This window comes from Xiphias gladius, chromosome 21 (assembly GCF_016859285.1).
Source record: "Xiphias gladius isolate SHS-SW01 ecotype Sanya breed wild chromosome 21, ASM1685928v1, whole genome shotgun sequence".
In the NCBI taxonomy this organism is placed as follows: Eukaryota; Metazoa; Chordata; class Actinopteri; order Istiophoriformes; family Xiphiidae; genus Xiphias; species Xiphias gladius.
In genome coordinates, this window is record NC_053420.1 from 7,338,598 (window position 1) to 7,626,955 (window position 288,358).

Genomic DNA, 288,358 nt, shown 5'->3' on the forward strand with positions numbered 1-288,358 from the left:
GTGTTATCATGGCTTTATAGTATTTTATTTATTTTCTGTTCTCTTGTCAGTGCTTCGGAGAAATGTCAAGCTGACAGAGAGAGAGAGAGAGCAAGTAGAGGTCAATAACCATGCTCCAGTTATTTAGGCGTCTACACGCGTTTGTTTGCGTGCTTTGGAAATGACAAAAAACAAAATCATCACAAAATAATCGTGTTATGTAAAGGAAATACAGCACGTGAAAAGATTACTAGTGAAAATTTGTTGAGATTTTGAGAAAAATTAAAGATGCCAGGGGTGTTTAATTTTTCAATTCACAAAATGTCACATTTCATCATGCTCTCTTTAACTGCTGAGTAGCAATCAGAAATTTGTTCCACAATAAATTTGTATTGATGTACTTCTAGGAAAGCAAAAGCGAACATAACTGTTCTTCTTTCAAAACTTTAAAAGAAACACAAATTCCTTCTGTCCATGGCAAGCAATCCAGTAGCCTTGTTTCCAAAAAAGAATAAAAAAAATCTCTTTATTTGAAACACAAGGACTGAAGGTCTAGACATTAAAGAGAAAGTTCCACACTTAATTGAGTATAATTCAATAAACCTTACAAAACCATGTTGGAAAATAATGAGATTTTAACTCAGCAACTTTGTACAATTATGATTCGGTCGAGGCCAGAGGTTGCTGCCATTGAAATGCGTCCATTACACCCATCAGAGATAACAAATAAAATGAGTAGGGCCTCCCTTTGCTCTCAAAACAGCCTCAGTTGTTCGTGGTCTGGATTCCACAAAATGTTGGGAACATTCCTTTGAGATTCTGGTCCTTGTTGACGTGACTGTATCACATAATTTCTGCAGATTTATCAGCTGCACATTCATGCTGCAAATCTCCAGGTCTATGACATCCCAAAGGTGTTCTATTTGATTCAGATATGGTGACTGGGGAGGCCACTGAAGGTCACTGAACTCATTGCCACGTTCATGAAACCAGTTTGACACGACTTTTGTTTTGTGAATTGGTGCATATCATGCTGGAAGTAACAATTAGAAGATGGTAAATTGTGGCCAAAACAGGGTGCACATGGTCAGCAACAATACTCAGACAGGCTGTGGCAATGACAAGATGATTGGTTGTTATTAAGGGGCCCAACGGGCGCCAAGAAAACATTTCCCTCACAGTTACACCATCACCAGCAGCCTGGACTGTAGACACAAGGCAGGTTGGGTCCATGGAGTCATGCTGTTGATGCCAAGTTCTGAACATACCATCTGTGTGCCTCGGCAGAAATCAAGATTCTACAGACCCGGCTACGTCTTCAACTCTGCAGTTTTCATGAGCCTGTGCCTCAGATTTCTGTTCTTGGCTGACAAGAGTAGAACCCGACGCGGTCTCCTGCTGTTGTAGCCCACCCGCCTCAAGGTTTGACGTGTTGTACATTCTGAGTTGCTTTCCTGGTCATCACAGTTGTAAAGAGTGGTTGTCTGAGTTTCCGTGGCCTTTCTGTCAGCTTGAACCAGTCTGGCCTTTCTCCTCTGACCTCTCTCATCAACACGGCGTTTCCGTCCGCATAACTGCTGCTCAGTGGGTGTTTTTAGTTTTTCGCATTTTCAAATCCCAGAAGATCGGCAGTTTCAGACAGACTCCAAACCAGCCCGTCTGGCACCAACAATCATGCCACGGTCAAAGTCACTGAGATCACATATTTTCCCCCATTCTGATGTTTGATGCCACAGTTCATTCATGCATTCATTCATTCTCTGTCTGCCTTTGCCGTAATACTTTCTCCTTTCATTTCACACCCTGCTACCCCCTCCTGCCCTGCAGTAGCCCCAGCATTCCCGCCTTTCAGCCACTTGACTCTTCCCTACCCTCTTACTCACCTGTTCCCATTTCCCTAATCAGCTCTTAGTATTTATACCGGCCCATTTTCCACTGATTCCCTGCCAGGTTGTCTATTGTCCTTTCTTAACATAGCTCTCCAGCCTTCTTACCTGTTTACGTCTGCCTGTTTTTGACTACCTGCCCGTTTGTGCATTTTGCCATTTGACTGTTTTATCTACCTGCCTTTAACCGACCACTGCCTACGCCCTGACTTCGCCTAATGTTTGCTCTTACGTGCTCCAGGGTGCAGAGCCTTAATAAAGATGAACTGTTTTGAACTCTTACCTGTGTCTCAAAGTCATGCTATTGAGTCCTCCTTAACATGAGCCCTGACAGTTAGATTTGAATATTAAGTTTTTGTTATTTTATGCATTGAGCTGCTCCTACATGCTTGGCTGATAGGATAATTGCACGAATAAGTAGGTGTGCGTGTTTTCCTAATAAAGTACTCGGCGAGTGTATGTTAATTTTAATCATGATACTTCCATCTAGTAGTCTGAACAACAAATTTGTTTATGATTAAAACACTCACAAACTGTTTGATTCAGTCATAAACACTTGTGCCAAATAATAGCAACCTTCCTCCTATGCACAGGCTACGACTCTTCCTCAGAGATTACAGTTTATTCAAGGGCAAGATTCAGTACCAATACAGGTTAAATTAAATATGCCTAGATACAGGTGTCTCTGTTTCCTCTGAAATATAATCAGTTTCATACGTACATTTCTACACTGTAACATTTTAAAGTTGTCAACTTTAACATCAACGTTTCTTGTTACATCCAGTAATACCATGGGCGAAACCACTATAACTGACTTCTTGGAGTGTAATAGAGGAATCAGTGTCAGCTCCTGTGTGTTATCAAGATGCCTTCTTCTCAAATAAACCAAACAAAAAAAAAAAAAATCCTGCTTAATTTTGACCCAGTTATATCTCATACAATAACCACGTTTAGACTTGTTGAGAAGAAGGTTACTTAAGCCCTGACAAGACCATTTCTATACTCAACTGTGGCATAATAAAGCTGTTAATGTAAAATCAAATCAAAATCCTCAAAGGTTTTTGTTTTCTGTTTATGTGTATCGAGTACTTGTTTGCATTTAGTTTGTTCTATTTAAACTGCTGAAGAAAAGAAATTTGTAATAGAGAGAATAATAACATGTAAACTGTTTATTGCCAGAAATGATTATACAGCTGTAAAAGGCTCTGGTCTTGAGGATGCTGTCTGCCAGGTACAGTCGGTGATTAAGCAGCGCAGACAGTTAACAGAAGCGGTGACATGATAGATTGACACAGTGAGAATGTGAGCTGTCAGATAGACGGAATAGATATCCTATCATTGTCTTGTCTCGTCTACAATTTCTCTAACATATTGTTAAAGGTGTAACTGCTTAATTGATGGACTGATCGTTACACGAGCTGGTGGATACTTGTAATATACAAAGCAGGCCACTCACTGATGAGCCTTCATATCTAAGGATGCAATTTTTTTTAAGGGCAGTCAATTTGTTAAACTCGTGCAAGACATGAATACAAATTCAGCTCCAACAAAAGAATCATGTGTATCACTGTACAGGAACATAAACGGTTCACTCTCAGCCCATGTTAACTTGAATTGTTGAGCAAATCCTGCCAGTTACCACGGCCAAGATATGACCTTGGAACAGACCAAGGTCAAATCAGCCATGCACGTTGTCAATGCAACATGCACTCAGTGGGGAATTAAGTTGCTCTCCGTAGTGTGTTTTGGGGTCAGTTGACGTCAGATTGCACTTTAATCAGTATTAACACATTTGCAGCAGCAATGACAGTGAAAAAGAAATTGAGACTACTAGACTGCTTATCGAATGGCTCTTCTAAAAGTTAAACAATTGCTTACTGATGTGTTCACAGCCAAAGTGAGGAGGACTGTGGCCTTGACTCACAGAATTAAATGCTGCCAGGACTGTAGCAGTGTGGTGGACAAAGTTTGTAACTTTAATTTAGAATAATTTAGTTTGGTTGAGTTTATATGAGAAGACGGGTGAGGTAGTCACAGATACACCTCAGTTTGATTGTCAAGCACAACAAATTAAAGTCACAAACTTGAGGGTCTGTGATTTTAACATAATAAAACACGACGAGAGTTTGCCTGTAATGTAATTATCATGAGTGAAAACCATTGCAGAATTAGTGATAGCCCGGGAGACAGCCAATTAAAATCAACAAGTGCTACTTGCTGAATTTATCCCTCAAAGCGACTATCCAAGCCTGTGTGTAATTTCAGTGAACCAGCTAGTTTCTATGTCAGGATGGCGGAGAAAACCAAAAATCCACCCAGTAGAACAATCCATTTGATGAGAATACAGGGGTGAAGGAGAATAAATGGAAGTAGGTAGTCATTAAAATCTGCAGTAGGGTTAGCAGGAGGCTGTGTCCTGCGACCTGAGACCTGAAAAACTGCAGGCATTTTCACACTTTTTCTTACAATTAAAAATGTAGCCGAGGCATGACTCATTGAGGAATACTGGGCTCAATTTAAATAAATAAATAAATAAATGGTGACTGTATAAAAAAAAATACTGGATAAAAATGTCTGGTATTCAAAATAATGAAAACATTAGAAGGAAGTAGTTCTGTTCTTGTTTTTTGCATGCCTTTTTAAAATTTTCAGCGAGTCTTTTTTGACATGCTCTCTGAAAAGGAACACAAGCTTATAGGTGAACGTTTGCCACCATAGATGCCACCACCAGTTTTGGGTTGAAAAAATTATTGGCTATCAGATGAAGGATGCAGAGAGCGCAGTCTTATTATAAGTCTATTCAAAGAACTTAACACATGTCGTGTGTTATATTGTTTTCTTAATGGCTAATTTAACACCCGGCCAAGGGGTGGCAGTTAATAATTAGCCTTTTAACTAACACCGGCACATTTACAGTGAGTTTGGTCAATGTGCATTGTTCCTGAAAAAAATAAAAAAAATAAAAAATTAAGGAATACAGTGAATTTTTTTTTTTTTTCGTTTCTCAAGTTTTGGGTGTGTTACAGGCCACCTGGGCTGGGCTGTGGGTATATGACAGTCATTCATAATTATTCATTAATAAATTAATTAATATTTATTTTTGGCTAATTAATGTATGCTTTCGTTTATTAAATTTACATGTGATATATTTAATTGATTCATTTAATTATATGTAGTAAGTTTGATCCTGACAACTTATTTCCGTCGGATATGTTCTCAGTCCTGAGTAAATTCCATTGACATTTTTGTCATATCACTAAGACTATAAGTGAGTTTAACAAAATAAAATGTGAAAAAAGAGAAATTTGACTTATGCTTTGTCAGGCAGTTTATTAACACTGTGGCCACAGAATCTCTGTCTTTCCACGGTTCCTGATGTTTGCTGTCTATGTTAGAAATATTTGACAGAGAGCCCTGTTGCTCAAGAGATGGCAGCTCAGCCTTTCTTTATTTCTGGATATCACTGACGGGGACAAATGGCACGAGTTTTACCTTCCCTGACAGATGTGTCAGGCATGAGGGACAGTTTGCTGTGAGAGAGGAACGTGTCTCTAGCGTCACCGACTTATTGATTTCCTTTAGTATTTAACTGTTTCATTTCTGGCTCCACCAGGATCTGATTGCTCGGCTTTGAGTCCTTTCTCTTCTGCCTTTTCCACTGTTTTTTGTATTTTTGAGTGAGCAGAACCCATATCAGCTCAGTTAGGACACTAGACCTTTGTAATTACTACCCAGGGCTAGTTTATCCCACTATTTTCCCACTGTAGTATCACTTGATTGATTGGAGCTGCAGGGGGGATCGCCAATGTAACAGGTCATTACTCATAAGGGTCTGGACTCATAATATAGAGTCAAACCACTACAGAGTGGAAAAGCTCTTTCTTCAATAAAAGAACATGGATTGCTTATCTGAGATGGTGGCAAGCCCCATGGATCATTCTGCTGTAGACAGTTTCAAGTAGCTTTTACTCATCTGCAGGTGGGAGGATTTCTTTGTCTGTGCACCAAAAGAACTAAAAATAATATTGCATAAATTATATGGCTTGTGTAAGGTTGATGAGTGATAAAAAAAAAAAAAAGCAGCTGCTAGAAATGCAGAAAAAAACCTCTGTACACAGTTTTTCATTAAAATGAACGTATAAAATATTGTATAATCTCTGTGTCAGGAGGCACTCACTGTTGAATTCACAATATAAACAGATATTTCCACGAACGTATCAGTTATGATGGTCATTCAAAGGCTGCTCACAGTTGCTTAGGGCCAAATCAAGTGCTAATGAAATGAAGAACTCCACCTGGAATCGGATACGTTACAGGCAGAAATTCCATTAACTTCTGGCAGAGACATTTGGCAAAAAATCTGAATACACCATGAGTAAAAATAAGTGACACACTAAGTTTTTATTTGTTTGTGTTTAGTTGTTTTTGACTGGATGTGTCTTTGCAAACAAAAAGCACGTCAATATTTGCTGAAGAAAAAACGTTTTCTGTGGTAAGACACAGGGGGTATCCAGGGCGCAAGGTGATGCGTTTTTTTTTTTCCTCGTTTTGTTGTTTCAACATAATGTTAATGTTAATGTTAACATATAATGTTCAAAGTTTTGAAAAATACATATTTTGTACAGTGATTTTTGTAGTGATATATCGCATTTTTAAGAGAGCGTGCAGGTAATAAAGGTCTCAAGAGCAGTTGTAAATATGTTTTGCTGGGTTTAATGTAAGGCAACGTGATCCTCTCCCACACAAATTCACAATTACCATTCTATGCAAATTAAAAACTCATATACACAGATATGCTTGTATGATCACAAATTCAATACTAGGGTGCCTGAAGTTCATCCCATAAGAAAGAGGTAGAGATTGAACAGCCAATTATTTTTCCTGCACTAATACCTGCACATAACATGTTTAAAACATGTAATGGAAAAAGACAGAGGAGGCATGCAATAACCACATCTAATTATGAGTTACCCTGATAAAATATTTGCATTGTCTTGTTTCATAAATTAATTGTATCACTTGTCACATTTTATCAAGACATGAGGTCTCACAGTCCAGCAGCCATCTAGGTTACACACTGAACCTCCATCTGGATGATGACGAAAATGCTCGCAAGCATAACAAGTGTAATTCAGTTGCAAGATGCTCATTTTAGAAAATGTCATAACTCCAGCCAATTTCAGACTTTACAAGAAATGAGGATAATGGCTTCCAAAGCAAATGACAAATTCCCCATGCAAGAAAGAAGTTTTCTTATCATAGAGAAAGAATTTGGCCCAGCACATGCAAGAGTTTTACCATTTAGCAGTTAAAGTGATAGCAGTTAAAAAAAAAACATCAAAGTTTGAATGTTGTGACAATGTACTCATGTCTTTAACTCTGATGACAAGGGTTCAGTTCCCAACTCCTCCTCATTTTCTGTCATAAACATGAGTCACTTCGGCATGCCGTGATACTTTTATTTATTTATTTATTTTACTGTTTAATAATTGCTGGTGGAGTTATTTGGACAGTCGTTGCATCTTCAAGGCATCTACATCGGGTGGCCAAGCTGGTGTTTTATGTCACATCAGTATAGGGAGCTGGGATCATCAGCTGCAACGGTGCCATGCAGTAGTCAGGTGTCAACTGTGTGGCGATGAAAATCAAGTTGTGGACCCAGAATTGAGCCTTGGGGCACTCCATATAGAATGTTTTTCCTTTGTGATAAAAAGCTTAAGATTGTGATTTAAAAAAAATTGCTGATACTGATAATACATTTATAACTATGCCTGTGGTCCCTCTCCAATGTTCTGAATCAATAAGAAAGTTATAAGCAACACTAGCAAAGGTTACATTTAGTAAATCCAGAATTGTGAGAGTAGGTTTTTTTTTCTTTATCACAACTGGTTCTGGGATCATTTATGATTTTCAACCAAACTCTTTCAGTGTGATGCATTGCACAGAAACCAGACTCGGTCTTCTCAAACAGAGCATATATATTTAAACAGATAGAGACAATTTCTTCAGTGGAAAGCAGTCTAATGAAAACTGTTAACAGCAAAGTCTTTGGGTTATACTAACTAACTGTGGCATTGTCTCTGGAAAGACACACTAGTGTGGAGTTTTTCAAATGCCATTTTTAAAAAAGTTAAATTTCCATTTTGGCTCATATTGAGGTGACTGAATCTCAGAGGTAATTATCTCAAGAACTGGACAAATAAAACCAAATGTATCTGCATGGCTAGATACTACAGTATCAGGCAACTTTGTTTTCTTTGCTTTGTGTGTTTGTGTGTGTGTCTGTGTGTGTGTGTGTGTGTGTGTGCGTTTTGTGTAAACTGACTGTTTGCAACTATAGTCTATAGATAGTTTCATGCTGACTTAACATACATCCCTGATTACTCTTTAGCCAGGGAAAGAAATGACTGCCATTTTACTCTGCAGGCCGCAGAATGAAAATCAGTAGAACGTACAGAAAATGAAAATAATGTCATGTTGAGATCGTGCCCACAAGAGTGATAATGGCTCATTTGAAACACACCCCATGCTGTCACATCCCCATACACCATGCCCTGTCTCTTTTTGTTTTACCTTGTTAAACCAATGAAACACTTTATGAAATTGGACTGGCTCCACTCTCCTTCAAAATAGAAAAGCAGACTGTTGAATGCCAATAATGTTCAAATGTGTCACGAACAGAAACACTTGCCTGGCTTCCTGTAGCTATCCCATCTGTGTGCAAATTCTGGTCCTCCACTGAACCTACAGTTTTATAGCTGTGCACCTATTGGGTCAGTGGTTTAAACGCATACTCACAGTGTAGCCACAAACACACAACAACAAATAACAAATACTGTACATATATTGCAACAACTTATTGCCCATGTTTCTTTAGTCTGTGGTTGTACAAATATAAATTGGTTAACATAGCCTTGACACTGGCTTTGAATGCAAAACATTAATGCCTAAGTGTTATTAAAGCTTTATACAAAACTTACAAATTAACTTACTGCTGCAAAATTTCTAAGAATCCTCTAGCATCGAAACTCGTCTGTTAAAGAGGAACATGGGTTCATCATTCATCATCCGTTAGTGCAACATACTCATTCTCGAAAATTAGAAAGTAAATCTGAACGGAATTACTGCAACGTCAGTGCTCAGAGTGAAGGCACAGATTCAACTTACAGACCTGTAATAAACTATTATTTATTTATTTAACATTTGTACTATTCTTACAGTCTTTGATTGCTCAATTATCATTTGTAATTATGACCAACTTTGAATGCTCGAAACCAAAGAGCAAAGAATAGTGAAATGTCACCGAGAGACAGAACTTGCCATTTTCCATGGATGACGTGACTTTGGGGACTCATAAAATGCCTGTTGGAGCTTTTATATAAAAGTAATCTTCAGTTCATTCATTTTAATTGACATATAAGAACCAAAAATTGTTCCCATATTGCTTTTAAATTGATATGGAAACTGCCATTGTGTCTATAAATTTAGTTTAATTTTCAGTTTTCATAGATTGCCTTAAAACTACATCAGAAGTCTTGACTCGGCTGTCTTCCTTTTTATAATATGACTGCATTTTACTTTCAGATGTTAAAGAAATTTCAAATTAAACTTTTGGTGATTTGTAAAATACTGTGTCTATATCTGTAAGTACCATCTGCATCCAGATAAATTCAGTGCATTCCAGCAGTAGTACCAGAGCACGATTTATTGTTTTCATATGCTAACCATTAGGTGATCTAACAGGAAAGGTGAATGCTCTGATGAATAACTGATTATGAATGCATTATATATTAAAATGTGCCTTTAACAATATACTATGTCGCATTATTAAACCTGGCACTTTTTTTTCATAACAACAGAGCAACACATTTTGATAAATCTCTATTAGTTTCTTTTATCAAACTGCACTGCAACTCTTTCCTCTGGAAATGATGAATCTTTGGATGTCAATTATGTTCATTTTCCCAGCTCACAATAAAATTATAGAGAGAAAATATGGGAATCTATCATTCACTGCGGCCTGCTTGCAAAAAGTATATAAACAAACACATATAGTATAAATAGGAATGCAGACTCACACAGACACAAAGAGACACACAAACACACATAAAATATACAACAAACACCAATTCCTCAAAGATTGCAGTTTCTCACAAACTGTTGATGTGAAAGGTGAATAGAAACTGATTACCATGTGCGACATAAAAACTGTGGTTATTTCTAAAATATCTTTTGAAAAGAATATATTGCATCGCGGCATTTTAAGTTACACATAACCCTACCACTTAGCGTCAGCCACAAAATTAAAAGCCATTACCAGTTTTAATGTTGTGGCTGAATGGTGTGTATATATACAGTATATATATATATATATATAGAGAGAGAGTATATATTGGTAAATATATTATTGGTAAATGCCTGTATAATATCAATTTATCATGACCAAACTGTGTGGAATACAGTTGGTCAGAGCTTTATTGTGAGAAAGAAACCCACTCACAATAAAAAAGGTGATTAAGGAGGCGTTTAGTAAATGCTTGAAGCCAGATCTGATTCCAATTTGTCAGCTAGAACTAATAAACATGTCACTCGCACTGTTTGAAATGTGGTTCGACTCCACTAATGGCAGTTGCTACCGATTTAGCCTCCGCTAGCTCCGTAATTAACCAGTTGATTTTCAGGTGCTCTCTGGCAGCATCAGCGCAAAGACTGGGGCTATCTTGACACATGAGAGCGTAATGAAGGCGTATCTCTTCAGGCAGTATGAGCAGTAAAAGTGTTTATTATGCACAAGTTATCATCTTGCTTGGTAGTCATTATCCATTCCTACTATGCATCTGTCCTGTTTACGATTCTGACTGCAATTAACTCTAATTTAAAGGGTTTGGTGTGTGAGTATTAGTGAGTCACTGCAAACAGCACAGTGATAAAGGTTTCTGAAATTGAAGCTGTTGTTATGAGTCACGACTGGTTAAGGAGGGTGTAATTAGTATTTATTATTTATGTACAAGTTGAACATTTCTAATAATCCATGAGGATGTCCTAAGTTTCGACGAGCAAAACATTATAACCCTTCGAATTTCACACAGCTCTCACACACAGTGCTAATTCCAAGTTTGCGGTGACAGCCACGAAAGAGGCATTGCGCATCGATCCCTATGAACATTTAGGCTGAGCAGCACACGGTGAAATATCCTTCATTACATTCAGAAAAGTCCATCACAGGATAACATGCTATCCGGCTGTAGAACAGTTGTACCGTCTTCTCTAAGTACACGGGGCGGCGCTGTTCAAGCCGGTGAGGCTCAGTCCCATCTAGCCGAGCACTGATGCCACGTTGTCCCACTTCCATGGATGGCCTTAATCTCTGCCCTTAGCTGAGGCAGATTAATCCCAACAGTGCTGACATTATCTCCTGTTCTACACTGTGACACTGGACACAGGAGGAACTCCCCACATCCTCACTGCTCTAAGCTCAAACATCACCTCTGATGACGCTGGATCTCCATCTGGAGCCAAAGAATTACTACGAGTGCTGGTCACAACTGTACATCGCTAAGACATATTTATACACATTCCAATAATGATGTTTTGCTCAGGTATTTAAACCATGAGTGACACAATATGTATGAATATATGTCTAATGCATACAGTATATTTATTTTAAGATGCTAGCAAGTAAACTATCAATTGTATGGATTGTGCTGGTGGGTGGTTTAAGACTATTTCATGTCACTGTATCCTTTCAGAGTGATGACACTGCAATTACTCATATAAACCACATAAATGTGTCGGATGCTTGCAATAAATGGAATTCAGTGTGGAGCCTGATTTATGCTTTCCCTTCTACTAAGTACCTTGACTTCTAGACTGAGTATTCAAACCACAATGTGCATGTCAAGCTGGCTGATCAAAGGTATTGGGCGGTAAATAATTACCACGTTGTGTGACTTTCACCAGTAATGCCGTGGCTAATAACAGTGGACGTCAGGGTGCTGCTGGTTCACTCTGACAGACACTTTCCATTAATTATCTTTATAGTTTATAAGACAGGAGCTGTTTGATGTACCGTGACAAATTATCATAATAATGATGGAGTACAGTGGAAAACTGGAAAACATGTCTTATCATAAGAATGAAGGTTCTTCCTTTTTAAAGTAAAGCAGTAACGTTGACGTGGGCATCATGTCCCATTGTTGCAGAACTTGCAGACCTACAGAACCTTTACTCTCCCATATGTGAATGGATAAGCAGTGATACAGCCTCACGTTCAAGGCTTTGAACAGTGCTCCGTTAAAAAAAAATTATTACTTTTTCAACAATTTTCTTCACATGAAACAAATGCATTTCAAATTAGGTAACACAAAGTGTTTAATAAAGTAAAACAGCTGTTTCGTTACAGACTTTACAACTTAAACACACATCTTATTTTTGAGCCCTAGCCGTTGTTTCAGCGACATATTATAGTCACTTAATGTTATCAATGTTTTAATGTATTAATGTTGGAAACCGATGACACTGCAAAGCCCTGGGGATACATTACATTTTTACAGCTAATAGAGATGTAACTTTCTTGTTGTACAATAAAAACAGGGAGTCACATTCAGTGCAAAGGGACAGTACAAGACATTGAAATTTAGCAGTCATGTGGATGAACACATATTTTTCAGAACAGGACACTTTTTTTGACCATTTCCTATTGCATCACTGTTACCCTGTCACAGGATTTTGTGTCTAACAGGATCATATCTTTTATAAAGCCTATTTTCATGACAGAGAATGGTCTGCAGCATCTGAATTGACTAGGATTGTTTTCACACCTTCCCACGCTCTAGCTTTTGCATTTGCATCATTTTTGGATGAGGCACAAGCAAAGTGTTGTTTGTTTTTTTTCATTACTCTTTTCTTAATTATTCATGCAGTGCCTGAAGAGCTCATGCGCTGAATATGACATTCCAAACATTTGTACGTCTGTGTGAAAGTGAAGTTTCCTAGCTCTGGCAAACACTGTAAGGTCAGATTACAGAATTTATGAATTTATGGATCATAGCGTTTGTCATATGGTCTGATTCAAGGAAGAGAAAATTTTAGCAATGGTTCAAATTCAATAAGTTGTTAAAGAACACATTAAGGATCTGGGTAAGGGCAAAAGGTTTTAGGCCCCCTGGAGGTGAGGTGCCCATCATGTTAATTTTTGGAAATTTAAAGAGACCAGGTGGGGTGGGGCAGAACACAAATTCATTCATTTAAACATGAAAGCCATAGCCTTTTACTGCTGACATTTTTCCCTGTCATGGATTTACACCAGCCACTTGTTATTCACAACACAGCCTCTGGACATCCAAACTCAGGTTATTCTTTTCCTTTTTAAAAATATGTGCCTTCCACCCAAATTTAAGATACTGAAGACAGTTTTTTTTTTTCCACATTCATACATGACAAATGAATGTCTGTGTTACTAGCTGCTTGTTAAACTTAATTTGAAATGTAAGGAGTGAAATGTTGAAGCCAAGATGGGGCAGAAAGGCCAGTGATGGACCTGTGACTACCATTTGTTTTAATATAGTTTCAGTGCATCGGATGTGTGGTCCCTCGGCCTTTGCAGTCATAATGGTCAACCGTGTCACTGTTTGTAGAGACCTTTCTGGGCTAAGTATTAGGGCAATCTTTGGCGTTCATTATATTCGAAAATCATAAGAGGGAAAGGGCACATATACTCTTTTGTGATATCTATCTATTGAGCCATATGGAGTAGATTTTATTCCATCCTTCACCAGCGGCAGGCTCTAGTGATGAAGACACTCATCCCCGAGGAGCTTCAATCCTTGCTGTCCTGTCTAAGATTGAATCACAAACACAGCTGAAGGACGCAACCCCATCTCCTCCCAGCCACGAGACCATTGCTGTCACTGGACTGAGAGATAACTGGCTTTACCAAGCCTGTCCTTTATGTGAATGTCAAAGTATCCATGCAGGGGCCACGGCACACCAGCATGAGCCACTGTAGTTTGCAATCAACCCTGCCTCCGTTGTGAACTGCTGGCAATAGAGGTGGTGCTTGTATACCTCAACTCCCTAGCTATTGTATCCTGGCTACATGTAGAGTGTGTAGGGTTAAACACAAATGTCTTACTCTGCAGTAAAAAATCTTGAATTCTAGGTTTTTCCTTCCTTTACCAATTATCATGCCGTTATGTCTTTTCCTCTTAATACTTCCTGGACCTTTACGCACTTCTTCATCTGTTCCAGATGGTACCGTGAGAGACTGTGACACTCGTCTTTCAAAACTCTTCACATCTTAAGCTCAGGTTGTTGATTTTGACTCAGATTGCTCTGTGAGCAGTGGCACTGTATGTGTCCCTTCATCTAAATTCCTCTGTACAGCCAAGTCAGTCACCGGAGATGAAGTCAGACTTCAGTGGATGAAATTAAATGCTTAACCTCTGCTAAATCACGTGCCAAAAAAATTACATGGGCAAATGACTGATCACATACTGTACATCAGGGGTCATCTCACCAGAAGTTGGTCTGTCATACTTAAAAAGAGGGTTCAGTGATATGCACAACTTTGTGAAAAGAAAATGTGATCTCACTACAATTGGATTTGCTAGGCGATACCATGCAGCTCTGTGTTCAAGTGCACTATGCTGCGGCTGTAGCAGTAATATTAGTCCGTTCAGTGGAAACATCCATACATTGACTGTGTGACGGATGACGCAATTCTGAGCAGCTCTGTGGTTGTTCCATATCCATATTCTGCTATTGTTTCAGTAACGTGAAAGAATAACAGAGCGGAAGACAAATATCACACTTCAGCTTCTTTAAATTCTCTATATGAAAGCTATTTCAGCCATATTCACCTGATATTGTAAGAAACGATTCAAGCTTAATCTCTGCAGCTCTGAACATCAGTATTAATTCTCGCTGCTGGTTTTGATTTAGTTTTAGCCTTACGGCTTTTGACAAAAATGTGTATTAGAGTTACGATTGAATTAGATTCTTGGACCCAAAAGTAGAACTCAGACACAGAGTTGATTTCACAGTTCAAAGGAGGTTGTTTATTGAAGGCCTTTATAGAGGCTGGTTTGGGGTGTGGGTTGGAGCAGCTGGAGAGCGGGACAGGCAGCAGAGCAGGTAACAGAGCCAGGTTTGTCGGCAGAGGCTGAGCAGGCTGAGGAAAGGTTCTCTGGCTGGAGCCGATAGACGCGACGGGGAGCTGGGCGAGGCAGGGTAAGCGAGCTGGCAGGCAGAGGTGAACCTGAGGCACGGGCAAACAAGTTAACTGAGTTCAAAAAAGAAGACGAGATTATACTGGTAAGGATACTAGGAGTTGGCCAGAGCCTTGTACCACGTACAAACAAAGTGGGGCTGTAAAATCACCTGACTTCAGCTGACCCCTCGGTCTGGCAATAAATAAAAGTATGTATGAATTTACATTCCCTGTGACAGTCTTTTAAAACGCCACCACTGAGTTTACTGTCAAAACTAAATTACCGTCCTCATCATTTAGATTCACATTTTAACCTCTAAGCATGCAAACACACACACACACACACACACACACACACACACACACACACACACACACACACACACACACACACACACACACACTACTGTATGCCATGTATAAACAAACATACTTTACAATATACAAATACATTACTTTTAACAGAGGAGCTTATTGAAGGCAGCAAATCTAGGTGGAAACACAAACCCAAGGTAAATGGCATCTTTCATTTTGTGAGCCCACCTTGAATTAATCCCATTTAAGGGTTTAGCTACAGTGTGCACAGCAGTATTCACTCAAACTAATCCATATCACACCCACGTACTGTTGCACACATAGGCTTGCGTGCATGCATGCAGATACACACGCTCATGAAAACTGTCACACCTACACTTTCAAGGAGACACACATACACAGGTGCAATTTCTCTTATGTAACCAAGCCAGAAAAGCTCTTCCTGTGGGTAAAAAAAAAGACTACTCTGCTTTAATAGTTAATTCAGTTTATCTACTAAAAAAAAAAAATCTGGACTCTCTCTTGTCATAGTCACTAGCATCTAAGGTAGATATTCCTTGGTGAGAGACATGTAACGAACACTATGGTCCTCACTAACACAGTCTCACAGTAGGCTTCTCCTGGACATTATAACATTAAAAATATCAATAAAGATGATTTCTGTCTTTCTGTCCTTTTTCTATTTTCTTCTCATAAATATTCAGCGATCAAGTCTTAGATCTGCCTTATGTGAGTGGGAGCACAGGTGGATAAGAATCTGTACATGAAACACAAATGAATGAAAGAGTAGCATGATTGTCTCTAGGGCTCTATACCTCCAACTTCAGCATCAACATGGCCTCGGGGCAAAATGAGAGGGAGCTGCAGACTTGAGGAGTGCAAAGGAAGCTAAGAGGCACTCAGTAAACACTCAAGATTAGGTTTCATCTCACCTCTTAAACATACATTCCTCTGGAATATGGAGTGGGTGCTGATGTGTTAAAAAAAGCTCTGTTCTGACCACTATTAAAATAATGTATTATACACCATAAATGTATTATTAGCTCCCTTATTCAACCATCCTGCATGCATACCTATAACCAATGCTTTCATTCACCTCTCTACATACAGTATGTATGTATGTATATGTATAAATTTATTCTGCTGTTCACTGGCCTTTCATTTCAACCAATGCACGCAGAAAAAAGGAGTTTTTCCCATCAGTTTACTCATGGAAATGCTCTGGGATATGGTATCTGGGATTGTTGGGTCGTTCTTGAAGGTTGTTGTTGTTATGTGTTTTTTTTTTGTGTGTGTGTGTGTGTGTTTATGTGTTTTGTGTGTCTGTTCTACTGTAACCAATGAATATTGTAATCTCTACAAACCTGTATTTCATTTTTGGATCCAATTACTTTCAAACCTTTGTTTGATCAGCGACAGTACCATTGTTATTTTTTGCTTCCAGAGTGGATGATGTTAAAGGATTAAAAATCATTAATTTGAATATTGGGAATCTTGTGTCTAATATTGACTTGCTTCATGCATGGGTTGTCCTGCATAAGCCTAACATCATTACACTCTCTGAAACATGGTTCAACAGTAACATGTCAGATAATGCAATAAATATTATAAATTATGTCCTATATAGATCTGAGTGGAAGTGTGGCTATATATGTTTCCTCTGATTTTGTAACTTAGTTAATTAAGCCCACAGTTGAGCCTCTACATTTTACATGCTTTTTTATTAAGGTTATATTTAATGCAAATAAATGTATAACTATTGGTGTCTTACAGTATATAGAACCCCCACTCCTTCAATTACCTAGGCTCCACCATCAATTCCTTTTACTGCAGAAATGAAATCATTTTACTGAGTCATTTCAACAAAAGTCATCATCAAAAGTCATAAATCATCTGAAAAAGATAAAAAATATATACTTAGAAGTTTAAATGTTACCCAAACTAATTTAGGAGCCTACTTGAATCACTCCGAGAACCCAATCTCTGCTTGACTGGATACTCGTTTCACACCAAGATAGAATCTTAAGGGCAGGTGATATGTCTGATTGCTTCAGTGATCATTCAATTGTCTACTGTGCATAGAAAATCAAAGTACCTAAATTGCCACTAAGACTAATCGAAATCAGACAATACAAGAAATTGTATTTAGATTTATTAACGATTTAATCGCTAATGTACCTAATGTACAAGATGCACAAGATGAGATTTTCTCAACACTGAATTCATTGATGTTGTGGACAAACACGTTACTTTGAAAACTGCTAAAATCAAGGATGAACAGCTCCCTTGGATTAGCCCTGAATTAATTAGTCGTTTAGGAAGGGGGACAAAGCTTGGTCAATGGGATAATGCTGATTGGGAAGTATACAGGCAGCTGGGAAATTTGAGCAAGACAAAAAACCTGGAACCTGTAATGATTTTAAGAACCCTAAGCAATTCTGGAGCAAAATCAAAACTATTATTAATACATCAGATAAACATTTTATAAATCAAATAAGAGTTGCCAATACAATACCACATGACTCTTTATCTATTGCCCAAACACTCAATGAGCACTTCTCCTCTGTTTGTTCTACTTTATAACCTGGCTCTTACCTGACTACTCGTTTGTTCTGGTAATACTTGCAGTTCTTTGAAGTTCAGAATGCCGTGAAGGAATTAAATATGAACAGTGGTGCTGGACTAAAAGGAACAGAAGCCATGTTTATTAAATTAGCTTCTTATACCATTGTGTATCCACTTGCTGATTTATTCAACCTTTCTTTGTCTACATGTGAGTTTCTAGCAACTTGGAAATGTGCACACATCACTCCACTACCTAAAGGAAGCAATGCACTTGATCTTAACAATTAACCTATGGACCTATATAGACCAAAATATCCATTATATGCTCAATTGCTAAAGTCTTCGTCTTCATTAATTTATAATGAACTCTCACATTATCTCAGTATCAACAATATCTTACCACCATTTCAGTCTTGCTTTAGGTTTATCCAATCAACTACTGCCTTACTTAAATTTTCCCATAATGTGTTCTCTGCTGCTGATAAATTTTACAGGTGCAATCTATATGAATTTAAGTAAAGGTTTTAGCTGAAAATGCAGTTCTGTGGCTCAACTCATACCTTCATAGCAGACAACAATGTGTCGTCCTATGTGGGAATGAATCTGCTATATTCCTTCATCAAATGCTGTGCCCAGGGTTCAAGATTGGGACCACTTTTTTATTTCTGTAAACAACTTAAAATTGATTTTCAATTACTGTTGTGTTCAACTTTATGCTGATGAGTCTGTCATATATACATCCAATCCTGATCTACCACAAATTTAAGCTTCTCCACAGTCTGATTTCAACATTCTACAACATTTGCTTTTGCACAATAAACTATTGCTCAACAAAAAATAGTCTTACATTTAGAGCTTCCAAAATTTTTTCTTGTGTAATAACCTGTAATGACAGTACTCCTCTGCTTCAAGTTGATAATATTAAATATCTTCGTGTATGGCTTGATCCTGAACTCGCATTCAAACCACACATGGATCATATATTATGTAATGTCAATTTTGAAATCAATGTTTTACATTGATCTCAACTTGCCTATTAACATACTTCTGATTCTTGACCATTGTGATTTTGTACATCAAAACACATCAAAATCAGACCTTGCTCCGCTTGACACAAAGTATAATAGAATCTGCAGATTTGTCCTTGGATGTCTTTTTCTTACTCATCGCTGTACAATCAATGATGCACTGAAATGGCCATCTCTAAATTTAAGAAGACACATTCACTGGCTTCAGTTTATATTTAAATGTATTTATCTCAATTATCCTCCTTATTTATAACAGTGTCTTATGGTGCACCTTTTACTTCAAATTATAAGGTAAGGCGATCTGCTTAGCTCTATTTCTCTGTCCCTTGTGCTAAGAAAACAATTGGCAAAAGAGCATTAATGTTAAAAGCCCCGGCAGATTGGAAACAGGTGGATATTAGATCCATTTCATCACTTGGTATGTTTAAGCATGCCCTGTCTTATTTTGAGATGGACTGCTCTTGTTATCAACAAAGCTGTCACTGTTTACATCTGCTGTTTATACCACTCACACGCTACTGTTTATCTGTTATTGGCCACCTTGGCCACCTTGTGGTTGAATATTTTCACCGTGTTCATTAAGTAATTTTTTTTTCTGTTGTCTGTCTGTATGTTAACGTATCGATTATTGGATGTCTATTTTTTTTATCTACTTTGTCATTCATATATAGCGATTGGGACACACTGTTTGAACCCACTGTATGTCTGGACACCCTTGAAAACGAGATGGTACATCTCAAGGATTTATCCAAATAAATAAATTTGAATACACAGGATCATCATCATGCGCATTGCAGAATAGGAGTGGATAATTTTGTGACAAATTATGCTTATTGTCGTACTGACAGTTTTCAAAGAAAGCTTGTGAATGATATTGAATACCTGATGACTATTCATTTCTCTGCATTTCCATTACTTTTTATGCCTTCAATTGAATTCTTGTAATGGCACATTGATTGCCACTGAAAAGATACTAAGTATGCTGTGAAATGCCTTTAATGTCGAGATGGATCAGCCAATTAGCCATTGTATCTCACAGCTTGTTATTCAAATTTACTAGAGTGAAATCAAAATGGAGTGTGTCAGAAAACACCATCATTTAGTGCTGCAGCCTACCTCACTGTTCCACAAAGCGGTAAATCCGCTTACAGAGCATGCATCATTATACATCCTCTACTGTGTGATGAAGGAAGGAAAAGTGGAGGTTATACGTGAATGCGAAAGAAAGAAAATGAAAAAAACAATGTGACTGTTCTTCCCAACTGTCGTAGGAAATCAAAGTAAATGGTAGGGTTTGCTGCAGAATAAGAAAATGCATCCACTTTACAGTAGTATATGCAACTATATACTATATAGTTAAAGTATATAGTTTGTACTTTTAACATTCTGGATCCCCTGTGTCTTTAGGACTTACTGGCTGATGAAGAATAAAAAATGGAAAAGTTAAGATAATGTTAAGATAAAATTAACTTTTCATATCCTTTTATACTTTATATATCCCCAACCATATCGCTACCTTGAAGAAAGGGCAGATTCTAATCTCTCTGACCTCTGTTTGGTCACTGACAATTTCATGAAATGACACCATGAAATTTTATCTTAAAAGCTTACTGAAAAGTCTGCTTTGTATATCATAAAACTATAAAATCAGGAAGTCTCTTTGGAGCCCAAAATTGGACCAATAATTCATAGTACTTTCCTCATGATGCATCAACTTGAAGTTCTAATTTTCAAAATGTAAGAAATTGAGTTGATTTGAGCAGCTGAACTTAAAATAGTCAACACAAATTGTCTCCAAAGAGCTTATAATGGACAATTAGTATCATCTGTGTAACTGCCTCTTTTGTTAATCCTTCTTCGGCAATCTCCTTTACAGTCATGGAGCTTCAGGACTTGGCATTTTAACATGGGTCCTGCAAGACATCGGCTAATTAGTTCCAGGGGAAGAAGCAGTCCGTCTTTCTCAGGATGTGATGTGTCCATTTCTGCAGCTGTGATCAGTGCGCTTTAAATGAGAATGTCTTAAACTCAGGAGACAAGAGAGCAAAAGTAAAATAAACGATAACCCACAGGGAAATTGATATATTTTTTCTCAGGGCGGAACAAAAACATATGTGTTTTCCTAACTGTGTTGTACTGATTAAAGATGAACCGACTGACTTTGAAATTCTCAATATTCTAATTAGGTACAAGATGATAACTCAATCATTTGTTATCTTTCCAATTTTCCACATTTTCTCAACCCTTCTAAAAGAGCTGCTGGTCTTCTGACTGAAAATAAAGAGATCAAATTGAAAACAGAAGTAACAGGCTTGATTCTAGCTGCTGGAATGAAACTCAACTGATTAGTAAAAGCCTCAGCTGCCAAGGGAGTGCTCCTTCACATTTTAAAAATTTCCATTCAGTTTGGATAAACATATTATGAATGTTGCACATCTGCACGGAAAACATAGGAATTATTCCTCCGGTTGGATCAGGTCAATATAAACATCTCTTAAGACTGGAAATAGTAATTGCAGGTATAGTGGTGTTTACCTCACAGTTCATGATGCTTGTGAGCATGGAATTTAAAATAGATCCTTAATTTATATTTTAATGGATCTAATTATAAGTTGCGAGCGTGCTTCACCGTATGTGCATCATTGCTGTACAGTTGTATTTAATTAATTTAAGCAATAGGATAGTAGTGACTCATACACGTAGTCATGATGTTTGAACGTTATTTCTTATATTTAGACTTTTTTTAAAATATGCTCATTTTTATGTAATTTATTATCATTATTATTATTTTAGATTTAAAAATTGTGATCAAAACCGCAGCTTTGCCAGGTATGAAAAATCATTGATGATGATCCTTACTTTATAAAATCGTACATTTTCAGCCTGAAAACATAGCAAACAACCAAAATGAGGTTAAATCAAACAGTTAATATGATTGAGTTGAAATATTAAGAAGGATGATCAGTGTGTCATGATCAATTTAGTAACAATTCTATTACAAGCATAATAATATTTAATCAAAAAGACAGAGAGGGATGCAGAGAATGGAAGTAAACCATGCAGTGATTTTTGCCTCTTGTGCTGTCGTTTTGCTCTTGTTGGCCAGACTGTCAGAAAATATTAGTATTAAAATGTAGATTTGAAACCTAATCCCAATAAATATTATTGGGATTCCAAAATCTTTGTTTTCACTTTATTAAAAACAATTACAATTATGAAATCAAGTGTTTGCAAATTCTATCCATCATATAATCAATTATTTTATGTATATACTGCTTTTTTTTTTAAATATAAATGTATGATGGTCTTTCCTTTTCTTCTATTTAATGCAAATCAAGATACCAGTCATCCTATTTATGCTCTTAAACAACAGTGATTACATTAATATGGTGACATGTTAAGTGTGTGATATGAGTTTCATTTATGCTTTGATTAAAATTTCATGTTTTCTGCCACAGATTGAGCATAGTATGTGTCCATTAATATGAAAACAAGCTTTAGGCTCGTTATGTATGGCTTAGTATTATCTCATTTTGTCAGTTCTCCGAAACTAAAAAGACATGTATTTCCAGTATTCTGTTCGGTGCGGTAGAGTAAAGATACATTCTTTTATCTGTTCTTTACAATCAATAAGAAGCCAAAGGAATTCAGACTGTTAACTTGCATCATTGCTTCACTGAAAGTGAACTGTGGTCAGAAATGCCATTTCTAAATGCAGTCGAAGATGAGGGGGCCCATCTGCATTGAAGAGCTGAGATGGAGGCAAGCAATCGAAACTGACTAAAGGCATTACCAAGTAATGAGTCCGTGGGTGGGGGATCTTCCTCCATCTAGAGTTATTGGATGAGGAATGTTTGTGTAATTTCTAATCCTCAAAGTGGGAGTTTATTGAGGAGAAAATAAATTTAATGTAGAAAAACTATAAGCGTGTATTTCAAGCATGAACTTGAATGGCTTCTAAATGCAGAGAGAGGACGGCGGTACGCTTTATCCAAACTGCCTTTGTACTAATGCATGGAAGTGAAGTTATCCATTAAGCACATAAAGGGATGTGCTGTGGTCTCTCACCTCAAATTGGGAAAAACAAAATGAAGGACTTTCTTGACATTACACTTAATTATCCTGTTTTGAAGGGGATTTGCTCAATTCAAATGGTGAAAAACAAACAAACAAACAAAAAACTGCGTTATATTGTTTGAACCTCTCTGACGAACAATTTGCATACTCAATGAATGTACTGGAGTTTTAAGGGTAAAGGAATTGATAAGTTCTGTATGAATGTGGTAGAATGGCCCTTGACTATACACAACCGTGTCTAAACCCTGTAAAAATTAAACTAAAATACTACTAATCTGCAACAACAAATACATTTTGGAGGTAAAATACTGCCGCTTGGATTGCGTTTGTTATCAACATAATGAGGAAACTTTGTTGATTCTGGCAAGTTGTAATATGTTGATAGTGAACATATCTGCTCACATGTTCAACTTGTTTTCAGACAATGTCTGATCTTGAAATACAATATCTACTCATAGCCGCCAGAACATGGTTTATGGTTGTGTTTAAAAGTAAACGCGTCTTTAGACAAATCTACTTAAGCCCGCTTTATTAACATTTAACTCAAACTACGATCTTAGTCTAACCCTAACCCAAGTGCTTTTGTTGCCTATGCCTAACCACAGGCAGGAGGTCTCCAGTGCCAAAATCTTGTGTTTTGAACATCCACCTTCATGGCCTCCCTATGACATAGTGCCACAAAAAAATGAAGCACTTCCTTCACTCGGGGAAACATATTAGTAGTACATAAATGTACTAACAGGTGTATGATGAGTGTAAGGTTTGAAGGGGTCTTTATTTCTCCTTCCAATTTAACTGTTGCCTGTATGCAAACAGTGGAGTCTCAAACCTTTGGGCCCAAGTATATGTGTATGTGTGTGTGTGTGTGTGTGTGTGTGTGTGTGTGTGTGTGTGTGTGTGAGAGAGAGAGAGAGAGAGAGAGATGAGAAACAGAGAGAGAGAGAGAGAGAGACAAAGATGGGGTTGAGAGCATAATTACATGCTTTCAGGCATGAGCAAGCAAAGTGGTTACAGTATTGCTTTGGTGAAACTGAATTAAAAATTCTCTTTATCCCTCCATCAGCAACTTGATACACACAAAATGATATTTTCTTTTAAGATGTGGAGTGACCCAGATGCTGTGGCAGTCTTTTTGTCAGCAAAATGATTCCAATGACACTTGGAATAGGGAACTGTCAGATTGTGTGATATGGCTAAAATATTGTGCTACATATATTTACCTCCCTAAACAAATTATTTATTAGTTATATTTTCACTCATCTGTTAGCAAGATATCCCAGAAGTTAATCAGTGGATTTGGATGAAATTTGGTGGCAGATGGCTGTAGACCCAAGGTTCAGCTGATCAGATTTCGGGGATGTCTGGGTCTGGGATGATTGCCACTGGACAGTTATCATTTTCTAGTCATAGCTATTATGCTGTGTTCACATGTCAGTGGAAAAGGTTCCACTCAGCTGCTAAACAGAACTGCATTTACAGTACAGTATGTTCATATTCAAAGGCAAATGGACGACAAAATCACATCCAGAAGACTTATTCAGAATCTTATTTTCTACTACTTTGCTGTGCAACACAACTGTCAGGGTTTGACATTCAACCACGTGGTTTAATCTTCATCAATGTTTAATTAATGGATGGTTGTCTTTTCTCTCTGATAGACAAAGCGTGCCCAAAACGTGTCAGAGTTGTTACAGTATGTTTCCCTGAGCAACTGTTGATATAAAGGCAAATTATATCATGACACGGTCTCTCATGATAATCCACAGACCTCACAGGGAAAAGTTAGAATTATTTTTCATCAAAGCATGCCTGCCAACTGTCTGTCACTGCACAGAGGGAAGCATGCGACTGCTCCGTGATGACATGTGCGGAGTTGTGAAAAAAAAACAAAAAACGAAGTGGATTAAAAGACATTAGCTTGTGGAGAATTTTCCTAAAATAATTAGATTTGGACCTATCTGTTTACAGGTCATTTTGTTACAATAATTAATATTTTTAATATTATTACTTTTTAAAAATATTATACTCTGATCAGCCACAACGTGAAAACCAGCAACCGGTTTTAATGTTTCGGCTGATCAGTGTATGTCCTCATGTCACTGTTCACCTCTACTTTCGATTTGTAGACTGTATGTTTCTCTTGGCCGCCAGGTTGAAGCAGGTTAACTACTGCACAATGTGGCATGTCCAATTTTAATATTGTGCATTGAGTAGCCTATCCTGCCCATATTGGTGGACGAGGCTTTTGACAAGAAGCAGGTGTTCTTTTAGAGCCACTACCAGCTCTTGTATTACATTAAGAATCTGTTATATTAAGAGTGGTGTATTATGGAACTTTTCTAGCCCCACTGTTATTAGCTTTGTGAGTTTTCTATCTGTGTGTTTGCTACGGTTACTCAGCCCCAAGTACACTAAACCCAGTTACACCCACACCCAGTGCTAGCTCATGTTAGATGCATGTTTTGCTGCCACATTGGAAATAAATAATGTGGGGAAAAAAAGCTGTAAAGCATTCCCCAATGTTTTTTTTTTAATTATTTTTTTTTATACCACATAAGACAACTGGACAGACTTGCTTGTCCAGTGTCCGTGTTTTGGCCTATTCTTGAGGATACATGAAGAGACTTGGGCAAAGATTAGTTCAGCCCTTGTGTGGCCATTTATTGTGACACCATGTGCTCACTCAGCCACCCCCTTCTAGTAACTAATCAGAGTGGTCTAATCCACCAGTGGGGGGGGTTCACTATGTTATGTGCATACATATAAAGCCACACCTCAGCATATAGCAAATAAAGATTTACAATTTATGCAGTCCTGTTCACAAATCAATTAGCAATTACAGAGCAAAAAATCTATGAAACCATTAGCTTTAGGAAACACTTTATCAAAACAGACACACCCCGCAGCTCCTGAAACATGTTAGAACCAGGAAGTATAAATAGATATGAAATCCCCTTCAGAGTCTTTTGCCTGGGGACCAGGAAGCAGGTGAAAAACCTAGGTAATGCAACATTAAAAATACTTCAAGGGTGCTAGCAGTGCTTGTTGTGTTGTCAAACGACAGACATTCTGCTTGTTTTACTAGCCTAGCCTCATTTGACTATTTTGGGCTTCTAGCATTGTCTTCCAAGCAACAAGCATTTAACTGACATTTTGCTGTGGTAACAAATGGAAAAATGTGTCCACTGAGTTGGTAGGATTGCACTGGTACCCAGCATGATGGCTAACATCGTAGACAAATAGATAGCATATGTCAGGAAGCACAGCTAGATTTTATTCATTAGCCTGTGTCTGCTAGTGCTGTGTTAATCAACCTGTAATATCAAGATCATGGGCATTTTAAAGGACAGTTTCAGAATTTTTCAAGTGCCTTAAAATAGTCAATTACCCATAGGACCTTTGGAACCGGTTTTGCTTGCTTTAATCATTCTTTGAGTACATAAAGGCCTGTAAAAGATCCCCTCCTAAAACGCTTCCAATGTAGTGATCGGCTAAAAATCAACAGTACGTTTTGTATTCTGTTGTATTGTTGCAAAAATTAGTGGTCTATGCTGTAATTGGCCAGTCAGGTAGACTTTGCATTTGGCTTTCAACCTCTTTTCTCTCATGATTATTTCAGAAAGAGCTGCCTTAAAAAAGAAAGTATAACTTAATGTACAAATTTTGTACTTCAACTGGAATAGTTTTTTACACTTATCTCTAAATGAGTATAATTAGCATTGGTATTAATGCATTGTTGCTAGAAAAACTGAGCAAGAATATAATATTTATGTATTTCAGCATTTTTCAATTACAGGTCAACTGATTTTTGGTTTATAGCTCATACTTTGAATTAACTTGTGGTACAGTATCATTTTTCTTTAACTATATTTGAAAATATGTACAATAAAGCTATTGTTAGTGACCCATCTCCCTCCTTTAAGTGTTTAGCCAGGTTTGTGTGTGTCATTACTGTATTAATGGCTTCAAGTATTCTGCAAAGCCACTACAGGGTATCACTCTTTTCAGTGAGTCATATGTGGCCAGTCGCTTCAGGAAATACTTGTGGCTGACATATATGTTTTAGTTCTCCCTTCCTACACGTGGTTGCAAATAAAGTGAAATTGTGCAGCTAAAGCACGTCTACAGCTGGTTTCAACCTGGTCAACCCCGCAAGCCTGGTTGTGTCCCATTTTAAGAAGTCGCCCCTAATCTCTGGTGATGGTTCAGGCACACTGCAATGTGTTCCCCACTGGCAGACTTCTGTGTCGTCCCCCATGCATAATATCCATGCAGTTCTGCTTGTGACAGATATGTGTTGTAATCTCTTTGAAAATGAGCATTTGCAACATGTAAGAGCCTCAAAGCTGCAGGTCTGAGAAGTGTGAGGGAGAAAATGATATAGAAAAACTGCAATGTAAAAAATCTCTGCCCTGAGTCTGCCCTTTTATCCATGTTTTCGTACAGTGTGATATTTTCTTTGAAAGCAGTTCTTGTAGTACATTTATAATAGAAACATTTTTAACTTGAAATGATTCATAATGTGCTCATTAACAGTGAGAGTGGTCATTGAGCAATTTTGTACATATTTATTTTAATATGACTGCCTGGTTGATTTCAAAATACCGCAAGTCTGCCTCGTTAAAACAGAGTATCAGTGTGTATCAGGACTCTGAAACAGATGTGCAAACACACCTGGAAACATGTTAAACCTGCATCAAGCATCTGATTTTGTAGGATGACAATTGTGTTTCAATTGTACAATAACCGTGAATACATCTGTTCCATCTGACATATTTGAAGCCATCAGTTTGAGATGAAGTCTCAGTCTCTGTATAAGACTCACCCTTGTGTTTAGGGGTTGCACCTGAAGGCCATGTAAAGTATGCTACTCTTGCCTTCTCAATATTTAATCTCTAACTATGTTTTCACTAGTCTGTGAGCATGCACTGAATGCTCGCAGGCAAAATGATCAAATAGTGACTACAATTTCTGGTAATGGTTAGGAAAGCAATCTTGATAATCTTTCTCCCCTGGTACTTTACAGTGCTCAGCCTGTCACATTTCACTGGTGGAAAATGTTAAAGCTTTTTCAGATGTCATTGTCTTATTAAATATTCCACACATGAGTCTAAACATGAAAGCCATTTGGATTGAGTTATGATAATTAACATCTATCCTAATATACCTGAGCAATCAACTTGGTCGAAATTGCAACATGGTTAATAGCTGAAAAGTTTGTATTCAGATCCAGGTTTCAGATAAGAGGCAATTCCATGGCCATACATTTGGATAGTAATCCGCCCTGAGTAATACTTTGAGTAACACGTAGAGAATATTCGAAGAGACAAGCATTGTTTGGCGGTTTTATCTGATGTTCGTCTATAGCCGGTGATCTCTCCCACACTTAAAGACAGAGACACCCTATAAGAGAATGTATCACAGATGCACAAGACTCATTACGCTAGAATGAAGCTGCCAGGGCCCTTACACACCAAGCTGACAGTCAACCACTGGGTGTCATTGGGCTGTGTGTGGCTGACTCATGGTTGTAGTTTTTATCGTGTCCTGCACCATAAGCTCTGGTTGACTCTTATCAGCGGCTGCTTGGCCGTTCAGAGAGTTTGATGAAGTTAGTGAGAGAGAGCACGCATCCAGGAAATGACATGAAGACCAAAACAGAATGCAATACTACTAGTAGTCATTACTACTCATTATCCATGTGCAGTGATTGTTTAAAAAAAAAAAAAAAAGCCTGATCTGACAAAGCGTTTTTGCACTTCTTCTGGCATACATAGAGGGGTTATATGCAAGAGTCTTTGTGGTGATCACAGAATAGATTTGTATTAGCCAGAACTTGGGCATCGAGGAAGCTCCCGATTCACTGACATTTCACACCATAAATTGTGTCAAATCCCTTTACAGCAGGTAAGATTCTTTTGCAGGTGATATAAAGAGTTTGCACAAAGAGAGGCTTTTCAGAAGTAATGCTAATTCTGCTGGTAGATGCAGCCTTGTGCTCATTTCAGTGTTCCCTTAATGCCACAATTGATTTCTTAGTGACTAAGACAAACAAATTTGTTCTCTTAGCTGGTACCACTGCAACATAAAAACTGCAACACACTGCAGTATTCACTCAGTGTGGACCTCACTGTCCATTCAGCTTGAGGTGGACAAGATCCTTTGTTTGCAATCTCAAATCCTCTACAAAATGCCCGGGCTTCACACAAATATCCACTTGGCAGCTGTTCTTAACACTTTGAAGCTAGGTAGTTCTTTTTAGCAACGGTTTCCACAGGAATTCCCAGGTGACTGCACTACTGCAGTTTGCAGGTGCCTGAGAAACAAACACAAAGGTCACATCACTGCTTCGTGTTCACAGTCTGCTTTAGCAAATTGATTCATGTCAACTTGGTAGATGGTTTCCACTGACAGATCTATTTTACCCGTGTGTGCTGTTCCACACAGCACAATTTGAGCTACGTCGGTTGTAAATTACATAGTATCTGTCCTCATGGAGAAATTTCTTAGGGTTTGTAGAATCAGGTTGATATTTGTTCTGTTGTTTAAGCCAGCATTATTAATGCTGTTAAACATTTTGTTATAAAAATTACTGTACTGTAACTTCCATTGCACGCCTAATTTGCCATAGGCAGTGTTCCCTGAGGCGAAAGGCAGAAACAATTCTAGGCAGAAGCAGTTCTAGCCATTGTTCATCACTTATCTTTGCTGATATTTAAACTCTTTCATAGGGTCTAACCATTTTTCCAACAATGGAGGATACAATCTTAACTAAACTTACAGGATTTGCTATCTGAAACACTGATTTCATTTTAGACAATCAGGCAGTAAATATTGCTGTTTTTTGTTTGTTGTGCCATTTCTGCAAGTAGTGAGACAAGAGGTCAAAATATTCTCTAAAAGTCCAAAGTGCATGAGCACCAACTGGAAGAGCAATTTAGGAGTACCCTAAAAATATACCTAATGGGCCAAGGTGAAGCCTCTTCATATGTCAGAGACAATTTTAAAAATTTGTCTTCACTTTCTTCATTAAGTGGAGCAAATGAACTGCAAAAAGGCATAGTGTTCTTTTTGAATCACCACCCTGACTCAGCCCGGACTGGTCTGAACCCATGTGCTCTGGACAGTGTCCAATATTGAGGGCAGGAAAAAACCCAAATTCACCAGCATGGTTCAAACCGAGAGTGGCTTCCCCATGCAGGGCATCTGGCCCATCATGGTATAAGTGACATCAGCTCGGTCAGTTCTACATACCACAATGTTGCTGTACAAAATACTGGCTACCGCACTTACTGAGATGCTCCAGCCTGACACTCTCCAACAGGAAGGATCAGGGATAGAGGAGGGAAAGTATAGAGCAGCTCACATTTCTTAGACTATGGCCCATGTGTTAGGCTTGTCCCAAACTATTTGAATATCCATCTGATACATCAGTGTTCTGATCTCAAGTCATTTTTTCCCTTTCTTTGGTAGAAGTAGTACGCCCCCTTTTTTTTTCCATAACAGAAACAAAGAATAAAAATTAGTGGGCAAATTGTGACAGATTAGTATTGCCCATCCACCTTAAGTAGCATTAAAGAACAGCATGCAGCCTAATGACATATATTCAGTGTTTTTATAACATTTATGGCAGCACACGTGCACCTGAATTTTCAGTGCAGTGGCTTTACTTGGTGTTAATACCACAAAGTTTATCACTGCCAACAGTTCTTCCATCAATCAAACGGAATTGTAACAGCGCCATTATTTTCTGTTCTCCTCTTTTTAATTAGGTTACCACAGAAAATTAATGTTGATATGTAAATTCGGTGTTTCATACAACATTTCCTACACGTGATTCACAATAAAAATACTTTGATGTCAGGGCGGTGCCAGGTCTTGGCTGAGAAGCCATGCGGGGAAGTGTGGGCATTGCCAGAGGTTGGTTAACATCACCAAATCCTAAATTAATAACTCGATAAACAACATCAATAACAAAACAAGCAAAGGAAAGAAAGGAAGGGGAAGAAAACCCAAAGTGTTTAGCTATAGCCTATATATGTATATAGAGAATGTATCAAGCAGTAAGGGTAAATTGGGTCAAGCCTACAGCTATAAAGAAATAGAAAATGTGTGGTGTGGTCATTGTGGAACAATTCAAAAATGTGTTGACTGGAAAACCTCACTTGTTGCTGTGTTCAAATTCAAGCTTTTTTCATTGTCCATAGAGGAGACATGGTCATTATCATCTTCAAAACGCAAAGCAAACTGAAATATAAGACTCAAAGGATGCAAATAGAAACACAACCACTACAGTTTAGATTTCGTTTGCAGTACATTTCCAGTCTTGGTACAAATGAAACTAATGACTTGGCTGTGGTATACACTTTCATGTAGACTAATGTTTTTCTAAGGGATCCCAGATTACAGATAATGTATTATAATGCTCCACATAGGAGTAAGCACAAGAACATGAAATCACATGGTATAACCTATACCTTTTGTCTATATTTAAACTTACTCATTCCATGTCATCAAGTTAAACGTCAGCCTACAGTTGTGTGTGTGTGTGTGTGTGTGTGCTCTCCTCTTAATTCGTTGGCTGAACGTTTCATTGGGCTTGCTGAACTTCATTTGTACTCTGTTTATATTGAAAAAAAAATGCAGTTAGACAAGGCACTGCTAAGCAAACTAATGTGCACGCTTGTACACGATTAGAAAAGAACTGTGTCCACCCGGCAGCCGCGAGTGAGTGACTGACCAAAGCATATCTGATAGCACAGTGGCAGGCGGCGACAATGTACATGCTCACAAAATAGTTCATGGTTAAGAGGGAATATTACTGGCATCGCAACAAAATAATTCAAAAGGAACAAGCACTTAATGATAACTGGAAAGACAAGGAGAATGAAAGGAGACAGAGTAATCCTCTTAAATGGAGTCAGTTCTATCTGTGTGTCAGGTTTCCTTTTCCTTCCAATTCCTCAGATCCTAAATAAAAAGCCAAAAAAACAGTTTAAGGCTTAGTGATTGCTGTCTATGGTACAAAGAGAAAAGTAAGCACATAAAAGCAGTATGTAGACTCTCACAAGTCTGGAAACCCCTCTTTTGTGACTGGGTAAGATGCCATATGGCCAGCAACACGTTCAGCTCTGTTACCCCAATAAATTGTTGTTGACACTGCCCTCTAGAGATGTGCGATAGTGCATTAGTAGTGCTGACCTTAACCAAGGAAGCATCCCCTCTACTCTGTCAGGAGAGTCTCTCTGCCATTGCCTTTGCATGTTCTTTAAAAGTTGGAATTAATATGTGTGACATCTCCTTTTCATGCTGCTGCATTAAGAGGCATAGCTTGTTCAACTCACTGTTCAGTCCGGTGCTTTTTGCACTGCATGGCAAGGGTCCAATAATGAGCCGAGTCCGTGCACCCACCCAAGAGCTTACCCGGGGTTCCAGTATAGGTTGAGGTATTACTGGGTCACCGTTGCTCAGATCAATGTTTACGGCCTGGATTTATTGAGTTGGCTCTGCTGAAAATGGGAAACCAATGGCTTCATTCAATTGAATTCATATTTTCGGAGAATGGATTTGGCATGCTGGTGGCTGTCTTCCTGAATAACTTATTGCCTGGGCTTTGAAGGAGAACCCCCAAGGACCATTTCACAAAAGGCTTATAGTGCTGCGAACAACATTTCAAAGCAAAGGAGAGTAGAAAAAGCCAGGACTTACCTTGCTAAGGTGATGCTGATTCGAGTGACATAGCCTGAGGCATGTGTCAAAGTTTAGGGAGTCTTGACGATACTTGGGGCCAACCATAATTATAAAAAAATACAAATTTAATTCCCTGTCGTTTAAGTCTTTGGCTATTGAACACATGTGACTTACGTGAAAGACGTTCATCTTCGGCAAACCATGCTAATCGGAATCTTACGCAAAAGTCATTATTACATTTGAGAATACACGTGTGGCATAATTTCAATGCACCTACGTCAGGTGCACGTAGGCTTTGCCGGACCCCGCGTGATCGATGCTCAAGCGATCACAGCCAATTTGAACCAGAAGAGTGACTTTAACCTCCCAGACTGGGTCCATTACGCAGCTAATCGCGAAGTTCAAATAAGTGTTTGTGGTTTTAATGTTCTTCCAACAAAATATATTTAATATGACCATCTTCTCTTAAACACAGATGTTGGGATTGCACGGACTAATAGTGCACAGCGGTACATTGTGTAACAATTAAAGAATGTAAGGAATCGGAGTTTAGTTTTTTTTTTTTCGTTGGCTGGTCAGAAATGAGGCAAGAAAAGCAAAACATCCAGTTAGTTCTGACGATTTGATTGTTTTTGATAGACTGGACACGGTCTGTCAGCCGCTTTGCGCATTTGTGTTCATATACAGTAGATGTAATGTAGGTTATATAGCAAACGGAGCATAAGGATCTTTAAACAAACAAACAAAAACAAAAAAAAAGTATTTTACAAGGAAAAAAAAAAAAATCCACAGAAATAAATCGGCTTAATGGACAGAATGAGAGGGGTCTGAATCCAGGGTAGGATTAAGGAAAATTGTGTGAACTAAAAGAGCGACTGATCAGGAATGACTGTGCGTCTGTCTAGAGAGAGAGAGAGAGAGAGAGAGAGAGAGAGGGAGAGAGAGAGAGAGAGAGAGCGGGAGAGAGAGAGCGGGGGGTGGTGGCGGTGCTGGGGGGGTTAGAGAGAGAGAGCGAGAGCGGTGACTGAGGAACACATTTTCATCCAAACCTCTCCGGTTTTTTTTTTTTTTCCAGAGCCTGTTTCTGCTCCGCGGCTCATTGCAGCTCCCTATTGTTTAAACTGGAGGGAAAAAAAAAACCCCACAACACTCGGCTCGCTCTGTAATCGCAGCTAGTGAGTCATTTTTTTTTTTTTTTTTTTTTTCCTCCTCTCTGATCTGATGCTCGATTTTCGCCGCTCTGAATGCTGTATTCATTGTCAACTTCTCCGATTTCTCCACTTAGACTTGCGCTGCATCATGAATAGTTTGGGGGCACCTTTCAATCGCATACCTCTGGAATGGTGGGGATTACACAGCCGAAACCCGGGGAGCATGTAAACGCAGATGGAGTTTGGGATTTATTGCAAAATAAGGGAAAGATGACCGTCTTCTCGTTGTGCTTGCTCTTGTGCGCAGACCTACTGGATTTAGCCGTCGGTAAGTCTGACCCCGTCATATCGTTTTCATGCAGTGGGAACCTCTCGCACCCCCTCCGAGCCATGCGTGGGGTCTAACAATAGCCCAGTGTCAGCGAGTGGAGTGATTCATATGTGACAGGGAAATACGAAGTAGCCATGAACAGGACAGCCGGATGGAGGCGATCTGTGCCATGCTTGCCACATGCCAAACCCCCCAAAAAAAAAAAAAATTAAAAAAAAATATGCCAACCAAGTCGTGGAAGAGGGAAATCAGTGAATAATGGTCGGATTCGGTTCAGGCTGCACGACGCGTGGTGTCGGTGTGTTCATGAAAGAAGGGAATGAAAGAAGAGGGGCAGCAGGAGGCCTAGTTATGTATGAAGTCTTAATTCATCTGCGCCGACTACCGCGACCAGCACGCATGATAGCACCTACTTCCGAGCACCACACAAGTGAGCCATGCCGAAGCGCGCCGCTTCTGCTGAAGCCGGCCATCGCGGCTTTTGCGCATCAGACTGCGCCTGAGCTCAACAGATATTAAAGTTGTTGCCTTGAGAAACACTGAAGTGCGTCTTTTTTTTTTTTTTTTTTTTATTTCCCAGGCAGACTGCTGCCCTCGGCACGGTCTGCTCAGCACGGCGGTGTTTTCCTCTCTGTCTTCCGTTGCCGTGTTGAGATGTTACGGGATGACAACACAACAACATTGATCTTTTTTTTTTTTTTTTTCATGAAAGCGATGTTCTGGATTTTGAACCAGTGTAGCCAAACTCTACAGGGTCGTTGTTTCTCTTTTCTTTTCTGGGAGGGAGCGCTGTTGGGACGGGGGATTTTGTGCGGCGGAGTAGAGGGGGGGGGAAAGCCACAATTACTCAAATATTTGCAACAGAGAAAAGACCTGGCGGCAGTAATTTCGGCGTGCCCCCTCATGACATCCCTTGTCCTCCTGTATGGTCCCTGTGGCGTTTGGCAGGGGCATTTTGTCCTCTCCATGGTGTCATACATCATTAGGAGTCTTGCATTACGAGGCTGCATTGCCAGCTTCCCGATTCCACTTCCGATGTAGACTGAAGGTGTAAGGGCTGCTTCTCATTCCGCTGGAGTTAGGCTCGTACTCGCTGCACTGGCAACACTCTGGTGTTTGAAGCACTTCAGAGGAGAGTTCACTCCTGTCTACAACATCAAAAGTAGCACGCCTTACAAACTAACCTCGTAATCCTTCTCTGTTAAATGAGGATTTTGTTGTTTTTTTCTTTTTTTTTGAAGTGTTTCTGACCTTGGCTGACCCATATAGGAAATCGTTGTCAGTTGGGATTAACATAAAGTTAAGTTATAAAACGCCTCTGGATCAGTCTTGCTCAGATGATGCTGAGCCGCACACTGGCCTTGCACTATGTAAAGTATTGAGGACTGCCTCGGTGATGCAGTCGAGCTCAGATTCCTTTTGTTTCATTGCATATTACAGTTGAGCGACTGTGGGACCGTCCGTGCAGTAGCTGTTATTGATCGCCATGTAAACACACAGTGAAAGATAGAATTTAACAAATCATTTGGCAGGATCTGAGTTGTAGTGACTTGCGGTCGGACTGCACGGTTGTCGTCGGCTTTTGTTGCCACGTCTGTTCAAACCGAAATAGATTAATGCTTTGGATAGACCTCAGAATGTCACCTTTATTGTCTGTTTTTTTTTTTTCCTTTTTTCCTCCAAGCGCTTTCCTTTATATAAACTGATGTCTGCTGTCTTCTGGGCATCGCAGTCGATTCATGCCAGTATACAATTTCCCTGTGTACGTGTGTGTTTTAACAGGATCAAGGTTTTTCTATTTCAGTGTGGGCACCAATGGCTAAAGATAGATTTTGTTCCCAAAGAAAGGGCCTGTGGCCGGTGAGCCTATCTCCATCTTGAAATGGCATGCATTTTTGTTTTCCCCAACAGTTTCTTTGTCAACAAACTTTTTTTTTTCCTCCCTTTTCTTAGAAATGATGCATACAGTATCTAATTTTAGAAATTAAATCTTTTGTCCTCGCAGTTAACCTGCAGCCCAGGCACCAACATTGTCGGTGCTGCTCTTCTAGAAACTTCGGCACAGCTCCTGGCTTAGCGCATCTAGGTTTACAAGCTAGCCTCAGCTAGTGAAACTCGGCGGTTGGGGGTTTACGTTTGGCCGCCAAGCATGCCACAGCATGAGTATTTCAGGAACAGGCTGCATACTCAGTGGCCGTAAGTTTAGCGTTTCTCCAAGAGTTACTTTTTTTTCATACATGTTCAAAGCATGCTCGTCATAATTATACACATGTATATTTACTGTACGTTGTGTATACACAGTTGAGTGTAGTAAATGTGTCTCCTCAGAGATGCAATGCAAAAGAAAGAGAAAACTCTTAAAAGTATCCTGAGTAAATTATACATATGTTGGTGTTCTGCGTAACATATATGTGTCCCAAGGAATTGTACTAAACCACTGGCACAGTTGTACGCCCATGTTCACGCCATGTGGCTGTGTCCCCAGTGCACTTGTTATTGCAGCATCAGTGCCGACACACCATTATGAGGATTGATCTCACCAGAGTGCTTACCCTGTAGGTCAAACATTCACATAGAAATCAAATCCAATCCAAGAGAGTTGAAGAGCAATGGCTCCTGAGTAGGCAAGGATTACACCTAGCAGCGCCTCTGAAGCTCGCTCTTTGACACGTTAGGTCTCGTTTGCTTAATTCTTGCAAAAACCGAAGTGTAAAAATGTGCGGCTGGGGTTTTTTTTACAAGGGGTTCTGTGCCGGACCTTTTTTTTGTAGGCTGGGAGCAGTGAGCTCCTGAAGCCTTTGCTGGTTGTCTGGCAACTTCATGGTGACAATAAGACTTAAGGAAATCAGGCTATTGTTTTTAGCCAAGACATAGTCTGGCGCATAACCCGCCATAAAACCACAACTCAACATTTTTTTGACTTTGGATTTTGTACAGATTAAACAAACAAGGTACAATGTGTTAATTAGGTGAGCTTTAGAGGTACTGGTGGATGTATTTCTTTCTGCCTAGGGACAGAACTTGGTGAGCTGTTAACTTAGCTTCTGATAAAGATTGTAAACAGTCTACTGGCTGTATCCTCATACTTTTTATACCAGACAAGGTGCCCCAGTAGCCTGATGTCTGAAGCATATATTACATAACCGCAATGTCTACAGTTGGACAGGTCTCTCTTTATTTACTGTCAAACAAAGGCAAAAAGCTGAAAATATTGTTCATTTATTTACCTATTTACTTACCACGCCAACCAGGTCAAATCAAGCGTGGAAGTACCTTTAGATTGCTGCGGCGTGTCATGTAAAATGTTAAAAGCTGTCAATGTTGTCAGCTGGTGCAACAACGTAAACATAACACTGTACATTCCCAATTTAGCAAACCTAACATCAATCCACTGTGGACGTGACTTATTGTTTGCCACCCTCCTCTAAGCTGTACCAGCAATATCACACCGTCACAATCTCATAGCAAATTGCAGAGAAAGGTGGCTTCTTGAAAAGCAGATACCCATACCCATACCCAATACTAAACAACTAAAGTACACCCAAAAATGTGTGAAGCAGATGATGTATTGATGCATCTCCATCCCTACTGAATGATCACATTGCTCACTTGCAACCTCTTGCTGCTGTTCAAGAGAGAGTTTAAAGTTCACTGTTGATCTATGACTTCTTGTTGTGGAGAAACTAATATACCCAACACCCTAGAATTGAATTGGGCAAATAGTGTTATCCTCCTGGGTTTTAGTTTGAAGGGATGGGCTGCTTTTCCCTGTAGTCCCATTTGGGATTTTGCGAAAGAGGGGGGGTGTGTTTTTACATTAGTGCAGTGTAAGGTAGCTTGGTGGATTATTTATTTATTTTTTTCACTTCCACTACCCTCCAGGAAAAAAACAAACAAAACAAAAACTTTCTAATAATAAATGGCACATGGTGGTATTATAGTCTGTATTACGCTGCCATTTAGTGAAGAACAGACTTGCTTCAGAAAGCTTCACAGAGATTTCTTTAAGAGATTAAGAACTATAGATAGGAATGTTCAGAGGCTGATTTGAAATTATATTAAATAGTGGCTTTTTGAAGCCTTTTTCTCTGGAAAGAGCAGTTGGCTTGGTATTTCCACTACTCTGGACTAGACCATTTTATAAGATCAGGCTTACCTAATAGAAATCAAAGTACATCTAATGCTCTATCACATTTCCCTTTCATTTTTTTGAGCAAGCTGTGCAAGGAGTTTCTTACACATTGATATTAGATATGTCCTTCTGCATAGTTATTACTGAGAATAATGCTTTTATTGAAAGCTACATGAATAATATTCCTCATTGTTTACTCGCACAAGTGACAATTTGCTGTCCAGTGCATCAATTATGTGTCTTTCCTGACATGTTCATTGTTATATATATTTTTTTTTAATTTTTTCAGTTATTATTAAAATTAATATAAAAGAAATTTTTTTATGTGCAGTCCCTGTATGTCGAAATGGCAGGTGGGAATAGCTTTAGGTTCAGATGTGAACAGATGCATATGGGTTCAAAGAGCAATGCAGTGAAGTACATGGCGTCCTAATTTCATGTAGATCAGGAAAGGGGACAGGCAGGCTCTGGTGATTTGCTACCAGTAGAATCTCGTAGGAACGTTACAAGGATGAGAAGTAAAATAGTCAGCGTTCATGGACTCATGTTCACTGTGTCAGAGGTCAAAGGGATACTGAAGATTGTGGAAAACAGATTTATGCAGCATCGTCCAACACACTGCCGTGGATGTTGGAGTTACTGCAGTTAAAAATGCAGAAAAGGAGTAAATATAGAAACGGATCTATGACAATACAGCTACAGGTGGTCGGCTGTAAAATCAGAGTGGCAGTCAACTAAACGTGACATGGCATGCCTGCTGGAGTCTTACTGTAGGGCTGCTCTATACGTTTGAATCTGCTACAGGTTAAAAATAGCATGTCGTGTCATGTATTCTTTGAGCGCAAGTTTATTTTAAACCCCTTTGTTCCACCTGCTGAATACAGCATCTAAGGAAATGTCTTGCCTCCCGACCATGGTATTGTAGGTTGGCTTGTAGATTGTGGATCATAGCGGTATTGACAGATTTAACAGGCACTCGACCTCTTTCAGATCTGATGGTTTCGCGTACGCTGCGCCCGTCTGCTACTGATGGCTGTGCCTCGCTCGCGGGAAGCGAGAAGAGAGATTGGCTGGAAAATGGGCTGTGGTTATGCCACTATCTAACAATCACCAGGCTTTGCATCAGCACTGCAGCTTTCAGCTGTTATATAAAATGATTATGCACAGATTAGGAGCTGTGCTCATTGTTTTGTTTTGCTGTTGTTCGGTCACTCATTGTAACTGCTTAAATAAATGTATATATGCACTTTATTCTGCAGGACAATCCTAGGCTACAGTGTGTGCCCCTATTGGCAAGAGATCACTGTAAAAGTGAAACAGTTGTTTGATTTACTTACTGATTTATTGCTCAAGACTCATTTCTAGACTACTTTTGATTCAGAAAATGATGCTCAATATACAGTGCAGTACTGTTGAGATAGATTTACCATTTAAAATCACACCGTCCCCTGCAGCAGATAGGATCCCATTTGTCTTAAAACTCTATTATTTATTCTACCGATATCTCTGATGCGACAGAGGGACCACTGTTCCACACAATGAGGTGTTTGCAATTTGCAGAAAAACAAAACATGTATTGCTTTGAGGTGGTTAATTAAAAAATAAGAGTGTAGCTCACGTGGACCAAATAACGTGCAACACAAAACTATTTTGCATGTCTGGTTGACCTCTTACACGCATTGATAGTACTTGACCGAAATAAGGGGAGGAATGCTATGCAAAGGTGGCTGGACTGCATCTAATAGCTTCTCTGAAGAAGAAGGAAAAAAAAAAATCCAGAACCCAGGACTTCTCCACACAGTAGCCACTGGAGATACCAAGTGTATGACTACTAATTGTCTCCCTCAGTGATCACCTTCAATTAAAGTACAATTTTTGTTATGCTCACCTTTTAGTCTGGAACTTTTTGTAACTTGAAATCCCATTTAATGTGATGAAAGAGCCATATTAAAAACCTGAAACGGGTTGGTGACCCAGAAATGACACCCTTTGTTGAAGGACTTCAGCCAGCTTTGTACATGTAGACCACTGTGCTAAAAAAGAAATAGCTCCTACTGAAAAATCAAAATGACCTGAAATGTTTTTGTGGCGTAATGCAGTCCCTGCAGGACTTCAGTGAACCTTTTTTTTTTTTTTTTTTTTTATCTGATTATGAAGTAGAGGAGCTTTAACTGCTTTAATGCAAGGGCATCTTTAGCTTCTTTAATGTGACATATTTCTGCGTGAAACAGAATATGATTTAGCTAAATCTAGATTTGACTGGACTGCTCAGAGGTGGGTGTGGCTCAGTCAGTACAAAGCAATATGGAGCTGTAGAGGACTGTTGGCCTCCAGCCACACCATCCCTCACCTCAGATCAGGAGGAGGACAATGAGCGAGAAATTAATATATGGGATCATGACTAAGTTGTTCTGGAAATGTAGCAAAAGTTTTTTTGCCAACTGAGGTCCTAACGCAACTGATCGACACATTGTCTGCCAATTACTACCACCAACAGGATAATGGTCAAGATCGTTTGGGGGGGGGCGGCGTTAGCTGGTCGCCCCACATCATTGTATGAATTTTCAAATTTTTTGACACATATTCATGTAGGCAACGGAATCTGTAACCATCATGACAAATCTGTCCTCCCCGACTGCCACCACAGCTTCTCGGCTCTCGGTAAGGGGAAGAATAAAAGGAAGAGATCCTGAGAAAATGAACTTTCCTTTGCCTATATGGTCGGAATACGGTTGCGTTCTCAAGCAAGCGACGCTGCCATGCTCCAAATGATCAAATGATGGAGGATGTGATTAATGGAGACAACTAAAGGCTTGGGACAAGGAAGTTCAAACAGCACAGTAACTTTTCTTTCCACCCCTGAAGTCCTTCATACGCAGATGTAGGCTGGCTCGCTTATGTCTGTGGCTCGCGTGGGAGTTTGAAGTAACTCTGATTCCCTCAGCAGCTAGTGGTTTGCAGAGATAGAGAAAAGAGTAGAGAGGCTTTGCTCAGAGAGGTCTCCCAAGACGGGCTACTCACAGAAAGTATACCAGTCCTGTCTGTGATCTACAATGAGCAATACAGTGTTGTCAAATAGTGTCATATGTTTCTTTACCAGAGCCGGTATCTGTGAACTTTTTTTTTTTTTTTTTCCCCATGGATATATCATTTTAATATCAGAACATTATTCTTCTGAAATTAGCAGCCAGCACGAGCAAAGATTCCTTGACGGGCTTTATCAGCAGTTTTACTGTATTCTCCCCTCACTGTTTCCTACATGATAATGTGGATTATGTGATTTTGCTTATCGTGTTCAAACATGGCTGCTGAGTAATAACAATTGCTCTGCCACTGTGTCCTACCATTAGCCTCCTTATTAAAGACTTTGAAAAGTGCCTTGTGTTCTATACGTGACGCTTATGTCTGCATTCATGGTTCATCACAGGGGGCTTAAGGTTCCAGGAGTAACACTGCTTTGCAAAGCTGACGTTTCATACACCACTATTCTTATTGCAGTTTGCCTTCCTATTGCAAGCGATGAGTGTTTTTACTGGAACGGAATTATTCACCATCATTTTAACCTTTGTTGCCCTCGTGTTTTTCTGTGTTAGCACAGAGTATGTACAGTATATCAACTCTATGTTATAAAGAAACATGGATGGGTCAGCAGAAGTAGAGATAATGTACTTTGGCTGCTTACTGGAAACGGGTAAAACATTATTGTTAGATCAGGAAAACTAACTGGGGACATAACACTGAATGAATATTCATTCAAAATATGGCTCCTTAGTGTGTATTAATTCACCTCTTTATGTAGAATTATATGGAGAGATTTTATTTTTTTAACTGACCCACACCAGTAATTACATCTATTATTAATATATTCAAGCCCTGTATCTTTTCTATATTATCTCATGATAATTACTTTCGCACGCTCTCAAAAGTAAACAACAATGCTATAGTCTAAAAGACTGGAAATCCCATTCTTTTACTCTTAATTTAAAACCCCCTTTTACACTTCTGTATACTCTCACTATGTAGTGACTGTAAAGATCCCTAACCACTGCCTTTTCAGTTTGATTATTCTGTTTAAGTCTAGAGCTGTTCAAAGCCATCTTCTAGGCAGTGAATGCAGCATCGCAGAGGTTTCATGAAAAGTCCAGATTAAGCGTGAAAAAAGGGGAAGAGATGGGAAAGGAGGGAAAAAAGCTCTAATCTGCACATTGACGTCACTCTGGAGGGGCTGAGGCTGTGCAGATGGGAGTAAAGGAGGATTGTGTGGGCTATGCATCTTATGACAACAGATTATTTCCTTTTATGCACACTGACTTCCTACATATGAGCCACAGAGAGACTTTCTTCCCTCGGGACAGCATCCCGACATTTTCTATCACCAAAAACATCATGAAGACATCAATCTTCAGTCACAGGAGCAGGTCTTAGTGAAGTTTCACAGACAGAGCAGTGTATGATAGGACAAGTCTCTGTGTTCATCCTTTAACATCTGTCATTTATGATAACATTTATCAGCAAACCTTTGATCCACCACAGAACTTGTCATGCAAGTTCAGAGAATTAATCTCCTGAACACGTGACATGAATTATACAATGATAGAAACTACTGTTGCATATGGATCCTGGCCTTCTTTAGATATGATTGTTTTACTTCCCTGTGTTTCGAGGTGAAGCTTAACATTGCGCGGTTGCTTCATCCTCTAGGGTGATTACACTTCAGTTTTTGCTGCTCGCTCCTTCAGCCTGAATTTTTGATAAAGCAAAGATGATCTAATTTCTTCTTGCCCATTAAAATTGTCAGCATTCATTTAACCACGGAAGTGCTTGTGGCCTATGCCTTTTACCTGGTAACTCTCTGTTGCAGTACAATGTTCTCTGGAAAGTCAAATAGAATGGAATAATTGCTTGCAGTGCTGCTATGCTTGGTGGAACTGACCTGTGGTATGAAAGTACTGTATATAATGTTGGGTCATGGTGTGATTCTCTCCTCTCCTGACTGCGATCTCTCGAGGCATTCAAGCATTCATTTCCAAGCTGTTTACATTTACTAACACAGGTACTTAACCTTTACATAGTTGTCTTTGCAGAGCTCAGCACTCATCGTGCAAGGCTATCTGCCATTTTTTTTTCTTTTCTTGCGGCCATTAAACTACACTGCAGACCAAATTCTACATTATTCTCCTAACGATTATTTTGTCGCAGCTTAGGAAAGCTTATGTGGAGCAAATGTTTAACCCTTCGGGTCATGTCTTTAGTGCTTTAGTGCGATGGCAGGTAAGGGAAAAAGCTCTTGTGCTCCCTTTTATGTTTAGCTATGACTATCAGCTAGTACAAGTCTCACAGTTTGTTGCTCTGTCAAAACATTTTACATAAGATTTCACCGAGCATTGTACCATTGCGGGGCATAGACACATAAACTATCTGCTGCATCACTCTTACGTTTTTACCTCATGCAGTGGTCTGCAGTCTCATTAATTGTGACCCCAAATATGTCAAATTACTGTAGAAGCCTTAGAATTATAGCTCATTATGTTTCGTAGAACAAAGGCAAGACAATGCAGAAGCATAGGAGTAGATGACGACTGCGTGTTGTAGTGTTTTTTTTTTTTTTCTCAACCATATCATGTGGCAAGATTAGGTTGACCGGTGATATAGTGAATGTCCCTTTCACTTAATGTCATGTGTTGTATCTGTTTGGAGCCTGAAAGGAAGTGCGGCTTGAGAGGATTGCCTTAGCATCTGAGCAGTTCTGTCTCCCTTCATTTATCGCATCTGGAAAGACTTTTATTTTTTAATTCTTGAGTAATAATCCTCAAATGGTTTATCTGACCCATGTCCAGTTCTCTGTAAAAACAGTGTCCCAAAGACACTATGCTACACACGGATCTCATATAATTTCAAGTTCACGGAATTTGATTCTTTCTGGTTAATCTAATACATGCTCTTACCTCAAGTTTATTTGAACACCCCAGTTATACGAATAACAGCGCTGGCCTTCTTGCATTTTTCATTCCCCAGATCACGTGGTCAGGAGATATGTCACTGTGAATTGTAGCCATTTGCAGCACATTTGATGTCTCTCCCATATTCTTCAGAAAAAAAAAAAATCAAGTGGCTCCATCTGTGAGCAGAGGCCTCTGTCTGAACAAAGTCACAGTATCCGGGGAAAAAATATTTCCACTCACTTGTATCAGTCTCCCACACAAATCCGCCACGCTTATCTGTTAAAATTACTTTAATGGCTTTAATGCTGCTGTTGATACCACTATGTATTAACAACCATTCAGCATAAGTTAGGCCATCTTTTACTAACAGCGTAAAAGATAGTATAAATGACATTGTTATCTTGTCATCATCTATACTGACTAATGGGTCAACTTTATATTAAGTAGTTCTTATTTTGGTAGCGTTTTAACAGTAATGATTCTGTGCTCGTAAGTCATTTGCAAGCAGTAAGTTTTTTTGCATCAGTTTATGAAAATATTTCTGACAACAACATGGTGTTAAGGTCAGATCTTCTTTTTGTAGCCAAGAGAAAAGATGATTTTGAAATTATGGTTTACGATGGCAGATTTCAGAGAACATCACTCTGGAGACATCTTTCATACAAAGCAGTGAAATGGGTTTTTTTTGGTTTCCTTTTTTTGTTTGTTTGTTTTCTTCCTGTGGAGAAAAGTGTTGTGAATCATGTAATCTTGTATCCCTCATGCTGATTCGTCCAAAGCCAAGGGGTGGCTAAGCCCAACAAGCCGAGAAACTCATTTATCCCCTGTGCTGCTAGACCTCTTACCAGGTTGCAGTTCTCCATAAAAGTGATGAATATGAAGTGAGAATAAGGAGGAGGAACGCATTCGCAAAATCTCTGGCTCTGACGCAGCAGAGTAAAGTCAGCCCTCGGCCTTGGATCAAGTTTGTGCTAAAACACCCCCAATGGATTGTACTTAATCAAACTTAGAGAGCAGCATGGGGAAGTGATGGGAAAGGGAGTAGGAGGAAAACAGCCTAGAGAGCTGTGCACTTTAGGTGTGTAATAAGTACATTGGCAGACAGGGAATCTCTCTTTCCAAGCTTTCATCATGAACTAAACTCTTGACTGAGTCGAGGTTGTTAATGACAAAAAAATGAGCGTTCCGGATGCTGATTTTGACTGGGCCATGTTGAGGTGCTGTAGTGTATTCTTCCACATCCAGTTGTCATATGAAGATGGAGAGGGATGTCCCTCCGTGATGTTTTAGATCAAGCTATTTTTCATAGAAGTAGGCACTTAAAGCCTGCTCAACTGTTTTGTGCATGAGTGGACTGCACGGCAAAACAGATGGATAAAAAGCATTGTTTTCTATTAATACACACTTAATGTGTATGGCAACATGCAGTATAAACATAGTTGGTTAAAACCAATTGATTTTACATCTATTTATGAGATATTTTACATGTGAAAAGAGCCGCTGATGGTTGAGGTTTCTTTTTGAAGTACAGTAGTGGACCTTTTACTCATGCTAGGGAAGAAAAAAGGTTTTTCCAAACCCTCCTTCCTCAGAGTGACACGTCAGTTTCCATGACTCAGAACACCATAGGAAACTATATTGCATAGGCGTGTGCAGCTGCATTATATAGTAAAAAAAAAAAAAAAAAAAACTAACTAATTAAATATTGGACTAACCAGGTATTGGCAGATCCTCAATATTAATGAGTCTGGACTGGGGCTAAGGAAATGATTTGGACATTACTAATGGATTGACAAGTGCTTCAACAGCATCAATTTTGATCTAGCTCCTGGACCTTAAGGGTAATGTTGCTGCAACATTCATGACTTTGCTTCACTATGTATTTAGGTAGTTGTCCTGTCAAGCCTGCGGAATATTTTTTTTTACCTTATGTTTTAAATGTTGGTTACACGCCGGTTTGGCAAAAGCAATCGCAAAGTTGAGCTGAACCGCTCTCCTGTCATTTCAGCGGTTTGATTTACGTACCCGCTCAGCTGCTCCGTTTCCTCATGTGGCTGCCTCTTCCGAGGGGAGTTGAATGTAAGAGAAAGCTCACATTAGTCCTCGTCACAGCTGACTGAACATTAGGCTGCATTCTGCAGGATAGTGAGACCTCCATCATGTCATAGTAATACTTGGGGATAGAAAGTGCCAGTTTCAGGATGCAGTCAGATTGTAAATTCGGCAGAGTGTATTATCAGTTTTGTTTGCCGTTTTATCTAATCCACTTTTTTATGCAACCCCAATGAATATATATGCCCGGCCTCAACTTTGCACAGTAGCAGTACTAAAAATGAGAAAAATTCAGTGCAGTCCGACTTCATTGAATTTCAGTGATATGTTCTTGATATCAGATGTTGGACATCTGACACCATAACCACAAAACAGATGTTATGTAATTAAAAGTTAACCCTGTGTTGCCCTTTTATTTAATAATTTAAAAACATAGACAGCAGTGCTGTATATGTTGTACAGCTGAGCATGAATCATCGAGGTTCGGAGATGACTATAATTATAATAATAATAATAATGCATTAGAGTCCTATACTAACATCATCATCACAGATCAAATGTAAAATATATGTCATCAGTAGTTTTAGAATATGTAAATCATCTCCTTCTTGCATTATGGATTCTGTGAGATTTGGAGGAGATAAATTTTTTTTGTTTTGTTTGTTTTTTTGTAGAATTAGAATTTAGAATTAAAGGGTATTGTGAAGTAGACATCTGTCACCCTCCAGAGACAGAGTCTGGCGATGTATGTCTCATCCCTTCTCTCCCTCCTTTCCATCCCATTCAGCCACTCTCCTGGTGGGACCACACCGGTTGCTGGTGCAGTGTTCAGTGATAATAATCTCGGACTAAAGAATAAAACGAGTCGTGCCGGTTGTAGGGCTGGACTATTCATAATTCCCACCCTTTACCGTTTCATCTGAGGCTACAAACTGGTTGATATTAATCCTATTGTTTAAGCTCCACCCATGAGGAAAGACATCAGCCGACGAAAGGATTATACTTTACTGAGCCAGGAAAAGATCTGGCTGAAACAACACATTTATTCTTTTGTTTATGATCATGTGCTCGTGGGACGAAAAGTTAAAATATATCTAGATGATCACGATATGGCCACTGGAGATTTAAACAACACTTGCTCATTTTAAGTCCACATTCTGCCTGTATTTTAAATCTCAGTTTTAAAGTCAAGCCAAGGCTTTGTGACAAAAGCTGGTGTGAACAGTTTTGGCTGCTTTACCTGCCATTAGACTCTGCATACATGCTGTAAAAATATAGCTTGAAGAAGACACTTTGAAGACACACTCAATTCTTAATACTGTTGTTCGTTTTTCTTGTTGTCTGATGTTTATGATAACTCTTATTTTTTAATTTGGGAGGGGCCTAGTATGACTTAATGTAAGTCCCTTGGCTTTCTTCCTCCCCTCCGCTATTATTGTATGGTTTTTCGCTTTAATTGTGCAAACATCTCCATCCCTTTACATAGTATAGATAGCTCCTAGATATGTACGTAGGTTTGCGGATGGATCAATACAGATATATGATGCACCTTATGTGTCTCGTTGACATCACTGTTTTTGTTGCTGATTGAATAATACATGCAATGCGTACATGTCTAACACATGCATAGAAAGTCTGTCCGATGGACATTCTGTCTTCAGGCCTGTCTCGCAGTGTTCCACTTCCATCCTGATGAATCAAGCCAAACAGAATGCTGGGCTTTGCTGCTAATGAGTAAAAATACTCTAAAGCGTCATGCAGAGTACCTGTCACACCCATTTGTAATCTTCTAAAGTAATTGCCGTGTGGAAGGAAGACTGATAGCTGTGAAATAGTTTTTCTTTATCTATTGACTCACGTCCCCTTTTTCTAGTATGTGCTAATAGCTGGATAGTTGGCCAGTGATATTCTTTTCAGTGAGTCCACTCATGAGGTGACACGCAGAAAGAAAGGAATCGGCGGTATTTTCATGGCGATTAATGGTTACTGAAAATCGAGGATATTGTAGGATAAGAGATTACATGCATCTCCAGTAAGACATACTATGTATACCACCCAAGTATTTCCATTAATGCAATATTAATTAGTTCATTAGTTATACTATTATACTTCTTGTGAGTTTCAACTACTTTTTAATGGCGTTTATCACTAATTTAAGTGCAAAGTCCTGGTAAATTTGTTACAGGGGAGAAAATTCATTTTTATGGGCAGTTTTAGCTACATATTGTACATTCAGGATCTGTCAAAGTGGTTTCCTTAAAGTCTCTGTCAATGTGCCAACTCATCTCTGGATAAAGGCTTCTTTTTTTTAACATTTAAGTCAACTTTTTTCTCAAACTAGAATACTTTCCTCCTGCTACTAGTTCCGACCAAAGTGATTATCGTGTGTAATATAATGTCAACTAGAGTTAAAAATGCCATTCCTAACAAGATCAGCAAAGTATAATATTATAGCAGAGGGTATTGGAGTGTAAGTATAGAGCAGAAAATGGATGGTAAGTGGTGCACGGGCAGGATTACAACACGTGACCGAAGAGCGCATTCACAACCAAGTAAAGAAGGTTAAATCCTACAGTAGATTAAAAACTGAGAGGTTGTCAAGGACATAAAGTGACGAGATGAAAAAAATAAGTGGGTGTAATTATGAGGAGAGCAGTGAAGGCTGTGTCTTCATCTCCACTGTTCCGTGTTTTAATGAAACAAAGAGAGCTTTGTGAGTTTGTTCATATTTGATGAGACTTCTCTCCTTTGCCACTCTTGCAAAAGCAAGGTGATTTTGCATCAAGGTTAATAGGTTGTCGTATTGTCCCCAGAACCCACTGCCAAAAGCTTTGTGAGGAATATTTTTTTTTCAGCCCTAGAAAACATATGATAAAATGTCTGTAACGGTAAATGTTCTTAATTGTTTGTCCAAACAAATATTGTGAAATGTAGGCCTATAAATCTAAATAATTGCAATTTGTACTGCTAGTGCATTTTGGCAGTGGTACATTTACAGTGCCTGCATTTGCTTTTTAAAAAATTAAAATTCTCATTCAATTCATTTATTCATCATATGGAAATAGTAAAAGCAAATAGCTGGAGAACTAATCTAATGTACATTTAACAAATGAAACATAGATCATTACTCTGAGTGTATTGTGTAATAGAGTGTACTGCAGAATGTTCTACTAATAATGACGTGTTAAATGTGAGGGTCTGGCAGATGCTAGGATTGGAAGTCCTGATGTGTGCACATCATTTATGGTCAGTAATCACTATGATCTTGAAACACAATTTCACAACAAAATCTATTCTGTCGTTCTCTTTGTGCTGACTGCGCTGAAGCAGCCATTGCACATTCATTACGTGTGAACAGCACATAATAATGACAGCAATTACCACAAATATTGGGGCTGGACTCATTATGGAAAAGAAGCTTAGGCATAATTGTTTTGCAATTTTTTTTTATTTTTTTTTATGCTTCTTAAAAAAGGGTTTAGGGAATGAGATGGCCCATTCACAAAGGACCTACACTAAATGGAGAAAGATCAGACCAACTGTACACTGCAAAATGGCTCATCTTTAAAAAAAAACAAACAAAAAACTTTTCATTTCTTTTTTGTTAGAATATTTGGAAGGCACTGAGGGTTTTCTGTGTTTGCTATAGAATCACGATGTTTGATTTTGTCTAACTCTTGTAAGATACATTATTCACGGCATCATAATGGAGCTGCCTAACTGCCTAAAAACCACATATGTTTATATTTACCTGACAGAGACCTCTATTGTCCGTGTGAATTATGACTGTCAGGAGTAGAGTCCACGTAGGGCAGAGGTCAGGCTCGACGAATGGACGAGCAAAGTGTTTGACAATGACACGGGAGGCGACTGTTATCTATGTCAATGTTTCCCGTTCCCTACTGACTGTCCACGTGGGTTTTACCTGTGATGACCAGGGTTTCCTAAAACAACTAGGAAGTCATTTGAACTCAAACCATGATCTTTCCCTAACCATTAAGCAAGTCGCTTTTGTGCCTAAACCTTACCACACCTCAACCGTAACAGTGTCGTGTGAATCATTTTCGTAGCAGTGGTTTGTAACTGTTTTGAAAGCCACCGACCAAAAAAACTTCTGCTGACGAGCGCATCAGAGGGTCATAAGGCAATGACAAACGACGTACTTTGTCGTTATGTTTGGAGGACTTGTTGATCAAGACAGATGCCACACGCATTACACCAGATATATAAATGGACTGATTTTTCTCTACGCTTGATCAGTGAAGTATAGGTCATTTAAGCATTGAATTTGATTGTGTTACAAATGACATTCCTACTGTGTGCAACTATTTCGCATTTTAGTGTTCGTGTTCAAGAAAAACTGTGTGGTGTTCATGACACCTAAGAGTAAGGTTGTGGAGGTTAGGTTGTTTGCCCTTCGACACCAGTCACCCAGGGCACCCCAGCCCTGTTCGTACTGATAGTCAGCACTGATATTCATTTTTAATATTTAGCCATTAACCATGAACTTTCCAGGTTCAGTTTCAGGTTTACTGTCATTTTCACACACGTACTTGACAAACATTCAGGGATACGAACTGTCGTTCCTCACGGACCTCAGTGCAACATAGAACAGACCTATAAACACTACAGTCTTTCGGGTAAGAGTGAGCACTCTTACATTAGCAGCAACAACCTCGATGCAAACAGGGTCCAGTGTATTTACTACTTTTGTAGAAAATTTGACATGACATGTCAGCCTTTAAACTTGCATGATTGACGTAATCCGTCGGGGTGTGCTGTTTGCTGATCGCCGATGCTGCTGTACAGCTCTCGCAGGTGGACCGCTACAATATCAACAGCGGTGAACTCCCTCGGCAGATGGTATGGCCGGCGCTTTATGGCTGTAAACGCCGCCAGCGGAGAACAGTGTCAGGCCACAACGACAGTGTTTGTTGACCATTTCCTGTGGATACAAACGCACGGTCCACTGCCACGGGCCTCACCAGTCTTCCCCCTAGAGAGCGATAGCTTGATAGCTGTGACCAGAATGTTGCAGCGTTGCGATGTTTCCATGAAAACAAAGAAGCAGCGCCATTCGCCAGAAGATCCTGAAGCAATGAAACGTTTGGTCTGTGAGAAATCGCTGCATCTGGACACAGTCACGGTGACCAAAATAAATAAATAAATAAATAAATAATTATTAGTATTATTTATTATTATTATTGAACTGGTGAGTGAGGGAATGATAGCAAAAAAAGTTATTTATATGCACCAACATATGTTTTATGTGAAATGTGTGATCAGAGAAATTAGGCACATCAAAACTATTGCACACATTGATGTGTTCACTCATGGAAGGAGAAGGCAGGCTATGTTATCCCCTCTGAAGAGAAGGCCAGATTCCCTAAGCCTTTACACATAGAAATAAGCATGTAATTTATCAAACAGCCACATCAGCTGGAAGAACAGTGCGCTTGTCATCTGAGGTGCACCTTGCCTTTTCATGAAACTGGCGAAGCACGCCTCCTTCCTTTTTGTACATGCATTAAAGGAAGGATTGCACAAATGGTGGGATGAGGTCGAATAAATGTGGTTGATTATGCCTTTATGCTGGATCTACCGGCACTCGTAAGTTGGTGGGGTCAGTTTTGTATGTGAATTCCTCCAGCTCTCAAAAGTAGGCACACATTTGCCCAACCGTATATCATGAAAACTGTGGTTTAAGGGGTTTTATTTTTAAGTAAAATGAACTATATTGAGTCTTTATTTTGTATAATGCAAATCTCAATGACTGTTGAAGTTTCATTGAATTAGTTCAGAAATAACATTACATACAAGATACAATATTTGTCCATTTTCTGCCACCGCAGAGGGGATCCACTTTTAAAAAAAGACTTATACAAGTGTGTATTATTGCCTTGGGATTCTTGAGTGAACCCAACTGTAGCGGTGCTATTTGTCTCCGACAAAGGCTCTGGAGGGAGTGTCTGCAGAACCATTCCTTTGTGCATTTATGTCATTCCGTTTCCTCAGCGTATGCAGTAACGTCAACTGCATTCATTTTGTAATATGTGGATGCCCAGATAAGTTTTCTCAGGTAGAGTGAACTTTGCAGCCTTGTACAAAGTTTGGGTGCCTTGATAGTTAATTGATGAGTCTTTCTTTTGTTTTCTGAGCTTGTCGATGTCTCCACCTTCGGTAGATTCCACCAATATGGCATGTTTGAGCTGTGCCTCAGTTTGCCCAGAAGGCAGTCTTTTTGCTTAATTGGATGCTGTCATGGTAAATTAGATGCTAATTTTTTATGGCAAATACCATAAAGACTGTACAGTAAAGTATCTTTTATGCACGATAATCTTGCCCTTTATCTTACAGCATCCACAGCAGTGGGACCACTTGTGCACACACTTTGCACACAATAAGATCTTTCTTTGTTGGATTTTTTTTTTTTGGGGGGGGGCAGTCTATTAATGAAACTGTTCACAACAAGGTCTGTGGATTACGGTTTCAGTGTCATGATTTCTGCATAGATTTTGACAATCAAATTTTCAAACACAGTTTTTGCTATAAGCCATAAGTGGCAAGTAATTTTTGGTACTTGTGAGTGCCATAAACCAAATGCCACTGAGCTCCACTGCGACTTGGTCATAGCACAACAGACGTCTGTAAATGCTGGCAAATCAAGGTAAAGACATAGCACGGCAAATAAAAAGCAGAAGAGCAGATTTTGATGGGTGACCTAGACTTATAAAACCAATTGTTGAGGCTCCTCAGAGCGAAGCAGCTATCATCAAAAAATGAATATACGATATAAGATAACCTTCTCAGGATTAATGAAAAATAAATGTAGTTTAATTAGTAGTTTTTCTTGATCTGTCACCTGTTCTGGATTCATCTGAATCGGCGCCCTGCTTCTTACATTAGTGATTGCGGTTGTCACCCTGCCAGACTATGGGCTAGCCCTGTGGTCATGGCGAGTTATCCTTATCAAGTAAGCAGAAATAATTAGTCCTGCTCTTTCATCTTAGCCTCTTCCAAAGCTACTCACACAGTTCACTCGCCATGATGCAACCTACAAAGTAAGTCAATTTACTGTAGGGCTTCCACGCTGAATCGGCAGCAGTGAAGCAATCATGATAAATGGCCATATTAAGAAGAATACACTGTAATTATGTGGTATATTGTAGAAATGTTACAGGCTAGAATCAGCTTTAAAAAAAAAAAAAAAAAACACTGCTGTTGCTGCATTGAAGATGTTGTACCTATGCTGTCAGTTCCATCTGAATTTGGGAATTAGTCTCTTCGGTGCTGACAATCCAGCCGGAGTCTGTAAAACTTTATCCTCATATAATATATCCGTGTTCCAAGGGCTCTGCCCAGACAACATTGTGATGTATGAAGTGACTGGCAGAGAAAAGGGCAGGTGACGGAGCTGCGGAGTGTTTTACATTCAGAAGGGCAGGCTTCAAACTGACCCGGGTGAGTAGTAAACACCCTTGCAGTTAATTCACTCAGGGGACAGTATACAATGAAAGCGATCTCTGCTTATAGTACTGTCTGAAATTTCTTTATTTCTCACCAACCTGTATGTATTAGATTTTCTCAACCTGAAACATTCCCAGTAATATTGACTGAAAAGTAATTTTTAATTCTTTGTAATCCAGACTTTTGTAATTTTAAGTGGCTTTTCGTGTAGCTTTATTAATTGATTAGTCACTGACCTTGGCAGGATCTCACTTCCTTAGAAAAGGTAATGTCTCAACTAATGCCATCCTCGTCATTGTTGTTGGACCATAGAAAAGAGAAAGCAATACCAGTTGTGTTATTTAGGTAGCATTTTATACGCCTTTTAAGTCAGTACACATTCTTACTTTTGGGTATTCTTTAGGAAATTGCATAAGGGCCTAGAACAAGTGTTACTTGGAATGATGTGCTCGGAGTACAGGAAACACTGGTCCGTAGCCAAAGCTCTCCTGCTTGGCTTTGTAGTCCGTCCTCACTGGAAAATGCTATCTCAGGTTTGCCCCCCCCCCCCCCCATGCTCCTCCATCACCAGATATATTTCTGCTTTGAACAGCACCCAGACAAAATCAACCTCTTGCCAAGTGCTCGGCAGCTAAGAGTCAGCAATAGGTAATCAATAGAGATTCACGGGAGAACTTTTCCCAGGCATCAGTGCGTGACATCTTCACTGTCACTGGACTGTGCAAAAAGCGAAAGTTCAGCTGTAGGGCTACTGTAATTTATGTGGGGTGGGTTTCGACATCGTAACTGGGATGGACAGTAAAGCTGCTCTCCACCTCCAACTGTCCGGGTTAGGTAATGAGCAATGCATAAAACTAACATGAACTGCTCTGCGTAGCACGGTCAGGAAAGCTCTTAATGTACTTCACCGAAAGGCCACAATGGAAATAATTCTTTCTGCTTTATTATGTTTTCCTTGTTATTATGGTGTTCAGTGCTTGTTCTCTTATTATATAACTATAAATGCTTTTATTAACTGGTTGTAGGTTGAATCATTATGTGGCGAGTCTTTTTAACAAAAATGTATTGTGAACTATGTTGAATGATTTCCTGTATGTTGCTACTTAGAAAAATTGTGCGTGAGCGAAAGTTAAAACTTGTTGCATGTCTGTTTGCTCCGAAAGGTTGTAGGATTGGAACATTGGTGAGGGTGAAATGAGGGTTTTTACACAGCTGTATGCGGTGAATTGATTAAATGCTTGATTAAACGCAAGGCGGAGGAGTCTGGAAGCCTAATTCAAGAGCATATGCAAATAACCTTGTTTCGTAGATTATTGCCTTTTTATGCACCCTTTCTCACACTCACATACGCCCATACAATCTCACTGATGCATATTCCTACACACATACACTGAACAAAGTACATATCAACCATATAGTTTATAAACATCCCAATGCGCACACACACACACACAATCAATTTCCTTTCAAAGCAAAGATATGTATTGTAACACAGCTAAAACATGCAATTTAGGCGACTCAAATATATTCCTATTTTCCGCACAGTCTCACAAAGAAATTGCTTTACAACAGGCCACAGCATTTATTGTTGAGGATTACAGTTTTCAGAGTTTCAGCGAGCACACAGCCTCAGGCAGTGTTTCCCAACCTTTTTTCTGCCATGGCACACTTTCTATGTTCAAAAGATACCAGGGAACACTGCTACCCCATTAACCACCAGTATGTTACAAAATATCACGTCCATGTGGCGTGCAGATACACTGCCGCCTCCCTTAGGTGAAATACATGTAGATGTTAGCTTTTTTTTTTTTTTTGACAGGAAAAATAAAAAAAATAATGTTTGAATAATAAGATGTGTTGATTATTTCTAATAATCATATTCAACAGGCCATATTGAACAACTTAAGGTAGAAGCCAAAGCCCTGAAACTTAAGAGGCAACGGATCAGATTTTTTTTATTTGAAAAACTAGCAGCATTAGCTTCTGTTCTTTACTAAAAGTATAGTATCGTAGACATGCATTTCTGAAAATGAGACTGAACAACATCAAATCTTGGAAGGGAAATTGTATTTCTCAGCACTGCCTCACAGCATGTGCATCACTCAGCAGGTGGGACCTTTTTTTTTTTTTTTGATTTAAGTGCAAGCTGCATCATTCAGAAGTTCTTATCCTACTATGAAATGACTGTATAGGAGGCACTACAAAAGCTTTCATAAGATTCATAAGAATCATAAGCGATGATTTGTCATGCTGAGTCACAGGTCTGTCTCATTATCCAAGGCTGGATTCCATTTTGAAAAATCACTTTGATACACAGTAAATGGGTATAGATTTAAGTGTGTATGTTTGATTTCCATTATTCCTGTTTTCAGAGTAAATGCAGCGATTGCTGTTCTGTTTTACTCTTTGCTTTCAGCCACCTGCCGTAATGAGCCATACGACATCACGCTTATGGAGAATCTTTGGAGAGTCATTAGCTTTCACTGTGCTGTCTGAAGCGATTGCATCTAAGGACAAGAAAATGCGATGAGCTCAGCTCCCTTCGGTGCAGCTGAACCGATAGGAAATCTTTTCATGACCTAAATCAATAAATTCCCCAGGTTCTGTGTGGTCACATATGTTGCTACTTTTACTTTATTTTGCACATGGAGTTGGATAATTTGCTTTCATTGTGGATTTTGTTCTGTTCTCTTATTAAGGAGGGTGTTTTGAAAACTTTGGTTTTCACAACTTTGAACTTGCTCAACCTAATGGAGATCGCTTGGTCTAACGTGTTAAATGTTTGCTGAATGTTTGCGCGTAGTCAGCTCCAAAACTAAGTGACAGGGGTGACAAAGAAGTCGTTGGTCTGGCTGCATGTTGTTAAAACAGATGACCAAAATGTCGAGTGTAAACGTTGCAAACAGCTCAACCAACCAACACGGCACATCATCTAAAAAAACGGTAGGCCAACTCGTTTGCGTTAGGATGCTCTATCAACTTTCGTGTTTAACACTTGAATATTTGAGTGTCTATTCCTCAGTAGTTTTTATGCTGGGATCACCAGTTGATATAGCTCTATTTTCAGAAACCATATGAATGTGGGTGGGTGCTTACGAGGGTTGGCTCTGAGTCTGTTATCGTTTGAACATAAAATGATCAGGTTAAAATGATGTAATGTGCTGCAAATGCTGGCTTTTTATGTTTGTTTATAATTCATTTAGGCCAATAAGGCTACCAGGTAGAGTGTGCTCAGTGCACTGTGGCAGATTTAGTTTAGGTACCAGTCGATTGGTCGAAGACTAGGCACGATTTCAGTCGACCGAGATATTCTTTGGTTGACTACAGCCGTACTTATTTTCTCTTGTCTTGTTTGCTGAAGGCACCTTTATCACTCAGATTACATTTTTTGAAGGTCTTGTTTCAAGATTGCCTCCCGCAGTTTACATAAATTCGGTTTCATTGTAGCCTCTAGGTAACAAAGTTCTGCGTGATATTTTGTAACATAAAATTACACACGGTTTAGATGACATGCAAAATATATCAAGTTATCAGTTTTAAGTTTTACAGTCGATATGGAAAGGAATATTGTTACAAAAAAATGACACATTTTAAGGACAGTTCTTGCTTGATTGGATTTTTTTTTTTTTTCCTCATTTCTTGTATTCCCTGTATATCACGACAGGTTGGAGGATGGATAACAGGATTGTTGAATTTATGGATTATTGGTATACAGTACAGTGGCATGCAAACACCAAATCCTCAAATTTGCACCTTTACATGAAAATCCAGTCTAAAATTTTAATGAACGTAGAGTTCCAGCCTACCAGAAGAAACGCATAGATATGAGTGTTCTCATTTGTATATTTACTTATCTACGTGGACACAAGGGGTATTCAAAAATGGTCACGTCAACAGTGTAAGATCATTTTAAACAGGAAATGTGACAGTCTCCTGGATATTATGTTATTAACACGGTCAATGGTAAAACAGGTGACCAAAAATACCACTGGGGCTCACATAAAATAAGATGGAGACAGTCTTTCAATCAGGCAGGATGACTTGGCACAGTACAAAAATATGTCCACTGTAGAAGATGATTCAATAAGCTTAGGGGCTGAGCATGAATACTTACCTCCTGATTAACCTTTTAATACATTTTTATTTGATTTATTTAATCTTTGTCCATCATCTTCTGCAGATGTCTTTAAAATTCGATCTGATGCAAAAGTTTGGTAAGAGATAATGTGAATAATCTCAGAATATCTTTGGGCCGAGATGGAGACGGATTTCTGCGAAACACAATGTTTAATGACTCATTATTGCGGTCAGCCACTGAAAATAGATGAGATAGACATTTTATCCTGATTAACGCGCCTAATGGGTTTGCCCATAAAACCAAACTGTTCCTTCAGTGATGCATGCTGACTCTGTCTCTCTGTCATATTCTCGGGTCGATAATGCATACACTAATCCATCAAGATTGACAGTGATCATTAGAATAATAAGGAGAGCAGATATTTGGTATGAACTCTCCTGGTGGTTGTTGCCAGTCGAATAAAACTTGTCTGAGACATGCGGGCAACCTTGACAGCAGAAGCCAATAAGTTGGTGAAATCCATCATTCATCCCCTAAAAGTTTATCCCCAAGATAAACGTTTTCATTTGCAAATACACCTATAACACCGTTAACTGGTTTTAATGTTGTGTCTGAATGGTGTAAATATAGATGTTTTTTTTTTTTTTTTAACTCTGGCACACACCAGAAGGCATTACTTGAGGTTCCTGCCCCTGTGTCTCACTAGAGGCACAGACACGTCTGAGACCCATTAACAATCTATATTTACTAAAGGAATAAACATAATTTGATATGCAGGCGGCAAGGGTAAGGTGCATGCCTGACTTTGAGTATGTACTGTATATTTCTCTGAATGTAGGTTTTCAGGTGTGAGTGTTTGTAAGCAAATATACACATGTGTGGTTCAGAAATATGTGCCAAAGAATATTTAGATGTTTCTAAGCAAATTTAATTTTAGAATCTTTTTGAATATTAGTGGGTTTTACGCCTGCAACTGTGCTGCAATTCTTAAGGCTATATTCCTCAACAAAATCCAAAATACCACCTTTAACTTTGTAATGAAGTTTGTGTTATTAAAAAAAAAACAAAAAAAAAAACAAAACCCTAACAGACTTATTGGCGGAGAGACTGCGAAGAGATTGATACGTGGGAGAAATACTCAGTCATTCAGAACCCATGTTGTAATAGAACCGTCACATCATTTCATGTCTAGGGTCAGCACTACAGAGGCATAGGTAGTACAATGGAACTAATGGAACCAGTGGTTATCTTTCTCTCAAGCACTTGTACTTGGATCAGCAAATGACGCTTATCGTGATACTGATATATTAATGAGCTGCACTTTAGCACAGTGAAATACTCTTCCAATGGGGTGTTGAGAATTGAAAGGTGAAGGACTCACTTTACCCCAGTTAGAGACAGAATAATACTGGCAGTGAGGAATTTCTTCCCTGGTAAGAAACTCATACAATTAGCTGCTGCCTGTGAGCTATTTCACTTGATAGATATGTCACAAATTGCACTCTTTCTAAAGACTGCGATATGTTAGGTACACTGTACGGTGTGCACGGTGACCATACACACACTGCCGGAATCGTCTTAACTTACCCTTTGCGACAACAGACATTTTTCCTGCACACACAGAATGTGCTAGGTTAAAATAATGTCTGACTTCATTTGAAAGAGTTTATGCGCTAATTAGATTTTGCCCCAAAGCCATCGAAAGACTTTCTCTCGAGTATCAAATTAATGTAGTTGACTCTAAAATGCGTGTTTATAGCTCATGACACAGACAAACAAAACCATGAGACTTCCTTTTGCAGTCCTAAAAACTCATAATATCAAAAAAATTTTCATGAATAAATTTTCTAATATTTTGGCAATAGTTCTATATACCTTGTTTCCTAATGTAGGTATAGGGCCTTAATTTATTTTATTTTTAATTTATTCTTTTTAAAATTTTTGTAAATAAATTCAAAAATACACACACACACACACACACACACACACACACACACACATATATAAGAACAAGATGGATCAACGTTTGGAAAATGTGGTATTGTTCATTGCATAGAAGAATACATTTTGTAAACACAGCTATAATTGCATGTAGCCATACCATAGCCAGATACTTGAGTTTTCCAGTCCGATTCCAGTGGTGATAGGCCTCTATACATTTAAGTTTCCAATGGTTTTGTTTTCTCCCTGGTTAAAAACTCCCTCTATATATGCCCAGTCTTAAGATTTCTTTTTTCTTCGAATTACAAACGTCGATGTTAATTTTTCAAAATTCATGATTCATCTGCAAAATATGGTAGGCTTGAGAAGGTTGTGTCAGTGATCAGAGAATATGCAAATGCGTGTTTCTCTGTGATCAATTGCATAACTGTATCATTGTAGAACATCAACATACCCCTCTCAAGTTTTCACATCAATGCTGGCGACTGGAACTATAAGGCATCGTAAGTTACTTTAACAACAGTCACAGAAGGACCAGTTTGAACTCTAACCCAAATCAAACAGATAGCAATATGTGGGTGAGGGAAGTGGCCAACCTGTGCAAGATTTTCAAGCCATTACCTAAAGAGAAAAAGAGACGCAAACCCTTCTTTTAAGTCTCTCTGTCCAGCGCTTGCATCATGGTTAATATTTGGAAAATGAATGTTAGTGCACTGCAAGTTATTACGAAAACATAATGCTGGAACATTTAACATTGCAAGATATGTTAAAATATGAAATGCAGTTTTGTAAAATGTTATTCAGTTGTTTGATTGACAATACAACAGCATGTTGTAATAATAGCAGCATGTGACAGATCAGTTTGTCGCTCCGATTCTTAAAACAGCCCTGTTAAAAAGACCTCTTTTCACTGCACATACATTTTTTTTTTGTGTGTGTGTGTGGTGGCCCAGGGATGAAATTCTTGGGACCCTGAGCCGTATCGCCGCAGGGCATGTGGTGCACCAGCTAGGGGTTAAGTACAGCACCAGATAGGGGTTAAGTATCCTGCCTACGGATACTTCCTCATTTGTGGATGCCCAGTGGTCAAGCTCGGGCCACTCAGTTGGGATATGACCTTACTAGCCACTCGTCTTTGCAGCTGGAAGACCTAAATTGGATGATTCCTGATAACCAATTTAAAATTTATATAAAACCAAGCAGGCTAGATGGAACTTTTTACAAGGTTACAAGGTTTACACTGTTACCAGTCATGTGGCTTTTGTAAATCAAAAATCAAAAAACGTGTTTTCTCAAACACCCTTGAAAAATCGCAATACTTGGAGAGATTTGAAGCTATCTCTTTCTCAGAGTACATGTTCTCTGATAATACACCCCAAGTCAGCAATTCATATATTCATAGTATTTTCCTGTTGCCTCACATATGCATTTTACATGCAGGTTCTGAATAGGAAGATAAGGAAATTGGATGAACACTTCTATAGTTGGGATGCATCTCTTCCCCACAGTCAACCTTAAAATTTACACTATTGAACACACTATTTAATATTGTTTTTATTCCAAATTATCACCTTTGTTGTTGTTTTTGTGGTGATAAATTGGCCCTTGCTCTGTCGATTATAATTTTAGAGATTTTTGTGTGAACATGATACCAGTTGCAGTATTTATAAAACCGGAATCCTCAGAAGAAAGAGAATATGTTACGCAGATTAAAAAAAAAAAAATCCTGCTTGGGAACAGTCAACAGGCAAAACAGGGGTCGGACAGTAAACTTACTTAGAGCATTTTCCATGAACACTAACTTATTTTTCAACCCACTCTGAAACATCACTGAGATTTATTAATACACACCTTTCTTAAATTAAAGGTCTCAAAAAATGTTGAAAGGCCATGCATTCCTCTGTGCTTACTTTTTCCAGCATGTTCCACATGCTGCTGTTGAGCCACCTCATTGAACCCCATAAGCGGAGCAGCTGTCATGGCTGACATGTGTATGAAGTGACACCAGGGCAGAATCTGTGCTTGTGTTGGCACCCTGGCTTCACTGTGACTCTCACCCATTTTGGACTGTCATGGGGTGGGGTTGGAAGCCATATGAGTGCTGAATGCTGGCCCTTAGGAATTATCACATCTCGACTGAGGCTTGTCAGTCACTTCTGAAGTATCTGCCGTAAACCATGCTTCAGCATATGTAGGAGTCAGAGAGGATGCAATATGATTGATTGGCAGATATTTATGTGTGGTCTCATACCACTAACTCCCAAAGTGTTCCAGCCTATTAATTTTAGTTAAGAGTGGTGTCCTTGGAGACGTGGTGAAAAAGCAGTTTTTTTGGCAAGTGAGCAGGCATGTCAAATGACTCAATTAATCAATTCCAGTGCCAAATTGACAGCATTTAGAGTACGTTGTTTTATCATAGCTCTCCTGCTGTTTCTCATTACATTTACTTTCATACCTTGAAATTCAACTTGAGTCCCAATTATAGGAAGAGGTAATTCTTTGCATGCAAGTGTCCACTAGGCTCTGCCAGCAGTAGTCCAGACTTATCTGTATCCTCACTACATGTTCTGCACAATCCTAAACAGGTTATTACAGTAGACCTCTGTATAAGTGTTGGGGGGGGGGGGGTTGTGTTGTTTTTTGTTTTTTCAATGAATTCTGAGTGGCCAGCAATGTATTGCATCATTGTTTCCAACTGACTGCTCTGAAACATTGGGTCCACAGATGCTCGTTCGGGTGGTGGCTGTTAGTGAGCTGAGCTTCACTGATCTGTTATCCCCTCATTACATTCGTTTGTCCATTTTTAGTGTTAACCTTGTGCACACCGCCAGGGCAGGTCTGGTGGCATTTTAAATGTATTGAGCAAAAAGCTAAATTTGTAGCAAATTTAACCAGTGCCAGCAAACGTATTTTAAAGTGTTCAGGGTGATGGTTCTGTGAACACATTCTGACATTTTGAACAGGAGACTGCACTTGCTAAGCATATTTTTCTATGATTTAAGTGAATGTACTATTTGCTTAGGTGTTTTTTTTTTGTTGTTGTTGTTGTTTTTTTTTTTTGGAGGCCCATCTTCCTGTAGAAGAATACACTGCATAACCCACAATTTGAGATGGTTATAGATAAATTCAATAATCTTCTGCTGAATTGGCTTACCGTATTAATTTTTCAGCTTGCAATTGTAATACACTATACACTCCTGCTCTAAATGATGATTATTCTATGAGTCATGAGAAGCATGAGACAGCTTAATCCATCACCGAGTTCAAGCAGCCACTCTCTTCCTCTGGTTCATGCCGGTCTTGATGAATCTATGCCACATTTCTGGGAGCCTCATAACTTACGTCCTATAATGTTCAATTCTCACTTCACGGGCCTTTTTATTTTCATAGCCTTTGGTGTAGAGGATATACACTTAACGACAGAGCATTCAACAGCAGCAGCTGTTCCTCACAGCACAGATTCCCAGCTCAGGCAAGACAATTACCTTTACCACTCATTTTAAAAAAAAATCATTTTTCATGCCAGAATCCTATCCAATGCAACTGTTATGCAATCTGTAAACTTGTGCAATAATATTGACTTATAATAATCATTTCCAGACACTGTTGCTTTCAGACACTATCCAAGGCAGATAGTCTAAAGATTATCTATCTTCAGATAGATATCAGTCATTTTGTGATTCTGTAAGGTATCACTCTTTGTCTCATTATAATCCAAAATATAAATTTTCGAAGGCAGTAACTGAAAATTGAATTCTATTCAGCTAAAATGTTTCACCAAAGTTGGATTTTTCCCTTTTTTTTGCAGTTTTGCAGTTTTGATTTTCAAGAACACCAATGTTGCATGGGAGCAGTTTTTTCTTACCGACACAAGTTGTGTTGCTGTCTTGAGATATAATTTCCGCTGTGCCTTGCAACTTGTAAATTGTAATATGTTGAGTTTTAGGGCAAAATGTATAGTATAACTGCCATGGTTGGGTGGATCTGATGCTGAGTGGGTAGCACAATTAAATTATAGGAAAAATGTCCTGTGTTGAAATCTTAACACTTGTATTTCCCGTGCAGGGTCTGCATGCGTTAACATAAGTCTTTTCCACCTGCATGCCTCAGCTTGCCCTCACTGTCCAATCGCATTAGTGTGTGGTTGACTACAGACACTAAAATACCCATACGGTAGCTACAGTACTAATGCCATTGTTCATCCTGTAATATACTGGTGAACTATCCAGAGTTTTTTTTGCCTGTATTTTACTCAGTGCTTTGAAAGATGGGCTCTACCCCCTGTTCTATCCCTGCACCGGAAAAGTGGCTTTAGAGAGCAGATGGCAGCATTGATATTACCACCATACCAGATGAAATGTTGTACCATTTCGAAATACTGTTAAAAGAAATTCATAAACAAGGCTGTTTTCATCCCTCAACAAAGTTTGACACTTAACTGAATTATGTAAAACCGGTAATGCAACCTGCTATGGCTATGAACCCGTTTATTATGCCAGCCCAAGAGAAAAACCTATTTCAGATATCAGATACGGTATTGCTGAGTGACAGGTCTAAATATCACAAGCTGCCAGAGGTCTTTTAGACCTCTCAATATAATATGCCAGTCAGTGTCCTGAATGAACAATATTACTCACTGCACTGAACTACACAGCTGAGCTAAAATAAAAACAAAAGTCTATATGGCACAAAGAGATAAGATTACCGTTACATCTCATAGTAGATCTAACCTGTTTGTGTAGTGCATGCCAAAAAAATCTGCTCAACGGCTTTCATTCTCGTCCGGATACCTTTCCTTGAAGTTGTTCCTTTCTCCATGTAGGCTTTCACTGAAACTAAATAGCTATCTATGGCAACAGCTTTGTGGATAATTAGCTGAATGATGTAATTAGGGCCTCTTAGGGCCCTCTGGTCCTGAAGGACTCAAAAGAAGGCTGCCTCCTATGGAGCACAGAGATAGACACCACCCAGCGTCAGGCAGAGGCTTGTGAAGTAGCCTCCTGCATCCATTCATCTTGCCCACAACAGAGGCTTTTTCCTGCTCATTAGAGCTATACTTATGCTCTAATGAGGAAGCAGGAGGAGTGTTGGCCATGGTGTGGAGACACACAGCGGTCATTTTATTTTTGTTCGAAGGTGACAATTGTATTTAATGGAGGTGCACCACTCACAGCATGCAATCTGTCTCCCCTGAGTTGTTCAACTCTTAATTTGCTTTGTCTCTTTAGACTTATTGGGTCTGTGTCTTTGGCTCAGTCTTGGCTTCCTCTCTCTCTCTCTCTCTCTCTCTAGACTCCCCCCTTCTCTCTGTCATTCACTCACTCTTGCTCTCTTTTGCTCCTGTGTCTCCTTCACCAGAGCTGAAGTACATGTTGGAGCTCTTCCTATCGTGAATAATGCACATCAGCTGCAGAGGTCAAATGGAATGGGTTTTGCGAGATAATGACTGGAGTGATGGTACCTGGGCGCCACCAGATTGTGGAGTGTCTGAGCTTGTCATAAAACGACAGGGAGGAGGACATTGGGTGCTCACTGTGTCCTTTAAGCATTATGAATGTCAGCGAAGGCAGTGTCACAATGGTCCAGTTTTCATCCCACCCCTCTCCAGCTCCCTCCACCTCTCCATCCGAAATAAACAACCCCTTTGTCGTTTTCTTCTTCATCCAAGCAGGGAAAAAAAAACCCCTCAGTTCATCCTTAGGTCACATATCCATGTAAGGCATCTACAAAGTTAATCTGTGACTGAGCGACGGCCAAATTGGAAAGCTCTGTGTCATCATCCAACATCAGATGCTCCTCAAAGCTAATATTACTTGCATCTGTCTTCTTGTCATTGAATGACTTTGATACCTCTCTTCTGCATTACCAAGTCAAGGTTTGCTCCCTCTTTGTGTCGCCCCCCTTGGTGTCTTCTTGAGATTTACAGCTCCATTGACTGTTTCCATTTCCCCCCTCCTACTGCCATGTTTAAAACCCAAGGAAACATTACAAGTAAAGGGAATTGGGGGCATCACTCTGCTGTCTTCCTCCACTTTACCGCTCTAAACACTGAGTTTCAGCTCAAATTGCATCCTATGAAAAGTTAATGAGCCATTGTCACATTATTATAGGCCCGGGACTTGACAGCTCACAAAATAATCTATTAAAACCCATGAGTCACTGATGTGTTTGTAGCTAGCAAACATTTAAATTGATATTTGGGACACAGGATATCACCTGTCATTGGAAGAGTGGGGCCATCATTGAGTAATACTTATACCAAAAATCTAATGAATAAGTTAAATAAGAAGAGACTTGAAAATGCGACACAATTTTTTTTCTTCAGACAGCTGTATTTGAACTGTGACTTTGCAGACAAGTAGAACAACTTGGGAAAGAAAGAGGTTGACAACAAAGGCGGTGTATGACAGGGCCCGTGTCTTCTCCTGCACCCCGGCGACCATCACCAAGCCCAGAAAGTTGCATCTGAAGTCATAATAATAAAAGTGTGAAAATTCATGTGAGCATTGTACACATTTTTATTCAAATCAAGCTCCAACTTGATGGAATTTTTTACAAACCAACATACCAGCCTAAACCTAAACTGTACAGTCAGTTAAACCTGCACTAAACGACACAGACATTTGCAGCTTCAAAATGGCAGCGTGAGGTAATTATTTGAAAATGCCATTACCCCAAAATTTTATTATGTGATGCCAATAAATGCAAATATGGTATATCTTCAGTAACAAAAATAAATTGAAGTGGACAGTACTCTATTGGAGATCATCTTTGTGGTCTAGGCTAGGTGTTGATTTACATAAAAATCTTGCCTTTTGCATCTTTGTGGATTGAACTGCCTTAATAATTTATATTGTCAGGGTCTTTTCACTGAGATAATGTATGTAGATTCTTTTCACGGGGAAGATCAGTGTTAGGTTCATAGAGTGGCGTATTGAATCTGTTGTAATACATCTGTTCCCTCATCAGGATCTTGACTAGCGCTGCTCTCCCCGCTTTTCAAGTCTTGGTACGCTCCCACTGCCTCTGGTGCTGGAGCCTCACAGAAGTGGAGGCTCCCTTAGTGCAAATGTTCACACCTGATTGCACCAGTCCCCCATGATGGTAACCCAGAGGCCCTGCTGGGATAGCTGACCTTGTGGACAGGTTCAGGGCTTTGCCAAGGATGCCTCTCATGTTCCCTACTTACGCTGCCTTGCTAAAGTGGGAGGCTGAGACAGATGAGCATCCTGAATGAACATGCTGCAGGGACCCCAGGTTGACGGCAGGGATTTTCATCCTTTAGCTTTATGCCTTCAGTACTTTGCCTCCCGAACACCAATCCTTCTTACCCCTACTGGTTTGTGAGTAAACAATCACACTTACTGTTGCTGCATAAGACTTACAGTGAAAAATACCTCCACAGTAAATGTACATATACATCAATGACACACAGTATCATATGTTCCTTGCAATCGTGTTTCCTCCAATATAACAGTAGGAAATAAGACACAAATAAAATGCAGTTGTGTTGCATGAAAACACAAAAAAAACCCAACTTACATACTGTCTGCTTCTGTCCAGTTATGTTTTTAGTAGTGTGTCATAAATGAAGTTATATGAATCATGAATTGAAGATATTGTGACTGTTCTTGCACCATATGGTGTGCAAGGGGATAGTGCCTGTCTCTCACAGCGGTGAGCGACGGGCACACATGTCACAAAAATGCAGCAATGCCGAGCAGGAAGCTGCCATCCTGACCTTCCTAGCAATTTTTCTGCTCAGCAGAATTACTTCTGTGCATGTCGGCGGTTATTTAAAGAGACTTATTGTTGTTGTTTTGTTTTTTTTTCTCCCTGGCAGATATATAAAGTATATTGTTTGAAACAAATTCAATTATTTTTGACAGGCGAGGGAAAAAAAAAAAAAAATTGTGTGCACAAACACAGGTCAAATGAAATAGTGGGAGAGTAACCACAGAAAGTATCCAAGCGTTTAGCAGCTTCTATCTGTGTGACACATGTACCTGTCTTCTGCGGCTGAAAATCCCTCATCGCACTGGCTACACACAATTATTGCCTTCTCGGAGGCGTGAAAGGAGCTGTCAGAAATAATATTGTCTTTTGAAGTTGTTGTAAAGAAAACTTTTAAGCTGTTTTCTATTGACCAGTTTATAGCTTTACTCAACCAAGTATGGGACAGTCACAGTTTGAGCTGTCCAGACTGTGATGATTTTCATTTTTATTACACCATCACACAATTATTGGATCCAAATTGCGTTGGTTGAGTCTTGCAGCCACCAGGCCTTTTTGTATGTTGTACCTTAAAAAAACCTTACAGCAATACTATCCTACTTCACATTGTGAATTAGACCTACGAAAAGCAGTATGCGCTGTATATATATATAAAAAAAACTGATCTATATGCAATACTGATCTATATTGCATATAGATCAGTCTCGTTTTTTTTTAAATATACTGTATAATTATATATAAATATAACAGTGTGGTGCATTGCAAGGCTCAAACTTTTCAGCACTGGATCTAAATTTTTCAGTTTTCAGAGAGAGAGACAACCTTGGAGAGGTAAAGCAGTTATTAAACAGCAATTAACAGAATAGTCCCATTCATAAATTAATAAAATTTAAATTATCATTGACTATACTTGTTTCATTAGCAAACACTGATGAACATGTCAGTGAATGGTTACTAGTTAAGATTGACTGACTTTATGACACCACCTCTGTTGTGAGAGTTAACAAACATTACATTGTATTTGTACCAATATAAGTCTCTCTCTGTGTGTACCAATATAAGTGTGTGTGTGTGTGTGTGTGTGTGTGTGTGTGTGTGTGTGTGTGTGTGTGTGTGTGTGTGTGTGTGTGTGTGTGTGTGTGTGTGTGTGTGTGTGTGTGTGTGTGCAGTCAGTGAGAAGGAGCAGAACACACAAATAATGGTACTGTAATATTAAAGCTTTTATATGACTTATTGATCTGTCTTCTGTAGTGGTTGACAGATCACTTTACCTCGGTAAAAAAAAAAAGATTCAGGTAATATAGGCTTAGATTTCTGATGCAGACAAAGGAGTGTTGTTTTTGACAAATACTGCATTTGATAGATTCTGCTGTTTGACCCACCTTATGAATGGGTTTTCTTCACAGTTAAGTATGCTAAACTAACATTATGTGATCAATTTAAGTTTTTAGTGCCACTCCAAACATGCTACAGATGCTGAGAATTAATTGCAACTGCTATTTCAGCAAAGAGAGGGGTATGGATTATAACTTTTATAACTTAAACAATCTAACCTTTTTGTTTAAGTTTCCTCAGCTCTTTCAACTTGACCTTCTTTCATAGTTTTGAAATGTGCTCTGTTTAATTAAAAGACAGGGTAATGTGGAGTTCAGCCAGCAGGACAACACAGTGAAGGAGAGAAACCACAGATAGTAGAGGTGTGATTTGCAATATAGATAGTGAATTTAGTGATTTTCATTTAGCTGCTTTTCACTAAGTAGAGCATGTTGGCCAGTTCAGCAGATGCGCACAGGAAATAAAATGCTAGAGACACTTGCGCTGTACATCTTCTTTGATCTCATAAACCTGACAGATGTGATTCATCCATGCCTGTTTACAGCCATGCATTAATTTCTCCTCCCGTCCCTAACACAGTTTAGCCCAATTAACACAGTAGCTCTTTTACTAACAGTGTGAGGGGGAGATGTGCATGTGTCAGAGCTGCACTTGGCTACAGCCAAGTACCGAATGAGATCCAAAATGGAGGGACTGCTGTGAATACCAATGCTTCCTACTTCCCCTCACTCAAGCCGAGTAATAGGTTGTGCTCTTTCTCACTCTGTTTCTCGCTTTCTTTTCCTCACACTGCCATGTTTCTTTCACTCCTCTATATAAATATATCAGCTCCAAGAAGATGAGAAAATGTAACCAAGTAAGGATTTCAGGCTTCCACAATTAGAGGAATAATTGAGAGGCATAATGGAGGTAATGAGAATAAATGAATTTGTGTAATTTTGGAAAATCACTAAAAAGTCCCATTCAGTCTTGCACACTTTCGGAGAAACTGTAATTTTATTCCATTTGTTTTCCTGTCTGCAAGCTATTGCTCTTCCCCTAAAGGATCTTAAACAAGAACAGGTGTTCTTAGGGATAGATGAGTTATTCCGGTTTATTTGGCCACCCCTCTAGGCACAAGAAATTCAAAATGCTTGATATCAGGGAAAACAGAAGTATACGGTATGTATATTGCTGGGCCATGGCCCAAAACAGCCCTGCTTGAATGGATGGAATCACACCGACTTTCTGTCACTTTTTTCATTTTGTCCACTGCCGTAAAAATACAAAATATGTCTAATCTGATCTGTAGATCTTGATATTCATGTCACTGCCAGTGCTACCCCCCGCTGACTTTATGACGCCACATTTCCAGCAAGATCTGCAAATGACTGAAGGGATACAGCCGCAGGATAGACATGGCTCCTTTGACTGTCCTGCCTGCCACCAGCTAGCAATGGGAGGGGACATATAGGCAGGTAAAATGACAGCAGAATTAGGTGACACCAGAGTTAATGAAGACTGATTAATGTTAGATGTAACTGTATATCCACGGGGGAACAATGTTGAAAGATGATCAAACCAGTGTCTGTCTAATTAGGGAAAATGCCCTCGGTTCAGTCAAAGATGACAGCAGGCAGCCTTGGAGAGGGACTGACATTGACGTACCCCGAAAAACACAGCTTCAGACGGAAAGTAAAGTGATACAGTGCAGGATGAGTACAGTGGCGCTTTTCTGAAGTCAGTCATCGGCCTTATAAAGGCCCTTTTCAGTCACGGCTGTTTCGTACCTTTACTGTCTGTGCTTACCTGATATTACCAAGTTTTTAGAGCTGAAAGAGTAACAAGACTAATAGTCTGCAGCCATGCTAGCGGTTCTGCGAGGCTGCAATCAAGCACAGTGGTGCTTTTAGCAAAAATAATAACATCAGGATGCTAACATACCCATAATGAAATTGCTAACATGCTGATGCTTAGCAGGTATGGTGTTCAACATGTTCAGCACCTTAGTTGAGCAGGTTAACATGCTAATTCAAATTTTGACCTGACGATGGCGCTAAACGAATAGTCGGCATCATCAAACTGGTTACAGCTCATCCTGTCGGAGACATAAATGCGTCTACCGAATTTCATTTCAAATCTTCCAGTAGTTGTTGAGACATTTCACTCGAAAATCCCAAATGTTCAACTCACGCTGGCGCAAGAAGACGAGTTAGGGAATCACCAGAGTCATTAGAACTTATCTTCTCCGGAACCATGAAAGTCCGCCACACTTTTGTGCCTGTCTATCCAGTGGATGTTGAGACATCTCAATGGAAGTACAGACTTTTACTTACTAACATAAGTTCTCAAGGTTTTCAGAATTCTTTTGATGTAGCCTAAAAATCTTTTAAACTTTCAGTTGATTTGAAATTCACAGAAAATTAAAATTGAATCAACATGTAATACAGTAATAGTTACTGTAGACTTCAGACCTAAAGTGAAACGATGGTTATTGAAATGTACACTTATCAGCCTCATCATTAAAACCAGTTACCAGTTTTTATGTTGTGGTTGAATGGTGTGCAGTGCAGTCATTAACTTGACAGTTACATAAGTTCTGTCTTTGCCTGTTCCACTACATTAGACTCTGACGTCACTGACTGTACAGATAAATTGCTAACCTTCATTTTAAAGGGTGTTTTAGTTAATTGTGGATGTAAACAGCCTTAAATTAATGCCGAGATTTGGCAGTTGAACCTAATAGTCATGGTTTCATTTTCAGATCCAATGTGCAGGAGTTCAGAGCCAAGATAGCAAAAGGTTTCTGTGGCCAAATTCTTATAGACTGGATTGTAAATGATTTTTTTCTAAGATACATATACTTATTGAAGCTTTAACACATTCACCTGTTTATTCAGCTGGTTATGCAATCTTTTTGACCCGTCTGCTTTCAGTGTACTCGTGGTGACATTTTTGCTGAATCCATACTATGACCTCAATGTTTGCTGTGGTGCATGTGTACACATTACAGGAAGTCAGCGTGAAGGTCACCATTTTGGCCAGCAGGACACTCCATTCCCTAGAACAGAGAGGAGAGGAGCTGCAGTGGCAGCCTCTAATCCTCTTTAATTTGTTTTCAGATGGGGCTTTGGAATACCAGCCTGCTCCCTAAACAGAGATCACATAAGAACGTGGGCTGGGACAGCTGTCTCCTCTTCTGGCAGTTTTTAATACAGGTCTGCTCACCACCCCGCCCCACCCTGCAATGAATAATTCTGGTGCTGAGCTGAGTAGTTACTTTATGTGGATTTTAGTACAAATAAAATGGGATGCCATTCCACATAGTACAAAAGCAGGGTAGTGCCAGCACTGCTGTATGGGGGAAAAAAAAAAAAAAAAAAAAAAGTAACAGAAAGTGGGTAGAGGTGGAGATGAGTGTTGTTTTTTTTTTTTTTCTCGTTTTTTTTTTCTTTATCCTCAGTCATGTGGCCTCCTCCTATTCAGCCCTCTACACAAAACAAAGCTTGTAATTGGGTTTGGGTGTGTCCCCTTTCTCCTTTGTTTGACGGTAAAGGTTGAGTTGTAAAATGGGGGGAAAAAAAGGGGATGCTTAACTCACCTACATGCCTGTGTGCCCTCGTAGAGGTGAATAGTATCAATGAGTACGTGACTGCACTGTCCTCTTTGCACCGCATTATGTCGGCGTTGTTGGTCAGACGAAGGCACGATTCTATTGAAGTGATGAAGCACATCTTGAGAGACGGAGGGGGTTTAAAAGCTGCTGAAACAAAGCATGCGGGCAGTAGGTTGGCCATGCAGGCAGGGGGCTGGCAGTCCTTTAATCCTCACCCCGGTGCTGATAAATCGGCACGCGAGTTTCATTTTTATCCCCCTTACCAGTTTGCTTGGCCCTTGAGTGATGAACAAACCCCCACTTGCCTTTGAGGCCTTTTGATGTAATATCCAACCATGGATTACACCCCCTGCACTGGGCCAGATTGGTGCTGAGGTACTGGGCTAACAGGTGGATGGTCTGAGAGTCCCGCTAGCTTTCAGGCAGACGGAGTAGTCAGATCACTGGGGTGAGGGCAGCAGTCTAGCCAGAAAGCTTCGCTGATACTACATATCTAGGTAATTCTCTCCTTGTATTTGGACTACTATGGATGAAAAGCCTACAGTGCATAGCTTGAAATTCAGCTTCATAAATCCAAGAAACAAGAGTAGACGCTATATGAGCCAGAAGTTTGATCACTCTCTATATCCCATGAACATAGTTCCTTGCAGTGACTTCCAAAAGTGTTACGAGCTTATGTGCCACTCTAGGAACTTCCAGTGATACATACAGTACAGAGATGAATTTAGGTAGCCCTTCAACTGTACTTCTTTTTTTGTCATAGCCACACCATGACAATCCAAACGTTGGATTTTTTTTTCTCAATCCCTTTCCCTTCACTAATTCCTACTTTTATTTACAAAACTGATACTCCTGCCTCTAAGCTGTATGATAATGTGTAAGCATAAATTGAAGATTGTGAACTCTCACAGTTTTTCATTACACTATAGACAACAAGACTCCTATGCCCTTAACTGGAGTTTGCAGGATGACAGTATGTCTTTTTTTTTCTTTCATACGCACCATTGTCTGATTTGAAGAGGGGGGAAAAAAAATTCTTCACGGTAAGCAAAAAAGATGAGGATATAACAGCAGGGAGACACCTTTTGAAGGCCTCTAGAGTTAATAGAAAAAATACAGTGTAATACAATACCAGAAATCAGGTGAGCCACCAGCACAATCCTGCAAGTTGTGCCTGTCAGACACACTCAATCATCAATGCCTTAATTGGGGTCACTTTGTCAGTATTTTCCCTTCCGTTTTTCCCATTTGAAATATCAAGGCAAACTGAATCTTTTCTTTTTGGCCTCAACACTAAAATGGTTTGAGTGGAAAAGAAAGAAAAAAAAAACCCAAAACAAAACAAAACAAAAAAAACACTGCCCATGGGAGATTGTGTTTGTGGAGTGGTTGAGTGAGGCGAAGATGTTATGAATAGTCACTGAAATGACATGAAATGGCTTGTAAAAGCAACAATTCTGCTATGATAAATTGACTCTGCAGTTTATGTTCCCTGCATGCTGGATGCGTTTCCTCAAATCTACCCGTATGACATTCAGAATGGCCATTTCTCCACACTGTGGAGTCTTCCCCTCGTTTCCAGCCATTGCTCATGACCTGTGGTGACGCATGGGGTCTACAGATTGAATGCACAAATAGTGACTGATAACCTAGTGAGTCTGTCTCTGGGTTACCGGGACAACTTGCTTTCCATGGTAACAGAATCATGACTTCTTTGAGGCCTTTATTAATATGGCACCCAGGTCCTGTTTATCTTATTAAAAAACAGATTGGAATAGCTGTTTCCAAGATTCTGTGACATTTCATTCCTCCGAGCTGTAGATTTGTCTGCTGTTTTTATTTTTAAGTAATGGAAAAATACAGAAGCTGCTTGGTAACTTTTTGGAAAACCGTCGGATCATTTTGTAGATTGTTTATATAGGTGCTGATGCATTCAAGATTATTCTTTTATGAATTTAAGTGAACGAAAACATCACCCTGTTTTCTTTTCCTTTATGTTTCACATATAAATTGTGATATTCATTTTTGAATACAAGTACACGTGGCCACAAAGGGAGGGTGTAGCATTGTTACAGTTTCATGTAGCGTATTCATGGCTTTTTTTTTTTTTTTTTAAACAGAATTTGAAAACTTCAAATTGAAAAAATATTTAAATTATCTTGAATTTATCCTTCTGTGTATCTAGCCATCTATTATAGAGTGTTTGTATTTGTGTACCTGTGTATTTTTGTGTGTGTCACTAAAAATTGGACTGTTTACTTCACGTAAAAAACCCACACACATTGTTCCAAAGGCTTTTATGGAAATTGGAATATATAATAGCGAATAGAATCATAAAATGCTATTTGAATGCTATTTGCTATTTTCTTTTGGACAGTTGAGGCAGGATTTGGGAACATGTTTTCTGTTTCTACTGCAGGTGTCCACTTAATTTTTCAGGCAAAATAAACACTTCTAAGCAAAGCAGACACTTTGGCCACTTTCCGCTTCAGTTCTTGTCTGCAGCTGATTTACTTGCTCCAGATATACTGAATGGAACATTATAAGTAATTTTCTTATACCACCTACCTGTTACTTTGTACTCAAGTGTTGTTGATTTAATATGTTCCAGTGAAATTCATACAACCACCAAATACACAGCTAGTTTTTCCCTGCAGTTACCCTTCCGAATACAATAGTCTTATAAAAAAGAGATACAATTTCAGTAAAGCTACAAAATCCAAATATGTCATAGACAAATAACTGCACCGTCCGCCCAAAGGACCCACATTTACTTCTTTACCTCCAATATTTACCCTGCTGTCTATTCCTTGTTTTCGAAGGCGTGGACAGATCTGCATCTTGCACATCCTGCACAACCTTGTCTTCCGGAAATTATGTTTATATACAACTAAACTGTAAGAGCAAATATGTTTTGTAGGAGACATATTCACTAGCTGGATTATGTTCGAAGGCGACATTTTTGTTTTGAATGAATAAAGCTGCACATTTATTAACGGCAGCGGATTCGCAGGGAGGGGGTTGGGTGGGGTGGATGGCGGTATACAAAGCGCACAACTGTCACACCAGAGACCGGGGGTTCACATCCACAGTCCTGTCTGTGGTTAGGTTTAGGCTTTGATGTAATTAAACATGTTGTGTCTGAACTCACTGTGAACTTTTTTCTGTATCAAACAAAATCTTTCCCTAACCTTAACCAAGAGCTTTGAGTGTCTAAACATAACCATAAAAAAGTTTAACAATGTTGTAGTCAGTACATTGTCCTGTGGGATCAGATATTTGGGTGAAAAACAAATTTTTCTGATATGTTCAGTATCGACATACAGTATTTGCAACTTTCCAAATATGTAAATTTCCTCATTACATTAATAGAAAACACAATTTGGCTGTAAATGTATTTGCTGGGGCAGTTTACAAGACTAAGTCAAAACCTAGTATGTGGCTGGACCACCCTCTGTTTGCTTTTCGCCTACTGCCTCTGCTCACACAGTTACACATACAGTTATACAATTTAATTCAGCCGAATTCCCAATGAAGCTGTTCTCATTTACATGCTTTTCTGTTTCTCATGTCAAACAGTGCAGTGACTGAAACACTGACCATTAAGAATACATGTTAACCAGCAGTCACTTCCAAGCCATTTCCAAGCTGCTGCTCTGCACTGCTAAAATCTTAATTTTATAACCGCGACATGCCTCTGACAAAATCACCATACACACAAGTTAGACAATGGCTGTTCTGTGATGGCAGCTATATTTACTTGTAAAATGATCACTCAGAGAAAAAGCTAGAAGCTCATTCATGTCTGTTTCAATTAAATGTGACGAGGGGTGTGCCTGCAGAGGGAAAGCCCGACCTCGCGCTCACTGGGCATTACTGGCCACTATCTTCTACGGAAAGTAGCAAAAGTTTGTCCAAAAAGTCATTGGATTTTTCGCTAAGTGCTTTGTTTGGGAAAAAAAGGAGCTAAGTTGGCAACACTGCGTGTAAATCGCCCCCCCTGATGACGCAATGGAAACAGTTCGCACCGATGCATTTTGGAAGAGCAACGGCCAGCGGGGAAACTCCAGCGCCGGCCGACCAATGGTGTAACTTCATCGCTCAGTCAGTTAGTCTGCTACATTTGCGTCCCTGCTGTTGCGGTCCAGCCAGAAATGGAATTTCTAGCAGACGGGTTTGTCCTCCAGCGCTGTGCCAGAAAGTTCTGCTTCCTCAGTGTACTCTGTGCACCATACTCAGTCTCCTCAGTAAAAAGGACAAGACGTGCAAGTGTTCTTCAAACAAACCATTTTTTGTGCACAGCAACTGTTTGGGAGAGAGCTGAGATGCAGCTCGGCAGGCTAGCCCAGCCTTTTTGGTGAAGGGAACATTGGTTCCTGGAGATTACTGTGACTGGGATAGGCAGACAATGGCTGACACTACAGTCTTATTTCATGAATACGCCATTTGCTGAACGTGTTACTCTAAGGCTATGAAAGGGCAAAGAAGTTGAGAGGCCTTCCGTTTCATGTCTGACCACATTTTCACTACTTCACCGAATAATATCTTTCACTTACGCGTAGATGCATAACTTTTTAAGTGCAGGTGTTGTCAAAAAACAGAGACACAGCCTTCTCTGAGCAGAAATTGGTTGATTTATGCCTAAATCACTGGGATTGGCAGCCTCATAACAGTAACAAAATATCTATGACTCGGTTTATATTTAGGAAAGTAGAGTGATGCAAGTTTATCCAATATCCAATCGAAAACTAAAAATTCATTTTATTGCACTGACATTTCATAAGGTTAGCTCTGCACTGTACTATACTAAAATTTACCAGATATGTTATTACAATGAATCTCTTTAGCAGGGCAGAGAGAGATTGTTTTTAATGTACAGCATCACCTCAGCACTGCGTCATGGCTTTGTGTTTATTGATCCAAAAGCATATAGACATAAGGAAGAGACATTTGTGAGGGTGTTCAGCGCTGCTGCTGAGCCCAGAGCATCTGCATTATAAGTTATCCATTTTTTTTGTTTGTTTGTCACACACTCCAGAAATATGAATAAACAAATGCATGGTAAACTCCCCACACTGATTATATCAGGCTTTACAAATCTCCATACGAAACATACAAGCTAATGGCACATTTATCCCTGGACACACAAGTTCCCGGTTGGATAATCTGCACCAGACATGGCTGTGTGTGTCATTTTCCTGATGGTGTGGCCATGGAAGGCCTGGTACTCTCACTTTCCCGGGGGTTGCTTACATTCTACAACAGCGGTCATCCTCTGTCTTTATCATGCGAGCCTTATGTGGCTGCTGTTATACCAAAGCCTTGTATCTCCGAAAAGAGTGTTTTGTTTTGTTTTGTTTTGTTTTTTGTTTTTTTTCATGGAGAGGAAAAAGGCTTGTTCCCCTGTCGGCATTTATATATTTACTGAAAGCGCATGAGAGGTTTGTAACAGGATTCATGGTCATGAGGGTCATGAAACTCACTCAGCAAGTATAAAACGAATAGCTTCACATAAAATAAGGAAAAGCATCAATTCATGTTTTCACAGTTGCACTTGATCTATGTGATCGCATGGAATTGTGTATAAATAGCACGCCACTTTTCGCGTGTCATGTCAATGCATTTTAGCCTTTTCATGGGTGATTTAACACCATTTTGGTTAGGGTTAGGGTCGGGGGGGGGGTTAGGGGTTAGTAGAGAAATGATGTGGCGTGAAACGAAACACAAAAAGCGAACAATCCCTAGTGAAAACAGGCAAAATTACACTAATACAGAGCTAGAGTAGAAAGTGTGGAACACGTAAGGTGTCTTACTTTCTCTTTTGGTCAGCTAACTGAGTCAATGACATGCACACCATTGCAACCGACTAACTCCATGTGGGAAGGTTGGATGCATTTCATCACCGGCTCCAGCTTTTCTCACCAATGACATGATAATTCCACATGCCTAAGGCCCTTCAGAATGAGGACCCGCTAATAGGGTTCCTCATGATTGCAATCCACTACAGCACTATGGGCTTGTGGGAGGGCGGTGGATTACAACGGACGAGTGCTGACACTCTTGAAGCTGAACCATGTCATTAAACAGTAAATCACTCTGATTGAAAAACGCATCAGTTCCCAGCTTTCTGTTTACAAAAAAAGACCTTCTCCACGGGCGCAGATAGTGCTCTTGGCCAGGATAAATCAACAACCACTCATCCAGATTCCCCTTCCCTGTAATGCTTCCAGAGCTCAGCTTGCATGTACAGTTACAAATCGCTACCTTGAATGTGTTGACTTTGCTGAACAGTCTCCACTACAGTGCTCATTCTTCCACAGTGACTGTCAAGACTGTCAAGTTTGCTGAAGGTGATGCAGTGATAATAATAGCACTTTATTTTTTAACACGCTTAATCAAATTAGATGAGCTGAATTCTTTGAGCACCACAAATATGAAGGTGTACCAATTAAATAAGTAAGAACAAACTATCTGGAGTGTTACACAATAGCTAGTAAACATTTTATAGGAATACATTAAATAATTTATTAATTTTATAAGATATTGGTTGATTGGTTTGTTTTAGTTTTGTGCATTGTTGACTATATATGGGTGTAGGCCTACATTTGTGCATGTTGCCTCTTGGTAGAAATAACGTAAGTTCTCGGTTTTTGGTTACGACAATGACAATTTGTGAGATCTGAGGATACAGCAGCACAGGTAGATACAGCTTTACAATGCTTGCGTGCCTGCTCTGAGCACGCCGCTTATAAAGCTCTGACTGCTAGAGATGCCACATGGCCACATCTCGGCAATGAAGCAAAACTGTATCAAAACTTAAAGGAACAAAGCTAAACTAACCAAAAAATTAGAGGGTGGTTGGAAAATATATGGATTTTACTTTAAAACAAAGGTATGATTTATTCCAATATTTCTAGATGATACATAAAAAGATTGTCTTTCTGGTAAAATGCAAGGAAAAAGAACATGTTATGAGCCAAAAAACTTTTTTTTTTTCTGGCTTAAAGCCAATGAAGATAGCTGATCTTCCATCACAAATTTGGTATTTGAACCTGCCATATAATTTATGAGGAAACACATCAAAAACATTCACTATTGTTGTGCTTTAATGCTGCACGAAAATCAAGACCTTAACAGTTCCTCAATGGACTGCACCAATATAGCACTTTACTAGTCTTGTTGACCACTCAAAGCGCATTACACTGCTGCCACATTCAACCATTCACACACACACACACACACACACATTCATACAGCGCTTTACGCAGACAGACACACACACACACATTCATACAGCGCTTTACGCAGACAGACACACACACACACACACATTCATACAGCACTTTACACAGACAGACACACACACACATTCATACAGCGCTTTACACAGACAGACACAGACACACACACATTCATACAGCACTTTACACAGACAGACACACACACACATTCATACAGCGCTTTACACAGACACACACACACACGCACACACACACACACACACACACACACACACACACGCGCGCACACTGATACATCGTGAGCAATTTGGTGTTCAGTATCTTGCCCGAAGACATTTTGACATGCTGACTGGAGGAGCCGGGGATCGAATCACCAACCTTCCGTTAAGCGGACGACCCGCTCTACCTCCTGAGCCACAGCCGCCCCTTATAGGTAGTTCTGATATGCAGCAAACAAAGATCCCCGTGCTCGGGTCTGCTCAAAAACCTGCCACTGTTACTGTTGCTAACATTTAACCATTTATCCAAACCTGGGATTGTAAATTAGGAATTTCAGATGTGCCTCTCTTGCCCCATTATCTTTACTAAATTTTATTTATGTTATAAGGAATAAAAGGATGAGGCAGTAAAGGCACTTATATGATACCTGTCTGCCTCTGCAAGAGCTTTAATAGCCACTAAGTTCCTCACTTAGTGAATATTTTTATTGAGAATAATGTGAATAAGATATATAACATGTCCATTTACATAATCTATACCCCTGTTTGCCTTAGGCTATGGACATTTTTCAGAGGGGACCTACAGAACATTTATTAAATGGAAAGCTTACAAATGGAGAGGTTATTGCTGCCAAAACATGTAAAGCATTAATATGTCAGGAATGGTTTTTCCAAAGAGCCTCCCGTCCCATTATCAGCACATCACTTGCTCACTTGCCTTAAGCTCCTGCCATCAAATCAATCGCCTGGCTTTAAAAGTGTGATTATTAGCTGGATTTATTGATCACCACATGTCCACATTGCTGGCCTTTCATACAGCTGTGGACAAACCTTTCCATTAGTTGTTTTACATGTGTATAATTACAGATGTTTCAATGGTGTTTTGCCGAAAGGCATGAGCAAAAACACCGATGTAGCATGGTACATTGGAGCCATGCTAACAGGCAGGATACCATCGTTATAGTAAAAATAATAATGATCCAGCATGAGGTACTACATTTATCCTTTGTCCTTGCAATTACTTTTTGAAACAAAAAGTACCACATTCTTCCACACATACTTGTGGACGTGATACTGCTTAAATGTGTTTTGGACACTACAAATCAGCTCTGGTTGTTTACACTGCTTAGAGGCACAGATGAGGAAGGGACCTGAGAAACTCAGCCATCCATTTTTCTCATGCATTTAGCTTGACTGACATCCAAGCAAAGGTAGGCCATAGCCATAAATCACAGTGCACAATAACAGGCACATTTTGGGCTGGTCCATCATTGGCTGTGTTTTGTTTTCTCATTGCATCATGGCAAATTGATGTTATTAATGGGAGAAAGCATAGTTTGCACCACTCATTAGATGTTGTTCCAACAAAGCCTCTGATGGATTAAGACAAGCTGGAGTCCTTGTCTGCCTCTACAACCAGCTAATATGAGCCAATTAAATGCCACAATACTCTCAGACCACTCCATACTTGCATCTGTGCTCTTATAATGGCATCCAAATATACTGCTTCATAGCCAAATTAATTTTACTTTCATGACAAGTAGGTTTATTTCAGGGATTTTCTGCAGAACTGTATGCTTACCCTTACATTCCATGATAGCAATTATGTCCCTTTAAAGCTGTTGGAGGTCGCTGAACATTTTCCTTTGATCAAGTATAGTCCAAATCTTCATCCACATTTTTAAAATTTCTTCGCTCAGTAAGCTCTGGGGGTTATACCCTCGATGTGAGAGTCACAGCTGTGTTTGGGAGTGTTAGATTTCAAGGTAACCCAACAGAAAGTCTGATTCATACAGAAGAAGCTTAGGGGTAGGTGGCTGTGACCACTATATAAATATACCTGGGGCTGCCTTTCGGATGCAGGGCTTATAACACAGTAAGGGTCGATACTGTGCAGAGCTAGCATGAAAATACAATGCGAGTCTCTGTTGAATTTAATCTCAGCTAAACTGAAGGTCTTCACGGTGCCAGACATAATTTCTCAGATCTTACGAGATACACCCAGACTGACACCTAAGTATTAATTCCTTTAAAAGGCTCAAAATGTCTTCTATTAAAACAGAATACACACATTGTTGTGATTTTAACAATTTGTGCTGCACTGTCTTACATCCCATTTTCAAAAAACTAAAAGCACTGCTGTATAATTTATGGATGCTCTTAATCGATTCAAAGCAGAATCACTTTCCCCTTGAGTGCCGGGATATGTTGCATAACACACTGAAGTACAATAGCTTTCATACAGCCTGTACAACACAGCAGATCCAAGGAGTCTGACTAACCTAGAGCTCTTGTTTGATAGTTTTGTTTGTTTTGTTTGTTTTAATTTCATTGCAGGACGTCGTGGCGCTTGCAACACAAAGGGTAGCAAGCAGCAATATTGTCTATCAGTTGTGATCAAGATTGAAATATGATGGGGTCATAACATGATGAATTGTGATAAACAGCAGAAGAATGGTGCTATATGTTTTATATTTAATTAAGGGAGCGTATCGTTTGATACCCTGCACAGTGGATTAAATGTTGATTTTTTTTTCAGTATTTTAAGTTGACAAGCGCTGATATGCTTCCGAGGCAGCTGTCTAAATGATCACAAGTGTTGGATTATCGCAAATGGATGACGACTTACATTAACACTTGCACAGTGTTGATTTTTATGCTCAGAGTTGAACAAACACTGGTGTTTTTGCTGTGTGAATGTGGCCCATATTAGCCTGGGTTTTAACAAGGGCATCGAGCATAACGAGAGATATTGCTTCATTGGAACACTTTCAACAGAGATTTGGCAAATAAAATGTGTCTAATTTATGAAGTCATTTGGACGGCATTCGATGGATATTGAATTGCGTGGGAATTATGCCCTCATGTCTTGGTATGTGCAGCCGGCAAATGCTCCAGTTTCTCGTAGGGATTATTTGAAATGTGAACTTCCCTGGCATGAGTGCATAACCCATGTAATTTGCTCTTTTAAAAATTCCTCATCCCTCCCCACACGCTCCAGAGCATTTTTCTGTCTTTGGCTATGTTACATTTTCCTCTGTGCCACATAGTCAATGGATTGTTCACAATTAATCCCTGCAACCACACGAGGAGACCACCTAGCCTCTTTTACAGTATGCTTTGTATTGTCTGAATAATGTGCCCTAATTGCTAGCTATATTATTCTGATTATTATAATTTTTTTTTTTTTTACAAGTGTGTGTATATATAGTATATGTGTATTCTTTAGGAATGGATTGAACATGTAGAATTTGCATGGCATATTTTACCACCTATAACTCCTGGTGAGTGAGTAAGACTGTATTCCACAGAGTCAGATGACTTTTTTTTTTTTCTTGTAATATGCATTTCCACCACCTCTCTGGAAAACTCACCGAGAGACATTTACAAGGCCAGGCTGCTCCTCATGTGGGTTCATAGTAAGTGGTTAGGATTTTCTCTAAGAGCATCAGCTCTTTGTTAATGACATGCAGTCTCCGGAAAGGTTTATCCATTCAATTTGACTCTAGAGAGAAGATCTCTTCAGCTTGCTGATTAAATTAAGATTCTTTAATAAGCATATCTAGGTGCACCGACACGAGAGACATGCTGATCTGTGTCTACCAGTGTAGATACCCAAGACTATCTGTTTTAAAGGCAAGTAACACTGAATTTCTGCAGTACAAAGTCCTTCTCTCTCAGTTACATAGCACTTTGCTGGTGATTATTCACCTCTTCTCTGCTTGTAATTTGCTCCGCTGCTGAAATCCACAGCTGTATTGTGTAGTCACTTTCTAAAATGAAAAGTCCCCTATTGGCAGTATTTTATTTCCTCTACATTCAGTTTACTATATATACCTTTTGGATTATTCAGTAAAGCCTTATTCTCTTTGACACAATTTGGAATTCCTCACCTGATGCAGCATTTAAGATCCATCACCCTTTTAGAGCGACAGCAACAAAGTAGACTATCAAGACATATAGATCCTTACATAGAAGGTCTTGCAAAGGACAAACAATCTCTTTACAGTTTTCTCACTGTAAATTAGCAAGAAAAACACATGCACACTTCAGCAGTATTGCAAAGGGGTGACTGAAGGTTCAGTGTGACATGTGTAGCTATATACTAATTGGCAGAGTCCAACAGGCAAACAACGAGTGACTGAATGGTTGAATGAACGAGTGTGTTAGTGAGTTCCTTTTTACTGTACCTACAGCCTGTAACATTACTGCGCCTCTGTGGGAGGAGAAGCTCACTAGGGGTTGCAGCTTACATGTCATGTAATTTGCCTTTGATTCGAAACCCTGCTAGTGTTAAAAACAAAAATATGACTTTTTTTTTTTCATTTTAGTTACTTATAAAGTACATGTGGTGGCTGTGAAAATGAATGTAATTTAACATAAAATTGTCATTATGCATTTAGACGTACATAGTGGAGATTTTTGAGGCAGCCGGTTCTTTTTCAATAGGTACCAGGGTGGTGGAAAAAGTCTCTGTGGTCTATCACCAGTTTAGTAGCTAAGGGCTGGGAGATATGACTAAAATATCATTTAATATTACATTTTGTTCTTATTCATGATGGTAGTATTTTTATTTGATTGTTTTGTGATACAAGTTTCAAGCGAAATACACCACTCAAGAACAATCGTCTTTCAGACTGCTGGCTGAAAATGGTAAACACAAGTGTTCTCGTCAAAGTATGTGTTTTAAGATGCCATCTATTCATTCACTGCAGTTCAGCGCTTCCTGGACAAGGCCATCAGATTCTTTTCAAGAGAAGCACCGTGAAGCCTCCTCCAAATTCTACCCATTGTCCACCTGTGGCGTAGTTAAGCCACACACACACCTCTGGTCACAGTCACCGAACCCTGTGCACCGACACTTCATGCCATCTACTGTATAAGAAAAAATGGAGCACTCGGTTAAATTATATGTGAAAGGAAAACTTTTTTGAAATAAACAAACTCAGCAGTTGAGTTGATGAGGCACTTTCTATGTCAGTGCGTCTAACCTTGTATTTTTCAATAGAAAAAAAAAGGTTACGGAGTTAGAGAGACACTTATTACATAACCGTGAGGGTGAACACTGGGAATGCATTTTCTGAGAATTTATTGTTCTTCGAAGAAATTCTAAGACTTGACTGTTCAAATCTTGAAACTCACCCTACCATTCTGCAGCAGCCTTCTACTGGTCTGTTTAATGTCTTGGAGTTAATTATTTTTATATAATTTATTTTTATGAAAAAAACACATTGACAAAACAGAAAGCTTTTAGATATTCAACATTTGCCTGGTATTCGATTTCTTTAGTACATTATTGCAAAGAAAGGGTACACCCCTCATTATCGCTATTCTTCCTTTCTTTCTTGAACACCTGTGGAGTTCTGTGAGACATTGTTGCCCTCATTGTGCTTTTGGTTCTTTTTATCAACACAATTGTTGGTCATGAGGCCCCACGTTACTCTGTTTTACATCTTTACCTTGATATCCGTGTGTTTTATAAGATACAGTTCTCTCATTACATACTGAATGTGTTGAAACTGCTATTAGTGTATGTTGGGCGGAGGGTTGCTCGTCTGTCAGTGGAAGTCAGCCCACACACCACCGCTGGCTCACTCTGCTATAACCAAATAAAAAGCGATGACTTTGTTACTTAGATGTATTTTAAATTGATATAATAGATATATTTTTTGACACTACATTGATCTCTCTCACATTTTAAGTTATGTGTAACCTTCACTTGAGTGTGTCCTCCATACAGTTTTCATTGACTTGCCACCTCCAAATATTTGATGTATTTATTCTCTCTCAGGTCTTGTCATTATCACCAGGCAATTACCTTTGTATCCACCAAGTGTTATTTAGCAGATAGAATCGCAAGCCTACGCTGATATGCTGTACAATTATCACCTTCTTTGTGTGTGTGTGTGTGTGTGTGTGTGTTTGTGTGTGTTTGTGTGTGTGTGTGTGTGTGTGTGTGTGAAATAGTGGAAATATACTTCCAGGTCTCTGTGAAGTATTGTGTAGATGGTTATGCAAAAGGCTGATGATCAGGCATAATTTAGCAAGGTCAAGAATCCATCTGGGACTCTATTTTTTTTTTCCTCTCCTTTGTTTTTTGATGCTTTCACTGGCGAATGTACGTGTGCGATTTGTCTGTTTATGCCCGTTATCACAAAAGCCTCAGCTAAATCTCAATGGAAAAAAAAAAAAAAGTAGTATTTTCAATTATTTGACAATACGGAAGCCCCAGGCTGTATACTGCATAGCACTAATTCTACAGTAGAGTATCTGATTTCAAAGTGTTAGAAAAACATGTATAATGTATACAGATTATGACTGAGCCGCTCTTGTCAAAAACAATGGCAACATGTCCCTTTAAAATACCTTTTCACCATAAACCCAAGGCTTCTATTTTGTTGATTCTGACATTTCTCATTATGGTCTTTATATTTCTGACTATGAATGAGAAATTATTCACAACAATTGTTAGAGTCGTGATGCAGTTCAAATGCCCTCGCTTATCTCAAAGCTTTATTGACTGAGCATGTTTATTCAAGGCCAAACAACCTCAGATAAATAACTGGTGGAAAGCTTAAACAGACATTGCACAGCAAAACATGCGGGATAAATTCCAGGGCAATAATTCAATATGAGAAGCACTTTTGACTTATATACAGTCATGCAGATTTCATACATTTTTCTGTTTCAAGGAAGATGAAATCTGAACTTGAGAAAACAGAATAGATAATATTACTTATTGTTAAGAACTGACTGCTGTAATGCCACATAGTGCGTTCGTCACACAGCTTACAGTGCTTATAAGGTAGATCTTAGAGAAATGTTTGCAGTGTAGTTTGTTTGTTTGCATCGCCAAACCACATGAAGAAATTGCACAAGGTCAGTGAAAAATGAATACCCCCCCTTACTACTAACCTTCACTGAACTGGTAAATCGCCAAGATACTTAACCTCCGTGAGGGAGGGTGCTTGTTGTGTGATAACATGAGGATGAATCATGACAATATTCCAAAAGAGAATACCAACTCAGTCAATCTTCAGCTTCTTGGAATGATTCATGTACTGTAAATTCATGACTGCGTTATTGCTGTTGTCCAACATTTAATTAAGCAAGAAAGGAAAAAAACAACAACACAGAAACATGTATATTGTCCAATCAAAGTGTTTTTTACTGTAATAAAACTCTTCCATCCTTTCTGTTTTCCAGGATATTTGACAGTTACCATAGAGCCCCTGCCTCCTGTTGTTGTCGGAGAGACTGTTACTCTCAAGTGTAACTTCAAAACTGACGGAAGGCTTCGAGAGATTGTTTGGTACAGGGTGAGTAAACCTGTCTACACTTTCAGTACCATTACACCTCCAGTGTTCTCTAGAGCATCCACTTCTTTCATTTCTAGTCATTTTGAATCCAAAGGAGGTCAATGCCAATAGCCATATTACAGGTTTATGGCTGTGTTCGCAGGATGGCCATGCACTGTCAAACTGCAATTGCTGGGAAACAAGCTATTATTGGGCCAGATGTATGGGAGGCATCAGTGACTGTTGCTTGGGAATTTGATTTCTCAATCTGCCGGTCATCACCATCATCTCTTAATAGTTCACAGCTGGCGACTAAACAGTTATCAGTTATTAAAATCCCAGTTGGTGTACTACACTGCCTAAGTGCTGCCAATAATTAAATTGCTGTTGAAGGAGAAAAAAAACGAACAAAAAAATTGTTATGCTGTATTTACAAGATTTTTGTGTGGTCCATAAAACTGGCATGTTTTAAAGTTTTGTATGAAAGTAAACATCGGTAAAACAAATCTGCAAAATATCACAGTTCACAGAGGAGAAATTTGATTCTCTTCAAGAGAGTCACTGATAAGCACTTGAATTGGAAAGCAGTAGCAGCTGCCGCTATCACATCCTTGTGTGACCGTTTGTTTTTGCCAAAAACTCTCCAATAATTCTTGAGAGCTATACAGATTTGCTTTCTAAAGTGGCTGACTCTTCACCAAGTTGTTAGAGAAGTCGCTGAGTGGTGATTGGATTTGTATAATGTGGCATAGACACGTCGTAGAGCCCGAAATGCTATCAGCCAAGCCTATGGGTCTTCCATAAAATACATTCTTGTTCTCTGCTGTGGCGATGGTGGATTGTGATGGATTTGATATATAACCTAATGACTGATGGGTTTCCAAGACAAACAAGCGAACAGCAGTATGACAAATGGTGTGCAAGAGTGACTTTGCCGATGAGAATAAATTAGAATGTGCTGTTCTGACTTCCTCCACAGTTGATGATTTAAGGAGCGCTGCACCAACTGTACGCAAAAAGTTCGGTCTATTCATCCTGAGAAGTGTGTAACATTCAACATGTGTAAACAGTGGTATCTACACTTTGGCTCTGGAGGGAACTTTCTAAAGTGTGTGGGGGGAAAAAAAAAAAAAAAACTCTGATGATGCAATCAGGCTGAAAGTACTATTGCCCTGCATTATGGGAAATGTAGGATCCAGCATTTCTTGAGCTTGACTAATGCTAGACTAAAATATCTCGGCCTGTGGTGCATCAATTTGAACCATTCTTTAAAAAATAAAAAAGTCTCTTGCGAGTTTCCCAACTTTGTGTAAGTGCAATACTACGTTGCCAAATATTCTCTTAAGAGGGATGGTGGCAAGGGGGGGACATTTAAAAAATAAGGCCAAAGAGACACAATCAGTACTACAATTCACTATTATGTGCTGTATACCTTGCCTTTGTGCACACAAACTGAAAATTATTAGCTTCAAAGAAAGGATTTTTGCTTGGAGGAGGATATATACCTGTCCTGTTGTACCGAAGTGTGTTAGACTGCACACATGTACCCAATAAACTGGTAACTCAAGGGTGTAAATTGGCCTATGTACATGCATGTTTTCATGCTTGAGCTCCTCATCATCTTGGGTTACTGAGCCAAGCAACTAACCTAACTAACCCTCTCAATATGCAATCCGGACTGGTGAATTCTGCATCTAACTCGGTGATTATTTAAACCCTATTCGATTATTGTGACTGTACAGTGCGAAACCACACTATGCTGACATTCACCTTGGTTTCACCCTCCACCTTGCGCTGGAAAACTGTTCATTAATGAGCGAGCAGCGGTTTATCGCTTAGGCAAGAACTCTGTCTTTAGAGTAGCTTCTGCTTTCTCACTTTTATTATTGTGAAATAAAACAGTCGCTGGATTCATTCTAGCAAATGCTGACATTTCAAGGTAGGACAAAACGAGATTTATGGCACTTTACACATTCACCTTAGTATCATAGATCATTTTCATTGCAGTGACAATTTAATTTATTCAGGCAGGCATTGGTGAACGTTGTTTTGCTTAAATTCTGTCAGGTTTTTGCAATGTCTATTGATAGCTGTAGTTTAAATAACCACTCTGAGAATAGAGCTGCCCATATTAAGTGTTCTCACGAGGAAAGCAAAGAAGTTGTAACAGAAATAGGCCCCATCTCTCTGGTGGCCACTGCTCAGCACCACCATTGATAAATTATAAATCAATTACCAACACTTGGCTGCCAAAGTTTCTTTAATCTCTGCCTTTTATTTGACTAAATACTGTTGACTTCCTATTTTACCTCCTGGAACTGGGGTTGATACTCACCTGGGGAATTCTTGCGTCTAATCGAAACCTGGCCAATCAGACAGAGGGCTGAATAAACTGAATATTTCATCGAGTTCTCATTTGTGGCGCTAGATCCTGACGTATTCTGTTTGAAGATTTTTTTTTTAATGCATAACACATCCAGACTGCAGTCAGAATTAGCACGTCTTAGGATGTACTAAAGATAAATCTGATTATTTAAGATAACCTTTCAAGCCACACTAAGTCAAATTCTCTGCTACATTATATTAAAAACTAGAGATAAAAGTAATGGATTTGATATGAGCTCCCCATGGTTTCTATTATATTAAAGCATTTTGTATTTCCTTTTATTCTCCTAAATCTTGAATGGGTTATTTTTCAGTGACTATACAAATATTATCGCTTCAGAATGAGCTATAAGGGTGTGTGTACGAGGGGGGGTCATGACAATTTTGCTTTTAAAGCCACACTTGCCCTTTTCATTAAGATTTTCACTTGAACTTTCCATCTACTTTGAAATAAATGTTTCATACTGTACCTTCTGTAATCATTTAATTAACCTAATACTAAAAACACTGCAGTAGCGAGCTTGAGTTTGAGAAAGGTACAGAGTTTGAGAAAGGTTAACAGATAGACCTGCCATTATATATATTTCTAAAATTCTAGATGAAGTTTCACGGTGATAAAACAATGTTAAGTATGTTTTCTTTTTTTTGATCAAAGAGATCAGATCATTAGGTTAATAGTACTTCAGATAGCAACTGGGAAATTCGTTTGATGTGGTGATTAAATATGAATAAAGTACTCCAGTTTTTGTTTCGGATTATTCTGGCCAACATAATGAGTTATTCATCAATCATGATGGAACAATCTACAAAGTCTACCCCCTGGATGCATTGTGGCTCAGGTGGATGATTTTCTGATGTATGAATCCTTTATAATACCTCCCATTTTAGTTTACTCAGGATGACACAAGATTAGCAGAGTGGCAGAGATAGGGAGTAAATGCAAGAGAGTGAGGGCAGTCCTCAGTAATGGATGTTGTGTAGCCCTGCAGCTAATGCTTCAAGAGCAAATAGATGGAAGCCTCTCAAGTGTGTAGGATATTACACTAAAGGCCACATGAATGTTTTCAGTAAGTGCTGAATACTGGCAGGCCATGGATTAAGCCCTATGGATATGTAATACCACCAAGCTGTCTTCTGTGCTTTAATAGCACACCAAATAGTAATGATGGATTTGATAGGGCGGTGCTAATATGCTGCCTGTTTAGGAGAAAGTCATGGCTGTGTATGGTGATGCTCAGAGACTACGCCTCAAAGACATGCTCACAAGCTCATATCACACTGTTCTCATTTTAATTTATATAATTTATTCATTCTAAAGAATATATACATATGGGACCTCTCCCAGTGGGTGCACAGGTATCCCATTCTGGCGAGTGGTGGAGCACGCAGGGTCTGTTAGCTTGCCTGTTGAGTGCTGCTCTGCACTACACTTAGTTTTAATCACCGGATCAACCGTCTGTGCTGTCCTGTTCTTCTCCCCCTCTCACTCTGTCCATTACAGAATTCCTCCAGCCTCCCTGACATAACTCTTCTGGGATCCTTTCTCTCACCAGTGCAAGTGTCTTCCCTAAGTCACTTCCCTAATTTACCACTGGCCTGTCTGCTAGCTGAACTGGTTCTCCGATACTCTTCCCATCGTTCAGCCGTGTCCGCCTCGGTCCATTTCATTATTATGACTCACATTCACCTGTATTTATAATCCTGCTCTCTGCTGAATTGAATACTTTTCTCCCCGCTCCATGTGCAGTACGAGCATATCCTAGCTTTACATGGTAGCATGCAATATCAACAACTAAAGAGAACAATATTAATTATTTTCCAGAGCCATTTTGTTCTCCTCTGGATAACAAATTGCAAAATAATCTCCTTGAGTTTTTGTGAGCATGAGCTAGAATATACTGGAATCCAATCTCCACATTTTGAACTTCTAATTTTCACCTCCACCGAGGAGGTTATGTGATCACTCGTGTTTGTTTGTTGTTTTAGTTGTCAGCAGGATTATGCAAAAACGACTGAACCGATTTGCACCGAACTTGGCGGAGGGATGGGGCATGGACCAGGGAGGAACCCATTACATTTTGGGGCAGATTTTGAATTTTTTCTTCTGAAGTCTGGTGTGTGATATTTGACATTGGCCTTGGCAGAGGTCTTCGCTGTACTGGGTGCATTTTGGTCAGATTTGTCATAAATGTCTTAAGGCACAGCACAAATAACACGATTTCAAGTATAATCAGCTTGAAATACTAGAACATTAACTCCTTGCCTGGTTTCAAATAGCTCCCTAACCATTCCCTGAGAATCATCATTGTGATTCATGAGGTATACAGTAGCTAAATATACATTTCATAATATACCGTGTTAGAAAAGAAATAATGGTTATCTTGTCATTTAAGGCTTTTCTATAGAGTATGTGAGGTTGGATTTCCTCTCCTCCCATGTGGTATTTATGGTGGAGCAGTAACAAATCAATAGTTTGTAATGTCTAGAAAGGACAATAACCAATGACAGTCGTAAATCTCCATCATCAGCTGAAGCCACGATTGAAAGCTTGTCAAATTTTAATGAAGCCATCTGCCTCCAAAGGTTCTATTCACAACATCACAAGTCAGAATTAGCTTTACAACCTATGGTACATAGGTTGTAAAGCATTATGTTACTGTATTCAGATATATAAATATGAGGCTACAATTGATATCCAACAATTTATTAACCTAAATTTCTTCTATACCATCAAGAATTATCCAGAAGCTCAAATATTTCTGCAGCAATGATGAATGACAGCCAGACAGGGTTACACCAGTTTTTCAGGTGAGTAGTTGTATTATACATCACCCAACTTTGAATTACAGTGATGTTGTTTAAAGGTTTACTGGGTAAATTGTTTTATTTATGTTGCATAATCTCAGATCACCTGGGGACCTTTGCTATTTCCTTTGTTGTAATTGACAATTAGTCTGGTTTAATTAATTTCTTTTTTCCCCACCCAACACACTGACCTCCTAGGCACCAGTCAGACTTGAGTATTTAGTGCTGCATCGACCTCTGGGACAATTTTTCATTGTTTTAGAACCAAATAGTAATCAACAATTATGATTTCCATAATGCAAAAGGCATTGAAAGAGCAGAAACGCCTCTTGAGTGACTCTATATTGGTACATGTAAAATGAGAGAGGCATTTAACCCACAGTTGGCCCAGTGAAGCTGCTTGTTCTCTTGTTATGAGACTATGGCTCAGACTGTCCTTCCCACATGAATTATGGCCTGGGTTGTTTGTTAAATAGCTTAAAACAATCGGACGTGACCATGATGTTTATGTTCTGCCTACTAATTTGTTATATTCAAGTGAAGCAATAGTCGCTGGGAAGAGATCAGGACTAAGACATTAACCTTTCCCCTAACCTTAACCATGTAGTTTTAGTTGATGAAATGGAACCGTATGTTATCCATAACGCAGCAGATTAGATGAGTCCTTTTTTGGAACACTCAGTGGGTCATTTTGGATTGCTTTGACTAATTACCTTTTTTTTGAAGTAAGGACATGTGTTTCCATGGTTGGCTGGCATGGCTCCTTTGGTGTGCCAACGAATATAGTTCTCCTTCTCTGTAAAAGTCCTAACACAGTTTACTCTGATTGTTTGGTATCTTCTGAATTCACTCCATTCTACTGTATTCCCGCATTTTCATTTTTTCAGACTGAGAAAGTAAGTTATGAATCTGGTTGGTTATACAGTATGTATGTGAACACATCTTACGGATCAAAGTGCCAATGTACACCCAATGGTCACACCTCATGAACAGACAGCAGTCGTGAGGGACTTCGTGGGAGTTCTCATATCCAAGTGCTACATATTGTCTTTATCTTAACAACACGGCAGTGCTGTACACGCCTACTTAAGTGTTTGCCAGCTGTGTTTGGACACAGGCCAGCTGCCTTATTTGCTTTGAGGAGAACATGATGTTTATATTTGGAAATATGACAATAGCTCTGCACATAAATCACTGACCCGAGTACAATTGTACAGTCGACTTACAGCAAGAAACTTATTCTGGGATAACAGTGAGACACAAACTCTGCACCCCATCTCATTCTAATTCTCCAAACTCTTACAGTGCCTCTGGTAATGTTTTTCAGATTTACTTGTGTCCCACATTTTGACAAATCCCATTAAAGCTGTTGACAGTGTCAAAGCACAATATAACAGCTATGCAAATGACTTTTCTCTTGTCACAGTCTGCCAAGAAATATAGGAGTGCATTACCTGAGGGCAGTGTGTGTCACTGGATTTACTGGTGTCTTTTTCTGGCCATATGTTACCTCCAAATGCAATGGCAAAAGTATGTTACTGGATACTAGAGCAAAAAGTGGAGTGTATTTCTAGTCAGTAATCCTGTTTCTTGACTGTGGAGAGACAGGGGAGGCGTCATATTTTAAATCCGAGTTTAAAATCTTCAAGGCAGGGTTGCCTGGGCAACTGGAATCCGTGAGTACAGAGGAGAGCTCGGTGAGTGTGTACACACACAGCACACTCCTGTGGGAGTTTTTGGGAGTCTAACTTCCCGCTGTTTAGTCCACGAGTGTAATTGTTTAGGTTCAGTAAATCCCTGTCTCAGTCATGTTCTATTGCATCCTATCTAACGGTCGGCTGGTTGGTCGGTCCGGCGGTCAGTCGGCACTGTCTGGCCGTCCTTTGGAAAACTAGTAGCGCAGACATTTTTTGTAGAGCTGGATGATGTCTGAGAGACATCATCCATAAGTAACTGTACAAACTGTTTACCTGTCTATGAAATAATAGACATTTACATTGTCTAGAGCCCTGCAATTTATATTGGATATGCAAAATGTTTTGATTATTAAGAGTTTAAGTAAAATTAAGTTTTTTACACTGTTCCTTTGTACTTAGTGAGCTGAAAAATGCACAGATCCTTGCAGGCATCACCACAGTCTCTTATCAACGAGAAGAAGTACCATGGGCAGATCACTATCAGGACTGCTGGCCATGGTGATGGTGAAGCTATAAGGTCTGTGCCAAAGGGCTTTCCCAGCCTCTGACCGTGCTGCGGATCCAGCTCTGGCTCCCAGAGCATGTTCACATTGCCTCCATCATCCCCTGAACCTCCCTACAGGATCATTTTTCATTACCGTTGAGAAACAATGCTACACGCAGCCTATTTTCCAAACACTTTATGATGCCAACTTTCAGGTTGCGCTGTCTGGACACGGTGAGAAATAACAACATCCTCTGTTTTCAAGTCTGCCTGCTGCAGCTTTGAACATAACTTTTTTTCAAAATAGAGAACCCTTAGCATGATAACTATTTAGTTTTCCTTTTGTCTGTTATTAGGGCTTGTGCTCACTGAGTTATTCAGTTAGTGTGCCCTACTTGGCAGCAGAGTTCATTGCTGTCCTCTGTAGACTGCTTGTTTGACTGCAGCACCATTAAAACGACAGATTGAGCATTTCCCTGCCCCCTTGCCTTTGCACTTGGTTTCAACCCTTGATCATAAGTCCATCAAAAGGAATAACTTTACATTTATGTGGCCTTTGGAAACAGTAATCACGAGACACTTGAAATTGTCTTATACATTGGGACAAAAGACATTGGGAAATTAGTCTCCGGTTTCAGCGTCTACGCATAAATGTGTAAACGTGACGTATTCAGCAAAATGTATACTTGACACCCTATTTACACACAATTTAGCATTTGTATAATAGAATTCCATTTTCCGGGATGAATTTTGGGGCTATTAGGTTCCTGTTGTGGTCATTGTCTTCTCAGTTTTTTTTGTACTCAACCAACTGTAATTGTCTTGAGAGGAGATCTCTTTCATTCTAAATTGTTAGTAGAACAGTAGAATTTCAAGCTTTTACATTTACAGTGGATATGATGAATCTACGGGTTACTGCTTTCTGTATGTAAAACACATTTATGACGCTGTCTGTGACTGACTTTCCCAGCATGGGGCACCGAACCGTCTTATCTGAAAGAAAATTAGAAATCCCTTTTATTACATTTCAATTCAAAGATGTTTGCGCTCCCTCTTCTGTAGGTAAAAATTGTGGCCTGCCCCTTTAAACACTGGCACAAATCTGTCATCTTTATTAGCCTGCTGCTCCATGCCGAATGTGGTGCCCCAAGGGGAATGAGAGATAAGGTGATATGGATCACTGCACTGCAACCTTCCCCTTTGAGGATGTCACTAGGGCAAATAAGCAGCCTGTTATACATGGAAATGATTATTACACACTTCATGTCAACAAACTACTGGATGACTCGCCTTTTTCCCACAAATGCTAATAGCAACAAAGGGACCGATTATTGTGTGCTGCTAATGGTGGTGACTGTGATGGCAATGGGATATTTTGTTTCTGTGCTGCTAAGAATGAATGCTGGCTCCTCATTGTAAGCATCTCCCGGAGATCCCCAGGTATCTATCAAGAGCATACTCTGTATCTAATTAATTAGGTAATTCAACAAATGATTATATGGAAAACTCTCCACAAGATCATTTGCTTTTTCCCCACTGACTAATTTTCTCTCCATGACAAAAGGATTAAATACATTCTAACGGTTGCATGACACTTTTTCATTCTCATGGTTAACGTGAGCATCAGGGTAGAGTATATCATACACGCATCACAAAAGTGTTACATGGCACATTTATTTTTCAGTCTCTTTGTTTGTTGTTTTCAACCAGAAGTATTAAATGTGACAGCAGTGCTCGGATTGGAACGGATTCTGTAAAATATTTAAACGCCTTCTTTAAAGAAAGATGTTACTTCGTTAATGATATAGATCTCAAAATGTTTGCCTCATTATATTTCATTAACAATGGCCATCTGGGAGAAGATTTCAATTTTAGTGGCAAAGTCATTGCTTTTTTTTTTTTTTTTTTTTTTTAAGGCTTACTGTAGCTCTTCAAAATTTCAACATGTCTTGGAAAATTTATAATCTCCCTTCCAGAATCATACCAGATTTTTGAAATCCATTCTTACTATTACAGAAGGATCAAACAAGAAAGTGATTACTTAGCGATTAGGAGTGGATCAAAGCCTCTTTGTGACATTTGCGTTAGAGGAGGAAGTCATTTCCATGCCAGAAGAGTCTTAGCAGTGGCCTCTACTCCTCCTCAACAGAACACACTGTGAGGTCCTCCAGGGGTTTGAAAGAAGCAAAACAATTACTTATTTAGTTCTTTATATATTTATTTAGTTGTTTACTTCCTTGCTTGTTTATTTGGATAGACTGTGATGAGATTTACTTCCAAATGGGGAGAAACACCCACATACAAACAAATGACATAATGTGAACCCTTGACTGCTTTGCAAATCCCTTCATTAATTTATTTCATTCTAAGTTGCAAAGTAAGAAACTCAAAAATATTATTGAATGAGTCGAACCATATTTTATATTTTTCTTATTAATAAATCCAATGAAAAGACCCAAACCAACAATGACTTGAACCTGCAAAGTGTACTGTCTGTGTAGCCAAACCCTGATATAGCTTATTCTTCTGTGGCATAGAGCTCTATCGCTTTGCAAAAACACATCATTCGTCATTACCATGAACATGGGCCCTGTGGTGTGTTTTGATTTGATCCCACATACACCGTCCTGCTGCTGTAAATACTCAATGTAACACCAAATGTCTATTGACGCACAGCAGAAAACGGTTCCTACAAAATGCACTATACACTCCTGTTTGACTAACATCTGCTCAAAATTACAATGCACAGCTGTTTCAGAAAATACTTTACCTCTCTTTAGTGGGAATGACTGGTCTTTGGGCTGAGAGCAGTAGAGAGGCTGTGTAAATCAAACGTGTTGACAGATACACACACACTTTGGGTTTTGGGCATGAAGTTTGTCTTTCTCAGGGTCTTGGACACACTGGTGAGTGCTGCTTACAAAATAGCATAGGGAGTTATGCTATACTGCATCATTAACTTAACTGACAGTTTTAAACATATTGCCGTTGCAGCAAAGAGACATTCTCTTTTCTTTAATTTTACACAAGTGTGTCGGTAGAATATACAGTATTTGTTGAGCATTATTGGCGATAATAAAGGAGACTAAACGACTTTATAGACATGATGTGAATGCCCCTCATTCAATTTCCAAATTTCCTACATAAACTGCAATTTGATATGCCAAGTTGTAATGTCAGTTTGAGTGTGACATTTTTTGTATTCTATTTTCAAGATCACATAAGGAGCTCCATAAGGAACTGATGATGTGTGTATCAAAATTATTCAGTTTAGTTTCTTAGTTTTTTTTTTTTTTTTAATTAAAACCCGTCAAACAAATAGTTTATCACTGCTCACTCGTTTAGTGACGCTGCAAGGAAGTAACCCTGAAGTTGAGAAACTTCAGTTGTGAAGGGTGAAACGAGTTGAGAAAGTTTTTAGGAAAGAGGTTATTATGTTTCAGCTTTTCCTAGCCTGCTACTGCAGTTGGTTTATGTGACTATGATGACATACTGTATCTCGTGCCTTTTAACGTAATGACGTGTGGCAAGCATTTAAAATTTTCCACATGTACAACTAGATGTATGTAATATGTGTTGGCCCCCTTCACTTTGATCGCAATCAGATAGAACATTAACAGTCCATGATGCAACATCTGTATGGGAGAAGAAACCATTGAACAACATATTAGATTTTATAGAAATCGGTCATTACAGCCGTAGTTGTGAATGTGAGCAGTTTCTTATCCATTGCAAGCTTTGCAGAAAATGCAACAACATAACAACGAAATAAATCTAAGGGACGACCGTAAACAAATCAGCCACTGATTTACGTTATCTAAATCAGTCCGTGCTTTGCCAATGAGGGGAAGTCGTTTGAAAATATTGATGGCTATCTACAAAATCCGGCAACACTTCGCAGTTATCATCCATCCATTCATCCATCCATCTATTTTTCCATGCCTTTTAAAAAAAAAATTATTATTCATTAGGTGGCTACCCCAGTATTCATTGAATAAATGGCACAGAAACCCCCTGGATATGTCACTACTAATCAGGGCACAAGTTATCAGCATGTAATAAAGACCAAGAGTTAATAAGTTATGATTAAGGTCAATACTTTAGGGGCACATACACTACTAATTCAGTTGGATACAGGCAGTATGAGCAATTGGAATTGGAAAAAAAAAAAAAGTAATTATGAGCGACATGTTGTTATTGAAACATCATTGGCCAAGAAAAAATCAATTATAAATACTAATTATTATAAAGAAAAGTATTCCTATGCTGCTTTTCCAGTTTTATTATCACAAGAGAACATCTGAACTATGATGTGAACTGCCGGAGGCTTACTTTATATATTGTGTGCCCACAAAATAATCAGGTCAGTCTTTAGATCCCTTCAAACAAGGCTTGACCCCGCTGAAATTTAGCCTGGGCCAAAAACTGCACCTCTGCAAAATCACCTGTCACCCTGTCTGAGAACCTGTTTCTCTTTGGGAATCCAATCGTGTGCTTGTTGTTTCGCTTTTCCACGGTTTCGGCATCCGGCAGAAATCATTTCTTATGAACTTCTTAGGGGCGGCATCATAAAGGGAAATTTGCAATCGGCACCTATCAGGTTCAAACACGTCCCCTAGAATTACATACAATGCACAATACAGTACTCTGCATACCAGAGTACTGTATTGCTGCCATTATCTGCTTTTCATTCATTGTTTACCTTAAGGTGAGCTGTAAAAGACCACCTTGATTTGAACTTTTAATGTGGGCATACTAGTGGGTTAAACACTTTGAAGTTGCAACGGTAAGCTTTATTAGCCTTTTCCTTTGAAACCTGATCTTTGCTTTAAAGCTGTGGTTAGCACTTCTGTTCACTTATCCGTCCATCATATTTCTTCAGCATCTTATTCTTTCTAGTGGCTAGAGACTATCCCACGAGTAGACCCTAAGAGAACCACACTGGATAGGTCATCAGACTATCAAACGGTTAATTAGGGAAATGGTTACGAGCACATACTTTAAATCAGAAGTTCGTACAAATGTAAAGACTAAATTACATGCTGTGTATTGTTAAATATGTATAAGTAATTCCTCTGAGATATGAACTTGTTATTAATGCATTTGCATAAATAGAGTATAATTGCTTGCGTGGGCATAAAAACACATTGGTTTGTTTCCATCATTGAGTTTTGTGGATTCTTTTTTTATTTTCTTAGATGGGTCTTCATTTTAAAGGTGTATTTTGGGTTTTTTTTTCTGATTTATTTGGATTTCCGTCGTTTGTTTTTTGCGAGAGATGTACTAATTTCAATTTTGGTCACATCTGGCATTTTGGAGAGAGTTTGTTTTTTTTTAGTTTTTTTTTAGTGACCCTTTTTTTGGCTGTAGTGTTAATGGAAAGTCTGCATTAAATCTCGCACTCCGTGGGGGTCTTTCTTTTGCCCCACATTCTTCCAGGAAATCTTTCCTGGCAAACTGATGGAGATGCCCGTAGCACTGAGTCATTCATTGTGTGGGAGATAATTTAGTTTGGAATAAAGTGTTTCATCTTCCCTGCTGAGTGCCCATGCACATTCTGTTTCGCTGGATATTATACATGATGGAGGAGACGTGGTTGAGAATTTGGGAACATAGGAGGACACGAAACCTCAACAGTTTTGCAAGTGCATCTCATGGAGTAGTAGCTGAAACGTCTCTGTTTTTTGTGGGTTTTTTTGTTTGTGTTTTTGCATTTACCATTTTCTCTGCTGGAAATTATAGCTCAAGTCCAAGAATCACAAAATTGAACTCTGAAGGAACATAGTGTACAGAACGAGATAGTCAGACTTTGGTCTTTTACAGGGAAGAAAGAATACACGTCAGCTCTGTAAATGTGTGTCACTCACGGCCTCACCGCAGAAAACGCTAGTCTCCATTGTTATTGTTTCCTTGTTCGTAGGAGTACTGCAAGTGCAGGGAGCTGCTATAAAAAGATACTGCTGCTTCAGTGTCACACTTTAGCATGGGCATTTTGCTCCATGGCCTTGAACAGGATCCTTTTTTTCTGTGGAAATGAATGGGCCAAGAAGAGGTAAAGAACGCACTGAATGGCCCAAAAACTTTTATAATGTAAACGAGGCCCCTGTTGTTGTTAATTTTATTTAACATTGATAAACATGCATGGCTTGTATAACCCTAAAAATGTGACCGTATGTTCATGAATCTCCACCTTGTTTATCAAATGTGTGGCCATACTGGACACAACATTGTCAGAAAGCAGCCGTTGCTGTGATGTCCCTACAGGAACTTCTGTCTTTCTCAGTCCATGTCATGCACTCTCCCCCGCTCCTCTATTTATCTGAAAAAAGTGGGTGGTAATCCCCCTCGAAACACAAGATTTTTTCTTACCCGATGCTGGGGTTGGGCAATGTCAGAATTTTTCCACGGTCTGTGTTTAGATTGTCATGTATCAATGAATAGAGCCATTTAAATGAAAATTTAGCTTATAAAAAGTTTGTGTAAGTAGTAAAAGTATTTGTTCCTCCACATTTCCCTGCACTTACCTTGTAAAAATACGCCGTGCCAAATATCAGGTACATTTGTACTTCAATTGGCAGTAGGTAGTTGATGGCTGTAGAGTATAAACTCTAATGTGTTTGTAAACTGGAATGGTTTCATTAATACACAGATCATTTTCAGTGTCTAATGCGGATTCACAGGCACACAAAAAAAAGACACTTTGAATAATGCCATACTGAACATAGCAATGTACACACGATGGGTCTGAATGACCCGGTCACCAATCAGAGCCATAATATGGACTAGGTTTCTCATAACCAGGCCGGTTCTGCAGCCAAGGAAAAACAATTAGAGAAAAGCCTCTCCTCCCCAGCGGGTTTAATGCAAGTGGAGAGAGATAGGTTTTGAAATAGATTTTTGTCCGTGTAAAATGAGATGCTGACCTCTGGGTCCAAGACACTCAAAGACATCAGAAGAGTGGGACAGCACACTCCCAGTGGGGCTAAAGGGTATTCATCCAGGACATCATTCTCGCGCTTGGTGTGAGTCATGCTACCAGCCATGACAGCTACTCCTCGTGGTAGTTATCGGCAGAGAGCCTCTGAGAGTGTTCAAAGTCAAGATTGCATCTATGCAATCAAGTTTTTTTTTAAATGCCATGAGACCCAGGCAGTTGACACTGGCCTTTTCAGCCTCTGTGTAGTTGTTGAGTTGCTGGTGTTAATCATGTCATCTTGACGGATTAATGAAAAGACAGTTTTTATAGATTGTCGTTCGTTTTTGGGAAAAGGAAAAAATATTTTCAGTTCTCTCTAATATTTATTTTCCTGGTTCTGTTGATTGAATAAGCTTGTCGTAAAATGTGTTTTCTTCACATATTAGCCTGTAGTTTACCTCAATAAATTGAAAATTACTATAAAAAAATTCGTATCTGCTGAAGTGGAGTATTTCTTTTTAGTTCTTCATCTATATATTCACCAGTATTTATTAGTTAACCATTTTGATTAAAATCTTAAAATCTTACATCGTTCATTATTCAGATATATTCATTGTACCCCTTAAATATTTGTCCCAATTCTTGTGACTTATTAGAAAATGAAGGTGCGTTTGATTCTAGGTAGTTACTTTTATTGCTTGCAACCTCTATTTCTTCCTCCGCCTCAAAGGAATCATAAATATCTTATATTTAGTCTGAACTGCTTTGAGTTCAACTTGTGAGACTGCCAGAATGTGAAATACTTAATTTCATATAATCTTTAGCTGTGTTTCTGTGTGTTCATTTTAATCTTGTGTCCACTTTAACTGCAGTCTCTTTGTTCCCTATAGGCAGTCTTTGATATGGTTTATCTTAATGAACCATTATGTCGCCAGCTGTGTCAGAACTCAATCATTTCATACCTCTCCATCAAAACAAAATCTGGCTTTTTGTGCAAGTTCGGTTCTGCTCTGGGCAAGTAGATTTTTGTTGTTAGTACCAAAGCTTGTGTTAAATAGATAAAAATGACTTAGAACAGACGCATGTTGTAGTGTTACAAGATTATTCTCTGCACTAGGTTTTTCGGTGTAGTTTTATGGCCCTGCGTGACAGTGATGCTGAAAATATCACGATGAAATATCAAGACGGTGTTTTGTATTGAAATAGTAATATTTGTTTCTATGTTTTATACTTTAAACAATTATTGCTTTATATAGAATTATTTTTTTTTCAAATTGTTTTTTATGTTTGATTTTAATCCATCTAATGCTTTTAGAAGCATTACTAATTAGTACTCAAATGTGTTCCAGACTACAGGCTCCTTATATTTAATGGAATACAGATAATCTTTGGTAAATGATCGTTTCTGTTCAACTTACCGCTGACTAGATTGTCTGCAATAATGTGTCTATTGACATTCCCAATAAGACAGCCTGTAAATATTTAAATACTATTTTCTGCTATTTACATGGATTGCTTAGAGAACAAATGATTTGCCTGTTTACATTTTACACATTCATGTATTCTCAGTGGCATTAATCAAGTGCAAGTCATTCACAGAGGTCACCCACATGCACATTATGTTTTCGCCAAGTTTATCCTCAAACCCAGAGGTAATCAGAGCTGCTGTTTCTTATTCCTATTCTCACTATTTGTATTAAGCTATTATTGGCCTGGAGGCATCCAGATAAACAAAGCTAGTGCGCTAAGAACACAGTTGTGGCACATGTGTCCAGTGTGTATGTATCCGGCAGTGCCTGTTAACTTTTAGTAGAAAGGTGTTGCACAACTGGTGTAGATGTCACAAACTCAGTGCTGGTCCTGGAAATAATTGCGCCCCCACCCGGCTTCCACACAAATCTCTCTAAATGCAGAGACTACAGACCGTCCACATTATACTAAGTGCCCATCACCCTTTAGCCTACCTGCCATTTAATTTATTTTTGATCAAAGTTTAGATCCTTGTGAAAGACATGACATTAGCATAAAATCCACAGACCTTTCCAGTACAACATAGAGGAGACAAGTAGAGTGTTAATGTTATCTGGGAATGTTTTGTTGACACTCAATCTTAATGCAAATGTAGAAAAATGTAGATGAAATTAATCGATGAGAACATTACATTCATCAGCAATTTAAAAAAAATAAATAAAATTAAAATGTAAAAATTAAAAAAAAAACTTTTGCTACAAAATCCTGGCAGAGCACAGCTAGAATGTCAGCTCATAATATAATCTTAAAGCATCTAAAAATGATATTTTTATAACAATGTGTGAAATGACAATGTGACGACAATGTGTAAAGGGGTTGCTCATAGTTCTGAACCCACAGAGAACCTGCAGCTCCCTCCAGCTCCATGGAGCATTATAGTAACTTTCAGCTGGTTTTTTTTTTAGCTGTCTGGCTCACGGCTTTACTGTTTTGGTTCACTCTCTCTGCTCTCATAGTCTCATAGGCTGTTTTCAGCGAAAAACCTCGGAAAACCCACTGTGCACTACCGGGCCAGCACCGAACCGCAGAAAGACAACGTTGGCGACTAGCTTGTGAACATAGAGGGGCATTTAGCAGCTAAGGAGCCAGATATTTTCCTCAGTTGGTAGAGATCAAAAACTGAGTTAGAAGAGACTGGAATATTGGACTTAACGTTCAACAGGGGGCCAGAAAGCTAACATTATGATTATGTTCACAACTCGGTTAAGGTTTAACTTTATACAGTGTGTGATTTAACAAACATTTGTTTTCTGCAGTCTGAATGAAGTTACCAACTCTATTTGGACAGTGATGCTTGATTTGACGTAATAGGAACCAATAATCATGTATATTTTCCACGAAAAGGATGATTGTCATCTTTTGTCATGGTAAATGAAAGCATGCTACCAACAAGCACCCACCCAATTTGCACCCCCTAAGATTTTGATCTTTAATCAGACAAAATCCCATCTGCAGTCTTGCTATAACGGTGAGACACAATGTTCTGTTTCTTTTTTCCAATCAGCTAGCCTGTCTCTTGTGTCATAAGCAGCACAATTTCCCCAGCTACATCTATATTATGCAAAACCTAACTTATGAAGCAAAACAGTCCAAACACTGCTTCTTTTTTTTCCCCCCCACAAGCACTCGTGTAGTTGCGGGGGTGGAAATTGGGTTGAATTGACCAGTCAGTCTCTCCTGAGTTATTAGCTTTTTACATATACGGTATCTACAAGAGCTGACTTGTGCAATGACTGATGACTGATGTCCACTTCAATGCATATTTTTCAGTCGGCTTTATCTGCATTAAAAGAACCAGATGGAGTACGACAGTTCGCATCGGATGTTCTGGAGGCTGCTGCACGTCCCTGAGAAACACTTTAATTTACACAGTTACAACTTAGCATACGTGTAAACAGTAATTTAAAAAAAAAAAAGACCACATCTTTTATTCAGTCATTTATATATAGTTCTTTAATGCTCCGCTTTGAAGTAGTAATGTGAACGTGACTTGTCAGCATAGTGAAGTCTTTATATTACTAGTAGAAATGTAGTATGTTTGCAGCATTTTAGCGTTTTATCAGCTGAGGCATGCTCTGGTAACTTTGAACCTGCCTGGACCCCCACCCCTCCTTTTTTTTTTTTTTTTTTTTAAACACAGGCTTTGTGCTCCAATACCTTCTGGTTTACAAATTAAACACTTCGTTTAATCCCCCTTTATCCTGATGTGATCCAACCATTTAGCATCAAAGCCAACGGCGATATCTGTGTAATTTAGGTTTTCATGGTCTCTGTCTCCCTTGCTGATGCGGCACGTGTGCGGCGGATCCTGATCGATCAGCCACAGAGGCAAAGTGTTATGTCAGTCCCATTAAACAAACTGAAGTATTGACAAAGCCACTCATACTCTCCCTCCAAAGGCATGTTGCTATAGATTGTAACAGTGCTGGTAAAGCGATGGCTGCTTTATACTGTATAAACTTAAAATTTTTAGTAGTTGACATACAGATGGATGGATAGATGAATGATAGGTAGATAGATGTTTAAATTGATGAGCAGATAAATAAAATCCCGTATTTCTGCCATTTTATGCCTCCCACCAAAAGTTACATTTGGATCTAAGTGGACTGGTTTTACAGTCCACTTAGGTGTTAATACAAAAGAAACAGGAAGACACTGACTAGTACTGCAAATGGCACCAACCTGCATCGGAAAAAAAGAGATCAAAGCATGGCAATTCATCAGGCAGCACACGGCAGTCTGGAGTAAATCTCATGGTCCGTCCGTGTGTGTGTGTGTGTGTGTGTGTGTGTGTGTGTGTGTGTGTGTGTGTGTGTGTTGCAGATGTAGAGTAATACACTAACTACAGCATTTTACAGAAATCTAACAATCTTAAAGTGTAGATGTATTTGTTCCCGCTAGTGCATATACCTGAAAGGAAAGACTTTTACTTTAAGGCGTGAAAACTGCAGTGAAGACGGATGATAAATCCTGCTGTTAGTATTAAGTAAGGTTCATACGCCATAGAGTGAAACTACTTTGAGGTGTGCCAGTTAAGATAAAAGCTTTTTTCAAGGCCTTGATTTGACAATAACAAAATTGTGGGAAGTTTTTCTTTTCTCTTCTTTTTTTTTTTTTTCTTTTCTTCTTTTTAGGGCCAGTGCAGTTGCAAAAAAAGGGCCAAAAGCCTTTCAGATTATTGCTGCTTTAGATGCAAGTGACAAGGCTACATATTTTATATCAAGTATACCTATTTAGATTTCCTTTTTATAGTTTGATTTTATAGGCTATTACCCTTGTCAAAAATCTGTTATGCCCAAATCAGACTATGGAGCACTGAAACCAGCTGTTAGAGCAGAACTTAGTTTGCATTTCACGCAGCACCACACACATCTCTTGAGTCCTTGGCATTATAGAATGGTAGACATTTGTTTTTTCAACTTAGCTAATTCACTGCACCAATCAACTGTAAAGTACAGTTCCGTTAAATGCCAGCACACCCTCTGAGCTTTGCTTTCTTTTAAAGGAATAAGGAGCTTTAGGACATTGCCAACTGATGCATTTTATAGCGTTAATGAACTTGTCAGAGTCTGGATGATGCACACAAAAGAAGTAGCCCCTTTGACTGTCTGTCCTCCCCCTCCAACACATTGTTCTTTGCAAAACACTTGAGCATTGAACATACTTAGGTGACAACAGCTACCGAAAGGTATGTATTAAAGAAATAAGTTATCACAACACGTGCCTTCGTTTATTGTGACTGAGATAATTAGCTCTCCGTACAACCACAAAGGCTCCTGCTTTCTTTTTCATTATCTTTGTTTGGGCATTTGCCCATTGTCACAGTTTATCCTTAATAGCAGCCAAGCAAAGGCTTATTTTCTTTTAAATTTCAGAGGTATTGCCTTTGAAATATGCTAAAAGTCCAAGAGCTCCCTTTCATCTAGGGTCTTCCACATAATTACTGAGAAAGCTGTGATACTGGACTGCTTTTGGAGGCCCGCATCTGAGCTGGGATTTTATATGGTCTGGGTAAACCGTTTTCCTCACCAAGCTAATGACTGGGGCATTCTGAGCCAGGCAGCATCATGCAAAATTAAATCTTTCATTTCCCTTTTTTCCAAAATAAGCACTGTCTACCAAACACGTTTAGACTATTTGCATTTTGTTTAAGCATAGCCCTAATTTGTTAACAAAAAAGCTTACTGAAGCTCACCCTTGTTGACCAAGCCACAGCAGAGTGAGCACCGCCAGAAGTGCAAAGAGTACAGAAATCAGGGCCAAAAATACCTGGCAGTGATACAGTTTTTTTCCTGACCACAGTCTCCACGAGAGCAGTCTGTGTATGTTGGGTTTGCATGTGCTTAACAATTCACACAGGTTTATGGCCGCATCCTGTCGCGTTACCTGGTAACTTTTAAGAGCCCCAGTTCTAAGCATTGTAATATTAAACGAGATCCGCTGATAAGCATTGGCACGTCTGATCAGCTGCCTGTTTTACTTTAGATACTTTCCTCACTGCAATAATCACTGGAGACACCACGACGCGTGCCTCAGGTTTATAAAAGAAGCTTGCGAGGCATCGCTGAGAATGCCATCGCAAGAGCGTTCTCAATTAAAGGTACATTTTCTAATCTTGTTTGACGCAGCCCTGACGTAGCTGTCCTGACATGTACACTCGAGCGGTAAATCACTCACAGATAGACTTCCATAGATGGTCGACTCTGTGAACCTGGCTCCAAATTACTTTTGCTGCTACAAGACAACATACACGGCAAACATAAAAAAAACCAAATAGTTTTACTGCAGCAAATGTGTTATGGTGTCTTTGGTGTAGTGAGTAGGAAAAAAATGTGGATTTTAGAAGATTTTCGTGTAGTTTTATTTTTACAGAGTAATTTGCAGAGTTAAAAGGCAGTCTTTCATCCCTAGCATGGTTTTTAGGAAAAATATGTGCTCAAACCTTATTGAACACATAAATTGCATATCATACCCTCACTCAATTCAACCAAATAAATGCATCATTTTGATTTAAAATTAGCTGGTGACAACTTGATTCACTCGCAGTGGGGTGCCGTGCCAGTGTACATCAGGTATTTAAAATGTCTAGTTGTTTACTGGTTCAATTACACCGTTCAAATGGGAACATAAAAGGCAGGGACACATAAAAATCAGTTAGAATTTATGGCATTAGATAAATCTGTCAGAGCTTCTTTATGCATCTTTTGAAAGCTGTTTAGATATCTCTGAGGCAAGCCATTTTCTCCCAGTATCTGAAACATGCACTGAATATACAGCTCACACGAACTCCCTGATAAATTGAGTTGAGAACAGTGACAGAGAGAGAAACTGAATTGTAAAGCGGCTCTGATGCATTGATAGAGTGCTCCGACGCTAGCGGTCCTTCGCAAACGCCTCCACCGGGACACTTTTTTAAAATATAAAAACATATGTTTGGATCCATCGGTGTGGCTAAAATGCAGACTCAAACCCCTGCGAGTCTCCTCGGCTGCTTTGCATTTGATTGAAACATTTTTGTGCTTCAAAATTTGTCGACATGCCAGTTTCATCCCTGCAGTCCATAATGTGCATTTGTGGAATACTGCGCTACATGAAATAAGCCTCCTCAGTAAAACTAGGTGACTGTGTGGGCAGTTTCACACACTGATATCCTGCGGCTCTTTCATTGTTTCAGATTTGCTCATCAAACCTAAATACTTGTGTGGCTGGCAGAAAATACAGGGCCTCTATTACAGAAAAAGTAAAGGGGGAGATTTATTTGCCTTGCTTTCATAGCCTAGCAACACATTGAAACATTTCTTTCTGTTGACAAAGGTCAGAAATCTCTAATGCCAGAAAAAAACATGCCACTGAAAGTCTTCCCTTCCCTTTCTTTCTTTTTTTTCAACAAAAGGCATTATTTTCTCACCTACTCCACCATATGAAAAATGTCATATGAGGCAAATCAGACATTTTATTTCAAGATATTTGCCTTCTTATACTTAGCTAATTCACGAGTACAAGTCTTGTACTGACAAACATCTGCACAGGCACACTTTAATTGTACCAGGATATAGGCATCAGATGAGCAAAGCCCTTTGGTAGCTTTTCATTTTTTTTCCACTTCCAACTATCAAAGCGAATTAAAAGTGCTTTTAGCCACAAGCATTTCAAGTGGCTCGAAGGGTAAAAATTTCAGCTTGACACTTCCCCAGCTGATTACTTACAGAAAATTTTGCATGACAAGTAAGCAGCCATAAAAAATAAATAAATAAATAAAAATTTTAAAAATCAGTTTCTGCCGTTTCACTGCGACCTCACCAAAAAAATGTTTTTGGCCTCAAGAATTCATACACTAATTATGAAGAAATACACTGAATACCTTTTATTAAAATCCTTCAAAGTCTTAACTACTGTATTATATCAGTCTGGACAGAAATGTATGTAAACTGCAACTTGACTGGTTGGCGGGGGTATACGACCATGAGGCGATAATTCTTGGTAGGAATGAAATGTTATATGTATCAGGCTGTGCATGATATATGAACAAACCCCTTTGTCAAAAAAACCTTCAGAATATAGATGGTGTATGTAAGTGCTACTGATGTGGACATTTCTGGCTCAGAGTATGAGGAAAAAACTCATTTTGAGAAAACGGCCTTTCAAGATGCGTATTGTAAAATTCCATACATATTTATTGGAAACCACTATTTACAGACGCAATATCTGATACAAAGGAAGACCATGTTTGTACCTGATAACACTGTGCTGGAGAGAGAGAGCTTTACAACAATACCTGTGATGACATTGTGCAGACAACGACAAAATGTAGTAAAGTAAACATCGAAATGTTTATTTTGGAGATTTTCTTTCCACCAGTCTGAAATAAAGAAAGAAAGAAAGAAAGAAAGAAGACTGGCGGACTGGTCAACGCACTGGTCACTTTTGGACCCAAAATCGCAAAACTGACCAGGGCATGACATAACAATGTTTTTGTTTTTCGTTTGTTTTTGTTTTTTTTCCCCTGTCTGGCCTTAACAAATTGCTGAAATTTTCCAGACAAGCTCTGCAAACCATTTCATCCTGTAAATTCCTTTGCTCTGCATAAAGGACTACCAGCACCCCTCATCACACAATTAACACTGACCCCCAGAAAAAACATATCAGTTGCATTTGTAGGACCTTAGCCCCTCACCCGAATAAATAAACGAATAAATACTTTTAAGTTTTGTTTTCCCCCGATGTCTTGTATAGGTTTTTGCAGCAGCAGTCTGTAATTTCACTGTACACTGGAATATTTTCCCAAGGCCTCTTTCAGTAAGGAAACAATGGCTTTTTTTTTCACATGCATTTGACAGCTCTTGCTTGCAGCAGACTTGAAGCGATGTGCACAACACAAGGAAACAAACTAATGAGAGGAGATTTGTGGAAGGGGCAGGGGGAAAGAAAGAAGAGACAGATTCTTCTCTGCTGCTCCCAGCTCCCTCTCTGTCATGTTGTTATTGTCTGCTGCTTCATTAGCCTGTGCTGCTTCATCACACGGCCTTGAGATCCCTTAGCCCTCACCAGATGACCAAAACCTCCTTCAAACATGCTTTATATTGCTTTAGTCCCCAGATGATAACAAGCTCTCATTGGCACTAGCACTCTTTTCCCTTTTGCATGGCAAAGCTGTGGTTTCTTTTTTTCATTGCTACAAGCAAGTAAACATTTTATGCCTTGACATGCTCACATTGTTTTTCCCAAGCTTCTTTACTCTAATTGGAAACCATTGTCTTTGGTGACTCTTAAGACTAGCTCCCTTTCAGATGAACTGTGCTAATGAATGCACCTCCTTGGACTGCAGATTTCAGTAGACACAGGAGTGGGCAGCAAGTACAAAAGCTTGAAGAGAGTGAGCTTGTGAGGGATACTCCAACTTACAAAGTGCTTAGTACAGCGCTGCTGAGCTGAGATGTATTTAGTGCTCGTCATTAGGCCAGCTAATGGCTTATTGTGAGGAGAATGTGCCCGAGAAGAAAAAGGCAGAGATCAAATGGGCATCTAGTCTCCCAAGTCTTGTCTGATTAGTTGCTCTGCCCAGATGCCTCGCACCGAGGGGCACATTGGGGCTGTCCATCTCAGCACCGAGAATGATGCAAGGCCATGGCATACACTTCTGGCGCCCGGGGGCATAATTTTCCCAAGCTCTTATCATCCACTGAGTACTACAGATCTCGAGCCAGCGGATCATGAACAGAGGTGAGTTTGGCCACCTGGTCCAATAGGAAGCCAACAGGGAGGTAGACCCGTTTCAGTCCTGTCAGCCTGAGTGTTTCACGGACGTTGCCGTGGAACACAAGCTAGAGAAGAGCTCACTGGCCTTTGCTTCTGCTCGGCAACTTCGGCAAGCAAATTTGAAAATGAGACTTATCTTCAGCTGCACGTTAAAATTGTACTTTTTGGTATAGTAAGGTGGGATAATGGGCTGGGAACTCTGATGATATATGATATACCGTGAGATGATTGCAAGATTTCGCCAGCCGTCAATAAGTTTTTCCATATCATGTACTGTAAACTTTTTATCCCTTTAATATCTTAAATTGTCTAAAGCCACCATTGCTTTGTGACAATACTGGATTTAGAGGATTCCTGCGTCACTGTGATGTACATTGATTTGTCAGGCGTTTGATTCACTGGATTAGCCAAACACTGAAATACTCTATCTATCTGTATCACTCATCCCTCAGCAATAAAAAGATTATAGTTACACACAATTATACTTAGTTTTTCATACATCCCTCTAAACTTTTTTTTTTTTCTTGTGAATTACAGGATAATTTTACCTCTTCAAGCCTTTGACATGTATTCAAATAATACAACGAATGAACTCACTTTTTAGTTCATGTTGTCATAACGCATAGACATTATGCAGCCAGTAAAGATGGATCATTGTTTGCTGGTTTTAAGGCATCACAAGTCACAAAATTCACCCAGTTAAATCTTCTCGTGCAAGACACTGAAACCCTGATTATCATACGAGCAAACTGTCCATACTAGCAACAAGCCTAATGATTTTTTTTCCCCCCCCAAAGGCCTAGATATCTCACCCTTGGAGGAGCTTTTAATCAGACCACTACCTCTTTGTGTTTGACACCATACTAAGGAAATGTGGAACGAATGCGATGCCTCGGAAAGCAAACTGTTATCTCATTGGAGAGCCTTTTATGTCCACAGAGCTGGTGTCAACATTCCCACAGGGGAATCATTTTATATTATAATTATTACTGCTAATAATACTTTGATATGAGCAATAACTCTTAATTTAAATGGCTTGAGAGAGATTTATCTCAGGCTCAAGTGTGTGAGCTTGAGTGTGTGTGTGTGTGTGTGTGTGTGTGTGTGTGTGTGTGTGTGTGTGTGTGTGTGTGTGTGTGTGTGTGTGTTATTAGGTTACATGTTGACACACATCACAGATTCATTTATAGCACTTAATTGGCTTCTGCTGTGAGTGCCTGATGTTCCTGCTAAAAGATGCATTATATATAATTTCCGGCACTACTTTCCCATTTGACCTTTTGTTTAAGTTGAGGTAATGTTGAGATTGAATTTATTTCCCTCCAATCAGCGTGTTGTCGTTTTGCATGGCAGGATATGTTTACCTTATCGTAAGGGCAACCTTGTACTAACTGAGATGCAGCTCTATCATATAAAACACATGGCTGCTATGAGATTTCATTCCAGCATAGCTGTCTCACAGTGACATGAGGTAGGCAAGTACATTTTGATAACAGTGTAATAGATAAAACAAAAAAAGGTGTAAATTTAGCTCATTTGGATTTGGCTTAAATAATTATCTCTGGGATTCTTCTGTGCTCTGACTGCCTTCTACTCACTGCCAGTGTTGCTAATTAGCAGCTGATTCGAGAATCATCAGGTCACCGTTTGTGAAGTGGAGGGCTCTTATCTCCAAGCAAGACACTTGGGGGGAAAAAAGCGTTTTGGTGCTTTTCCCCTCTACCACAGCGGACATAACCTGGGAAGATTAAAGGTTGTAACAGTATCACAGAGAGAATGGGTTTACTTTAATTAAAGATTTGTTGTTTGAAATCTCGTAAATCAGCACGAGTCACTGGAGGCAGTACGACAGATGTTTGGAAAGAGCGTTTGTACTCATAATGCACCAATATTAGCTGTGTTTTGGTGCTTAAATAATGGTGTGTCGTCATGGCCCCTGAGTGTTATGTTAAGTTAGGATATAAATTTAGAGTCTGTGTACAATAAAGGTATCGTGCTACCCTCAAATCCTGTCTGTACTGTAGACAAATCAAGACAGAGAGATAAAGCAGTGGAAAATGAGATTAGTAGTGTAGAGTAAATGAGAAAAATAGAAGCATTTGATATTAAATTACAATTTTTTTGCCTCAGTACTTAGTGTAGTTGAATGAGGAGACAAAATCACCCTGAAAACAAGCATTAGGAGTAAATAATATGAGCCACTGTCTGCTTCCTTAGTTTAACTCAAGCATGTCTTATTAAAATGGAAAAAGGGTTCATGCCACATTAAGGATTATAAATTCGTATTTAAGCATTAAATGAGCCCTATTCTGTATACTGTACAGACAGATAAATGTTTTGACCCAACTCAAATACATATTCTGTGGATTTGCTTGGAAAATTTGAAGGATCAGTTCAATTATCTACATTAATCCCTCATAACCTATTTTAACACGTCATCGCCCCGATGGACAAATCGGAACATATATAATACAACATTCAACAAAACTTCCAAAATGCTTTTCCATACAGGGAGCAATGCTGACATTAACTGTGAGGAATCCACACTGTTTGTAGATGAAATCATTTATTCGGTGGGGTGTTGCTCAAACCTTTTAAATTTGTCCTGCACAGTAATCCCAAAATGAATTTCTGCTCTCAACCAATTTCTGTCAGATGACTATTCGCATGATAAATTTTCTCACGGTATGAAAACAGAAAATGCTTTATCTTAATAAACTCACTCATAAAGTTTATGAAAACAAAAAACCTTTTGTCTATTTTAGCATTCTGCCAAATTCAGCGTTCTGTTGTGTGCTCAGGACCCGCTTTATGATTTATGCGTTGACTACCTCTCCCCATATTGTATATCCATCAACCAGCAGATGCAGATGGTGGCTCCAGTAATCTGGAGGATAAGGAATAAAAAAAAAAAAAAAAGGGCAAGGAAGAGAACCGTGTAGCTGCAAACATACGCGGACTCGTCATGTCCGCTGTGGCCCTGATGTCTTTTAAGACCATCTGCCTTCCAACTTGTGTGCCCTTATGAGCCAAAACCCATCTGTGAGGCAAAGAAGAAAATGGCAAAAATGTCGTAGGACATAGGTTTGGTGGACACAACTGCATCATTAGTTATATGGTAAAGGAAAAAAAGTATTTCTCTCTGTTTCTCTAGACTTCCCTTTAAGGGATGCTAAGCAGTCAGACTTGTGCTCGCATGTTTGTTTTGAAATCTGAACAGATGACTCACATCATAAGTAGCACGGCAGCATCCCTATAACCAGCATGTTGACCGCTAACACACTGACATGTGCAGATATTGCCTGGGGGAGTTACACACTTACACAACCCCCACACTTTAGCTGCACACTACTGCTAGAGTTAGTGATGACCACTGACAACTTCCACTCAGCAATTAGCTGTTCATTTCAATGTAAGTTGTTAAGACAGAGGACAGGGTTACTCATCCCACATCACTCGAAACTTCAAACTACCCTCATCCCCAACTTTAACATCCATAGCTCACATACTCAATTACACACTGCCACTCAGCTTGCATTTCAGGCTTATAAGTTATATAGACGTTGTCACAATAATTGTCAGTCATGAGTGCAGTCATCCCTATTTGTAATTGTTGTGTAATTTGCGTATCAAGCAACGTCCAGTAATGGGGAAAAATTGGCTCGGGGTAAAGTAAGGCTGCAAATAGCCTGGTGGTCAGATGGGCAAAAACAGGGATTCACACAGTGAAAGCAGCAGCTCTGAGAGTGGGGAACATGGTGGGAAATGTGATGAATGGAACAGCATATCTGAAGACCTCATGGGTGTTCTCTAGGTATGTCTACAAGTGCCCGTTGACTGGTCATGTTTCAGTACCGTCCAAAGCACAGACAATTCCACGTGCATTCATTCGTCTCAGAGTAAATAAGGTGACTGTGGTTGTTATCTGTTTTGGAAAGCGAATTGGCACGAACAGAGGCTGGGAGGAAAAAGCAAAGGGGTTGGTAAGAAACCAGTTGTTGGTTATGCAAAGCCATCCATGCAAAATCCAGGAAAAAGTACTATACATTCTAAAATTATGATTATGTCCAGAACATATAGTTTGTCTTAACAGCTGAAGGAAATTAGGTCTTAAATCCTTTAAAAATTATAAGATACAATGTCTTTATCTGTCTGAGGTCAGTTCCTAAACAGTTTAATGAAATATATATATTTGTAATTCATTAACAACTTTTGAAATTTTCAGTGGCTTGTGCAAAAAGCGAATGGGAACAGTTTTTATTTTCTATTGTATTTTTTGTCATCCATGCAACTTCAAGTTTCTCTTCATTTCTCCTCGTGTGACAAGCTGTCTGAATAAAGGTATTGTCCAAGGAAGGTGTGAGCTCGGAGTCACTTCAAACAGGTTAAGGACAAGTGCCCACAATGACGTTCTTGCCGCGGTGCCGCATCTCATTACCTGCCCATCCTTGATGGAACTCCTTGATATGTAGTTGAAGTCAACATATTATATAATATGCCACCAATAGCAGAAGTTATGCAATCTTCTGCTGTACTTTAAAGCTCTCAATGATTGGATGCTTTATTCAGTCTCAGGCAGTGGTGTAAGTAAATACATTTACTCAAGTACTGTACTTAAGTACAATTTTGAGTACTTTACTTGAGCATTTCAATTTTATGTTACTTCATACTTCCACACCACTACATTTCAGAGGGTAATATGGTAATTTCCACTCAACTACATTTATTTTACAGCTTCAGTTATTAGTTTCTTTTAAGATAAAGATTTTACAAAATGTGACGTCTTACAAACAGCAGTGTGTAGTCAGGGTCATATCTCAGATGTCTATGAGTTGTTTACAGTTCCACCAAATAGTGATTTTTCCCTCTAAACTTCTCACAGGGTTTCATTTCAATAAAAAGTTCAAATGATCCAATATCTCCCCAAAAATCAAAGATTAGAGAAAAAGCCAAAAAACTGAAAACAGATTTGTGAATCAGGACTTTGTTTTTTCCTTTCCTCTCCCATTAACAACAGTAACATGCTGCTTACACACTAATGCTTCAGTATTAATTATCCAAAGATGTCCTATATAATAATATATCAGTCAGAGGGACCAGACTAGTACTTTTACTTTAATATTTTAACTACATATTGCTGCTAATACTTATGTACTTTTACTTAAGTAGGATTTTCCATCCAGGACTTTTACTTATAATGGAGCATTTTTACACTGCTGTATTGGTACTTAAGTAATTAATCTGAATACTTCTTCCACCACTTGTTTCAGGTTTAATACCTGCTTTTCTGCAGATTCATTCTGCAGATTCATACTATTTTTCTTTTCAGTTCACTCTCTTTTTTTTTTTTTTTGTGTTGTGTGATAAAATCCTGTACTCGTAAAGACAAATAGTGAATACCTTTCTTCTACACAAAAGCATGGTTGTTATCATACAGTTGTGGAAAACAAGCTTCTTCTTGATTTATCTGCGGGGGACATTTCCTTTGCATTAGTTTTTCAGCTGTAGCCATCGTTAGGACTACTTTTAAAATGGTTGGCATTTATAGAGAGCTGCCTTTTCCCGTCTTTTTCCTCAAGATTTTTTTATTTTTACACCAAAGTGCCCTTAAATGTAGCCCAGGCAATGCTGCCCTACAATATATAGTATCTATATAATAAAAAATGTACTATAGATCAGCAGTCTCCAACAAGTCCGACCTGCTTTGATCTCATCACCACCTCACTGTCAGCCCACAGACATCCTGTCTCCCTCAGAATGACAGCCATAATAACCATCGCTGGATGGCCTTGTCTCAGATAGCTTTAGATAACACGCTTGCATAACGCTTAACTGCCTGAATTTATACCCTGGCTGTGCCTGACCCTCACCCTGCTACCTCCAGGGTGCAGCTCAACGCAGCTGGTCTGTTCCTGTCGATGGCACCATTTTCATGAAGCCCGGCTCTAATCCTTGCATGTAATCTGGCATTTCCAGCAGCAGCCAATCACAACCTGTTTGTACTCTGTAATATTGGAATGAAAATGCCTGACAGCAGAGTGGGAGCATGTGACACCAATAACAGGCCAGAGAAAAAATATCTACTGTAGTGATGCTGTCCTTCTTTAGCTTGTCTTAGCATATTGACAGTTGTGCTGATTGAAAACTTGTCAAACTGAAGACCGTCACATAGACACAGAAAACCTCCTGATTGGTAAGCACTGCCACTGAACCTAAAATTGTCACTTTAACATTATACCGAGTATGTGAGTATACAGTAACGGTATACTTTGGGGAACAATAGCAGTTGGGGAACAGATTTATGTTATATTTTATAGGAATTAACAAAAGAGATGATAATAGCAGTGCCATGAACCATCTTGGTGTATCTCTCTAATAAATGTCCCGAAGTAACACTCAATGTGCTAAGGTCTGTTGAATTCCTGTCAGGAGTTTTGAACCAATTTTCCTCTAAAGCTAAGCTAATTTTTCCTGCACATTCAGCATCCACTTAAATTAGCATGGTATTGCATGATGGATAAAGGCACTGTACATGTTTGCATCTGCAGTTAGCTACCACCCTGCATGAGCTGTAGTTCCCCACTGAGAGCGGTGACAGACAGAGGAGTCTGTCATTTAAAGACAGGAAATCCCTTTCACCGAGTCCTCTGTCACTCTGCAGCCAGTATCGGACCACAGCATGCAGAGGTGTAAATGAACAGGTTAACAGGCAGGGCCACCGATCCTGCAAGCCGGATCTGGTTACTGAATGAGGATCAACATTGCATAGCACATCCACAGAAGTAGCCATCACTTATGGACCTCCCCAGTCAGCAGAGAGCCATATCAGCGCTTCAGCATTCCTAGTTACACTTGGCAGTTCTAAGTGCTGTAGACTAATTAAGCTAATACACAATGCACTTTAATCCTTTTGCATCGTATCTTGTTTGGTTTATTACACTTTTTTAGGTACAACACTTTTGCAACACTTTCATCTGTATTGTCACCAGTATATCATGCTTTGTGCTCCATAAAAGCAGTGGCAGGGAATCTCATCTCTTACCTCACCAGGGCACATCTCTCCGTGTGCACTGCTGTTGTCTACCTGTTTGTTACAGTAACTCAAAGGCTCAGAGACAGCTTGTTGTGCCTTTGAATTTAATGGAAAGGCTCTGTGCTGCCTAATGTCTATCATCATTCTATTTATATTCCCAATATTTTTTTTATGTTTTCCTTTGCAGCATGTTTTATTTAACCATTTATGTTTATTAATCAAGATACTGAACACATGTTACTGTTTACAGGATAAGCCCCTTGAGATGCATAATGTGATTTTCATTACGGTCCTGACAAGATGTTACAAGTCACAAACTATTCTGTACTGTAGAATAAAATCGAAGAAAATATACAAATGATAAACAAAAATGTTACAATAAAATCCTTGCTACAAAACTATTTTAGAGGTACAAATATAGACGTTAGAAGTTAAAGTAACTTGATTTTAAATACAAAAAAAATTTTGCACTTGCCGTCCTACACTGGGACATTCATTAAGGTCTATACTGTTATAAAGTTTGTTCTTGCATACAGCAATTATACCAGTTTCACAAGTAAGACAATGTCTCCCAATGCTTCTGACCTGATTCAAAAAGACACTTTGTTAAATAATAATATTAGGCAAATTAGCACAGATGTGAAAGAAAGTGCCAAGCTGGTACATGACAATGCTCTGATCATTTCTTTTGTTGCTGCTTGTCTAAGTCCTTAAATGAGGGGCTGAATGGAAATTAATCTCATTAAAGCATTATTTGAGAGCCAAGCTGCTGTCCGTCTTACGGAAGTATAAGATTTATAGATTCGGATCACAAAGAAATGCTAATAAAATAGGAATTCGTATTTCTTGAAAACCATGATCTACTACTGCGACACCATGTGAAGAACGGTGTTATTACTCAACCCTGTCTTTGTATAACATTATAGTCCATGCATCTTCTTTGTATATGGAGATTGGAACATCTTCAGAAAGGACATACATTTTACATTTCATCTCTCAACCTAAGTAGCTTGATAAATATGATAAAAAAAGACTTGCTGTAGTGATTTTCTGACTACCGCCTGAAATTATGAAGCAGGATTCAGGTTGAATCTCTCACAATTGGCCTGCAGTGTGTTTAGCTGAATTTCCTCCAGTGGCTGCTGATGCAGCTGCAGCCTATAAATAGGCCCACCCCAGACAGACAGCGGGAGGAGGGCTTTGGTTAACCCCTGTGAACCAGTCCTAATCTGACCCCAACATCATTAGACAGTCAGCTCAGTTGGCTGGCCAAGAAGGATACAGGGCACCATTCGTCTGGAGGGATTTTGGCATTATCACATCTCAGGAGAGGCACAGGACCCAGTTTTGAGCACCTTTAAACTCTCCCCATTGTCAGCTACCTGTCGTGGCCTCTTCTTTTGCCTGCAAGCTATTCCCTCAGCCAATATCCACTATCTGCCACAATGCAGACAAGAGAGGGGGTAGCTGACTCTCTCCCACCCATGCCTGTCTTTTCACAACTCCAGATGGCCGAGTTTTGGAGAGTTTTGGTGCCTCTGTGCTTCCTATGCATTGCATGGCCTGGATTCAACAGAGCAGTTGTAGCAAAGCTTTGCTTCCCCAGCAGTGCTTTTCTGCAATCAAATCAAAGAGTATTCATCTCTCTCTTGCCCTTCCTCTTGTTAATCCATTTTGGCATAGTTCGGTTCTCATTTTCACCTCCCACTCTCTACCTTCTCACTGTTCTATTACTCCCCTCCCGTGGGGATAAGGGGGATATCCGCTGATGTACAGAGTCTTTCGGATTTATTACACAAGGGTCCACGGGTCAGTCTTATTTAAGAGGTGAAATCATTAAGGAGAGATAGATAAAGAGAGGGTGCCACAGAGGTGAATTGTCTGAGGCAGAAATCTCCTCTCTGGTCCTTATGGCCTCCAGACAACCAGAAATCTGACACCCGCATTTTCCACCTGGTTTTTCAGAGGGAGGACGGAAGCAAATGTAATGCTTGTTGGATTAGATGGCCTGTGAAAGAGGAGACGGCTAGAAAAGGTCTCCAATTCACTTTGGTACTTCAGGGCCAACGGTGAATTTTTATATCAGTTTATGACGACTTGTAACTCTAAAGACAACTGCAATGTGTTTGGATAGAGGGGAGGTGAGCTTTTTGCATGGAATTTGTGAGCCTGCACTTGCTCATATGTATTAATAAGCACAGTCAAGTCTTTTTCTCCCTTACGCCATAATAGGTATGCCTATGCATCTAATCAGAACTAATGATTAAAATATTAAAATCAGAAAAAAAAAACTACAAATATAGAATCCCTTTTGAAGAGATAATCCACAAGCAATTGTACCTTTTTTCAATTAATCTTCATTGTTGTGGTGTTTTTCCATTGTACTTCTCGGAGACCACTTGGCAATTAGCCGCTAATCTCTTTTCCCCCTGAATTGTGGTAATGATGTTTGAGGTGCTGTTGTTGTGATGCGTTGACTTTTTCAGCTCTGCTAGCTAAAGTTATTGCAGCTCACACGTACTATCTAGTTCTATTTCTGTCATCAGAGAAGGTTTCACTCACTCTGAATAAAAGGATATATCCTGGAAGCTACTATAGTGCTATGTCATGGTACTATGTCTGCTATAAAATGTAAAAGCTGCCACAGTGGCAGGGTCAGTGGGTTTAGTCGAATTTAGCTCACAAACACATACAGCAGGTCAGTCCTATGGAAGATCTGAGTAACCCTAGAAATGACCAACACCCATATAAGGATTTTGAACTGCTACCTTCAAGCCATCGTGTTAGTGCAAACTCAGTGGTGTACCTGGTTCCAACAGAAGTGTCGTGGTTGTAGTATAAATCTCAGAAGAACCGGTGCTGGCACTTTTATAAAAGGTCAGTTGGAGAATTACCCTTGCGCTTTAAAGCCTAAATATGATTTTTTTTTTCTCTTTCTCTTTCTTTCTTTTTCTTTTTTTTTCTTTTTCGTTTTAGCCTTGTTCATGGCATGCTAATGTAACAACCCCTCTCAATGTCATTTGAGCATATAAGTAAAGAATAACTAGACAAAATGTGTTTGTATTAAATGTATAAGCATCTGGATGAGATATACTAACAAGGTGAGTTACTGTTAGCTGTTAGCAACTAAAATGTTGTCAAGTTGTCAACCTAGAATTGATTAAATGTTTCAGTGCCATGTGTAAAGGCACACAGTCAGTTGTTCACAGCCACTGTTGCCTGAGGGTTGAGCACCTCAGTGGCTGCTTTAGGTCACTTGAAGGGCTGCTGCTCATTTGTTGAATGTGTACTTGTCAACACTAGTGCATGAAATATACATGCGACATGTTGGCTGTCCTGTTGCAAAAATTGCAGCTTTTGCAATGCTTTTTCTGTCTGTTTTCCTGAGTATCCTAATTTGATGTTGTTCTCTATCTTGTATTTAATGATTAATATGGCTCCCAAAAACTCTGGTATTGTGATGTCAAGTGTGAAAGTTAAAATTTTAACAGCTACTTACATCTTCATGATGCATAAACCTAAAACTAAATTTGACTTGAGCTGGCTGTTCTAGCTAAAGATTTTGAGTTGCTCGAAACAAACAAGCGAGGAAACAATGAGCATTCATTAAAAAAACAAAAAACAAAACTTGTCATCTAATTTAGTTCTTTATACTTAATGGCAGCAAATTATTGAGACTGACAGAGACATAAGTGGAAAAGTTTTTGAAGGTTGCAAATATAAATGAGGACAATCCTTTTGTAGAATGCAAATATATTTGATTTAGACTCACAAGCGTTTGCCCAAGCACTATTCCTTTATGAAATTGACAAAGACAGAATCAATTAACTTATAAATGAACCATTCCAATTACAGTTTTGCTACATAATTGGTCTTTATGAATGCTTTTCTCATACCTTACTACTCTGTAACGTATGTCACTTTGTCGCAGTGACGTCTCACTAAAAATGTGCTGCCTCTCAGCTTCCCATATACACTACCGGTCAGAAGGTCACCTCCATTTTTCCAGTTGTTACTGGGGAAAAAAAAGGAATCCTAAATCCTGAATTCAATCTGAATCTTTGACTCCTTCAGCAGCCGAACACACTCGTGGCGTTTTTTTCTACAATGGAAAGTTTGGAAAAGTTCGTCCCCACACTGTTGCAGAAGTTCCCAAAAATGTGTTGCACTTGCAGGTTTCTTTGCTTTCTCCTTTTGTCCATTTCATCCCAAACCAGCTCGATGGGGTTTAAGTCTGGAGACTCTGCTGGTCCTCCATCATTTCAAGCCACCGTCTAGTTCTTTTCCTCTGTTATGGGTCATTATCTTGCTGTAGGATGAACCCCTTGCCCATTTTCTCACTATTCTGATTGCAATATACACTAGTACTTCCTGCAGCACAGAATTGTTTTATTAATGCATCAGAGGGTGTAGTAAGTTTGTTCCAACACTGCCTTTGTGCAGACAGACTGTTTGTAAGTAATCAGCAAATGTATGAAAACCTGTAGGAATTTTGTTTTAACTTTCAAGGCTCAATTTACTTCCAATGCTGCAGGAAAGCTGTAAATTATTGAATTTCTTAATCCCTGAAAAAGGGCTGTTTTCTGTGAAATTTACATGATTTTTCTTTTTCTTTTTTCTTTTTTTAAATTTTTCATTTTACCATTGGCAGGTTACTGCTTACCTTTGTACAATTTAAGGTTATTCACTTGACTTGAACTGCATACATTTCAATAAAAACTGGAAAAATGGGGGTGTTTAAAACTTTTGACAGGTAGTGTAGGTATCTTACATCAAGAAAATAAAGGGTGGTATTCTTTTTAAGCTCTATAGAACTGTTTTCACATAAGGTGTTGTACAGCCATGTCAGACAGAAATGTCATTTGACTCCCTAGGGTGATGATTTAAAAGGTCTATTACTGTAACTGCAATGGTGGCACAAGTCTGGATGGTTGGAAAGCACAATTTTAAAACATGGCTTTGCTTTTAGCGGCTGACCTTTTCTCATTGCCTCTGCCTGCTCTGTAGCTCAAAAAGAAGCCACATCATTGCTCGTCTACACCCCTGAACTGATATTAAAAATGAACAGATGGCCACAATACTCTCAGGACCTTGCCAAGGGTGCCAAAACTTTTCCTAGCCAAACGGTGTCACAAAAGTCTAAAATCATATGCTCAAGTGAAGGAATTATGTTAAAAAAAAAAGCTGAGGTTGGTCAAGCATCAGCTTTTGCCCCAGCTGCACTCTCCCACGCTCTTGCAGACTGGCAGCTGATAGACCCAAGTCCACTGTCGGCTACCAGGCCTGAGCAGTGTTGAGAACCCCTGATGTTGTCTTAGGTGTTGCTTTTGGCTTCTCTCCGGCTCTGATGAAACTAATGGTTTGCTGTGAGGGTTGAAACCTCTGGCAGCTGGTGATGGCACTTCAGATGATCTCTGCAATGGTCTTGAGCAGCTGGTCATGCTGCCAGAGATATTGGCGTTCGACCAGAGCCTTTGGAAATTAGCTCAAGAAGTGCTCAAGGGTCCCCTTTATCTGGCAAAGGGAAGGCGCCGGTGTACTGACCCAGCCCCAGTAGTGCAGGTTGGATGGACTGGAGAAGACAACATAGACAACCTGAACCAAGAACCTGATGCGATGTGGCTCTGACCTCCAGAGGTCAGTCCACGAGATCTTCCTCTCCACAACTTGCTCCCATCTAGTCCAGGTGCCTTGCTGTCTCCTTCCCACTGCTCTGCTGGACCCCTCCTCCTCAACAGCAGCTCGACCTTCAATATTTTAAATCTGTAAAAATTTTCCAAAGCCTTATTAGTTACAGGTGACAAAGGTAATTTATTTCACACTCCTGCTTTTGATTTTTTGAGCATTGTCAACTCCCTGTGCAGTACCACTTAGCAAACTAAGCCTGAGGCAGTGTGCTTTCTCCAAAGGCAAGAGGTTATATGAGTTACCCCACACTCACACTGAACAATTGTTTACTCATATAAATACAATTTAGCTTTGTCTCTTCATGAGGCATTGAATACATTATACAGACTAATCATGAAATGGTTTGACATTGTTTACCTCACTGAAGGGATTGGATTGAATCAAAAAGATAGCATCTTTGCTTGCAAACGGAAGAAGGATCCCTGGCTCACCAACAATTTCCTTCTTCAAAGCAGCATTAGTGGCTCCATTAAAATCCTGTCACCCTTTTTCCTTTATGGCAGTCTGTGGCTTCTGGGGAGAGGAGAAATCACAGTCATTCAAATGCTAAGTGACTTTAACACTCCTGTGAATATTAGGAAGGAAAGAACTACTCCATCATCTATCATGCCCAGAAAAAAAAGATGAGACCAGTGTTTTGAATATCCTATCTGCCTACCTCTGCTGTATCTGGTCACAAGCCATTACCTCTGCAGCAAGCAGACTGCTTGACACATACAGAATACCGTACTGTGTCAGTCTTCATTAAGACTTAACCATGTGCACAAACACATACCGGCAGCTGTCTGAGAGACTGTCTCGCTGATGTTATCATGTCAGCAGGTTTTCAATCCCTTGCGTTTGGGCATTGTAAAGAATGGGCTTATCATGGCTGCAAATGAATCAATGAGGTAATTGCAGGCAAGAGTACTATCTACACTCCAGGCCATGGGACAACAGTTTATGTGTAGGAGAAGCTCTTGGGGCAGAAAGGTAGGCCCTAACCCATCCATCATTAGAGGAAGCATCTTATTAAGGCTCTCTCTTTTTGCTTCACAGGTCACAGATGGAGGTACCATCAAGCAGAAAATCTTCACCTATGATGCTATGTTTAATACCAATTACTCTCACATGGAGGATTACCGCAGACGTGAAGACCTTGTGTACCAATCAACTGTCCGGTGAGCCTCAAAATCAATTAACTTTAATTTAATACCAGACTACTTACTTGTTTAACTCTTCTTGTATGTATTGCCGGCTCTGCTTTTGCTCCATTCGTTTTGCAGCATCAGTGAATTTCAAAACCCTATAAACTCACTGTATAATCAAACTGCTTCTTGGTGTTTTGCTAGTAAATGCACCAAGATGAACTCCTGTTTAGTGCTCCACAATTTCATTCCCAGCCATCTGCTGTTGGTCAGACCAGGCCAGACTGGAGTGACCGGGTGAAGGGGTCAGCACATTATTACATGAGGACAGGAGGCAGTGGCGAACTCTAATCAGCAACCCTGCAGAGGATAAAGAGTTCAGTGTTAAAGATTTAGCAAACATCTGGCCAGGCTGGTTCTTATTTCAGCTGCAGTGGTGGATATATCCCAGGTAGCCCGGCCCGGCTCAGGCACATTATCATGGAGGTGAACAAGCAGAGGCTTGCCTCACCAATCTCTCAAGCCTCTGTGATCTAGTGTATACATAGCCCCACTGTGTATGCATTAACAGTTTTTACTGAGAGAGAGAACAAGAAATGGAAAAGGAGTAGTACAAGGTGGGAGTCATCTGGCTCTGTTTGGCTTGATTACACGTTTAAGGCGTCCTGGGGGCTGTCTTGTTTTACCCAAGCCCCAACAATATGGCTGGCAGCTGTCTGTCCCTTCTCCTCATTTCTTGCTTCCTCTGGTCTGGTGCTCCTCCTATTTCAGATATCCATCTCTGAATGTTCAACACCACAAAAGAAGTGCTGGCCATACATCACACCTACAATTTCATTTAAAACTGGAATGCTTCCCACTTTGCATCCTTTTGTGATGATCCTTTTTTCATCATTCCCTTTCATCTCATCTTTGTCCTGCTGCTTTTCGTTGATTCAGCTCATGTCCATTCCTGCCTCTTTGTATTTTTTTTTTCCTTTTTTCCTTCTTTTCCTCTCTTTTCTCATGTGTGATGTGGCTGCCCAGCTGAGGATGATTTATCTGGACAATCCTACTACCCCTTTGGGAGAGTAGGCATCATCACAATGCAGTGGTGTACACACTTAAATGCTCACAAACATGGAAACATGAATACACACACAAACAGAAAACATAACCCCCCAAGCCTGGACACACAAACATATATATAGAGAGTGTGGAAGAGGAGAAGTGGGGATTTCAAATGAACCACCATCAGAAACAGTTGGATGCTACCTGCACTGACCTGTATCCGGATCTGTATCAGAATGCTTAGCCTGTGCTAGTTAAGCGGAGAGAAATGTGGACCCCTACCACAGTCACACCATTCTTCCACTCAAGAAAAAAAATCCCTCTGACTGGTCGAAACCCACTTTCATGGTGTAACAGAGAATTTCAACACTACTAAAAAATACAAAAAGCTGAATTTTGACTTGCTATAATCTCCCATTTCCACCTGAGAATGCTAAATCTTCCGCAAAGAGCCTTAGCAGTCTGACAAATCCACTTGTACGACCAAAATGAATGCCTCAATTTTCTGTATCTTTTATAAACTCAGAGCATTTTTTTGTAAAACTGTATTTTTAGCTTTTCCTTTTTTTTCCTTTTGTAGAATACTTTTCCTCACAGCAATATGTGATTATTTTGCCATAATATAGTAACAATAATAGAGGTGATTTTTCTCTGCACATGTCGTATTTCAATTATTAAGACGGTTTCAGAAGTGACATTGATATTGACTCCGTCTAAGATTGCCTAGTCTTTTCTGGTTTTGACAGCTATTATTCATAATCTTTCAAAGAATGGAAGCAGCTGTTACTTTCTCTATATTCAAGTGCCAGTGCATAGATTAGTCTTGTAAGACAAATGACTTGCATGTGGCTGATGACACTTGAAATATGAAGGACCTCCAGTATTCAAGCTCAGATTGTGAGAGCAGGACTCTGCATTTCTTTCTTTCAAAAGATCCATGAATTTGTCACAAAAGATGAAAGTAGCACACCAATGTCATATATAGGTTTGGTTTTACCAGTCGTAGACATTGTTTTAAACTTTTTCTTATGTCTTTGGGTTATATTTCTCTCCCTTCCTCTCTCACAAGCACACACAGGGTCAGCCTTTGGCTTAAATTTATTTTCTGACAAGCCACCTCTTGTCATGGGAATAATGACTATTCTCACAAAGAACCAATGTGGAAGTGGTGTGAGTTTGTTATAATGCAGCACAACTTCTTATGGGAGAAGGTTGTGGTGAATGGTGGGGAATTAACCATATCCATGCCTTTTCCATCATTAAACAAGAGGTGGCGATGAGCAAAAACTCATGAATAATGTGTCATTGTAGAGGGCATAGACAAACAATGTATTTTGGGGTTTAATTTGGAGGGCCAGTTGGATAATCAGGTAGTCCCCATCTGTCACTATCTTTCTGTCCACCTCCATCCATCTGCTACAGAGAAAAACACATAGAAAACAGATAGAAAACATGCAAACCCACTGGTGCAACTGAATACTGAGCACAACACTGAGTCAAAATGACATCCTCCGTTTGAGATTGATTTTTTTTTTTTTTTTTAAAGGGAAAAAAAAGGAAAATTCAATAGTTACTTTACACTGGAAGGGACATGTCCCAAATGTCCATATACAAATGTCCAACTTTGCAGGGAGCTTCAAACAGAGGGTAAATTGACGTGTCCTTCAAACTGCCTTCTAACTAGTCTGCATTATTGGCTGAAGGTGATCAAAAAAAAAAATGTATTCAGTCTTAATATTTCATACGAGAAATGCTAGAGGACCAATCTTTTATTTCACCCTTCACACTAAATCTGATGGACGAGCCTTGCTGTTGTGCTGGCAACTTCAGGAGGTAACACAGCTCAGTGAGGTGTTTCAGTAATTGATAAATATTTCCTGTGGGATGTTGTGTTAAAAATGTCTTTTTCAATTTTGTTTTGATTACAGTTGCAAATCAAAAAGGTTCCTTGTGATACCTTCCCTCCCAATCTTACACTACAGGTGACTGTGGTGTCCACTGAGGTTTCCAACATGAAAAAGAGAGAATTTACTTCTGTGGGTGGAAGTGTTGCCACAGCATTGTGCTTATATTTGGCAAATGATTGCAAAATATGGTTTCGAATTGTTTCCAGTGAAAATAAAATGATGCAAAATCACTTTTTTTTTAAAGATAATTAAGGATTGTCTCACCAAGTTTGTTTTTGTGGTGTAAAAGAAAAGTATATGAGGATTTATTATAATAAACATCCTTACAGAGTGATAAGTAAATAATTTTCTTCTTAAATTGGTAATGAATAATAAGTTATGCATAATCTATTTAATGCACATTGAATGAGGCTTTAAAGCTACGGTAATCAGTGTGGGCCTTTACTCCTCTTTCAGTAAAACCCCCTATGCTTTCCATCTTTCTTATCACTGAGCTCTCCTCTGCATTTGTGCCGATTTGGATCCATGAATGCAATACTTACGACAGTAAACAACAGAACTACAGCTTTGTGGATAAAAACAGAGATGAGCTACATCAGCACTTTCTGTATTATAACCAGCCAGCACAAAGCCAATCACACCTCCCTTGGCGCTCGGAGAATCACAGCATTATCCTCATCATTTTCTTTCATGCTCATCCCTTAAGGAAACATGGGTGATTACACACCTCTCTTTGCATCCCGTCTTCTAGGCAATTTGTCTCTGCTTTCCACCGAGTGTATACTGACTTACAGTCGCCGCTCCTGACCCATTCACCCGTAATGCTTCAGGCCAGAAGGAGTATCTGACAATGTGCTAGTTAATTTGATGCAGAGATTGACTGGATGAGAGTGAAAAAGACTGATCTTTTTCACTCTCCATCTGCGCAGTTGCATTTGCTTGCATTTGTAGGCAGGATGAGTTCTGGAGGAAGGTCTACATAACAGGAAAGAGCTTTCAGACGTAACTCCTAGGGGACAATTGATCTCTCTTTGCGGTGTGCTGTTTTTGCTGCTCCTCCATGGGGGCCCATTGCTATCGATCCCCACCGTGTATGTGCTGTTTTTTTTTTTTGTTTTTTTTGTACAGGGGAGATTTTGTAGTGTGTTTAATGTGGTTTCCTGAAAGTTGTCTGTTTTTTCAATTAACCATTCACTTGGTTGTTTACTTACCATATTTAAGCTGGGCTGATATTTTGTTTGCTAGGCTGTGGAGAAAAAAATGTATTATTTGTTTTATGTTTTTACTTTCTTGTTTTTATCCCAGCATCTACTGTGGTTTTTTTTTTACGTTGCTAATCAGCTTTTTATAATTTGCTGATTAATGAGGTCCAAACAAGGTAAAGGACAAAAGAATTCATAAATGGTCATGGTCTGAAAACGCAAACAATGCAACATGAAAAAATGATAAAATAGGAAGGCAAGAAGACAAGACTATTTGACAGCAAAGGTTTTGGGGCCCAGAAAGAAGGGTAAGTGGAAGATACAGAGGGTATTGTCTGGTAAAATGTGAACGGTGAACAGGAAACACATCGGCAGACGGCAATCATACACTGACACTCCAGCGATAAATCCAGTGATTCTATCCTTTAGTTACAACAAGCGGGACTCAAAACACTCATAAATGTTTGTTAAACTGTTACTCTCAGTCTTAAAAAATGCTATTTACTAAAGGGAAATCAAATGCATATAAATGTGTGGCACAGGCGATGTTAGTTCCGATTTATTGAGGTAATCGGGGCAATAATCAAGGAGACATGATGGGATTTTTTTTTTTGATTATTCAATATAAATGGTGATTTCAGTTTAAATAAGATTTCAAACAACAGATGAACCATTGCTAGCGACAGCAGTAAAAAGAAAAAAGAGTTTGAGTATTCTGAGTCACGTGTTCCCTTTTTGTGATCAGATTCTCCATGGACTAGCACCTCTGAAATGCATGACATCAAATATTAGAGTGGTTGCTGAAAAATTAATTCCACCAGTCTTCATATTAAACAGAAGCCTCAATGTTATGAGTACAACCTTTCCTCTTTTCCTACTCCTAATTCTGATGGACGTGTCTTGCTGTCAAACTGATAGAGACTTTCGGAAGCAGGCAGCCACTCAGAAATGCTGTGGTTGGGCCTTTCTTTGTGGCCTCCTCACCTTTCTTCTTGCAGTACTTCCATTCCTTGCATTATCCTTATCTCCGGGTTCTTGTCTTGGTTTGAATCCACGAATGCAGCAGTCAGGATTGTGGGTAACAGGACAACGGCTTTGTAAAAACAAAGCAACGGGCTACGTCAGCGTTCACTAAAATGTAGCCAGCCAAGACAAAGCCAGTAACCTCCCTATCACCACAACAAAGAGATTCACTGTGCTGTTCTCATCATTTTGAACTGTGTTGGGGAAAAAAAGGCTTACTTGTTTTATGCTTATCCCTCGGGGAAGCGCTGCTGGAGACAAGCTCACTTTATATCTTGAGGTGCTCACTCTTTTCCATATATACTTAGCTTTGTCAAACATTTGTTTATGATTGGTTCAGTCAGCAAATCTTTACATCTTCGCTTCAAGTTCAGCGTGTGAACTTTGCTTTCTTGCTTTAAAGTCCATGCTTGGTCAAATGTGATCTTTCTTTATTTAGAATTCCATCTGTCCTGGTGAGTCCAGGGCATCAATGGGCAGATAATGCTGTAACTCCTAGTCACATTTCACTTTGTTTTGTTAAATATTTTAAGATTTCAAATAATTGGAGACAGCTAAGAAAACACGCCTTACATTCATTTCTCTGGTTTACCTTCCCAGCCCAAGCACTCCTTGATTATTTAGTAATCAATGTTCAAAGATAGGACAACCAAAAGGACATTAGAAGGGGAATATACATGTGTGGATTTAGACTTCTCATAGGCAATGCTAGGAATTGGAATAAGCTAAATTTACTCCAGTGTTATCCTTTGAGCTTTTCAGTTGAGGTTAAAGTGCCTTGCTCAAGGGTAGCTCAAAGATAGTTGTTGAGGGAGGAAAGTGTATATATAATATATATATATATATATATATATATATATGGTTGGTGCACAGATTTGACTGCTCTCCAAAAGAGTGATCTCCTCGACTCAGAACGCACACGCACACGCACACGCACAGCTGAACTCATTAAAGCCCGGGTGCTGTGGGTGCCCTGCTGCTGTTCCAACAGAGGTCCCCATCTGAAACACCCGGGCAGCAAGGACAATTGTTCCTGTTTTGTGGGAATAAATCACAGGGGCTAAATGCGTCTACCAGTGTCTTACTTTGATTATCACTGTTGACATATTAGCCGAGTGCAGAATACAGATTGCGCTCCCTTGCTCTTTCAAAAATGGTCATATGCAATCACTTGCTGAATGACTGTTGGCTATTGTGTCTTTTGCAGAATTGTAGGCAAAAATTTGAAGAAGAAAATAATTTATTCAGAAGCCCTAGTGTGTTCTCAAGCTGTGTTAAATTAAAAACACTTAATTAAAGAAACCAGACACTGGTGTTAGTTGTATACCTGTGAAAAGAGTAAAATATAGTGTATACCTAAATCTGTAGACATTTGAAAAAATCTGTAAAACTTACAGGCTTTAGGTTATCAAAAAACGTTCTCTAATTATTCAGAGTAGATCAGCTAAAGTGAATGCTTTGTAATAAATAAAATGTTATGGATGTTTTCCTTAATAACTGATACAGATGGCTCTTTCTTCATCTTAATGGACCTTGGGAAGTTTGACATGTATAACACTGCAACTCATTATTTAATAATTATCATCATTAACAGTGATGCACTAATTTGGTAACAATAATTAGGATATAATTGCTAAATCATTGATAATAATGAACTTTTAATTAATTTCACATGACTTCATAATTAATTCATCATGAACTCATTGTTTGCTAGGAGCTTAAAAAAATTCAACAATATACCAGAGTAATTCAGCATCTTTAGACACAGAATCAAAGCGCTAAGCTATACTTTTAGCAGTTATACATGGGCAGCCTAAGTATCAGTTTTAATGTGTATCCTGGAATAAACTATAGTACTACATGAAATACCATTCTTAAAATGAAGTTGGCAAAACGGCAATCAGAAAAGTGATCAAGTGTAACTGCATCCTGAAGATACTATAGTGCACTAAAGTCACTAAGTCATTTTAAGAATGTATTTTGGTGTAAACCAGTTGAAAATTTAAAGTTTAAAACCAGCACAGACTCTCAAGCAGTCACTGTATGTGTGGAATTGTTTTCTGACTCTGGCTACTTCCGGTGGTGGAATCTAAAAAGGCAGGTGAGCAGATAAAAAAAGACCACCGATACATAAAGTTCAGCGACAACACAGTAAGGTTGTTACAGATGAACAGCTGTTACAATAAAGTATTGAACCTCCATTGTGACCACTGAAACATCTCATTTTCACCATGCAAGATATATCAAAACTCTACATTATACCAAGTTTGATGGATAAGTCATCAGTCATTTCTAACTTCATATCTATGACCGTAACTTTTATTTGCTTACCTATGCACTTCCTAATCTAAAGTTTTCTTTGTGCATTACTGTGTCAGTATTTCTAAAATGCAAATCTTCTTTATTAACTCATGGAGTGACTCTTGTATTTTTACAGGCTCCCAGAGGTACGGATCTCAGACAACGGGCCTTATGAATGCCACGTGGGCATCTATGACAGGGCGACGAGGGAGAAGGTTGTCCTGGCTTCAGGGAATGTTTTTCTTACTGTTATGTGTGAGTACCAACACTGCACTTTATCTATCTTTTAAAACCAAGGAAAGATCTTTTCGGCGATGTCTTGTGTACAGTATTCATTGTATTTCCGGTCAAAACTGGACTCTGGGATGGGTCGTGGGGCACACAGGGAGAGACTGTTCAAAGTCAGCGGGATGGACGTTATGACGAAGACTGAAAAACAGGATGTGGTGCAGGCCTGCAGGCGGGAGACAGAGACCTTGTCAGGTTTCAAGTTTTATGTGAGGTGCCGGAGGGGGATGTTTTGAAACTGCTACTGTTTGTTGGATATGCTGTTTTTTTAGCACGTAAGAAGGAATTTTGGTAAATTTATCTTTTATCTCAATGCTAAACTTGCAATATTTGCCAGTTTGCAAAAAAAAAAAAAAAAAAAGCAAAATTACCTGCACACTCTCATCATCTGTGTTCTGTTCCGTCAGTGGCACTTCCGGCAATAAGTGGCTTAATCACCTCGCCCAATGAATACCGAAGATATTTTACACAAATGTGATCATTATTATTAATTATTATTATTATATTTGCCTTCTCCATGGTTGACACTTTTTTTTCGCTCTGCTGTCATGACTGTCTGCATGACATCAAGACTTAATGAAGACATTTCCTCGAAAGTTTTTTAGACAGATAGGCCTTGGGCTGTGGAACAATTGATTGAATTCCAGCAGTGATCTGGATATATAATGTGTGCCATTAGAAGGTTATTGCTTCCTTCAACTATGAACCTAACAGCAATAGACTTGATTCCAACTCCTGAGGGTGTTTTGGCAGGGGTCAAGAAATCGATCCAACTGAAAATTCAAGTTGATAGGAATGATGTCTTTTTGCTGCAACGGCAAGTGTTGAGAAGTATTTAGCGCTGGCAGAGGTACGTGCTGTCTCAGTGCCCCCTCCTTTTCCAGGATTTATTTATTTTTAGACAAATGCTTACTTTGTTCTTATAGCCATCTATCTATGCCTACCTATCTTATAGATTGTATTGATTTAATACTGACGAATCTTTGTTTCATTTTCATTTACTTCAAACCTCCTTGCCTCTTTTACAACTGCTATTAATATCATCCATTATTTCATTCAGTCAGTAGAGGAGGTTGTTTGCCTGTAACCTATTGCTCGGTCTGTGCTGTAATTATTCCATTTAAGTCCCCCAAGTTACAGCAGCAAAGACATGCTGTTCTCCATTAGGTACTATGGCTAATTAGCTATGGTGAAATTTTTCAGTGGAACACCAGTGAGAGACACCGTGTGACAATGTTAGTCCATTATCACATTTTGTGCCTCAGAGAACCTCCATTGATTTTCATGCTTTTTTTCCCCCTTTAAACTTAGACATTCTTTCTTTTTAACCAAGCCCTTGACCCTCTATTCTGTGCTTTTCTGATGACCAATCTCATGCCTCCGCTTGAGCGCACCCCACACTGACCACAGTGAAAGACTTTATCAATGGGGAGGGGATTACCGAGTTAACTGTTTCTTGTTTCAGCGCTGGGTGGGGAGAGGTGAATGATGTAGTTGTGGGTTAGTTGGAGCACAGTAACTCAGCTGGGTCCTAAATCACCACTCCACAAGAGAGGAAGAAGAATGGCCTCTGGCATTGTGGCTAATTGCCGTCTAAACTGAAACAGAATTATTCATAACCTATTAGTGCGTCAAGTTCAGTGGGAAGTAAAGAAAAAAGTAGAGAGGAGAAAGAAAGAAAATGAGAGGAAAAAAGTTAATTAATAGGAAGCAGTACATGGAGAGTATTTTAATTTTTTAAAGGGCTTCATAAATAGGAATTATCATTTTAATGAATCCCCTGCCAAGAAATTCAATCATCCAGTTTTAAAAGGCTAAACCCTGAACTCTTGGTACCTCTGCTTCTCTCCTTCAGTCTCTGGAAAATTTGAAGTCTTTGCTTTTCTTCTTGCACTGCAAACGCATATGTTGACTTTATTAAGCCTGAATGCATGAAGAATATTTCACCCAGACGACTATCATGGACTTACTATGATGACCAGTTTAAATCAAGCTATATGCAGTAATGGATTCAGTTAATCATTGCTAAGTACTGATATCTGGAGCTACTTGAAAAGTGTAACGTACAATGTTCTATACCTTTACAAGCAATATCAAAATAATAGAGAGCAATATGTTTTGTTTGTTTATTTTTGTTTTTTCATGTACACTATATACCATATCCTCTGGAAAATTACACCAATAAGCTTTTATCCTGATAATGAGGAAGATAAATAAGAAGCAGAACCAAGTCGTACTATTAACTAGGGCACTGTTACTGTGTTAGTTAAATTTTACCCCTTTAACCCGAATGAGCTGTTCTGGTGCTCCATACCTGTAAATGTAATTATTAATCATTTATGATGAGGCCCTCTGTTGTTAGTTTAGTTCAAAAAAAGGCATCTGAACTGAAAGGTTATGGATGAGAAGTTCAGTGTGAGAAAATGCTGAAATAAACTAATGGACAGAATCCTTTTTAGGCTACTGAATTTGCTGTCAAATCATTCTTAGTCTCAGCTTCCAAAGGATACATCCAACATGATGTAAATACACACTGGGCAGAAAATTGTCACTGTAATAGAGTTTGGGCTTTTGACCTCCTTCCTGTGTGTTATAGTTTCATTGAAGAGGGCTCAGCCGAAGAACATCAAAGGACAAAACATTCAGTTCTTTGATGCAAGGACCAGAAACTTTAATGTTATCCCCATGTTACCAACTAAATGCCTAAGAAATCATAAAGAACTGTCAGCAGCACTTCATTAAGAAAGACTTAGAACATCGTATTCATATCAGCCATTGCCTGCTGCTGTTGGCTGGGGGTCTGCCAGCAAAGTAGGACATAAGACTGGAATATTTCACTCAGCAAGATGTTCTTTCACTGTGGTTAAATTCTGGAAACATGTATAAAAATTGAAAAGCATACGTTTTTTATATTCAATACCCCAAGGATAGTGTTACACAGGAACGCTACACATGCAACTTCATTGTCAAGTCCGTAGAAATGTATTTTTCCAGGCAACATAACAAACACAATCAGTCTGCTTAGAGCAACACCGCTGCGTGGTGGAGGACTGCAGAGGTCGGTAGTTGCAAAAAGTTCTAACAGTTTCAACCGTGTAACCAGGTGGCATACAGTTTTTCAGTCAATCGCACAGAGGAACACAAAATGTAACCTATCTAAATATTTAAATGGTTTTCAAGTATTCATACACTTTTCTATTGTAGGAAAAGCTTTGTCAAAAATAACACATGTTTGGCCGAGCATTTAATTTGTGTGGTAGTTGTGTATGAAGTAGCGGTCTTGAAAAATACATTTTTAGCAAGCTGATAATTTGGAGCACTCGATATGTGATGTCCTTACAGTATAATACATTCAGTATATTGTGATATCAGCACGTCAGCGGATAGACTTCTGACCAGTCACCAATCACATAAAATAGATATTTCATTCTACAAAGAGTGACATATCCATCCACGTAAAGCTAAGGTCATAATTTCAGGCTTTGGTGGGTAAAAGAAATCAATATCTCTTTTCCCAATGGTAGAGAGAGGGTCATTATTTGTTATCACCTAAAGAGATTCCCATGCCACATTCCAAAGATTAAAAGGCGAGGTTATTTGTCTCTGAGCCTGACCTTGGGAAGCAAGCTCTGGGTTGATCTGTGCATAGTGTCCAAGACAACTAAGGTTGTTGTGCTGTTGTCTGTATCAGATGACCGTTGGTTTGCGACTCCTCCGCTGGATGAGGAACATCTTAATAGCCTTGTGTTTAAACATCCTCTCACGTAATTTTCCAGAAATCTTTTTCTTCTAACCTTTTGTAAAGTGTGAAGATGTAATTTAAAGGATACCCTTCATGAGGCAGCAGGGTTGGTATTAATAACCCCTAGAAACAGGGATGAGCGCTAAGGTGTAGAGGGACTAATTACCTTCTCATCCCATAAAACTGGGATTCGCTTAAATAATGGATCCCACCTTTAATTAAGAGCTGTGTATATTTAGGCGCTTGCTTATAAATGGGTGGGATTAATGGCCTACAAGCCAGCATCACCTGCAGATACAGCAGTTGGTGTACTAGTAGGGAGGGCTTAGAGAAAGTGTGCGACTGTATGCACGCAAGTTTGCGTGCTCGTGTGTGGAGAGGCCTCTTTGGGTGGCAGGGTTGATGGATTGCTAGGGAGCGGCTGTTCCCGCTGTGTCCCGCACTTGTTTGGGAAGTGAAGAGACCGTCTCTGCCACAAATCGACACATAGAGTGACTCAAACACAGTGGCCTAATTTTTAGCTCTCAGTAAGGTTGCCAGTATATTCTGAAGTGTTTGCCATGTTGTCTTTTAGCACGCTTCGGTTCACAATGAGAGATTGTTGAAGAGCCCTTGATATGATTCTTCATTACTCTCTCATTTATCCTATGTGGCACCTTCCTGCTCATCACACTTGATGCCCTACAGTCTGCTATCAGTATCCCAAGCTGTTCAATTGATTTGGTGCAAAAATGTTTCATGCAAAAGGCAACAACATTGTGTTTCATTTAGCGACAAGATTGTGCATCAACTGTTCTCCGCATGGAATCAGCCTGACCTTTTTTGTTTTTTATCTTGTTCTTAATTAACAGGACAGGCTTTCCTAATTTTATATGGAAATGAACAGTTCTTTCATTTTAAAGGAATTGTGTTACGCCGTCCCACTTCTTCCCACTACCACCATTCAGTTTTTTCCTGATTGAGAGTAGCAGCAATATGATGGCGTGGAGCCCATTGGAAGAAAAAAAGAATGAAATGAATTCAAAGAGCAGATGAATTATTAAATGTCTGTCTTTGAGCTAAGCCCTGGGGTGATAATTGAGGCAAAAAATAAACAACAGGGCTTCCTCAAGGATTTCTCTACCCAACATTGAACTGTTGGTCTGTGCAGCACTTAGTCTATGCTAAAGAATTTCTGTCTGATATTTTTTTGTCTTATTTCCATGCTGTCAGAGTTTTGTCAGAAAGTGTTTTCCCTTTACTCGGTGCTATTTTTCTTTTTTTTTTTTTTCAAACCCATCGAAGTGTGGGATCTTTAATTAATTTAGCAGCAGAATTTTAAACCATCATCGGCCAAACAGTGAAATCTATTGCTGCCATCTTGCTACCAATTAGCTTCAACTGGGTTGCGGCATAAACTTGAAATCATATTTGCAGCCATATTGTATCACATTTGAGCCCGCATTAACGACAAGCCATTTTTACCCTCTAGCTCACTCAGTGCCTCATTCAGTTGGCATTCACCAGGCACACATCAGCAGGGCAGTCGATACGTGCCAAGGCTGTAGCCTCATGAGTAAGCCTGTTTTCATACCCAGATATTTCACACAGAAAACAAAAAACAGGCATCTGATCTTTGCATCATCTGCTCATATTCTGTCCACTAAAAGACTCCAGCAGGCAATATTTTTGGCTGGGGATTTGTTTATCAGCAAAGGCCTGGATTCACTGTATGCCGGCCTCTTTCTGTACGCTGATTAATTTGCCTTTGCATGCATGATAACATATACACCAATCAGCTAATGTTGCGGCTGAATGGTGTATGTACACCATTCAGCCGCAACATTAAAACTGGTTAACTGGTTTTAATGTTTTGGCTGATCGGTGTGGAAGTAAAGAATTGCAAAGTAGTAGCCATAAAGAATCCCCATGGATTGCTTCCAAATCCTCAGTTGAAGTCCAGTGGGCATGAAGTGCTCTCACCACAGCCAGTGACGCATTATCATGTACTATAAGCTCTTATGAAGAGGTAGCCGTGAATGTGTGTGTGTGCGTGCGTGAATGTGTGTGTGTGCGTGTGTGTGCGCGTGTGCGTGCGTGAGCGTGTGTGTGCGCGTGTGCGTGCGTGAGCGTGTGTGTGTGCGTGCGTGTGCGGGTGCTCGGCATTCAGAAAGTATTCAGACCCCTTCTTTTTTTCCAAATTTTGCTATGTTGCAGCCTTGTGTTAAAATGAAGAAGAAAAAACAACAACTGAATTTTCAAAACTTTTGCAACTTTATTAAAAAGGAAAAACTGATGTCACATTAGCATAAGCATCCAGACCCTCTGCTATGACACTTGAGATTTAGCTCAGGTGCCTCCCATTTCTCTTGATCCTCCTTGAGATGTTTGTAAGCCTTGACTGGAGTCCACCTGTGGTAAATTCAATTGATTGGACGTGATTTGGAAAGACACACACCTGTCTGTATAAGATCTCACAGCTGCCAATGTATACCTGAGAAAACACAAGCCACAAAGGTCAAAGGACCTGCCTCCAGAGCTCAGAGGCAGAATCGTGTCGAGGCACACATCCGGGGAGGGCTGCAAAAAATACCCTGCCGCATTGAATACTCCTAAGAGCACAGTAGCCTCCATAATTCTTAAAAGGAAAAAGGGTGAAATTACCAGGACTCTTCCTAGAGCTGGTTGCCCAGCCAAACAGTGCTGCTTCCACCACCATATGGCACTATTGTTAAAGAGCAGAAATTAGGGCTGGGTTGAGTGTACTAGAGTGCTGCTATGAGTAAATACCATTTTGCCCTGCGTGACTTCGAGGGATGTTTATTAAACCCCGTAAGATACAGCATCTCCTGCCTGTCATGCATTAATCATAGAGGAATGCCCCTCCCCCGATACATAATCCCCGTCATGGCAAAGCAGCAACGGCGGAGGGCACCATGCAGTGATCATCCTGTACCGTGCAGTATTTTCTCTTCTATACATTCTCTTATGCCGGGTGGAGAATGAGATATCGGTTTGAAGTCAGTGAGTGACATCAAATAATGGTCATGTCAAGGTTGTTATATGCATAAGCTCAAAGTTGAGTAGAGTTGTCATTCACATGGAGACACTGTTTTTGATAAGAAGAAACTTTCAGCAAATCAGCATTTTTTTCTTTTTTTTTTCAAAGCACCACACTAAAACACAGAAGTACACACCTTCAAATAGTTCCAAGAGTCTTTAAGCCATCACTTTAGAACAACCTTGTGATGTCTTTCATGATGCAGCCCTTTATTGTCTCTTTGGGCGTTCCTTCATCCCGAGACGTGCATGTCCGATACGGAACACAGTGCCTTCCCTGATGTCTCCGTGTGGTTCTCAGTACACTGTGAAGTGTGGGTTTCGTTTCTTATGGCGCGGTCTCCCTCATTCCCTTCACTCCCCCACAAATAAGGATGTCTTCATCACTTGCTGCGCTCTGCTCTCCAACAAGGTCCCTCCTCTCGAGCGTGGATGGCTGAGGAGGCGACAGAGGAGAAACAGCTTCGCCTCCCCAGAGACACGCTGCTGATAGTACCAAAGGATGAGAAAACCTCTTTGTCTCTCTACCTTTTACCTCAATATCACCTTGCTTGATAAGTCTACCGTTCTACAAAGTGATCCCCCTAACAAAAAAAAAAAGAAAAAAGAAAAAAAAAAGTTTCTGGCTTCACAGGTTTTTTGAGCAAGTTGGAGCAAAACTTATGAGACAATGTTATCTTTTCCTCTGCAAAGGAATCAATGCCTTCACTTAAGGAGGTTATGTGTTGTATTTTAACTTTAATTAATTTCTCAATAGGCTAACCCGAGGGCATCTGTAACTTGAAAAAGGTCAACTAAAAAGAGTCAGATAGGATGTGAAGAGCCGAATGGCCCCCTAGTCTGTAGTATCACTGCAGCCCGGTTGAATAAATATATGAATTGATTTATTTTTAGCTTGGCCCAATGTGATGCTAAGATTTTTTGTAACTACAGGGAAATACATAGCTGTGGGACCACCTATCTGTCATTCTTAACCTATTTGCTTTCCTCTCACAACATTTATTTTGTGATGAATTTTCTTTAAGTATTGCACCCATGGACCATCCCCTGTGTCCTCTCTATCAATATGTTTCATCGTCAACTCCCTTAAAAAGTTTTTGATGCATAGTTCACCAGAAGGGATCTTTCATAATATCAAGGTCCCAAAAAGAAAAAAAAACACAGCGCAGAGGGGTTTTTCATTTCTTTTAGACTTTAACAAGAACACATAGACAAGAACGGAGGCCACATTTATGGTATTTGGAAGATAAATTCAATTCCCTTAAGACAATATCTGTTTTGATAAGTGTAGTGACTGTGTATGACTGTGACTGTTTTTTTACACATTGTCTTTTGTGTTATCTGTAAGTTTTTGTAGGAGTGTCAAAGTCAAAGACTGTGCCCCCTTTTTCTTCGGAATCACACTGCCCTTGAGTTTACGTGTGACTTTCAAATTCTTCTACTCAACATGTTTTGAAAAAACTGTTTTATAATTGCATCATTATGTGAACCCATGTGGTATTAAATATTAATAAACAGATCGTTTATTTTTACATTTTCATGTTAGGTATAAGCTTCTCCCACACAGATGAGGTTCTTTGAATGCCATTTAGCTTAGTTGATCATGAAGGATGGAAAGAGACTGATCTTTCCAAAAGTGGTGCTGAGCACCTTTCACTGTGGTCTTAGCTCTTTGAGATTTGACACTCATCTTTGCTGGTGCACAAAGGACTGTCAGACAGGCGATAAATTTATGAGGAAAGAAGAAATACAGGTTTAGGAATCCCTGAAAGCAGCCTGTGGGCATGGATCAAATGGATTTCTTCTCAATGTGCCCATTTTTCTAAACTTGAAAAGGAAACAAGAGGAGGGGAAGCTGAAGGGAAATTTTAAATGGGAAATTCATATTACGTGTATTGGGACTCTCATTTTGTGCTGTCAAAATTCATCAACTTTAGGGCAGGTAGGGTTGCCTACATTAATTGTGTGAATATCTGAGCTGTAACAGTGCTGCTGGGGTCTGATTTGTAATGACATCTTTGGAGGAATACAAGAAAGTTGCATTGAGATTTGCACTGTCTATAACAATTAGAAACCAGACCTGTTAAAGAATAAATTACATTAGAACCTATCACCTACACAGGTACATGGGCAAGTTTGTTTCAGTCTTGAAAGAAAGCTGTTGTTGGCTTAATTGCTAATTTACAAAAGCATTCTAAAAATAAATTTAATTGAGGTCGAGGAACTTACATATTCAGGTATTTCAAAGTGCAGAAAATAGAAATCAGTTTGATAAATATAGAAATGAAAAGGGACAGTTTTAGAAGAGCCGCGTGCCAGGCTGATGATTCTGCTTCGTTTTAGGAATTAACCACTAATTGGCACACGCTAGTTAACGCCACCTCATTCCTCTCCTTCTACGTCTTATTATTTAAGTAGCAGTAATCTTACCACTGGGATCTCTTTCACAAAGATATTGGCTTCTTGATATGAAAACCACTCACTAGAGGATTCCATATAGGGATGAATAACATATTCTCATGTATGACATGTTTGTAAGTCCGTTGATCAAAATTCCATCACCAAATCCTAAGACGGAACGAAAAAAATATGTTCATACCGTACTGTTTATGATGTTACTTTCGACTTGACACCAGAACTATCGTACATCACACAGAGACTGTGTGCAAGTGTATTTGAGTTTGGTATATGAGGTGATGAGCTATAAATGGGGGAGTATAGTGTGTTCAGAATCAGAATTGCTTTTTTTTGCCAAATGTACAATGTACATGGGAATCTGACTTGGTGATGAGGTGCAGAGAAAAAAGAAAATAGAAGAGTAGGAGACATAGAAGAGCAAGCTAACATTAAGTAAAAGTGAGAGTAGAAGGAGAAACATAATAGAATAAAAGAATCATAAATGAGAATCTATAAACCCACGTTAAGTTATAATGTATGCAACATTATGCTAAATATTGCACAGTCTTGGCAGGATGGTTGGATCAGTAGTCGGGGTTGTATCATCCAATATAGTGTGTGTGTGTGTCTGTGCGTGTGCGTTTGCTCCTGATGGAGCAGAACTTTAGCCGCATGTAGGTTTTCTGATGAGGCAGTGAGCTGGGTGTCATGGATCCGCCACTATCCTACTGGCCTGCTCCCTGGCTCTGGCATCGTGCAGAACACTCACTGTCTGGCTGTTCGCACGCTGTGTTCCAGTCAGTGTTTGGTGTCTTTCTGTCTTTTACCCATATTTACTAGACTGCTGCGGTGTGTGTGCGCCTCAGCTACAAGATAGCTGCTCCCGTGCAACAACAAAAATACAGTGGGTCTTTTGTCCCTACCCTCTGACAAGACCCAAAGGGGCATGTCCTGAAATAGCGCCCCTACGTCATAATTACTACAGCCGCTAGAGGTCGTCTAACAATAAAACCTAACTATGGGTCATAATAAGCTGTTGACTGCTGTCTCTACCTCACAATACCTCCCATGGAGGAATGTCATGGAAGCAAATCAACATTCAATTAAAAAATGTATATTCAGTAATATAAGAAAACAGGCAATAGGGCACAGCAGTCAAAGCCTCAGTATCGGAGAAGCTTTGTGTTCATACAGAACAAAGATTTTTTTAAAAGCTGACCTACACAAAGTGGCCGGTAGAAATGACACAGCGCCTACCAATTTTTAGCCCATAGGCAAATGTTAATTTCAAGCCCTGGTGGCACAATATGTGGAACTAGCATGGGCTGTAGTGGGCAGGTGTTGCCTGTGTGGGAGCATAAAGGTCTATAATCTCATTACAAAATTAGATATCCAACCACTGAGAGGAGAGATACCTGTTCTTAAAAAACTGATTTCACAAAAGAAAGCCCTACACTTAAGAAAAAGAGGAGGGAAACGGACAGGGACCTTGTTACACAGTGAAGGAATTGATATGTTAGCTATTTTAAGCATCATTATTCTACAATATTATTATAATAATTAAATAAACTTTATCCCATGTATACTGGTTTGCAATAACAGACAAAATGAAGACTAAAAAGTTAAAACTTTGAAAACTATTGATGCGGCTGCCCTCAGATCCACATGGACACTATTCCAGACGTAAGTCTATAACTAGAGAATGTAGCTTCACTGTACATAGCAGAGACGCTATCAGGGGACTCTGTCTTGGCAGCATATGAGTGATAGTCAGGGTCAATCCATGCATGGATTGAAGTACCAAGGATCTATGCTAAGAATAATTGGAAACAAGTGCAGAGACTTTAGAACAGGATTGAGAACAGGAGTAATGTGAGTTGTTTTCTTTCTTACACTCAAAACCTTGGCAACAGCAGTCTGGATGAGCTATAATTGATTTATAGACATTCTGATGAAACTTGAGAAATAGTCAAGCCCCCTTGTAAGAAAAGAATGCATAAGCTTTTCTGTATGTTCGACCTAAATTAAGTCCCTGACCTTTGTACTTTTCATTAAATGATAAAATATGTGTTACTGAATGTCTTTACGTTCACCTTAAATGTCAAATCCAAATCAATGCTAAGACCCAGTGATGAAATGTGCTGAGATAAGGTAGTTAATTGCGAGCACAGTTTATCTCTTTGTTTTCTTGGACCAGTAACAGGATCCTCACCTTTTTTCATAGACCAGTTTGAGGAAATTTAGTGTCATAAATGCATTAAGGACATATGTATTATAAGGTAATATAAAGGGGCTATAACCACCAGGATCAACAGCTATTTACAGTTGGATGTTGTCAGCATAAAATGAAGCTCAATGTGCAGCTGATAACCCCTACTCAAATTAGTCTTTATTTTTTGTGATTTCAGGTAGATTTCCAAAAGTTAAGTATGATTTGATACTGTCAGTGACATCCAATATTATAAGTGAGATGTTTGAAAGAGATGCAGTGTGTTATGCTGTATATCCTGTATATCTAATGTGAGGGTCCAAGAAGCCAAGAAGTGTCCATACCTAAAGAACAAGATAGGCTGTTTGTTCACTCCAGAGACATGGATAGTTGTTTACAGGTAGAAAAATTATGTACTTTTGTCAGGGGCATCAGACAGTTTAGGGTACTGTAAACAAACAGAGAGACCAATCATTGACTCAGCTCGGATCAACTTTATGCAAATAAGGCAGACCTTCTCTGGAATATTTGACTTTCTTGACTTAAGAGCCTTAAAGGTGAGTGTTTTTTGCATACTTCAGCCACCTTACTACAACTTCCATATTTTCCAAAGCATAACCGTTTTCCAAAGCCAATCATAATTCCATTGTTTTTTTAAGATGTTTTCCGAGCCCCCAGTTTCTGGTTTCAGACCTTTTTCTGTACTCGATGGAAATAGACTTTGCAGGACCTTTTAAACTTGTTTGATCCATCAAGCTGATGAATATCTGTAAATTTTATCTTTGTCAAAGTTACATTAAGGTTCTTTGGATAATGCAATTGTAAGTGTAGATTGATTTTAAAATCTACACTGCATTACCACGTGGCAGTATAATACATTTGGCAAAAAATAGAGCAGAGTCACTGTTATGGATTACGTCCTGCAAGCGAGTTTGAGGTGTCTATAAATTTATTTTCACGGTGTACTGAAATTAACTCAAGCAAACCTCTGCCTGAAGGAAATCTATCTGAAAACTTGCTTTGAAAAATGGTTAGCAGTAAAGTATGCAGTATTTGTAATGAAAGGTAGTTGACAGTTTAGGAGAAACACATAGTCTCAACAGACACCCTCACCAAGCTGTAAAACCTTTATTAAACATTCAACGTGAATCCCCAAAGCAGCTTCTATACGTTGAGGCAGGTAGGCAGTACAATATTTTTGACCTGATAACTGATTGCACATTTCACACAATGCTTTTGTCCAGAGATCCATATTCACTGAATATCAGTTGAATGCCACTCAGTAAACTTAATGGATGCTTTCAGGCATTCAGCTTGTATCTCCACTGTATGCATAAGAAATGTAGGGTAGTAGGCAGCTTTGCAGCTGGTGAAATAAGAGTACAAGTCAACATTCCACATTAAAATGCTGAAGTCATGCATTGCTAACAAGTCCACAAAATATAATAATTTCATGTGCACCATCTGTTGATGTGGAATTGTATTTTTCCCAGTCTACCACTTTGCAAGATTTATTTTATCATGGCCATACAGTCATTAATTTACACAAGTCAACACTATGGTAGATAAACTAATACCCTTTTTACGCCGAAATTAGCATGTATATGCAGGTTTTTTTAAATGCGGGTAAACCCACTGTTGAAAGGCAACTGACTCCTTTCCCTCTGCATGTAGACAAGTTTGCCTTTCGGTTTTTCTTTCTGGTGTGTCACGTTCGACGTCACAAACACACCGGAAACCATGGTTAGTGAACAGTAGAAAAGCAGCAGTGACTATGGAGGCCAGTGACTATGCTAAGGTGGTTACTTTTTCATATCTTTTACTTCAATCTCTTCAAACTCAACGCATGCAGTGTTGCGTACAAAGAACGAAATTGCTGTTGCAAGTTGTTCCCATAGACTGTAAAAAACAATAAATTTTCCTGACTATTTCTGTGCCAATGTCAGGAACTTTCACCCGGGAAGGAATGCCAATTGTACCCTTTCCCACTGGAGACAAAAGCCAGATGTTAGTGGCTGTTAGTGGGTTTTTTTGTCCAGTATGTAAGGGGCTATAGAGAGCGACCTCAGTGACTGTTCTCAGCGCTTGTACTCTTCAATGATAAAAGCTTTTTTACACTGAAGGATAAGATTGAGTCTTGTCTGGTGCTTCACTGTAACCACATAGTAAGGTGGACACTTCTTGCTCACCCTGAATAACTTGTAAGTCAGGAACACATGAAGTGACAGGCCTAAAATTACTTGTTTCTGGCCTCCAGTTTAACTTCTACTGATGGAGTCAGACTACTTCACAAACTGATGCAATCTGCAGATTTGTGGGGATGCTTTGTCTTAATAAATGGGTTCTGTGTTATTTTACAATGGATATGTTGGGTATTCTGAACATTGTTACCTTCAGACTTGCAGATTTTGACTAAGTAATTTGTAAAGATTTAAGATGTTGAGGTAGCCTCGATCTCTGTTCTGATCTTGAATAATTCAATCTGTTACAGAATAAATTGTTGAAGTGGCCGCCATAAGCAGATTTAAGTTGGAAACTGAAATGAAAATCTTGATGTGGGCTGGTGGATGTTGGAAAAGTTGTCTTTCAAACCGAACAGACAAACCAGGCAGCAAATTTTTTTCACTGCAGTAGCTTGACTACAACACGACACCAACTTAGGCAATTTCTTGAATAATGCATGCTTGAAGATTCTTCTTCTCTTAATCATGTTATGTGAGAAGTGGTGAAATGCTGATACATTAAAAAAAATAAATAAATAAAAAAAAAAAAAACTTAATGTATATCACACTTTGCATTTCAAGGACAAAGGTGATTCGCACTGCACTGTATTGATAATCATTTTTTTCTGAATATGGAGAGTGAATATCCTCTTGAAATGCGCGATATCCGACATTTTATGAGGTGCCAGGACGAAAGCTTGCTACAGAGCTGGGGCCCTACCTAAATCAAATTATGCCATAATGAAAAGTAGGTGCAGAGTTATCAGCAACGTCATGTGTGCCAAAGTCAATATGTTTGTCAGATTGCCCCTGAACAGAGCAACAGTGCCCCATAAATGATTCCTTGTTCCACATAATGAAGGCTCTTTCAGCTGGCTCTTGCTGCTGGCTCTGACTTTGCCGGAGAGCATATTGTTACTTGTTCTATCCTATTGTGACTGAATGACTGTGGAATAGAAACAGGCTCACAACCTGACTGACAATTATAGCTGAGCTATTTCTGTCAGGACACAAGAGGTTGTCTCTGCCCCATGTTTTTGCTCGACTGATATGAAGACAAACAGAGCCAGATTTGTTAACTCAGTTAAAATTATGCTTTTACTTTCTGAAACGATTCTTTGGGGGTGAGTTAAAAAAAAAAATCTCCCCTTACCCCTGTTCACTGAAGAGTAAGCTTCAATTGTAAATCAACCCTGAATCATAAAAATTGGAAACCTTTCTCACACAACTCATTCTGGGTTCAATTTAAGAAGGCTATAGAGTATGTATTGATGTACAACCCATTTTAGCCAAACAAAAGTCTGACTGGCTGCTATGAATGAGGAGAGCTGTGATGTCATGAAGTAAAAAACAAACAAATTTCCCTCCTTGAAAGGAAAAGCGAAAGGAATATAGGGCTAGAGTTTGCTGACGAGAAGGCCCTCCCGTAAAAACAAGCCCATAGGTCGTCTTTGCAAGCAGGTTATAGCGACCCATAGTTACATTTTATCGTTGGGGCGAACTCCTGCAGCCATAGTAATTGCGTATGACAAAAAACAAAGGAGTTAGGTGACGTAGTATAAAGAGCTACAAAGTCTACATTAGGAGGAGGTTGGGGTGGAGGGACTTTCACATAGGAGACCACTGTTTGTTTACCGTGTGAAATTGATAGTCCATGTTGTTTCATTTATCATTTATCCATTACCGTTACACAACCTTAAAAGCATGTTTATTAACCAAGTAGTTTTTCTGCGTAAACCTAACCAAACTGTGACGATCAGATTGCATTAATCCATTTGCTTCTCTTTTCTGTTGAGCCGTCAGCATCTGAACTTATTTCTCAATTCTCTGAATGCAATAAAACAACAGTTCTTTTATTTTACCATTCATTATAGCAGTGTTTTGGGTTTTTTGTTTTGTTTTTTCTTTCTTTCCAGTGTTAACACACAAATGGTGTGTATTTGAAACATATATTTCCTATTTGGTAGGTAATCTCTAGGTCAATGTTTCACTATGTATTATGACAGCCTATGGGAAACACATGCTGTGACATCGCTGCCTGGGTTGTGCCATATGTGTTTCATGCTTGAAACCGTGGAGAACAGTGTAGCAGCAGCAGTGCCTTATATGATTCTGTTTGAGTGTACAGTTTAACTCCTCATTTTAATGTTCACACTAGGAGCCATGAATCACTGTCATCCTTTTGACAACTAATTATGTAATACATTACCCTTTAATTTTTCAAGGTCTTTCAAGAGACATATTATTAATGCCCGGACTACAGTTATACATGTGACATCAAGATGATAATGCTGTAAGCCAGAAAGATATCAGAGCTTTCACAGCACTAATCTCAAACATTTGGGGCTATAATGAATCAGCGTCACTCTCTTTATAACATGAGATTTGTTCTTGGAGCAAGCGGTTCATGAAGACATCGTTATATTGACTCCAGTGCATTTTATATAGAAGTTTCTGTCAATGCCATTTTATACTGTAAATGTGAAATGCAAAATTTATCAGCAGTCAATAAACAGCAGTTGATCATGCATATTACACTGGAGCAGCCACTGGCAATGTGTTTATGGGTCTGTCAGTCTTTCAGTCTCTTATCATTGGAAATGAACTCAGTATTCTTAAAATACTTAATTTGCCAGTTTCAGTCATCGTAACAATGTAATACTGTTCTTTTGAAAGAGGAGATATGGATGCTTGTGCATCGGTTTTGCGGTTGAGTGACCTTGGGAAATGTTGTGCCTTCTCAGCAGTGAGTTGGACTGCAAATAAATCATCTCAATATTAACAGAACAGCCATTTTTTTTCACTGACATAGACATGATAAAAATGTGAGTGGTTTGCATATGCACATCTGTCAAGAAAATTTTGAATTTAGCTGAAGTTTTCCCAGTGAGATATTACAGTGCCAGTTGTGATGCTCTGGCAGACCCTGTTTTGCATTGATTAGCACATGTCAATGCGGACTTCTTAAGCTTCACCTTGGTTTTAGCAAAAATCCCCACAATCCGCCTCTAGATGACCAGGATTCGAAAGCGCTTATTAATTCCAACAATTTTGGTGGTTTTTACATGTAAAATAGCTCATTTAAAATTCCCAAGCATAAATTTTGATTTATTTTGTCAGCAGCAGGCATGATTCATCATCTGAACTTGATTAAAGAATCATAGACTATAGACCATTCCTAATTCTGCCATACTAGAAAGTGCTGCCACTTGCTTTCTGCTGCTGTTATTTTGAGACATGAAAAATGTATTCCCCAGTATATTGTTTGTGATGCTGGCTTTCATTTATCGGAACATCTCCAATATGTGATGCTGAGCTTGTTCAGTTTCAGTAAGAAACTTTTCAACACATTTTTTTTAAATAGTACTTACAAAGATTAAATTTTCATAAAAACATAATCTTTTATTCAGTTCATTTCATAGTTTTAACTTTTACTGATCACGTGAATCCTTGGTAAACTTAAACTGTTTTGTCATTGTCCAAAAATGAAATTACAATGAAAATGCAAGTTAAGAACAAATAAAGAAAAAGAGCATCAACAGTGACAATAAGATGAATTTGAGGTATTTGTTCAGTGTAATGTACAGATCATTGGGCTGGATGTGGGACACTTTCATATTACACAGAGTGCTAATAAAGATTATGATCTGCACATTTCTTGCCATGACAGTGAATTTGGTTATTTATGTTTAACTCACACTGATGTCAACTGGAGGGATCTAACACTCATGCTCCATTAATTATTTGTGTGTACAAAAAATGATAATGAAAATGGTGCTTTTATGAGAAGGGGGTTTTTGTGTCTGGTTTGTTAACATGAATGACTGACTGGAAGCCCCGTGATTACATGGGTTAATTATTTACATTACTTAATTATTTTGAGACAAGACACACGTCTTGAGATTCAGAGCCTGAAATGAGGGGAGTCCGTGTGTTTTAAACATTGGTGACTGAATGGCAAAACTACTTTGATAAGAATCAGAAGTTTGGGGGCTCATGCCCTACCCTGACAGACTCTGCCTTTTAACCACATGATGCCACATACCATGATGGATAGCCATTTTGTGATAAAAGAGTATATTGGCAAGAGTAAAATGCTTTTATCCTGCAAATGGTTGTTTTTTTTCCTGGCTAAAAATCAAGAGGATGTGATATCTAAGTGATGACCTATACTCAGCCTTTATTTGGTAATGTTTCTGATTGGGAGCATCTTTAAATTCTTTATGTTGGGAAAAATCCTGCCGCATCTGCCCAGAAGTTGTTGCACATTTCCACATCTTCTCTGAATTTGTATGGGCAGGAAAATGAGGGAGGAGAGATCTGAGCCTGAAAATGAGAACTATACATGCATACGGACAGTCAATCATACACATTTACATACAAGACATACTTGCATTTTGCAGACGTACGTGGAGTATGTATTAATGCAACTGTAGACGTACGTACAAAGGTATGAACGCATTCGCACAAATACACACACAGTTGCACAGACCAAACTCCAGGATGAATCAGAGCAATCTGGTCATCCTAATTACGGTGTGCTGCAAGGGAAACTGGTGAGGTACTCAAGGAAAACTGTAATCAAAACCTCAGGCAGAAGGGTGCTGTGATGAAGTGGCTCTCTGCATGCGCAGTTAATATGAAGGCATGAAACTGCGAATTCATGACCTGTGAATGCAGTGTGCACCAACCATGAGGTCAGTCCTAGCCTTTTTCCGTTTCTATGCGTTCCCATATTGAGAGGAACGTTGCAGAGGTCGTGCCCTGCTTGGGAATATCGGGAACACGATCAGCATACAAAGAATCTGAAGCGGCAGGTGTAATGCAGCAGGGCACAATTGCTTAACCTGCCTTTAAGAAGGGCCACAGCAAATAACTCAAACAGCAGACCATGACTTTATAGATCATCCCATTTTTGGTCCTCATTTTACTCCTGTTTTACTACATATCATCTGGCTGAATGGACTATTACATAGAATTATACTATTACTGTGGATAAACCATGCAAGCACAAAACAGGGCATGCATCAACTCTTAACAAGGCTTTTGTTTTGTAATTACCACTTTCACGAGTGCTTCACACATTTCTCACTGATCTTTAAGTGTTACAATGCTGGTCAATTCATTGACTGCCATCACCCTTGGAATGTCAATGAAATTTCTAACTAGTTGAGCAATTAAGGCAGGCCTGAAACAAAACTCACCAAGTCCTGAAGCAAAAGCCTCAAATTTAATTGAGAACGTTTGCCAATCAGCTGAATATGAAATAACTCAAGTAGAAAATGGGATTTTTGGCTGCAGTATTATGACAGAATTAGCTGCCATGGGATGTTATTACAAATTCTCTGAACTGCCATGTTCAAAGATTCAATTGTCAAAATAGAAAATGAGAAATACGGGTAGGGAACAGTTTATCAGTATAGTGAAAGATGCCAAAGATATGTACTTTAGTGTACATATCCAGCACTGACTATTGGACAACTTTTTTTAGAAACTTTACAGCTCACTGAATTATTGATCAAAAATTTAGAAGTGAGAAGCTGAAAATAAGGTTTCTTTATGGCACAGAGGGAGGCCAGGATCACCAGGATGTTAGTCATCATTTCTAGTTTGAAAAGAGCCGCTGCACCATGAGAGTTCAATTTATTCTGAAAATGAAAGATGTTTTCAGCCCCTATGTAAATCTAATATTTTCTACGGCCAAAATCAGCACCAATGTATTCATGAATATTTAGGAATTGGAGCTGTAATATGTCACCATGAAGTAATCAAATGTCATTTCCATGCTAATGGTGGATTTACATTGGTGCCGCATGTAGAAAATGCTGAGAAAAAATGCTGATAAAGAATGACTCACTCATTCATGCTTTTATTTGCTCATTCATTTTTCCATCCATGCATTTATTCATTAATTAATATCTTTTTATTTCTCTCTTAATTATAAGTTTTGATGAGTGGAACTAGGAATCATGTCACAAATATTTCTGACGGTTTTTCTCTTTTTTTCGATGGAAAGAAAAGGTTTCAACCACTTATGCAGACTAATTATTCATATCTTGTTTGACAAAATCATTTTCATCAAACCTTTCCAGAGTGTAATACACAATAAATAAGGTGTATTTATCTCGAGCTTCCGATTTGAATCGTCATGGCGCTTCATGTAATCACCCATGAAGGAGACAAACAAACAAACAAAAAGATAAGATAAACAAAACAGTTGTAAGACAAAGCAGAGGAAAGTGCTCGGATCAACAGGCTAGGTTTGGTCCTTTGAGAAATTAAAAATCAACCTAGGTTTGTGGATTTTATCTTTTTGTGAGGAAGAGTGTGAATGTCAGTCACAATATTTGCTGTGCCCAGTAAATATTGATAGAGGCAACGCAGTAATGAAGTTTCGAAAAATGCAGGTGCAGCAAGTACAGGGTATGGCTCTTTCAATGTTTATAACAGAACGTAGGGAATCCAGACAACAGGGTGGGGTCTTCATCCCTCCAAGACTACATCTTCTTAAAACAAGCTAAGAAGAAATAGAGGATAGGATTGGAACAAAACAGTTTGAAGAATCGTCTAAACTTAAAATTGTTTTCTTGACATCTGTCGTCACGTTTTGGTTAAAATACTGCAAAATATTTATAGTGCATGAAAATATGTGACTTCATCTTTTTGCAGCAGAGCCTGGTGTGGGCTACGTGGGCAACATATGCAGACGGACACATAACTCAGCTTTTACGGTACATCTTCTTTAAGTACAGTCTAAACACAATGGAGGAGTGCCATAAGGTTATTTTTACAGCACACAGCTACCATGACTACTGCAGTACTCTATACATCATTATGTTACGTAGCGCTCACTCAATTTAGCACATGTTACAAATGTGCAAGAAAAGTCCGGCCCCATTAATAGCTTTAATGTTCTGAGCACTTTAATGAACACTGTTGAAACATGCCATCAGCCTGTATGTTACCATTCTTTTCATAGTGGATTACTCACCAGAAAGACCCCATCAATCAAATGCAACACAAGGGGCATTATTCACACTTGATGAACCTTTTTATCTCTCTAATGTGTGAAGTTAGACACTTTGAACATCCCCTTCTGCCCATGTCCCTAAGGAGCTGACTGACACGATGGAGAACACACTGCGCTTGATAGCTACTTTGCTTTTTTTTTTTTTTTTTTTTCTTTCTCTCTTCATCAAATTTCTTTCGGCCAGGAACTCATTGTTAACCAATTACTGACCCAAGTTTAAAGCCTCTTATAAGGAGCTGTCTCTGCTTGTGGTCAGCACAGAGAATATGGTGGATATAATACATACTGTAACAATGGCAGAACAAGGCGTTCAGAATTTTATCCTGACAGATGTGAATTGTGTTAACAGGTCTGAAACCCAGTTAATTAGGAGTGAATATTGGGCGTGTAGAATGGGTTGATTTGTCATGGTTTAAATGGCACTATCCAAGTGTATTGTTAATTAACATTATCATTTTGATATAAGTTTCTGTAATGTGATTGATTACAGTTTGCAACCGATGGTGGTTTCAAACCCTGGTTTAATTTGAGAAACCAAATGATTTGTCTCTGGGTTTTCCCAGTTTCTCAAGTAAGAACCTGCAACACACACCCATGTTGCCGATCCGCACAAGTGACTAAATGTTTTTTGTCACATGTCATCTCCAAATCCCCATTATTCATGTTGTTTCCTGCTGCCAACTATTCAATAAAGGCAAAAAAGCCATAAATACTTTTAAAGAATCACTGTAGACTGTTTCAGAATTGCTCATTAGAGCAAAATGAGGTCAAAATATGAAGGATACAAAATGTTTTCTCTTTATAGGTGTGATTGCATGGAGTGTCACTGTAATGATGTGACATGAGTTGGTGGATAATAGTGTAAGTTAGTGGGTGATTGGTACAATATGGCTCCTGGGCACTTTTTTCGCGAATAGTTCATTTTTTGGCATTATTTATAGCCAGAAACAGTAGGGAGCTGGGAACGAGTGCTCAAGCCCAGATGGAGCATGTTTGAGTTTGTTAAGTCTAAGTGTTGGCTGCTAAACCAGGGGAAAACTCAAAAACAGGACTAAAGTGAGAAAGTCACGATGGAATGCTGTCTGGCATAACCAAGAAATCTGCCGTCTAATTTACACCCTATCCAACATCCCTTACAAGGACAGTTTAACATGACCACCATGCTTCTGGTTTGTGTTTTAAATAAAACATTTGGCAGCGTGTGTGTGCTGTGAGACAGAATAAGAAGATACAAATGCAGCAGCAACTGCCAAATTACTTTTGGAGTTCTATTTTAACAAGTGTGTAGCAGCATTTAATTGCACAAACACATCATTAATGTGTTACATTAATAAGGTACATAGTCACAAACACATAGACTGCAGCCTGCTACCAAGTATCAGCTGAGGGAAGAGCTCTTGAGATGTCATGACAAATGATAAATGCTGCATTTATAAAGTGCTTTTATAAAAAGCACTTTTACAACTTGCCTCTTAGTCACCCACAGCACGTAAAGATGTTGTCAGGACATCTTGAATTGACCTCAGTATTTAAATTTACCAAATAAACACTTAAATCATCTCTCAAGAATGTAAAGACACACAGGAAACACATATTTTGCGCGAAAACCCTGAAACGGACAGTTTGCGAACGTATGAACGTTTTTGCTGATCACCTGCCGTTCGAGCCTAAATCCATAACTGATGCTGGCCACTGAGATTTTTACACTTTAAATCCTCAATTTAGGAGTTCACTGTCAAGTCTCCTCACAGGATTAAAATAGGTGAGGTTCTCACGTCGTACGCATTTTCTGTTTGATCAAAAGTCACCTTGAAAATATAGCTATCACACATGTAACACTTCCCACATATTTAAGGAGAAATTGCTGCAGTTCAGTTAAATTAACCTACAACACAATAATTAGATAAATGAAATCCACTTTTTGTGACCGGGGTACAATATTAATCTGATTACCCACCTGTAATGAGTACTCTGAATTGGATTGGACTGTACTATTGTGTTGTGTTATGTGTAATGTATTGTATGTTTTTATTTTTACCAAACAGACTGTATTGAAATCTGTCATTTTCTTCAGTTATTTATACCTCTTCTTACCAGTGAATTAGTCATCCAGATCACTTTATGTCAGACAGAAAAAGATTTAGAAAAAAATCTGTGATAAGAAATAACAACAGAAAGTCATAACATAGAGTAAAACTAGATAAATCACTTCAATTGATGATGGCTCTCATGTTTCATAGATGGAGAAATTATTGCTTTTGCCAGAGTGATGGCAATTTTAGTATTTTCCACTGACTTTTCGAACAGCAAGAGGTTTAGGGCCATGCTGGCTAAAAAATGCAGACGTCGTACTCGATCAAATGTATTTTGACCAAGACTGAGTAAAAATGCAGGGGGGGGGGTAGCAATTGTGGAACGTTCCAGGAGGCTTTAAAGTTATCTTGAAGAGTTAAGGATATCATGATATTTCATCAGTATACCAGATTTCATACCATGAGAGGGAAATTAGATATTATTTATCTATTTCACTGTCTAATGGCTGAAGCATGTTTTTTTTGTTGTTTTTTTTAAATTTGGTTAAAAAAAAAATATATTTACATTTTTTGTAAAACAAAAAAAAAAATAGTTTTTAAAAAATATCCTTAAAATAGTGTCCAAAACAGGTTAAACGTTTAATGAAAGCCATTCTTTTGTATTTTTTGCCCATATTAAAAAGAGAAACCCTTGATGCATGGTCACCCATTTGTCTTGGTCATAACTGCCCCATCAACAAGCCTTGCATGTCAGCTTGAAATATGAATTCTCCTCCCTGTCCCTGTTAGCTGTGTATACAATATCGATGTCTGTGGAGCTTGCGGCTGCCTGGCTGCAGGCATTTGATGTAGATTTTCTCAAAGCCTTGTCGGGGATTGTTCATATAGTCTGGGGCCAGAACTGAGAATTGAATGATGGATACTTCACTACCTCAAGTGACTCTCTTTGGCTTCATATAACTGTATAGCCTCATTTTACCCCTTTGGTCTGTAAATTAAGTGTCATAAAAAGAAAAAAAAAAACATCACAACTGGGCCTCATAGCCACAGTGATCTAGAAATTTGTCTGCAATACCCAGGGCACTGGGGACCTTAAAGGGGCAGCCATGTCCGTGTCTTGTGAATTACCAAGCTGCCAAAGGGGGATGGGTGAGGCTGGAGAGGGCTGAGGTAAAGGGGGCCAAATTGTAACAGATTGCCAACCCTAAACCCCTGCCCTTAAGCAAAAAATGGACTTTAGGGATGAGGGTGCCAGTCACAGCATAATTGATGCTGGGCTGGGTACAGGGTAAGTCCCATCTGCCACTGTCTGCTATTTGGGAGACAAAAACAAGAGCTCTCCCTTTTGTCCTGTCTCAACTGAGCCTTCAAACTGTGCTGGCAAAATCCTCTCCTGTGTCCCCCTTGTCCTCATTATAAGCACAAAGCTGTAAGTCCAAGCCTGGTTTACCCCCAGGGAGTGGCAGCCAGGGGAGAGACTGGGGAAAGCCATATACAGCCATGAGATATCATATTTCCTATCATATGGGAGCAGAGCAACAGAAAAAAAGCACGATTGATTCTAAGCTCCCAAATCGGTGTCTTTAGTGAAGGTTTTTTTTTGTGTAATTTTCCCTCATATTTTTCAATGAGTTGTATGTGAACATGTGAGATGTTTTTATGCGGATGATTCTGGACAGCGGTGTATATTAGCTCTTGGTGGGCGGTGCATATCTTTCAGAGGTAGACCACAATACGACAACAACCACTTGAGAATAGGCCACTGGCTAGACAGTTGCCATTGCTGAGTGAGGTATCAATGAAACCATATGTTTCCACAGACACAAATGTTCAAAGCTGTTTCTTAGTGTCTTAAAGTGGCAATCTTGAAAAATTTCGGTCCTGGTTGATTTGGTGACACCTGTAATTACTGGTGGTAGTTTAATTTGACAGGTCACAGAATTCTAGGGGGCAGCAAAACAAACTATTGTTGTTTTATTAAAGAAGTCGGGCAATAATTGTCCTTTTTCCATCATTCTGTGAGCAACCGTGAGCGGATTTTATGCTGCGCACGGCATGAGTCTGCAAACAGCAGGGCACAGGGAGGTGTGCAGCCTGTCGCCTGCAGCCCTTCATCTCACAGCTCACTGTGGCTGCTCCTTCTGGTTCCATTACCCCCAATATTTCAAACTGGTCCCACTGTCTAAAAACGCTGAAAGTGACCGTTGTCTTGTTTTGTAGACACGTTTTTGATGAACAATAGCAGTAAGTGCTACGCTCACCGACAAACACATCGCATTTCCTGTAACTTCATAATAAAAGTCAGCTCGTGTTTCACCGGTTCAATGCTTTTAATGTGAAGCTGAAGCAGTAGGAAATGTTGGGTTTGCATTAGCTGTAACTTAAGACAACGTTTTTTTTCTGGGAATGTTGCCACAGACACCCAGTTCGAAATACTGCAAATATATACTGTAAATATTGCACTACTTTCATCAGTGGGCCATAGGCTCAGTCACCATTGTGTTACCTCATTCGGCGACAGATAGTAACTTAACAGACACTTATTTAAATGAAAATCTTTGAGATTGTCACTTTAAACACACAGACACATCCAAGCACACAGACATATAGTATATGTGCTTGCCGCATTTTCAGCAACATCGGTATGATTAATAGGCTTCGGAACTGGGGAACTTGTTCAATGTGACACAAGCTTTTGTCCCTGTGTGTCATCCCCTTCCTCTTACTGACAGCTACCAGAGTCTTTCTCTCTTTCCCTACCAGCTACTGCCGGCTGGTTGGCTTGGGCGGGAGGATGCGATATGAGTTGACAGCGCAGTAATAGCCCATGCAAATTGACAGGGTGGGGTGTAAATGCAAATGCTAAAAGCACAAAGGAAAAGTGATTAAAAAGCATTTCGGTTTCTTTTATCTCATGGTGCTGGAGAATACAGGCTATCAAAAATGACACTTAGGTATCGGGGACTCTTGCCAGTTCTCATTTCAACACGTTTTTTTTCCCTATCCAGAGGCCTTAACTTTGATCGTTTTTCAGGGTGCCTGCCATCTACCCCACTGCCACAGCCATAGCCCATCCAACTGTGTGACGTCACAAAATGAGGGACATAGGCACGTTGGCAGTGTTTTATGTTTCGCTCATCTTAACTCATCCTGGACTGCATGTATGCTTCTCCCCCTCACAAGAAGTAACTACATGCACATGCATGTGAAAATAACCGCTTCACATGCGTGCAGTATGTGCGTGAATATTTGCCCGTATACAAACAGGAATTTACATACAACCCTCTGTTAGGAACATTCTTAGCCTCTGAGCAGAAATAAAGTAGCAGTGGGGCATGTGTTGTGTGCATTGCCAGGAGCTGGCAGTGTACGATTTGTTTTGATTTTTTCGGATGCCAGAATCATAACCTCAAGTCTACAAGCAGGTGCACTGTCTCAGCACCATGTCTTCCTTCCACAGGAATAACACAGACACGGCAGTCACCAACAGTTCAAGGCCTTTTCAAATACAAAGTAGGCAGTCTACAACACCACGGGCAGTGACAGACAGGTCCCGAGATGCGAAAAACATGAAGTTAACCTACAGATTCAGCTAACATTCTGACTGATTTCTTCAAAACCAATATTTAAGTTAATAAAGACTAATTATGAACGTTGCACTCACCACTGTTTGTCCCTGCTCAGCTTGCTGTAGTTTAGCGTCGTCAGTTTGTGTATTCCACCACCCTCCATTGAACAAAATAATCCGAGCAGGTTAACACAATTTTTAAATATCACGGTCTCTTTTTAAAACTTCATCCTTCTCTCCTACTTGCTAAGCTTTGATCGATGCTAGCCTCTTCGTTAGCCACTGTCAGGCTAGTGGTGTTAGCAGTAACGTTGGATTTATAAGCCGTTCCATCATCACCGTGCAACTTCGTCACTCAGTCAGTGTAGTTCAGTCGGTCAGTCAGGGACAGACTTCTGCTTTTTCAGTGCAGCCAAAAAGTAGCTCAGTAGGGTCCCCCTCTGAGCATGGGCCCTGGGGCAATTGCACCCTCTGACCCCGCAGTCGCTCAGTTTATGCCATCTTTTAAAATTGAATGCAAATCTCTGCCGTGGAGCATTCGGAACCAGTGTTCTTTTGTGCCTGAATGGCACACATCCACATAGGATAGTTGGTGACTCAAGCGCAAGTCATGCATGAAAGCTAATATGCAGTAAACAAAGAAAAAAGCGGCAATAGCAGGCAATTGTGAGCTTACTGAAATTGAAACGTTGGCTAGATGACTGCACTAATCACTATTAATCACTACTTTTGTGTTTGCTATTTAAGTTGTCTTCTACTTTAGATTTGTGACAAAGATTTGCTGCTGCCCAGGTTTGCCAGCTTTCACTTGTAGAGGAATCAGGTCATTTGAAACTGAATTTACAATGCATTAATTTATACAATTAATGCATTTCATTGAAACTATATTTTCTTTTCCCATTCCTTTTTCTGCACCCTTACTCTGTTTAGGTACACAGGGGACTGGAGCCTACCCGAGCATGTACTGGTTGAGAAGGCAGGGTACACCTTGCACAGGTCTCCAGTCTATCAAGGGGCTAACACAAAACATAGACAAGCCCATGCATAACTATGGGCAATTTAGAGTTTCAAAATATTGCACGTTGAAATGAAGTGGAAAATATTCTAATAAGTTCACTTCTTGTTATGTAACTCAGACAAACCATTTGTCAAGAAAGTAATCCTCCAGTGATTGTGTTAAGACCATACTGAGAAGTTAAATGCCTTGCACTATCATTTATCTTGGTGAAACCGTTCTAAATTCATACTGATTACTTTGGGACCCTTGGGCTCACAATAAAAAAACTACAGCTTCATCAAATACTTATCACTAAATTACTGTCAGTGAAAGTAAGCCAAGGATGACCTTGGTGCCTTTTCTTTGCGATCCTCCCCACACATACACGCACACCACCTTCCTCCAATATAAATAAACCCCCAGAGATGTGGACTCGAGGCCAGGGTGCTTAGTACAGGGGATGTTGGGGGTGTTTCTCATGAGTCCAGCTGTCTCCAGAGCTCTAAATCCCTTAATTATGAGGCCAGGGAAGCAGTCTCTTGCGAGCCTTATACATGCTCCTGTTCTGCACATTCACCAATCCCATTTGCGGGTTTTTTCTTTTTTTTTCCTTATTTGGAAAGATAGTAGGGTAATGGTGCCTGAGGATAAAGAACAAGAAGGAGGTGGTGAATGAGAGATGGAAGGAGAAATCATTATTGATGTAAATGGAACAGCAGCACTACCAGGGACAAAAGGAAGTAAATGCAGCTTTTAATGCAGCAGAGTGCAAGTGAGCTCTGAACATTGGAAAAAGAAGGAATGGCCCATAGGACTACAGAGCTCACATTTTTACACATTTGCAGTGTCCTGCTTTTAATAATAATAATATGGAATACAGCCAGCAGTTTATACAGTACATGTTTGGCAGAGCAAGGCAAAGGTATTTCAGGATTTTCTTCTTTAGACCAAACTGTGTTATTGTCAGGTGAAAACCTGAAGGTTTCAGGAAGTTATAGCTTGATAAGTTTTTAATCCAACAACCTTTGAAAGAGTACATGAGCCAATGAGGTTCAAGAAATTACTCAGCCTAAAGAGGAAGATGTAATCCTTAAAGTAAAGTGAAAACATGAAACTCACCAAAAATGGTGCGGGATAAGTGATATAAGAGCTTTTTCTCTCTCTCAAGACCCAAACCAAAAAATATACATTGCCCAAATGATTTCAATCCATTCGGAGGAGGGGGAAAAAAAAAACAACAACTTGTGTGGCAATCAGAATGCCAGGGAAACAAACACGGCAGAAAGACATTTGCCTGTACACTGTGTAGTTGAGCAGTTTTGATTATGTAAAGGAAAGGGAGAGATGGTGTGGAGAGGATTTGGAAATTTTATACCTATACTTGAGTCTTTTGTGTCTTTAAAGAAAGAATGTCAAAGATGTTGACATTTCTTATTTTTTTCTAAAAGTTTCTTTGCTTTTGATGTTCTTTCCCCAAGACTTCTACATATTGTTTAGCAAACTTGACTGTGGTGACTTTTTCGCATTTCAAGTCAAAAGTTTCTCTCTCCCTGTTTTGTATGAGCACTATATCAGCATCAACATACTAGACAGTAACCTTGTCAAGTGAGAAAAATTTAATAATTTATATGCTGTTTTAAATGATTGGTATGCAGGCCTCAGTAAGTGTTTGCACTGAGAGGCAGATGCATTTTGCACACCCAATAGACAGCTTAAAACGAAGAACTGCAGCACAAAAAACAAGGGGAAAATTTAGCTCAACCTTTAACGAGTGGGCGAAGAGAGAGCTGCAATTAAATGAGGTATAAAAGGCTTAGACTCCATCATCACAGACAACCATCTAAATCTTAAACAGTCTTGTTGTGTTTGCAAATAGTGTGCTGTGCAGTGTAGGTCTTGGTTTAAATCATTTCAAATATTTTATCAAGGCTTATTTTCCCATCTTTTGCTTTGACTCTGATTAGGTGTCCCCCCCCCCCGCAAGAGGTCAGAAAACAATAGAGCTACAGGATCAATATGTATCTCTCCTGAACTAACACGACTGGATTGAGGAATTTTTTTATCTCAGGATTTACAAGGTTGTGTTACTGATTTTATACTAACTAAACAAAGCATCTTGTTACTACTGCTTGTTAATACTGAAGTACTTGTCAGGGGACTGTCAATACTTATCAGTCAAGGGGAAACTTGCAATCTGACAGTAATTATTTTTAATCTAATGAGATTGGATTTCATGAGATTAGTTTTGTCCAAATTAAATGTGTGTAGTTTGGTGTATTAAAACTCTTCTTTCCCAAACGCTCCTGATCTCTTTGCATTTACAGCTGCTAATATTGTGACAGCGAATAAAATTTTTTTTTTAACTGTATAGAATGGCAGCACTTGAAGCACTTTGCAAATGAAAAAAATGACAGTGGTGTTAGGAGTATATTTACTGGACTCTTGGAAGCTTTAACAAACTAGAGTATAATTCTGTTTTATGGAATAGAGCAATCAATATTATCAATAAAGTAGGATTGTTTTTTTTTAATTTTCTGATTACATGCGCTGCATATTGGAGCAGCTTCAACGTACTGCAGGCACTACTTGACAACGCTCCATGTGGAGTACCCGAGCACGATCGGTCAGGAACAGACACCTCTGACAGCTTATCATATGCCGGGTTGAGACAGGCTTGTCAGTAAGCTAATGGAGTGTTCTAAGGTTAATTTACAACCATATGAATCCCATCAATAAGCAATTAAGAGGTGTGGAAACACAGAGGCGCCCAGGCCAGCAGCTAAATCCCCACCAACCCCCACCTGCTTTTAATCAATTAATTGCTTCGGCATGTCTTTCTAAAACCACTTGGTAGGTTTACACATAAAAGTGACACATGGAAAAACCATTGCTACCTGCATGACCTTTCTCATTGCCTTATCTACCTTAAAGCACGGCTCATGGATTCAGAAATTGTAACTTTCTTCTCTCACCTCACACAGTGGTTGACATATTTCACAAATGCTTCTCATTCTGATTAGAGCTTGGGCCAGTTTGATTATTCTTAAAGCATTCCTCTGCCGAATCTGGAGGGAAATTCTATGCCAGACAACTATTGCATGCCTACGCAGCCTGGTGCATGAAATGCCTCGTAAAGAGAATACATGTCGATATTCGGAACACATGAAAAACTCTGCACCTTAAAATCACCTCAGCTAATGTTGTGAAAATTGCCTTTGATACTGAGCAGTCCTCATCAAAATGTAACTGGTCCTCGTGCAGCTGGCCATCATCTGCTGCAGTGCCATCAGTTAAAACTTGCTTGTTGATATTTCCCTGAATCAGCCACAATATGGTCTATGAAGTATTCACATTAATATTTAAGCCACCATACAAGGACTAGAGTACTGCATGTTGAACAGCTGATTTTCTGGGGAATGTTGGAGATTTCCATTCATTACCTCCCTCTCCTTCCAGTGCTCCTCTATAATGCTGTGAAGTCTTGCTCATATGTTTTCCCTTTACTCTACCATGACATACTCGGTGGGGTCCCTAGAGAGATTCAGAACGGAGGGTTAGTGATATGTTATGTATGAGATTTTCTGCCTAATCAGTCTCATCCGACTCACATTAGTCCTTGGGAGTTTGAACATACTGTCCCAAACATTCAGTTACCATTTTAAGTGGAGATTCTCTCGGCAGATTCTTGGTTTCCGTTGAAAGTAGATAGATAAGGTGGATAGATAGAGCATGTCTGAGGATTTGTTTTAGTCAGTTTCATTTTAAACATCTGGGCACGACAGCATTGCTCTTTCTCTGCTCTTACTTTCTTGCTCTTTCTCTGCTGTCAGTATTGCCAATGCTCCGCCTACACGTATAACCTAAAGATGACACTCACAAGATAACTCCTGGAATGCACTGAAGAAGCGAAAGCGGATGTTTTCTAAACAGTTTAAGAATATCTGAGGTTGCATTTTGTGTCTATAAAATATGTTGGCATATCGTTTCACCGAGCTTTTTTCCTGTCCTCCACAGCACCTCCAAACAACATATCAGTGGTGGCCGAGAACACCCCAGCCCCATTCAGTCGATACCAAGCCCAGAATTTCACTCTGGTCTGCACTGCAAAGGGAGGGAAACCAGCCCCATCGGTGAGTTGCTGTTGAAGACACACCATGCTGCTCGTCCACAAGGGACCTGCCTTTACAGCACACAGATCCCTGTTGTTTACCGTGGGAAAGGGGAAAGACACTGCACTGAATGTTGCCAACATCTTTTTTTTTTTTTTTTTTTATCAGCACCCAAACCAGTAGGAGTTATGTTTTTAACATCCCAGTAAAATGCTCTTTAAGAACGATTTCAAAAGTTGCACGACAACAGAACAATCCTTGATCTTAAGTCACTTGTAAGTTGCTTTGGATAAATGAGTAAAATGGAAAAAAAAACAAAAAAGAAGATATCCATCATTAAATGCGGATGGATACAAGATTCCACTCAGACCATGCCACACATAAACATGCGGATAGTGTATTCCTGCAGTCATTTAAATTAGCCGTCACCGGTACAGGTGTTACCTTCAGATTGACAGATTGACATGTGATTGATTAGCAGCATTAAATTACTCATGCAATGCAGTCATTGGAAAAGGTAGATCAGATTTAGGAAACAGACACATTAGTCTTATAAATAGTCACATTCTGGTTGATTAATCTAATCATAGTGACATGATAATAATGAATGCACACAAAATGATCACCGTACACCCTCATACATGCACTTGCAGAAACACACCACTGTGCACATGCACGAAATCACGCACATATAAGTGCATACACAATTCAGAGGCACACGTACGTGACTTTATTTTCAACATTTTGAAATAAAGGGACAGTCTTGAAAATATCTGAAGCATACGCTTCTGTGTTTGGCGACATATAAGCTTATGGACGCTGTTTGAGAGCAGTTGCTCGCTGTTTGTTATCACGGGGTCATTAATCATTGTCCATGGGTGTATGGTAATGGACTCCGGATCCTCAGCACGCCTATCTCCTGCAATTATGAGCCCAGTGAGAGGTGAATGCAAGGTGAATATGATTTCCGTCTTTGAGGTACTTCCTGGTTGATAGTGTGAGGAGTGAGGTTTTCCCCTGTTGTGATTTCACAGGGAGCCTTAAGCCATTAAAGACCAGCCCTGCTGGATCCTTTTTCCAAGTCTTAATGGAGAAAAAGAGATCTGAAAGGTTTCAGCTGGTCAGTAAGCCTGGAATGTCTCTGTGTGCCACTGGCCAAGTCACAATGCTGCTAATTAGCTTTGTCAGTGACTCAGCAAGGAAATGGTCCAAGTAACTGACTTAAGATAAAAAACAAAAATTGAAAGACTGTTTGGCTGCTTCATTCACCATTGTAGTTGCAGATTCAGAAAAAAATGCTTTGGTATAAGATATACTGAAAGATTTAGATATTGCCTTAGAATGCTTAGAAGCATTTGTCTGCAAGGACCGTTTAAGGGAATTTAAACCCAGCAGTTATGTCGCTCAAGGATGGCATTTTACGTATCAGTGCAATCTAAAGTAGCAATCTGTTTCATATACTAAATGGCAATTCTGTCCTTTCTTAGAAAAAAATCTATAGTAGAAGTGGAGCAGAAAGTACCATATTTCCCTCTGAAATGTAGCATAAAGAATATGAGAATACAAGAATATAAAAAAAGAGAGGCTGTTAACATGAAACGTTAAGCTGCGACACACAGCTGCAGAATCAGTAAAAGTGGAAGTAATGGACAAAAAGCATGGAATTAATTAGAAATAATTATTTATGTGGGTTGTCCTTGTATCAGATATATATAAGATATTGTGAATGTGATGGAGATTTGGCTGATTATTGGTCAACTCATCAGTGGAGAAAGTGTCTGGGAGACCAAGATGTCTTATGCTGAAAATATGCATTGAAGCTTGGCCAAGGAGAATGGAGAAATTTTCAGCTGCCCCAATGTCTTAAGGAGAGAAGACAGTGTGCCTTTCAGAAGGATTTGCTGCTGTTTCGCCTCAGACCTCAAGGCCCATGCTTTACCTGATTAACCCACTAGAAAATTCCCTTACAGTGAACTTGCACACACCCATACAGTCCTGAGAAGAGGTGTAATCAGCCAATATAAGTGTGTGAGCACCTTGAGTGTGAAGGGCCTTTAATGTCACTTACAGCATGGAAATTATTTGCTGGAATTATATTTCTGATTTATTCTGTGGGCTCGAAAACTATTGGAGGTCATTTACATCTTGCACCTTGTGCTCGGAGGAAGACTAATTTCAGCGTTGCTGGTAAGCCTTATGCTATATCCCATAGGCAAACGGACACGGTGTTTACACTGAAATGATGCAAAATATGCGGTCAAGTCTGACAATCCAAAGAAAGTTAGAAAGAAAGCACTTCCGACTTGGAAAGTTACATTGCATCTGTGGGGAGTTGATCATGGCCTGTCAAAGTGGCCTTATACTGTAGGACTAAATCAAAACCCAGTAAACAAACTCTGACAGGTTTCATGGATAGATTTCAGAAGTATAGTCTCACTACTCTCCTCAGTCCTGCAAACGTCCCTTTAATCTCCTTTGAGAACTTACGCCGTGGTCCCTAGTCGGTAGCAGGGAATATTAATTTATAAATGACATGTCGAAAAATGTAGTCCTTTGAGAGGTAGAGCTTGATTTCATATTTGTGTTTGGTATATTCTCTCTGCTTGGCCGTCTGAAGTGTTACTGTTAAATCACAGGAGGTAAACTCTGTAGCAAACTGTATTTAGTAGTTAAATGTTGTGAAATGATTTGCTAAATCTTGGCATACCAAGTAGTAGTTGTTATAAAATAATAAAAGCAAAACGTCTAGCTACTGTCCAAGTTTATAACGGGTTGCAAAAAGGAAAATTACACATTGTTGTGACGTTGTTCTTAATTATTATATTGTTACAGTTGACTTGATCCCCACTCAGTTTTAGGAATGAGCACAAATATCACATTTAAACTGTGACCATTTGTTCTGTGTATGCTGTTGTCTATGGTCATGCTGCAAACAAAACCTCATTATTAGGTTTTTTAAGTATTTGCTTTAATGTTGCTGCTTTGGCCCAGTTATATGACTGCAACTTCAAACGCCTCTCTTTCCTTTTTGATGAAACTCATTTAGTCTTTGTTGGTGCGGTTGCCTGGGGGCTTTCAGCAAAATGAGCTGTTGTCAGCGCTATTTTCAATGTCATATCATTGCGAGTCTGGTATCAATAGTGGCTCACAATTTACAAAAGAAATTGGCCTGATTTATTGTGCCAACATTTAACAATTGCTAAATATGACCATTCTGTGGTATTTTGGTGGTATAATCCATGGTTTCTAGTACATCCCACCTTAGTTTTTGAAATGAAATGAATGAATTCCTTAATAGACTGAATATAAATATTGTCATGCATGTAACATCTATACATGGATTTAGGATTAAAGAAATTCTGCATCTACTGTATTTTCAGTCCCACACAACCAGCAGTTATGGAGCAAACAGTAGAATTCATTTGAAGTCAGGTCTCTGACCACCTGATGAATGTACGTCACTACAAACTACCTCTTCAACATGGTCACCCTTGTTCACATTGCCATTTGATACAGTGTTGTTATAAGCAATATCTTTTGTAGACTCTTTTAGGAGTAGGCCATTTTAATGTCATTTCACTCACGTTATGTGTTCACGGGCGGTTCCTGATGCTAGAAAACTCAGCCATACAGGGTCCTCTCATGGCAGGTGCTGCTCAGAATATGGCTGCTGTTAATAGAAAGAGAAGAGAAAAATATGTAGGAAAGACAAGAGCTGCCGATTATGCTGCAGATCAGCCAGAATCCTTTCAAGTAATTAAAACACAACAGCCGGTTAGGCTACACAATGTTTGCACTGCAAATGTTGTTATTATCATCAGATTTTCATATAAATTGATATTTTCTATTTTTACGTGTTGCATTTTAGTGCTGATAAATGAACAGATTTAAAATAAAAAAATTGTGAGCCAATAAAAAAATATGGGTGTATGTGAGGGATAGGGGAGAGAAAAGTGAGAGGGAATAATCTGCGTATACATGTAAGAGTCTCTCAACTACTTTACTCTCAATAACCCATCTCCACCCGAACTTTATGGACAGAACAAGTGAGTCCTGAAACCTCTTACTCTATACTTTGAGTACACATGTGAGCAACTGAACACGCTGCACGTTCATATTTTGGCACTGCTGTGATGAAGCCATAGTGTCATAGATCACTACAGCCTTAACTTTGTCTCACTGTAGAATGGAACCCCGAGTGCTTTTATAACACATTTAATGCAACATTTCTTTTATCCTAAACAGATACATAAGCTTTGTGTTTGTTAAGATAAATTTGCGTTGGCTGTTCACGGAGAAAAAATATCCCCTGTTGCTATGCAACATCCTTTTGGATCCTTCCAGCATCTGGTGTAATGTCTGACACTTCATTCTGGCTTAGTGTAGACATTTGACAGTGCTGAAGTTCATCCAACACTGCTACTGTTGCATGTCTAACTACTCTAATATTGAAAGCAGTTTTAGAAGTTTCCTACTGTTCCTTCCTCTGGTTCATTGTGTTCTTTTTTTTTTTTTTATTGGTTCTTCAAATGTCACATCAGGATTGATTAAAAAATTAATATGCAAATAAGCTCAGCCAATGATGTTAAACGGTTAGGGTATTTTGTTTTTGATTTCTGAACGGAAGATAGGTGCTTAATAGGTGAAAGTATGTGAAACTCATTTGACGTTTAATTAAAGTAGTAACCCTGTTTACAGACCTCTGACTCACTGCACAAATATGATTTGGTCAGACATTCAAGGTGATCAGCGGTTGTCCCCATTGGCAACCTTTTCTCCCCCCATACAAAGTGGGATTAAGCACGGGGTCGTCATTTTCCTACACAGCTATCTAGCTACCTAGCGACACCCATTTAAAATCACAACTAAAAAGACTATTCTTCAATAATTGTTCTTCAGTTGATGTGAAAAAATGTTCCTATAGCAACTGACCTTGTGGGCACATTCTGAGCCCGACGTTGTAGGGTTCTGATGACCCCCAGTTTGTGCTCCAGCGGTTGGTGAGAGTCAAACAGTGGGTATTGATCTGTGTGCGTGGATTTCCGGTATACTTCAATGTTGAGCCTTCTGTCCGCACATCGAGAACGACGAGAACAATGCACCGGACGGACGTTTATATTTTTTTCAGAAGTCGTTATTTCGGTTCAGGTGGTAGAATGGTCATCTAGTAATGGGAAGGTTCCTGGTTTGATCTCCAGCTCCTCCAGGGGCCGTGTCGAAGTGTCCTTGAGCAATACACTGAACCCCTAACTGCTGCTGGTGCTGCACCGTCAGTGGGTGAAGTGTGTGTGAATGGGTGAATGAGACATACATTGAATGAGCGGTTAATAGACTAGAAAAGCGCTGTACAAGTGCAGTCCATTTACCATTTATTTCTCAACACTTTACACCCAACCTCCCAAATTCCCCTAGTGCAGCTTTGAGAGAGCTGGATATAATGGACTGCATATGTTTAAAGTGTCGGGTATTATGTTTCGAGATCTGTCGGCATCTGATGCTACTGAAGCAAGCCGGTGACATATCAATAATAGCTTCCCAGTGCCACTCATTAGAACGTCCTCAGAGTACAAGCAAGCACTGATTGAAAAGAGGAAAGATAATGACAGTTAATAAGAAGGAAAGCTGATTAAGTCATGGCCAGGATCCTTCCCTCTGCCTCTCTCCTCTTTCTCTGCCCTTTTCTCTTGCTTCTTCTCTTTCATTGAATCATTCTGTCACCATGAAAATTACTGCCTTGTCCTTTTGACACCGCCGTGATTAATTGCAGCAGCATAAAGGTTTGTATGGACCAATGCATGATTGTTACATTTTCAAAAAGGTTTTGGATTTAAGACGTTGGTGAGGTGGGGGGCGCTTGGCAGCGTGCAGAGTGCAGGTGCTTTCATCCCTGTCTGTTCACGGGAAAAATGCAAAACCCTTCTCATGCCATCCCAGCTTAATATCATCATGGCCATGACATTGTGTATGGGCTACTGCTTAGAATTACATCTCAGTTTTCTGCGCTAATTCATTTGGTTCGTGTGCGGACTCATTGTCTGCACATATTGGACTATGAAGTATTTGGGGATTTATTCCAGAGGCGTGATTGATAATCACTTTATTCCGTGCGGTAACGCTGTCTATACGAGAACAATACAACAGCAATGCCAAAAACACTCAAAAATCCCCTTTTACATGAGAGCAAGCACTACTTTCCAAGTCCGACAGATTGAAAATGTATTACCTAAAATGCCACTCTGTTGATTAAAGAAAATGTAACCATTTTGCACCTTCTTGTGAATGCCTGCTAAACTACAAATGTACTTTTTATAAGTTCCTGAGAGAATATGTTTGGAAATTTCAAGATTCAAATAAAGTATTCCATGCCATTTTAAAGGACAGTAAACAGTCTGATGTGGGCCAAAGTTCTGTTCAGTAACCATTTTATTTTATTGTATGACATAAAAAAATATATTTCTTTTAATCCATATACAATGGATGCAGGATAATCAAGTGAAAATCAACTCATCTAAAGCTGCATCCAACAAAAGTGCCTATGTCTTTTTGCGAAATGCAAGCATTTACTGGAGACATGAATCACATCCTCAGTGTTATTCTGGCAGCTTTATAATCACTTGTGGAAAAATTAATCAGTGTTTGCTCTCCCATTTGAATGAAATGAAAGAAGCGATGTTTTCTGTTATCTCTGCCTGTCAAACAAGGAAATGTGGGAAATGAGATTTTAGCAAATTAGTAGGTAGCTGAAAGGAATACAGACCAAGTTTAAAGTGATGACAGATGTCTCCTTAATTGTGCTCAGATTTTAAAATGAATTGTAGATTGATTCTTATTAATATTTACAAAGATGGCACACGGCATGCATTCTCCCTCGTCCTTCTTATTTGGCTTCTGTATGCTGTCCAGTACATCCAGAAATGCCACAAAAACTGTTTCAAAGCACATTTTAACACCTATGAAAGATGTCAGATTGTGGCCTAGCAGAAATCCATTCCACTATAATTGAATTGTGTCGTAACAGCTGGTATTTTTGATATATTCAATAGTAAAGTAAAAGTGCTCATTTTTCACATTTAACTAATTTATAGCAATAGTGGTTGTCAGACGTCTATTAAAACCAACACTGTGCTGAATGGCATTCAACTCAATGATTCACTGGTATCTTAAAGTAGTTACTGTCTGCATTGCTGGTGCATCAGTCCCAAACACTGCAAAAAAAATATGCAAAGTATCGAGGGGAAAAAGTCGAAAAACTCTGATAACGTGTAACACTGAAAGACTGCCTATACAAAGAGGAAGAGAGGTTACAAATCATAATCAACACTGAAAGGAACACGTGACTCAGTTCACTCAACTCTTTTAATATCCTAGTCTAATTTCTATATGTGTCTAATTATATCTGTGTCTGCAGTATTTCCATAGCCATATTACAATATGTGTTCTGTTCCTGGTAATGAAAGGGGAAATGAAGAAGGAGCAGAACTGCAGCATAATGACACAGAAATAACGCTTCACTCTCTCGCCCCGCAGCAACATATCTGTCATCCCATTCATTCATGTCTTTGATGAAACATTCATTGATTCCTTTTCTTATACCTCAAGCAGACAGGTGGCAAAGAAAAGATATTTAGTCACGGTGGGATGACTATGAATAGGTAAACCGATGCTTGATATTTAGCTTGAGGCATCTCCGCAATAAAGGTGTTATTTCTGACTCATCCAGAGCGCACGCAACGTACAGTGTCTTCCCATTCAAGGGAACGGGAGAGTGGTCTCAGACTTTTGGACCCCACTGTAGGACTTCATGCATTATGTGAAGTCATGTAGATGTTTAATCAATATTTCCTGTATGCCTATAAATTAGCATGTCTGTTAATGTTTATAGAAACAAATCAGTTATCTTAGTCTTACAGAATTCCCCATTATACCCATAGCCAGCACAGGTGTTTTTGTGTACCCGCACCATTTTGTCAAACAAAAGCTACAGAACAGGTGCATGGATCGTTCTAATCCACGCTGTTCTCCCTCCACCTGCTGTGATAATTAATGAGGTGTTTTAATAAACAGTTGAAAAGCTTCTTCTCTTTGCAAGTTGTCGGGTAGCTGTAGGAGTTAGCAGCAGACGCAATAGGGTCATTGTGGATCTGAGGGTTGATGTTTCTACTTCCCACTGCACTATTGGATTTTATAGTCTGGCTCCTCTGAGCATATGAAGTAAATGCCGCTAAAGGCTGATGGGTATTTTATGCTCTCACGTGGTAAAATTCAACAGTGTGAAATGTGTTCATCTGTGGAAATTAATTTGTAAATTAGCCTTACATGCTATGCTGGGCAATAATTGTATCGATTCATACCTTTAGAGGACAGCTAATTCCAAAGGTTTACAAGTAGATACTGTAGATGAAGAAATAAATGAAATACACATATGAAGAGCTGTTTCTATGGACCGGATGCAATGTAACAGTATAATCTTAACATATGGTAGGTTTCCATAACAGCACAAGTGTGTGAGAATACCTGACACATCCTGTATTTTACCTGACCCTTAGCTAATTTGAAATGAACATATAGGTGGGATAAAGTGTAACCACTTATCTTGCACCTGTGTGTGTAGTGAACCTTAGCTACACTTACTCCTTGGAGAAGCTTTTTCTTATAAATTTTATAACAGTGTCTTGTGTGTGTGTGCGTGTGTGTGTGTGTGTGTGTGTGCGCGCTAATTTACAAAATAAGGTTTTACTTGTAGGCGTAGTCATTAGTCCTCTTTTAACAACAGATTGCACCAGTGTGAGAGTTCAGAATTTCTCCAACAAGGGCCATTTATTAACAGACTTGATAGACTAAATGGAAAAATGAAAACATCCACTTCAAGTACTCAAATCTGGTTTTCATCTAATGTAATATCTAATTAAATTTGATGAAAATCTGTTGAAATAAATGGCCGCTGTGCATCAGCCTCTGAAGTTACTTCCCTAAACGAGGAAATTTAGAAAGTTTTATAGAAAACGCGTGTTTTAACCCTGCTGTACTGAAAGTGTACTGCAGGTAGATGGGGCCACAGAGTAATTCAAGGCTCACTGGTAGGAGCACCGGTTTGGTTAGGAGGAAGAGTCGTTTAAGTTTTTTTTTTGTTTTTTGTTTTTTTAGTCCACGATACTGACAACAATCGGTGCTACTGAATGCCTTTGAGCAAGGGTCCCCAGCCCCGGGGAGGCGTACCAGCCTGCTCTGATGGCAAGCACTGTAAAGTTTTTAGAGTTGGCTATAAATACTGTGATACCACCCAGTAGCACAACGCAGCTTGTAATATAATGATTTTACATCTCTCCTGACAAACATAACCTCAGCGACAAAGGCTCACACAGACAGGCATCCATCAGTGATTTAAAATAAACATGCTTAAATAAAGGTTAAATTGAATTAAACTAAGAAATATGTCTATTTAAAGGTAAATCTCTCCATTTGTAAATAAACTGAGAGTTCTTTAGTACTTAATGCATATGTTTGTTATATGTCTTGTTATTTGAATTGAGCTTGACAGTGTAGTTGAAGATTTGAGGAAAGATCACAAACTGTCGCTTTAAAGCTGAATAATTTTTCAGAGAAAGGGCCATACGCTGTATTTTGGTCCAAGTATTATTGAATCTATCCCTATTGTGAATGTAAAAATATCATTTGGTGTTATTCCTCAAGAGCTTAGCCTTATCCTTACATGTTTATACTCATTATTGCTGTTTACCCACAGGATGCATCAGACCAAAAAGTGGCACCATATCAAAGCAAGCTCCAACACTCTCTTCACATGAACCTCGCACAATTCAGTGAAATGCAGTGTTTACAAAAATGACTTGATCTGATGATCTTTGGCAAATTGAATTCAAATGACCAAAGGTCCCCAAAAGAGATGTGGATTAAATTTTCTTTTCTGCAGCAACCCAAAAGAAGGCCTATCTGTTTCCAAAATATGAACACCACAGGCAGCGACTATACAACCTTATTTCAATGCTAATATCTGGAGGTTATGTGCTGAAAGGGGGGCACGAATTTCCGGGCAGCCAGAGATGTGGATAGACTCATGAAATGGTAAAGAAATTCCTGTAATATTCTGAGAAAACCCTTTACAAGGTAGGGCACACTACTACAGGACTGACACAGCAGATGTGCTAATTCTAAAATAAATTCTTGCCTCATTTTGTGTTTTATTAATCAGAATCATAAATTGGCAGGCTCTGCAATCGTTTCTTTACCTTTCCTCCTCTGTCTCCTTCACTCTTCTTTCTATCCAGTCTTCCTCCTTTCCTTCCTCTCCACTCTCCCTACAGGGATTAAAGCAAAAAAAAAAAAAGGGAAAAAAAAAAGCCTCTGACTGAATTTTTTTTTTCAGGCCAAGTCATATTCCCCACCTACAATTCTTAAAATAAGTTACAGAGGCGGCCTGCATAAACCCTCAACGCCTGCTACACAAATATTATGTTAAATATGTTAAATTAGAAATGATGCACAGTATTTGTAGTTCGCATGGTAGCCTACATCCGAGTAGATTGTATGCCTACAGATCAGCTACCTATCACCTGGTAGTACGATTCCCGTCCCGTAACCCCATCCCTGATTCTAACCCAAGGTCACTTCCTGGCTTGAAAAGACGCTTGTGGTGGTGATGTGGATTCAGTTGACACTTGCTAGCGTCGGGTCGAGTTATACCCCGTAGTTTTCTCAAAGACTAGGCAAGCAAGTGGTTAGTGGTAGAAGAAGAGTGGTTTGAAGCTGCTATAGTGAGTGGCCAGCCCCCTCTTTTGGCCAAAACAAGCACAACTCGAGATGGCTGCCCGTCTTCTCTGCTGCCTGGTCTTTATTTACGGTCTGTTCTTAATTCACGGTTAAAAACGGGGATATTTCCGGGGACAGCTCCAGCCAGGGACAGGCCCCCAAAAACAGGGACTGTCCCCTGAAAACGGGGACATCCGGTCACCCTATTCTCCATCCGTTTCTCAATTTCAATACTCCTTGTTCTTTCCAAGGTGTACTTCAAGCGGGATGGCGAGCTGATAGAGGTGATCTCCTACACTCAACCCTCCACCTACGAGCAGGGAGGCGGCTCAGCGGGGGTGAGAGGAGCCAGGCCGCTCATCAGCAGGGACCTTGATGACACTAAGCTCCAGCGGTCCCTTTCCCTTCTGGACCCCGAAGGGCGCTCGGCCCATCTGTACACAGAGAGCCCCCAGCGTGTCCACACTCAGGGCCAGCAGGCCTACGAGCCCAGCCCCGCGACAGAGGTCATCCCAGAGACAGTGGTGAGCCGGGAGTTCCCCCGCTGGGTGCACAGCACGGACCCTCTCTACTACTTCAGCCACACTCACATCCCCCAAAGTGACGGCTCTGTAGTGGTGCAGGCCCGACTCACCTGGACCCTCAACCCTCAGCTGGATAATGACGCTCTGTTCAGCTGTGAAGTCAAGCACCCAGCACTGTCTATGCCCATGCAGACAGAGGTTACCCTTGGTGAGTAGGAGGCATACTAACCTATTGCTTTGAGTGTTATTCTCACTCCTCTACCAACCTGTCTCTCATCTGTCCTTTATTCCTCCTCCTACACAACCCAAAACACTCCACCTAGACACACATACACCCTTTTTTTCATTTCTTCTCCTTTTTAATCTCCTGCTGTCTCCTTTTATCCCCTTGCACTTGGAAACCGACTGGGCCGCCTTATGTCTCCCTTGCAAATGTACTCAGAACAACACTGATTTTCATTTGATGCCGGTTAATTGTGTTACAGCTGAGCAGATTGCGAGTTTAGCGGTGAATGCAAAACTCCAAGTGACTGACAGGGCAATTCATTGAGCTGTCTGTTGCTAGATTGAGTTAACTCAGTACCGTTATTGAAAAAGTCAACCTGAATTAGAGAAGTCAAATGAGAATTCAGACACACTGACCAATGTTATATCATTGGAAAGAAGAGACTGAAGACTGAAGACTTTTTCAGTCTTCAATGAGCAGCTCCCTTAAGCTCTGCAGTTTCAAACTTTAGTCTTTTAAAGAGAAGTGTAGCTTCTAAATTTCATCACTTTATTTCAAGGAGAGAAACACTATGTCAGTGGGGTTATTTGTCTGTTCATCAGCAAACTATCAAAGTAGAAGAAGCAGTGATGCAGATAGTGAGTTCATAAAAAAGGAGTCGTACTTTAAGGAAATATTAGCATTAAGTTTTAATAGTTTGTGAGCCAAAAGAGAGACACACACACTTTCAGATTTTTTTTCATTTTTTTTTTTTAAATCTAAAAACAAAGATGGCTTCCAGCGCATCCAATTAACACTTCAAAGGCAATAAGTTGGCATGGTCCTCCTGGAGACAAGCCACGCAATCCTGACACGATAAACAGAGACATCATCTTCCACAAGAAGCTAGCAGTGGTTGAGGGAAGAAAAAAAGGCTATGAACGAGGAGGCTGTGGCGGGTACACGTTTGCTTGCTGCATTGTGTCTCACTGTCAGTATTTTATCTCACATTATAACATTTGATATATTTAAAAAGTATCCCTCTTACTGTGCTGGTGGGCAGCTGTGGTCACTCTGAGTCAATGTGTAGAAACTGTCTTTATCATCTAGATATGGAAAGTCTTTAATAGGTTTAAAAAAAATGATAAGTAGGTATTAAAAATGTCACGCAGACAGGGATACAGCTTTTTCTTACCTTAACTGTGGTCCATTGTTGTCAAGCCAGATATGTGATGACTTGACACACATAATCTAAAATACAACCAGTACTTTTTATTGATATAAGTCAATACAACATACTAAAGCTCACCCATTTTGTTTGCAGTAGCAACTTGAAGTTTTGGAAATTAGAAAACATATTAGACATTGTATTACACTGAGAACTCCTTGGATCTGAACTTTAATGACTGGAAGGACAGTGGCAGAAAATCTTGTCGCACCAGGTTGAACCATCCATTAATCCAGCTTTCTTTTGATGGTGAACTCAAAGATTGTTGCTTGAGAAAAGAAAAAAAAGTTTTGGATTTTGCGTAAATTTCACTTTCTGTCTGCCAAGAGGATTTTCCTGCCAGAATCCATGTACATATCTGGGTAAATAGGGTGAATCTACAGGGTCTCAATTAGTGAGGAAGGGACAATCCTTTCTGTTGTACCTTTTGAATCAATCAGTTTTTAGTTCAGACTGACAAGACTGCACTTTTCTAGATAAAAATCTTGTGCAGGATAGGTCAAAGGACAAAGGCTGCCATCATTCTTTGTCTCTTTGTCAACAAATCCTATAAAAGACCTGAACTCTACCCTGTCCATGCAGCTCCAAACCCCATGTTTCCTACAGAAGACATAAACCTTCAAAAAGGGTTCACAAACATATGCAGGAGTTTCATTTTTATAGGCTAAGCAATTTTTAAAATACCAGGTCAATGCAGTTTTTAGCAAATGTTACTCAACAACACAAACAAGATAAATAGTGAATTTGTTGGGGATTATTTTCAGTTGCATATTAAAACTCATTTGCTGCACTAGTGACTATTTATGGCAGCAGAAGAGCACATGTAGGATTGACTTAAATAAATTACAGCGACCATGTTCGTAGTAATACAGGACCATTTCACCCAGTGTGATGGTGTGGCTCTTTGATGTGTTTTCAATTGCTTTTGGATAACAGTGGAGGTGTATTGCAAAGAGCACTTTGTTATTTCGCACTTTGACTACACCCACACCACTTGGTTTTGATCTTTTCATTACATTTTTTGATGTTAAGAAAAATGTAAGATTTTGCCAGGCTTACCTTTTAAATCATTCAATCGTATTTAAGGTGAGGTGAGGATCAAGTGTCTAAAAAGCCCTTTGGCACTCATTTAAAAAAAAAAAAATTGTTGCAATTGGTATTGTCACTTTTTTTAAATGGGAATGTCTCATACCAGAAAATTGTCTTTTAAAATGTAGTAACTGTCACCGTCATATACAAAGTGGATAGAAATATAGTACATCACATGCAATACGGAGACTGCAGTATCAGTTGAGGGTATAATGGCGTCGGCTGTCTTCTCCAGACAGAGTATTGCAGTGAAGTTTGTAACAGCTCTTTGCCTCTTTCACATGTTGATGATAAAACAAATGACACACCCTGAGGGGAATGAGCCCTGTGAAACTCTAGATATAGATATAGATATAGATATATAGATACACACACACACACACACACATATATATATATATATATATATATATATATATATATATATATATATATATAGATATAGATATATAGATATACATACACACACACACACACACACACACACACACATATATATATATATATATATATATATATATACACACACATATTATTCAGCTGAAAGTGCATAATTGCTCTCAGGATCTGTCTTACTGTATATAAACACTCTCTCTTGGTTCTCTCAGGTGTGTTTGGTCAGGAAATGAAAAGGACTACCCATAAGTAATAAATCTTTCAGAGATTTAATATTGCCACATGAGACAGAGCGACAGTCTGACAATCGACCAATGTTGTATTACACTTCATGAATATTCATGGCTGGCTCCGTGCTCACCATACAAATGAACCCAAAGCTGGCACTAGGCCTTGAGAGTCTAAAAAAGTGCTACATCTCTTATGAGATCATGAAGCCAGTCTATTCTTCACTCCTGGAATGTATTCATGAACATAGTGCATCTTAATAATTAAAAGAAGTTCTTTGCTTTGGATGTGGATGAGCTAAGCTGTTTATTATTCAACATTATTAAGCAAGCGGTGGGATTCTCATTTCATACACCGCACAGTAGTGAGAAGGGATCCAGAGATCCTCAGATCTTCCAGTCATTGTAATAATCAATGAGCAGATGCTCAGTTTCAGGACAGTGGCTACGATCTGTGTGTGTGCATGCGTGTGTATTTTGGGGGATTGTGTGTGTATGCATATACGTGTAGGGTTATTTGTATGTAAGTGTGTGTGTGTGTGTGTGTGTGTCTTTGTCTGTGTGCCTGTGCGAATATAGATTTGTTATGTGCACATAGTATGTTAATCTGTCTCATCTCCCTGCTTTGGGACACCTAGTCCAGTGTCTCTTGAGTCTGTCACAGATATAGTGCCTTTTAAATTCGGTCGCATGCCTGTCCAGCTCCTCTCTTTCAACAGAACCAGTCACCCAGCTAATGCCACAGGTTCCCTTCAACTGCGTAAGTCGGCTGTTCAGCCGGGCAGACCTGTTGATGTCTTGGCTTGGTATTAAAGCACACCTGATGCAGAGTGCGCAGTTGTTTTTCTGGAGGGCCTGTTTATTCTCTGACCCCTCCTGAAGTGATTACGGTTCATTCTTGCAAACTGAAGAAGTTGGGTCTTCTGCGACAGTCTCATGGGACGGTGGCTCATTTCCCTTGTGAGGCCCTCCCCCTCAGAGAGAGGATGTGTTATGTCCATCACACTGCATGCTTCCATAATCAAAGGTGGTGACGCAGGACACCAACTGTCACTGTTGGAGCAAATCCCAGAAATCAGCCATCATTTTCCCCAGCCATATGCCTTGCAGGCTCTATGTAACGCCATGCCACCGGTTTTTAAAAATACCCTACCGTTAGTGTGTTGGTGGTGGAAAAATAGTGCTTCACCATGCCATGCCAGAACTAGCCTGTGAAAAGCCATCCATCGTCGGCCTGAGATGGAACATTTAGCCATGTCAAACTGCTCACATGATGCCTTTGGTTGGGTTGCCAGGATATATAAATGGATGTTTTCCTTTAATCTTAAAAAGTTACTTACTCCAAGATTTCCTCTTGGACTTTGCACCAGTTTGTACTGCTATTCACTGATTTTCTTGACAAATGAATCCTTTCATACAGAATAAGATGTCTTGTGGCGGAAAAATCTTTCTAAAATTTGAATATCTGCTCTTTTCCCCCTTTGTGTCACTTGAATGCTTGCTAACCATTTCATGCAATTCAAGTGCATTGGCGTCTGTTTTATAAAAATATCCCTAGATGTGATATACAGTACATCGAAAATGCCACATTGTCAGTCCAATCAATCCTCCAGATATGACTGTGTAAATCCTAATCAGTTGCAGGCTTGTAGTCAATGGCTGCCTAAGAAAAGGCTGTGCTTCATTAGCCACTGTGGACAGTTTGGTGCCAGAGTAATAGCTAAAAACTGAGGTCATTTGTCTGTTTATTTATCCTTTAGTTCCACTCATCAAGGAAAACAAGGGCCCAGTGCGATTTATTTATAAATTAAACAAAAACCCCCTGGGGTGGACTTGTACAGGCATTATTGATAGGATGCCCTCAGCATGGGCTGCTCAATTCATTTTTCTAACATACGGAACTGAAACGCATGTGAAGCAGTTGTCTTGAGGGGAATTGTTAATCACCTCAAATGATGCAGAACCTGCTTATATGTGCCCAATGCAGCATACTGTCCTCTTTAGCCATAACGAAATGAATTACTTTTTTATAACATAATGCAAAGCACTCATTTTATCTTGACACTACATACGCAGGAAAATTACTGGCCCCTCACAATCTCAGAATATTAGAATCTGCCTGCACTGTCGTCTGTTTGCATGTATTGTTTTAGAGGGTCCAAATGAAAGCCATCTGGGGGCCGCTGTCCCCACCAAGACAAGGAATTAGCTCTCTGAGTGTCCCTTATCTCACCGCCTCCACGCTCCAGCCGATGCACTCCCATTCTCCTCTAGTAATGAGTATCTACCCAATTTAGTTCCTTTTCTCTCCAAGGGGGAATAAATCCAGCACAGTCCTTTGGATGAAAAACCTGCAGGTCCCTCGCCTCTTTCCTCGTGACCTTAATTGACAGGAAATTGTATTTGTCTCTCTCCCTCTGTGACAAAACAGGTGTCCGGCAGGATTTGCTCCTCATGCTCAGTACAATGACCTTTTTCGCTTTGTCTTTTTTTTCTTTTTTCAGCTGCTCCTAAGGGTCCTAAACTCTTGATGTCCCCCAGTAGGGCAAAGGTAGGGGACACGGTGCGCATCACTGTGCAAGGATTCCAGGTAGGATCGCCTGGGGTAAGTGCATGGGGCTTTAAGAAAATGAAAGGCCAAGTTCGGTCTAAGATAGGAGGAGACTGGTGCACATGTGTAGTTAAGCCTGTTTAGTTACCCTCTGTAGTGACCACTCTGTTGGGCATAGTGCATTTATGTAGGCACACAGTTCATTTTGTCAGAATTTGGATTCCAATTGTAACATTTTGGTTTAAGTATGTAGGCTATAAAATACTGAACACTGCATTTTTTTCAGACTGTTTCTGTTTGTACTCAGTAAAGCCTCAGGCAATTAAAATTCTAATCTAAAACAAATAAAGTCAAAGAAAACAATTCATCCATGAATGGCCGATGCCTATCTGATGTCTATGTCCATCATTCTTAGCCAACAGGCTGACAACTTTGCTAGTCAGTGCAATTTTTGCTGCTTTCAGACTTTTTTTTCTCCATAATCCCAAAGAAGGAGCCGTAGGTAACAGCAAAAAGATTTTCTCTGTGTCACTGTCATCCCCTGCCAAAAAAGACCATGTCTCTAGTGTGAATTGCCTGTGGATGGTCCTGATCTCTTTGACAGGAATGACACGTGGAATCCAGGCAGCTGGAGCCAGTCAGGTGAAGAGGATAGGACAAATCCTGATCTAGGGACATGCTAATGGCCCACAGCACAAGTCGTCTGTGTTACTTTTTGGTCACTGCTTCTCCATCATGTCAGATTTGTTGTTTGATTTTATTTCAGTCTCCTGAGATATTGCAATGTAAAATTTACGTGTCTATGTCTGCCCAATGACCTTGAGATTTTTCTTTTGAGTTTTTCTCTGAACGGTGTTAGGACTGGTTATTAACAGGTTTGACTATGGCATAGAGCCAGTCAGGTCCTTTGGCAGTGTAGGCGTCAGCGCAGATTGATTAGAAAGTAAATTTCCTTATCCTTCATTGAACCTAGGCTGAAGGGGTTTCACAAATAGGTAAGACTGTGTGTCAAGACTGATAATTTTGAATCACACTTTTCTGATGCAATAAGATGCCAATTTCCCATCTGGTTTATTGTTTGAGCAATTTATTAGGTACAATCATGCTACAATGTGGTTTTTACTTTGTATCACTTGTTCTTCTTGCTTTGATGAGATTAAATAGGGCAATGATGGTTTCAGAGGCACAGTGCACAGATCTTTTTCATTTGGACTCCAAAGGCTCTTGGGGTTATGTGAAAGGAAGGTCTCACTTAAACCCCTTTTAGTGTTTTGTTTTGTTTTTCTTGCTTTGTCATCTTAATGTGACCTTTTTCCAAGAACCTGTCTCAATCCAACTTTTAGTTTAAAAGGCTAGACAATTCTCACCAGCTTCATCCCCAGCTTCATCACAATTACAAACTCGTAAATTGAAGATTTTCACCATAACAATCTATTTCAGTAGGTCACTTCAAACTGTTGAGGGCACTTTCATGCCAGGCATGTTTAGAGCAGTTTATCTGAACTAAAGAGTCTGGTTTGTTTGGGCAAGTGAGAATGATATCATCTGAACTTGGGTGCATGCCAAACCTGAGAACCAACATTGCTTGCTTCAGGGAAGTATTCCAAAATGCGCAGTTTTGAGTTGATGGGGAAGAATGCTGACATTTGATAGTAATCGGTCCCTTGTGCTTGAAAAACCATGACGGAAGGGTTACGATAGCTGAATTTGTTGGCTCTGATTTGATTCCCCTTACTTCTTTAATTTGTCAAATAAATCAGCTCTTTCTGAGTTGATGCACTTCTGCAACCAAACTGTACTTGAGTGAACCAAAATGAACCAAACTGAGAGGTAAACTTTTTACAGTATAGATATTTATAGCACATATAAGGACCTTGACTTTACCCCGGCTTCATTCACTGTGTTTGTCGCAATAGATGAGGTCCAATCTTGAATTACACATATCTGTAGGAATAGTTAAATCCCACTCTCTTGTCATATGTCAAGTACCTCTGATGACCCACTGACATGCTGTTTCCTTTGAAATAAGGCTAGAATGCTGGAATCCTTTCTCTGCACTGAAAGCCTGCTGGGCTGAAATGTAGTTTCATGGGCTTTTTATTCAAGAAGCTTATCAAATGGATGACAGAGAAGATATATCGTGTGTGACTGTGTACTGAATATGTTTGTGCGGTGCAGTGCGTGTTTCAAGGAGGGAGGAAGAAGAACCAAAACCGTGTTGCTCAGAGGTGGAATCATACAAGAGATTCACCCTCTTATTGTGTCCTCTTATTATCTATGAACATGTCAACCCCCTGATATGAATGAAATACTGCTTCATGGAGGGTTATATTTTTAAATTGGAAATGGGGGGATTGTTCTCTAGAGGGCTCAAAAATGTGAGGGGGAAAAAAACTGTTGTAAAGTGAAGTGTTTATTATTAATGCATGTTGTTAACTTGCCGTTGCATTAGGGGGAAAAAATTGGAGCTTGTATTATTCATGTATCCTTTGCTCTTAATCTCTAGGCTGAGACTCAGACTTTCTCTGCACCGCTCTCTCACCCCCGCTTTCCTCTCTCTCCCTCTGTCTCCTTTCCCCCCCCCCATCCTTTTTCTTCCCCTTTTTCTCTCCTTCCCATCTGGGTGCTTGGTGTTGATAGAATGAGGTGTTCCCTGAGCCCCTCTTTACCTGGACGCGGGTGGGGGGCCGCCTGCTAGATGGCAGCACCGAGCGAGAGGGGAAGGAGCTGATTCTGGAGAGAGTGCCAGCCGAGCTCAACGGCTCCATGTATCGCTGCACGGCCCAGAATCCTCTGGGCTCCACGGATACGCACACTCGCCTCATAGTCTTTGGTATGTTCGCTCAGCTCCGCAGCGCGCTGTGGCCCCATTCTTGAGTGGCCACTACACTAGCAGTTAAACTGAAATCGCGTTTAAGTTTGATTAATTATTTAGAGGATGATGAATATGAAACTTTTTTTTTTTTTTTTTTTTTTGACTGTACAACTTGGCTCCACAAGAATTATCTGGAACACTTATACAATTACACAGTTAAATGTCACAGAAAATTATATAATTCTACAAAATTCATTTTATGTATCTACAGTATCTTTGAAAAATACTCAAGAGATTTATGTGACCGCTTTTAGGTATGAATCATTAATGCAGCTAAGTGTGTGATTAATAAGAGATTGTATCCCTAATTGGCTGAACAACACATTCCTTTTAAGGCTGCACTTAGTGAGGATAACTATTCTCTGGTGAGGGATTTAGTGACTATTCCATCAATGGCACGTCTTGTACTGCTCTCACTTTAACACCAATTGCCAACAGTGGCATCAAAGGCCCATGATGGAATCAAAGGACCTTTGTTGTTGACTGTGTTAAAAAACACTTTGTTCAATGGCCAAACCAAGGTAAAATGTTCATTGGAACCTGGAAGTTGTTCATTTACTGGTGTTGATTTGGGAGCTGGATTGCTTACAGGCTCTGTTATATCTGTGTGTCCTGCTCCTCTGGATCTGTTTACCTGGACACTCTTGAAAGAAGTGGGATCCTCCAGTCTGGGCCTCTTCTGAAATCTCTATCAAGGAGGGTGTTTTAATTAAACGAGTTCTACTATAGCTAAAAGGGTTATTGGCTTCTTTAACCATTTTCAGACAAGCACTTCATGTAAATGTGATGGTAAGTTGACATGTTGGTCAAAGCCCCTGAGTCACTTTCTGTAAAAGTCACAATGGCAGTCACTTCCAACAATTCCAACAATTTTAATGACTTTGCATTAACCAAAAGCCTACAGCACAGATAGTGTTAAATATGCAGGTATTTTTTGTATAAATTAGGCAGCAGATGTCTTGATTCTATCTAATAAATAATGAGATTGAAGTATATTAGAGGCTCCACCAGTTAAAAGCAGGAGTGAGCCTCCCTTTGCACTCACAATGGTCATTGATTAAGGCTTTCACTGCAAAATAAGCTTTAAAATCTATCATCGATGCAGACTGTGAACTGAACACTTCTTCCTTAATGCCATTAGTTTTCCACCATTGTCCCTCAGCAGTAATACCAATCCCTCTTGTATACCAGATCCAAAATACCGTGCACACACTGCAGCTCTATCCATAATGGCTCTGTCATGTTTGAATAGAGTCATAACGAAACATTTACATAACAGAGAACTATGTTTGAAAGCCCAGAGGACATCACTATAGATAGATAAAGCCAGCGGTGTTACACATTCCTTGTCTAAAGAGAGCTTTTGACACTTGTACCTTACACGTCAGGTCACATAAGAGAAACAGGAGAATTTTTTTTTTTTTTTTTTTTTAATGCAAAAATTTGTGTTGTATGCACACACATGCACGTCAGCCCTGGAGCAGCCTACAAACGTAAATCAGGTCGAAACCATTTACATACTTCATCGACTCTGAAACAAAGATATTGTATCCATCTTTTTTTATTTTTTTAAATCCTCTTGCCTGAAACCCTTTTGTGAACAGGATTTAATAAAGTATGTCACAAATGTACAAATTACTGGGCGGGTCTAATAAGAACCCACTCTTAGAGGAAAGTGCCACTTTGGGGAGGCGTTACCTTGGGAGGCGTTTTGCTAGGAAGAGCACTAATGTCTATTTAACACCCTGATGCACCCTCAGGTGTCATCGGCTACGTGCCTAGTATGGCCCATCTGTCTGCTTGTCTCCTTGTAGATTGCTTCCACTCACGCTTAGGGGAAGTAAATGGTGATTAAGTGACCTTGGCACCGTCCCCCGTGGCCTTGAGATGAGACACTTCTCTCTCTGCCCGGGGCGAAGAGAGAGAGGTATTTGGGGGCGCTGCTCGCTTGGCAAAGTGTTCAATATACATCATCAGGAATAATAGAGTATAATGACAGCTTGGTATAGAGACACACCGATGACAAGCAGTGCTCACGTCTTGATGATGTACGTCTTTAGCCACCCTAAGTGATAATACCCTCTGAGATTACTGTGAAGTGAGTCAGCTATGAGGAGCCGGGCAGTGACACACACACACACACACACACACAGGCAGACACCCAAACTGCCTACACATGCAGAAACACACACAGATATGTATGCTCATGCAAATTTCCAGGGGCAGGCAAACACAAGCATGCATATGCAAAGTGCACACACTAATTTCTCTGTGTTCTCAGAGGAGCTGCTATGGTAATGGTTGCAGTGAGACTCGAAAAGTTTCACACTTTGCTGAATATGTAGCTTCCACCTTCTCATATGTCAAGTCAAACATCCAAAAATAGCTCACAAAGTGGAATTTAGGGGTATTTCTAATTCTCTGCAAGCCCTCCTGCTTCTTCCTTTGCAATTACTTTATCCCTCCGAGAACTTTGAAAATACATTGTCAGAGTGTATTGTGCAGGGTAGACATCAGCGCAGCTTATTAAACGTGGAGTCAATTTCTCCAGACCCCTTTCCCACACTGTCTGGCCACTGCTGTAGTTGACTTGTCTCCCTATTGCTAAAGTGTCCTGGCTGTTCTGGTGCAGTGCTCTGTGTTCCCAGTTCCATTAGCAGGCCCAGTCTCTCTCACTGGGGATGTGCCATTTAGCATGTGCTTCGGGAACTTTGGAGTTCAGCTTCATTAGAAAACCACAACCTCTGTCAGAGATGACTATTTTTCTCCCTCTCTCTGTCTTTCTCCTTCTCATGCTCTTTATCCTCTTATTAATTCCTTCCTTCATTCACTGGCTCGTTGATTATCTCTGTGACAACTAAATTGTTTGATCCTCTCACTCTTGATCTTTTTTGTTTCCAATAGAAAATCCAAGCATGATGAAAAACACACAGAATCAGAACAGTAAGTATTTCAGCCACAGAAATGGCTAGCTTTGGGTGTCTTGTGTTTTCGTTACAATGCCTCTCATGATTCCTCTTGCATCACTTGATCATCACATTTCCAGAGACGCTGTGTGTAACATGAGAACAAAATGTGACACTGCAGCCTCTTCAGTTTGAAAATGTGTGCTGAAATCTGTCACTGATCAGAGAGGCAAATTCTTTGGGAGATTGTGGTTCTAACATTCAGCGTATTGACAGGTGGATGTTTCTCATTCTGGCCTGAATGCATTGCCCCAGATAGACTCGCAGATCGTGAGAGTGATTCATTCGGGATTTATCTTTGTCGATGTTCGGTAGCAGCAAGCAACAAGCCTCTTCCAATGACTAACCAAGCCTGTCACTTCTGGTTGAGCGTGAGATTATTAGTGTTATATGTGCAGTGGTGGCTCATTTGCGGCTTCTTAGATTATCATATGTAAAGATGAGGAATTGTCACGAGAAGCCTCAGGGCTGTGACAACAACCTTTCCATCTCTCCCTTTTTCTGCCACTCCCTCTCTCTTTCTTCTTCAATCTTTCTATCTTTCCTTTCCTCCTCTCTGACTTTTCATACTCACTTTCTGTCTCCCAGTGCCAACCTCTCTTCCTGTTTCATCCATTTTTGGTAGCTCTTTCCACCGTATTTCCCTCTCTTGTTTATTCCGTCTGTCCCCCTTCCATCATATTTGCTGTATATTTCCCCCTTTTTCCTCTTCAGCCCAGCTCACAATCAGAGTGATTTTGATGCAGACTTTCAGGCAGTCAAGCTTTATGATCGGTGTAGATTACTCTGGAGTGTAAAAAAAGATTCACTTCTGGCCAAACTGCCAGAGTCTGGAATCTTGTTAAATGGGCTTCTGCAGTATGAAGTGGTCCATGACCCACCCAGCCTGAAATCACAATGTGACCACATGGAAACAGCAATCAGAGTTTAGATACGGGCGTACGAAAAAATGAATTAACCATAAGGAGAGACTTCTTAACAGCTCATGTAGATTAGATTACATAAGCAAGACTGCTAGCTTCATTTCCTCCAAACTCTATAAAATGCTATAATGTAGCAGCACCTCTAGATCAATCCACATAAGTATGCAGGTATTAGTTATTAGTGAAAAAAATCCTCAGTCTTATTCTGATAAATATAACAGTAATGTCCACTACATGTAGGTCTTAACTTCTGTACCATGAAGCGAGAATCCCTAAAGCATCTGTATTGTAATAGTGTTTGGGTTTTTTTTTTTTTTTTTTTTTTGCAGTGAGCTATTGTAGATGAACTGGAAAATCTATCCAAATGGTAAAATTCCATGGTATATGATCCGTAGCGCATATGTGTGATGCCCATGTTTGTATCAGGGTACAGTATGAATAACTTCCCAAGCAGATGACAAGCGGAGCTGTCTGACTGAACTGCCCTAGCCAGACGAGATTGAAACAGTCTGGTAGTCTGACATGGGTTCACTCTTTCTCTCGCTTTTTCTGTTTCCTATTTCAAAAACATCCCATTATTCGTCCCTTTTCCTCTCCCACACTCAATTTATCTGTCTTTCTTCATTTTGCTCTTTGTTTTTCCCCTCTCTTCCCCTCTGCGAGTCATATCGTAGGGATGCAAAACTGAATATGCAAATGCTATGGTAAGTGCAGGAGCAGGTGTGTCACAGCAAGGACAGAATCAGGTCAGCATGGATGCGCAGGCATGCCTCGCATGAAAGTCAAATTGGTGTACAACATGGCCCCGACAGGTCACCGCACGCATGCCCGTTCAATTAATGGCTGAAAACCCAACCTCTCGCCTGGTGCGAATGGGAAAGACCGACCCTGTTAGTCAGTCAAGGCCGCAGCAAGAAAACTACGCTTCCCGTGAGGGGTTATATTCATTCATCTTTGTCAGAATTCCAATCTCCCAGACAACTTGTCAGGCTGCACTGAAGGGCAATGAACTGAATTTAAGAGATGAGTGAAATTGAGGACAAAAATGTGACATGTTTTCTGCCACATAACACTGTACCTGTCAGCCTAGGCCGATGGAAGTGTCAAAAGTTTGGGCTTGTCATCTTATTCTGGGAAATGCATCATCCTGGCTGCGACACGGGTTTGCAATCATGAAGCAAAATTTGTTGCAACTAACAAATTCTCAACGGGTGGACTGCATTCAAAAATAACAATATCATAAGAGCCGGTAATCAAGTGATCTGCGTTTTCAAATTTTTTTGGGCAGACATGCTAGGTCTGTCATTTCCCGCAGTGCCGTGCAAAATTCTAATTTAAATCCTCTTAGAACAGAGGTCAGATCAGAGACAGGAACCAAACTGGTAGGAGTACAGACAGATGTGTCTAGCCACAGTAAAAAGTATCATGTAGGACTGTTAAGGCCACTAACTTGAATTAAACCGTCTCTCTGTAGTCAAAGTGGTCAGGTAGTCATAAACAAAAAGAAAGCGTCATGTTTTCAGCTGGCATTTAAGGTCCAACACACCAGAGGTAGAGTCGTCCTTTATTAAAAAGAGCATGTTGCCACGGAAATCAGTCCCAGTTGTCTTTAAAAAAAAAAAAAAAAAAAAAAAAAAAAATCAGGTTGGCAGACACACACTGAGGTCTGAGCCAAAAGGAGGCAAACAGATGGCGGAGTGACTTGCATCTATGATTGTAGACTGGAATGGACCTCAGATTATGATCTTATGGTTGGATGAGCCCATTACAGAATGAAATGAAGTACTTATTAAGAAGATCCACTTCTTATCTAATGTTGTATGACTTGCATGAGCAGAATTGAATATGTTATATAAAATGTCAGATTATATTGTTCTGTGGGAATCATCGTGGAACCTCGATAGTATAACTGAAACAATCCTGAGAAACATACCATTGTTTTGTTTGCAGTCCAACTCATAATAATACAACCAACTTTTCTCAGCATGAAGACAATATTTTATCATCCGGACTCACTGGACTGCAATACCTGACAGGTCTAACCACTATCAAATTTTGAATCTAATGAGTCCAGCCACACCCCAACGTGGTCAGGCTCAAATTGTGAAAGTAATGGTTGGTGTAGCTACAATCTGGGCTCAATCCAGACAAGCTGCTGGTTATGTCAGCAAAGCCACACCCACAGTCAGTCGCAGCTTTCCTGCAACAACAGTTCCAGTTGCAGAGTCCTCTCTGTAATGTGTCCGTGAGGGAGCAACAGAAAACAATAGCAGCATAAAGCTGCCGTCTCTGCTGATCTCTCCTTTATAATCTAGTATCCCTGCTGTGGGCCTCAGAACAAGTTCAAAACATATTAAAAAAATTAGTAAGAAGACGCAGGGCTTCACTCTTTGTCGCTCCCTTTTTTTTATCTGAAGATTCTTCAAATTTTGGGAAAGAATATCTTTGTGTTTGACTAAACTGCACCAAAAGGCCGCGCAGGGACTTTTTTGTTTGCCGGTGTATTGGTAGCACTTTATATCATTATTGTGCACTTAAAAGAACCCCACAGAGATTATTTTCTATTAATGAATGTACTTTACACAAGGAACAGGAAATTGCTATGATTATCCTCTCAGAGCATGACTGCCACCAATTCCCCACACCTGTGGTCCAAGAAAAAAAATTTGACTTCACTTTACTGGTACTAGAACAACCTGCCATAATGTGTGAATACATACAGTAAATCATACATTAAATGCACTTACTGTATTGTTAGTCACTTGAATGTTATGTAACACATGAAGCACAGCTAGTACAGATCTGTCACATTGGAAGCTACTGTAGATAATTAGTAAGGGGGCCGACTCCAGGTTGGCTGTTTACAGTATGTGTTTGTTGCTGTTGTTGCCCAATACCAAAATAATATAACATTACAATATTATCTTGATAACTACTTGATCAAAAATTGGGATTCGAAAACAGAGAACTTCACAGACTTTAAGAATAACTTACAAATGAATTGATATGTTACAAAACATCTTATGTCATTGTAAAAATGTATCCAGCCATGACAAGCACTAGTTTTACCAAAATACCACACGGCTCATTCAGGAGTAAACGAATGCATTGTTTACTCCTGCGTTAACGCCAATGAAAAATACGAGGTTACTTTGTATTTGAACAGGGTTACACGTCATGAAAAATGGGAAAGGGGCTTAATGTATTACAACACCGTTTTAGAAATATGATGCTGCTTGTATGATGAATAGAGGTCTGAGGGCATGTGTATCTCTGAACGACTGTTTCTTTGGTGTTTCTAGATGGAGCCTCCCGCATGGATGTGCTCGGACTAATGTGGATCGCACTTGTCCTCACAGTGACAGTGGAACTGACGTGAAACCGCTCATCCAAGACACTCTCACACACATACTCGCCCTTCTGACACGACATCCAAATAGCCACACATGCACACAAAACACACACACACACACACACACACACACACACACACACACACACACACACATACACACACTCACTCTTTCCACAATCCTGCAAGCCTTCTCCAGTCATCAACAGACCCTCCATGCGTCAGTCGATCAGGAAACAGTGCCACCACAGGATGGCGCTTCACTGTTTTTGTAACGAAATAATAACCAAGATAATGATATCGAAAGAACAACGTGGTGAACGTGACAATAACCACCTCCTATATAGCCCTGCCCAGTTACACCTTTTTTTGTTTCTTGTCCCACGTCTGCCTGTTGATCAATAAAATCAGTTGATTTGAAACAGAAAAAAAAAAAGCATTTGGATTTTATTTTGATGAGTCAAAATGTCATTGGTGTTGACTGAAATGTGAAAAGTGGAACTGGCTTAGGCTGCGCCACCATATCTACCACACCTGTCTGTTACATGTCCTGGGATGACCTGATTAGCAACATGCTGATAAACCACCGGGGAACAAACAGATGCTCCAAGAGAACATTCTTTTTTTATTAATATACAGGTATTCCTTATTTTCTGATGGCTCAGAATGTACAAGGGGATTTAAATGCATTGAGAAACTAGGGAAACAATCTCCTTTTTGAGTGTATTTTGTGTACATCAGTGTAAATATTGAAAACAATTAAAGAGGTTATACGAGATATGGTGAGGAATGGTTGCTGAGGCAGTTGGAGTTTACACTTCACCTTTGTTTGTACTTCATTCAACACTGTTTTCAGAGATAATTCTTGGCTGAAAGGACAGAAGCATTAACAGCCTTTCTGTTTTTCGTTTGGGCTTTTTATATCTATATGGCAGGTCTGCAAGGCCAGAGTAAAAAAAAAAAAAAGATCTAACATATGTCTGCTGTTTTGGGGTTGTGGTGCATGTGACGTTTGAAGATTCTTTCTCCTTTTGGTGTTTTTCAATTGACAGCGCTGCAGCTCATTGTCACTGGCCTGTAATCCAGTTATTTACTTGTGACATACTATCTTAAGTGACCTACATTGTGTACAATACGTAACCCTTACCCACACATTTACAGTACTTAGTAGGGTCATTTTAGGCGCCATTCCAGGGAGGTGCTCACCTGAGGAAGCGTGTGTAAACAGGGTTGTTGCATTTGTTTCATTTCACCTGTATTAAAATGGAGAGATGATAAAACTGAAAAGCCTTGACTTTGCTTAAAACACCGTGTTCGACATGTGTTTGACATGTTTGGTCGTAGATTTGCATCTTCCAGCAGTCATCTTTAATGCTGAGTACAGGTAATATACAGTATCTGATACTGCACTCACCTGCGCATCTAAATTGTCGCAGTCATTAAATCTAAATTTAAATCTAATTTGATGAGAATCCCACCGTATCAGGAAAACTTGAAGGACAATGTGCCAATGCCAAGAGACAGACTTGTTTTTATTACTCCTCAACTACAGGCAAGTTCCAAAAATGAGTTTTTATCAGATATTTCCGATTGTATTGACCCCAACGTGGCTTTTGAAGGAGATTCTGACATTGTTATTAACCCTTTGGAGCTTGTGCTCTCTCACACACAGCGAAGGGTAGCATAATGCAAAGTAATCCCGCATTTTTTTGACTTCACAAGAATTGCAATTTAAGCTATTCTAAGGACACAACGCGTATTAAGGGATTAAGGTCTAAACCAGATGGGAGGTAAGAGCAGAGATTTTTAAAGCTTAGGCGAATAGAAAGGATAGACCTACTCGTTTGGGATATCAGCTCACCTTGCCAAAGTACAATCCATAGTCCTGTATTCCGGAGACGAGAGCTGCACAAACATTATTAACAGACAGTCATATGCGCTGTGAATTAATTTTTTTTCCAGTAAGGGAAGCAAAGGTCATGAATCCTTGTCCACCCACTGTATAGCATTATAGCTCCGCTATCATTTTAATTTTGATTCAAGAGGCACTTATGTGCTTTTTTGCTTTTATCACGCACTTCGCATTCAAGCGAGGAAAAACAGGTCCAACTCCATTTCTGAATGCATTAGAGTGTTTGTACAAATGTTCCTTACATGACTTAATCATCATAACGATAGAAGACGTGTGTCATAGCTTTGTCTGTCTGTCTGTCTGTCTGTCTGTCTGTGTGTGTGTGTGTGTGTGTGTGTGTGTGTGTGTGTGTGTGTGTGTGTGTGTGTGTGTGTGTCTGTGTCTGTGTGTGTCTGTGTCTGTGTCTGTGTCTGTGTCTGTGTCTGTGTCTGTGTGTCTTGGTCTGTGTCTGTGTATATATTACAAAAGTCCATGAGTTAATATGTATGAACACTTCATGTAACTTAAATTTCATAACATTTCTTCAAAGCTGTCCTGGACCAAAATATCCAACAGGCAATAAATATGACCCTTTTAAATATGTGGTTTTATTACATTTTCTGTTTGCCAAAAAGTAAGACTTCCTGTTTTAGACATGGATGTGAAACAAGAGCAAGCTTTTGTATGCACCTTTTATTCACATATGAAGAAGCTGTATCTAAATCAAGGCTGTTTAAGTTTATTTGTGAGAAGGCTCGATGACCCCTATGGAGGAAGTTTGAGCCACTGCAGCTTCGTTTTTTTTTATGTGTTTACTTTTGGTTTGGTTTTTTTTTTGTTAACAAAACGAACGACTCAAGAAATGTGACGGTCACAAAGTATTAAGATTTATTTGTTGTATTTAACTGACTACATTCTTCCTTAGCCATCTTCATAGTTATTACAGGAAAAAGGAAATACCTGTTAAACATGGTCTTTTGTGCCTTCTTTTCTTTGTTAGTCACATGTTGCACACCTGTCATAGATGGCACAAGCAAGAAGAGGTGAAAGTGCCGCTACAGAGCAATGCACACGGCTGACAATCATGATTTTTTTTCTCAACAGTGTTCTGAATAGTTCACCTGAGCTGGGAGCGATAGTGAGGATAAGAAGCTGCTTCTGTGGCCCATCTGTGAATTATTCAGGAGTCAACCGTGCTTGCGGAATCCGGTTTCCTTTATGTCGTCTGCTGGCTCAGCTATCAGATGACCAAACAGTGCCCATGTCAGCTAGGACATCTGACACACCCTCTGTATGCCTGTCCAGATGACACACCATTAAAATGCTCCACAGAGTGCTATTAAAATAAACACTGTCCTGCCGTGATGACCACATGATCGCCCAAGTGTGTTATCAGCAACACAAATGACAGCCTGAGAGTGGCGACTGAATGACATGGCCCTCATGTGACAGAGATGTATGTTTGCATCTCAGGGTAGTGAATGAAAATGAATGACGACGTTAGGTTTTTCTGTAGACACTCTTTCCGTCTGGCATTCTTCGGACAATTTTGTATTATTTACAGTTTTATGCGTTTATAATGCCAAGTGCCATTAAGTTGTCATAGAGCAATTTTCAGCTTCTTTTTAGTCAGAGTAATTTAAGCATCTGCACTGGCACAGAAAATGACCTTTGATCTGTGGCATGGCTGTGCAAACAGATGTATCCTGTTTATTAAGGATTTGATAAATGCCACCTATCATCACTCCCCACCCCTTATTCAAACCATGTTTTCCTCCCACAGCTCTAGCCATGTGTTTGAGAAAGTTAAGGTTCATGATCTATCATAATATTTTTAAAGACATTTTCAAAATTTGACATATAAAAGTATGACCTGAAATACTCCTGTTCTGGTAAACACCACGCAAAACAGAGTTCATAGTTTCAGAGTTCTTAGATTGCGTTTAGATAGTTATGGGAAAAGCTTGGATGAGTCAGCAACTTGGATAACCAAATATTGATCTATTGGGTATTTACATATTCTTTGTTTTAGTATTGAATTTGCCACAGGTGGTGCATGACCAGTGCCCCGCCTCTACAGAGCTAAGGATGCAAATAGTACCTCTAGAGGTATCATTTTACACTGGATCCTTTTTGTTAAAAAGGAGCAGTCATCAGATCGCAGCAGCTCTTTTACAATGAAAACCAAACAGCATGCTACTGACAGCTGAGACGCATTGACGATAACATTCAATAGGATCAGTCAACCAATCGTCACGACCACCACCGCTACAGCTATGCCCATTGCAGAGCTTTTGGGAGTCCAGTTCGACATGCAGCTGCTGTTGAAGTTGAGTATCTCTGTGGCTGCAGTGTTGCTGGTTTCTTGGGCCTACAGGTTCTACAGCTCAAGGGATGCAAAGAAAATTCAGCTGTGTGTTGAAGACAACAAAGAGCAACAAAATGCAACCTGCCAAAACTGCAAGACAACACTACGGTGCCAAAGCTCATCCCAGCATGACACCGATGGAGGCAAGCGACCCAGACCCTCGCACACAGACTCAGCCACTGATGACCTGACATTTGAAAGCATCAAGGAAACACCAGCAGAAACCCAATCATGCCAAGCTGAAAAGAGTGAGGATGCATTTAGTTTGTCATACAATGACCAAGATATCAGCATGAAAGGAGAGATACTCACTCATCAGAAGCAGGCAGAAGTTGCCACCAGTAATATTTCATTTGGATCTGCTTTGAACCTTCCAGATCCAACAGAGAGTGGGATGGCCAGTATAACGGGGCGCTGCTCCCCTTGCTTTTTGCAGAAGCTGGAGGGCAGTGTGGGTGTGGGCAGGGAGTTAAGGCAGAACTTGGAACGCCAGGGAGCCTACTCCAGCTTCCTCTCCAAGGCAGAGATCAAAGTGGAGAATGCTAACGTGGTGCTGGAAGGAACAGGAGACCAGATTGTGCGCGGAAAGATATATGATTACTATGTTGAGTCTTCCTCTCACTCTATTACGGGCTCAAACACTGTGCTGTGTCAGTATGAGAGGAACTCTGAGTCACAGCCAGTGGAGTTTGGAAGCCATGGCAGCAGCCTAACAGAATCTCCTTCCTCTCTGAGCCCCATCATTATGCGTGATCTGGTTTTACCACAAAGCACTGTTGAGGATGCCTCCTCACTAGGAAGCCTGAAGTGTAGGCACCCCACACGGCCTGTACTCCGACGCAAGGAGAGCTATCTGTCTGCAGCAGAGCAATGTGAACTTTCCATCCCCTTTGTAACTTCAACAGCCTCACCTCCGGTGATTCACTCTCTGGCCTCAACCAGCATTGAGTCCATCTCTGTTCACCCTATGATCAGTTCGTTGACAGACAGCAAAGGCCTTAATGTGAGGGAGGGGGATGATCTAGAGACTGTAGCAGGGGTTTCAGTTTTCCACCTTCCAGCAAAAACTCTTGACGGCACAGATTTGGAAAGCGTGAAAAGCAAGCTTGATCTGGGTAACTGTTTGGAGATGCTGTACCTGGCCAAAAAACATGGCCAGACCTCTGTGCAGAAAGCAGCCCTTGGGGTTATGTCAGACAACTACCTCCAGGTGCTCAGGGACCCCAACCTTTATGGGCGGCTAATGGCTGGTGAGCGGGAACAAATCCAGAAGCAGAGAATAGGGGGGAGAAGGTTCATCATGGTGGCAGATATGGACCCTCAAGACTGGAACACAGGAGGTAGGACAGCAGATAGACCATCCAGTGCAGTGTACTATTATGACGACTACAGAGATTCCTGGCATACACTCTGCCTGATCCCACAGGAGGTCATCTCTAAAGCCTGTGCCATGTGCACAATGGATAACTACTTATTTGTGGCAGTGGGCTGCCAAGGCACAGACAGAGAAATGACACCCTCAAAGCGAGTGTTTTGCTACAATCCTTTGACATCCATTTGGAAGGAGATCAGTCCTATGAATGAGGCCAGACCACGCTGCAAACTGGCATCATTGGAGGGCTATATCTACGCCATTGGAGGGGAATGCCTTTCCTCAGTGGAGCGATATGACCCACGATTAGACAGATGGACATTTGTGGCCCCACTGCCCAATGATACATTTGCTGTCGCACATCACGTCACAGTGTGCAATGGGGAGCTTTTTGTTTCTGGGGGAACTCTTAGATATATTCTACTGCGCTACAGCCCCAAAACCAACACCTGGAGGCCAAGTCTGTTAGTAGGCAGCAAGGACAGAACTGCAGATATGGTAGCTGAGGGGAGATTTCTGTATCGGTTTGATGTTAACCCGCTACTGGGTATCAGTGTGTACCGCTACCATACAGTGGCTCGACTGTGGTACGAGTGCAGCTCAAAGCGGCTCCTGAGATGCCCTGCCTTTCAGTGCGTCACAATGGATGACACAGTTTATTGTATCAGCCGCCAGTTCACCATGAGGTTCGAGGCTGATGAGATCTCTCCTGCGTTCACAGATGAGGATTTGAGTGTCCTCTCTGCGGCGAAGGGCATACTTTTCCCCTTTGTCCTTTCACTCCCTGATAAGAAGCCGCGGCAGACCAGTGTGTAATGAGGATTCAGTTTTCCGTTGATGATAAGATTAGGTGGTGATGGAGTATCCCTACAGAAGCATGCTTTACATCAAGTTTCTTGTTGACTGAGTGGGTTTTTGACCCAAATGTTATTGTAAAATTATAACCACTGTGCTGTCATTTCTCTGACGTGTTATTAAGTTGACCTTTTCACAAAGCTTCTGTTTCTTAAACAACTTATCCTCTATTGTAAAAAGAAATGTGTGTTTCTTATGTCTTGGCCCCCTGGCAGTAGATATAAAGTATTAGACTCTTAATGGTAGTCAAACTACTGTTTGCTTAGATTTATGCAGGATGTGCTGCCATGTAAATTGTTTGCTTCTTTGATTTGCCACTCTTTTCTGCCATAAAGTTAGTTTTATATCATTCTAGATGCTTAACCTCTTTAGCTGTAGAGATAATTCTTAAATACGTCTCAGAGTAAATTAGTTCATTCAACTCTAACACATTACAGAGGTTGGGAAATATAGTGATAATCTATCACTGTGCTCCACTGTGTAGAGTACAAATATAAAACACAGTGGCCTGAATACAATGCAATTATCTACAGTTGCTCTTTAAATATGACAGGATGTAAATGGGTATGTCATACAATATAAATATGTGAGCGTCTACAAGCATTTGTCACAACTTTCTGAAACTTCCCGACACATTTAGTTGTTCTCTTATAGTGGCCAGGAATAAATGTATTCAAGATTTTAATCTTGACTGATCAGATTCTTTGATCATTGTACCAACTAAATCTCTTTTTTTTTTATCTGTTTTATAAACATCAAAGAAATATATTAATTTGTCATTCATTGCATATTAATCAACAATGAGTGACAAATGGGATTAAGCCAAATGTATATTTTTATTTTGAAGTGTTGAGAAATGACATTAACGATGGAAATATGCATAAGAATGATATTAAATCCCTCATTGTTTGTTCATCTACAATCAAGTCTCTCACTGTACAGACTGGAAAGTTCAGGACTTCAGACACACCGACAGGTTTCAGAGAGTGATGTGCTACTATAGCACCATCATGTGGCTCAGAGGGCAAACACAGCGGCGCTTTGGGTAAGACATGTTGAGCTCTAGACTTGTCTCAACACAGAGACGTCATGTGACACGCAGGCATCAGCAGCACGGTATAGTAACTAACTAGCTAACAGTGGGTGAAAAAGAGGGCTTCAGATCCACTGGAAGGCAGCAGGCAGGCAGGAAAACGGGAGGCAGACGCAGATGGTTGACCATCAAACATAAGCATCTTTGATTCTTCTAATTAAACACTTTGATTCCCTGTAATTAAACACCTAATGGAATGGGAGTTAGACATGTCCCTTCGGGCGTTGCCTTGGATGACTCATGGCTTCTGATTTGCTCAAATACCCAGGTCAGTCTTGGCGTCAACACTTGTTTTATCCTTTTTTCCCTGTCTTTTCTTTTTTCTCTCCAGAGTATCTAGGGTAATACTGACAGGCCATTCTGAGATCAGATATTAAGTGTGCAGAGAGAGAAAGAATTTGCATGTAATTATCCTCTGGAAGGGTGGACATAATTCATACCCCCTCCTTCCTCCTTAGTCTTGCACACAGACACCCACATATTCATATACTGTATACAATAAAAACTGAAACTAATCACGACACAACACACAGTAAACCTACAGTAGTTCTCACTGCTGCATAATGAGAATCATGTTTAATTTTTTAAATTTCTTTTAATTTCCCAAATGGTCTGCTCTGTTAAATTTTTTCAAGCAGCCAACTAATAAAAAGAGGCGCCACAAAGCAGCGGCACTTTTAGCAGAGCTGCTAAATTAACAAGCAGCATGTGAGGCAATTCAAGAGCCACATTGTTTTCTCGAAGCATGTTGAGATGGTGAAAGTAAACTAAAAGAATGATCTGAGACTTGTAGCAGCGAGCACCATCTCAGATCCAGGTCCTTGTTGTTGTGATTTGCTGCATGGAGGTGGCTGGAGAGCATGTGTGAAGCCCTGGCGAGGCGTCTCTGGCAGAAGGCACTGAGCCTCTGGTATGCTGACTTGTGCACAGTCAGTGACGGGAGGCGCGACTGCTGCTTTTCCAAACAGCGCTTTGTAGACAGCAGCAGACCAAAGTTGGTTGGAAGGGCTGGAAAGGAACACAGAGAAGAGAAAGTTAACTGCCATGTTACTGCAGCCATTAATTACACTGGTGACTGATTTGGAACAATAGAAGGCATCTGGGGCCACCTAGATTTAATTGTTCATGAGCACAACTGCTGATGTGTTTTGTCCATACAAAATTAAATCTGCTTAAGTATGTTTGCTCTAGAATCATAGCACCGGTGCCTGGATGGTTTCATATATCCTTTCCCATGTTTGATTTGTACCTTCAGGCAGTGGTGGCATGGCACTTTAAACTGTGGTCTTACCAGAAATTGGCCAGTCAGACCTCTCAGGCTGCCATGTCAAGCTCTCTGGATGCCAGGGCTGCAGAGTGGGCAAAGCGTTGGTGTGCATAAGCCCATTGCGCTCTTCATACTGAGTGACTAATTAATGAGGGGGATGTTGGGCCATAATGGGCAAATAGCTGCTTGGAAGGAAGCCCCTGGAAGACAATACAAAGTAGTCTCAACATAGCCCATATCCACTGGCTTTCACTTGATTAAGATATAGAGGGCATGACCTGTTCTTTTACAATAATCTTCAAAAGGCTCACCATTTGACAGCAGCAAATTGCTCTAACTAGCCTTTAAGTCCCACTAGGACTGATGATTTAACAAATTTTTCATGATTGCTGAGTCTGACCTGAAACTTGCTTTCATAAAGAGTTTTGTCACAGGCCTTTATCTTGGCCCTCAATATTATGCAGAAGTTGCCACAATCTAGAGAAGAAAGCCCTGACTTGCAGGGTTGTGACAGGCATTCAATTGGTGTTAATGCCATGAATGAGCAGTTAAAGGCTGACCTCAGCTCTCAGCAGGGCAGATCCTCTCTCAGCGACGTCTGGCTCGAAGCCCCAGTGGGGCCGGTAGTCTACACGATTGATGCTGTTGGCTGTCTTTGGCTCCCGAGTGAACTGTGTCGGACAGAATAAACAGACATCACAAAGAAGAGTGAGGAGGGGACATATACCAGGACTTGAGCAATGAGCCCAGCGCGAGGATCAGCACAGCTCACACTTCACTATCGATCCGCACTGTTGTACAGTATTTCTTAAGTCATTTCTCCTGTCTGATCCTGAACCAGCAGCCCATGGCTGAACCTCACGTCAATGCAATTAGTCTCCAGCTCTAGCCTCTCCCACTAGGAGGCTGTGCTGATGTAGCTGAACTGTGGCTGCCTAATCACTTTGCTATATATTTGACTACCGACTGAGGTGTTACAAGGCCTTTGGCAGGCTGCCACTGGTATGGCATTATGTTTTGAATCTGCAGCATGAAAAAGTGTAGATGTATGTTTAAATAAGAACATCACATTTTAATACTGGTGCCATAAGATAGTCTGCCCTCAATACTGGCATACTGTCTTCTGATAACCTCTTAGCTAATGTTACATTATCGTACAATGGATAAAAGTAAAATAAGCAATAGGTACACAAATGCCTACCTGAAGTCTTTCTTCTCCCCATTTGCCCAACAGCACTTTGTTTGCATACTGTTGCTCTACTCTCCATCCAGTTTGGGCCCATTTATCCTGCACCATCCCTGTTTGGTTCATACTTTGCCTGCTGTCAAACACACCTAACCAGGGAAATCTGAAGCCCTGATAGAACACTGTTAGCTAGTCAAACAGATAGCATGTAGGTGCATTCACCTGGCCCCACAATGGCATAGGCAGTGGAGGGGAAATAGAAGTGCTCTGTTGCCATGGATACAGCAAACACTGAAAGGGAAGGCAAGCAGAGTTCCCTGGAAGCAATTTGGAAATGTCTCACATCTGTGTATAAAAGAAATACATTCCTTAAGGCTAGGCCATGACATTTACCTTTTAGCAGTATACTCTATAATATTTCCAGAAATTGTTTCCAGAATTTGTGTCCTCAGGCTTCTTTTCATTTTCGGAATAAAACAGGTTTTGTTTATTGATTTGTGTGTGTGTGTGTGTGTGTGTGTGTGTGTGTGTGTGTGTGTGTGTGTGTGTGTGTGTGTGTGTGTGTGTGTGGGGGGGTTGTTTGTTTGTTTGTTTGTTTGTTTGTTTGTTTGTTTGTTTTTGTCTTCTGTGAACTGTATAGTTGTAATGAAGAACACTCAGAAGAAAACACCACTTGAGGCCAGTTTTGTTTATTCAAATGTTAAACAAGATAGAAAGTAGAATAAAGTACATTTTTGATCCTTTTTATGATCTTCAAAGTGTTTTCACATAATTAACAACACTATCCACAACCTGTAGTGCAGAGGGAAAGGTGAGCCAGCCATGGTTAAAAAAGTTAATCATCCCATGGAAACCATCCATCACATGTTGCCAAGTGACATCTTTTTTCAAGTCCAGCAGCCGTTTCCTGTAAAGAATCCCATCATCCCTCAGGACATCATACTCACAGGTGAGAAGGAAAGTGGGTGGGGTTTTCTGAATGACAGCATCATCTGCCAGTAAAGGTGAGACCTCATCTTCCAAACCAGCTTTGATTGCGTGATACACCTCCCCATCATATTCTGGGGTTGGGGGCTCACAGAAACCCCGTGCGAGGCACTCGGGAGGCAAGTTGGACGGGGAGAGCCATGCCTTGTAGCGTGGCCTGAGCTCAGTGGGGACGTGATTGCCTTCCAGCACATCCTGGCACAGCGACATGTCCCCACTGAGGTACTGCAGGAAATAGAATGCCATCCGGCCACGAAACAATATGGGCACAGCATGATTTTGCTGGTATGAGGGCAGGCTGAAATCTGCCATCTGCAGGGCTGGGTAGATGAGGACCTGAGCGCAGGGGAACGGCAGATGTCCATCCTCTCTCCTCGCCAGCCTTTGGCACAGTGCTGTTGCCATGTTAGCCCCGGTGCTGTCCCCTCCGACTGCCACTCTGCGAGAGTCCACGCTGAACTCTGCCTCGGCAACGGACAGGAAGTGACACGTTGCGGTCTCACAGTCGTCCAGCTGGGCAGGGTACCTGTGCTCAGGGGCTAATCGGTACCTAAGAGGGGTAAGAGGGAAGACAGGGGGACAATATGCCGAATTCTGGCGATTTGGTAGACAAAATATAGTAGGTCTTGTATATTTCTGTGCATTGTGGAAAAGTGAAGGTACCCAACAGAAACAACAGTGGTGTCAGATTTCTTGGCGATGTGCCGACAGACTTCATCAACAGAATCTGTACGGGATTAGCAGGACATCACAGTTAACAAAAGATGTGTTGTGGTTTTCTTGTGGCAACCACAACAGAAGTAACACACACAGAACATGACACTACTCTCTCTACCTACATTAATCTCCTTTCTTATATTCAGACAGCATATTATTTAAGAAATGTATTAGATTCAATAAATATTAACTTATATTCAGAAATGGAACGTTCTATATTTAGGTCCAACTTGTAGATTATTTAAGTATTTTCACAGATTTTTTCCAGTTCAACTTGGGTCGGTTTCAGTTACTTGTTACTTTGTGGATAGATACTTAACACTCAATAATATTCTGAAGAATGTGATGAATTGTTAAAGGTCAAACTTCCCAACAATATATAAAATAGATAAACCTGAGCACCACCTGGACACAATACAACACTACATTACAGAATACTAATAGGACCAAACAGTCAACTTTGCAGGACTTGTACTTTTGATTGGGTATTTTTATTTTATTCTACTCAAGTAAATGATCTGAAAATTGTATACCTATACTGCCCAACACCCATCCTCCTCCATGGAAATACACAAGACCTCTTCTCAAGCCATTACAAACAGTGGTGGGTTCATAGACTCGCACTGGCACTTCAGAAAACTTCAGGTCCTTCACCCGCAGGCCCGCGGGAACTGGATTTAACCAAGTCAGAAAACAGGCAACGAACCAACGGATAAAGCTGACCTGATGACAAATGCCCAGACGATGGAGGATCCGGCCCTGGCAGGAGAGGAATCACAGACTTACCACAAGTGTGAGAGAATGTTTAAAAGAAAAGAAAAAAAAAAGTATTCTTGATGGCTAAAGTCAAAGTGAAAGTTATTCTCTCCGAGAAACCATATTTACTATGACAACATCAAAGAAGGGGAACACATGACCTTGCCTTTCTCGCACCTTTGTTAGACTTGATTTCTTATCTAAACCTTCTCTGATTTAAGCTTTATCAGTTGCTGGAGGACAAAGAAAGGACAGCCATTTTTGACAAGGGCCTAAAAGACTATAGCTGATTTTTTTTTTTATTTCTTTGTCTGTTTGTTTGTTTATCTTGCAATAGCAGAGGCGTTCTACTTTACACCAAGGAATAAGTCAATTTAATAATTAAAAAAAACTGTTAATTAGTTACAATAACATGCAGGAAACATAAAACAAGAAGCATTAGCAATTCCATAGATACTGTACTCACCACAATTGCTATGCCGACGAACAAGCCATGAACCATGTGCAGTTTCCCACTACTTGCAACCCCACGAGGAATGTCTGAATTCATCAGCTCAGAGTACACAAGTCCAATTACCATAAGGAGGAAGGCTGCAACAAGAGCAGCGAAGCCAATTATTAAAATTGCCGAGCCAATGTCCATGGTGTTGCTGGTCTGCCCTGCTGAAGGTAAGTCATTAGGGGTAAATGTTTTATCTACCTGCTCTCAGTCTCTTTCCACGCCTCCCACATGTGCACGCAATGCATTGTGACCTCAGTTTCACTTAATGACATGTTTGGCTGCCTGTAGCCCAGGAAAAAATTAATTATGTTCCTCAACACATTTTATGGCTGTGTAGTCAAAGTAATTACATGTTTCCCAATGGATCCGAGTTCTTCCACTACGAAACACTGCACAAAATATTTTTATGTTAATGGAGAAGTTTTTTTTAAATTACCCATACCTTTCCATAGTACCCATTAGGTTGCCTTCACAACCCCAGCAATGTTTTTACAGATATGTAAGGGATGTTATGTTTCTTTCTGCTTGATTTCATGCCCCTAGTATTGAGGAAAGCTCTGCTGCTTACGGCTGCACTCTGCACAGAGAAGCCTTCTCACCGTCTGGTGTCAAAGGAAAGAAAATGTTGTGAGATGCTCCCAGTGAAGGCTGACTGAGAACACCCTTATCTGAACTTTCATTGCTGATCTGTAGATGGCAGTGATAGCATGGGTATAAATAAACAGTGCACTCGGAAATATATTCTATTTACATTTTTGCATTCTGTTGGCAGCCTGAACCCATTTGCAACTCACTGCAATGTATATCTTTAGACTTTTTTGTTTTTGTTTTTGCAAATCCAGTCACTTGTGTTTGATTTCACTTCAGCTGGAAATACACTGGTGTCTTTGGGTTCACATTTTGTAAATCTCAGAAATTTCCAAAATGAAGACAGCATCTGGAGTCGTGTTGTCTTGGAGTTTTTAGCAGTCCCCTAGAGCCTCTCTGCCTTCCCTAAGTAGCTGAGCCCAGCACAAAGCAACCATTGTGAGGCTGCTCTTTAAACCCTTCCCAGTTGCTGAAAAAGCCCTGCATTCAGCGATACCCAGTAAAAATCACAGTGCCAGGGCCAAAAATCACAGACTGGAATCTTGTCTGAGGCCCATGAATTCGTAGGATTTGTTTAGGAGGCATTCATGCAGTTTTCTGTTTGTCACCCTGACATGCTGCTGAGACAGGGCTGACCTATTTCCCAAATTGCACAGAAAGATATAGCCTGCTTCCGAAATGCTGTTAACACAACAAATTGGTTTCAAAAACTAATGCTGCTTTTCACATATGAGACCGCTACAAATGTGGAGACAGACATCAGCAAAACAGCAAAAAAGTGTTCACAAAACAGTACGACATCAACTCTGCCACGCTTATAAAACCTAACTGCTGTAATTTATTATGTGAGCCCGCATGCTACAGGCAGGCACCCAGGCCTGACTCTTACGTGCAGTATGAGGCTGCACATTTGTTCGCAGGGTTTTCAGCACCAGAATATCGGATCAGGAGAAAGCGGAGTTCGGCATCTGGCTCAAGGGCACATCAGCAGATGTACTTTTCCGTGTCAGGTTTGAGCCAGCTTGCCCAACGTGAGGGGGATCACTTCGGAGCAAACTTTTTCGAGTCTTTGTGTGCTTTGGAAGGAGGTTTGCCAAGCGAGCTACCTGGCTCTGAATTTATTTATGGATGCACTATACTTAGGTTACTTATTTAAGTGGCTAGTGTTATGGTTGCAGTTGTCAGGTTTCTCGGTTGTGTGTTTGTTTAGTGCCTTGCTGATTGTTGGTTTGCTTGCTTAGACTGTTTGTTTTACTTAATTAATTGGGGGAGGACTAGTTGGCCCGGGCTCTCAGTCATTTTTAGGCAGACCTCAGATTCCCTCATCTGATACTCTTATATAAGAATATTTTTGTTTTTGGTTTCGCATTGACCTATAACTGTAACATCATTGTTCCTGTGTTTGTTATGTAACGAGGTTAAGTTAGAGTCAAGGAAATTATGCAGTTAAACTCTCCCCAAAAGAGTTCGGGCACCCACCTGGGACGCCGCGGGGCGACCGCTGGGGGGGCCCTGGACCACATGTTGAGAACCACCGCTGTAGCCACATGAAGGGGGTGGAGAAGAGGCAAGTAAGCAACCACTCAGGGCAGACGGGCACTGGAGCAAAAATATTCATCCCCACTTAACATGTCAATCAGGATTAATTCCCTTCCAAACCTCCCCTTTAGGTTGATCCAGGCCCTTTCACAAGTGGAAGTGCCGAAGCCAGGGCAGAGGCGGTAATATATAAGGCAGGGCAGGACAGTACAGGAACACAACACCAAAAGCCCAGCGGTTTCAGTAGCGCGCACCACGGAGCGCTGCCCGGACTCGTGCCTCCGCGCTTCTGCGTCTCTACCAGTGGTTGACAGGCGTGATGACCGATCACTCACACAGCGCGAGATCCCGACGCACACTCGACTGACATGTCAGAGCTCCTTGAAGTCACGCCGCTCTGCTTTTTTTAAGAAAAGAAAAAACCCAAACATTTTCCCGGCCCGCGGATAACTCATGCGCCGCGCCGCGAGGCTGCACATGAAATCGTTCGCATGCGGACAAACTTGCGGCGGCTCATAAAGTCGGCGTTTTTCCGAACTGCTCACCGCGGGGCGGGTATCTGTAGTGCGCGTAAACTCGCGGCGTGAACACCAGACTCGTCGGCTGCCCGCGAGCGCTGGCTGCGATGGAGCTGAGGAGCGCGTGTCGTATGTTTCTTTTCCCGGTTCAGATGGTCTATTATATAGTCAGAGCAAGTTTGCTCTCGCTGCTGCCGAGCAGAAGGAAGGACCTGACCAAGGAGGTGGTATTGATCACCGGTGGGGGACGAGGCATCGGACGTCATCTGGCCCAAGAATTTGCCAAGCAGGGAGCCAGAAAGGTAAATTCCGTTCCCCCTCAGACCACTTGTTGCGGCCAATGTATTACTGTCACTCTTTCCACAGCAATGTAGCAAGTCATTGACGTTACTTTTGACAAGGCATGCTTTTGGCCGAGGTTTGGTTTGTGTCGAAACCAGCAGTGGCGGCTGGGCAGCCTGAGCCTCCCTGCTCCTCCCTCCCCCAGCTTCAGGTAACCAGGTCGGTCCTGCCCACCTCGCCCCGAGTGTATTTTTTTTTGTTTGTTTGTTTCCCCGTCTTCGGTGAAAGCAGGGATCGAGACCTCTAAGTAGACTCGTTGGTCCAGTGTGACTGGAGACACAGCCCCTCGGTTTTGGTTCAAGTATTGCGCAACAACATGGGTCAACCGGAGGGCAGGTCTGGATAACTCTTACTGCTGATAAACGTGATTAAGCGCATCACTTGGCCGACGTGTATTCTGTTATGGTCTGGAGTGATTTCTTGCAGGACTGAAATGTCTAGAAAGCCTCTTATCTGAAGATGTCGGCTGTGATAAAGGCATCGACTCAGAGTGCCTGCATGTGAGTGGGGGTGAAGGGGGTGTGAGGGGTTGCTCTGTGCACAAAGCTTCACTGAAGCTGCTTCAGAGGCATTCACGCAATTACCTAGCAGTCTTTTGCACTTTTGTAAAATCTGCCAACATATCCCAACACAACAAGGGGCTCCATGATGGTTTTAATAAAATCCAGATTAGGTTTTGTTTTTTCGCACAGCATGAGGACACGAGGTGCCTGTTTATGGAGTGTATGCAAAACAATGTGGACCCAACAAAAACAGTTAGAGAGGAGCAGGTCGCATTGTCTTGGATTAGTCAAATACCAAGGTAGCAATTGTCAAATTCCACATAAACTGAAGCGTGGTGTAATCAGATGACACATTCTTATGAGGCAAGGGGTCCAAAAATATGAGAAGTCATTTTTCCTAAGACAGTGAAGCTATGATTCGCCATTATGTTCCCCAGCTGGACATTAAGGTGAATTTTAACATGCTGCTACCCACGTTTTAAGGACGCAACGGCATGGAAGCAGCTGCTTAAAATCCTGCCCTATAGATTTCAAAAGCAATGGGGATCCAAAAGTAATCTGAATACACCTCAGAGTTAGACCAATCCATTAGTCATGTCTGCAAATCCTTAAATTGCAAATCAGTATTCTCAGTGGAAATAATTTAAAAGTAATGCGTCCAGTCTTGCCTGTTGCAGAGGACTACTCCACCCAACTAAACCATTCACCCTCCTATCTCCCCCCACCCTCACCGTCCGTCACCCCCTAACAATGTAGCCACTGCTCCAGTGGCTACATAGACAGTTCCTCATCACTGCAGGCCAGGCTAACCTCTGTTCCCATAATCATTTTCAGCGACAGTCTGTCTACCAATCCAGTGGGTGTACATTTAGACACTGGTGTCTCTTTAGCGGTGACATGTTAATACAGAGCAGCTTTATTTTGGATCAACTCGGATGGGAGTCATCATTGCACGTGGAAGCAAATGGTAGTGATTTCCCCCCGTAGAAAGCAACGAGCTGCCCAGCTGAAGGCCGCAGGTTGTAATTATCTGTACGTGAATGACATGCGCTCCACATCTTGGATGCTCTCTTAAGTCGCAATTTTAGCAGCTTGAAAACATTTCTAAAAGCTCAATGAAACACTAACTGCCTCCCTCTGTCGTTCAATGCCATCTCCTCAGGGAATGGGCAAGAAGAAACCAGTGGGTTTTAAAAGCTTTACTTTGCAGCTGCACAACAAAGGATGTCACCATGCTTTTCAGCACCCCATTGTTGGGTATTATCAAGGTGTGAAGGCTTTGAAAACAACACCTGTGGTAATGTGTATGACAATTACTCCCTGCCTAAAGAGATGCTAAAAGGAAATAGGACGGTAATTATGAATGGGGCTAACCTCTATGAACTTGTGCTCACCCCAGTTTGAGCCCTTTTGTGATTGGCAGCCGGAATTTCCTTTTCCCTCTTCTCGGGCCTTGGTGTTTTTTAAGGTGTGAGGAAGACTAACTACAGCACTGATAAAGGAATTCAGTGAGATGGAGAGCCGGGGACTCGGGAGGGGAGCCAGGTCTTCATGTGTGCTGTTTTGGGGGGACGGGGTGGACTGCTGCAGAACAAAGCTCTGAAACAATAAACCTGAACCAAAGTATTTTCAAACACAGCATCCAAGTTCAGAGCACTGCAAGAGGGCTTTCAGAACAATCAAAGTAAATAGTTGACAACTTTAAACAGCATATTTCTTCAAAGCTCCTTTTTTTTTTTCCAAGTACTTTTCAGTACCATAACAGCAACTCCAGAGTAAAGTGTTTGCAGAAAACATGGATTTTTATGTGGTTGTTAACATTATATAAAGAGATCACTGCAAAGAAGATGAACCAAACCCAGACACCGACAACAGGTTTGTGTGTGTGTGTGTGTGCGTGTGTGTGTGCGTGTGTGTGTTGTGCTGGAGGCGGGAAGCACACCGCTCCCAGCTGGGTATTGCCCTGCAACTGACCTTGCTGTCTCCGCAGTAATTAGACAGCGGCAGGCGACTGCCTCCTGAACTCCTGCTGCCCCCTCTGTGTGCCGCCTCTCTGCTGGCCCTTACAATGGGTGTGAAAAGGAGGGTTCATACCCACCCATACATTCATACCTGAGAGATAGAGTATCACTGTTATTCAGCTGGAGCTACTGGGGACACGGAGACGTACACCTCAGCCAGTATTGAGTGGCATCTGCACTCTCTCTCTCTCTCAAGGTCCTCTTTCAGGCTTTCCAACATAAATTTGTTGATTAGAGATCTTTTACTTACAGCATGTGTTGACGTTGAGTCATGTTAGGCATGCCTAGTTGGACCAATTACTGGTTTATCACTGATAGTGAAGGGGGCTTGTGCAAGGTCAATTAAAAACTGTTTTCTTACTGTTTCTATCCACATAGCAATTTGGTCAGTGCTTGTTTGTTCTGAGGATCCCGTGTGTTGTGACGGGTGATAAACCTAATGAATTAAATAACATTTTAACAGGAGAGCACAGTTTGAGTGCTGACTTTTAATGAGAGCTGTCAGCTTTGTATGTAAGGCTCAAATCCTATTAAAAGCTTTCAGTTATTTATCAAGACCCGTGTGCCTTCACTGATTACTTAAATGGGCTTGCAAATGAAGCAAACAAAAAACCCAATCACAAGCAATTCAAACAAAGGGCAGTTCACAGAAGAAGCCACTTATTGCTCCAGATCTGATAAAGAAATAAAGAACACATTCCACTCTGTAATCTTTGATGTCCCTCCAGCTTAACAGTGTCAATATTTCTGTCTTTGGTTTGCTTCTGCCACTATAACCATTGGATGGTCATTGACACGTGAACACTGCCTGAGAATGAATAGCAACACGGTAATGTGGTGGTTTTTAAGGATTGCGGCTATGCAAATTAATTAATTAACTGTATTTGAAAGCATGTTATGTTTGGCTCTAGACAAATCCTGAGTAAATGTTACAAGATGGTCACTGCCTCCAAGTGTCCTTTCAATGCAAGTTGATGGTTCAGTTTCTACAAAAGACAATGTGTGATCGTTTGTTGCAATGGACCCCTTGAAAGTGACACGCACTAAAACACTAGACGCTTGCTGAAAGTACTGTTATTTAGAGTGTTAGCTATAGTAAAGTCTTGGAATTTGTTAAACGACAGATTCAGTTTACCATCCAAAAGTAGAAAAAGCAGAGGATGTACAATACAATATGCTATATGTTCATATATATATTCCCTATGGTAAACCTAATCTTACATGTCTTTCATGTCAAGACTAATAAATCATTGTAAATCCATCCTGCCCATTGACTAGGTTTATGTTTACACATAAACACTGGTATAAAACAATGGGGATGAGTCTGATGATCCACGGGCTAACAGACCGACACGCTTCCTTTTGTGTGTGTATGCATGCACACATGCAGTCTCTCTGTCTCTCAGATACACGAGATCACTTTCGAGAGGACTTTTTGCTCAAATATTAACCTTGGTCACGGGCGACCAGCCAAATCCCACGCTGGCGTCCTCAGCACTTCACACACGCACTGTTTTCAGACTCCCTGACCAGAAATGACGGGGCTCATCTGCCCAACAGTCCGTGTAATCTCTTTGAGAATTTGTGTTTGAGAGATGAGGAGGGCTCACCCCCTGATTTCATTACCTTTCCCTGACCCCAGGGACTGACAGATCTAATTGCCCAATCACTACCCCCCCATCTCTGTCCAACCCCATGTTCCCTGCTCAAATGACCAGCCTTCATTTAGTCTCTGGGTGGATGAAGAGACAATTCATTCACACAGCAACCCCCAAGCCTTTAATCTTGCTCGAAAACTATTTGTTGGAGTGAAAATGGCCTCTCTGTTCTCTGAATGAAAAGAGCTTTGCTATGCAAACATCTCCAGGTCTCATTGCCAGAAAAATTGCACAAAACACACGTAATGTTTTTGTTCACGACTCACTGTAAAAAAACAAAAACAAATGTTTTTGTTCCATTTATAGGCAACTCGTCACTTGAGGTGCTTCTGATTTAGTCACAGATTCAATGCAGAACATTCTCTATTTCTGCCTAACGTTTGAAAATGTTATCTTTTGCTAGGTGATCTTGTGGGGGCGGACAGAAAAGTGCCTCAAGGAAACAGCTGAAGAGATCTCCCTCTCAGGAACAGAGTGCCATTATTTCCTGTGTGATGTGGCCAATCGGGAGGAAGTTTACAAACAAGCCAAGGTGGTTAGAGAAAAGGTACACCGGTTTAATATTTGTAAAGATATTTTCTACTTGAACAAAGAGAAATGTCATTTGTGCACAGTGAAACGCATCATAAAATATTTCCCTGGGATGCCTCTCTGTCTCCTCTGTATGTGTATTGGCTCCGAACTGCTCTGTCTCCCATCTGGTGTATAGATTACACTTCATCTGAAATATCAGAATAAGAGCGGGGAATATTGCTGACAGCTCTGGTGCAGCACAACTGTATCATCTCAAGAAAGCAGACAGAAAATGCATAAGATGTTCGCCTGTGTTCCTTTTCTTCTTATTGTTGTGCCTTTTTAATCTCAGGTGGGAGATGTTACGGTATTAGTGAACAACGCAGCTGTAGTCCACGGCAAAAGTCTGATGGACAGCGATGACGACGCCCTTCTGAAATCCCAACATGTTAACACCATGGGACAGTTCTGGGTAAGACTTGCAGAAATTTAAAGCAGAGGCAGTTCACATGCAGATGTAGGGGAATTCCTCCTCGCAGATTATCCTCATCATGTTCATATTTTGATTATAGCATGACAGTATATACAGTAGGCACCCCCAGACTTGTTAATCATAACTGCTATTACAGCGGGTTAAGTGGGGTATTTCCAAATTGCCTCTCAGCCCTTGAGACATCGGAGGAATTTTGAAATTCATGGCATTTTTATTTTGAATGGAGATCAAAAGACTATGTTATAAGAAGACAGAAATGCAATTATCAACTAAATGGAAATGGAAATTTAATCTGTGGTTACAGTGTGGGCCTATTACCACTCCTCCTTCCACGTTGTCTTTATCCTCCCCTTCATTCTACCTTTTTTCTTTCCTCGTTCCAGACTACAAAAGCCTTCCTGCCTCGAATGCTGGAGCTGCAGCACGGCCATGTAGTATGCATAAACTCCATCCTGTCCCAGTCTCCCATTCCTGGGGCCATAGATTACTGCACCTCCAAGGCCTCGTCGCTGGCCTTCATGGAAAGCCTGACACTGGGCCTGCTGGACTGTCCCGGCGTTGGCTGCACCACTGTGCTTCCCTTCCACACCAATACAGAGATGTTCCAGGGTATGAGAGTCAGGTAAGAATGCACTTAGCAGTGGGAATTGAAGGTGTATCCTTCTCACATCTGTTGGTTTATGTTACCTATCTAAGAGTTTAAATATGCAATGTATAATTGATTTTTATTTTTAGCCATGCTAGGGGCATGACTCGAAGGATGTTAATATTGGTCCTTAGGTTAGTCAGCCCACCACTTTGGTTCAGGCTGAAAAATCTCAAACTGTTGGGTGGATTTCCATATTTTGTCAACCTCGAGCCTCTAGCCTCGAGGTTGACATTTGAGTTTCGGAGTGTGTTTTTTATTTCGGAGTGAAATATCTCGACAACTATTGGATGGAATGCTGTGAAGTATTCTACAGATACCCAAGGTCCGAAGAGGATACATTCTAATAAGTTTGGTGATTATCTGACTTTTCATCTAGAGTCACCAGCAGTTCAAAGTTTTCACTTAGACCATCAAATAGCTTGACACCTACTAGAGGGATTTGCATCTGCTGACTTTTCTTCTGTAATGAGCTACATCCAAGTAGATCACAATAAAAAACTGTCACAGTGCTGGGAACCTCCAAAGTGTGAGTTCATGACTTTGACGAGTTTAACACGCACTAGTCAAAATTCATTTAGTAATTCATTGGATTCATTCATTATCAGTCTGTCTGCCCCCTAGTGGCTGTCTTGGGCCTTTATAGATGACACTGAACCTTGATGCTTTGGAACTTTCCAATACTCCAGAACTGTGTAAGTCATTTAGCTTCTATGACACAGAGCGTTCATGTACAGGTGTATGAGTACACCAAACCTTTCACATTGTTGCGTAATAGCTTTTGGAAACCACACAAACATTTAATGTACAGTTTGGCAGCTTCCACCAACAGCAATTTATTAGAAACCTCTGTAAACCTGCTTATCCATGCAATTGTCCAGTCAGCCAGTCATGTGGCAGCAGTGCAATGTGTAAAATCATGCAGATTTGGTTCAGGTAATGTCCACATCAAACATCAGAATGGGGAAAAAAAATTTGATCACTGTGACTGTGGCATAATTATTGGTGCCAGACAGGCTGATTGGAGTATTTCTGAAACTGCTGGTCCACTGGGATTTTCATGCAGTCAACAGTGTCTAGAGTTTACTCAGCAATGAACAAAAAACATCCAGTGAGCAGCAGTTCTGCAGGCGGAAACTCCTCGTGATGAGAGAGGTCAGAGGAGAATGGCCAGACTGGTTCAAGCTGACAGAAAGGCTATAGTAACTCAGACAACCACTCTTTACAACTGTGATGACCAGGAAAGCAATTCAAAATGCACAACACATCGAACCTTGAGGCAGAAGGGCTACAACAGCAGGAGACCGCGTCAGGTTCCGATCCTGTCGGCCACGGACAGAAATCTGAGGCTGCAGTGGGCACAGGCTCATGAAAAGTGCACAGTTGAAGACTGGAAAAATGTAGCTTGGTCTGATGAGTTTTGATTTCTTGGAAAGCAGCAGATGGTAGGGTCAGAATTTGGCGCCAACAGCATGAATCCATGGACCCAACCTTGTGTCAACAGTCTAGGCTGCTGGTGGTGATGTAATGATGTGGGGAATGTTTTCTTGGCAAATTTTTGGCCCCTTATTACTTTAGTTTACCATCTTCTAATGGCTACTTCCAGCATGATAATGCACCATGCCACAAAGCAAAAGTCGTCTCTGGTTTCAAGAACATAGCAATGATTTTACTGTACTTCAGTGGCTTCCCCAGTCACCAGATCTAAATCCAATAGAACAAACTTGGGACGTTATAGAACAGGAGATTGGCAGCATGAATGTGCAGCTGACAAATCTGCAGAAATTATGAGATGCAATCATGTCAAAATAGACCAGAGTCTCACGGGAATGTTTCTAACATCTTGTGGAATCCATGCCACGAAGAATTGAGGCTGTTTTGAAAGCAAAGGGAGGCCCTACTCAGTATTAGTATTGCATTCCAAATAAAGTGCTCAGTGATTGTATAATTTGTTCACTATGGTGCCATTAAAAACTTATATAACTATATTAAGCAGGCTTTGTTGGAAGCATAATTTCAAATTAAAATCTCCACCAAAGAGCTTGTTATGCGAAGGTGTTACGCCTCGAAAATGCATTCTTAATTTAATCAGAAGGATCCTCACTTTAACTTACAACTACTTACTACTTTCTCCTGTAGGTTTCCCCAGCTCTTTCCTCCTCTCAAACCTGAGGTAGTTGCCCAGAGGACAGTGGATGCAGTCAGAGCTGACAAGGCCTTCCTCTACCTGCCCTGGACTATGCATGCCCTTGTGATTCTAAAAAGGTACACAGTTCACATTATTATTTTTTGTTTTTGTTTTAATTTGGTCTTGTTTTCGTCACCATAATTTATGCATCATGCTTAATATTCCATCCTTGGTCTTTATGTACTTTTTAGCTTCATGCCACAAGTTGCAATTGAAGAGATCCACAAGTTTTCTGGGAGTTATACCTGCATGAACACATTCAAAGGGAGGACATGAACCTGGATTTCACAAAATGGGAGAGCGACCTCAACATCTCTGGGGTATAATGAAGGGAATATGGACCTTAAGACACTTGGAAGTGGAGGAGGCCCCATGATAGTGTGAAGAAAAATACTTAGGGGACATTCACAAGGGGGTTGCTTCTGCAGGTAGAATTCATTGATAAACTGCAGGATACACCCTGTTCCCATTTGTATGTGTGAGTGCGTATCTGTATAGTATGGAGAACTGAATGCCATTCTGACATTGAACAGAAGCCATGCATAGGTCTGTACCAGTAGTTATTCTGGGATTTTTTTGTGACACTTTTAGTCTGTTTTTACGCCTCTTTTTTTTATCCGCCTTTTAATGTGTCTTTGAATCAAAACAAGGTAATAAAATGGAGTTATAGAGACACACTGTGTTTCTTCGTGCATGACGAAAATAGTAAAAGTGAACACTTGGGAGGTACACATTGTTTTGTTTCTGGGTTTGACTCCCATGGCAGTGTGATAACACCTTTGATTTATTCCAAGCATGAGATCAGTGACTGTGACAGACGATGTTGTCAAAATATAAAACACACGCTTGGGGGGGCATGTGTATTCTTGTTTGGTCTCTGCTGTCAGAAAATTGTGCAGAGGTATGGTGTAATTAGCCATAAACATAATGAACACAAAATAAGTTGGTCAGCACCTCTTTCTCACCCATCCAGAGTGGTCCAACCACCAGTCAGTGAACATGGAGAGGCAGGGACTATTGTATTTATTGAGCCCTGAAAGGACAGCAGTCATCTTAAGGCCTTAATTATGAGAGTTAAAAGTAAACTTCTACAAAAGCAAAATATTCTATTGTCTGTAATGATAATATATCAAATTTGGTTTTGTTAGCTTGGCTCATATTCATATAATCTGATGCTTCTAATGTCCGCAGCTGTGTCATATTTGAGGTAGTGGATAATATCAATGTGATTTGTATTACTATAACCCCAGAGGCGTATTCCAGAAAAAAATTGGACAATATGGAGCCGCTTTCACCTTGTTGCTTATGAATCTGAGCTTCCCAGGGCTTTGGCTCAAAACAGAGGAAAAAGAAAAGAACTGTGGAAAATCACAATGAATGAGATTTATCAATGCCAGTCTCACGATATCTTTGGTTTAGGATATTATTTAAGAACTACAAAAAGCATGTCATAAAGTTGTAATTAATCCACCGGGCTTGGCCCTTCCCAAATACTGTCAAAAAAAAATAAACTGAAATTAAACAATGGTCTGTATCCATGGACATATGCAAAGAGCTTCGTATCTGCTGATGAGCACCTTCCGCAAAAAGGAGAAACTGATCAGTGATTTCATCTTATGTAAGTTGAATGAAAGCCTGTATCAGTAATCAACGATTACAGTATCTTAAAATTAACAGTTTGACGTTTTAGGAGTTTCTTGCCCAGAGTTAGAGGAGAATACTGATACGCCTCTCGCGTATGATACTACAGCCAGCAGCCAATTACCTTAGCTTAGCATAAAGACTTAAAAGCAGGGGTAACCAGCTCGCCAAAAATCCGCCTACCTTTAGAGGTGCTGAGAATGGTATTGGTGTCCTCATCTAACTCTCAGCAAAATAGGCCGAAGTAAGTGTATTTCCCAAAATACTGACTTCTTACTTTCAGCGAAATATGCTTGAGGAAACAACAGCACCTTGGACACTTCACTGTGTCCATGGCATGGATACATTCCCTTGTCTTTCCACTCAACTCATATTTTATTATTGACGTAACAATTTAGGCGTGTAGACTGAGATATTGAGAATACATAAAGAAACCAAATTTATAGAAGGTATAACTTTTTTTTTATCATAACGTTATTAACATCAACAAGTCAGAGAAGATTTCTTGCCATCGTCAAGGAAACACACAAAAATAATTGTGTGCATGTCTACTTAATATTGCTGATTAATAATGTTTAACGGGGAAAACTCACCTCTGAGCAAAGAGCATTTTTACAGCACCTAGCCCTAAAAATTGCATGTGCCTTTGTTCCACTGAATGTCTGTGGCTCACACAGTTGATTAGCTGAAGCAAGATAGACCACGTTTTTTAGGGTTATTTGATTGATCTGTGTTGCACTCATGGTGTCATGTGGAGACTTTTTTTTTTTTAAACAAACTAAACCTCTATGATGTCTAGAGTGTCCACGTTTGAATCAGGAAAACATACAGATACAAATCAACTGCATTTTTGTATGGTCGGACTTGAAAAACAGTCTTTTCTGTTGAAGGACAAAGTTGTTTTCAAATGAAACAATAGCAATGCACCATTTAGAATTGCCGCAGCCTATAATGTTACTGCTGTGTAATGTTGCACCTGGTAAGATGATCATCTGTTTATACTACAAGTGTCAGGACTCCTTTTTAACGCCACATAAAATGGCCATTAATGTTATTTGACAAAAAAATGTGTTTTGCTTTCACATGTAAAATAGATGGTTTGGTTAATGTGTTGACTTGTCATAATAACACACAAAGCACCTCCTTATCCACAGACCTGAAACAGGCCACAGTAATTTCATTATTTTTGTTTGCTTACTTAGATATTCTGATTGTTCCTCCCGAGACTGTAACCAGTATATTTAGATCAGAGCGAAGAGCAACGTTCAGTTAAAACGTAAACAAGCGCAACTTTGTCTTATCTGTAGGCAATGCTGTTTCCCTACTTGTTGTGAGGTTAATCGTGAACTCAGTACTCTTTACATGGATTAGAATATGTGCAGCATGATAATAAAATGCAGATGCAAATCTACTAAATACTGAAGATTACAAAACCAGCTCACTCTGAAGAGACACATAAGCAAAATGTGACTGTCAACTTAAAAGGCAAGTGAAATCTATGTGGTCTTTGGGTTTTGTAAAACAAACACACACGGAGTACATACATAAAGAAGTTTACCTACGCTGGATTGAGAGGACCGCTTCAACCTCTAGTAGTAAACACAGGAAGGGACACCCCACATCTGAGCACTAGTCAAAGCAAGCAGATGCGACCAAAGGCAAACCCATGAGAGTGCCTGTAAAAGCTAGGATAGTGCCTGCCCTTTGGCTGCCAGACAAGGCTCATAAACATTCATTTGTATCCCAGCGAACCATAAATGCCCTCCTGTGCACTCACGATAGGGCCGCACATTGTGATCAGTAGGTGACCCGCACTGGGTGGGGAGGGATACGAGCTCTGCCGAGAGTGAACCCAAGGCTCCTTCGAGGGCCAATTTCTCATTCTCTGAGTGGGCTGTTGCGAAAGCAGAGGGAAGAAGCATGTCGGGATGGAACTAGGTCGAGGAGGCATGTAGTGCACGTATGCCTGAAGAGGAGGGCTAAAATGGTTGGAAATCTCATGGGGAAGGTTCAGAGCAAGGTTAGCCAAATACTGAATAAATCAAAGGGGGCTTGGAAAGCCTTTTCCCTGCTGAAGGCGCTCAGTTGCAGGGTGACTGACCAGGCGCAGGTGGAAGCAGAGGACTTAGAGTTTGGTCACATGGGGAGAAATCAGACAGTGTAACTGTCTCAGCTGTGACCACATTCCCAGGTGTCTATGCCGGACATATCAGTTTTATTTAGGATTGTACTGTAGTCTTAAAACATGTTATTAGAAGTCAACAAGCTCTTTTTTCTTTCTATCACTTTGGTTCATTTGAAAAGACACTGCAGTGAACTTAATATCACTTGATACTGATGATACTGTTCACAAATATGTTTATGCAAGATTATCTGAAATGTTTTGTCATCATTACCCCTTGCTGCACCTTTGTTATTGAGCATCACAGGATAATTTTTTCTCCACTACACTTTAAAAGAGAGCAACAAGCCTGAGTGTATTTTTACTATATCCAGTCCAAGCATTTGTAATCCCAACACAGGGGCTTGGAAAGTCGGCCTCCAATGATCCATTAAATATATTATAGGTGCCTGGATCTGGAGTCCATTTGGCTTGTTGTGCAGTGATGCTGAACGCATGTAAAACCTCAGCCAGTGCAGGATTCTGTCATTATTCACATCACGTACACTTACGGATTGTGTGACTCCCAGTTTCCTGGCAGATGGTTCACTGCGACTTTGAAGCTCAGTATGGCTCTGCTGAATATGATAAATGTGTTCCAAAATACTTCATATCGTTTTCACTTCTTGTCAGTTTGATATGTGCAAAATATAGAAAATGTTTGTCAAGTGCTATCCTTTATAAAGACCATCATTTTTGTCAGTTATGTGCAAATTAGCCAGTCAAAATGCAGAATTCGTCACATTTGCACTCAAGCTCCTAATAGCTATTGTATTGCTCTGCACTAACACACTCATGATAAGTCCTATCAGAAACTGGCTATGTGAACAGCGTTCTATTTATGTAATAAACCCCACAAGTCTGTGTGCTTTGTGAACCAGTAGATGCTGTCCGAAGCAAATAGCTGAATAAGCCTGAAGCCAGGGGCATCGAGAAGGTAGTCGAGTGGAGTTCAGCAAGTTTCTATTTGTTACAATGCCTTATCCACTTTCTCGGAACAACGCTGTTAGCCCTCTCGCCTGTTTGTTTCTGGGTTCATCCATCACAGTGTAGATAGTATGATAAAAAGGCTCATCCCTAACCCACAGCAAGGAGCCAGCCGTGACGCCTCAGTTGACCTGTCAAACTGTAAGAGTTATTATACACTGGGGTGCTAAAGGTCAAAGGGAGCAGCAAGCTCAGAGGGTGTCAGTCCTCAAAAACACACTCACATGGACAAACAGGATTCAGCAGATAAATGTAGGAAATAAATAAAGCTGCAGTCTATGAATGAATGAGTAAATTGTGTAAGACATTAAACTCAGACTGACATGTTAAGTATTAAAAATATGCCGCAGGAGTTTTTCTGTCTGCAGCATGTAGTTACAGGCAGCAAATAGAACAAAGAAGAATGGCAGAGATGATTTTGAAGTAAATAACATTCATTCTCAGCTAGTTTAATGCCCACCATGAAATATTCAATCCCTTCAGCCTCAGCTGGCTATTTAAAGAATGCAACCTTTACAGATAAATGCCTCATTCATATGCATTAGGTGGATTGAGTTGTAGTTGTACAACACAAGGTCGAGCAATTGTTAGTTGGGGCATAACTCTCCATGAATTCTATACATCACCGGCTGTCAGCCATATCTACACAGTCCTTTCTCCACAGCCCGCAGAAAAGAACAGAATATCTATATGGTGATCTTTGCGGGGAAAAGGTTTTGAAGCTACACAGAAAACTTTGCCTCTTCTATCGCCTGTTGTTCTTTCAGGTTTGTCTCTAGCACATCAAAGCATGCCAACAGATATGTTTAGGAAGAACACCAGAGAAGAGCGATGCAGCACAAGGCACAAGTGGGAAAGCGGCTCACTCGCAGTAATGTGTTTTGAAGAAATAGTCGTCTGCTCTTGCTATGGCTGTTTCCGAATTTGAAATGGAAAGTGCCATACGGAAATAGTTTAAGTTACAGGGTCTACCACAGGTTTTAAAAGGAGAATAGTCACAATTTCAGTTCAGACCTTCCTGAGCTCCCATATGACATTTTAAAAAATCCCTCTGCGTCCTTCACCTATACTGTGAAGCCGAGAGAGTTCTGTTTCACATGTGGTTTCCCATGTTCTGCTTTTGAACACTGACAGTAAACAGGGAGAAAGTGGGAGGTAAGTGCTGAGGGACAAACAAAGCAAAGTAGAGCCTGCTTTTCACTGCAAGCAGAAGGCAAACACTCAAAGGCAAAGGGTGTGGGAGGGTGAAACACAGTTCACATTGCGCGGATGGACTCAGGATATTTATAAAGCCCACCAGGCATCACGTCAGGAGAGCTCGCCTGAAAAATGTCATTCCCAGATGGACCGTTTCAGCCAGATTTATTTATTACAGAGCCGCTTCCTCGTAGATTACACAACAGTGTCGCAGCACGGCTTGGTGTCTGTTGCCAGCAGCCTGCCTTGCTCAAGGTGAGTCAGACGTGGGTCAGATGGAGGGCATCTGAAGAACAGAGGAGATATCAAAAGGTCATACAACCTTTTTAACATCCCGTTGCTCTCATCATGACAAAGGGAGACATGAGATGTGCAGTTCAAAGACTCCAACTAAACCACAGAAACCGAGATAAGGCTGACAGGAATAAAAATAGATGAAATTGCAAGCATATTTTCTTGACTTATGTAAAATAGCTGACAGTAAGACACAATTTTAAAGTTCTTTTGGCACAGATGCTCTCGATCTATCACAGGGCTACATTACACAAACAAAGGCTCCTAAGCCCACAGCCTGCATGCAAGTCACGTGACCAGAGTCGGCGGCCTCTGTGAACTACACCTGAACTTAGCTAAATGGAAACAGACCAAACACACAGTGTGCGTCAGGATGAAAGCATCCCTCTGGAGTGCTGTTACTGAGGGTTTTGTGGAGAGGATGTGGGTTATCAGCAGCGCAGGAGAGCTGAAAAGCACTTCTCTAAGCGATTGAGTCAGCATGGGGCTTAGTTATATGTCTGAGCAAAAATCACATTCAAAAACCGCACATCGCAGGAGTGCATTTCTCACCTAATTCTTATCTTTATTACAGTGGAATCTGCACTTTTACCACAGAGGTCCTAGACAAATGGGTCCTTCATTACACAGAGTGTTAGCTGTTTTTTCCATGCATACTGCGGTCATATCTGCATCTCAGGCTGACATCACACAGAGGTCAGAGGAATAAAATAGAGGTACATCTCCCAAGTGAATACAATCTAATCAGTGTGATGACTTTAGTGTTTAAAGTCTCTCTGGGCGTGTTTTTCTCTCAAAGATGACTACTAAAAACCAAAGCTGCGAAAAATATTTGAAGACTCTTAAACTGTGACTTCCTTTGACAAAAACATCCACATAAAATTAAGGTAAAGGAGAGCATAGTGAGAGGCAGAACCACAGAGGCCATCCTCCTACACATGACGCACTACTGAACCTAAAGACGGGTGTGTGTGTGTTTATATTGCACTTGTATGTTGTCTGAATACTGCAGAGAGTCAGAGAGAGACATGAGCGATGGAGAGGGAGAGGAACAGCCAGTTTGTGTTTGTACCCTTCACACAGAAGCCAAGAAGAGTAATTGCCTGCTCAACACCTCAGAGGTGAAAGGTTGGCTGGGAATGCGGGGGGTGGTCGCACAGCCTGCTGTAATTAGCTTGCAAAAGGACAAATGAGTCTCCCACTACATTGCTGTGAGTATGTCAGATTTGGACCACTGAAGACCTTACAAGATTTTATCGTGGCACAATGGAGATACCGATTACACGATAGGCTGCTCTTGAAATGAGAATGGAAATACTTGGGAAAAAAGAAGTGCTACGCATGGCTTTGACGATTGTATCTGGTGTTCCGAGCACTGGTTTTGCATATGAAGATATCTAACTCACACAGACAAGCAGCTATTTATTCAGGCAGCTTTGAGTGGCAAAGCAGTTAAAATAGGTTTAGTGCTCTCTTAACTCATTCCGTAAAGTATAACTAGTCTAGATGAGGGCATCTGGGGGTAATTTGGTTGAAAGGAGGAATTATACATAAAGTAATGTGCAACACAGCTGCCCTCGAGAGACATGACTGGGTTTGGTACATTGTAAAGCACTTCATCAAAATGATGAAAACTACATAGCAACCTGTTTTCAATTGCCACAAAGCCCCAAGTAAAAAAGCTACAATTTTGCACAATTTTTCAATTATGCAGTTCTACCGTATATGGCAAATGGACAGGCTGCAATGTACGTCTTGTGTTCGATTAGACTGGGTTTCATATAACAGAGCGATCAGAACTACCCATCCCCTCGCCTACCACTGCTCCGCTGCTGGGCTTGGATGGGCCAGACTGGACTGAGATTGAACTGAGCCGAGGAATTCCAACATCTGGCTTGTATCTACAGCTTACGGTCATTTGGATGCAGTTGATGGTTTCCAGTAGATCCACAAAGACTGAATTGTTCTGGGTTTGGGCCTTGTCTGCCTTGGACTCAGAGGGCGTGTGCTCTGGCGCCTGACTGCCACAGCTGGGCCTGTCTGTCAAATCCTCATGTGACACACAAGACTGAGTTATCCCCAGCGTGAGAACTGGGAAAGAGAATGGGGTGGTCACCACATGACTGGAGGGGCTTATATGAAACGTGAGAACATACATTAGGCCTAAATCACCACATTATAATTATATAAAAAAGAGGTTTTGACAGGAAATACCACTTTTCACAGCTTTTTACTACATTAGTTGAGGCATAGAAAATCATTATGCAGAATTCTTTTAGGGACCAAGAATTTCCTCAGTCAGCTAAACCACACTCATGTGCCTCTCCTCCCCCATCAAGGTCCCACACTACACTGCAAGTTTGACAATTGGGTTCAACACCAGGTCAAGCTTTGGGTTTGACAATGGGCCAACCAGTCTTCAATGGAAGTAAAGCAGACAGCTTTCCCACAAAGAGCTCAGTCACACAGAGGGGAATCTGGCTTAGTGGCCTCTCCTATTTAAACCACACTGACTGGAATTAAAGAAAATCTTTCTCACTGTGTTACAACGTTACTGGTGCTGTTGCTGGTGTTGTTGCTGGCTATGGACACTATCAGTTACCGTCTCAGTTGCTCACTAAATCTCTTCACTCCAAGAGGCGAGCCTTTTCACTTTTCCTTCGGCATGTTTATTTTGCATATGTCTCCCCGAGATGAACTGTGCTTGCAGCGATATAAAAACAATATGTCGCAGCGCATGAAGAGACAGTCTGTGAGAGTCTCACTGTTAACCCATCTGCGTGAATCCCCAACTAGTCCAGGCTTAAAAGACTCATCGAATTTTAAACATCCTGTATGTTTTGCAAGTGTATTTGTCCGTCGCTGCATTTGCTCTTGTCTTACTGCACGCATGTGTGTTATGATACATGTGAGTTTTTCTGGGTTGCTGTGTATATTCTGGTGTATGACTGGCGAGCTCTGACTGAGGGACATGGATCTTGCACACTGAGTGTGTGAACTCTGGCTGAACCCCTGGGTGTACTGTTTCAGGCACGCTCTGACAACCTCGCCCCAATGACCCGGCTCGCGACTGCACAGTTCACGGGGAGGTCCTCTACTCACGCACAGCCACCCCCTCCTCCCACTCCAACCTCTCTCCCTCCCCTCTCCCCTCATCCCCTCTCGGTTCCCCCTGCACCCTCCTTCACCTCTCTACTCTACCCTCCCTCTCCTCTCAACTTCTCTCAATCTCTCCCTTCATGCTGTGTTTTTTCACAACCCCTCCTGCTTTCCCTTCTCTCTCTATTTCTATCACACTGTTGTCAACAAGACAGAAACTGTCTGCTGGCATCTTGGAGAGACAGGTCCTGCAGACCTGCCAATGGTGACAAAATGTCTTTTTAAATACCAGACAGTCTTAACATCCTTATCAGGCTTGTGGAATGAGTTCCCTTTGTGGATAACAAAATGCTCCGTGACGCAGAAATTGCAGTTTTGGGGACAAGACTAATTTAGATGTAACATTGAAGATTTAAAGGAAATAACACACTGTTAAAGACAAAAATCTTGCATATTCTGTCATATTTTTTGCTTATGACTCTAATTGAATTAAGTGATGGAAAGTATCTAAATATATTCACTCAAGTACTGTACTCAGGTACAGTTTTAGGGTACACGTACTTTACTTTAGTGTTTTTCATTGTATGCTTCTTTATACTTCTACTCCACTACATTTTTTTTACAGGTCATAAAACCAGATGAATTGTTATAGATTAAACTACCCAAACATATGTAAAGCAATTAAAATTAGCTCCACTTCAATCAACTACAACATTACATCATTGCTTACATGTCATAGTAACATAATAATATAAAACTGACGACAATCCTTAAGCACAAGGAGTACTTCTACTTTAGATACTTAAAGTTTTAGATAGCTTGAGACGCTAAAGTACATTAATACACTTCCACTCACCTAAATTATAGGATTGCATTGTATGTGGACTGCAGTGGCTCTCAAACCACTGAGATAAAGTACGCAGCATAAAGTTATTATATATTAAATTCAGTGGATCAAATCACATACTGCAGTTGCAGCAAATAGTTTTCCACTCGAGTGAGGCAGATGGCCAGGCACAATGTGGAAAGATTGAGGATATAGCAGAGCTTGTATGAAAAGTTCCTTGTTCCATTTCTATTACCCAAAAATCGCAGGCATGATTCATTATTAATCAGCACTGCTAAGTGTTATTCATTTGGGTGAGAGGAAAGGATCGATTCAGTGCCGCACTGTAAATCAGAGAATGTTTTCATTAAACATTATCAGCACGAATGTAAATTTAAAAAAAAAACTACTTCATTAGTCACTGGGAATGAAGAGCAGTGGTTGTTATGCTTCTCCAAGCAAAGAACAGAAGTGTTGATGTTGACCTGACCTGCTCTGGATAACATTACAGTGTTTTTTTTCCTCAGTCAATGAGTCACGGGCAGTTTCAACATAGCCCTCAGTGATTTTGGTCATGTAGCCCAGGAAATATGATGATTCAGTGTGTATTTGAGTATCGTGTGCATGTTGACCTATGATTTACTATTCCAAGCTTGCAGTTTAACATGGCAGTTGAACCATAAGAGCAGGGAAAAGCCTGGGGTCTGACTCATACGTCCTAGTGGCCACTTGATGTGATAGCTAATAAACAAACACTTCATAAATCTAGAAAGTATTCCATCTCTATCAATGCCTGTCTTGTGCGGTGTCATAGGTCTTCAAACCTCTCTTGCTGATCACCCCACCAGTCATCTCATTAACTCCCTGCCAACCTCTCCCTAACCCCTGGTACGGGCTTTACTCTTGACATTATGGGAGGGACCACTTATCCACTCAAAGGACCCATGCTGTGCTGCCTGTGCAAACTGCCTGATTAGTTGGCCACCCCTGACTTGCTGTTTGGTCTGTGAGTGTCGAATGATAGATTGTCCCTCGTTTGTCTTTTTCCAAAGTCTTTATACACTTCTGCTCCATCTGCACGGTTAGCACATCCACCTGGTACTTGTGTTATTTGAAGTTCACTCATGAATAGTCATTTCTGAAGTCAAGAAGAGCTGAATGAGCAGTAAAGGGCTTTTTATTGTATATTCGTGGAACCAGAAAAATGAACTGCTTTCAGTTTCTTTTATACTACTTGACCTCACTTTCACTGACAGAGTATTTTCTCTGTGTGACCACACAGTTTAGTTTTCACATTGCAGAGCTGTTTCTGTGTCCAGTGACAATAGTAACATGAGCCTTTCCAAAGACACACAGGGATGAGAGCTTTAAAAACAAACCTTCATCTGACTGTCAGGAAAATATTTATCGGTGAAGGTGGCTATCTTCACCCTCCCACCCCCGGAATGACCTCCGTTTACCCAGGGCATGCCCCCGTTCCCCACACACCCCACGGAACTCCTGCTGGAAATGGGTTTGTGTTACAGGGCCCCTGGGAGGCTCGCAGCAGGGGCTGGAGGCCGTCAAGAGCAGGCCCCTTCAGCCATGGACAGCTCCTCCGCTCTCGCAGAGTCAGCGAGGGAAAGACCTGAACTTGGAATGACCCCACCAAGCAAAGTCCCCGATGGGTTCATCCACAGGCCACAGCTCCGGTTCCCCTCACCCCTAAATTTTCCTGCTCTTCTCTTTTCTTTTCTTTTTTTTGGACCTGTTTTTCCAACTAGACCAATACATTTTCCAGAGAAGTATCATCCCCCAGCCCCCCCCCCCATCCCCTTCCTGCCTCTCGTTCTGCCTTCCTCCCCCTCCAACACCATCAACCCGCCCTCCCCTCACCAACAGCCCCCTCCCGCACAGGGTCACCTAGTTAACTCTTCTTACTCCTCTCGGGAAGGGGAAAGGCCTTTCAAGTTTATAGCTTCATATGCTTCCTCCTTTTTACACCTGTCATCCTAAAGTGTTGGGAGTGTCGAGATGTGGAGTTTATTGTGCCCCTATCGTGTCGGTGTCTTTGCTTGTGAAAGAGACATAGAAAGAGTCTGTCACTAATTAAAATAAACAAAGTGACTATTCTGAAGAGCCATACTATTTTTAGGTACCTATACTTTACTTGAGTATTTTCATTTTTGGAATATTCTACATTTTACTGCACCATGTAGAAGAGCGTTTGGGCTGCAAACAACTGCCTCCTGCTGCTAGAATCAATGTTGATGCAGGCCAGAACCAAACCAAACCAAAGCAATGAGCTAAAAGATGCTAAAACGATCTGCAGAGCTGAGGCCAACTGCAGAGCTGATGATAATCCTTTGTGGGTTTGTTGCTACAAGTGTCAACTTTCGCATAACACACAAATTTGTTATTTTATCCTTTGCTAATATAAGAATATTGATTAGTGCATCTTTAAGTAACAAAAGACTTTTACTTGTAATGGAGTATTTTTACACTGTGGTGTCTGTACTCTCACAAACGTAAAGGATCTTAACGCTTCTTCCACCACTGGTGTATGTACATATGTGTATGTAGTTTGAAAACATGACAACTCAACAGAACAGTATGACAGAAGAGCAAGATAGAGATCACTGATGCTGCATCATCAGCAGATTGTTGCGGAGACTGCAGTAATGACTGACTGGATACACAGAAGATAAGACTGACTATTACTTTATCTTTTCTGCTAGACGAGTTTTCTGCCATATCAAATGTATCTCATCGCTACCTGTACTTTATCACCAGTGGTACAAGCCTACAACAGGTTCTCTCTTCTAAGCCACAATCAGTTTCTTCAGACAGAGCATCTACTTTTCAATCAGTGAAGTTTACGAGACCCAGGAGATATGATATTCTGTGTATGGAAGCTCATTTCCGCCAATGTGATAAAAAAAAAAAGATGCTATAAGTCATTGTAATGAGAAACATTCTCAAAATAATGACAAACTTTCTCAATATTTTGATTTAAGCCTAACATCACAAAGTCGTATGCACTAGCTAGCTTTCTGTCATTGCTATCGGAAAAGAGGTAGGTAAGTATTGTTTTGGATCACTGATGTAGACCAACTCACTTCTAGATACTGTTTTGCTCTCGACACCCAGCTAAGCTTAAATGAGAGCTTCACATATCTGCTTGTACAAATTCCCCCCCCTTTTTTGTTTTATTTATTTAAATATATGTTTTTCTTTTCCATCACCACCTCCACCACCCTACCATCTTTAAAATCCATGAGTACAGTTGGGCCGGTGCTTTGCCTTGTCCCAGGGAGCTGGGGTGGGCTGATTAGGGGTGCCCTGAAGGGTCTTTTTAGGGCGGGCAGCATGGTGGGCAAGGCTGGGCACCCATGTTCCTCCCCCTCGATAAATTCAACAAAACCTGAGTGCCAATCTCTAATAAACAGCACCCCTCCTCAGCGTCTGCGGGTGGTTTAGGAAGGGATAAAACCCACTTTGGGCCAGTCCCCTCCTATAAGATGATGGGGGCGACCCAAAGCGGGATCAAAATCAGACCCAATAAACAAAACGTCCACACTGGAAACATGGCAATAATGGAATGCTATTGGCCCAGCATGCCTTACCCTGTCAGCCTGTTCAGGAGCCCCCAAATGATGCCCTGGCCCCGCTTCGCTGCTAGTGATTGCGGCAGATGTGCTGCTTCCACCCCCCCTCCACGTCTTTATTATTATTATTGTTATTAGTGCTGGCGATGGTGGTGGCGATGGTGGTAGCAATGGTAGATGTATGGATGGTATCTCTCCTTTTTCCTTTATTTATTTATTCATTTACTTTTCTTTTCTCCCATGCTTCCCATAAGCTCACCAACACCTTCTCTCCTTGTCCCTTTCAGCCATCCACTTTATAATTTGCGACACAGGAAGGCACATGCACTCACACACACGCACACACACACATCCTAATACAAACACGCCAAGACAAACAAAAACACACACACCATATCAACACAACACTTGAAAACAAATGTTAGTATGCTTTCTTGTTTCCTGGCCAGACTCTTGTTATTTATTCTGTCCTGTATTTATGTTCTATTTTCCCAATGTTGTCCTGTCAACGTTTGTACTAGGACATAAATGATACCTTCATGAAGCTCACATCTAAGTTTAGCTTGGTGTCGAGATCACAACAACATCTCCAAGTTGGTCTACATCAGTGATCCAAAACAATGCTTGCCCTTCTTCTTTTCCGACAGCAATGACAGAAAGCTGGTGAATGCACACGACTTCGTGATGGCAGGCCTAAGTCAATATATTGAGAAAGTTTCTCATTATTTTGAGATGCTTAGTCATTATTTTGAGATGCAAAGTCATTATTTCGAGCAAGTTTCTCATTATAATAACTTAGAGGATTTTTTTTTTTTTTTCTCCATTACATTGGCAGAACTGGGCTTCCATATATAAATTTCTTCTCTGTTTTGTGATTTGTAGGAGCTCCTGTGAGACTGTGAGTCAGTGAGTCGGTGAGTCTGAGTCAATGCAACCAAGATGAACCTCTATGCAGTTATTGTACATAAGAACTGCAGTCCTTTGCTCCTAACGCTGAACTCTTCACTGCTGCCGAGGCACCGAAAGCGGTGGACTTTTCCACTCAGCCTGAGCCTCTGTGAGCTCAGAGCAGAGCGGCTGGCAGAGGACCAGACATCAGCGCTGGTTCTATAAAGGCTTAAAGACAGACAGGGCTCCAGAGACATTGGCAAGCCTTCTCTCATGAATTTTGCATAATTAAGTCCATAACACTCAATATCCTCACCTTAGTTGTCCACCATTTATTATACCAGTGAGGGGGCCCGATGGATTTATAGCTATTAAAATGTCGCCTCGAAAATTGGATTTCTATTCAGTTGTTGGCAGAGTCTTGTCTTTTTTCCACTCGAAAATGCGGGAAAGCGGGGGTGTTAACCTCAAAGTATATTTGCATCTTGGATTCAGTATTTTTCTAGGATTAATTTTAATGCAAATCACTCTGTGTTTAACAGTTGGGTTCAGATCACAGAGAAGTAAACAAAAGCATCTGAATGACAGCAGGACCAGTTGCTCAAGGAGCACACTATGGTAATTGCACACTCTGCTACTTCTTCGAAAAAAAATTATGCCCTTGCACCCCCATGTGGTGCATTTGTATTATTACACATGTGTTGGAGAAACTGGGGCACGGAGGATATAGCCTGGTTTTAATGGGAGCTGTTCTCTTTGATTATCTAATGTTGGAGATTTTAATTCATTATTTTTGTAGTATTATTTTGTGAGGCCCACTGGGAATATTCTCCCTGCGGCTACTGATGACGCTGTGAGAGAAAAACATTATTCAGTTTGAAGATCCATGATACATCACTACTTGGTATCAAACACAGTCCATTTCTGAAGAAGTGACTCTTATTCAAACACAGAAACCAAAGAGCTAAAAAACACGGGCCTGCGATTGAGCTGTCACAGAGATGTAAAATATAGCACCGCTCCATTAACAATAGCTGGCAGACAGTTTTTATGGACTCAAAGCATATTTGAGCTTTTATAGCAAAATGAATTTTTATTCCACAATTGTTCGCACCAATGAACAGGAAAATGTGTCCTCATAGGCTGTCTTAAAAACCTTTTGCTTTAGTTGCGTGCTCTCTCAGATACTTTTATCATCCTCCTTCCCAATTTATTCTTTATGGAAGAGTTCAGTTTTATCCCTCCTGGCTCTTACTTTAAGCACAGGTTTGTTCATTAAAATGAATAATTACAGAACTGCTCATATGAGTATATAATTTAGTAACTTTTACACTGAGTTGTCAGATTAAAAATTTTATGTTTGCAATAATTATCCATTGTTTAGTTTTGCTTTTTTGTTGTTTTGTAAATAGTGGACAATAAATAAAAAGAAATTGTAATCTGTGCTACAGACACTGTAAAGACAGAAAAGAAAAGTTTATAGACAGTAATTTTGATTAGTCAAACAATATTTCAGGAATGTACATTTAATGTAGTTTATGGCCTTAAAGTCTAAGACATTTGTGGACATGGAAATCTGTTAAAACAGGTAACTGATGAAAATGTCATTACACATAAATTGCATCAAATGTGCAACTATTACAAGTAAAGAATACAAAGTCATTTTTAACTTAAAAAAAAATAAAAAATTTGGGAGTAACTTTTCCAAACCCACTCATCCTAAGGTTGTCCTGGCATGAGTAAGGGTACATCACAGATGGTAGTGAGTTGATGGAAAGGGATAATACTTTAATCTCAGCTGGATCTCAGCAAAGTTAAAGGGCACATTGAAGAAAGAAAGGATTACGGTCTTCTCTGACAACTGACTCCATGACTTTTTGATGTTCTGATGGGAAAAACAAATTGGAGAAATCTGCTCAGACCAGAGTAGATATGCAGGCGTATTTTTTAGGATAATTTAGGTTCATGATTATATTCCATCATTAATTAGCATTCACATTTTCCATTTGGTAACTTTTCCAAAATAGGAAGACAAAAAGTAAATTATTAACAAAATACTGAAAAGGTAATCGGGAAAGTTTAGCTTCCAAAGCAGAAAGAAAACATTGCTAAGCTAAATCTTTTTAAGACTAACAAAAACAGAGGTCTTGGAATAATAAATATTCCTCACGAGAAAAAAAACAAATATAAAACACTAGAAATAAGGATTTCAAATAACGAAAACAAAATTTCATTGTCAGACTTTTGTTTTGGTGATTGCTGCTTTATACTATGGTGGCTTACAGTATTTTAGCACAAACCTCCGAATGTGAATGATAGTGTGATAGCATAGTTTCCAGAGAGATATATTGTTTATGTCTTGACCCTTTGACATCATAGGTAAAAAAAACAAAAAACAAAACTTTGACTTGACATGTTAGTGAAAAGCGAGATGCGAATAAACTCGCCTTGCCTTCCCTTTACCGGGCTTTAAGTCGTCTCTGACCTCTGCTGGTGACTGGTAGGACTCGCAACAACTTTCAGGGAACTACAGCACCTTCTCCTGCACGAGTCCCCAGTCTCTGGCACAACACTCCCCTCTCCCTTCATCCACTTGAACTACAGCAACCTCCGACTTACATAAATGCTAAAATAGCCTTTCCTTAGCTAAGCAGAGCAGAGACCCAACAAAAATGTATTTTAAAGAGTTAATGTATCACTTTGTAAAAATTTCATTATTTGGGGTTTGCCTTTGCTTTTTTGACAATTAATTTCTTTAATTTTGCTTAAGAAGGATGCTGTTTGATTTAATTTTCCATAATGGGAGAGGTTTGATTCAAGGTTTGATTCCCAATTTTGCTTTTCGGTTTCTCTCTTAAATAACAAGTTGATCGCTTCAACTTATTCTTATTGCTTTAACAGATGTAAAAGATCCTTTAAATTTGCCTTGCTCTGATGTGCAGTGTTCAATCCAAAGAACAAGAATATGGAGCTCAGATGGTAGGCCAGATGCAGTGAGTCTGAGATTTCACTAGATGGCAATCCTTGACTGACTCACTCCATTAATCTTGGTGCAGCATCGTTGAGAAGCACACTTATCCTTTTTGATTATTAAATAAATGGTCACCCTAAACATTAAGTGATATCAGAGTGGCAAGGATAGATAATATTATGAGTTTTTCAAATGAAGGCAAGGCAAGTTTTTTTGTACAGCACATTTCAACAACAAGGCAGCTCAAAGTGCTTTACATAAAACATAAAAGGCATCAAGACGAAATGTAAAAGCAATACAAGACAATACAAAAAAAGCATTTAGATAACATTAAGAAAGTTAAGTAAAAAAATAAGAAAAACAAGAGTAACATTTACAGTGCAGTGTAAGAAATGAGTTATCTCCAACAAAATAGTCCAAGTACAAGGTGTTTCCAGGCATCATTTCACTGTTATGAACATGTGTTGGCAACCTGTCACAAAACTGGAGTCAAAGTTTTTCTGTAGCTGATGGATCTAACATGTCCAGTTTGAGGTTTGCAGTGGTGAGTGAGCTTAACCTTCCAGGAATGTTATCTGTTATTGGGCATGTAATAAACAATCCGACCTGTAACCTTTCAGCAAGACAACGTTCCAGCCAGAAGCTGTATCCCTCCACTGTCTGAATAGAAGATGTCCCATTTTCAACAAAGCCCTCATGTCTTGTGCAGGATGACTCACCTGTAAACAGAGTTTTCGTCACAGTCTTTTGAACTATGTGCAATTTGGGCTATTTTTGGTGTGTTTGGTTGAGAAGTAATACGTGTGGATATGTTGAAAAGGTCAAAACAAGAGTGACTGTCCTTACTTTGTACTCATTTGGAAATATATTTATTTTAAAAACCCACAGTCCAACACACTGCCTTTGCTCTGCTGGTGGTGAATGTAGTTTTATAGTTTGTCAGACCATAATTAAGATGTGTTTTGACAACCACTTCAGTTGAGTCAGTGGCTGGCCTCAGCGCCGCACACAGGGCAGCGCACAGGCTTTAGATTTAACAGCCTTTGACAAAGACTTCTCCCTTTGGATCAAGCTCCACAAAAGTCAGTGCTCCTAAAAATCTCTCGCCCCAGCTCTCAGACACAACATTTACTGTAGCACTATGTCACTGAGATCCACTGTTTGATTTGTTTTGTTTGTCAAGGTCAGGTATATGTATTTCATCAGTTAAGTGCATCTGAGTAGCTCAGCAATACGTAGCATCATAGCGGCAGGATTTTCTGTCTCAGCGTGCATATCAGTTTCTCTGCAGGACGGAACCATTAGACTATCCTCTCAGGTTGCTATTGTTTTTTGGATTATTGCTTCATTACTTAAGCCACATTTTAATGTTACACAACAGCACCGCAATAGAACGTCTTCCCGCAGCAGCCACTGATATTCCGCACAGCAGAATATCCAGTGTCTGAATGACACTGGGTTAGTCTCCAACTGTCATTGTATTCTAATAAAGCCTGCGCGCTCACAACGGATATGGCATCCAGTTTTATTCTCGTTTTATTAGCAGCGATGAGTAGGGATTCAAGGCGAGCAATGCCGAAGGCCGAGGCTAGGCTGCGCGCTTATGCATGCATACTACACAGCACATGAATAAATGATGGAATAAGCATGCACTACATCATCATCTGAATGGGTGGATAATGAAATGTAGGAGGAACAAGTCAAGAAAGATTGTCGAAAAGACATGAGCACAATAGCAGTGCTTAGACAGTTGGAAATAAGTGTTTCGTATAAAGATCGACTTTATGTCGGATTTTCATACGCTCCATACTAAACAGGCTATGCTTAAATTTACAATATAATCATTTACACTTGTCATTGAAAAATAATAAATCAACCCGTCGCTTTCAAAGTCATCGACGGTGAAGTGCTTGAAAGACTTTATGATTACAACAGCAGAAACGGTGCCCAATGACAATTCCACTCTCATTACCAGTCACAAACAGAAGCCTTTGTGCGTAGTGACAACCTGTCTGCTCCTGCAGGACACCATGTCCTCCCTGCTTTAGGATAACTGGCAGTGATCGCTGAGCAAGCACGCACCGTCTCATATTAACTGGTCACAATTAGCAGAACAATTGCCCCAAGCTGAAATCATCCCTTCCAGACAAGTGTTGAAGGGAAAAGGGTATGAACCTGGAAGTTAACGTTTGGCACAAAATCTTTCCTTTATTTTGGGAAAAATGAGTAAGCATGAGTCATAGCGGTACTGCTATGTTTGGCTTCGTTTCCAGTCTTATTCCCACAACTCCAGATGCAGACATGTTCTAACAAGTAGACATCTAAGGGCCTTGAATACAACAGTGGCTGTAGTTCAAGGTTACAAAAAAGACAAAAAACAAACATGCCAGCTCGCTAGCTAGATTGTTTATAACCTTTTTTTTTAAATTTTGCACGGCGGAGATGGAGATGCACGGTCTCCCCTGCGGTCATCCCAGCTTCCCGTCCCCGCTTGGATAATCCAAACAGACTCCCCTCAATCAGCCCGCTCTCACATCAACTAATCTCAACCATGCCTGTGACAGCAGAGCGTACCATCTGCTCTGCTCCAGCCCTCTTTGAGATGGGCAGACCTCCACATCTGGACCCCTGCCTGCCCCTCCTCCAATTCCTCCTTTTTATCCCCTCTGTATACTGTCTCAATCACTGAAACAGGGTGCGACGAGGATTTAAAAGCCCATCAAGCTTTATAGTCTTAATATATCAGTGTTGCAATTAGGGATGTGGTGGAGGTTAAACGAATCTTAAAGTCAAGTGTTGTGCTACTTTTTATATCTGAAACACTTCAGTAAATAGCAATGATTTTATGTCTCCATACAATTTCTAACATTTATAGGCAGACTGATGAAAGTTACATAAAACAAATATTTTAAGAAAAGAGCATAATTATCCTTTCGTTTCTATGGAATCTGGACTGTGCCACTATATGGGTTTTTTTCACCCATTAGTGGGAAATTGTAATCAGATATTAAAAAAAATATTTTATGAAGTTAAAAAATTATGGTTAATGATCCTATTAACATGTATTAGTTAAAAAAAGTGAACCATTAAATGAACAATTAATTGTGCAAATGAGTGATTGCACTTCATTATTCTGCCTCTACATGATAAGTAATAAATGGTTTTTAAATAGATTTGTAATTTACTTTTAAAGGCTTTTAATTGAGCTTAAGGGTTCATTTTTGTCCTTTGAAATGGCAGTTGAAAAAACAAACTCAACTCAAGGTCCGCTTACTTGTTTTGTCCTGGAGCTTTTGACTGTACCTCCTTGCTTGTACCGGCAGAATGAGTTTGCTCAGTTTTCCCTTCTGTAGTATCTCCCGTGTTGATGTCTTTGTACATGAATGTACATCCGGTCAACCCAGTTGGGACCCAGTGGGACTGATACACTCTAGTGATTCATTTGTTTGATGTATAAACCGCCAATTGACTGTAGACTGTTTTGACACTGTCACGAATATAATGGCAGATGCAGTTGAGTCAGTTATTGATTGCCATTCACGTGCATAATCACTTTGAATTTAATAACCACGCCTTAAACACACACTATGGAAAGATTTGGAGATGCTTATGAAGTCCTCGGGTCTATCACCATGTCTGTCCGCCTCCCACACGTCCCTTTCCTTTGCCTGTATGAAATGTTCCAGACACAAGGACGCAGTGAAAGAGAACAAACAAGGTTGACCTTTTTCCCGGTGACTAGATATAACTGTTTTCCGCCATCCTTTGGCAGCGTTGTGAATGAGCTCCCATGCCATCACTTTATCCATCAGCAACAACTCATCCCCGCGGTAAGTGATTTAACACGGTGGACATCCCCTGTCGTCGAAGTATGGAAAATGCTGTAGACTGTATGTTTGAGCACTGTAACAGCTGAGAGCTTACCTTGACATTTCTGATGTTCTGAAAGGAAAGTGTAAACAGTGAGGATGTTCCATTGAATGAAGCACAGAGTAGAATAAATGTGACCTGTCTCCAGTCTTCTTTTGTTCCATTTACTTTGTTGCTGCCTAAACCCAATCTATCTTCAAACCCTAAGTAGGCCAGATGGAAGCCTACATTTATTTATAGAATATCACCAAAATAAGGTGTTTGCTCTTTAATTTATATATAGTTTCTCAACACCTTTTTTTATTTTTATTTCACCTCTCTCTCCAGCTCCATCTGTTCTAGTCAGTCACATGATGTATTCAGTCAAGGCCCGTTTTATCAATTGCTGGCACAGGAATTGAAATAGAAGATACTGTAAGTAAATTGTGTAAAAGGTTTGTGAACCAAGGCCAGTAACACATAAATAATCCTTTTTTTTTTTCTTTTTTTAAGAACTTCAGTATTCAGTGCTCTTTTTTAAGGTAGCACTGATTGCCCACAATTGAAACCAGAATTGAGGTAAAGATGCTAAATCTAGAGGGTGAGGCACTTTACTTTGCTTCATCACCATTTTAGTATTTAGTTTGATAAGATGGATGTGTTTTTATATTAAAATATTGTGTAATAAAAAGATCGTATATCCACGCTTTAGTGGTTTCCCATGCAGCATAATTACTGTAACACGAACATGACAAATGAGTGGGCGAAGATGCTTCCAGATGTTTCTAAATAATTGCTGAATTTCATTGCTTCCTCCACGCCATAATTTAACTGCAAGTCATAACCATATCTGGCATCAGCGAATTTTGATGAATGTGGCAAACATTGACCTCATTAGGCCTCGAGTGAGTCAGTATGAGCGATGCTTGAATCCTCACCTTCCTGCCACTTCATCTTTAAAATGTTTGCTGTGCTGGATTCATTTCACCAGGCCAACACACATCGGTCACAGGGTGATGCGACTCCCCACTGGGTGATGATGGTAAACACTTTTTTTTAAATCTGTTTAACCGCTTATTATCTCAGGTCCTTACAGACCTATTATAAGACTTTTGTTGGGCTTTATACATTGGTCATTGCTGGATTAATTTCTCAGGATTGATAAATAGCAGTTGCAGGGTGATGATTCTGCAATAGGTGGTTGCATAAAACAATTTCCCTCTTACTTGAAAAGTAAATGAATAATCTTGATATCACGGGGATAAATAAAATACACAATCGGTAGATTGTTATAGATTATCAAACGTTATGTGTGTGCAAGGGATGGGCTGAATTATAAACTGCGGCATTTGATTATATTTTACGCTGGTCAACCGACATCAATTTCATATCGATTGTAATGCCTGACTTCTATTTCTGCTGACTATAAGGGCAGCAACTGGATACTAACACTTTTTTCCCCACAGCAATACAACATAAATCACTGTAAATAAATAATCATATAGGGACTTTTGACCTGAACAATGGTGCATGGACAAACTGTGCTGTTGATGAACAATGCAGATATTGTTACTGGCGTCACTCATTTCATTATGCTCGTTTCAGCGTCCATCTTCAGACATACGTGGTTTTTCCTTTATAAGAATAATACAGTTTGAGGGTAATTGACTCCGCCGCCCTGCCAACCTGTGTTTTGAGGCAGTGGAGCAGCAGTTTGCCAGAGGCACGCATTGATGCTCACGGCTGCCCACGGCTGCGGTGGCCCCGGTTCACCTCTTTACCCCTTCTGCTTTGAATGATATCTCAATGCTGCTGCCAAAAAATTGTGACCAGGGGGTGACAAATGTGCATCTTCGTTCCTCTGCGGGGTTTTTCTGGTGTTATCTCAGGCACACAGATAGAGATGAAACAACGGCGGCACATTCTGAAGGTGCATTCATACAGAGCCTGCTTGGAGTTGCTTGGTCAGAGATATTTCCATTTGTTCTGTTCATTTGGGCTGATGTGAATGATGGCATTCGAATTCAGATGACAAAGACCAACAGTAGCAAAGTGGCTAAAAATAGTAGCGACATGCATTGCCATTAGCCACGATGGGTTTTTTTTGTTTTTTTTCATACTACCACTGGGGCACGTCAAAGTTTTATTTTCATATTCTACTCATTTATTTAATGGAGCTGGACGTTACAGGGGCCACTTCACCAGCTGAAGATCAGCTTACTCATCAAGAGCACTAGTACTCAGCCTGTATAATGCTGCTTAATTGTTGTATAATGCCTTCTGTTGCTCTGGAGGGAGTTTTCTAAAGTTTGAAAAATTAACCAGCGTGACATCATCAGGGGATTAAAGGACGTCTTAGCCTCTGTTGCTTTGATTTTGACCATTCTTCTTCTTTTTTTAATCTGCCTCCTCTTAGTCCACCGATTCATGCAAAATTAAATCCCTTTAATATCAGACTACCAGCAATGCATGCGGCCAATGCATTTTAATGACAAGAGGCATAGAAAAAAAAATTAGTTCTGAAGAAAGAGGAATAAGATATTTGCCAGAAAAGAGGGTACATGTCGTGAGAATAGGTAATAAAACTTTAAATTGAAAAAACTACAATGAGTGAAGACGCCCCAATCTTGACTTTAAATGCAACCATCTCACCGGTGCCTCCACAAAATCCCCATTTCTCTGAACTCAGGAATCATTCTGCTTTTCACCTGCACAGAGAGAAGCATCAGGTGTGGCTCCTTTTGAACTTTGCAACCTGACCCCTCTGCTGCCGACTCCTTCCCGAACCCTAATCCTCCTGTAAACCACTAGGCCATTATTCATTCAAAGCTTCCTCTCTGAGGGTTGGTTTACGTTCCTCTCTGTCCTGCGCACTTCCTGTCTCTTGTAGGTCAGGAACAACCAGTAATGAGAGACAGTTGGTAAACTAAAAAATATATAAAGGCTTCTTTTCCAAAACACAGTTCACCTGTTTTACTCATCTAATTATTTATTACCTCATGGTCGAGGTGCAGTGTCTGACAGAAAGCACTATAATATCTAAATTGATGTAATGTAAATTCACTCTAATGCATTTTTTGGAGAAATTTAGTTATATTGTTTGTGGTATTAAATCTCGTGCCGTAAGTCACTTTATGCAGGTAATCCTTTTTTGCTGTTTGGACGTCTGGTACAGAGGTCTTCAAATGTTCATTAACCAGAGTTCGTTAGAGTTGGTTAAAATATTTACTTTCTCTCGACATAATGAGACATTTTGGCTACAGCTAAGATGCAGCTCCGATCGATCCATCACACCTGTGGCAATATAGTCTTTCACCTGCAGGAGCCTAGCGGAGGCAAATGACCCTCCCCCATTTGATGGCATTACACAGAATCTATTAATGATGTGGATGTCATCAAGTATAACCTTATCCGATCTCTCACAATTTCTTTTGCAGACAAATCAACGAGGGAGGAGGGATGTCAAAGTCACAGATTGGTTCACAGGGCCAGAGTGCTGTGGACAACTTTTTTCTTTTTGAATGCCAGGTCTAGTTAGTTGATGCACGGAAAGAAAGGCGTTGCAGCCACACTGAGGGCCATGCTTCCCAGCATCCCTCCCTCTCCCTGTTCCCGTCTCAGCGTCCAAGAGCTCGGGCCTCCGGCTGTGTAGCCATGACAACCAAAATGAGGTAAATGGTTGCAGGAGAATCCTCATCACGACCACCACCCTCACAGGCCTCTTTTCGGTGGTGAACAAATGTAGTATGCGCAAGCCTTTCTCGCATGTTATCTCCCATCCAATGTGGCAATGCCTTTTTTGGAAACGCAAATATCTCCATAAATGATTCTTTGCTCATCGTTCTCTGATATGTGCCATGACTCGGCTCTCTCTCTCTAGCCAACATTACGTGCCCCGAGGGTGAGAGCTGTTTTCATCTTTTTCTGATTCTTTGACTTCAGATTTGTTCAGAAAAGCAGCCTATCATGTTAGATCACCTGTTATGTTCTCATAATAGGACCTAACAAAAGCACATGCTGAGAAAAATGTGGAGAAATGAATCATCAGTATGAGGGATGGAAAAAGAAACACAAATCTCAAATGTCAAACAAGAAGCAACCCTGGAGACAAGCACGAAAAAAAAAAAATCCTTGCTGCGATGGGATTGCATTGCATGTCAATTCATTTTCGTCTAACTTGGCTATCCTTTCATCATGTTGCACACAGATTGTCCAGATGCTTAGGGCTCTGAATGAAAAAAAATTGTCCACTAACAGGCTGGATACTTGTTATGCAAGCGGATGGTATTTGATTTTTTTTTTTTTTTCTAAGTCTATTAATTTCTCTAACACCCTTTCCAAAAATAGTGCAACCATTTGCATACCTGCAGTGTGATAACAGTGCTGTGCTAAATAACACACTGCGCGGTGTTTACAGATGAGCCTCTCTCATTTGCAGCTGTGACAAGACAAAATCTGTCAAGTCTGGGAAATGAGGGGAAGAGATTCACAGTTATCTCTGATTCATTATTAACACTGTGCAGTAGATATTGCTTTGCTAAGACTCGCTTTGCTGCTGTGGTCACATTCTCTGCATGCAAGACAGCACTTGAATAAAGGAAAATATTACTGATCGTCAGCCTTATATAATATTACTTGTCCTGTGCAGGTTGGTCTGTACCACAGGTGTATACCGTACATGATGTATGTTGACATACTGTATATTGCTTTAATAATAAATGATAACCCTGCTTCTTCTATAAATTCTTATCAAATATAGACCAGAGGACGGAAAAAAAGGATTTTGTTTTATTTTATTTTTTTTTTAACCAAACATCAATATACAGCTACACATATGGTCTGTTTGACAGTCTCTGTTTGTCATTTGGAAATGTATTTAGCTGCAGCAACAACATCACACTCTCTTCTGTCACTTGATTTAGAATTTGGCCATTCCGACATTTATCTGACAAAACCATAACATGGATTTTGGTATTTTAAGTGTCAGGACAAACTGTAGGAAAGCAGCCACCGGTGTCTCTGCCTTCCAGGGTGCGCAATGCCAAAACTTACTTTGGGGACCGACAGAGTAAATAAATGCTTCATTCTGAAAGGTTTAATAGAAAAATAGACATGAATCTGAACTTTATACTGTAGGTAACTCAACAGTGCATGCTCTAATGTGCTGATATTTTTTACTTAATAAAATGAGTCAGAGAAAGGAAAATGTCATGCTAACATATGCATCAAGCTAACAGCTAAGCTAACATAATAATTTGTTAATATACAGTAACTACACAGTAGTTGGAAATGATAATGATATGTATAAAAACTCTCCTTCTGATTCCTTGACTAAGGTCTGCATCTCCGGACAACAGGTAAGAAAGCAGTTTCTCATCTGTTTACGGGGAAAAACCACTCAGTCTAATTAAGTAATTAGTTATTAAGCAGTAAAAGGTTTGTTTTCTGAACATGAGAACCTGCTCTTCTCGTGCCATAAACTGGAAACTCGCTATGCGGACTCACCAAAGCAAAATAGTTTTATACTTTTCATTGGGAGTCGAGTTCCTAAATGTCCATACCGTCATTATCTCAACTGTGGGCACCTTTGCTGTGGCAATGAGGGAGAAAGTATCAGGTGTAGTTCACTATTATTGACCAAACTGTCATAAGAAACAGGAATGGCAGAGCTCAAATATGTAAATCACTGGCATTCCCTTTTAGGACTGTACTGAAATTGAGAAATCCGAAGCTTGACAGGTCCATCAATTTGCCTAGTTACTGTTACTACGCTATGAATGGAGAATTGCTGTTCAGCAGAGGGTTTTAGAGAAAGGTCAATTGGCCTGTTATAAAAGAATATTAATTATCAATGGGCATGTGTCTTCAAAGTGTCCAACACGATTTTGAATTCTGGCAAATACATAACATCTATACAGTACAAATCAGGATGTGGCACTTTCAGCACAACATTAATGAAACACACATTAAAGAAAACATACAGTGACAGTACAGGCCGGAACCAACACATGATATGACACATCCTTCGAAGTGTACTAGGATCGCATTAGTTTCATGTGGAATCTTTGTGCTTTTATTGATGCCGATACTAATGAAAAATAACAGGAATAAATAAGGCCACACTTATTTATTGTCATTTCTGCAAAATGTGCTTCAGAACGCAGCACATTCAGGGTTATGACTTGTTCTAAAGGGACATAAGCATTTGGAATTCCTTTTATTTTTTCTTAAGCACACAGAAACAATGACTCTATTTGTTCATAGCGCTTTTTCTCTCCTCGGCTTGTTTGCATTTAGTTGACATTCTTTCTGCTTCGTATCTCAATTTCGCTGAATTATGCATGCCTTACAAGAATGTGAGAAGCACTGCAACATACCTTAGCTTTGGGGAAGAAAATAAAAGGGGTCCAGCTTTGTGCATTCCAAATCCTAATCATGGAGGATTTAAATATACAGGATGCAAATAACAAACAGAAACCCATAAAATTTAGGGCACTGCCTTATCTAATATAGGCTGTACTGTAGCGGCGCTCACGTGAATGCAGATGCTGATACACTAAGAGTTTTGTTATGACACTTATCCAGGACGTCAAATCAGCAGCTTTACTACAAGATATTGGAACATCTTTAGTAAAAGGACAATAAGCTGAGTCGATGATGTATATATTCACAACAACAGAGATGTATTCACTCCTCAAGAAACTCACCTCTTGCTCGCCACCCTCACACAGTCTATGACTATTTGTTCTGAAAATGACCTTCCTGTCGAAATAGAGGTGACGGACTGTCGTGTATGAAGCCAAATAAGACAGCTGGTTCAGTCATAGACAGAGTAGAAGAAAATGTAAAGCTCTGGAGACCATAACTGTTTGACTGAGTACAATATGCATATACAGAGTGTGATTTGGCTATAGTGCTGCCTTCTATTTAGGAGCTATCACTACCTCACTAAATAAAGCTTCACCCACAACAAAGTCCGTGTATGCAATCTCTCCTCCACCAAAACCTAATCTTTGGCAGGTGACGACAAAACCAATCTACATGGCGTAAATTAGGGGCTTGCCAAAATTAGGCTCACCATTTAAAGTGCTTTGTTTACACAAGTTCTAAATAGATTCTATCTTAATATGGTATTTGCCATAATTGTCAAGATTATATTGTAGATATTTGATCAATTTCTTTCTACACAGTTCACATTTACCAATCTAAGGAACACACAGTATATCCTCTTGATTAATATATTTGTTTGACTTTACATCGTTTTCTTTTGTACACAAATTTGTGATTATATAATGAATATACTGTTGAGAGAACGTGTAGACCCTACTCAACCTGCCTACAGTACATCACCTACCAAACATCTCATGATTGTCCAAATTCTTCCTATTTGCTGACACCTTTGTCACCGTCTGATTTTACATGCCCAAGGAACAACAGTATTTGCCTTCTCGGGTGCTTGTGAATCACATTTGAATGTTGGTGAGTGAAGCTGTCCTAAAAAGACATTGTAAATGGCAGGATATGCCAGCATATCATGTTATAGGCAGTTAAATACTGAGGTCACTGGTCGGTATCCTTTTTCGTATGGGATCGAGATTGAGCATTCTGGCCTACTCAGACAAAACCCCAATGAAAATCATCTTAAGTCCACAGTTGGACGTCCATGTGATTAGACGTTATTTAAGATGTTGGCTTGTCTAAGACTAACGCAACGGCACTGCAAGCACTGCAGCAACATTTCTTTTTTTTAAATCTATTTCTCTTTCATATTAAAGCGTTACTATATTTGTGTAGGCCTATAATACTGAGCCAAGAGCCTGTAGCCATAAGACATGACCACACGCTCTAACACCCGACAATATGAACTCTATAATATCATTTTGCGAGCGGAGCGCAGTACTCCCTAATTTCTATCGGGACTTTGGCTCATTCCTTGGGAACGTCCTTTCCAACCATATTTCAGATGTCCATGTGCAAAGACAACAACTGCAACCGTACCAGGGCAAGATCCTATCGTTAAACAGTGCTGCATATTCACCAGAATCAGCATGAAACTGGTCAATTGTAGCACATACATGTCCATGGTGCCCCCTCATTGTTTAAAGTACCCATTCCACGCGGGCCCTTAAAGGTAAATCCTGTTCACTCCTCGCTCTCCTCCTCATCCCCTTTGGTGCCTTTACTCCAGCGCTGGAAGCAATGAACAGTTGAAGCCAGGAAGAAGCTTGTCATGATGGCCACCACAGACACTGAGATGCCAGAGAAAATGATGATGAGCAGGTCTGTTAGAGTCAGGGTGGCTTGGCACTCGCGGAAGCTGTCCTTTGAAAGCTGGGTCAGGGATACACGTCTGCCGTCCATGGGGAGGGAGCACTCCATGCCTTCCACTCCTGCACCGGGACAGGAACCAAGATTAGACAGATTAACTAAACCTACGTTGCATTGAATTATGTCATTCTTATGGACTTTTAGACAAATTACCTGACATGACAGTCATTCAGAAATTACATCAAATAGAAGAACAAGCAAACAGTACAGCTATGTCTTAATACAGAGTAATGTACACACCATTCAAACACAAAAACTAATTTACTATATCATTAATTCTCCAAAATTTTAAAATTGAAGGTGATGCACATTTGCCCATTAAAGGGGCCGGTATACTCCCTCAGAACTGCTTGTCGGATGGCTTCGGAAACCCCCCTCCCCCACACCTTTCCGACGTCGGATTAGGGGTTCAGTGTAACTGTAACTGTTGACACCAACAATCCCCCATTCTCACCCACTTCACACTGTGATTGGGCATCCGTGCATGGGAGAAAAAGTACGCCGGGTATGAACTTCTCCCTCTAGCTCTCTTTTCATTCATAACACAACTAATTGTGGCACTAGCCATATGTGCATTTGAGTGCAAAACACTATGAATGTCATCCTGGAGATGCTGTCTGAAAAAGGGCACTGTTATCCCCATTTTAAACAATATCACGCCCCCCCTCTCTATGACGGCTGGCTTTGCACTATGCCTTCAAGTTTGGAGTGCATACTTTGAGGTGTCTTGTTTGTACACGGCTGTGTAATTCGAACAGTGTTGTGTTGTAAAAGATCCGAATTCAACAGGGCAGTGCAGGTTTTTTCCTAAGAGTGGGAGCTGATTTAATAAGTGTTAGGTTGATCTGAAGTCTTCACTTATAAATTGAATTTGCACTGTGTATACAGTACACCCACAGCATGACTGCAGGTTCACTGTGGGAATAAAGTCTAAATACTACACGAAACTGTGAAGCAGAGTGATACTGTAAATGTAGAGTAAACTGTTAACTTAATATCTACTATTTACTGTACAGAACATTTCAAATTTTCCATGTGTTCTCTTAGAGAGGCTCTATTTTTGTCTTAACGTAATGTAATGTGTAACGCAGTGTAAATTGCTCCGGGTGGTAGCCTATCTCTGTGCCTCTGATAACAAGACAATTCTTTTGCATCTTTTGTACATGGTTTGGAGAATGAAACACACATCCGTTTAAATCATTTTCATTTTAGCTGCCAGCCACAAAAGGCAAACCTCTAAGAATACACTTCCTCGGTAAATATGACTCTCAGTTACATCTCAAGCATTTACTGATGCTTTAGTAAAAGGACAACGTCTAAGACAGGGGCACCGTGACCAAACTCATATCAAGACGAAAGCCTGATCAGCTGATGGGTGCTGCTCGCCATGTCTCTGTCACTTTCACATAGTAAATTGTTCAGACGTCATTTAAATGGAAAAGGACATTGATGGTGCTTTATTGGCTTACAAGGGTACAAGTCCTCCAGTGAGTCATGATTACAAATGAGATCAACACTGGACCAGTGCGGGCAGTTTTACAGTCTATGTTAAAGACTGGCCCCTGATACTACAGTACAGTAGACAGTGTTCACTTCCACATGCTCACACTCAGTCATTGAACTTGTTTTACTGACAACTCTATTAAACTTTGAGTTTAATTTGATACGAGTGCTAATTATACACTTGCATTGCTGTTCCAAGCCAGTACATATCTCGTAACTTTCATACTCCTAACACTGAAAACACTTTAGACGATGAGCTATACAGTAAGTCCCTTCCCTATTGTGTACTTCAGGAAAAACTAGAGATGTTGATGTGAATGTTAGCTTATAGGTAGGAAGAGGTGAAGCGTTACAATGTGGGTGGCTACTTTCTACTGGTACTGCACATGCAAATGCAAACCATTTGGCAGTACATCAATTCTGGTTCTTTGCTCAACAGTCAGCACAATTTGCAGTATGCTTTGCTATAGTACAACTGAATACCTTCTCTTATGACTGGCTACAATTATGTTCATTCATCAAACTACCTTAATTCAGACTTACATCTATCATTTCTGTGGGTAATTAATGTATAAATTGAACTGCAAAACTCGAAAAAACTACAAAATAATGAGGAAATAATGGGCTTGTATTAGTTGATATGTAAAACTTTGTTATCCATGCACAAATTATTGTCAGGGAAATAGCCTGAAAATGCTTCAAAAGTGTTAAGTGACAGTTGACTCACTATAGTATTAGTTGGGTTTGTAACTGAACTCTTTAACAGCTTGATAAAACTTGGTGACACTAATTCATTAATACAAGATGCAGATTCTCACGTTTCTTTTAATATTTAATTAGTAGAGGACACAAGACAAACACACACATCAAAATGCCAAAATTACAGGACAGAAAGAAAGCCTTTTGTACACTACAGTTAAGCTTTAATTTCGCATTAAAGATGTACTTTTGTAGGTTTTTTTGTTGTTGTTTTAACACATACAGTATTTTCATTTACGACTGTTTGAATCCAGCACCTTCTTGACTTGTGGTTTTGTGCAATAGCTCTGAAAATTTTTGCAAGACTTAAATTTAAACCCTGATAACATCCTGTGACACAAAAGCCGGGGAAGTAGCAGGATAATGATATGATGATGGATGGCCTCTCCCTCCTATTGAGCTTAGACTTGTAAAATAACAAATACAAAACATTCATTAAAAGCTTGCATGAAGAAAGTTTGACTCACAGTATTAGTCATTTTCTCAGAAACAGCAATAGATAATGCTGATCATTGGGGAACAGACTAGATGTTTCCCTTAAACTCAAACAATCCGTGTTCAACTCCAAAGTCATTGACACCTCAGTGTATGTAACTTGTGTGTCATAATTTGTGTTCTTTTTTTTCGCAACGCTTGTGAATCGCTCCTATCGCAGCATATATGCAGACCATAACTGGGCTTGCCACGACCAGGCGTCCAAGTGCTTACTGGACAAAGCTCCACAGAAAACTTAAGCAACCTTGGATCAGCATCAGATCAAGTGAGTCAAAAGCAAACCAGGCGTCCAGAACGAGGCTCCAAACCAATGAGGAGCCAATACAAACAATCCTGGTGGAGCCAGAGAAGAGCGCACTGGTTCCTGGCATGATCGTTCCAAGGCGTGTCTACAGTATGTCAGGGGAATCAGAGATCAAAACAAATTGATAGTCTGCCGAACGTGAGAAAAATTGTTCAGTCAAACTGTCCGAGCAACATGCAAGGCGCTTTTGACCCGCTGGACTTACTAACAAACAAGTGCACAGCACATTTGGGTATGGTTAATCAACTCTGTCTCTATGACTATTGCAAGCTGAAAATGTTATGTTTTGTTGTTTTTTTATGTTTTGAAAATCTGATATTCTAAGAATTGTGTTGTGTAACGAGCCACATGTCTCAGACTTTAAAGCATCAGTTCTTTTTCCAAATTACGGTTTGACTCAGCAGGGCTTTTAGAAAGGGAGGGGGTTTTTTGGTTTCTTTTTTTCACTCTAATATTTCCAACATCTCTCACAGCATGTTGCAAATGGCAGTGGTTTGACCTTGGATTATACTGTATAAACATTCAGTATGTGACTTTTTTTTCCTCATAATAATACCCTGTTGTGAAATTATTAATGATTTTTTTTAATAGTTGCCATATGAGGTAGCCCCAGTGATGTGCTTTTGTACAAAACAAATCCCCCCTTAAAAAGTGGCTGACTGTTTAATGATAACAGATGAGCAGTAGAGAGAGGAAATAGATGTGACATTGTTGTAATTAATTGTTTAACAGTAGCTTAATTAAAAAACAGAAAATTCACCTTTAGTGTCACTGCCACACACCTTAGTAAGGAAAAAGACTCTGAATACATCTTAAAATCCAGTATATTGGAGAGCCTCCCCTGTCTGTTTGTGCCTGAGATAACTTGATTGTATTCATATTCGCAGTGCACTGATTGCACGTCAAAGTAACCCATCTCCTGAGAGCCTTTGCCTTTGAGACAGGTCCGTCTGGTCTTGCCTGTCCTAGATGCTTGATTAATAACAGGTGAGACTGAAATTATCCTGACAAACACATGGCCCCTGAGAGGATTACAGCATTTTCACATTTATCGTGATCAAAACAGAGTTTTTGAATAGGCCAGTTGTGCTCAAAGGCAACCAGGTTGGATTCTTTTTAATGGTATTTCTAACATGGGTTTACATTAGTGTATTTTTACATTAGTCTATATATGTGAGCATGCCAGACAATATCAAAAGCTACATTTTGTCTGTCTGAAATGTATACTCATTTACGCTGGGGTCCAAAAGTCTGAGACCATATTTGCTTAGTACGAAAGGTCAGATTTCCTGTATCCCCTTCACTGAAGCATGCATTCAGATGACACTCAGGTGGATTTGATCTACTCATCAGAGGCTCATTCAAGTAACTCAACTTGCAGCCGGTGTTCACCTATTAAAAATAAGGCTGTGCCTTAAGTTTCCAGCAGCTCATCGGATACTAATCAGCATTGTGATAAAAAGGCATCAGAACTATTGCCAGACTGAAGGTTTCTCGGGGGGCAGTGCATCGAACTTTAAAACACTTTGCAGAAACTTAATGAGTTGCAGCTAAAGCACGATCAGGCAGACCAAAAATTACCATACCATCAGAAGATCGGTACATAGAGCTTAGTTCCCTGAGAGACAGAAAAGCAACTTCACCGCTGATACAGAATTTGCTAAATAAAGAACGCAAGACTCCAATCAGCAAAAGTACTGGTGAAAGAAGGCTGTCTTGTAGTGGTCTCAGAAGACGAGTAGCAGTTTCTAAACCACTTCTCAGAAGGGGAAACACAGCCAAACACCTGGGGTGGTCTAAGAAATACCAGCAATTCACAGTGGATGACTGGGGAAAAAAAGTCCTATCTACTGATGAATCCAAGTTTGAGATTTATGGCAGTAACAGAAGGGTGTACACAAGGAGCCGAACAGGAAAGAGGATGATTCCGCAGTGTATCTAACCTGCAGTGAAACATGGTGGTGGGAATATTCAAGTCTGGGGGTGTTTTGCCTACTTTGGAGATGGACACCTGCACTGAACTGACCAAAGCAGAAGCATGACTCCATTCTTCCGAGACATGCTGTACCCTCTGGTTCGCATCTTTGTGGAGAAGGATTAATACTGCGGCGGGATAATGACCCAAAAACACAACTCTAAGCTTTGCTAGAACTACTTGAGGACCAAAGAAGACCAAGGAGTCCTGACTGTCATGGTCCTTCCTCCGCAGTCGTCTGACATCAACCCTTGTGGGGGCACTCGAAGACTGAGAAAGCCAAGCATTCTGTGACATCCCAAGAAGCCCTCTGGAACATTGTCAAATCGTGCTGGGATAACATGGGTCATCAGGCTTTGCACAGACTTGTGGAGTCCATGTCAGCTCAAGTGCATGCTGTGAATAAAGTAAAAGGGGGACATACCAAATACTAAGATATTCTGAAATTCATATACATTTTTCAAAGATTCGACTCTTCAATCAAATCGTTAAACTGATGTTATCGTTTAAAATGAGAAAATTAGTATTACATTCGAACAAATGCAGAAGTAATGTGACTAGTGGTCTCAGGCTTTTGGACCCCACTGTATATTTTGTCATTTATTTTAATACAAATTATGCATACTATGTAAAAAAAAAATAAAAATAAAAAATACACAGAATTTGCAAGGATGGATAGTAGCTTTCCACTGGAATTAGACTGTTGCAGTTAAGAACTTACACAGAAATTGCACAATAGGCCTCGGACTTATTGCACTGCCTGACAAATGGAGAATTACTGAACAGCTGTGGTATTTGGACAAAGAGGGGAATCTTCTGGAACAAAAGCCATAATAATGGTTTCTCAGTATTACTGTACGTGCTGTCTGTGACAAGACGTGCACAGCTTTCACTGAGAGAGGAGGCCCAGATTTAGAGTGAATGTGGCCTTAGATTAGAGACGGAGGAAACCTGAGGAGACCTGAGTCTGATATGGAAGTGCTTCCATGTTTACAGATATTCGTTGACTATGAGCCACTTTACATCAAACAATATTCTGCTAACAAACATAGCCCAACAGTTTACAAACTAAGAGCTCTGAAAATGCTTATCTTAATGTGATATTTTCAACACTTGTCTCCCAGTTGGCAAAGAAAACTACGAAACAAATTTGCACTAAAATGGCTGTGATAAAGTCAATTATAAACTATCAATTAAGCTAATTTAAAAAAAGAGCTTTACATTGTTTGCTGGTTTGATAAAGCCCTTGACTAAAATGTAACACAAAACAATAGCTAATTAAAGCTTAATTTCCTCATTTCAGGTTTGACTATAAGGCTAACAATGATGGCGCTGTATGACTACTGTATCAAATAATGGCTGTTCCTCCTCCTTCCAACTAATTTTCTATTCCAGATATACAGTAAAATTGGCCCCTGAATTAATCCCAGTTAGAGCTGCCAAAGTGTAGACTCAGAAATTAGATAAATGTGAGATGACTACAAAACTGTTGCTAACGTTAATTTGCTAAAACGCCCTCATTCCCTGCCTTTGAACAAACCAGTTTGGTGCCAACAGTCTTGGAATTTTGACAGGCACCTCTTTGATTCAATACCTGTCAGCTGTCTGTTTAAACAAACAGCCTAAGCATTGCAGTTTAAAACCTTACGTTAAAACAGTGACGTTTTAAGGTACCCAGATTTTGAGAAGAGCTTATACTATAATAGCTGAGGATTTCTGTTTGATTTTGAATATGCAGAACGAGTAAAATACAAAAGAAAGCACAAGACTAAGAGGGACCCAGTGAAAGAGAGAGAGTTGACTGTAGTTTACAGGATAAAGGAGTGTGGGAGAGAAAGTCTGTTTGATGCTCATACCTGTAACTTAATTTGGTACCTATTTTATTCAATGTAATTCCATTTACTAATGGTGTGTATGGAAAACACAGTTGCAGACCTGATTCTGTTTGATTTGATGTCCATAGATTATGTGAATGGGTCAAATGCAGGTTGAACATGTGCATTCGTATGTCTAGTAGAGTGGGTTTTCTTTATTAAAGGGGTATCTCTCCACCAAATCCTAGAAGCAAAGCTGTGAATTTTAATTAATCGTGACCTCCCCCCATTTCCTGTGGCGGGGGAAACCTTGATACATAAAAAACTCTCTAAAAGAACATATCAAAACAAAAAAGTATTACATAATTAAAAAAAAAAAGCGTGACATGACATTTTAAATAAAACCAATTAGTGGGTCAATATCAGCTTTGTAGATGGGTAAGCTGATACAGTGGAATTTTGGAGTCCATAAATGACCCCAAACACCACTGTGATCACAAAGAGTGTGGCTGGAGCAGGCTACTCTGCCACAATGTGGCCCAAATCATGCCCTTACCCTATCAGGTATGTCGGCCCACACAGCTATGTTACATTCCTTTCGCGGAAAGTTGATGGATTACATTCAGGATTACAGCCAGCTGAGGGGATAGGCTATCTGCTGTCTCAGCCGTGATTGATCTACCTGGCTGTGACAGACTGATATGGTAGGCTTGTTTCTCCTCCCTCCCTCGACACCACGCTGTCTGTCCAGATTGATCTCTGCACCAATAGCGGAGGCAAAATCACCACAATCTTCTTTCTGCAGACCCCTGCGGGAGTTGGCAATCATGCTAAAGTCTCCACTTGCTCCCAAATCACTGGTGTCTAGACACTTCACCTAAATAATCCAGTTGTGATAATGACTCACAAAACTGTCCCTTCCCTACCTTATTAAATGCAATGAATGTGCCACTCAAGTGCAATACTTAGTAGATGTAAAACGAACCGGGCAGGTGTAATTTTTTTTCATTTGCAATCACAGAAGGAGTCTGAGGAAAAACTGTTAAAGCTTAATTTGAGAAGAGCCCAAGAGTAGGAGTCGGGAGAGGAACAGAGTGGAGAATGTGTGAAATGAATGCACTAAATGACAAACATCCATGTGACAGCGGGGGCGAGGGTGAATCATTCAGGAGGGGATTCCTATTGCGTGGAGACTCAGTGACATCACCGTACCCTGGGCATATTCAAAATGTCTCACCAAAGAAGGACAAATGCACAGACAGAATTTTGCTTATTCCCAAAATACAGGAGATGTTCAAAGGCAAACACTGTTAGTTGCCTTTTTCACTGTTTTCATGAAAATAAAAAGCGGTTTGTCCACTGTCACAATTCATTATTTTGAAACAGCTACATCTTAGCAGTTTGTACTTCACACTCCACCACACACAGGCACAAAGGAACGCATCCATCACGCTTGGTGCCGCACACTGCCAGTGAAATAAAGGTTTCTGGCTTTTTCACCTTTCATTTCTGACATTGGTTGATTTTCTCTTTGTGCTTCTGTACAAGCAGCAGCTGATGCCGTCTAACTGTGAAATTCTGCCCACCTTTTCACACTCTGCTCTTCCTTGCCAGCGCTGTCGCGCTCACGTCCCAACTTTAAATAAACATTAAATTAGGCCAAGATAAAAGAAGCTGTCAGCCTGTGTTAATGGGATGGATATTTTCTCTTCACATACCAATGAGTAGTAAAGATAGCAAGTAATGTCATGCGGGGCACGTGTGCTACGTAGTGCTGGTCAATGGCATGATATTTTCAGAGCTGATTGTTCAGTGTGCTAACAGGCCTCTGGGGAGCAACTTGATAGGCTGCGAAGGAAAATTCAGACTTTGACTTTGTCACATGAACCGCTACTTTGTAGTGAAACCGTTCAGGTTGTGAGTAGTGTTGATGGCAATGCCATGACGGGCCCCAGCCTCAATCTCTCACGGGAGTTGGCCTGCCCTGCCCTGTAGGCAGCTCTGGCTCCAATTACCCTGGCCAACGTGCCGTAGAACTGTTTCACTCTGAATAATACATGGCCTTTGTTCATCCTTAGCCCAAGAGCACTGGAGACAGCAGTGGATCGTGTTTACATTCATCCCTCCATTAAAACATTTATAAACCTGACTGGCTAAACAAAAATTTAGAAATGGTACCAAAAAAGAAATGCAGAAGAATGGAAATGGCTCAAAATGAACACATTTCTGTAAAGATATTCTGTCAATCTGAAAGTCAGATTTAGCTCGGAAATAATCATATCCCGTTGTGCGCATAGGAGACAAAACAAAGCCATGAGAAAAGAGATCTGTTTTTCCATCCAAAAAAAAAAAAAGTCCAGAATTTTCAGCATCCTCCACCCACTCATCATGCTGACCTGCAGTAATCAAAGTTATGCAAACAGAAATATGTGCTGCTCTGTGAACTTGAAATCACAGGGGAAATCAAGATGTGAAAAATGGAATGGGAATTGGGTTTACAGTAGGGGCTCTGCAGCTGCTGCATTATGCTGGCCACCACAGAGGGAACCATACATATCACTGGGTGGCTTCTTATTAATAGAGGGGCATTTTTGTCACGATATATTGTACATTTTTAAAATATATTACATTTCTGATTAATTATTCCGCTGGTGCCGTATTTTACAGTTTGCCAAAAATTTTAGGACTTCTAAATATTGATATGTGTTAAAGTAAAATCAGTAAGCCACCACTTTATAGCCCTGTAACATAATCAGCCTTTTCCTTATGATGGTTTAAAAGGGAAAACCAACGTGAAAGAGCAAACATGCCTGTCTAACTGATCTTTGTTATATGCTTTTCTTGTAGTTGATATAGAAGAACTTAATTTACTGTTTTGTACTAACAGGAAAATATATACAATATGGGCTGAATGACTGTTGAATGGCAAGAACTTAGTACAGACACAGGAAAAACTTCTGTTTGAGCCTTTACTTTTATTTTCAGGGATTTTTCTGGAACTTTTCATCATAGCAACTCCTCCATTCACTTGTAAGACAATAGTGTAAATAAAACACTAAACATTAAAAAATCGAGCAGATTGCAAAATGACATCTTTAAGATGACTGATTTTGTCACTATGTCAGTTTGAACACTACAACAGAGTATCAGGGCCATATTGAGGAAAATAAAATTCTGGGATTTCGGGAAAAAGGCTGGAATATCAAGAGAACAGGGTCGTAATATTACAAGAATACTTAATCTTTTAGCACATCAGCACCACATTATCACAAGTATCAGGACCTTGAGAAGATTGTGCACGAAGCTGTGTCTATCCTGAACACTGGTGTGTGTGGCACGGCACGACACCTGAGACAAAAAGCAGTTGCCAGGACCAGGGTCAGGCTGCCATTGACTGTCCCCTCCCCCATTTTGTTGGGTGCTGGCAATATATCTTCCTAAAAATTATGGTGTTTTTTTTTTTTCTCTCTTGAGATTTTACAATTTTATTGTTATTAAATTACGACCTTATTCTCAAAATTTCCGAATTTTTGTTTTTCCTTAATATGGCCCTAACACTCCGTCGTAGAACACTGCATAAGGAATAAGTATTACATTTAGCATGTAAGTGTGGGTGGAGTTCTTGGTTTTAAGAGGCCAAACAAATTTTTAGGCCGTATTTTTTATTTTTTTATTTTTTGCTCTGTAACTCATTTGTTGTGTGATACGACGGACATGAGCATCCAACACCCACACTGATGGAAAGAGCACACTCATATACAGTTTAAAGAGTAATATCTGTCTCTGTAATTGATTTTCTCCATGATGAATGCAATATTAAGCTGAAACACCCACACTGATGATGGTTGTTAGAGTTGATACATATTGAAAAGCTTATCAAGTCAACCTCATTCACTAATGAGTGTCCATCTGTTATTGTGTAACCCCCTCTAATACGGCGTTCCAGAGAATAGGTCATCGCATTCTTTCATGACTGAGAGCTCAGTCATTACGTTAATTAGGTCTGGCAGTGTGATGCCTCCATGTGTGAACCGGTCGTGTTTGTACGTCCGACCCACCGTAAACCTCTCTGCTAGTTTGTGTTTGTTCAACAGCGGATCTGGGATCCACAGAGACTCTGTGTGACACAACTGTACTCGCAGAAAGTTCACGAAACATAAATCTCTACAGCAAACAATGGTCAAATGTCAAACCTGGCAGCTCCGGTGGTGTGTGGTAAGCACCTCTTAGATTTTGAGAGCATAATCTATAACTTGATTTATCAGTATAGCATTCTGTCATTTGTGACAGTGGTCCTGAGAGAAGAATTTTCCTCTTAAGCTGTGACTAATGTGTTACTTTAACAGATAGCAAAAAGACAGTCATACACACATATGCAACTGCTCTCACAACAGTCTCTTCTAGCTGTACAACGAGCAGCCGCAACACTGAAACCGTAAACTGCTTTTAATGTTGAGTGGCTGATCGGTGTGTATGTGTCACCCTTAATTTTAAAAACTTGCAGGAGGAAAAACAAAGCCACTATTCCAGAAATTATACACAAGGAAAGACAAAGACTTTTTACGGAGAACATTATTAGTTCAGCAAAAGTACTTTTTGTCCTCCCTGACCTGTTGCAAAACTAATTTGTATTGCCCAAGAAAGGAAGAACATAAGATGAAAAATAATAATTTTTATCTTTTGATAAAATGTTATTTGTCATCCAATCCTCCAGCATGATTAGCATTTTAGCAAGTACATCCCAGACACCTTTTATTGGACAAAGAAATGTATAGAATAATACAAAAAAACCAAATGTAGACCCCTTAACATATTCCAACGCACACACACATTAGCACGTATGTGTGTGCGTGCGTTGTCCAAGCCAGTGGACTCATCCTATGGGGTCATAAAGCAAACACCCACTGATGGGGATGTAAGAGCTGTATATGAGGTGAGATATGCCTTACTTACTCAATTTGAGAGTGTTTATACACTGGGGCCAGTTGGCAGCCATGCCAGGAGCTTGGCTAGGCCTTTGGCGTCTTCTTTGCCGCTGATGTCTGCCTGGCCAGCATTGCTAATGCAATTCACTATGCCTTGCAGTTGACAACTCTTTAGACCCCATGATTAATGCATCTGCAGCCTAGTAGCAGGGGGAATTAGGTATTCTTGCCAGTTTGTCAACTGTGCCTCCTCACAGGCCCAAACCTGTCTGTTTTTGGGGCAAACGCGCAAAGACCAGAATGGAAAGCAAAAACAGTATCAATAGCACAGTACAACCGTGGCCTAAATGTATATTGGGAGTTTGTTTTTGTGAGTAGTCAGCAGTTTGCAATAGTCAGCTCGTTTTTTAGGGGAGCTGCATTAGAGCTTTTTCCAGCCAGATCATAATTAGGGTTTAAGCAAGATTTTAATTTTAATTTGCAATAGAGAAATGACAAATTTGTCATGAAATCTATAGAAAAATTACAATATGACATATCAGCATATCCATATGAAGGCGCTTTGATGTCTAATCAGTTTCATGTGGGTTTGGTTGGTTACCAGCTTTGCCTGAATTTTAGATTTCATATCTAATGCCTATAATCCTTTCTCACATCTCAGAAAATTTGGTTAGATAAGTCAGAAGATTTGGGCCGCTGCTTTGATCACGAACTGTTCTTGGTATATACATGTCAACCTTTCACACCCGAAGCAACCTTGGAACAGTGACGGAAATAAATGTTCCCACTCCTTGTCTGTACACCTCTATACGACACCCTGTACCTGAACATTATGTACTGTATTTAATACCTAAATTATGTTCTTAAAATACACCTTGTACATCCATGGGCATATGACACAACGCTGTGAGCCACATTCATATTAAAACCTCAGACCGAGCCAAAAGTTACTAGTCATGTGTGGCTGAACTGTCAGATCTGTTTATTTTTGTCTCCCCGGCTCCCACGTGCTGGCTTCCACTTATGAGATAACTGCTGTCTGTGTCCTCTGTAAGGATGTTGATAGTAATATGCATATGACTGACCTTCAGTGAAACATTTATGGATTAATGGTTCCCTCTGCGCAAAACATAATTGCGGAGTAAATGGCTTCTGACAGTTGTTTAAGATATTTTATATATTCTGTTGTAAACTGAATGATATTAACGACATTTGTACAACTGTTATGCTTTGTGCTTTTTCCAGGAAACTCCATATCTTGCAACCCGTATTAAAAGGCATTAGCTTTGGCTGCAGGGCCAATCAAGTCCAAGTAACCAAATCTTACCCACACTATAATAATTCTTCGGGGACACGGTGATCCCCTTTGTCTCGTGTTGCTTGTCAAATATGCATGCACACCCTGAGATTGCCTCACACACTCTAAAACACCAAAGCTTCAGCCCTGTTATCTAACTCAACCCTCCAGGTTGAATCACAGCGGTAGACATAGTCTATAGTGTGGGCCTAAAAATTCACATGTACGGAGCGTTACACACAGAAATGAAAGGGTTTGACTTTAATTGTTGTAGGAAAGGAAGCCTTTGAGAATACTGCTGATTTACACTGTCCACCAAATGGTAAGTATTATATAAATAAGTATTATATAAATATAAGCCGCAAATTGATCGATCTGACTACCACGCAAGATAGAGGTCAGTGCTTTGTTTACATGCATGCTGAAATGTGGAACCAGAAAAACTGCTGGCAAAAATTCCTAATGTAAGTTGATTAATTTTGTTTTCTAAATTGGACGATGCTGCATTTTGAGTTAGTGCCCTATTTTGAATTCTGAAATTAATCAAATAAGTAAACAAAACATCCTTGTAGTTTTCACTTTCGAACGAGTGTTACCGACTCATATTACACACAATGTCTCACACATTATAAGGTATGGGGGTGGAGGACGAAGGAGACAAAATTAGAACAAGGGAGAGGGAGGGGGGGGGGTTCCCTCTCCTACAGGGAAAACATAAATAGACAAGAGATATGTTATGGCAATGGATTTGTCATAATACTCTTGTATGTTGTGCTCAGATACGCTTTATTTGGGTCAACCATATGGAAAGCAAATCCTTCTTAGATGTTGCTACTCACCATTTGGAAGCTTGTGACTGTTCTCCATCAGCCATGTGAAGAGGTTGGCAAAGTTGCAGTTGCATATCCAGGGGTTGCCCTCTAGCCTAACAACCCGCAGGGAGGGCAACTGACTCAGTGCCCCCACCTTTAGGGTAGACAGCGCATTACGCTCCAGTTCCAGTTCTCTCAGGGAGGTGAGGCCCAGGAAAGCATCCTCACTCACCATGCTCAGATATGGGTTGTTGCCCAGTCGTAGTTTGATCAGACTACGGGATTCTCCAAACGTCCCCTTAGGGATTTCAGTCAGATTGTTGCTGCCCAGGTCGAGGAACACCAGCCTGGAAGAGGGGCTGAGTGTGCCCGGTTCTATGTAGGAGAGGGTGTTGTTCCGGAGGTCCAGGTAGACCAAGTCACTGTACAGAACCAGGAAGTCCGAGGGGATGCGGGGTATCCAGTTGTCAGCCAGCAAAAGCCTGCGCACATCCAAGGGGATCTCATCGGGTAGACGGGTCAGCCCACGGCCACTGCAGTCCACAGTGTGAGGATCTGGGCACAGGCAGGTTGCTGGGCAGTTTTCCCCCCGGGTCCATAAGAAAGAGGACAGCAAGATGAGGATAGGTTGGAGCCAGGAGACACATGGCAACATGGTCAAGGGGATGAAATGAAGTAGGAGGAAAACAGGCTCGAATAGGAGAGGGTGGGTGGGGGTAGACAACAAGAGGGTGAGGGTCAGAGGGCAGGAGATCAGGACAAGGGAAGGGAAGGGGAAATTGAAAGGGGGTGGATGGGGATCAATCCTCGTGAAGGAACATCCTGCCGCTGTGGAGATGAAAATCGGCTCAGGAACTGAGAGGCATCAGAGCAGCAGCGAAAACTGTTTTCCAGGAGATCATGTAGCAAGCTGCCTGGATAGAATAGCAGACTGCCTGCTCTGAAAGAGCAAAGAGAGGGAGATAGTAAGCAGTAGGGAGCGGGAGAGCAAGAAAGACGGAGCTTACCAGCGAGGGGAGGGTAGCTTAAGAGAGGTAAATAGACACGAGCGAGCTGGGAATGATGAGAAGCCGGGGGCACAGACAAGGGAGAGGGGGGTTGAGGAGGGGGCTCTGTCCACCACGCTACCCCACAGTTGATCTGGCAGCAGTGACAGACAAAGGCAATAAGGTCTTTGACACAAAAGGATATATGAAGCTGTGATTCAAGCATGACAAGCAAAGAGTAACATCGTTGCATCCCTCCATTTGTCCCAGGTCTCTATGTAGAAAAGGCTGACGGTCTGAAGAGAGAAGCTCGCCGAACATCGCTCAAGTGTGTGGTAAGGTTGTCCCCCCTTATTATTCACTCTCTATCGCCCAGTGCCCTGAAACATGCTGTGAAAACACAGCACAGCTCAATGTTACGCTATCCAGCAGCGTATCAAGGCTGTGCGGCTGTGGAGGGAGAATCCAAATGTCCAGGAAGGAGCCTCATGGATGTAGATCGCAGTGCTGAGCTGCACACAGCCATGCCAATCCAATGTCTGCCTCTGAATCTACCATGGTTTATCTCATGCCCTCTCCCTCTCCTTATTTCCAGGGAGGCGTGCCAGAACCATGCTGTCAACATGTGATGTCACTTCCGATAGTGTGAAGAAATGACAATCAGTTGTATCTGTAAAAATCTGAAATATAGAAGACATTTATTTATGATGCCGTTACTTTATTTTAAAGTGGATACAGCTGTATTTCCTTAAACAAAATGTTAGCAAATATCGAGGTAAAGTATATGAAGACATTTTACATTCTCCTTGCCTTCCTTATATTTAATCTTCTCACTTCCCTCGACAATAACAACCCATTGCTTTGAGGGTAAGCTCCACTGGCTTGATGGTTTTAGAGAATATCTTGTTAAACACAACCTGTCCTTTCGAGAATCTTCATTAATTGTGTCTACACATGGCAAGCTGTGACCTTTTAAATTATACGGCATTTGCCTTTACTTACTTGCCAGTGCCAGTGTTAGCAAACAGAGTTTTGGTGTAGGATAAAAAAACCCCATACCACATCAACGGTCCACTTGAAAAATGATCTTTATATTGATTCATTTGCCTTTTCATTTATGTATTTTTTATGACCTCAATATTTTGGATAGTAAAACGGAGGTGCCTTGAGTCTCAGACCATGCTGGAGGGAAGACGATGAATTCAGAATGTGTATTGAATTTCCCAAATGGGATTTGCTTCAACAGGTAAATTCAATTAGACCAAGGTTGTTGGAAGAGGAGGGTGAATTAGACCTGTGGAGATTAGGGTAGTTTGACATTTCTAACAAGGTAGCATTGTCACGGATGGTTAATTGTCTATTTCCAAGAAGATAACATATTCACAACGCATAATTAATGCATTACTACGTTAACGTATTCACAAGTGCTCACGCGTTGATGAAATTGCACCTATGCTCACCTGCACCTCACAACAACCAGGCGGTTGGCAATAGCATCTAACTCACTTCATCACAGGTAATCTAATAATACCACTCCCTGCTCAAGGCATTCACTGAAGTCAGACGAGTCCGTAGCATCACCCGTGATGTTGACTTTGCGCCGCCGGGAGGAGAGCAGCTCTTTCGTCAAAAAAGACGATTTTGATCACAGTCAGTGTATAAATTAGCTGAAAGACGCTAAAAGCTGAGGCGGCGCCAACTGGTTCCAAGAATACACGTTTCAATGTGGTATCGCTGCTGTTCTGCATATAGTACTTAAATATTTGCTGGCTCTTGGGCGGTCTAATGAGAGAGCCTCTTACAGTATAAAACCGAAGAGAAGATAATTCACAATTGTTATAGCCTACTTAACTTTCTGCCTGTCCTCACTCACTGGTGCTGCTGTAGAGATTCATCCCTGATCAAATGTCTGTTGTCTACAGCATTATTTTTTCATTCTTTTTGTTGTTGTTGGTTGTGTTGATGTTAGCATTTAGAAGTGGTGCACAAACATTTAAAAAAAATTGTTTATAACAAACTATAATTTACCTGTAGGCAGAAGGGTTTATTCATGTATTTGTCAACAGCTGTTACTCTGCCTCTGGGCCCCATTAAGTGGAGGCTTGGGTAGAAACAGAAAGTGAACGACAATACAGTAAAATACTGTTGTGATGATATTTTAAAAATGTCTTCAGCTGCTAGTAGCTGCTTACGACCACTTTACAGTGTGTAATTAACAAATTAAAACCATTTAATTTGCGAGTGTTTATGTACTGCAGTGCTCATAAATGCTAAATAAGGGGTTTAAAGTAAAGTGTTACCATCTGCTTTTTCAAATTCATTTTCTTTATGTGATGATACAGCAAACTAAAGTCAGAGATCTCGGCATATTACTCTACATATGGCGACATCTGCTCAGGCGTAATCTCATCGCTCTTTTTTATGTAGTCCATCTGACTTGTATTGCATACAATAACCTCCTGTCATTCCACACCTGCCAACCAGGCCTCACTATTGAGTTTCCTGCCGCAGCTCATCACCTGATCCAGTCATCTACCCACAATAGCTGCCTCTCATTTGCAATCAGCCTCAGAATACATATAACAGATCTGCCAGACTGTGTATGTTGCCTACGTGTGCTGGCATATTGTGGGCAATCTGTCTGTACCTGGTCTAATGTGCAACATATACCCTATTTTGCCTCCTGATTTTGCCTTAGTCTGACAGCTTTCTCGCTGCTCACTGCTGCCTCATTGACCAAGTAAAGACTGTTTTATCACACCTGTTCTGCATCCTTAGTCTGTTGTTGGGAGGTATTTTTGTAGAGTGAAATCTCCATCCTACATCATATTGCAATTAAGACAGCACTAGGTCTAAAGCGATCTTTTCCATTACATATGCTAAGGTGTAAGCAAAACAGATTAAAACTACATAACAATGCAGATCACTGTTTTCATATTCATTGACTCCTGAATGAATAAGGTACATGAAGGCAATATGTACTACTGTGAGATTTATTTTTCCAGGTCCTGTTGCCATTGTACATCTTACTAAGTGACTACTGCTGGAACTCATTCTAGTCATTCGGTTGTAGTAGAGGTTTTATTTTTCTGACTGTTGTATTTTTATCTTGCAGCTGCAAGGATGTAACTAAAGGAAAAGTTTTCCTCAGAAAAAAGGTACATATTAAACAAGATAACACATTTCCTCTGCCCTGTTTCTGTCAACTGATGAATTGCTATGCAGCTCTGATGAAATGGACTTGGAGATACTTAAAATTGAGATGGCTCGAATTGAAATGCATGGGAGCAGTAGACCTCTGCTGGCTAGTTTGTCATCCAAACATATTAAAGTTCACAATCACTTAGGTTAAGCTATGAGAAATTCCACTTCTACAACTTCTCATTATTTTGGCGCTGCTTGTATCTAAGCGCCAGCTCAACCATGTATTTCTACAACACTGGTGGTGACTTGCTGGCTGGTAGTTAATTAAAGTGCACAATTGACAACTTAAATCTATCAGTGCGCAAAACTGATGTATCATTGTTTAGCCTTTGTATTTCTTAATCATGTCCCTCATTTTTTCACCCTACTTTTCAATCAAAAATATGAACAAAAGGAAATAACTGAGTTAGATTTCTGAATTTCTGAAGACATAGTCACATCATTATTTTACTATTACTTGCTCCCTTCCATCATGGACATGGTTTCTTGCTTGTATATTTTTCCAATTAAAAAGCTTCAAGCTTTTGTTTTCTTAGATAGATTGCAGTTAAAGTGGTGTTCCTCAAAAAAGAGAGGAAATTTTATGCCTATTTACAATCTGTCCCACTATAAATTCATATAAATTGCAGCTTTTAGAAATAGTTATCAGCGCTAGTTTCATTAGCTAGTGTACAACTTTAACATTGGAGTAATAATTAGCTAACTCGATAGTTTACACACCAACACTAGCCTATCCAGAACTTTGTTCTAATGTTAAAGGTGCTAAACTATACAGTAAATAAATTTTTGCTATCGCTACATAGCCAACGTTAACATTAACAGCTGTTTTTTTACCAGTCTAGAAGAAACGTAGCGAGTTCAGCATCAAACTCCGTTCCTTTACTCGCCAAGAGCCAACTCTTGTTTGCTTCTATTTCGATCACTTCTTTTCTCCTACTGTAGTTACTATGCAAACCAGCCAGCCCCAGCCCGTCCCATCTCGTAATACCACTTTGCGGTAGTGAGTCACTATAGCGTCCGGTCTAGCTTCGGTCCAACGTGAGAAGAAGTAGTGCTGCCCAGAGGACGTATTCTAACCTCTTTTTTTGTAAACGCAACCTTGGCTGAAGCTCTTAGTAAGTAAACAGCTGTTAATGCTAACGTTGTCTGTGTAGCGGTAGCAAAACCTTACATATAGCACCTTTAAAGCTGGCACCATTACTCATTCTCTTACCTTTTCAGGTGATGGTGGAAAGTGGTGTGCAATTTCTTGATGTTGTCACATAATCTGAGTCATGGTGAAGGAACATCAAAGTGACCTGACTGTCTCCTATACTAAAGTCATCTAGACACTAAGGTATGAATAAAAGTCACCTCCAGCAGGAATGAAGTGACTGGCTTTGCATTTAAAAGCTCAGTTTTTCAGTTTCACTGCTTAGTGTGCTTTTTTTTTTATAAATAACATAACTAACTATGGCTCCTTCTGGTAATTTATGTTCCTCCATAACTAAATTTAGCACCACAACGCCCTACATTGTGTTTCAGATGTAGACTGTAGACTTAGTTTAGACTAGAATGATGGAGCCTTTTGGGTTCGTATCTGCAGGCAGCTACCACAAGGGTTTACTCCAATTTCAACTAAAAACAATTAACCTACATTGCCTTGCTATTAAAGTTCCAGTGTACACAAAATATCTAGAGCTCAAACAACTAATTAATTAATCGATTAGTCAGTCAACATAACATTAATCTGCAATTATTTAATCTGCAGTTATTTTGATAACTGATTACCCATTTACCCATTTCCCTTTGTTCCAGCATCACATTTGTGAGAATTACAGTAGCTGTTTTTCTTGGTCTTACTTTAAAGTAAATTAAATACTTTACACTGATTGTCTGACCAAAAAAAATCTATTTGAGGAAACTATGAAGGGCACTTTTCACCATTTTCTGAAATTTTATAGGCCAAACAATTATCCAAGAAAATAACCTGCACAATAATCGATAATGGAAATGATCCTTTGTTGAAGTCCTAAAAATATCTCACTTTACTTTTATATGCACAAGTGGACCCACACACACACACTCTCACAGGCACACACAAAGTAAAATGGTTTCAGTACTTTACATGGCTGGTGGGCAGTGCAGCCCATAGTAGAAGCCTTTTTCTTCAAACCCAGAAAAGGCAAATAAAGTTCAACTTCTAAAATCCTGATAGGAGGCACCCAAAGATTTTCTGCTCACCAATGGCGCTAAAGACCTTGTAACATCTGAACAGCCCTAAGTGTCTCCATCAACTGACCCACACAGCTTTCCCAGTCACTGTGGGATACATCTGACCTTGCAGCTACAGATATTCCCTTAAAGACTTCAGTAGTGAGCGCATACACACGTGCTAATGTTCAGCCTAATTAATTGAAATTAGGTAGGGGAAAGTGTGTGTTGGCGTCTTCACCTACTGCTGCTATTCCTCCTTAGTCTTCTTGAATGTTCTCCAACCCACGGTCCTCTGGCATCTCCCTATCCCCTCTGTTTCTCTTCCTCACCTTCTGCTGCCAAACACAACAGGTGTCATTGACTGGCCACTGATAATTACCAATAAAATGAAAAAGGCTGAAACGAAATGCACATTTTGGGCTTTTATTTCAGAGTAAGTGATTCTGGAGTTGTTGATATGTGAACTCAACAGCCAATCAAATACACCCCTCCCTTCAGTGCTTCCTCAGAAGCTCCACCCGCCAAATTCTTGGACTCGCACACTAACAACTGGGCTAGCTGACCTAAAAGAGACATATGGTGGAATCCAGAGCCTCTGCTGCCTGAGGGTAAGTTAGCGCCAATAAGGGGAAGCAATTTCTATGAAAATACGGGTGGCATATGTTTTTTGTAGTACTGTAAAAAGTTTGACAATAAGACTGTCAATATTTAAATAGCCAAATGCTTATCTAAGACAAAGTCTAATCTGAGGATTATCTAAGACTATGTGTTGGTAACATTATCGCTAGTAACTTCGAAACAGTAACAGGAACTTATACGCTGCCGTCAAGGATACCTGGAGCAATGGTTTTTATTGGGAAAAAGAACAAGGAAGAAAAATACAGGGTAGGGTTCTATCTCTGACGTTATTTAGATTTTCTTCTTACTATGATGTAATTCCCCAGAAGAGAACACAGACGGGACGACTAACGTTACACAGGCAAAGACATGTAATTTCAAGGGAAATAATGTGACGACTGCAGGTTGGCAAGGTAATATCTCCGATGTTATTTACATTTCATCACTATCATGGTGTAGCTCTGTTCGAGAATGTGGAAGAGGCAGAGTAGCCGGCTTTCCTATGCAGGAGCACAAGCGCCCCCTGTTGCTGATTTGCTGGTCTAGTGTTTCAAGGCTCGGTCCGAGCGACTTTGTTTGTTTCCCATTAACAGAGCCGAGGCAGTGTACAAACATCAGATTTTTTTTTCAGCGCACGCACAGAATGGACAGCTAGCAGATCGTGAGGAGATATTCACTGAATTTGAAAGAAAAGTGTGTTGGATTAGAACCGCTGACTATGCCTTTAATTCCAAATATTTGTTTCTGATATTAATTACAACCGAATTATTGTTTCTTTTACTCACCAATTTACATCTTACTTTATTTAAACTAAATTACTGTCAGTTTTAGTGTTTCACATAGCTATATTTACTTACTATCTTTATTTGGAACTAAATAATTTCAGTCCCTTATTTTTACATCGGGGCTATATGACTGACAGCACAGGATGAGTATCAGTGCCTTAAAAAATGTGAGCATTTTCTGATCTGCCGTCCCCATAATTGCATATAGGCAACTTTTTTTCACAAAGTAAAAATATTCTATAAGTGTTTAAGGTCAGGGAAGGTTTGTAGTACTGGTCAGATGGCATGATTAAAGTGAACCTACTTCAATTGCTGGTAAGAGTTGGGATGCTAAACACAGTCTCTAGTATCAAAATCAGATACTTGGTATGCTGAACCATTCAATCCAACCTCCTATGACTTTTCTCGGTGCTACACAAATCTCCGACTTTGGCTTCCCCCTTTGGCACTGAACATAAACACAGTTCATTATCTGCCTGCCTGAAAATACAACCAATGCTGTACTTTTTCTTGAGAGGATATGTCACAGAGATGAGGTAGCGCACAGTATAGGCAGGAAGCTGCAGTTTGAAATAATAATTAGGGTAATTTATTGGGTTTTTTTGTGTTTGTATTGTTTTGTTTTTTTCTTAGCCAGTCTCCTAAAATATACACCTCATTAATTTTGATTTTCACTGGCTTTGACCTGGGTCACAGCTGACAATAAAGAAATTTGATTCTGCTACAGTAAATTTTATGAATCTATTTTAATTACTTTGGCTCAGATTTACAAGAGTTTTATGAGTATGACCCACTGTGTTGTAGTGTCACTGCGTGCATAGCATTTTTAGGGCCATTATTATTCTGAGTGTGGGTCTTATCCTGGCCATGACTTTGTTTGTTTACATTAACCTGCCCAAGGACTTGCAGATAAAAATGAATCACTTTGCTAAATCTGGCAAATTTAAATCCTGGTGATGTCAATTAAGGCGCATCGTCCATAATGGATGAATGGATAGATGGATGAAAAAAATATTATCTAAAATAGTAAAAGCAACATCCCTTACGATGCTGTATGTGATGTGTGGGCTGGTATTCATGTTTACCAGTTGTTTACTCTTCTTTCCATGCCTTTTTTTCAGTAGCCTATATTTGTCTGCCTCAGTGAGGCAGTTGTATCGAGTGGTAGCTGTTTGATTTGGTTAAAAGCTTTAAAATGTTTGCAAGAATTTTCTAAAATGTCTACAGGGAAGATTAAAGTGAAATTCACTCTTGCGTTCACTAGACCATGAAGGCACCGAGGAACATGTGGGTGATGTATGTTGCACACTATGTGGATGAAGGAAAAGTACGGAAGGACCTTCTAATCTAAACCAGGCTTGAATCACTGTGTCCAGGGACACAGTACTGTACTGTATCACTGCTACAGAGATTCAGGACAAAGAAAAACTACTTTGACATCAAGGTCACCCAATTTATTATACCAGCGAAATAAATATATCCATGTTTTACAAGCAACGTATGGCTCCAGAGGTGGGACGACTGAAAATTCTTTGTTTACCTTCACCTTGTTCTCGGCTAACTTTGAGAGCTTGAGGAAAACAGTGTTATACTGAGTGTCCACAAGAGGAATGGATGGTGTAGTGCTTTCTCAACAGCTGCTCGGACACAACTTGATTTTCATGTCTTTGCAGCAATGACACATACGTACAATTGAGCAGCACGACTTTGCTGCATGATTTATGACTTGATCTTGCAAGTCATGTTTTACAATGTAATTTGATTTTGAAAAAAAAAGATCGAAACTTAAAATTTGAGATTTAATAAAATCCCAAACATGAAATGTCAAAAGTAGGAGGCCGAGAGTAGATTTTAGACAGAGCATGACAATTCATAAAGATTAAATTGAAAACATCGAGATTTCATGGAACAGAAGTTTCCCGATTTAGCATTTTACTAAAGTGATGTTTCCTGCTGTCAGAGGGCTACTGGCATCTTGGCATCTGGTTGACACTGGTTCAAAAGTTTGTTTCCTCACTTCTGTGGATTAGTGTATAAAATCCAACTCTGCTAGAGAGAAAGAAAGAGCTGCAGGATCAAATCCTGGAGCATTGGTGTGCAATATTTTATCCTGCAGCCAGGAGGATTAGTTTAGGTTTACAAAGGCAGGGTTCAGAAAACTAATCTTCACAGGACTTTGGAGAGTGAAAAGTTTAATTTAATTGTATAACACACAAAAAAAAATAGACTAAGGTTATCTTTAAAAAATTAGCAATTTTATCAGCACTGAATATAACTTGGATTTTCCTTCCCGTTACACATCTCCATAGTTGATACATTGCAGAAATCTATATCTCCAGGTTAAAGGACCCTTGACGAGTCTCACATGCCCATCAAAGCCCTCTTTGATCCCACTTCCATCCAGTGGTTAATTATTGCACTTCTGCCCCTTACCCACCTATGGTCTCAGCTCGAATCGAGTATGGAAGAACTGTAAGCACAGAGTGAAATGCTAACAAAATGAAAAGAAGGGAAACACAACCCGGCAGGTTCCTTTTTGTGTGTCTTAACCATTATAAGTCAACAGTGCTGCTCCCAGTGTGCTGAGTAAATGTGGGCTCTCAGTGGGAGGGCCTCCCCCATGGATCAGCCAGTGTGAGAGCAGAGAAGCTAAGCACTCTCCCGCTGCAATTAAAGAACAGCCCATCAATAAATGATGAATGTCAAACACAGCATGGTGTTGGCCTGGTAAGCAGACTGGTATCCTATGTAGATTCATGGTCACAGTAGGGCAGGAAACAAGGGGTGGCATGGGAGAAACACAGAGAGAGGAGACAAGAGGATGTTAAGAGGACCCTGCCGCAAATGTCACTTCGTCCCTTTCAAAACCTCTTGGAATGATGTGCTGGACATTCAAGATGCAGCGGCAGCTGTCATTTCCTAAGCCAGCCGCTGACATTTGGGATTCTGCGCAGCCTGCCCTGCTCCGGCGCAGGAAGTGGGATGAGGGACAGCGGTGTCCTCGATCAGCCAAGGGCACAGTGGAAGGGATGGCTGAGGACGATCGCTGGCATCATCTCAGTGCTACCAGAGAGTACGACCGTGACCTAACACAGCGTTCTCCACTTTAGGGTGGGACTGGAACTCTCACAACCCTCTCATGATACAACTTTCCAAAGGGTAAAGGAAAGGGCAGAACACCTGAGAGCTATTTGACAAAGTAACACCTAACATTTCATGTCCTCCGATGACACGCGTTACCACGGCACCCACCATAACTGTGTTTTAGTTCTGTTTACTACTGCGCTATCTGCCAAAATCAACTATAGTGATATCACTATCGCATGACCAGCAGGCCTTCTCACAGCTGTGGCGAGGGTTCCTCCTTTTGCCTTTTACCAGCTGGAGGTGAGTGAGATGAGTCAGAGTTATTATTGTTTTAGAACCTTTCTGTGTGTGGTCAAAGCCCACAGCGGTCCACACTCACTGGGTAGAGTTACTTCCTGCTCTGTCCAACATTAAAAAACATTCTGTCCACTTAGATTACACAATCACTAGGCAAAACACTGCTGTCATGCAGGCTAAAATATCAGCTTTTCAAAGTTAAATGACCTTCTAGCCACATGGAGAGGACGTGAGGTTATCTGGGTGCACCATGGGCACATTTTCCATTACCCTTGGTAATGTTGAGTGAAAGCTACGTACACGTTGCTCTTGCAAAAAATTGCTTGGTGCCTTGGCTTGAAAAACTTCCTTGGCAAATGAAACCCATTTCAAAATCCAAGAATTATCCAAAAATGCATTGCTAACAAGCTAAGCTATCAAGGCAGCCCTTAATTACATTTTAGGATAAACACATTTCACTCATCAGGGCAGATATGAAGTGGCAAAGTGTGTGATTCAGTTTAAAAGCACATGTAACAATAATTTATGTGGGGATATCTTTTTTTTTTTGAAGAGGAAGAATTTTACTCGGATTACATTGTTATTAGAACTCCATGAAAAACACTGAATTCAAGTGAAATTTAATTTAGTTTAGGGGGGAAATGTTATTATAGGACATTAAAGGGAAAACTCCCTCGTCAAAGTGGTTGGTTTGTCAATACAGTGTCTAGAAGCATTAAAAGGGATAGTTGTGTATTAAACTAAGTGGTCATTAATAAGGTGGATGTGTTTTCCACTCTAGTTGCACATACATTTAATGAGAATATGTACAGATATGTTCGCCATCTGGTTCATCTTGTCACTTTCCACTTTGAAGATGAAGCACCATCGGGGGTTTACTGTAAATGGCCATCTGAAAAAACTGGCATTATTGCTTTCTGATGTCTGTGTAATATTTTAGACTTAGAAGTGACATGATCTCATTCCCTTTCAGGAAAGCCATTAGGTTTCAGTTAATACCGCGCCACTGTATATGAGTGAAATCCATCAGAGGCACATGTCAAGTGACTCTCTTATCCAGATAGAAACGATTATCTGTAGAAACATGGTGGAGCAGCTGACACCCTACCGTCCAACAGATTGAAACTACAGCATTTTCAGTTAAGTCCTGCCTCTGGTGCTTGTCGAATCCATGTTCCAGCACATACTTATTGGTCAAAATAAGTTTGGCCCTAAAAAGAAAAAACTTTGAGCAGTCAGTCACAGACAGCTGCAGTTTTGGGGGCCACAGGTTACAAAAAACCAAGTTCCCTTTGCTTGACATCACGTCTAATGTCATTCTGTGTTTGTCTCAATGTCCAAAGCACAAAACATCGACATCCAGTGCGTGATAGAAGAGACTGCCAGCTGTAAGCTTCTGGGCCATTGAAAACATCACAAAATAGAGATGATGGTCATACATAAAACATCACATTTACTATTAAACCATTGCAACGTAGACTATTGTGGTGATGAAAGGTTTATTTTGCAGTGTTTTATGGCCATAAATGGCCATACAGAATACAGCAAATCTAAATTTTGTGGTCTGCTAGATCCCCAAAAAGCTTGTTTCCCATCTACATACTTTTCAATTTCATAGAAACTCAAGCAGACTTTTATTTGGACTGCAATATCCTCATCCAGGCCACAAGTCCCTATTTGATAACATTTTGTTGCCAGTACACATATATGCCGTTGATTTACTGTAATATTTAATAATAAAACTATATACCAATAGGAGCACTATGTAGCAATGTTCTATTAGTGTTTTGTTTGTATCTCGTGCATGTAGGCAATGCCACACACATGTCTGCCGATGGTTTTGTGCTAATTCTCTAACTGACGGGTGGTGGCTGTAACATGCCAAGAAATGGAGCAATGCGACAGCCAAGGCAGAGAAGGAGAAAATCTTCTAACAAGCAAACATGTTTTACTAGGAAGGAGATGCATTTACCAAACTAGGTAAGCCTGAATGATAAACTAACTATGTTCACGGCTGTGGCTCAGGTGGTAGAGCGGGTTGACCACTAATCGCAGGTGTTGGAAGTTCAATCCCCGGCTCCTCCTCATGTCCTTGGGCAAGACACTGAACCCTAAGTTGCCTCACTTGCAAGTCGCTTTGGAAAAAAGTGTCTCCCCGATGAATAAATGTAACGTAATCAGGACTCACCGATGACTGTATATAAAGATGGACGATGTGTCTTCCCTCCTCCCACTTCCTCCCCGCACAAAATGTCCCTGATGTTTTGCCCTGGCGGTGTCATTTGGAGCCAGAGTCTGCGTAGTAGTGAGCGGTGCCACAGTACCGAGGTCCCATCCATCCACCCATCCACCCGGGTCTATCATGAGCGCGCACACAGCTGTCAATCATGACGTCACACCCCCACTTTATAGCATCAAATAAATAATTAAAACCAAACTTATCAGAAAAATGAAAACATCAACATACGTCAGCGTGATAAGAACTACCTAAAATGACAGGAACCACCTTTGGTAAAAAAGTTATTTGACGCGTACTTTGATTTTTTTAGTTCGACCCATGTCCCTTCCGCTAACACGGATGGGGCGGGGTTTATGACCTGCACTGCAGCCGGCCACCAGGGGGCGATCGAGATGTTTTTTCTTCACTTTTCAGGAGCTGTCAAGTCGTCCATCTTTATATACAATCATTGGGACTCACTCATTACTTTCATTTTTTCAGCACAATTCCAGTTTTTACCTTAAATGCTGATAATTAAGTTTCTAAGGCCTAACAACCTGTAAACGTTATTTATGCCGAAGAACATAAATTGCCGTTTTTACAGAGAGGGTACCTTTAAATTCAATAAGAATACCAAATAATTCTCAAGAGCTTGCTGCTCTTGAGAGCCAGGTGTTTCAGTGTGTGCCTGTGGGCCTGTGGGCCTGTTCACGGGGATGTTACGAGTTTCCAGGTCAGCTGTTGGTGGTCTCCATGCGTCAGGGGCAACAGTACCACGACTGGAGCTTCACAAACTGAATCACTGCTCTGTGCACGGGATTGCCAGTTGTAAACACCCTCAAGCAATATCACTGGGGAATGATGTCCACACATGGGAGGACATGCAAAAAAGCACACAGAGACTCCCTATCCAACGTCAGCAGTACAAATCTTTGGTGTGAAATGTCATATCGTGATGAATGACTGGGCTACATTATAAATTTCAAGCTGCTTTCATTATGGAATATGTGGAAAATTAATGGAACCCAACCCTGGCAGCGCACATGATGCCTTATTACTCTCCATCAATCTATCTAAAGGTTTTAATCCCTCATTCTGGGCCAGCTGGCTGTCTCAGAATGAAGCTAGTGCTGCGGAAATCAAGATAGTGTGAAGTGAAATATAGTAGCTACATCCTCCCGCCCCGAGGATGAGCTCTGATTAACCATGGCATCCTAACTGTGTCATCTCCCAGCATGAGGAAAAAGCAGGTGAGAAAAAGAGGCAAAAAGGCAGAAAGAGACAGGGAGAGTGAAAAGCAGAAGAGTGAATGTAAAAATAAAGAGGATAAGACTGAGAAAGAGAGATGGAGTCCCAAACATAGCTGTAGCTCCAAAGCATAGAGAATGAAACACACATTTGCGACAAATTCCCTCACTTTTTCCACTCACGTTGTTCGCCACTTGACGAGGAGTGTGCCCTGTCAACCCAGGACTCTCCCCCTGACTTGTCAACCGCCAACACACACCTCCCTAGCCGTGCCAACTGCCAGGGCAAATGAGCTGGTCGGCTGATCTCGCAGAGGGTTTGTATTACCCCCGTGCAACCGAGAAGCTCCACTGCGCCCTCTCAGATGCGCTATTGAGGGAAGTGTTTATGTGGCGATCAGAGTTTAACTATGCCCTCAGATGCCTGAATTTGTGTAACTCTCTCACCACCCGATTTAGCTGCCATCTGCGAACAGTGTCAGCAGCTCGGCCCCAAAATTTTTTTTTGCCCTGTCATTGTTAGCACCCAGCAGGTTCATTTCTTGGACTTTAACTGGGAAATGTGTCGCAGCTGCGATTTAATTGGGATCCTAATTGTAGATATACTCACATATGGTACAGTCACTTCCAGACTGAAACATGTTCTTAACACATAAGTTCTAAAACGCATTTTATACACACTTTGGATCTGGGACTGGGATCCTTCTCTAAATCCCAGGTGTTGTGTAGTAACGTGCATTGTCTGCCACCCTGTCCTTTTTGATATCACCACTGCGTGGGACCAAAGTTATTTTTCTCTGTGCCTGCTGAATGTGTTAATTGGCAGCTTTGGCTTGTTCTCCACATCAACTTTATAAAGGTGTTAATGTGTTAATGTTGTACCAATAACAAATTATTAGTACAGAGCACCTGGCTCCTTCTGGGGCAATCAGAGGGCGACATAAAAAAAAGTTTACTTTATGTGGAAAACTTTATGAAGATAAGTGGTATTTATATTTACAAATCTGTAATGTGACATTAGTCGCAGAAATATTGGCAAAGGGTCATGGATCTTCATCACACTGAAAGTAACATTGATCATAACTTTAATTGGAGAAAGTGGAAGAAAGAGTCGGGTGGCCACAAACAATCTCCTCCGGGTTTAATGACGAGCTCGGTTCATTCACACGTAAGGCAGAATCAGTATCGGAGAATGGCCGTAAGACAAAGGATGGAGCTGCCATATATACAGTAAGAGAGCATCAACTTTTTCTCCGTTTGACTTCTTAGCATCATCATACCTGATTACTGCAAACTATCCTAGACTTAACGCAGTTTGGCCCAGACAAGTTTCCTAGAATCTGTCGTCTACCCATATCATCCTCACACTCTGTCTGTCACCAGAACTATTCATGTTCACATATGAGAGCCTGATGAACTTATGAACTGTTGTCCCTTATGCTTATGTAAAACACTTATGAAAGGAAAAAGACATACAATCAGTAGCCGTACACCCACACACACACACACAGTTTCCTCAGACTCATCTAATCGTTTTTATCTCTGGTGTAATCCTTTTCATTTTGGGACACGAAGATGAGCGTCCATGCCACAACGTCGTCAGTCAGTCATCGTCTCTGTCTCTAAAGTGCCTACACACTCCCTCGCAGAGATGCATACTCGGCCACAAACACACAATAGCTTTGCAGAGGAACAGAAACCAAGGACAGCCTCTTACACCCGGCAGCCCCCAGGCTCTGTGGAACGGCGCTAGTGGAAAGGGCGATGTGACGGGCTTTCCAAGTGAAGTCTCTGCCCTTGCCCTTGGTCTGCTTACTGTGAGCATGTTAGAGACACAAAAAAAAAGAAATACAAGAGCTGCTCATGACAGCAGACAGTACTACATAAGGCACAGATGGACCCATGAGGCTAAGATTAAGAGAACATCTGTTTCTCATGTAACTCTCTGGCTAGAAACAACAAGACCACTGCACTGCTGTCATAGCAAGGCTCCGGCCTTAAAAAAACAGGAATACAGGCATCAGAAAAAGTGAACCGACACATTGTATATCTATATATTCTCATTCATTTAACTGCTTCAAAAGAAATGCATTTAAGTCTGGAATTCAGTATTTCCTTTCGGTGAAATGTCAGTCACTGTTTGGCCTACTTACGCATTTTACCAGCACATCACTCTGCCTGTCGCACATTCATCTGTACTTGCACTGCATTACATCCGGTCCTTGCGACGGCAGTCAAACTAGACCAAGCTAGCCAAACTTGCAGCTTGCAGCAGGTAGTGCCGTCGAAATAATCGTTCGACACTGCAAGGCTAGTCACTAAGGCAAATTATTGCTGTGTTATATATGACGTGGGCACTGCATCGATGTGGCTGGCCCACCATCTTTTCTGATGGACACAGTCAGTTTAAAAGTTTGACATTTATTGAGAGGGAAAAGAAATAAATAAACAGCAGCTTCTATACCACTCGTGAATACTCGCTAATACTCCCTATTCATGAGTGGTATAGTGAATACTACCTAATTTTTACAATATGTTTCTCTTTTAATTAAAAAATACTCTCCAAAGCTCAAGAGTGTAATTGTGTGTTTGAGGTTGTATGAATGGTTATTTGTAACTGAAAACATGTTGAATACAAATGCTTTGTTATTGGGGAAAATGCGCCTCATTAACAATCTACCACTGTCTTGTTTTTTTTATAGTAGTAGGGATAAGGCCCATTGGCATTTACATGCAAGAAAACAAGCACGTGAAACTGTCCTCACAGGAAATAGGCTAATAAGGATGTTATTATTCTACATTTTTCTAACTGTCAGCAAATCCCATGAAAAGACCAAAGGTGCATTATCCCATAAGTGAGTCATTTCTGACTTACCCAACCTGTCTGCTGCTGTAACAGGTCACATATATTTAGTTTCATTTTTTTAAAAGGCGAGGTGTATGCCCTTAAACAGCTGGGCTCTGTAGTTTTTAGCAAACGCTACTCAAACTGCAGTAAATACAGCATTTGGTGGGGACCATTTTCAGCTGCAGTCTCATGCGAGTTTGGCGTCCCGGTGTTTATCTACGGCAGCAGGACAGTTTATGTGGAAATAACTCAAAATAAACTGCAGCGTTTTCGTTAATTGTAATGAAGGAAAATGTCACCCTGTACAATGACGAAGCTCACTGATGTGTTTTTAATAGTTTTGGGACGTCAGTGGAGACCCATGGCACAGAGGAATAGCTATATTAGGCTCTGACTGATTTACAGCAATAACAGTACTTGTACTTAGGAACACTTCATTGATGGTTTTGGTGTTTTAGAGAACAAAATTGCCAGACTGTGTCATTAGAGCATCATTCAGAGCCGCAGAAACAGATGGATTGTTTCGGGATGCTCTGTTTTTTCATGAAGCATGAGAATATATTGTTTCTTGTGCTTTTCAAGTGGAGAGTTTTTTTTTTGTTTTTTTTTTAGAAAAATACATAGCCAGATGATGTTTTTATACTGTGTGTGAATTTAATCTACCTGCAAATGCTGCCTTGTGTGTGTTACAGTACGGAAAGAGCCGAGAGAGCTTAATCTGACCAGGTCTGACATGCATTTTGAAAATAATCCACTGGTTAATTTATTCGAAAGCACGGTATATCTCTATTGTGAATAATACAGTAACCTTTTACATGAGCACATAGAGAACGGTTTAGCACAAGGTTCATCTGTTTTACTCCGGCTGAGGATCTGCTGGGAAAGTGGGTCTTAAATCCCCCAGGGATTGGCCATTGTGAAGATGTCACACATTTGGAGTGCGCGGTGACGGCACAAGTCCCCCCGGGTTTAGGCACATGCTAAAATAGATCCGCTTTGATTGACAGGCTGAAATACAACCGGGGATTTTCATTGAGTGCTGTGATTCACATATTCACGTAAGAGTTCAACCTGTGAGAGTGTGTGTGAATGTTCTCGGAGTGTACACTGCACATACACCACAGTATGGTACAGTTTTTAGAGGGAAACATGACCGCTAAGGTATCGCATGTACATTCAATTTAGGACACGTAAACAATGCCAAATGAACTCTAATCTCCTAATGCAGGGACATGGAAGTCACATGAAGCCTAATGACCTTGTCAGCTGCCAGAGGGACGGGTTGACTGACAGGCCGTTCTCACTGACAGTTGCCTCCCAGACCCCAGCAGCTGGAGCAAAATAATGGCTCTTCTGGAATTGGAAAAAAAGAAACGTCCCGGCATATTTCATTATCATGGAGGGAGCTTTGAGCATGTGAGGACAGTCGACACGTTGTCAGCGTGGACCCGGTCAGCCCTCGCGTCGCAGGCGAACCACCAAGCTTTTGTGTTATGACAGGCCAAAGACAAATCAAAGCCATTACATCAGCCAGAGGTCAGCTCCCCCAAGCGCTATCTGCTAGATCTCAGGCCAGGGTGTTAGTTATGTTTTAACCCAGCCATAAATCATCAGCTATGTTTTCATTTCTTTCTTAAGCTGCAGATGTGAAGCCATTTTCCTTGAGGTCGGGGCAGGCCGGTCCTTCGGCGATACAGGTTTTGTCACGGGCCTGTCAGCACGAATGAGCACCAACCCCCCACGATAGCAGCGGCGTTTTGAAACAGTTCAAACATCAATCATCAAGATTTCTAACTCCGCGTTTCGCAGCACTCATTCATTCTCTTACATCTCGGCATGGGACTGTTTTGTCATGTCCACAGCTGCACACCGCACACCATTACTAATGTGTGTCCGGCACAAGCTCGTGGGGTCAAGGGGCCCAGCTGAGCGATGGCTCAAAATGATGACATCGTTAGCCCAGCGCCACTGGGCAGCACGATGACAGGCGGAGGGCGCGCGGGGCGGCACCGCAGGGTGGAGGGACAAAAATAACCCGAGTGTAAGTTTCTGCCTCCTCCTCTCGGCCAGCGGAAACATGCTAGCAATGCCCATCTCGCACTTCACCGTCACGCCGCGTCTGGCAGTGGACGCTCATCTCAGGTATTACCCAAGGTTAACAGTGTTTGCGTTGGCGACTTCATGATATATGTGCTTCGGTTTCAAGTCTGTCCAAGGGGAAGATGAAATTAGATGGATCACTGTGCGTCGGGGCACTCAGACAGAATTGATCATTTCATTCAAAGGCACATTAACTTCGAGACGGCTAATAAAAGAGGTGGAAACATGTGGACGGAGAATCTTTCAATTGGTGCAAGCTAACGCAGGCGGAGATAGTTGCCAAGGAGATACTGTAAGCCCTATGAGGGTGAGGTGTGACTTCTGCGTCACAGATTTTTTTTTTTTCCTCCATTTAGTATTCCTCCCTCCTCTCTTCAGTGTATCTCAGTCCCTCCCTCCCTGCAACGTCAGACGTCATGCCTCAGCGCTCCCACCACCTTCCACCATCACCGGGGAGACGTGGGTGGGGGCGTCGCCCGTTTGCCCTTTTTTCGCAAGATCACCGTCAAAGTCATGGCTTCACATGCGGCGAGAGGAGGAAAAGATTCCCGACTGTCACCGAAGACGTCTCCCTCCTGTTCGCATCTAGTCAGCAAGTGTGAGGATGTTCTGTCAGCAAATGCCACTCCGAGCACACACACACACACACACACGTACACACATCCCTACCTTATCAACAGTGGACTGTAGGACTACACAATTTTTATTCAAGGTCTTCTTTCATGGCATGTTTGCAAAACTGCTTTAGTAACTTTCTTTTAAAATATGTCAAGAGGGGACTTGCAACCCTGGACGCAGACTGGGGCATGAATACGTACGAAGGCTTTCTTGATGTCTTTCAGAAAATGTATCATTTAACTACACGGAACATCTCGCTCTGACAAATACTCTGAAAATAATCACGTATTGTTGAACTCCACTAACACTGTACCGTAAATAAGAGTAATATGGGGGCTGACGTGCCGCAGTAGGATTCGTTTTGACGGTCCAGGTACCGAAAAGGGGCATGATTCGCTTTAAACGAAACCACCACCGCCACTGTTTGTTTGCAAGTTTGCAAAAGCTGCATTCTGCCACCTACATTCCTGGCTGAAATTATTGGCGACCCTGAATTTGAAGTAGAGACTTTAGAAAATCTTCAGAAATAAATTCAAATGAACCAGTTTTGTATGATCAGGATATTTTACAAAACGTCCAAAGTTATTGAACAACATCGGAAAAATGCTTTCATATAGTGAAATAAAGAATACAGACAAAATGACAAATAAAAAAACAAACAACTAAGACTCACCTGTGCTTGATTTTCAGTGTTCACATGATCTGAATGAATCAATGGATGATGGTTTTATTGCATAAACGCCGGCTGATTATTTCCAGTTTCTCTTTCACAATGGAGAAGAAATAAGGTCTGTCTGTGAGCTCCAGAAATGTTCTCATCAAAAAACACAACAATTCCTAGGCTACAAGGCGACAACAGAGATCTTGGAATCCCCGTTACAGCAGTTTGTAATGTCATCGAGAAGTTTCACAGTCACGAAACTGTGAAGAAGACGCTTCCAGGACGTGGCGCTAGGAAGAAACTCAGTGAGAGAAGTCTGCGAAGGTTGATGCAGATTGTGGAAAAAAACACCGCGAAAGACGTCTAAAGAGCATCAGAATGACCTGGAGCGATCTGGAGTGTTGGTTTCAGGCCGTACCATACGCAGCACACGAAACCAAGTAGGGCTCCATGGGCCAAGGCCAAGGACCAGCACCACAAAAAAAATGGTTGGAAAGGAAAAGATGGACTGTTTTAAACTGACCAGCAATGAGTCCTGACCAAATCCCATTGAAAACCTTTTGGAGAAAGCTGAAATCTGCCATTGCAAAGAGAGCTTGAACGCAGAGCAATGGAAGAGTGGCAGAAACTACCAGCAGACAGGTGCAAGAAGCTTCTGGACGGCTACAAGAAACGTTTAGAGGCTGTCACTGTTGCCAAAGGTTCTGCAAGTATTAGTGAAGGGCGTCAATAATTGTGTCTGGGCTACATTTTGTGTTTGTATTATTTCACTATTATGCAGGTTTGTTTGTTTTTTTAAGTTTATTTTGCTCAGTAACCTTTGACATTTCATTAAAATATTCTGATTATACACAATTGGTTAATTTTGACTTTATTTCTGAAGATATTCTAAATTCAGGGGTGCCAGTCATTTCAACCCAGACTGTACATGTAGTCATTAAAGAGCCGACGTAACAGATGTTACGGCGTTTGTGATAGAGACATCTAAAAAAAAAACGTTTTACTTTCTCTTTTTCTTTTTTATTGTATTCAATCCAAAAGTATTGTGAAGCACACTCATCTTTTGGTACTTGAACATACGAAAACCAGGAGTATTAACTTGCTGTGCTACATTCCACCCCACCCCCGGTACTCCAAGGAAGATAAAACGAACAATTACGATATTTGTCCAAGGTGTTTTTTTACCTTGGATTGCTTCTTTCATGGAGTTGGAATAAACAGCAAGTGGAGTCCATCCATCACACTCAGAAGGGCAGAATGACAACCGAGTCGCGAGGGCGAGCAGCGGAGAGGAGGATGATAGATGGAATTGCTTTGACTAATATGGGCAGAGGGAGATGTTTCACGGTAGCTGTCCTCTCTACCCTCGCTATCCTGCTGCCTCCACATCACCGCTTCAATCCATCTCACAGTCAAGTGTCTCAATGCCCCCTACTCCCTCACACACACACAGACACACACACTCAACACACACATGCGCCGCAGAGTCTGGTTCGGCTATGACACGCTGACATTTGCCAGGCAGGAAGGTGTTGTGAATGATACGGGAGGGAAGGCATGAGTGATTGCAAAGCTCCTTGGAGACGTCTGAGTTTTGTCTTCATTGGAGTTCAAATCATGGGGACTCATAGAGGAAGGAGCAGCAGGGATTTGACATTTTGCGTCCCGTCGTACGCTGCATCTCAGCGTGTGCAGGTCACTGACATGTCTCCTAATGAGGCTCGTCCCTTCCTGTCCTGTTCCTTTTGTCCTGTCCTTGCAATGTGCGTCTCGACATTATCTGTCATGCTGCATGTTTGCAGAACATGTTTTCTGTGGACGGTCATCATTGTTGACTACATGTACAGTCCAGGTTAAAATTATCGGCACCCTTGAATTTTAAGTACAGAATTTAGAATATCTTCAGAAATAAATGCAAATGAACCAATTTTGTATAATCCAAAGTTATTGGCACCCTTCTCTTTGTCCGCAGAACCTTTGGCGACCATGGCAGCTGCAGCTGCATGGTGCTGCTGGATGTGCGCTTTGGTCCGTTGTCCTGCTGAAAGACCCGAGACCTTCGCCTCAAACCTAGTTCTCTGACACTGGGTAACACATTTCGCTCTGTAAACTTGCCTGGGCAATGCTTTTTATTTCATCATTTCTTTGATACATCCAACGCCTCCAGTACCGGAGGCAGCAAAGCAGCCCCACAGCGCGATAGAACCTCCACCATGTTTTACTGTAGGTATGGTCTTCTTTTCCTTACGGGCTTCGTTTCGTCGCCTATAAACAAACTGATGCGCTGCATTCCCGAAGAGCTCTACTTCGGTTTCATCTGTCCATAGAGCATTATCCCAGAAAGCCTGTGGCTTATCTATGAAAGCTTTTTCAAACATCTTGCCTTTCTGTGCCTTTTTCTTTCAGCAGCGGTGTCCTCCTTGGCCTTCGCCCGTCGACCTTAGCAGACTTCTCTCATTTAGTTTCTTCCCAGCGCCACGTCCTGGAAGTGTCCTAACAGTTTTATGACTGTGAAACTTTTTGATAACATAACAAACTGTTGAAACAGGGAATTCAAGATCTTTGCCCGTAATTTCAGCCAGAACTGTATATTTTAATGTGGAGTCAGGGCCAGCTTGCTGTATGGTCATTAAACCCCCTAAGTTACAGATTTTCCACTCTTGTTTTTGGAAACACTGTCATCTCCACTAGCGTTTAAAATAAAGTTATGTGGATTTGAACGATGGTTTGGCTTCACAGCATAAGTCTGTAATTACTGGCAGTCCACTGTAGTCTGGTTTCAGTCCTCTAAATTGCAAACCACATCAAGCGATTTTTCAGGAGGTGAAAAATAAATTTCAGTTCAGTCGGATTATCAGGCTGGCACCGGCAGGCCGCTGCTTGTTAAGATGCTGGCGAAGCGTTTATTTCATCCAAGACACTTACGAAAAGATACCTACAGAAAAAGTTTTCAACCAGCCCAGGTTAACCTAGAGGTCAAGGTGCGTTTTTAACCGGCAGAAATCACCAAATGGGTTCTTACGAGGAAGTCTTGAATTTTGATGAAAACAGAGCAAATACGATACCGTCCTTTGCAGAGGGTGATCCATCACCAGAGCTGCTCCCTTCCATCTGATTACCTTTGTGGTTGTATTACAAGTAAGTTTTTTCAAAAAGGGTACGTACAGGTCTGGCATCATGTACTGTGTATGTCAGAGCAAAGAATGCGGGTAGTGTACACGTCCAACCCCAGCTGGGGCGTAGGTGAAAAGGTGAAGTAAACCACACATGTTTTGACCTTGCCTGCCAACGGTAAATGCTGCTTCTCGTTCATATGGATGTTCGCCTGACAAAGACCTCGAGTGTCAAAACATTGCATTCCTACATTTTAAGGAGTTTCCCGTATTCGGTGTGCTGAGTACCTCGCCCGTGCCGTACGCTCTGACGCTCGCAGTGACAAAAAAACCCTTGCTCTTGCACAAATCGCTGTAATCGAGATGCCGAAAAAATGTATTCAGCTCACACCTTAAACATCACTTAGCCATGCCAAAAGATTCCAGGGCCTCCCAGACAGTCGGTGAAAAACATCCGGGACGACATCACACGATCCCAATCATCTGCAGTCAATCACGAGCAGATGGGACAGTGTGACTGCCATGTTAATAATGTCCTCCGATCAACCCTTTGAGGAACTGTAGCTATAACTGGCCGTGTAGTGTCGCAAGGGAGGAGATTAAAGGGTGACCCCTGACCTCTCCTGGATTACAGACAGACCCGGCGATCCGCTGAGACTCGGGGGACACACCTAGCTGCATGCCAAGGTGTTTCCAGGGTGTCTCTGCCTGACCGGAGAGAAAAAGGGGGGGACAACACACGACCTCGCCGCTGCGGACATTCATCAGCGCACTTTGAACGATGTCCCGCATGCCCCCTGGTTCTCCCCTATGCCCGATTCCACTTTCATTTTCGTTTGTCGACAGATTTCATCAGCTCAGACCGGACAACGGTGGACGAGCTGTAAAGTTGTCTGTTAAAAGCAATCAGGTAGAAATGCTTGCACTCTCTGTGCCCGCGCTCACAAAAACAGAGGAAAATTGCAAGTTGTCTAGACAGGTGGAGACCTTGGAGGGTGGATTTGTCCTCTGGAGCGTGACGCGGGCTGAGCAGTTGTCAAACACTGCCCCCCTGTGGTGACAGGTGTCCACTGTGCAGAAGAATTTTTCCTGGTCATTGGCAGTTTAAACTTAACCCCTCATCATACAGTTTTTCACAGATTAGGCCCCTTCAGTACCTTTAAGGTTGTAAAAGTGATCCTGTTTAAAATGCTCTGTCAGCATCATATATTATGAATCATATATATTCTGTATTCAGTGCTCTGACACTTCAAAGAAGTAGTTTTCATGTTTACCCTGAGTAAAATATTCAAACCCCAGACTCCATGTTTTTTATGGCTGCCACTTTCGATCAGATGGAAATATTTTTGATGTTTTTGGCACGATTTTCCAAACATTCCTCCAAATTCAATCTAACAGGTTTGGTATCTTTGGAAAGCTGCGATTTCCACTGGAATTTAAAATGAAGCTCTGTGGGTTTGAACCTTGTTTGGCTGAACGGCATGAGTTTGTGATGACTGGCTGATCAAGACAAACACTTTTCTCCACCTGTCAGAAGGATATCAAAAAAGATCACGCATGGGATTACTGCCATTAGACGAAAATATTTGTTTTAAACCTTTATCCGTGGAACTGAGACAAAATCTTGATTTTTGTAGAGTAGAGACAGTATTTATCCGCTCAGCAATTGTGCCAAAGCAAGTGTTTTTCACCTGTTTGTGGCCTGGGGTGCGTCGTGCTTTTAGCCAACAGATGGCACAGCAGCAGTCATTTCTAACATGGTAGAATTCATACTGTTTATACTGTGGTTTGTGCCCCCCCCCCCGAGGGCTGGCTGGAGGTTCGATGAAATCAAGCCGCATGGTCAGCGGTAAGACTGACCCGGCTCTTTTAAGAGGGCTGAAGGGCAGACGTGTCTTTGTTTTCCATCAGTGTGGTGAGCGTCCACTCAAGGGAAAAAAAAACAAAACAAAAAAACGTTTCGATTTTCCAACTCTTAAAACTGTTTTCAGGGCAGAGAATAAGTAAAGAGTAAAGGCTCAAGGCATTAAAATAGTGTAAATTATGTGTAAATCCTGCTGGATTTCCCTCAACAAGACATGAGTGGCATCTGGGGGGGGGGTCCACAGAATGGACGGATGGAAGATGGCTGTCAAATGAAGTGAAATTTGGCTCCAGATTATATGAATCAAGGGCAGAAATATCGTCGCCTTGTCTTCCTCCGTCCAAGTTACTGAACAAAAATACCTCCAGCTCCAAAAGGCACCAAAAAGCACCGTAACATGTGGTCAAACAAGTCGGATGCTGTGTGGTTAGCCTCTCTTTAGTGTTGAGTGAAAGCTTTATAAGGTAAAGGCATTTGGTGAGGTTCATGACAAGGTTGCACCACTTCAGGGACCCCTGCTTATACTGTAAATTAAGCTAATGTATATTAAGTAAATGTGACTGGATGTTTAAATTTAAAACGTCAATTTATGGTTTGCGAAATCTGTACTTGAACTGTCTCTGTTCTTCTACACCGCTGCAATTCAAAAACGTTGTGAGACCGAAAGACCTAAAAGATTTATCTCTCACATTTAATTAGAGGTAGTTTCTTATGGGGGCACTTCTATTGATTATGAGGCCGTTTGATTTTGTGGATGTATTTTTTTTTATTTTTGAGGGGGTTACATCTTTAGCACTTTTTATTTTTTTGTTTATGAATTATTAAGAACATCTGGGTTAGTCCTTTCCTTGGCTTTCTTAAATTTGCACTGTTTTTTTCTCCTCAGATGAGGGCGGCGTTTTTCTACGGCAGCACACGTCATATTTTTCTACACGAAATAAACTTGAGATGCTGAAATTCGTCTCAGGGTTTGTTTGGTTTTTTTTTTGTGCTTTATTCTCTCGCCTTAACCTTGAACACTATAGCAGTGAGGATTTGCTGGCAACGAGGACGAGGACTAGCCTAACCCATCATCTAGCTGTCAGTCACATGGTCACAGAGTGACAGGTGACCTTCACTTTATGGATTCTCCTACTGCCAAGTATCAAGGGTCTAATTGCATCTCTTCAGAAAGTGATCACTAAAAATAAATCACAAGTCACAAAAAGTATCAAACTTTTTGCCAGTAAAAATCCATTAAATCAGACCTGCGCCAGAGCCTTTTCCTTGATTACATTTCTTCTCTCTCGTCCCATCAGCCGCTGAGGCCCGAGAGTCTGCAGCCCCCTCACTCCGGCAGCCCATTTCACTTGCACACATTCAGCCACGGAGGGACGTGTAATCACTGAAATCAGACGCCACGGTGATTGGATGAGAAGGAAAACCTGTGGACTGTAGAGCTACAGCCGCCCAGGATGATGAACAACTGCACCGTCCTCACGCAGAGAGGAGAGAAAACGAGTTCTGCCATTCACTGCTGGATATCTGCTGTAACCAGTTTACAATGTTACGTAAAGCACATGAGATTTTATGTCATATGGACTTTTGTTTGATAGAATATAAATAAATCTCATTTGACAGAGAGCTGAGTGAAGGAGCCCGCAAATCTGGCAATGATAGAGGGGCCCCGTGTCAGAACCCGGTTTTAAGACCCAATAGTTAATATTGTACACATTTGTTGTAAAGTTGTGTTTTATCATTATTTATAAGTTGTGCCTCAAGTTTTCACTGTGTGTCAAGTATTTAACAGAAAGGAAACACGGAGTACTGTAAGGCTGCAAACAACAATTACTTTCATTATCTGTAGGTCGGGCAGTTATTTTCTGGAGTAACTGATTGATGGTTTAGAGTAAAAATACGCATCTTTATTCCCTAACGCCTATTCAAATTGTTGTTTTGTCAGACCAACCAAAACCCCCGAAAGGTTGAGTTTACCGTCATAGAAAACTAGACAATCAAGCAAATATTCTCACTTGCCAGTGAAATTTTGGCTTAGGCCTAACTATAGGTATTAGCTGTTGAGTACTGCTTGGTTTCTGGGCACGAGGAAATAACAAAAATGCCATGCACAGTGGCCCCGCGAGCAAATTATCGCTCAGGGGCCCCCCTAGGTCTAGGATGATGATGACCTGGCAATGCCCAGGTCCCAAACTGTTTTAGCGGCACCCGGAAGTTGCCCGACATCGTCCCGGGTCCATATTCTTTATATATATGTTTGCAATCTCCTCTACCTAATACTGTAGTTCTGTTTCACTATGCTGCAGTTTTTCTAGTCTTACTGAACAATTTTTTTTGCCTCGTCTGAGTCAGAGGTCTGGGAATAGGGACCGTCGTATGCTGTCCAGATTGTAAAACCCTCTGAAGCAAATCTGTGACTTCGGGCCATGGAAATAAAATGGGCTTGACTTCACACTGTGAGCACAAAGAACAAGCGGCAGGATGCAATGCTGCATGTCCGCCACTAGATGGCGTTGCAAGACCTATTCCTTTAAAAGCCTCCAAAACCTGCCCAGGTTGTTTAAAACATTGTTTGCAAAACATACATTTATCGACCATGGATTCTGACACAGTGTTTGAGAATTGTCTTTTAAATGACATTTTGTCAGATAACACACAGGTTTTTTCCGAATAATATGAAATTATGCACAAATAACACAATTATAAATTATTCCGAATACAGAACACAGGAGTGGTGTGGTTTATAGTCCCATATAAGTCCCACAGATGCCTTCCCTTAATCCATGGCCTCTTACCGAGCCTTGCCTCCTTGCTCTGCACCCTCCTGCTGCCGGAGGCAGAGAGAGACGGCGCTCAACCTAAAATCCGGCGTGGGTTTCGCTGCGCGAGGGGAAAGATATCCCCTTTGGTTCTGCCCAACACGATGTGGCATCTGCGGGCTGTGTAACTCAAGTGGAAGGGAATTAGGAAGAAAAGAGGTTCAGGGTCTCTAAAAGCAGTCACAGAGAGTTCACGTGTCTCTCTGTGTTGCGGTGCAAATGTTCAATCTTCACTTTGATGTGCTCTGCAGCCCGTCTAGGTTTGATGGCAGTGCAGCGGTTAACGTCAGGAAAATGGACGTGTAGCTCAAATGTTGCTCTGTAATTGCCTGTTTCATAGACCCGTTATTTGTGCAAGAATCATTTTACACATGAATATTCATATTAATCACTAATTAAAATCCGTTTCTCTGCAATTTTTGAGTAAAGAACTTGGCAATTTCCTATCATTAACACCAATAGCAAAGACGATGCCCGTCCTTGAATAATGGCTTCCGTTTAAAAGTTTCATTCGGGTCCCCTGCCAAGCCAGAACAGCGTGCAACGTGGATCAAACGTGGCTTTTATTTACAGCCAAGGTCC

The 288,358-nt window shown here is 40.3% G+C and overlaps 6 protein-coding genes across 8 annotated transcripts; 3 read left to right on the top strand and 3 right to left on the bottom strand.

Annotated features, from left to right (window-relative positions):
• The first annotated feature begins 34,089 nt into the window (after positions 1-34,089).
• Positions 34,090-191,458, top strand: igsf21a (immunoglobin superfamily, member 21a). 2 transcript variants are annotated; one of them, XM_040115781.1, is made up of 10 exons: positions 34,090-34,229; positions 87,174-87,286; positions 125,098-125,219; positions 132,806-132,924; positions 164,209-164,324; positions 175,319-175,799; positions 181,241-181,341; positions 183,928-184,120; positions 187,067-187,105; positions 191,354-191,458. In XM_040115781.1, exons 1-10 carry the CDS (start codon positions 34,091-34,093, stop codon positions 191,428-191,430), a joined length of 1,500 nt encoding a protein of 499 aa, XP_039971715.1. In that variant the 5' UTR covers position 34,090; the 3' UTR covers positions 191,431-191,458. The 2 variants fall into 2 exon arrangements, with proteins under 2 accessions (XP_039971715.1, XP_039971717.1); XM_040115783.1 differs by having other exon boundaries at positions 181,241-181,326.
• Positions 191,459-195,570: 4,112 nt separating this feature from the next.
• On the top strand, positions 195,571-197,850 carry klhdc7a (kelch domain containing 7A). The gene is made up of 2 exons (XM_040116366.1): positions 195,571-195,910; positions 196,040-197,850. Exons 1-2 carry the CDS (start codon positions 195,571-195,573, stop codon positions 197,848-197,850), a joined length of 2,151 nt encoding a protein of 716 aa, XP_039972300.1.
• Positions 197,851-199,700: 1,850 nt separating this feature from the next.
• On the bottom strand, positions 199,701-201,561 carry c21h1orf158 (chromosome 21 C1orf158 homolog). The gene is given in 5 exon segments (XM_040158989.1): positions 199,701-199,990; positions 200,274-200,403; positions 200,405-200,449; positions 200,810-200,920; positions 201,451-201,561. Coding segments are annotated over 5 exon segments (687 nt in total).
• A 600-nt stretch (positions 201,562-202,161) lies between these two features.
• On the bottom strand, positions 202,162-206,735 carry aadacl4 (arylacetamide deacetylase-like 4). Of its 2 annotated transcripts, XM_040159712.1 has the most exons (5): positions 206,465-206,735; positions 204,362-204,486; positions 203,673-203,898; positions 203,086-203,149; positions 202,162-202,972 (listed from the first exon to the last, which is right to left on the bottom strand). In XM_040159712.1, the coding sequence occupies exons 1-5, from the start codon at positions 206,601-206,603 to the stop codon at positions 202,189-202,191; spliced, it is 1,338 nt and encodes a 445-aa protein (XP_040015646.1). In that variant the 5' UTR covers positions 206,604-206,735; the 3' UTR covers positions 202,162-202,188. The 2 variants fall into 2 exon arrangements, with proteins under 2 accessions (XP_040015646.1, XP_040015647.1); XM_040159713.1 differs by lacking the exon at positions 206,465-206,735 and having other exon boundaries at positions 204,362-204,553.
• Positions 206,736-206,934: 199 nt separating this feature from the next.
• dhrs3b (dehydrogenase/reductase (SDR family) member 3b) lies at positions 206,935-216,345 on the top strand. The gene is made up of 6 exons (XM_040159714.1): positions 206,935-207,344; positions 211,970-212,113; positions 212,432-212,551; positions 212,956-213,194; positions 215,358-215,483; positions 215,598-216,345. The coding sequence occupies exons 1-6, from the start codon at positions 207,150-207,152 to the stop codon at positions 215,680-215,682; spliced, it is 909 nt and encodes a 302-aa protein (XP_040015648.1). The 5' UTR covers positions 206,935-207,149; the 3' UTR covers positions 215,683-216,345.
• A 28,703-nt stretch (positions 216,346-245,048) lies between these two features.
• lrrc38b (leucine rich repeat containing 38b) lies at positions 245,049-259,773 on the bottom strand. The gene is made up of 2 exons (XM_040116164.1): positions 259,146-259,773; positions 245,049-245,296 (listed from the first exon to the last, which is right to left on the bottom strand). Exons 1-2 carry the CDS (start codon positions 259,771-259,773, stop codon positions 245,049-245,051), a joined length of 876 nt encoding a protein of 291 aa, XP_039972098.1.
• Positions 259,774-288,358: the final 28,585 nt, after the last annotated feature.

Bases quoted from the DNA above. Each gene is read 5' to 3' on its own strand.
- aadacl4 (XM_040159712.1), bottom strand. From the start codon at position 206,603: ATGAATATTTTTGCTCCAGTGCCCGTCTGCCCTGAGTGGTTGCTTACT. The intron at 203,899-204,361 runs GTGAGTACAGTA...CTCTCCTGCCAG, and splicing joins TCGTCGGCATAGCAATTGTG to GGCCGGATCCTCCATCGTCT. The intron at 203,150-203,672 runs GTATACAATTTT...AATCCCGTACAG, and splicing joins ATGGGTGTTGGGCAGTATAG to ATTCTGTTGATGAAGTCTGT.
- dhrs3b (XM_040159714.1), top strand. From the start codon at position 207,150: ATGGAGCTGAGGAGCGCGTGTCGTATGTTTCTTTTCCCGGTTCAGATG. The intron at 212,114-212,431 runs GTACACCGGTTT...TTTTAATCTCAG, and splicing joins CCAAGGTGGTTAGAGAAAAG to GTGGGAGATGTTACGGTATT. The intron at 212,552-212,955 runs GTAAGACTTGCA...TCCTCGTTCCAG, and splicing joins ACACCATGGGACAGTTCTGG to ACTACAAAAGCCTTCCTGCC.
- igsf21a (XM_040115781.1), top strand. From the start codon at position 34,091: ATGGTGGGGATTACACAGCCGAAACCCGGGGAGCATGTAAACGCAGAT. The intron at 34,230-87,173 runs GTAAGTCTGACC...TCTGTTTTCCAG, and splicing joins CCTACTGGATTTAGCCGTCG to GATATTTGACAGTTACCATA. The intron at 187,106-191,353 runs GTAAGTATTTCA...TGGTGTTTCTAG, and splicing joins AAACACACAGAATCAGAACA to ATGGAGCCTCCCGCATGGAT.
- lrrc38b (XM_040116164.1), bottom strand. From the start codon at position 259,773: ATGTTGCCATGTGTCTCCTGGCTCCAACCTATCCTCATCTTGCTGTCC. The intron at 245,297-259,145 runs GTGAGTAGCAAC...GTCCCGGTGCAG, and splicing joins CAGTCACAAGCTTCCAAATG to GAGTGGAAGGCATGGAGTGC.
- klhdc7a (XM_040116366.1), top strand. From the start codon at position 195,571: ATGCCCATTGCAGAGCTTTTGGGAGTCCAGTTCGACATGCAGCTGCTG. The intron at 195,911-196,039 runs GTGAGGATGCAT...TGAACCTTCCAG, and splicing joins ATCATGCCAAGCTGAAAAGA to ATCCAACAGAGAGTGGGATG.